We start from the raw sequence: 288,358 nt of genomic DNA, 5'->3' as shown, positions 1-288,358 counted from the left end.
GCAGGCAGGACTGAAGGCCTGAGGGGAAGTGTGACCAGAGCTGATGCTGCAGAGGCAGACGGGGGCTTGCAGGCCACGGTAACTATTTGGATTGTTATACCAAGAACAACAGGCAGCTTTTGAAATGTTGCGATCTTTATTAGGGGAAGCTACCGGTGTTCTGATTTTATAGACGAAGTCAATATTGATAGTAACTAATTGTTGTGTACCTGCCTACCCTGAACCAGGTACTCATTCTCCCTCCACCTGTTTCAGTAACTGAGACGTTTAGTGTTTTTCTCTCTGTTGAACACAGAGGAGACTGAGACCTAGTGAGGGGAAACGGCTTGCTCAGAGTCACAGCTCTTAAGTGGTCTGTGCTCTTCCCACTCTGTGGTTCCAGACTGAGACGGAGTCAGCAACCTGAAGGCTCCTGGGGCTGGAGGTCCTTGGAGGAAGGGCAGGCCTCAGACAGAACACAGCGGATGGCAGGCAAGGGGGACGGAGGGAGGGCTCACTGAAGGCAGCCGTGTGCCCTGTCTGCCTTGGTACCTGCTGCTTCCCCAGTCCTGGCACAGCGATGGCACTCGGATGACACTTTAAATAAGTGCCTGGGAAGGCTGCGAAGATGGAGGGAGAAAGAAGGGACGTTCAGATGACACTGCAGGTAGGCAGCCTCAGAGACATTGACTAGCAGATGTCAGCTTCCCAGTCTCTGGACTGGGTTCCATGGGCCGCACCTCAGTTTCACACATGGGAGGTGGCAGCTGGGAAGAACGAGAGTTGGTCTGCATGCTAAGTGCAAGGGAGACCAGCTCAAACAAGCTTGGGGTATACAGTTTGGGGTGTCCTGTGTGTGTGCCAGGTGCTTTTAAACATTATCTTGTTTCATCTGTGACCTATAATCACTAGAAAGCCAGTATCAGATTTTGTGTCCATGATAGTTGCTGAATTACTAAATCTTCACACCATTAAAAAGTCAGACTCGGGGGCAGGGAAGCTTCAGCACTGCTCTCTCAGGTCATGTGCAGCAGGATTCTCGATGCAAATGAGTCAACAACGTGTTCACCCGAGGGCTGCCGCTCGCACGCTCACGCCGTCGGGAGCCTGTATCTCTCCCATCCTATTTTAGCTGCTGTTGATGGAGTTATTGTTCCATAACACCCTTCTGGAGTGCACACCTAGACAGCCTGCGCGATTTCCTGGCAGGAAAGTAACAACAAACTGTATCGTTGGCATGTAGCCTCTTTGTTAATCAACACGTTGCTTTAGGAGAGACGTCCTTCATGCCACTTGCCCCTGTTTTCATTGCCTGCCAGAGAAGCCGGAGCTCATTCAGGTGCCCTGGGCTGGGGGCAGGGTGGCGGGAAGCAAGAAGGGTGAGGAGAAAGGAGGAAGGTTTCTCGATGGTCTGTTTTTCACTATTCGCTTCATCCAGGGCCCTAAGCCTTGGCAACTCTTTCCCAGTGTCACTCAGCCCAGGTCTCACAGCTCCTAGCAGCCAGTGCTACCCCAGTTTCTATCATTTTCCTCATTCATCTGTTTATTTGCTTATTTATTCATCCAGTTACACATGTATTAAGTGTCTAGTATGCATCAAGCCCATGGCCAGGGCCAGGGTTCCCCTCTACAAAGTCCTTCTGCATTTTTGCGTAGAGTTTTCTCTTCAAATGTGCTTTCTATCACGGTTTTGCTTAGCTCAGGAGCCTGCAGTGTCATCTTCCTGTCCACTGACCTTCAGGGCCCCCTGCAATCTGATCCCCCAGGAATACAATCCTATCCCTCCTTCCGGCTGCTTCCTGCACTTTTGTGCACGCCTGGCCATTCCTGCCTCTGCATCTTTGCTCGTGCACAGCTCACCACTGAAACCCTACCGGGCCTTTGAAACCTGAGTCGGTCTCCATTTCCTTCGTGAAACTTCTCCACCCACCGGACTTACTTTCCTTCCTGTGACCCCTGGCAGCGGGCGTTTGTGCTGGTCACTATAGACTCAGTTCCTCTCTCCTGGAGTGTTCGTCTGATTTATTAACCAGGGGGAAGCACTTTGAGGTTGCAAACTAGACTCTACGCTTTTTAACAAATTTCATTTGTTCATGGTGTCCTGGGAAGAACTCTGCTTTCAGAGCCTGAGGATGTGGGTAGTCTTTGGCTTTTTTACTTACCAGCTGGGGAAAACTTGGTAAGTTATTCAGTCTTTTAGGGGCTGGTTTCTTCTTCTGGAAAGCTGAAATAGTTAGTTACACTCATCTCAAGGCCTGTGGGGCTGCCAAAGAGTTGGTTAAGAAATCCTGGGGCATTCATAGGTGTTTACTGAATGTCAGCTGTGCTGGAAGACAGTTAAGTCCTCAACTTAATGCCATTGCAAGGTTTGGGGACTCTGAGTGAACTGATGTATAATGAAACCAATTTCATCATAAGCTAATTGATATAAGTAAGAGTTTAGTGTCCAGCGCATCTCATCTATGTTGTAAATAAATGGCATTGAGTGAGATGATGTTATTCAAGGACTGGCTGTATATCCTTACAATGAGTGCTTACTCTACGTCAGATTTTGAGCAGAGCCAGCCTCCAGTCTTGCCATTAGAAAACCGACAGTCATCTGCGGGTGATGACACAGGCAAAAAGAAGAATAAATGGGATATCAAATAGGAAGTGCTTAGCATGGTGCATGCATCTATTAAGTGCTCAGTAGGTGGTGTTATGATCGACTGATGTGCATTTACTCTTGCCTATCGCTTGGCATAAAGCGTGTGTGAGAAAGTATGGCTTGGTTATGACTCATAACTGGTTGCTCTGCAATCATACCATGGTGCCGATTGGGAGCCGATTTCGGAATAGAAAGCCTGTTAGTGCAATATTTGCAGCTTTGTGCCATTAATGGACAGAAATGGTGTGAGCGAGAGAAGAGGTTGCTAAGTAAAAATGCAATGCTTCCAAGGGGCAGGGCTTAGATGACAAAGGAAGTGAGAATGATTGACAGAAAGGTGCCCGTGGGAGGGAGGGAGCTGGCCCCTTGTGCCCCAAGACCATGCTGTGGTGAGTTTTCTCCCCAGAGCTTCCTCCCATCAGAACGGGCATCCAAAGGCGAGGCATCTGGATGTCCCCGACAGTGGGCAACAGGGTCCTGGGTGAGCTGAGTTTCCAGTGACCCGGCCCCAGCCCCTGACTGCCAGGAGAAACCCATGCAGTGGGCTGGGAAGCTTGTGAGTTCCGGAGTCTCTTCCCAGCCAGGCGACCTTGACTGAGTCACGTCACCTCTGTGAATCTTGATCTCTCGGCTGTGGAGTCGGGGCAGACTTGCTCACCCATGTGGCCACAAAGCTCACCTGAGGTAGGGTAACGAAAGGGTGTTGTGCACTGGAGATAAGATTGTGGATAAGCTAGCTGCCAGTACTTTTCACAAGGGGATGGGAGAAGATAGTTGCAAATCACATTTCTGATTAACGTTCAGAAAATACAGGGGTGGCCAAAAGTAGGCTTACAGTTCATATGGAATATAATGCAATAATCAACAAAGAATACTACAAAATAAACTCTGTGTTTCATGTACTCACAACTGTAAACCTTTTTGCCTACCCCTGTGTAAAGAAATCCTAAAACTCAGCAACAAAAAGACCAAAAAAACTTAAATGGCAAAAGATTTGAACAGACATTTCTTCAAAGAATATAAACAGGTAGCCAATAAGCATATGAAAAGATGTTCGATGTCATTCGTCCTTAGGAAGACGCAAATCCCAACCGCAGTGAGGTAGCACCGCTCATCTGCTAGGATGGCTCCAACAAATAAGCCCCAGATAGCAAGTGTTGGTGAGCGTGCGGAGAAATTAGAACCCTAAACATGAATGTGGGGATGTAAAATCATGCAGCCACGGTGGGAAGTATGTCCACACAGAACCTGGACACTCATGTCTGTGGCAGCATTCACTCACTGTAACAGCCAAAAGAGGGAAACAGTCCAGGTGCCCATTGATGGGTGAATGCATGAGGAGAATGGGATACATGCATACATTATCATTCCCTCATACATAGCCATGAAATTCTGGCCCATGCTACAACATATATGACCATTGAAAACATTTTGCTAAGTGAAAGAAGCCAGACGCAAAAGGGCAAATATCGTATGGTTTCACTTATTTAAAATGATTTCCTACGCAGTAAACAATCAATGGCAGTTGTTGGGGTCCTCAATATTATAGAAAACAACTTACAGTAAGCATCTGAGGGTAATAATCACTGAAGTAGGCAGAGAAGACACTGATGACTGATTAAAGGGACAGTTGTTGGATTTTAGACATTAATCAGGACCTACTATGTACGAGACAGGAGTGGACACTGTGACAGTTAAAAAACAATGGGTCTGCAGGGGGTGGAGGCCAGAAGAGTGGCTGCTGGTTGGGCATGGGTTTTTGGGGGGCTGATGAAAAGGTTCTGGAACTACAGAGTGGACATGGGTGCTCAGCACTGTGCATGCACTTAATGCCGTTGGATTGTACACTCTAAGTGGTTAAAATGCTGAATTTTATGTCGTGTGTATCTTAACCACAATGAAACGCCACCACCACCACTAACGGATCGGACAGATTTCATGTTCTTAAGAAGCTTACAGAGTAAGAGAAAGCACTTTGGTTGTCACACAGAGAACTCACATCAGGGTTGTGACATTTCCTCATTGCGGCTGCAGGCAGGGGGCCCAGGGACTTGGAATAACCTGCCAGGACCCAGGACTAACAGAGGGTGAGGGAAGGACCAGCATCTCTTAGACCGAGGCTGCTCCTCTGTCCAATGAAGAAGCGAGGAGTTTTCTTAAGAGATGAGCAGCTCTACAAGGAGGACAGGAAGGATGCTTGCTTCTCCGGCTCTGCATGGTCCCCGATTTGCAGGGTAATAGAATTGATGGAGTGCGTGTGCCTGGAGGAGAGGGAGGCAGTGATGGGCGGCTTGGGTATAATTGTATATTTTGGAGTTTGTGGGAAGTATAGCATGAGGTTTTCTTCCCACCCTCATTTAATATTCCACAAACACTCACCACATAAACAACATGTCTTTTCTCAACCCTTATTATCATTCCCAGAACCACTTGCAGGCTTTCAGAAACCCATTATTATAATTATAATCAAGAATCTTAGGACAGAGCCATTTGTGCCAAAAATACACTTACACTTGGAATTGTTTGCAGAGGAGCGAGAGCGAGCGGTGCCGTTTTATGGCTCTGGAATCTGTTGGTAGGGACTCCTAGGCCATTTAATCTCTCGTCCTCCATTTAGTTTGTTAATTCAGATTTTTGTTGTCAAATTCCTAACTAATATTTGCTTTTGTCTCTTTGTTGTTGTTTTTTTTTTTTTTTACCCCCTTTGGGTCTTAATTTTCAGAGGCCTAAAAAAATGCACTTATTATCTTCACCCTCCTGGTTGTTCCATCAGGGACAGCCGTGGGCAAGGGCACAACTGGGCTGATTTCAGACGTACCAGCAGGGCACCCCATCACCCCCTCCCCCACAAAAACAACTTCCTGCCCCCTTGACGCTTTTATATGAGAACAAAGGCTTTCATTCCACAATTAGGGATAAATCAATGTAGAATAACTTTAATTCAGTTCACATTTATTTAGGCTTTTTTTATCCGTAGGCATATAGAGATGAATCAAACGTAGCTCTTATCCTCAAAAAGAACATGGTTCATTACAGGACACAGACTGAGAATAAGTATCCCTGATGGGAGGCAGGATGTAATGAGAGCCACAGGAAATGGAAGAAACAAAGCAAAACAGACACAGAAAATCATGTGCGGTGGGAAGGAGGGGAGGGGAGGGATCGTAGGCTAGGTCTGATGGAAGAGAGAACAGGGAAAGGGGCTCTTTTATTATCCTTGGTGATTGGGGTGGCTAATATGTGGCCAGATCTAACACTGATTTGTGGCACCAATGTTTTCCACCTGGTCACTGCAGGTGAACGAAATAACCAAAGTCTCAGTTTCCCCATCTGCAGCGTGGGGACTTAAAGCCTCCTTCGCAGTTATAAACGTTGAGAGGTACAGCTATAACTTGCCTGAAGTCTCACCAATCTCACAGCCAGTGAAAGTCCAAAGGTCTTCTGGGTGCCGTAGGTCACGTTCTCTGGGAAGCAGATTCTGAGACGGAGTTCAGCATGCAAGATGTGTGTCAGGGAGTGCCCTCAGGGTCACCAACGCCGGGAGGAAGCAGGATTGGCTAGAGAGGAGCTGAGCTGTGGAGTGGCCCCACTGACAACCTCAGCTGACCCCACGGCAAGCTCTGCAGCTAAAAGAGCTCTCAGAGATTTCCCACTAGGGCCCGAATGGCTTGGCCTTTATCCTCCTTACTCTAGCTGTCAGTCACTGGGTGGGGATGGCCAGGCGGGGCATGGCCTTGGACGAGGAGGCCGTGCAGAGGGGCAGCCCCTGCAGGGTCTGACTGCTGCAGGCTGTCCCAATCACTGGGACAACATACCCTTCTCTGGAGGGAGATCCCGGTAGGGCATCTCTAAGCCCAACGCACTGGTGGACTAGTATGCTTACTCTCATAGAGTGGCACTTGCTTTTAGCTTTAGTTTGAAAAGTAGACTTACTTTCTCTGGCTGCTCTGATTCCTGGACTCCTGGACTCCTAGTTCCCTGTCCAGTTTGCTTTTGCTTTTGCTTTTTTCACAGGATTTTATGAGAAATACACATGTATTGAATATGCTGTAAGGTCAGCAAGGCCAGGGGGCGTCCAGGGGAAGGATCACATCACAGAATGTGGTACCTTTTCCACACCTGGCCCTCCCCTTCCCTCCTCCCTCTGTGTGCTTCAGCTGCGTAGCAGACAACTTGTATTTCCGGGGCAGATGCTGCATCTGAGGGTTTATCCCACATGCAGTGTTCTCGCATCTGCGGGATCTTGGGGCGTAAAAGCTTCTCTTCGTCTACACAGGTAAAGCTGTGAGCAGACAGTAGATGTTAGTTAATATTATGATTTGTTATAATGAGTCAGGGGGTGGTGGTCTCCGCCCCTCTTTCTGTTCCTTTTGGTCCCTTGGCCTTTTCCCTTCTGCAGGCTTCCGGTTAGTCAGCGGCGTGCCCACAGTCTTCCGAGGCTGTAAGTTGCAGTCGGTGTGGTTTGCTTCAGGGAGATGCGCCCTGGGGTTAGGTCCAGAGCAACCGGGTTCACTCTCCCTCTGCCCTCCCCCCGGTTGCGCTGTCACGGCCTCAGCAGCTTCGGTTTACTCGCTTTGAAAGGGGGATGACGATGTGCAGTAGGGTTCTGTAGACTAAGTCAGCAAGGTTATCATTCATTCATTGATGCACGCATTTATTCCTTGCTTTGCTCAGCAGTTATCAAGCATCTCCCGGTGTCAGCACTGAGGACACGGTCGTGACTGGGACAGGCACATTCCTGTCCCCGTGGAGTTCTCATGCAGCTGCAGCAGAAAGACAATAAGCAAGGAAGGTACTTATTGGCTACAAGTTACAAACAGCGCTGTAAAAAACAAAACAAAACAAAACAAAACTAGACAGTACAACGGGAGAGAAAAGCGCACAAGCAGCATAGATGATGGGGTCAGGAAAGGGCTGCTGGAGGGGATGTGCGTGCTGCTAGGGAACAGCGTGTGAGGGGACCACGTGGCAAAAACGGCAGCAGGGCTGTTTCTCCTCCTTCCGAGTGGCTACCCCGCTTTGTAGATACCTTTGTTACAGCTTGCCACCTATTGTAATTATCACACGGTAAAGGTAATTATTGACCATGAACTTTTCTCCTCCTTCAAGATTGGGACATCTGCTGAAGGCAGCATAGGTGGTAGAAAAAAAACATCACTTTTTAAGTCAAATAGATCTGGTTCAAATTCATTTCTATCACGTCTAAATCACGTGGACCGAACTGAAGTTTAATGCCACCTACCCAGCAAACAGGCCTTTCTGTGAGGGAGAAATCACTTGAGTCTATGTAAAAGCATGTGGTAGGCACCTCAGATGCGTAGACTGAGTCTGTTACGTTTAATCCTTAGTTTGTATCCCAGGTTTTCCGAGTGTAAACTTACCTCACAGGCTTGGGTGAGAATTAAGCGAGATGATGTTTGTAGCGATCACCATGGCTGGCACCTAGTAGGTGCTCAGCAGAACCGCCATGGAATAATGACCTGACCGGTGAGGCTGGTGGAGCTGGAGCCCCAGGGTATATTGCAAGGGTTGTTGGGAAGTTTGGGGGGCGGGGAAGGAAGAGACTTTGTGGGAAAACACAAATGCAAGCTGTTCCTGTGTTTTATTAGTCTGTCACCCACGTCTTCCCTCTCGAAACACTTTGCAATCAAGAGTTTGGAGTGGACTATTTCCAGCCCTCAGCCTTCACCCCGAGCTGCACCGAGAGGAAGAGCTGATTAGGGAAGCTCGGCGGTGTGCACATAAGTCAGCACCACCGATATCCATCCTCTGCAGGATTAGACTGTTCATTTTTCCCCCGGAAACATTACAATCATGTTTTTAATACTGCAGTGTCACTCTTTTGAGAATTCATTATGGCAAAGACCCTGAAATCTATGACTCCTCTTAGCCAGCGGAAAACTTCTTTCAAGACCTGGTTCAAAAATTCCTCTTTGCTAAGATGCCTTCTCTGAGGTACCCCTCCCTCCCTGGCACCTTCCTGCCCACCCCGAGCCACCGACTACACGAGTAGCTGGTAGCATGACAACTTGTATTTGACGGAATGTTTCCTCTTAGATCTTCTCTATAAATAAAAGATCCCTGGGTTTGGAATCAGACCGCCTGTCATTACTTCATCTCACTTTTTCATCAGGAGAAAATTGCGTGGTGATGAGTGCATGGAATCGTGAGTGTCAGTGTTCTCAGGGAACTGCTGAGCACTCCACACATTTGCTGGTATTTCGTTTTCACGTGAATGTGGCTGATCCTCCTGGATTATATTGTTGGATTCCTGAGGTCAGGGACCACATATTCTGTCAGTGACCTTCTGTGATCTTGTGAAATGTCCTTCAGCTCCATGGGCCTCTGTTTCCCCATTGGATAACTCTAATTGTGAATGATAGACATTTGCATATTCCAAGGCATCACTCCCAGCAATTCTTACTTAGTAGGACTGAAGTGCAGCTCTGGAATAGGATTTTTCTGCAAGCGCCTTGGGAGATACTGACATATCTTGTCTCCTGATACACCCTGAGTAATGTTGCAGTGGGCGACCCCCTAGCACTAGCCTTCTTGTTTGAGAGGTACGTGTGAACTTGTCTCAGATGGGTCCCTCACAGGCTGGCCTTTCAAAAGAAGAGTTGGCACAGTTCCCTGGAAACCAGTTATAGCTCAGTGCCTAATCAATCAATTCAGGTCAGCCACAAGGGACTCCCAGTTATAACACGGAAGGGACCAGTGCTCCCTCCAGCCACAAGTGCAGAACTGGCTAATGCGTCCCAGCCCATTTATACCAGCAGACAGACTGTACTCCGTTAATCATTGAACTTCAAGACCCAACAGAAACATGCAAATCTAAACCACAATGAGATATCATTTCACACTGGATAGGATGGCTACTATCAAAACAAAACCAGCCCTGGCTGAGTAGCTCAGTTGGTTAGAGTGTCATCTCCATACAACAAGGTTGTGGGTTTGATCCCCTGTCAGGGCACGCACAAGAATCAGCAAATGGATGCATCAATAAGTGGAACAACAAATAAATCAATGTCTGTCTGTCTGTCTCCCATTCTCTCTTAAAGCAATAAGTGAAACAATTAAAAAACAAAGCAAAACAAAGTAATACCATGAGCATTGACAAGGATGTGGAGAAACTGGAACCTTTGTATACCATTGGTGGGAATGCAAAATGGTGCAGCTACTATGGAAAACAGTGGAGGTTTCTCAAAAAATTAAAACAGAACTACCTTATGATCCTGCGATCCCACTTCTGGGTATTTATCCAAAAGAATTAAGGTTAAAGAGATATGAGCATTCTCAAGTTCACTGTGACACTAATCGCAGTAGCCAAGATGTGCAAACAGTGTAAATGTACACTGATGGATGAACAGGTGAAAAATGTGGCTTCTCCATACAGCAGAATATTATCCAGCCTTAACAGAATGAACTTTTGCAATACGCGACAACGTGAATGAATCTTGTGGACGTTATGCTAAAAGAAAGAAACCAGTCATAGAAGGATAACTGCTGCATGATTCCACTTGTACGAGGTGTCTGGACAAGTCAAACTCACAGAAACAGAGGGTGGAATGGGGGCTCTCTGGGGCCGGGGCGAGGAGGGAGGGGGAGATGCCTGGTCCCGCCAGAGAGCTAACCGTGCGTCATCCTACAGTGCAATTTAGAGTGGGAGGCCGTCCATCTGCTGCAGCTCCGGACTCCATGACATTTGCCCTAGTGGACATTGTTTCAGGAGATCTTGGGTGCTCCTCTTTGTATGCATGGCAGATATTGTTAAGCTTGACATTCCCTGAGTAATGTATGTAAAAGGATGCTGCAAACCATAAAGATTAACCTTTGTATCACTACTCACATTCCTTTATGTCTGGAACCTGGTTCTAAATCCTGCTGTCCCCACGATTTTCCCTATCACCCAACTGAGAATAGCCCTTAACCATTCACTGTATTAATTTCTTATGGCCATTGTAGCCAACCATCACAGACTGTATGTCTACAAACAACAACACTTGTTCTTTGACAGCGCTGGAGGTTAGAAGTCTGAAGTGGGTGTTTTGGGCTGAGATTAAGATGTTGGTAGATCCATGAGCCTTCTGGAGGCTCTAAGGGAGGGTCTGCTTCCTAGTCTTCGGGGTTTCTAGAGGTCACCTGCACTCTTTATAGCTCATGGCCCCTCCTCCATCTTCAAAGTGCGGCCAGCTAACCTCTACTTCCATTGCCCTGTTTCCTTTTCTTTCTTTTTTTTTTTTTAAAGATTTTATTTATTTATTTTTAGAGAGGGAAGGGCGGGAGAGAGAGGGAGAGAGAGAAACATCAATGTGCGGTTGCTGGGGGTCATGGCCTGCAACCCAGGCATGTACCCTAACTGGGAATTGAACCTGCGACACTTTGGTTCGCAGCCTGTGCTCAATCCACTGAGCTACGCCAGCCAGGGCCCATTTCCTCTTCTAATTCTGGTTCTCCTGCTCTTCTCTTACAAGGGCATGTGATCACATTGAGTTTACCTGGATAATCCTGAATAATCTCAAGACTCTTAATTTAGTCACATCTGTAAAGCCCCCTGTTTTTATGTCAGGTAACATTGACAGGTTCTGGGGTCGAGGGGCCATCGTTCATTCTTTGGGGGGCCATCACTCAGTCTTCCACCTGAGTCAGATGTCTAGTGAGCAGTCACCATATGTCAGGCAACTGGGACATGGTGGTCAATATGATAAATGTGGCCCTTGCTTTGAAGAGACTTATTATCTGCTGGGAAGATGGAAGAGCAAAGGTCATGAAAGTAAGTGGCAAAGAAGATTTTGAAAGGGAGGACAAAGAGAAATATTTTGGAACACAGTAAGTAGCGAAAGGGCCCCTTGATGCTGAGCACTTGCCTAGACTGAGTGGTGCCAGGCTGCCTTTCCCAGGTCTGTGGTCTGCGTGCATGGAGAGCTGTCCACGAGCAAATGTGAAAAACTGCTGATCGATTTGGGTTGCCATCTACTTGCCAGTCTGCCAATAGGATGCCATGTCCATCTGCCAGACTGGACAGGCAATACTGGGTCCCCTATAGCTGCTTGATACCAGGGGTTGAATCCTGGTTCATGTTAGGGTCTGTTGTCATCCCACTCCAGGAAATGGGGTCATGTCCAATTTACTCCTAAACCACAGCAGAGCTAAAATGAGATAACCAATGCAGAATAGTTTGAAAAACTAGACACGTACTTTTTAAGAGATCCTTGTCATCCATGTGAATGTGATGGGTCTCATTTCCACTTCCCACCTCATCGTGGCCCCATATCAGCCACTATAAAGTCTTAGTTTCTTACCACGGCATTCGAGGTCTTTCATTCCCCCACCCCCACCCCTTCAACGTGAATAACAATAATGCATTAATGGCTTGTTGCACCATAAAAGACCATGCTCTTCCACATCTAATACCTTTGTTCATGTTCCTTTCTCCTCTTGGAACTGCACAATCCCCACCCCCAGCTCTCCTGTTCAGATTTGCCTAATAGGCCTCAATGCATATTTCAAAACTCAAATCAGATCTCACTACCTTGAAGAAGTCTTCCCTGACCCTCCCAGATTCAGCCAAGCATGCCTTTGGAATGTCTGTCTGCTCTGAATGAGCTATTTCACTCCTGCTGCAGGACTGGTAATTGATGCACTCACAAGTATTACTCTCCTACTTGCCTATGAGCTTCCTGAAAGAAGGAGCCTGCATCCCACTCACTTCTGCATGTGCAGCCCTGCCCCTTGTAGGGCTACCACCTGTCGAGGTTCAGTCCCCAAGTGGTGCTCAGCCATGCCATAGACTGTGCTGGGAATAACGGCCCTGGAATGTGTGACATGGTTGTTCCGGCCACACAGCAGATGTGCAGTACCTATTTGTTGAAAGAGTGAATGAACAAATGAATTAATGGAAGCATTGCTGATGAGCATCACATGCAATCCAAACATGAACCTGTGTGTTTAAAGATGATGGTGACATAAGCTCTTATCCCATAATCACAGTAAAGAGTCAATGCCCTGTGGGTGTGCCTTGCCTGTGCTGCCTCGCACCAGCTCCCAAGCGAACGCTCTTCGGGAAGGTGTGTCCATCTCCACTGACACCGTTAGTGCAGACGGATAGGCACATAAAACAGTCTTGTCGGCTTCTGCTTCATTAGAAACTCAAGGAGAAGGGGATAAAACCCATCAGCGTTTGCCACTCAGAGATTGCATCAAGAGAGGAAGGAATTTTAATTTTTTGCATTAGTGAGAGGTTATTAGAGTAGTGCAAGGTAAATATGAGTCTGGCTGTCACCGTGATGTAGGGTTTCCTCCGACGCACAGTGACATCCATGGAACACTTCACTCGAGTCCTCCTGAACTGGGATAAGCCACCAGCAGCAGAGAACCTGGAAGCTGACTCTCCCTTCTGACTTAGAAGCCTTGAAACAGATTTACTCATTCATTTAGTCGCCTATTAAATACTCACGAGCCCCTATGTAACTAACACTGCATGAGGTGGGCAGGGAGTTCAAAGATGACGAAAACCAAATCCCTGAGCTCAAGAAACTTGCAGTGCAGTGTAGAAGACAGGTAGACACTTGGTTATTAAGTGACAAAAATTTCAAGTGCCGGATGGTAACACTTGCTGAGCTCTCAGTCTGGGCCCGCACAGCATGCTGCATGTTGAACACCTGAAGTCTTTTAGTCTTTACGACAATCCTGTGAGATGCGTGGTATTTCAATGTGGCAGGTAAGGAAATGGAGACACAGAGAGGCTGAGTTCCTTGCTCAAGATCACACAGCTGCTGAGTAGCAGCAGAGGGATTTGCATCCGGGCCACCTGTCTCCAGAATCTGTGCCCTTAACCTTCCTGTACTCTCCTGGAATAATGATCGATGCATTTCATTGTGGGATTCATTCAGTCTGGGGAGTTGGGGACAGCTTCTCAAAGGTGGTGACTCTGGAGCCAGGGTTTGGAGATTAAGTTAGGGCCTGTAGGTGGACTTGGTGCATAGGGAGCTATGCATATAACCAAAGGCACCAGAACAGGTGTATGCAGGATTTGGTCACCTAGCAGCTTATGATACTGTGACTAAAGCAAGAATTACAACCAGAGCTGCCTTTTCGTCCTGGTACCACCCACTGTCTTATGTAGGGAAGTCATTGCTGGTCGCACTCAGCACTCTTTCTGAAGTAACGTCTGGGCAAGAAGGAAAGATGCCCTTTACTAAAGGTCCATTGGTAACGTGGGAATTAGCACCTCAGTGCCCTCTGCCCTTCCCTCTCTAGGCTGATGTATGTCTGAGAGCGGTTGGGAAAGGCTGAGGCCGGACAGGTTGGCTGGCAGACTATGACAGGTGCTAAGGGCCTTGGGAAGACCTGGGGGCTTTGTCATGGAGGTGATGGGGGTTCAGGGGAGGTTTGCAGATGTTGGGAGGAGGACGAGTGTGTCCGTGGAGGGGCAAATGATTTCAGCTGTTGCCTCCGCTCTGTCTCACTCCACCTTGGATTCTGTTGGGGGACAGTGCCAACAATCAACAATTCCCAATGGATAAGAGTCAGAGAAAGGGCATCAGACCCTCACTGATAAAGACTCAAAGTCAGGAAAAGACCCCAGAGTTCAGTAATTATTGGTAGACTTGTTTGGGGAAGATTTGGGATCAGTAGATCCATATTTCAGCCTGGCGTAGGGAAGGAGACAAAAACTGGGACAGAAGAATGAAGGGATAATCACTTCTTAAAATGGACTAAGGATATTTGATTAAGGATCTTTGGGAGTTAAGGGGAGTTTGCCTCTTTATTACTGGGGTTGGAGCTGCCTTCTGCCTTCTTCCTTCTTCAGACCGTTGGCCCCTTGGCCCTGCCAGTGTGCCTTATCCCCTTTCCTCGGAGTTTCTCCGTCGTGGAGGGAATGCAGGCTGGGGGTGAGGAGCAAGGCTCTCTGGTCTCGACTCTCTTGCTTATGCCCTGTGTGAGCCTCCGTTTCTGCATCTGTCAAATGAAGGGGCTGCACTAAAACACGGAGGCATAGCTGTGGCATTTGTGCTCCCACTCCACCCCCCGAGGCCATGGCGGACAGTGTCGGCCAGTCAGTCACAGTGTCCTTTACTCAGCGCGCCTGGGGTGGCCTCAGGGCCCTTCTCCACCCAGCGCTCCAAGACGCCGGTCAGCCCCGGCATCTGATTCCAGTCCTACTCACCAGAGTGGACTCAATGGTCAGAAAACTCCATTTCGCTTCTGGTGTTCCTGGATGCTCTGAAAGACTATTCGTGGGAGCAGAGGAAGAATGTTCTGGAAAGATACGTTGGTGCTAGATGTTTTAGAAAGGCCTTGAATGCAAGTCCACGTCTCTGTTGTTTCCGGCAGAGCCACTGCTCAGCATTCGCAAAGCAGCGCCACGGACGACAGCCCAGGGGCCTCCCTTTAATCGGCCGGGGCATGAGGGGCCATGCTTCTATCACAAGGAGATCTATAAGAATCACACCCATTAATGGTTCCCATTAAATTCAGGGCATGTGGGGGAAATTGTAGTTTGATTTAGTTTAGCAACACGGAGATATTGGCAAGATAATCGCATAAAAGCGACACCTTTTATGGCTGGGCGATTTGATTTTATGTCAGCGGGTTTTAATTTCCCACGTTTTTATGATGGCATATAGGTTCCCCCACCTAATATATACATCAGGGAGAGTTAAGGTTAAATAGATTGTTTTAACACCCAGGGTTCAACCCTAATAATGATGATAAAATATAATGGCCCTTGTTATGGAATCCCTTTCCTGTACCGAATCCGTCACCCCTTCTAAGTCACCCTCACGCTGAGGGGCGGTGGGGGTGCGGGGGGCAGACCAGTGGGGCAGAGAAGGACAGGACAAGGGCTGTGCAGGCAGAGGCCCGAGTCTGAGGTGGGCTCACTGTGGTGGAGGGATTCATTCTCCTGCCTGTGCAACGCCTCATCTGTAACATGGGGGCTGTGAGACCCACGTCTCGGGGCTCCTGCGGGGAGTCAGTGGGCCAATGTGTGTACAGAGTGTGTGTCCTCCAGAGCCGAGGCGCAGCCTCAGTGCTGATGAGTTCACACTTGCTCCTTCTCCATACAGTGGGGAGGGCAGCGGCCGTGCGAGCCACCTCCTCAAATTAAATTTCTTATTTTTTTATTAGAAGCCTAAAATTTTCTGTTTTTAAAAAATTAACATATTTATATATTACCTTTCCAGTTTCTTTTTTTAAGATTTTATTTATTTATTTTTAGAGAGGGAAGGGAGGAAGATAGAGAGAAACATCAATGTGTGGTTGCTGGGGCTTATGGCCTGCAACCCAGGCATGTGCCCTGGCTGGGAATCGAACCTGGGACACTTTGGTTCCCAGCCCGCGCTCAATCCACTGAGCTACGCCAGCCAGGTAAATTAAATTTCTTATTTTGGAAGAAGTATGAAAGGGCCATGATTTCTTCCTTGGGACACAGTTCGAGAGGCCCTGCTGGCCCCCTGCCGTGGGTCAGGGTATCACAGCTGGGCCAGGCCATCTGACCTCTCCGGGCTGCTGGAAGTTAGTGCCTCAGCCACAGAGACCAAGGTGGTCAAGGTAGTTAATGAGCGTTGCTTTGGGGCCCCAAAGCGGGGACGCCTACCGAACTAGTCTCTTTTAATGCCCCTCCAGGTCCCAGGGACATTTAAGCTCTTCATTCATCTTCTTTATGCTTCTTCCTTTCCTCGGTATGTTTTTGAAGAGACTTTGAAAGAAAGACGATTATTAGCCGGCGGGATGCAGGTGGCAGCCCCTCCCTGTGCCCTTGTTGAAATTCTGTCCCTGAAAAGTCCCAGTCTCCACTGGGGACTGAATCACTAGTGGTTATTTGATGGGCTTTTTGAAGAGAATGGGAGCTATCCCTTTAAATCCTTTTCTCCGACTTAGTTTGGCCCTATTTAAATATTCCAGACAATTTCAAGACTTAATAATGATGAATAAGATTAAGATTGGGGTTTAATAAGAGTGTAAAGGAAAGATTTCTCACTCTGATGGAGGTGGGCTGCGGTGAAAACTGAATCGGTGTCAGGCCTCCCAGGCCACGCTGACCCAGACGGCCCCTCCCCTCTCCCAGGTGGTCACTCTCTCCGCCCACAGCTCCAGGACAACTCCGATCCGTGCGTTTGTATTCTCTGTAGAGCATAGCCTCCACCCTGCTGAGTCCCAGCCCACTCTCTCATCCCTCTCGAGTTGCTGTTAAGCTGGGCCACAGTGAGGTCTTGCTCAGTCCCCATGCATGTACCTCATTTGGCCACGCCCTCTCCTAAAGCCCTCCGTTAGGGTTTGTGGGTAGGGTTGGGCCCAGAGCATAGTAGACACTATGATTCTCTGTGTCTACCAGCCCCCCTCCCCCTACAAGGGGTCTGGGTGAGGTGCAGTACAGTCAACAATGGTGAAGAGAAAGTAAAATTTAAACCCTGGTATGCTGAGCTCCCTCTAAGCCCAGAGATGTTTGCATAGCTGGGCCTGGCCATGTGGGAGAAGGGGAAACAGATGAAGAGGCAAGCCCTGAGCTCCAGACAGAAAGGTCTAGAGGAGGGCGAGCCGATTTTTCTCTACAGGCCCAGGGATGCGTTTCAGGCTCTGTGGGCCACGGAGCGGGGAAGCTGCCAGACCACCGCTAGTCAGATGGGCGTGGCTGCGGTCCCGTAAGACTTTACTTATGGACTCTGAAATTTAAATTTCATGTGTTACAAAATACTGTTCTTTTTCCTTTTTTCCCCAGCCATTCAAAAACATAAAAACTACCCTCAGAGGGCTAGACTTGGATTGTTCACTGTAGTTTGCAGACACATGCTCTGGACCTTTTTAGTGCAGAGTTACCCCATCCGCTGGTGAATGTGGCCCATTCATTGTCCTGAAATATGAACAAGCCGACTAGGTACTAGTCCTCTCTGAGGTTTGGGGGCTGGAGTGGGGGATGCTTAATGTGACACTAGACGTCTTTGATCTGCTCTATAGTTCCTTTGCAGTGAGTTTCCTGCCCCTTCTCAGTACCTAACATAAGTCCCGTCTATTTGGACCTAGTCTTTGTTCCCTTGACATTTAACCTAGAGGACAGCAGCTGCTTTTTGCTGGTCCTTCCCTGTCTTTCTCTCTGTGTTCCCACAGCCTGAAGCCTCCTGAACAAGGTGTTCCTCGGGATGCTTCCTTTCTCCAGCATCTGCAAAGACTCCCCAGGCTGCTGTGGATCAAGCATCAGTCCTCATTTTGTCTTTCAGGAATCTCGCACAAGAAGACCCACCTTGTCCATCCAACTATGCCCCTCACAGCTCCTGAGAACAAATCCTTCATTGCTGTCTGGTCAGTCTCCCTGACTCGGGCCACCTGTGACCTTTCTTGCCCCCGCACCTTTGCACACGGAATTCCCACAGCCTGCAATGCTCTCTTCTTCCTCCTGCCCATCCTTTCAGTGTGGTCTCCTTGTGGAAGATTTTTTGACCACTTGTTCTCTGGCTTGGTCTTTTCACTTCTCTGCTTTTTCCCCGCCATGTGCTGGTGCCTTTGTTAGATGACCACACCTTTGCTTTCATTCATCCACTGCTTACTGGGCATGACTCTGAGCTAAGCATTATGCCAACTCTCCAAACAAGACAAAATATGTCTCCTCCTTTCCAAGGTCCTGAAATGGTCCCATTTAAACCATGGTCCTATGGTTTAAAGAATATCTTTGTCCTGCCCACAGAGAAATCAATGGTCATGTTTTATGCTACATTTGTACTCCTTATCCATGGTGCCTAGGGGAGACTGGAACACACAGGAAGCATTAAACAAATACACATTACATTGAAAGGTTATTCTGTGCAAACAAATACGTGACTTCTCACTGAGCCTAGGAAATAGCCTCCATGAGACCTTTTATGATCTCGTCCTTGCTTACTTCTCTGGCCTCATCTCTCTCACATCTTCCATCTCCCTTTCTCCACTCAGGGAGCCTGAACTTTCTCTCATTTCTTCCCCTTGCCCCGGTTACTCTTTATTCCTCGACTTCGCATATGCTGTTCCTCTGACTTGCCCTCTGTGTCTGATTCACCGGCCTAATTCCTGTAAGAGTATTTGGTGAAGTTTTACCCTGATGGCAATCACAGGACTTATGCTCCCTCCAGGTCTCTTGGAGCTGTCTGTTTTTTACACTTCCTTCCCTTGGTTGTAGCCGGAATAAGCACCCGGAGGAAGGGGCTTTGACTACCTGCTCATCCTGTATCCTAATGTCTGGCAAGAGACCTGGTACCTTTGTGGCTGATGCTTAACAGATTGATTTTCTTAATGGGATAAATTTGGAATTGAGAAGGATAGAGTAGAAGGTTTTTCTCTGCAGCATTTCTTCTGGGGCCAGATGAAAGCATGTTGAATGTGAGTGCTATAAATCTCTGTGACTACGGGAGATACTCAGAAGGGGTAAATTGGGGATCAGGAGGAGAGAAGGGCCATGAAGCTGGTGGCCATCCCGGGGGTAAAGAGTTTTGCAGTTGGTCCTGGGAGACCCTGAGGAGGCTGACAAGGAATACACCAGGGTGAGGCCCAGCTTCTGGCACTTGTTTGTTTGGTAGGAGCTCAGCCAGGGGAGAAGGTCTGGCATGACCCAGTCTGCACAGGCCACTGTATTCAGGCCTAGAGCGACCGTGTCTGAGGGGTGGCAGAGCGTGTCATGTATAATAAACATGCAATAGGTTCAGGTAGAGCTGGCTTATGTAGTTGAAGACAGGCTCACATTAATAATTCCAGGAGCCTCTTTCAACTTAAGAATGCAAGTTATGCCCTGGCTGGCATAGCTCAGTGGATTGAGCGCAGGCTGTGAACCAAAGCCCGCATTGCAGGTTTGATTCCCAGTCAGGGCACATGCCTGGGTTGCAGGCCATGGCCCCCAGCAACCGCACATTGATGTTTCTCTCTCTCTCTTTCTCCTTCCCTTCCCTTCCCTCTCTAAAAAGAAATAAATAAAATCTTAAAAAAATAAATAAAAGGAAGTTCCATTAAAAAATTTTAAAAAAAGAATGCAAGTTGTTACTTATCTCCAGGATAACAGTGGACCCATTAGTCAGAATTCAGAAAGAACTTTCCCCACTCCACTCTGAGGCCACTTTGGAAGATGGGCTCCTGTGTAGTGAAAGGAAGGGTGGATCCTGCCAGGGTAAGGTATCTCTAGACATCGCCTCCTGTGGCACCTGCTATTAGTCCCCAGAGGGTGGCCATCTTTTCAGATGTCATCACAGCCCCCACCTACTGGACAGTTCCCATGGCCATGCTTGTGCATTTTTTTTTTTTGTGCATTATCTCAAAAGCCCCATGGGGCAGGGGCTCTGATCAACTTCTCTTTGCAGATGAGGAAACTAAGGCTCAGAGGGGCGAAGCCCAGCCAACATCATGCTGCTTGTAGTGGTGGGGTCTCGATCTGAACTCAGGTCCGACTTCAGAGCCACACCCACCCATAGCACACAGCCCTGAGGCTCTAGTTTGGGCAGATGGCTGTCTAGTGTCTTCTTGCAGCTTTCCTGGGGGGTCGTAAAGCAGAGACTTCGTTCATCAAGCCCCTGGGTGGGGGTGGAGGTGGAGAGTTCACAGTGACCTGTGTAGCACAGGTGGAGCCAGTGTGACAGTGTGAGTGGGAAAGGGAGACAAAATCCTGGTGAGGCCCAGGCAGGGAGAGGGAGCCATCTGGGCTGTCGAGACCAGAGATTTGGACATCTAGCTTCGGATCTGGGAAATCCGGATCCTTTCTTCTAACTGGGTCAGAGGCCCTAAGCAGATCATAGCCCCTCTGTAGCCTTAGGTTACCTACTTGGACTGCGGTATGTGATCCCCAAGGCCTTGGACCCACCGTGATGGTGGAATGCAGTATTGTCACCGAATGCCTTCACAATTCCTTGTTTTAGTGGCTACGCCTCCCATGAGTCCTTGTACCAGATCCCCTCACAATTTCTTGTTTTAGTGGCTACGCCTCCTGTGAGTCCTTGCACCAGTGACCTTGAATGCCATGGCCAAAAAAGGTGGGCCTTTTCCTAGAGCTCTAGGGCATGCTTCTCAAGCTCAGCACTGCTGACATGTTGAGCCAGATAATTCTTTATTGTGGGGGCTGTCTTGTGCATTCTAAGACATTTAGTAGCATCTGTGAACTCTACACAGTAGATGTCAGCAGCACTCCCTCCTTTCCACAGTTGCGACAACCAAACATGTCTACGGGGGTGTCCAACCTGCAGCCCACAGGCCACATGTCGGCCAGGATGGCTATGAATGCAGCCCAACACAAAATCACTAATTTATTTAACGCTTTCTTTCTTTGCTCATCAGTTTTCCTTACTGTTTGTGTATTTAATGTGCAGTCCAAGACAACTCTTCTCCTTACAGTGTGGCCCAGAGACGCCAAAACATTGGCTACCCCTGGTAGACATTGCCGAGTACCTCCGTTTGGGAGAGGATCACTTCGTGCTGAGAACTGCTGCTCTAGGGAGCCAACAGGCATTCTGTTCAAATCCAAAGATTGTGATTTCCCATGTCATGTATTCACCCCCTTTCCCCTCATTGGCAATAAGGAAGCTGTCCTGCCCAAAGACTCTGCCACCTTGTAGCCTACTTACCCCCCATTCTCGTGTTTTGTAAGCTTGACCCACACTCAGATTACACTTGAGTCATCCCCATTCCTTCGGGCCTCCATACCTTTGCACTTGCCATTACCTTCATTTTCTCCTTTTTGCCCTTACAACTAGCGAGTTCTTATACAGCCTGCAGGATGCAGTTGATACTGCGCTCTCATTCCTTCAGACGTCTTGGTGCCTCTGAACGGCTCTCCTGCTCTCTCTTCCCACTCACCTGTGAGCTCCCAGGGAAGAGGGGCCATGTCTGATTCGGCTCTGATTTGGCACAGAGGTTGGCATGTAGCAGACCCTTGGTGGCTATTTGTTGATTAAATAAATTAAAGGTCATCTAATTCAGCTGCTTTCAAGCTTTCTAAGCTAGAGCATCTTTTGTATGGGAGTATAGATGCATCCTGTGTGGAGGTATAAATGAAGGAAAATGGTAAAAGTAGGGTGCTCTAATTAAACTGGGAGGTGTAGTCTAGGTGCTCCACTTTCCTTCCCATCACCACGCCCCTCCTCTGGCCCCAGTCTTACCACCATGGACCTCTAAGGGCAACTTTGGTTAAAAAACTACCAATCCGGTCCAGCCTTAATTTGATGCTTGAATTGTTGGCAATTAGGGTCATGATTCTTGTTCTTGGCTGGTCACCAGACTCACCAGGGACAGTGAAAGGTGCAGATTCACATACCCTGTAGTTAAACACTCTGATTCAATTGGTCTGTGGCTGGGCCTGAGCATGTGTATTTTAAGTAATCTGAGCAGGTAACTTGACAACACAGTTTGGTTTTGAGACTTCTCCATACATACCCATGGTGAGTTCTTTCTACAGCCTATTCTTTTTGAAATTGCTTTGTTGGCTAGAAAATTTTCTTTTACTATTGAGGTTCTTTTAAGTGGTATACTTTTGAGCATCCTCCATGGTCCCCTTGGAATTCACATATCCTAGAAAATATTATCTGCTTGGTTGAACTTTAACTGTAGTAAGCAAGTTTAAAAAGGGAAGACCAGAAGGAAGAGCAGGATGTCAATGGATGTTATTGTTGTTATCCTTCATATTGTCCTTGCCCCATCCAGGAAATGAGATGGCTTTTCAGACTTGGGACAGGTCTGTGAGCTCGGGACAGACATCCATGTAAGGGAGAAGGGCCATATGGAAGGTGGCAGCTTGTCGGAAGCTGCAGCAACCCCCAAGGCCCCATGTCTCTATCAAGGGTTGTGGTTTCATTTGACATCTCAGTTCACCCTGAGGGCTGGGGAAACTGTTGCAGAGGGGAGAGGATCCAGAAAGTAAGAGATTTTAGCCAGCGTGATCCTGTACCCAGGTTACGTTGTTGAAGAGTGAATGTTCATGTAGGAGAAAGGAAACCAGTGCTTAGAGCTGGAAATAGAGTTCTAGTCCAGGTTCCAGCAGCAGCAGCTCACTGCATGACCCTGGACTCATCACTTCACCTCTCTGAGCCTGTTTCCTCATCTGTAAACGAGTGATAACACTCTCCTTCTGAACTCGCAGGGAGCATCAGATGCAACTGTGGACACTAGAGCATCGGCGTCAGCTCCAGTGCAGTGCACAGCTCTGTGGTAGCTCTTCCGCTAGGACTCAGAGGAGAGGCTCGTGATCATGCTGATTGCAATAGCTGCCACTTATCGAGCGCTTTAATGTTTCAGATGCAGTATTTGTGTGTTACTTAGATTACATATTTTATTAAATCATCCAGCAATCCCATGGGGGTTCTTGCTTCCATTTCACAGGTAAGAAATAGAGACTTGGAGGGATTAAGTAACTCATCCAAGCTGGCAAGTGACAACTTTCGGATGGACTCTGAGGCTGCCTGGCTCTAAAGCTTGGATTCCTAAGCCCTAATGATACCAAGATGGGTTGAAGGATGGATGGATGAATCTGAATTTGAAGGAAGGAAAGAAGGTGGTTTCCGAAAGGGTCCCCAGTGACCACCACTTCCTGGTTTTCCTGCCTTTGTATAACTCCCTCCTCTTGAGTGTGGGCTGCCCTAGTCCTTTGCTGTGAATGCATAGAACACAACAAAAATGACAGGCTATTTCTCCTTCTGAGATTAGGATACAAAGACTTTGATATCTGTCTTGTTCTCTCACTCATTTGCTCAGATTGAGCAGGTTACTGTGCTGCGAGGTGCCCTAGGAAGGGACCAACATGGCAAACGCAAAATGAAACAAAACAAAAACTGAGGTCAGTCTCTGGCTGGCAGCCTGCAAGAGACAGAGCTCTGCTAACTTTGTGAACTTGGGAAAGATCTCTCTTCAGCCAAACCTTGAGGCGAGATGAAATGCCAGATCTGGCTTAGTCAGGGGACCTAGCAATAGGTGGAGGGGTGGATAGATGGATGGATGGATGGAAGCAAGGAAGGAAGGAAAGAGAAAAAGAAGAAAGGCAGGAGGGAGGAAGGAAGAAAGGAAAAAAGAAAGGAAGAAGGAAAGAAGGCAAAAAAGGAGACAAGGGGGAGAGAGAGAGGGAGAGAGAGAGAGAGGGAGAGAGAGAGAGGGAGGGAGAGAAGCCATATACTGCTACCTTTAAGACATGGAAGGGAGAATAAATCACCATGCATGAAAATTCTATAGAAAGGACAAGGCAACCTACAATTTAAGATGATTCTTTGCTAAGAAAAATAAATGCCACAGGAATCCAGAGAAAGGCATTATGTATCCAGGAAGCTGGTTAAAAATTCAGACTCCTCAGTCAGATGACGTGGGTTTGGACTCTGCCCGGCTCACATTTAGGTGTGTGTGCAGTGGGGCAGAGATGGTTAGTTGTCTCCTGTGTACTTTCCTTCCTCCTCCATAATAGAACTCCCAAGTGTTCAAGCCAGTGAATCATTATCTCTCACTGGGCAATGAATCACCCCAAAACTTAGTAGCTAAAAAAACATCAACAGTTATTAATTAGTTCCATGGTTTCTGTGCATCAGGAACTTGGGAGCAGCTTGGCTGCGTGTTTCTGGCTCAGGGTCTACCACAGCCATTAGATCTGCAGCCATCTGAAGGTTGACTGTCTCTGGCAGGCCTGACATTTCCATGCTGGCTCACACACCTGGCTGACAAGGTAAAGTGTAGTTCCTCTACATGGGGACATCTCCACAGGGCTGTGGGAATGTCTTCATAGCATGGTGTGAGCTTTCCCTAAAGGAGTTAGCCTAAGAGAACAAGGCAGAAGTTGCAATGCCTTTTGTGCCCTGGGTTGGAAGGCACACAGTGTTACTCATATTGTAGTCTATTGGTCACACCAGCCCTGGTTCAGTGTGAGACAGGACTGCCTAAGGCCATCTGGATCGGGAGCTGAGCATCCGTGCAAGTCATCTTGCAGGCTGGCTCCCACAGCTGGACACAGGCTTCGCCAGAGGAAAGACTGAATTTCCCAACATGCTCTGATGTTAGGTGTGGCTATGTGACCACATTTTGGTCAATGGGAAGTGAGCTGAGGCAGTGTGCCAACCTTCTGAAACTTGTCCCCCCAGGGAGGGGGCATGCTATCTTGCAAACCTCATGGCTGAAGCTGAACTAGCCTTCTTGGACTGCGGAGCAGAAAATGTGTGTGGAAGATTTTGGAAGATCAGCTAGAGGGCGCTAGACTTGGTGATCACAGAGCCATCGAGAATACCCTGGGTGGCCTAGATGGAGAGAGGAGAAATGAGCTCCATTTGCATCTAAGTCCCTGTTACTTAGGGTTGGTATTACACACAAGCAAACATGATCTGCGTAAATACCGGCAAGTTGCTTACTGACTCTAAACTTCAGTTTCCCCTTCTGTCAAAGGGAGACAATTGCATAGACGTGTTGTGAGCAGCAAATAACGCCATGCATGTAAAGTGCATGGCGCAAAACTGGGCTCATAGGAAGCACTTCAGACATTTTTGAGTTGTTACCCCCTTTTTCTGGATGGTAAAACTGAACCAGGGGACAAAGCCAAATGCTTGAACACGTGTCTTTCCTCACGACCTGTTCTCCTAACTATGATGATGTAATGACTTGCTCTTTTGGTAAAGGGTGGAGGTAGCTGAAAGCAGGTGCGTCTGATGGTATATTTCAAAAAAGGAGCCCGAGTCTGGGACAGTGGGGAGGCTTCCAACTCTGTTGGAGAAAAAGCGGGATTAGATCCTTAGAAACAAAGGCTGCATGTCTTCCCTTATGGAGGTCTCCCTACCGGCCCAGCCTCACTGTCCTGGCCCGGTCAGAGGACTTTTTTTCATGTCATTTCAGTGTTGGACCTGCCTCCCAAATGCCCATCTAGGGCAGGACGTGGAGGAGGCACTGAAGCAGCAACTTGGACATGAGACACTTTTGCCTTGACTCTTTGCCCAGGCTCATCAACAACCCCGAAATCAGTCTTTTTACCCTGTTTTGGACAATCAGGTGTGCATATACATTTTAATTACATAATTAAGTCAGTGATTTGCTGACGGTCCAATGTGTTTGACAATATTTCGGAGCCATCTGTTTCCTAATTGGACTTAATCTCCAAAAGATGTTACCAAAATAGCCATCAAATAATTACCAAAAAAAAAATCAAGCCACAAAAAATCTTCCACTCCCCTTCACTGCATTCATAGACCTATATAAACACACACAACACAATTTATCTTACCATTTGTAATAGTTTTAGGCATTCTGTGCACGTGACCTGATGATTTTCACCAGAGATTGGAGGCATCCTGGTGATGTGGTAAAAAGCTGGTCCCAGGAGGACAGTGCAAGAACTTCCTGTCTGTGTGACCTTGGGCAGGTCGTTTTCCTACTCTACTCTATGCCTCCACTCTCATGTGCACGTAACCCTTGTCCCCATCTGGTGCTCAGATGTCTTCTTCGTTGGATGATGTCCCCATCATGGGAGCTATTCCATTGTTGGGTGACTTTTTTTTTTTTTAAGAAATTTATTTTATTTATTTTTAGAGACAGGGAAGGGAAGGGGAAAGAGAGAGAGAGAAACATCAATGTGTGGTTGCCTCTCACGCTCCCCCTACTGGGGACCTGGCCTGTAACCCAGACACGTGCCCTGACTGGCACTGAACTGGCGACCCTTTGGTTTGAAAGCCTGTGCTCAATCCACTGAGCTACACCAGCCAGGGCATTGGGTGACTTTTACTACTACAAAGTTTTTGAACTAGGGTGTGGAGACCTGGGTGAGGGCTGACTTTCGCTCTGTGACCTTGAGTGACCCCTTTCCCTTCTGTGATCTGGGGTTTATTATTCTGTAAAATGGAAGTAATGATATGCAATATTGATTATGTGACCTCATCTTGTTGGTCAGGGTCCTGGTCCTGCAAGAGAGTATTTTGGACAAGAGAGTGGGCTGTGAAACCAAAATGTCTGGGTTGGAATTCCCACCTTTCACTTATTAGCCATGAGCTCTTGAGAAAGTTACTTCATCTCTCCCAGACTTGGTTTCTCCATCTGGAAAATGAGGTTTGTGATATAGTATCTTTCTCCTAGGAGCATGAGAGGTCTAGGTAAGAATGTCTGAAAAGTTCCTGGCTTGCACCAAGCTCCCAATTAAGACGATCCTTATTACAAAGTGTTTGTAAGAGTTTCATGTGAAAATCTGCTTTGAAGGACTATGAAAAATAAGGGGTTTTAAAAGTTCCTTGAAGTATGTGATACTTGTACACTAGTTTAGAAACATTGTCCTACGGACTTGAAAAATTTTACCCACACTTTAGTGGTGAAAAACAAAACAAAGAAGATTCAGATGATGTATACAGGGAGTAGTTTTAGAGACTGTTTTTTCTGCAAACTGAGAGATAGCTCTAAAGACTTCATCTTTTATTTTTGCCAGAAAATTATTGTCTTGGAGCTGCTTTGTTTTTAGCTTTTAGTGAGAGCTCTTTCTTTAAAAAATTTTAGCTGTTTTTTTGAGAGCAGTAAATTATATTATTTTTCTTGCGCACCTCCCTCCACTCTTTTGGAAAGAATTATTTAATAACGCAATACATTTTTGAGCACCTACTATGTGCCAGGTGTTCTCCTAGGGACTGAAAACATCGCAGTGGATAAGATGGCTGAAGTCTCCTCCTCCGCTTGTGCTGTGTGCATCCTAATGAGAGCTGTACACGCATGTGCACACATGTGCAGCCCCCCCCCATGATGTCTGGTGGTAAGTCAGGGCATGGGAGCAGAACATGATGGTAGCTTCATTTTCGGCATGGCTGTAAGGGAAGACTCTGTGAAAAGGTGCTTTTTGGGAGAAACTTGATTGAATCAAGGTGATATCCATGTAGGCATCAGGGAGAATGGTGATCCAGGCCTCGGCATAGAGGCATAGAGAACCTCAAGGCCAGTAGCTGGAGCTGAGCAAGGGGAAGGGTGGAAGGAAATGAGATCCCAGTGACGGCCGAGGACTGGGCCTGGGGCCATGATGAGGCCTTCGGAGTTTGTTCTGCAGGGATGACCCATGACACGGGAGGGAGGCAGGGTTGGATTTGTGACTTGCTGTGGTGACTCCGGATCCCGTGTTAAGAATGCACAGTAAGGCTGAGATCAGAAGCAGAGATACCAGGGGGAAGCTACTGTTGTCCATTCATGTAAGCAAGACACGGTGACCAGCCGATGTGGGAGTGACGCGGGTGGTGAACGTGAACCGAATGCATTCAACGGTCCCTGCCTGTGGGCTGGTGGTGGGTGCTGAGGAAATGAGAGGACGCAAGGGCGACTTCCAGGCTTTTGACCTGAGGAACTGCAGGGAACAGAGTGCTCACTTCTGAGCAAGAGGAAGCTAGGTGAGGGGAAGAGCTATTAAAAATATTGTTTTAGGATGGGTCAAAGGTTCCACTTGGGATGTAATTAAGTACATCTTAAATATGCAATGCAGATTCATCAGCACATAGATGATGTTCAAGCTAAGGTCTTGGGTCTGATCTTATGTAGCAACTATGCTCTATGCTACAGGAGAGTTAAGAAAGGGTTCAAGGTCTTCCACCTGGGGCACTCTAACATATACTGGTCTGGAGAGGAGACTGAGAAGGAGCAACCAGTAGTGCAGGAGCAAAATTTGGTAGCTGAGTACATGTGCAGTGGAACCGCAGTTCTCAGATTCATTCATTTTGGAAGGCTGTTCGAGAAAGACTTTGTTTGAAAGCGAAATCATACTCATACGTGTGCATTCTCTCTTTTGTCACCTGAGAGACGCTTGACTCATCATTACACAGGTATCATCATGAAAGACTTGTCAGGTTGAGAACCGAAGTTTTTTTCCGACAACAGAGACATTTTTTTCCGTGAACAACTTGGTTGATGCCTGAATTGTTTGAGATGGGAGATGCCTGAGAACTGGGGTTTGACTGTATTTGATTCCCAGGGCTGCTGCAACAAAGTTGCACCAACTGGGTGGCTTAAAACAACAATTTATTCTTTCACAGCTCTGCAGACCAGAAGTCCAGAAGTCACGAAGTGATCTGCAGTGTCCCACAGTCCCTCTGCAGCCTCTAGGGCAGGATGCTTTCTTGCCCCTTATGGCTTCTGGGGGTGGCTGGCCATCCTTGACTTGTGGCAGCCTGACTGTGGACTCTGTTTCCATTTCCCCACAGCCTTCTTTGCTGGTCTACCAGGTTTCTTTCTCCTTATAAGGACACTAGTCATTAGATTTAGGGTTCCCCCAATCTAGTTTGACCTCATCCTAACTTGACCCTATTTCTGACTAAGGTCATATTCACAGAAACTGGGGTTCAGGACCTATAGCTCTCTTTTCAGGGGCATAATTCAACCCACAGAAGGGGAGAATACAGTCTCTGGTTAACTCCCTATTTTGTGTCTGCCTGACAATCACAGCAAATATTCAGATTTTAAATCTCCCTTCACTGGTCATTTTTTTGGGTAATTCAACACTATAGCATTGTTCAAATAGTCATTGTGTGAAACCTTAAAAAAATGGGTCGACCAGAAACCAGTTTTCGGTAGTCTGTTTCTGTGTGAAACATACACATGGTTTAAGTTGCAGGACTTTTCAGTGCCTTTGCTGGATGAACGAGCTTCGGAAACCTCCAGGAATGGGTGTGGGGCGCACGGCATTCCCTGCAGTTCCGCAGCCGTCGGGTCACGGGGCCTCTTATGCTCAGACGGAGGGGAGAGCCTGGGCGGTGGAATGTGGGGTTCTGTGGGGGGCCGAGATCCGAGGAGTCGGGGGAGAGAGCCTCAGCAGTGACACGCAGATAACCTTCAGTCCTCCTCCTCCTCCGCGGATGCTCCTGGGCACGTCGCACCACCTATTGCAAATCACTGAGCTCCATTATGCAGATGAAATCCGGCGGAAACAGACCTGACAGGAGGGGAGAGCGAGAGAGCGCGAGAGGAAAAGGAAGTTTAATCTACCTCAGACATTAGATTTCATTTTAACCTTCTCAGAAAAATGTTTCCTCTGTAATGTTTCCACTGGATTTGACTTCATCCTATTATGCTTCATACTCAATTTTTTTTTCCAACTAGTATCTGAACGTTGATGAGAGTCCACTGGGGGCCAAGCACATTATGTGTATTGTTCAGTTTAATCCTTCCCATGTCCTGAAAGGCTTTCCTCCTTTTATAAATGAGGAAACTGAGGCTAAGACTATTGGAACAACTTGTTCAAGATCGTGCAATTAGTAATGGCAACATTGGTATTCAAGCCATGGGCTGTCTCTCTTTAAAACCCATAATTTTCTGCATGATTCTGAGTGGGTTTTTTCTTTTTCTTCTTCTTCTTCTTCTTTTTTTTTTTTTTGAAGGAGGGACAGGGGAAGTTAACCTTATAGAGGAAGCAAGGTTTTAATGATAGTGTTCGTCGCTCACAGTGATTGTGCTGTTACTATTGGGCAGACGTTTCTGGCGAACACAGCTCTCCTAAGAAGCGCACCTTTCTATCGCCACTCACGGATGAGAAGTGGGGACTGACGGTGAGTCCCTAGCTCATAAGGGCTGCGGTTGGAATTAGAACCCAAGCCTGGCTCCAGAGTTCAGAATTTCACCCCATTTGTTTTTGTTTTTGTTTTGTATGTTTCCAGGGGGTCTTGGACCCCACTGATGGCGGTGGCGAGTAGTGACTGTGTATGGTGGTGATTAGTCTGAGCACTGTGTGGGAGAAGGACCCTGAGGCCCCATCTGGGCTCAGTGGGAGGGAAGGCTGCTGAGGACTGGCGACACCTGCCCTGCGGAGGGAGACCACGGCGTGTGTGCTGTCCTTGTCATTGTGGCTTAGCTCCTCCACTGTTCTGGGCACAGTGTGTCTGTTCCTGTCCCCCACCTTTTTTTTTTACTCTGAAGTGCAAAGTCCGGAATGGAGGGCTAGGTTAGAGTCATTATCAAAGTGTTACAGAGCACACAAGGGGGGCCTGGGGCGATATACTGTTACTGAAAGAAGCCCCCAGGTCCGTTATGTCCGCCGCCAGAGGAAAGACGTCTCTCAATGCCAGAGATTTGTGAAAAGGAAAGGAAACGTTTATTTAATGCTATACAAACTTAAAGGAGGGACCTAATGTCTTCACCAAAAATCCTAAAGTCCCTTAAAGCACCCACAAACAGACACAGTCCTTCCTCCTTTGCCCAGTCCAGAGTACCGTATCTCCTAAGGCTGCGGGGGTCCCTACTCTGGCAAAAGCACGTGGTTCTCTCTCCCCAGGCCACGGGAGTCCCCACTCTGTCAGAGCCTCATGGTTCTCCCTCTCAGGGCCGCGAGAGTCCTCACTCTGCTAAAGCTGTGTGGTTCTCTCTTGCAGGGCTGCGCATGGTTCTCCCCCTCCAGTGGCTGCCGCGTCTCGGTTTAAATCCCAGCGCCAATCTTCCTCTGAAGCCCCATTTCCGACTCCTCTCACAATTGGCTACAGCTGCCAGATTCTGGGCAGGTGTGGCCCTGTGGTGTGGAGCCAATTATCTCCAGGCTCTATCTGGACCCTACTACAGATCCCTATCTGAGGCTCCCCTCTTGGCTGCACCCTGTTACAATAGTAGCTTTGACTTAGGGGTGTGTCTAAATGGGAGATACAGTCAAGGCAGGTTTCTGTGGTCCCTGTAATGCTCCCAATCATCTCGACAGTGTGCTACCTTCTGCAGGCCCTCTCACTTCCATTTGAGTTAGTTGATCCCCACAACGGGCTGGCAAGATAGATAGGATAGCGCTAATCATCCCATCTTACAGACGAGGAGACTGAGGTTCAAGGAGGCGCAGGAAGTGCCTGGTGCCCTCACTGTTTCTCAGGAGCAGAAACAGGCTTGGATGCTGGCCCTCTGTCTCCAAACCCAGCAGTCTTGCTGCTCCACCAACACTGCTCTTGGTCTGGTCTGGTCATTAACTGTAGGTGTGATCAGGGTTGGGATAAGACCAGGCGAGAGGTGAAATTAGCCCTGGGGGATGTGGAGGGCATGGTTGGGAAGGAGTAAACTTTGGAAACGAGATCATTTCCATACCTTTCCTCCTCTTCACAGCCCCTGACTCTTTCCTACATTGAATTATAATCTGATGTTAATCAACACTTACGGGATGCTTACCGTGAACCAGGCGGTGTGCTAATAAGTACCTTAACGGATGTACTTGAATCCTGAGGACAACCCTGCAAATGAGGCCCCACGTGGACCCTCCCCACATTCTAGGGACCACAAAACCGAGTCTCGGGGAGCTTTTTCCTCTTTGCCGGGAAGTTTCTGAGCTGGGATGGGCGGGCAGGGGAATCTGGATGCAGGCTGTTCCCTGCCGCAGCTCCTCTGCTCTGTGAGCTCCGCTGTCAGACAAGCTGGGAACCTTGGACACCCTTTCGGTATGTATTTTAAGATTTCAAAGCTGTTGTTTGCTTATAAACATCAGATCTGCTGCTGATGTAAGGCACAGCACAGACTCGCAGCTCGTCGCCGCGGAGCTGGCTGCACCAGGCCAGGCGGGTGCCGCCAGGCAGTCACGCGCCTGCTGGAGATAACAGCCCCGCCGGCTGGCGGGGCCCACACTCGGAGCCCCTCCTTCCCGAGTCCTGACTTCGGATACTTTTTCCCCCCAACCCTCAGGTTTGTTGTTACCTTTCCTTGGATCTATTCCCCACCCCCCCCACCTTCCTTTGTCTTATTTTAAATAGGAAGGAAACTGCTTTTTTAATCCAATTTAATACCCCATTTAGGGTTGTCTCGCCAATCAGGAAATGAAGTACAATCCCACCAGCCAAGGCTTTACATTCAGCACTGTCCTCATATTCTGCCATTTGAGTCCTGAAATTTACACAGCCTCGTTCTCACTCTAATTGATTCTTCTAACCTGACCATGACTTTTACCGTCTGTGGTTAGAACACTTGACTGGCCTTACTCCTCAGGCATATATCACCTTTAAAGGGACCCGCGCTGTCAGGAAGTTTATGTCTCAAATTTAAGATTTTTTAAAATGAAACAAGAACTGCCGGGCAGTTTAAAGAGCTTAATATAAATAATAAAATGTTCAAACATGAGGGTTTTTTTTTTCTCCTGAAAACTTTATCCAAGAAGACATTAGCATTTCCCTGTATTACGGGCACAGCAAATGTAGCCAATTTCTTTCAGCACATGAAATGACCGATCTTGGACTTTTACGGCGCCAGTAAAGCTTGTAACTTCAGAATCTATCCTAACTTGAATGATGGTATTGTTAGATTTGGGTTTGCAAAAGGTGACCCCTTGCCCTATTTGTTAAGATAGGAAGAAATTGGCTAAGGTGATTGACACTCTAAGAGAACACGGTTAGTGTGTTTCATCAGCTTCAGAAAGCGTGCAGCTCAGACGGGGCACTCTGCGTTACATTGTGTCGTTAGGTGTGCAGACGAGACTGAAAACTGCAGAGGGACTCAAGTGTCTTCTGAAACGCACATCAGGCTGGGAGACGAGCCCTAGGCGCTAGTTGTAGTTGTGTTGCTAAGCGCCATCCTTTACTACGTGATGGGACCTTTTAACCTTGAGTTAAACCTCCACAAAAATTGACGGCCAATAATGTTATCCCCATTCGGCAGACAAGCAAACTGTACCTTTCAATAGGGAAATTTAAGAAAGCCTCAAAGGACACGCAGCAAGGAAATGGGAAGCCTGGGATTTGAGCACAGCTCTGTCTGAGGCTCAGGTCTCTCCTTTTAGCCACTGCGTGTCTTTGTCTTAGTCACTTCCCCAATGGGCCTTGGTTTCCTTAAAGTGGCATAAGGAAGTGGGCCTAGAAAATCTTAATGTTTCTCAAAAACTTCAAAGGACTTGGAGTCAGAAGACCTGCTCTTAAGAGTCACAGTCCTTTTACAAGTTGTGTAACCCTAGGCAAGTTGTTCAGTCCTTCTGAGCCTCAGCTTCTGTGTCTATGAAATGGGGGTAAACCCTTCAACTAGGGACCAGATTAAATAAGGAAAATAAGAGTGCTGTACATAGGCATGGGCTAATTTTTATTTATTAGAAACGGATGCCAGAGGACCTAACCTGAAAAAGAATACCATGTTGATCATGTGGTAGCTACCTTGGAAATTATCTTTATCTCTCTGTCTATCTCTCTCTATCTTCTTATACTTACCAGCAAGGACACAGCCATTGGGGGACAAATACTGCAGATCAAGTACAAGCGAGGGCTTTACAATCAGACAGACCTGTCTGCTCTGTCATGTACTAGCAACATTGTCCCTGGCAAGTGGCTGGCTAACCCTCTCTAAGGCTCGGTGTCCTCTGTGAATGGGAGTCACAGTGGGGCGACCCCACCTGGTGGATGTGAGAATTACATGCCATAACAACACCTGTAGGCACGCAGCCCACGCCTCGTACACAGACGCAGATGCTTGGAGACAACATCTAGCTTGGTGGCCCGCGGAGCACCCTGGACTACAACACAGAAAACCTGGTGGCGCTTCTAGTTCTTTTGATGATTTTCTTCGTGAAATTAAATAATCCACTTAACCTCCCATGGCTCTTTGATCCCGTGGCCTTCCCTGTCCCCTTCCCAGCTGGCAGCAAGGTTAAACCTGTGTGACTTAAATCTTTCTGCAGGGAGGAACCAAAACAGGGCAGCGGGATTGAGCAGGGGACAGAAATGATTTAAATTTCAAATTCGGAGATAATTCCTCACTCATTAGTTCTGAGCTTCATCGAGTCCTATGTTCTAGACCAAGTTCTTTCCTGTGCCTGATTTCATTTGTCTGTAGAGAACCCCGTGAGGCAGGACCGATGTGGTGGACACCATTCGAGAGGCCAGAGGCCGAGGCTCAGGGGAGGATGCATGGCGGGCCAGGAGAACAGAGGACCAGTGTTGGGACCAGAGCGACAATGCAGGCAGTCAACTAGGGGTGTGTGTGTGTGTGTGTGTGTGTACTTGTATAAGTAATTTTGTATATATGCATACAGTTACATATGTGCACACACACATGTGTATATATAATCAAGCATTCAGCTGCACACAGATATGCAAATATACATGTATATAGGTAATATATGTATATATGTGTATATACAATATGCACACATGTACATACACATGTGTGTATATGTGTGTGTACAAAATTTCACTTTGCCCCCACTTGCTTACCATTGAATAACCGGTCCTCTCACTTTTAAAAGAGGGTTGCTTGCCGTTGGGGGGCTGTAATGTCAGAAACTCTTGGAACCTGTGGAGGAGACCCTCGGGAACAGGGCCCGGGATCCGCAGCGCACAGAAGATACACCTCCAAAATACATGCAAGTCCTATCCTTCCCATCTTCATGGTTTCCATCCTGCAGTGGGCAGAGTAATCTCCCTCCCCTGCAAAGCTGTCTGTGGAACCTACGAATATGTTGCCCTCTGTGGCGAAAGGGTCTTGGCAGGTACGATTAAGGCAAAGATCTTGAGATGGGAGATTACCCCGGATTATCCATGTGGACTCTGTGTAATTACCAGTTCTTATAAGAGCGAGTGAGAAGGGCCAGAGCCTGAGGGAGAGACAGACGCTTCACCGCTGGCTTTGAGAGTGGAGGAGGGAGGGGTCCTAAGCCCAGGACTGCCGGCAGCCTCTCGGAACTGGGAAACAGGAAGGAAATGGATTCTCGGCTGAAGCCTCCACGAGGAATGCAGCCTGGCCGACGCCTTGGTTTTAGCCAGTAAGACCCATATTGGACTTCTGACGACCAGAGCTGCAAGATATACATTGGTCTTGGTTTAAGCAGCTAAGTTCCCAGTAATCTGCTACCGCAGCATTGGTAACTAATACACCATCACCATCTCTTGACTGGATGGAGAGATGCCCAGTCTCTCTGCTTCCACTCTCTACAGCCCCCACCCGCAGAATCCATTCTCCCTGGAGCACAGCAGCCTGAGGGATCTTTCACGCCTCAGCTTGCTGATGCTGCTTGTGTGCTTGAAGCCCTGGACAGCTCCCTGTCGTGCTTGGAATAACATTTCGTCCCCTTATGGTGGTGGCCTCATATTTTCGGCTGAAGCCAGAAGGACAGTGGATGTGCCCCATCACTTCTGGGGCGCAGATGGGAAGAGCTGAGTTTGGAACCCCAAGATCTGGCCCGAGTTTCCCTAGTCAGAGATACACAAGCATCTTCTTTGATCTGGAACCATCTCCCTAAGTGAAAGGAAGTGAAGAGTTTTACCAAAGAAATGTCATGGCAATTGCCACATTGTCTGAGGTTTTTGATAGGAAGACTGGGAGAAGCTGGAGAGCAGCCATTGGAACCTTCTCCTTCCTGCGCTCAGAATTTCCTGTGCCCAGAGGTACACCAAGTGCTGCAAAGTCCGTGACCTCGGGGGATTCTCCAAAGATAACAAGGACTGGGTTAACACACTGCTTGCTCCTTTGATGCTTATATACTCAATAAATAAAGTAATAAAATATACAGTTATTTATATAGGGTTATAAATGCAAATGCATGCAGGACCAGACTGGAAACATATGGGCAGGAACTCAGGCCAAGTGATGCTAGATCTTCTGATATTTTTCAAGAGAAAATAGAAATCTGGGATTTTATGTGAAAAGTTCCCAGTTTCCAAGTACAGGCAGTCGATCACGACGGCTCTTTTAACCATGTGAAGGCCAAGCAGAACGTTGCTGTGGGTTGAACCAGGCCTGGGGCTGTCTGCCTGCCTCTCTAGGACCACAGCACTCCTCAGACACTGGAGCTCCGGGGTCAGGTGTGGCCTCACTCCACTTAAATGCCTTTCTGCCCTTTGGACTTGGGTTGGAAAAGGGGGATCCAGCACAGCAGTCTGCAGTTGGGTGACAGAGATCTCAGAACATGTCCCCAGGTTGGCTCAAGTCTCAGGAATGCGTCTCACCCACCTTTGGTGCTGAGAGGACAAGGGTGATAAGAGCCATGCTCTGCCCTCAGTTTAGTTCAGTTTCTAAAGTCGCTGCTAAGACATGATAGGCTTGGTCTCTGAGCTGAAAAGACTGGCTCTTTGCATGTGAACAATGCTTGGGGCGGGTTGAGACGCTCACAGCTAACCTTAGAATTTGGTCCTTATTGGCTGTGGATTTATAAAAATTAAATGAATGTAAAAATACATAGCCCTACCTTAGATGGCTGGTAATCCAAGTAGACCTCTTAGAGTAGGTGACTCATAAATTGAGAGATAGTTGACATATAACATTATATTACTTTCAAGTGTACAGCATAATGATTCCATATTTGTATGTATGTATTGGGAAGTGGTAACCACTATAAATCTAGTTAACATCCATGAGTCTTAAATGATGATAGAGCAAGTTGTTTTTTGCAAGGTAAAGGTGGATAAATGTGCTCCTGGAAGAGGAAGCCTCTTGAGCAAAGGTCTTTGCTCTAAGTACCCTGGACATAAAGTCTAGGCAGGAAGAATGAAGGCACATTTGAGGGAATGAGATGATACACTGATCTCGCTTTGTCACTTCCTCAGGAAGCAGGGAAGTTCTTAAGATTATTGGGAAGCAAAAGATGGGGTGAATATTGGGGAGCAAAGTATGTTGAGTAGGTTAATTCACTGGACAAGAGCTTTTTGAGTATCTTCCATGTCCTATATATCATCCTATTTCTAAAGGTAAGAGATGGACAAGATGTACTCATTATTCTGGAGTACGTTTGACATTCAGACAGCAGATAGATTGTGAGTTTCATGAAGATACCGACCTCAGACACACATATGTATTGAGTAAGGACTTACTCAAGTCCTTACTCAATAAATATGTTTAATTTGTCAGCAAGAAATTATTGACAACCTACTATGTGCAAACAGGAGCAGGTCACTTCATTTCTCTCACCTCTCCTTCCTCGTCTGATCACAGGTCGGAGTTGACGGGAACATGTAACAAGATTCCATTTGGACAAAGCCTGGAACACACTTGATGGTTAATACCTATTAATGCCTGTGTCTTGGCTTTCAGAAATTCCTTGCTGGAGGGTGGGTGTCCGTTGAAACCAGTGACCATGCCCCCTACTCCCCTCTGGGATCCTGAACATTTTGCTCCAAGCCCTTTAGGATTTCATGCTCTCCTACTGCCAAGGGAAAGCTGGGTGGGAATGCCAGCTCGCCTCCTGTGGGTGATTGGTTTACACCCAAGTCACAATATCTGATTATAAGTTTGTAAATGTCTTTGCTTGCAGAAAGAGACCCATATTATTAATGGCCATAAAATTAAATTACCCGGTGCATTTTTATTCCAGAAGAAAAACTGATCCACGTTCCCCAGTCAGCCCGGATAACGTAGACGTATAAACAGAAATGGGGGGAGAACACCCACGACGCTATTTATTCAGTTCCAAAACATTTGCCACACACCATATGGCAGGGGTTTTTTTTTCCCTTCTCAAGCCCTTTTCACAGATGTAATTATAATTCTTTTCACCTTCCCCAGAGAGATCATCTTGAGCATTGTAAAGACTGTGCGAAACTTGAGACCTTACTGGGAACTTCATTGTTGTGGCGCTCGGTCTCCTTCTCCTTTGCAGAGTTCGGCCCCTGGCCCGAGGACAGTTGCTCTGAAGAGCACGGGGCCCGAGGTTTTCCCTGGGGACTGTTAATGATGGGTGGAGGTTAACCTTTATCACCCTCATTTGCTCCTGTGCATCAGTAACTTGCCAGTAGGGATGCAGTTCAGCTGGACTGGGGAGCTACACTCTCAGCTTTAAACCTGCTCAGCCTCTCATTCCCTGCCTCCTTCGTCGTCTTGGAGGTGTTGTCTGACTTCATTGGAACGCGGACATTAGCAACATTTCCACATTGCATTCTTAGCATGAGGGACCTTAGCATCTACCTCTCGTTTATGTCACATGTAACCAAGCGAGGGATTGAACATAAGCCAGCCATCTGCTGAACACTTGTTAATTTTAATGTTCCTGGGATACAGGAGTATTAATAAGGGTTGCTTCAGGTCAGCCCAGAAAGTGTGTGAAGATGTGGCCAGGCTTTCCTGAGACAGCAAAGACCTCCCTCCATTTATTAAACACTCACACTGCGTTAGACTTCGTACTAAGTGCTCTGTACTTGCTCCCCCTCATGCTTATAATAATCCCATGAGTGCTTACGTTCTGTGGTCAAGGCCATATGTGTTTCTGTACCACACGTTATAGTAACAACAGTAGCCACAGCGACCTAGTATTCAACCCTCTGTATGTACACATAACCCCTCACAATGACCCCCAACCCTCTTATAAAAAAAGTCGTTCTTAGTGACCCTCCCTTTTGAAAGGAGCTAAGACTCAGGAAGCGTAAGGAATTTATGTGCAAGTTCCCACCACTAGCAAATATGCCCTCACCTAGTTCTTACCCAGTTCACGATGCAAAATACAGTGTGTCACACACCCTCTGAGTTTTATAACATGAAAAACCAACCTCTATTTATATCCTTGTTTCTATGGGGTGATGCATTCCAAGCTCTGAACATCTGAGTTACAAAGGAACTTTTGGCAGCAGAACCTGTTTATGTGTTGAAGACTGTCTGTATCTTCCATATTGATAGGGTGCGTCTGGCAAGAACAAAAATCGTCTTGTGACTTACCAGATGGCAATTCAGTTTTCCAGCTGGATTGGGAGTCCCAGAGGACCCAGGTCTTCCTGCAGGACTCCAGCAGTGCCACCTCTGCGCTGTGGCTTCACCATGAGATACAGGCCACCTTGGACCCCTAGACTGGGGTCACAGCTCCAACAGAAGGAGGTAACCTAGGCTAATAAGGTCCCATGCTTGACATGTTCCTCCAGAACCACCTAAATGGACATGCTCTGCATCAGTGTAATCACAGCTATGCGAATCTTCAAAAGCTTCAGATTTACAAAACACTGTGCTAAAAGGTGGAGGAAGTTTGTTCTGTAAAATTCACCCAGGGAAGAGCACAGCAGTGTTTTTTGATTGTTTGACCACAGCTTTCAGAAAGATAAACACTTTCCACAGTAACCCAGTGCATGTATGTAAGTGTATGTGCGTCTGTGCATAGAATTGAAATCGATATGTGATACATCTAACACGTGTGTGTATGTGTATAACTGAAATAAAAATTTCACAAAACAGCACCCTTATTGTGTGAGATTCACCCTTAGTTTCCTGTTCTCATCCATTCCAGTGCATTCCATTCCATTAAAAAGAGTGCTGGGTACAGCCCTCTAAATTGTGTCTACGTCCTGCAGTTCGGAAATCAATATTTTAGTATGGGTTTCAGTTACAGACCTAGACCTCCTCTCTTAGCCTCAGTTTCTCAACATCGTACCCCTGCTTTTCTCATATAAACGTTGTTATGATTACATAAGATAATGCTTGTCTGCAAATCCTTAATTGCACCAGAGTCTGAGTGTGGGGCCAGAATCCAAACTTCTGGCACATGCCATTACTGTTGGCCACCTGGAACATGTCCTGCATTTAGACACCACATTAACTTCTCAGGGTGACCAGTGCACCTCCAAATGCATGGCTCCTTCGTCCTTTCCCAGTCTCTCTGGGACCCATTCACACAGGTTTCTGCTGAGAGTTTTCAAAATGTCAGCACCCCAGAGATACCACATGTTTTTCCACCTGCCAGGTGTAGCAGCCAGTAAGTGGCTCCACTGGCCAGAGACCGGGACATGGAGGTGCTCAAGGGGGAGGAAGAGGACCCCCGGAGGGCCTCACTAACTTCTAAGTCCCCCCGGCGGCATGGCCCCAGGAAGGTAAGAAGCAGAGTGCCTAAGTTCCCAGCCTGCCCTGGAAGGACTGCGGGGTGGGAGCTCGGGCTTCCGTGGGGCAGCGAGGAGCGGGGTGGGGGAAGGGTGTTCCAGCCTCCTCACACAGGTGTAGGGTTGGCGACTCGGCCAGCTTTCCGCCCCATCATGCCTCACGATTCCAGCGCCCTCCCACCTCTTTGCCTTTTTTCAGGCCGTTCCTCCCACTTGAAAACCGTCACTTCTTTTGCCACATACTGAAATCTTTCCCATCTTAAAGCCTCTCTGTGATGCCTACCCTGGTCCCAGCTAGTGGACACTTCATGGTACCTGGCATCTTTTGGGGAGCGTTTGTCACCCTCTCCCTGTGTCAAGGATTAGAATATAAAATTGTTCTTTCCTGTTAATATATAAGCTCCTTAAGGATCAAAATCTGAGTCTGCATTATCTTTGTGTCTTTCTTAGCACCTAGCACAGTAGCGTGTTTGTATAAGACACCAGAAAGTGGGCTGGGTGAATGAATGAGTGAAAAATAGGTGGGAGAGTGGGTAGGTGAATGCTCTAAGACTGCCGAGTATCACCAGGATCAACTATGGAGGGTATATTTACAAGTGTGAGTGTGTGTGTTTTCCACAATTAAATTTGTAAGCCAGAGAGAGGTGCTCACCCTTGGGGGCTCATGATCATTCCCTGGAGAGTATATATAAACTACTGGGATTCCACCACCAGAAATTCTGTTTAAATTGGTCTGGGCTAGGATTGAAGGAATGCATATATTTAACATTGTCTTTTAGTGATTCTAATGCGCAGCCATGGTTCAGAGCCACTGCTGTTAGCTTTTTGATTAATCAGAAGACGGTACATGAAAGTACTTAGTAGAGTAGATGGTCCATGGTGGTGCCCTTTAAATGCATATAAACACTCTCGCCTCCTTGCTCTTGAGTGTTAGCACTTTGTTTCATGCTTCTTTCCATTGTGCAGGGAGCTGAGCCCAAGGGACGGGTCACAGAGAGGGCAGCAGATGTTTCCGTGGCGAACACGATCTGGTCTCCAACGAGCCGGTCCGGACACCAAGTGCTGAACGCTCACAGAACTCGGGCAGCATCATGGTAGACTGGACACTCGGGGCAGACTTCCTGAGCAAGGTTAGATGTGGGTTAGGCTCCGGTGAGAGTGGACAGACTTTGGCAAATTGTGAAAAGCCGGCTGAAGATCGTTCTGGAAAAGGAACACAGCACTATCAAAGACAGGAAGATAGGGGAAGACTGTTGTGTGTCTGGCACAGTGCTGAATACTTTATGTGCATGACCTTATTTCAGACTCACAGGAACGATTACTGTCCTCACTTTACATACTATGGAAGAAGATTCATAGAGGGCAAGCTCAAGGTCACATAGACAGTAAGTGGTAGGTGCTGAGATTTGAAGGTGGGGGGTTGTCCGTGATGTTGTGTGCTAAAAGAAATGGTGGGAAAGCACCATGTGCAGACAAGTGTCTCTGAGTAGGTGAACTTGGAGAGGGAAGAAGAGGTAGCTAGATTAGAAAGGCATGTTTGGGCTAGAATGTGGACCCCAGTGTACCTCCAGATTTACAACTTTACGTTGTAAATTTTTGAGCGACACAATGAATGTAGCTAAAAGTACAGAGCATTGTGAGTTCGCAGGGTTGACAGGAGCCTTGGGGTCAGTTATTTAATCCACAACTGGCCTAATGAGAAAATTGATTTTACCTTTCCTAAATTATTTCTTGCTGGGGATCCAATGCAACAATTGAGCCCTTCCTAGAAAAAGAGATTTGTAAGCATCAGCATGAGCCGGTGTAGCAATCTGCTTGCAGTGTTTTCTCTAGGGGGCAATCAGCAAGAATATTTTGCTAAACACCTACTACCTACCAGACCCCGTGCTGCGAGCAGCAGAGACAGGACTCAGATGGACTCCCTCCCTCCTCTGCTCCCTCCCATTGGCGAGGCCCTTGGAGACCAGGCCTGAATTGACTCATCAGATGGTTCCATGATCTCTCCGCCATCTCTTCACGGAGCTGAAAATGTACAGAATTGCCTTAACATTCCCAACTGAGTCTTATTTTCCAAGCCGCTTTCATCCGTTGTCTTGCTTTCCTTTGAACTACACCCAATTTATCACTTTTTTTCCCTTTATGGAAACAGTGCTCAAAGTTGAACATAGTCATCCAATTAAGTCTTAACCACAGACAAGCAGGGCAGAGTAATTGTCTGGCTTGCTTTACCTGTGAAACCCTACTAACAGGTAGACGAGGAGGGAGGTGTGGCTGTCCTATGGCCGCTTGGATGCCGTTTTGGAGCAGCCTGGGCAGGAGTGGAGGGTAGAAACTAATATACTGTCGGCGGCCTTAGAAAAACTCTTAATATGTCTTTGGCATATTTTATTTGGGAGGGTTTAATATTCACTTGTTTTACTACCTTGACATTTTCATAACCCTGGTAACAACTTTTTTTTTTACAAGTTAAGCTTTACTGAGGTACAGTGGGACGCTGCTGTTGAGATGAAAGCCGTTATCTGTTTCAAAGTTCTCAAGCTGGTGGAGCTAAAGACATTCCCCGCATAATTGTGTGCTTAGAATTCAGTGGCAGCGTAAAAGAGCGAGCGAGCTTCGTGTTCTGTCTGGAACTACGAAAAAAGACAATTTATTTTTAAGTGAACTGGGGGAGAAGGGGGGAAAAGACTGCGGCGGAAGATGTTTAGCTGAGTTACTGCAATACCATCTGGAGGCTTGGCTGGAACAGAAGAGACACCGTGGAAGGAGCGGGAAATGGATCACCTAAGTCGAGGAGGGACCAGCGTGCTCTGGCAGGTGTGGTCTCAACCAGGGATGTGAATTTGTGCAGAGCGGAGTGGGAGAGGGGGAGCTAATGCTCCCCTTGGATGGGAAGGCAACGATTATTTAAATTAAAAAGAAATTGTGGTATAGTGTACATAACAAAATTTACCATTTTAATCATTTTAAGTGTACAGCTCAGTGGCATTAAATATATTCACATTATGTAACCAACACATCATCCATCTCCAGATTTTTTTTTCATCTTCCCAAACTGAAACTCCATACCCATTAAACAGTAACTCCTCCTTCCTCCCCTGCCTGGTCCCTGGCAACCACATTCTCCAGAAGGCAGTGACTTTATTATTATTTTATTAACATATAGTTTCCGTGCAAGTGGCAGGTGCTTTTTAAGGAGAAGAGGATTTCTTTCAGGGCTCAGTCACACTGGTTTTATGAAACACCTTCTGACCACTCCAACTTCACCGCCTCCCTCCAGCTTCGGCCGAGCCCTGTCTTTTCCGGTGTGGCTGCAGGTCACCGTCCTATCCTGTCTGCCCACCAGCCTGTGAGCTCATGGACAGCGGAAGCCTCCAGGGCACCCTCCTCCGCGGGGCTCAGGGCTGGATGATCACAGCTCACTGGCCCTGTTTACCATCTGCCTGACACCGTGATCAATACTTCGCGCCTTTGTCCCCGGGATCCTCACAGCCACCCTGCAAGGGAGTCAGCGTCAAACCTGTCTTCAACAGATGAAGAAACTGAGCGTATGACCATTTAGGTAATTTTTTTTTCAAGAGTGAGTAAGGGAAATAGGATTTCAGTAGAAGTTATTCTCTTTACCATTTTTTTTCAATACTTTTTCTTCCCCAAACTGGTCATCATCAATATCTTGTACACGGAAGATGGAACTTGCAGACACAGGTGCCACTGGGTAGTGGAAATCTGCTTTCTTGATGAGGCTGTGTTTCCCAGAAAGCCAGTTTTATAGGACAGGATGGTAGTAGGGATTTCTTAAAACTGAAAACAGCTGGGTGAAGAGGGTGGCACTCTTCCTGTGTGGTCTAATAAATTTGGGAACAGCGAGTTAAACACAGTGTGACAGAACTTTCCTCAAAGAACTTCTCAGGGGCTTTATTATGTATACAGTCTGCAAACTTATTTTTGTGTTTTGTGTGACAACCTTGTGAATCTGGTACTCTATAGAAAAACATTGGCAAATGCCAGGGGTGACGTTCAGTGTTAACAATGGTTACAGCCTGGATGCTGGCATCTCAGACTGGGATAGGACCCAAACAGAAAGAACAGGAGGCAACAACCAGTGGGACGCACCCATGAGTCCTGATGGCAAGTGCTGTCTGGGCGGCATCGGGACCCACCTTAACCAGCCACAGCTCTCAGGAGGTGGGCATTTCAGGGACTGAGCAACCACACAGGCCAGCTGCCCTGGGGGAAGGAGGAAGCCCATTTCCTGGGGAATGCTTCTTGGGGATTTTCAGGATGTTGGATTGGAAATGAGTTTTGTCCTTCTGATGTACCATAGCCTAACCTGTAAGTAAGAAGTTGGGGGGCCTCGAGTCTCCCAGTGGTGGCGGTCTGCTAGGTCCTATTTTATTTTGAGTGGAGTCAGCGCAGCTCATCAGAAGGAGCACTGGGTGGGAGCCAGAGGGGCTGGGCTCTGCCTGGGGTCTAGAGGCCGGTTTACATCCCTCGATGGGTCTCAGTTGCCTGCTTTGTAGGGTACAAGTGCCCAGGTGATCAGACGCTCTTCCTGCTCCGACATCTGATGATCCCATCTTCTGGGCAGCCCTTAATATTCTGATGTTCATTTGCAGTAAGTAAATCTACTCCCCCCGACCCCCATCAAGTAAAAACATTAGATTGTTTTTTGTTACCTGTCAGATGATGCTGGTACAAAGATAAAGGCCCCAGACTTTCGAATTCCATCTCTGTCTGATTTTCTTCCACACTTGATGCCCTGCCAGGAGTGGAGAGGGGGAATGCATCTTTAATATTTATTAAAAGGCTCCAAATCTCAGCAATCTTCCCTCTTTGATCCTGTTAAATATTCTAAACCTTTTTTAAAAAATTTAAACATGTTTGACTGTTCTCATCATGGGCTGCCTCGCTTCCCTTGCTCTTTCAGCATCTTGTCTAGTGAGCTGGGTGGGAGGCATGAGGCCTTTGGGAGATGTTTAATGCTTCTGCCAGTTCCATGTCTACTTTGTCCAAGAGGAAGCGGCCTAGCCCGGAACAACCGCCGCTGCAGTTGATGCTCAGGAAATGATCACAAAGGAATCCAAGCTCTAGACTTGAAGGTGGTTGTCACCACGTTGTCTGGAACGGTGCAATACTGCAGATATACTTCCTGTATAATACAAAGGACATGCTTTAGTAAAGCACAATGACCATTTTATGCAGTTATTGAAACAAGTTTTTACATTTTTTCTTATATTTCTTCCATCACCATTTAACCCTCCCCTACCCCCTGCAATCACCACACTGTTGTCCACGTCCCTGAGTCCTTTAAATTTTAGTTCTGACCATAGCACAGAATTGCAGGGAAACTCTAGGGCTATAATGACGTAAACTCCACAACTGCCAGTGCACAGGATTGAAGGGGAACTGTGGGCAGATAAGCATGGCTGATTTATTAGGGTAGTGGGATTACGGAATTATGGATGATAATGGTTTTTTTCCCTGTCAGTTTTGGTTATTTTAGTTGGCACATTATTTATATAATATATAAGACAGGAAATCATGTTATGTATAGTGGAATAAGCATTGACTTTAGAATCGGACAAATCCATATTCAGATCCAGATTTTTGTTACTTCTCTATGTAGGATTTTGGCCAGACTTGTTATTCTCACAGGGGCTGGTGTGGGGAAAGCAAGTTCTTTCCTTCTCCTTTAGTCAAATACAATGAAATGAGGCTACTCTGTTATTTAAAAAACATCTAGTATTATAAAAAGCCACAACAGAGTCTGACTTTTGCTCTTTCCTGATGGTCCATACTAGATGGGGTTAAAGTAGTAGGTTTACAGTTGTAAGTATGTGAAACACAGAGTTTATTCTCGTGGGATTATGTATTAATTGTTGTATTGTTTTCCATACGAGACAGCTGTAAACCTACTATTGTCATGCCCTGAGTTTTAAACTTACCCTGTTCTACACTTAGTTAGGAAGTATGAGGGCATCATAGTTGTAGGTTGGAACCCCAGCGCCTGCAAGTCCTACTCTGTGACCTTGGACAAGGGAACTGTCTTCAGTGTTCTCCTCTGTTGGGTTTCACCCGATTAGTATGCAACATTCCTCTTTTCCTTGCCTGAGTTCAGAACCAGCTAAGAGACACCTGAGTCAGAAAGATTGAGATCAGAATATTGCCTTCATTCCTTTAAAGCCGTTTGGAGAATGAGAAGAGGCTGCGTAGCGAAATGGGCTTCCTGGTCCAGAATTTCTCCACTCAGCGGTCCACACCCTGTCCAGCCGCGGGAGCTCCCTGCCTTGGGGAGGACACAGTGTAGCCTCCCTGAGGACTGTACATGCAAAGGGCAACAGCCCTTGCAGATCTGGTTCCCTCTTCCAAACATACCCTTGGTAATCCAGTGGGACTGTGCATTTATTTATTTATTTTATTTAGGGGTATTTGGTATACGATGTCTGTCTGCAAAAAGCCCAGCCATTGTTAATATAATGAGAATTGTTTGCACAACAGCGATGTAACCTGGCAGCCAAGGAGAGTGGACTGGAATATGCATGCTTGAACAATCATGACTTCACTGTGTTAGCCAGTGGGGATGGTAGATGCCATTGAGTGAGCATGTGCACTGTGTGGCCATCGCATTCAAAATGACTGAGCAAGTAGAGCAACGAATCTGCATCAGATTTGCGTTAAGCTTGAATATTCCTCCGTAGAAACTATTTGGACGATTCAGGAGGCAGCAGCTATGGGCAACTGCAGATTGGCAGCTTCACTGTGACAATGTGCCCGCTCATGCATCACGTCTTGTGCAGAGGTTTTTTGGTGAAACATCAAATCACCCATGTAACTCACCCCTGCCACAGCCCAGATTTGGCACCTTGAGACTTCTGACTTTTCCTAAAAGTAAAATCGCCTTTAAAAGGGAAGAGATTTCAGACTGTCGATGAGATTCAGGGAAAGACAACAGGGGAGCTGATGGCGATTGGGAGAACTGTGTGAGGACCTACTGTGTGCCTACTTTGGAGGGGACTGAGATGTCGTCCTATGTACAATGTCTCTTGTATCTTGTGTTTTCTTCAATAAATGTCTCTATTTTTCATAGTATGGGGCTGGATACTTTCTGGAAAGACCTCGTACAATATTATATTAGTTATATTAATTTCAGGTGTACAATATTATATTACATTTTCATACCCTACAGTGTGGTCAGCCCACTGAGATGGGAGATGGGTGCAAAAGGTCCAGGGGAATATAGACAATAGTACTATAAGTGCATGCTATGTTTTAAACAGTAGCTGGCATATCACTAATTAGGGCTCAACAAAGAGGGGCTGCTACTGTCCACCAGCTTCTCAGGTAAAAGACTCTCCTGGATGTCTTTGTGCATGAATTGCAGACCAGCGGGTCCACAGGTAATGAGGAATGTGACATTGTGTTAAGAGCATGGTCTCTGAAACCAGATGGTCTGACTGTGAATCCTGACTTCACGTCTTCTTGGTTGCATGACCTTGGGCAATGTACTTAACCTCTGTGTCTTAGTTCTCCACCTATAAAGACGGGAAAGAAGCAGTAATTGCTCGTAGAGTTTTTATAACAATTAAAAAAGCTAGTACTTGTAAAGCACTTAGAACAGTCCCTGGCACATCGTAAAAATGTTTGCTAAATCTAACTGAGTAATGAAGACCTAGACTATAGGGCCTCCCCACTTCACAGCGTCAGTGGATTTAGGGCACAGGGATGGCATGCTGGACCCTGTTTATTAATGAACATATTAGAGGGACTTCTCATCCCTCCTAAATCTTCCATCCCCTTGTATTTTGTTGGGAAAAAAAAACACACAAAAAACTACAGGGCTGGCAATGGGAATGATTCTGAGTTAAACTGCCTTCATTAGTATGTGCAGAGTTTTAGACATTGGGTCCACATCCTTCTTTCTCCCTCCCACCACCCTAAATTTCTTGGTTAAATTCCCAGCAAGATGAGGATTATTTATAATTTGGCCCTAACGGCAGCTCAGCAGGAGAACATGTTAATGAGTTCATTAATTAATTAGCTTACATTTGCATAGTACTTAAGTATTTGCAAAGCTCTTTCAGATTCATTATTTCATTTCATGATCACAATACCCCAGTGAGGAATGAGACACACAGGTTATCTAGATAGTCAGGCAAAGAGACTGAAATTTTGTGAGGTTAACTAGTTGGCCCCAGACAACTAGTTCAGTGGCCGAGCTGGGATCAAATTTAGCTCTCTGTAAGAGTCTTATAGACCCTCTTTTAAATCCTAGTTCCAATTTCTATTACCTGTCTTATCCTAATCAAGTTACTCAGCCTCTGTGATCATTAGTTTCCTTATCTGTAAAACAAAGTAAAAAATAGGGTCAACCATGTAAGGACTAATATGAATATTAACCAAGATAACACACAGAAAACACACACTGTAACTGCTTACAGCGGTAAGGCTGTTATTATAAAAATGACAATAAGCATTCACTAAGTATCACGTGATATGGGCTATGGAAGCATCACGTGCAAAGTACTTTGGGAGAAGGAAGCAGGTATAAACTGGGTCCACAACTGGGAAACAGTTTCCAAAACTGAATTGACTACAGAAACATTTTTTTTAACAGAATACCTTTTGCATCCCACTTTAGGACATTTTATTTTATTTATTTTTTTAAAAGATTTTATTTGTTTACTTTTAGAGAGGGGAAGGGAGGGACAGAAAGAGGGAGAGAAACATCAATGTATGGTTGCCTCTCATGTGCTCCTCACTGGGGGGCCTGACCCACAATCCAGACATGTGCCCTGGCTGGGAATCGAACTGGCGATCCTTTGGTTCGCAGGCTGGCACTCCGTCCACTGAACCACACCAGCCAGGGCCACTTTAGGACATTTTAATCAATCTAGTCTTCTAATAACCAGATCAGTCAGTTTGCTGGAGCTATAGAAGTAGTTACTGCTAGAGCTCTGACTAGAATCCAAGTTCAGTGCCTGGATATTCTCATTTTTGTAAAATTATTCTGAGTCTCCTGGCCTTAGTCTCCATTATAAAGATGTATTTGGGAGAGTATCAGGACACACAAGAGCGCAGCTACCTATCACTTATGACTGTATGAGTCACTGGAGAGTTTTCTTCTCCCTAAGTGACAGATCTTCACTGGGACTCTTGTTATAAAATGTCTTGAAGAGGGAGCATTTTATTTCTGTCTCACCTGTTTCTTGTATTGTAGTTTCTGTTTTTTCCTAAGCAAATTATTCTTTCAAAGATGAACTACTGATCTAATGTGGGGTTTTTTGAGTAATATGTTGTTTAATTGTATTTTAATAAAGTATGTGGCAGGAACTCAATGAATAGTTTGTGAAAACAAAGGTATAATAGGAAAGTCACCACTGCTTTAGTTTTGAGTATATGCAGTGTACACAACTTGGACATCGGTGGTGGGTCAGAGACAGGCTTGATGCTAACCAATCCCAGTTCTTGGACATAGGGAAGACATTTCCCAGTCTACCTTGAAGTTAATTTGGGGCCATGTGATTTGGTTTTGGCCAATAGGATATGGGGTTGAAGTGACAGTACTCAACTTGCAGTCTTGATTCTAAAATATCCTGTGTAATTTTCCTTTCTTTTTCTCCCTTCTGTTGGTGGCCATGAGGTCTTGTGTTGAAGATCAGGGCCCTTCTGGGTGGAAATTCCTGAGTCAGTACTGGAGGAGAGCCACTGAGCACTACCCAACCTGTGCACACTGTGGCTGAACAAGAAATGGACATTGGCAGTGTGAAACCACTGAGATTCCAGGATCTACTACTTACTTCATCTTAGTCTAGCCAATTCTGACTAATACAAATAGCATACATATAACTGACTTTAATTTTCCCTAATATATTTGATGCTCTATTAGTATTGCCTATTGGAAAGAAGTATTTGTTCCTTAAACTATAAGCATTTGTGTAACTCCTCACAAAGAGAGTCTCACATCTCTTCTCTCCTTTGCGCTTCCCAAAGGAAAACTGAGAAAGTGTTCATCATGCTAAATTTATAGGTGCAGCGAGCATGGCTAAAGATGATTGTTCAAAATAAGGAAGTCAGTGTCTCATCTGAATTTCAGACTCGGGCTTTCTGTCTCCAACTGGAGGACATACCACACACCCTCTGCAAACTGGAGTGGAGTTGGCATGACGGCAAAGCCGGCCTGGGACATCCAAAATGACTCGTTTTAAATGACCTATATTATGACACCAGGAGGAATTTAATTATCAAAATTTTAGAGCCAATGGCATTTCCAGGTTAAGAAAAACAAAATTATTCTAAGTAGTTTATTATATTATTTTGCTTTTCCTGCTACTTATACATTATTTTCCTCTCCTTTTGGTAATTATTAGTCTGCAGATTATAGTATTTTTTGTCTTGTTTAAAGAGTAATATATCCATTTTTACCTATTTTTTTCCTGGAAAATTCAAAGACCTCACAAAGTTTACTTCCCTTTACTCACATCACATGTTTGTGCTATTTCATCATGTTCTCATTTTATAAATACTAAATCTCAAAACCTATTATTGTTGTTATTGTTATATATAATCAATATCTATATAGACTTACCCCATATGCTGTGTGTTTGGAAAGGTTCAACTGATACACTTTTCTTTCAGCCTGGAGTATATATATCTTTTAGTATGTGGTGTAGTGGAGATCTAGTATTGATGAGTTATTTAAGTTTTGTTTGTCTCTGCATTTGTCTTTATTTTACTTATGTTTTTTTCCCAATATAGAATTTTAGATTGACAATTATTTTCTTTTAGTCCTTGAAAATACTCCATTTTCTTCTGGTCTCAGTTGCTTCGGCTCAAAGGTCAGCTGTAATTCTTGTTGATGCTCCTTTGAAGATAATATGCCTTTTTATCTTGTAGCTGCTTTTATCTTTTTTTTTAAATTTTTTTCTTTGGATTACTTGTCTACATGTAGTTTTCTTTGTGTTCATGCTCACAGAGTAGTCTGTAGGGCTTCTAGAATCTGTGGCTTGCTATCATTCATCAGTTTGGATAGTTCTTGGTTATTATTTTTTCAAATCCTATTTCTATCTATTCCCTCTTTCCTCACATTCTAGGACTCCAAATGCATGTAATTTGTCAGACTTTTTCAAGCTGTCTCATTGTGTCTTGCTCTCTTTTCTATTGTTTTGTTTTGTGTGTGCCTTAGGCTAGATATTTACTTTTGTTTTATCTTCCAGTTTAACAGTTCTTTCTTGTGCTCTTTCTGATCTTCTGTTAACTCATCTCTGATGTTCTTGGAATTTCTATTTGATTCCCTTTTTATGGCTTCTTATCCTCTGCTGACATGATCTATCCTGGCATCAAATTTCTTAAACGTATTGATTCTCTCCCTTCCTAGGGAGGAATGGCCTTTGCTTCTGAATGATAGTTAGATTAGGAGAAGAGTTAAAAATTGGGTCAGAGATTGAGCTAATTTGGAGCTGGGTTTCAGTCTTTTTAAAGAGGCTTTTGTCTTTTTAGTGGTTATTTTTAGAGCAGTGTTAGGTTCACAATAAAATTGAGAATAAAGTGCAGAGATTTCCCATATACCTCTTGCCCCCCACCCTTTACATGCAACGATTCCTCCATTATCAATATCCCCCACCCGAGTGGTACATTTGTTACAATTGATGACTGTATATTGACATATTGTCCACCAAAGACCACAAACTATATTAGGGTTCACTCTTGGTGCTGTATAAGTTTGGACAAATGTATAATGACATGTATCTATTATTGTAGATTCATACTGGGTAATTTCATTGCCTTTAAGGGCTTCTTTAGTTCTTGCTTATCCTTACTTTGGGATAGAGCCTTTCAAAAATTACAGGAGAAAACTCCTCCTGGGCAGGCCCTGAAGTCCAATTTTATTTGCTCCAGTCTTGTAAGATTACTCTGTTAAACTTCTTGGCCTCTACACTACCACTTTATGATGAGCTTCTAAGCCACTGAGGGGCTCCTTTGAATCATCAAATACCCCTAGGGGTAAGCAGCACCAAATGTTAGCCTCACTGCTTGAGACATTCCTTCCCTTTGGAATGTCAGCCTTTCAAGTCTTGGGAGTTCTCAGATGTCTTCATAGTGATTATTGTTTTCATAATTGATCTAATTGATAGAACTTTTTGTTCTCCATAGGATTATTGGTCTAAAACAAACTAGTTTAGATAATAGGCCAGGAGGCAAATTCCCCTTCTAAGCACTTCCTGGTAAATCTTTAGGCGTGTTTCATTTAGTCATTTTCTTTTGCAGAGTCTCTGGTTGCATTTAAATGTAAATGCATATCTTCACACAGAACTTGGCAGTTATGGCCCCAGAATAGAATTTCTGAGAATTGGTATAATTAAGGGAATATATCTGGCCCTTACAACTATAAGAATATAACGTGGGGAAGTAAAATGGATTTGGGACTAGAGGAGGGAGGATCATAAACTCAGTGTTGGAGTCTTCCGCTGGCCCACATCTGCCAGGTGTTCCTCCACCCTCCCTTGGAAAGCATGCCCCTCACGGGGAGTCAGAGATGCCTTTTTATCTGGTAATGGGGTTGGAAACACGTATTAGGGAATACATCATACTAGAATTTAAAAGCATTCAGGATGGAGTAATGGGAAGGGAAGCTTTGCCTTTGTTGCTATGCCCCAGATACAGAAATTAAAGAGTGTCAAGTGAGCCATTTTGGTACAAACAAATGGAAGCACTACTTTTATAACAGTAGCAAATACTAAGGAAATAAAGCACAGTCTACAGGGTCCACGAGAACATCACCTTTGGCTACATTTTCCACAATTTATATCCAGTGCTAGCGTAGTGCCTGACACATGGTAGGTGTTCATGAACAATTTTTTTTACAAGGAACAGTAGTTGGACCTTAAAGCCCTAAAGCTGGAGCTAGAAAACTATACATTACCAGTTTAACTCTCTTATTTTACAAATGAAGAAATGGTGATTTATATTTGTTGGGTATTGCCAAAAGCATATTATAATAGCAAACAAGAAAATGTCAAAAAAAGCTTTGTGACAGACTTTGTTACAAAGCTGTAACTATGAAAATAGGTGCACAATAGTATGGGCACATAAATTCAGCAGGTTTGGGAATGATATTGTTTCATTCAACTTCATTTTTTATAACTTTGATGAGATTTTATAGGAATATAACTCTTGTTTATATCATTAGCCTATGGTATAATTGGTTTTGTTATACATCATTTCACTTAAAGTTGCAGAACCTATCAATATTGTTAAGCGAGGACTTACCTTATACAGAAATAGAAGTATACAGCCCTGCACATAATGTTACCTAAGAACCTGGGTGAAGGATGCTTGGGAGTCATTGAAGGAAACATTGAGTAAATCATTCAGACAGTGGAGTGAGCTACATCCCATAATGTGTCCTCCAGTCCTGGGAAGATTATAAGAGCAAACTCTTCCATGTTTTTTTTTGTAGTAGGCTTGAGTGTGTTGATTAACGTGATTTAGTGCAGGCAAACCCTATTGTACGGTTGCCTTCCATTACTTTGATAGAACTGTTTCTATCTCTGCCTTTTGAGGGAGAGCCATCTGCTATCTATGTTTGGCTATTGCCATTTAAGTACATAGAAACCTGGACATAAAAGAGAACACTGTATTTAAGTCAAATGTCAAGTTTCATATTTTGAAATGGAAACCCCCATTGCTGTCCCAGGTAATTATCGAAATGTGGATTGGAACAAAGTAATTTTATTTTGGTCAATGTGCCCTGTAAGTTCAGATCAGGGAGTGAGTTAGATTGACTTTCTCTGTTTCTCTATTAGATTCTCTACAGAGAAAAAGAAAACCCCTCATTTTTCATTTGTAGCAAATGATGCTTTGCTGATGTTATCTGCTGACATCTCTGCGGCACCCTGGCTAATTTGGAGTAGAGTTGTTTTGCAACAATTTAGGACATAGCTTGGGGATTAGCTATTCAGCAGGCCTGTGTTAAAATTAATTTGATAAAGTATACATTAACATCCTTGACTGTTCTCTAAGTATGGACTTTAATAGACCAGTGTTTGGGGGACTTGGCCAGTAAAATTAAAGCTTCCCTCTGTGAGCTGGGGAGAGAAATTCGCCATCTCACCCTCCCACACTGTGGGACGAAGCCCTTCGGCTACCGGCACAGTACATCAAATTTAAGAGTCTTTAAATATTAAATATCAGTGTGCACCACGGAATGTAATAAACCCACTTTTCAAATAATGTTTCATTCCCCGACATCAAAACGTGCGAGGAGTTTTCTTTTAAATATACTGTAGGAGTTAATTAAGTTCACTCAAGTTTATTGCATGGATTCACTAAGCCTACACTGGGATATTTACGACCCACCCAGAATGAAACTCAGTGAAACTTTTGATATGTTGATAAGTGATAAGGATGTCATTTGAGGTTTATTTTTTAATAATAATTTAATTGTCATTGTAAAATGCCTCATAGTTAGGACAGATTAAATTGCCACTAAAGCCATTTCTAAAATTCATAACCTCTATAAATGTAAAGTGTTTGCTGCTGTGTCATAAATAACAGCACTTGTTCCAGGAAAATGAGGTGCCTGAAATAAATTAAGAAAACCAAAACATATAAATGTATTAGATTGCAACAATTTCTGGTTGCTGATGGGAACTCTGTTGAGTGGGGGGGTGGATTCTTTTACCGAGCAAGGGTTACTTTTAATCTCAATAAATTTTGGATCCTGGAGGATTTCTACAGTGTTTTGTTTTTGTTTTTAATATTTTATTGGCACATTGGGAAGCCGTTGCCTCTCCCAACTGAGGAATAGGAGGAGAATCCGGGAACTTTAGGAGAAATTACATCCCTAGCAAGGTGACCTTGTCCAGCTTGCATGGTCTTCTTGAGTTTCATGTTTCTCGTTTGCAAAATGGGGTCGTGTTTTCTAATTGTTTTGAGGTCAGAGAGCCAAACTGGGTTTTCTCATGGGGTCCTTTCTGTTCCAATAGCCACTAGACTTGTCTGAATAGGCACTTCCCTTGGGAAGCATTTTCTGATTTCTCAAGTAGGATTGGACCTTCTCTCTCTGTCATTCATCTAATGCCATTTATTATGTGGCTGTTAGAATATGCTCAGAGACTGGTTTTGCTCATCCAGGTGGGGGCCGCTCAAGGTCAGAGTGTGTGCTGTTCACCTTTGTATCCCCTGAACTCAGCATACTGTGAGAAATATAATGGATGCATAATAAATCTTAATGGGTAAATATATCAATATATCATTTGGTATATTTGAAAAAGAGTGTTTTTTTTTTGCCCTGGCTGGCATAGCTCAGTGGATTGAGCGCAGGCTGCGAACCAAAGCATCGCAGGTTTGATTCCCAGTCAGGGCACATGCCTAGGTTGCAGGCCATGGCCCCCAGCAACCGCACATTGATGTTTCTCTCTCTCTCTCTTTCTCCCTCCCTTCCCTCTCTAAAAATAAATAAATAAAATCTTTAAAAAAAAGAAAAAGAGTGTTTTCATAGACTTAAGGGAAATACAGGGCTCATATATAAAAAAAATCTCTCTTAAATTCTCTAATTTCACCTTTTGACACATGGCAATTCAGTGTCAGGGGCAAGGCTGGCCTGCTCTTAGAATGGGTTGTTTGTAGAAATAGCTGGGGTAGAAGACTGAAGAAAAGGACAGGGTGATTTATCAACAGAACTAGCAGCTGTCCTAAACATATTGAACTGATAAACAATGCAGCTGCTATAGAATTCACACAGAGAAGTAAACATGCAGGCCATATGTAATTCATTGTCTGTGTTAATTACAAATTGGAAAAAAAAACATCTTAGAAGAAGCAGAAGGGGTTTCAGGAAACTGGTCATGGTCGGCGCAGGTCAGTAGGCAGGTTTGGTGCTCACTCTGGCTAAGGCATATTACCTGGGCTGATAGCTGCTCTTGAGAGAACTCCAGGGTTTCACATAATGGGAAAGGAGAACCAACACTGGGTTGAGAGAGAGAAGATTTGGATTTCGGTCCTGACTCAGCTGCCTTTTTTTCTGTGTGGTCTTGAATAAATTACTTTTTCTCTCTAGGCCTCGGTTTCCTCACCTGTAACATGAAGGGGATTGTGATGACCTTTGTGTTGGCTTCCATGGCTCTCTCTGGATGGTCAGGGGTAGTCCCGAGGTGGGTGGGGAACCGTCAGGTCAGAAAGGTTGTGAGCTCTGATGCCCTTTTCCGGGAAGGTGGAATGTGAGGTCATCAAAGTTGGGAGGGGGCTACGTATGACCCAGCGTTTCTGCTTCCTCGTAGCTGAGTTCTTACTGTTCTTTTGAAGTCAGAGCCAAACCAGAGAAAGATTAGGAACTTGCAAGACACTCAAGATAAAAGGAGACTGAGAAAGTTCAACTTCCTGGCCCTTACAGCCAATTACAGCACATGCCCTCCCAGATGGGTGTCCCCCCTACCTTTAATGGCCCAGCAGGAAAGAGCGTCGAAGAGATCTCATGATTCCTCTCTCAGACAAGAAGTAAAACAAAGGGTTCCTTGTTAGTGGCTTGAAAACCTAGGGCCAGAAACCAAGAGGGAAAATAATAAAGTTATAAAATTTCTTTCCTTTTTAATAGAATTTTGTGTTAGTATTATAAATTAATGTAAATGTCACTTTAAAAGAGAATACAGAATAAAATACTAATAAAGTTGGATAGCACCACAGGGGCAGTGGGTAAATTGAGAGAATATCTGATTAGATTTCAAATGCAGCTTTTTAATTTGTGGGCCTTCTCTTCTCCCAGTTTATTTGATGTGCTGCTTCAGAGTGAGTTTTCTGGGCTAAAAAGGGGTTGCATCTCAGTCCTAATTCCATGTTAACGAGTAGATCACAGAGATACTGTTTAGCATTTGTGTAGATTCTGTTTTTTTGCAAGTGTTTTGACATTTTAGTGAAATCCTTTGAGAAAGGCAAGTAGAAGTTTTGGCCAAGAGTCTGATGCCACGAGCGTTTGAATGGGATCATGCAGCAAACAACGGGAAGCTGGTCCATTTCCGGGCGTGTCTGTCAGTGCTGGTCCAGCTTCTGGAAGGTGGGGCGTGGCACTCACTCATGCACCTGATCAGGCATAGGCACGTGATGGCCATGCGACAAGTGCCGATTGAAGTACAGGTTCTGCCAGTGTTAGGTTGTAGAAACATTTTTTGTTGAGAGCTTTTAATAGCAGAGAGGTCCACATACACACCTTATAGCTGAGACTCTGCTAACCTCACACTCTTATGTCTCATTAGGGCCTCACAACAACCAGGAGCCTTGGGAGGGAACCTTCTTCATAATTAATGGAACACACACCTGGCAGCAGAACCAGGACATTAGAAATCTAGTTGTGACTTAGCCATGCACTAAGTGGGTGGCCTTGGACAAGTCCCTCCCTTGCTCTGATCCCTGTCTTTCTTTTTATGGAGGAGTGGGTTAGACCTGATTCAATGTACAGTATCCCACCCAACAGTGGTCCACAAGATACTTCTTGGTAAAATGGCTCTGTGGCTAAGTATTTCAGATCAATGTGAACCATACCTACCTACCTGTAAGAGATGCACAGCACACTCCAGTATGTTACAGGCTCTGAAAAGGCCTGAAGTAAAGAAATCTGTTAAATATTAAGATACTGCTACCAAAATGCATACAATTTAAGGACCCTTGTTTCTGAGAAAAACCTATTCATATCCCTTGGATATATTGTGGAACCTTATTTGGAAGATACTGGATTAGATAGTCTCAAAGAACTCTTCCAGTCTAATATTTTTGTAAGTGACAATGTGTCTTTTACAGATAAGAAAATCTGAGGCTCAGAGAGAACAAATATCCAAAGTCATACTCAAACAGGTAGTTAAACATGAGTTCCTTTCTTTGGCAAATTTTTCTTACAAACTATGGGGAATCACATGGCCTATCTATTACACATGGCCACATTTATGTTGAAAACTGTTTTCTAATGTCTAAAAGGTCTAAGGCTTCCCCTCCATGAGCCTTCACTGAAGAAGGGCACCTTGGAAATAGGGGAGGACAAGGACAGGAATGACAGAGTTAGCCCTTGTGTACCAGAGCAGACTTTCCCAAGCCGCATTAGAGAGAGTTTTTGTACACGCATCTCTGTTGTGACTCTTACTTCATTTTCTTTTTAAATTATGTATTTTTAATGCATATATTCTCTAGAAATCCCTTTAGAATTCAGTGTTCCTAGAACAGTGTCTGGGACATGGTTTTGAGACTGGATATGTGTGTGTGTGTGAGAGAGAGAGAGAGAGAGACAGAGAGAGACAGAGAGACAAAGAGAGAGAGAAGGAAGGAAGGAAGGGAAGAGGAAGAGGAAGAGGAAGAGGAAGAGAAAGCTATTTGAAATTCTAGACATTTTAAAGCCGTGTTTCCACCATCCCTGCTGCATGCAACAGGACTGAAGAAACCTTGTCAGAAAATCCGAACCCCAGCTAACTTCTTTTATCTCATTTGTCCACCTCTAGATCCCACAGTCTTCTGTTATTTTTCAGGTTCATTTTTAACTTTACCTGCAGCCTTATTTTACCTTGGAGATCTTTTCCATTAACACAACACATCGATCCTAAGGACAGACAAGGTCTTTCTTGGCTGTGTCTCCTTCCTTTCCAAGGAAAGATTTGTTTGTTTTGTTTTTAAGTAATTGAGGCCATCTAAAAAAATATTTCTGGTGGGATGACACAGCGTCAGAAAATGATGCTAGGTGCTGGGAACATGGCAATTAGTGAAATAAATAGAGGAAGGGGAAACGCTGGAATTCACACTCAGTCTTGGAGGTCAGGCAGGGATTGGCAGTGGAAATGAGACTAAACAGATCTGAAGAAAAAAATAGGAGTTAGCAAGAAAAAAAAAGGGTAAGTGGAAGTGTTGCAGACAAAAGGAACAGCAGGTGCAAAGGCCTAGATGTGAGGAAAAAACAAGCTGTATTTGGGGAACTGAAAGGTGTTCCATATGGCTGGAGGAGAGCAAGGGAGGGGTGAGAAGGAGGTGGCTGGAGCTCTAAGCACTGGGCAGAAAACAGAGTGAATTGCCTGAGTGTATTCATGGGTGATGGGGGTAGGGTGCCCCGGAGAGTTTCAAGCAGGTAGAAGGTGAGATCAGACTGGCCAGATCTGCATTCTGGCTGCAGAGGGGAGAATAGGCTAAGGCAAGGCAAAGCTCAGACTCAAGAAGCCTAATTAGAGGCTTGTTGCAGTCATTGAAGAAATGATTGTGTCATGGGTTAGGATAGTCACAGTGGAATAAATAACTCCTTGGCTTGGAGAATTTTTTTAAGGAAGTTGAATCAATTTGATGACTAATGAAATATGAGAGAGGAGTTAAATATGAGTCCTGACAACCAGGTGAGAATTAATAGGTGCCATTATTGATAATGGAAAAACAAGAAGGGGGGGTAGGTTTTGAATGTTGGCAATTTCATGAGCTGGGATCTAAGTCATACATTCTTCCTCTTCAAAACCATTTGTCAGAGACCATTACCACTTATTTTTAAAATGAATTTACTAGTCAGTGTACCAAGCACAACATATAAAAACATTTTAGGTTCCAAAGGTAGAAAAAAGCCCACTTATCCAACTGGGTAGACATCTACAAATGGGTGGGTGGGATGTGGATGATTCCAGCAAAGAACCAGTGATATTTTGAAACAACTAATGGTTCATCAGGTTTTATAAGTGAGTCTGCACATTTAAGTGGCTTGCACATTTGGGCAGTAGAATAAAGAAAAATATACTTTAAAAAGTACTTGAGCTATTTGGGCTTTACGTATTTTTGATAAGTTGACAAAGCAGTGGAAGGTCTGCTGCTTCAGTATTTACCCCGCAACTAAAGTTCTGGTCTCAGGCAGGGACCCCTTCACCCTGGTGAGACCGGATTATTGAAATGCACCTAGGCAAGTGTGGTCAGAAGGCTGGAGAAACTTAGGGCAGGTGATCTAAGGCACCATTGAAGGAATGTGCAATATTTTCTCCTGGAAAATGGAAGATGCAGAGAGGATGGAAATAAGTGTTCATAAACATACAAGCGACTCATGCAGGGAAGGCATGGTTGAGGTTTGTAGATGGTAAAATGGGAAGACCTGAGTTGTAGAGTTGGGATTGGAGGTGGCTCAGACATTCAGTAATTGTGTGACCTTGGCAAGTCCTTCGACTACCCTGAGGTCAGTTTCTTCATCTATAAGATGGAGACAATAATTGCCTCCATTTCAAAGCTGAACGGGGCAATAAGGAGAATATGATCCCTTATAAACTCTTATAGTTTCATGCTTCTACCTCATTAATCTAATTTATAACATTTATCTCTTTTTGCCCTCCTTGCAAACATCCTTATGACATCTTATATTTATGATTCAGTCCTACCCTAACTGAACTCTTGGCCTTTTGTCTTGCTCTCTCCAGTCACCAGCTGTGCTATTCACAGAATGATCTTCCTCAATTTCAAATATGACCATATTTTTCACTGGTTCAAAATCTTCCAATAGCTCCCCTTTAGCTATATAATAAAGTCCAGACTCCTTAGTATATATTCCAAGTCCCTGAATTATGTGGCCCCTCAACTCATCACTCAAACCTCCAACTTGGGCTTCTGCTATATCAAATTATTTGTTGTTTCCCCAAATTTGGTTAGTTTATTTCAGACCACTGTGTTTCAAAACCACAGTGGTTTTGACCACAGTGTTTTTGTCCCTTTACTTGGCATTTCTTTATCTTCTCCCTTCTCCACCTTCACACCAATACCAAATACTGTGAGAGAAAATGTGATGGTTCACCATACCCTTTTCACTGTACTCCTGAGAGACTACATTTCCCAGCCTCCTCTGCATTTAGGTGTGGTCGTGTGATTGAATTCTAGCCAATGAATGTAAGTGCAAGTAAGTTTGCTGTAAACATGCCAAGCCTTTAAAGCCTTCTATGTAAACCTTCACTAAATTTCTCTCTTCCCTTGTCCATGGACAGAATGCAGATAATCTAGAGGAGAACTCTGAGGCATTAGAAGATGGTAGAGTCATTCAGTGGAAGAGGCTTGTGTTCTTGAATGACCTTATGGAGCTCAGACCCGGGACAGCCATATATATAAGAATAGTGAATAGTAAACCTTTATTGCAATGAGATTTGAGGATTTTTTAATACAGCTTTTAGCTAGCCTTAAATAATTATACCTATTTAGCTTTCAAGATTTTTTAAAAGGTCACTGGGTACAAACTCCCGATCTAACAATTCCCCCTTCTGTGGTGAGTCATTCAATTCTCTGCATCTTCCTTTCTCCATTTGCCGACTGGCGATAACAGTGTCCTTTAGTTTATGGTGTAAATTGAGGATTAAATGAGATAACCTATGCAAAATATCTGGACCAATGTGAATACAGAATGGATGTCAGCTTTCTTTATGATCTTGTAATTAATGATTTTCAAAACTCAGAGCCAGCAGTCCTGAAAAATGGCCTTAAATGTTTTTCCTACAGTTCTGATGAAAAGGTTTGAAAGTATAGGCTATAAGAAATCTACAGAATGTGATAGAATATAAAAATCACCTGGAATGCCTTTTATAAAATCAACCTGATGAAAAGGCAGTTTTCATTGGTTGATCATTGGGGTGTGATCTTGGAGGAGAGAAGCTGAAGCAGCAGTCATGAGAGGAGTCAGGGACTGAAGATGACAAACATCATGGGACCAAACCTTATTGTTGTCTTTAGTCTTCTCAAAACTTGGTAACTGAAGTAACACAGACCACTAACCATCTGTTCCCTAAAAGCCATGATGCATGCATTTTATGCCCTTTGAATCTGGTGCTTGAAAAGTCATCAAGTATGCAGAGTTGTTCCAAGAAATTCCTACCTGCTAATTGTATTCAGCACTACTATATGTTGTACGTTCTTTCCACTTTTGTTGGGGTGTTGTGCTAGCTGTCCAACCAAGGTTGTAATTAACTCAGTTTCCGTGGCATCATGGAAAGGGTATGGTCTTTGTCTTAAGACAGACTTGCTTTTCTATTTGAAATTAGGCCATTTACTTTACCTCACTGAGCCTCAATGTTACTGCCTACAAAATGGAGGTGATGCTATGTATCTTTCTATATGTTTGTGATAATTCAATATAACATGACTGGCATACGATAGACACCTAATAAATGGTGCTATTATGATATATGTCTGTATCAATATATGTAGCTATCTGTAGACATATTTTAAATCTTCTACCATTTAGATTCTATTGAGTGGAAAACTAAAATGGCTAAATATCATCAGGCTGATACTATAAACAATTCTGCAGAGTTTTGCACACAACATCTTCAAAATATTTCAGAACAGTATTCTGTGTGTTGAGTGCTTCAGTGTGGATTCCAGTGTATGCTCCCCTCTACATGTCTGCCTTTACTTATTCCCCAATGAAAAGGTAATGTCTCAGTTAGAAATTGGGTTTAGCTACGAGTTGCAGAGATTCAAAAGGTAGTGGTTTAAATTAAATTAATTATTTATTGTCTTTCATGTAAAAGAAGTTGTCTTGGGTTAGATGGTTTTCATGGCTGATATAATGGCTCCAAGGTGTGAGCAAGACACAGGCTTCCAACCTTCCCCTTTACCATCTTAGGGTATTAATTTCATCCTCAGGCAACTTTGTGGTTATATATGGTGCCTAGGTCTTCAACCATTATCTTCATAGTGCAGGTTGTACTGGAAAGTCCAAAGGGTGGAAAGGGCAGCCCGCAAAATGGATCAGTTCTACTTAAGCAGTCTCTCTGGAAGTTTCACATAACACTTACCTTCATCTCATTGGGTAGAACTTGATCCTGTGGCTTTAACTAGCTGCAAGGGAGTCTAAGAAATGTAGAGGGGAGGGGAGAGAGACAATACAAGGAGCTAACATGTTAGTTCTAAATGAATAACAGTATCTTGTTTTCTTATTGTAAATAAAATAAAAATACTACCAGAAACACAATCATGACTCTGTATCTCTTTATTCTTTATTTTCAGTAGACAGTGGTTCCAAATCCAAGCAAGGTCAGAAAGAAGGAATTAGCTGATTTGGATAAAATAATTTAATTTATTGAAGTATTTCCTTTTTGCTCTGTGAGTTGCAGAATAAAGTTGCTGTATAATTAATATATAAGTGACTCATCTGAGAGGTTGAATTCTGTTTTCCTTTCATTTTTTTATTAGGATTTTCTACTAGCTGGTTGGTAGGAGGCAAATAGTTTCAACAGGTTTTAAAGCAATGTTTTATGGGTTTTCATTTAGTACCAACAAAGGATGGACACAAAGCAGTAAAATGTCATAACAGAGGTCAACCATCAAATCAGCATCAGCTCTAGGATTAGGGTAGTTATCTTGATTTACAGTCCATTTAATCTAGTCCATTCTCCTGGTCACTTTCCAAGAACATTTATCAATATGTGGGTTCCTTGTGAGCAGAAGCTATATCCTGTTCACCTCTGTGTCTCCAAGCCTTGCCACCATTAGCTCTGGTCCATAGTAAGGGCTCAGTGGACATTGACTGAATTGAACTCAGAAATGTCAGTAGATGTTCCTGCTACTTAAGATTCCATCCATGTCTATCTTATCCTCAGTGTATCTTGGCATATATCAAAATACACAGAAAGTCAAAGCAATGGTAAATGGTGTCATCTGATTTCAATGAGAAATAAATATTCAATATCTATATTTTACATGGCGGGGTAACAGTTAGGTTTTGGAAAGACCAACAATTGCTAACCATTTATGCTGATAGGGAAACTGAAGGAAGAAACAAAGTGATCTTGCACAAGACCATCAAGGACACAGCAGCCCCTGAATTTCAGTTAACTCAGGAAGGGTGTTCTGTTATCAGTGTTAGGTGATGTGGTTTGAGATTCCAAGGAAAGTTCTCAACTAAAAGATGCATCCTGCCTATTGATGCTTAAAATTTCACCATTAATGTTTGGCCCCTTTGCACTGTTTCTAACTTGACATTATATTTGCATAACGGTTTTTCGTTTACAGACTGCTTTGTACCTTATCTCACTTGATCCTCACAGCAGCCAGGAGAAATGGGCAGGGCAGGCATAATTAACCCTGTCTTGGAGATTAGGAGACGGAAGCTCAGAAAGGTTAAATAACTTGGGAAGCTAAAGGGCCTTGAGAACTGTGAGTGTGTTGGCTTCAAATTAACCAACCCTTTGTTCACTGACCCCAACAACCTACAAACCTTTCCTATTTCTGCAAGTTGGAGTTAGTTCTTGCATGATCTGTGTTCTAGTGTATCTGACAGATCCTGTTGTTATTGCATTTCACTGGTTCTGCTTTGTTTTAATAGAGTCTTAGCACTTCTAGGGAACTTAAAGTTAGTCTGGTCCAAATAGACCTCTGATTCTTGAATTCCATCTCTACCATCTTTGACGAGGAGTTGGCTAGGCTCCTTGATTACTTCCACAACAGGGATTTCACTGCCCATCAAGACAGCCTGCTTCCCTTAGAAGCCCTTTTATAAAATTCTCCGTGTTAGATAGGTTTCTGCCTTCCTGGGAGAGTGTAAACTCTGTACAGACGAAGCTGAGTGTTTTTATCATTCCTGCATCTCATCCACCTCCTCATGTTGTAGCAGAAGTTCAATAAAAGTTTGCTGAATGAATAAATCAGTGAATGAATGGTTGGCTGGGTTTCTAATAAAAGCTTCAAACAGCTCTGTCTAGTATCTTTCAGAAGCTATTGACCTGACACCCAAGGTGTTTTTAGTTGCTAATTTATTTCCTTGTGGTTGAGGTTTTGGAATCCCTAATGCAAATATTTTTGAAATACAAAGCACAAGTCATTGGTCTGGCCTCTCATAAACTGGGTGCATATTGTAACTGAGTGCAAGGAGATGTGAGATATGAAAGTATAATAATATATGGAGCAGCCAGCAGGAGGGAGTTATAAACTGATAACTGGCTGCAGGGAGATGGGGGGAAAGAGGGATGTTGTTTCACACTGGAAAGGCACAAATGACAGAACGAATAGTTGGAGGCAGCATAACATGTTTGGACATCTAGTGGTTAAACCCTTGCTTGCTGGCAGAGACTGCGTACATTTGAATCCTGGCTGTCTTACTAGCTGTATGGCCCTGGGAAAGCTACTTAATCCTCTATGGCCCAGTTTCCTGTGTATAAAAAGACAGATTAAATGAGTTAAAGAGTGAATAGTGCTTAGAACATGTCATGGTGCATACGTTGTCTTTATGATGGAATCAGTGCTCTAACAGCCTGGGTCCTAGTCCTGGGTTTGTTGCTAACCAGCATGGAGTTGATCTCCACGTGTGCTTTTCTTGAGTCGTCAGTAGTGTGGGGATGAGAATGTACTGCATGGAGTGGTTATGGTGATTGAATGACATATATACCTCATCCTGTTCATTAGCTAGTTGTTCCGAGATGAGATTCAGGGGAAGCCATTGGAACCCTGCTCCTTCTGTACCCTGTGGCTGCCCAAAGCCTTCCCCAACAGAGCAGGGAATTCCTGGAGACTTTACATCCCTCACACCACCTGGGACTCAAGGGCCTGCACTTTTCAGAATCTTTGGCATCAAGTCCACCCTGACACCAGTCTGAGTCTCTGCTTCAGTTTTTACAATAATCACAACTGAGTTCTCACTTCAGGTGCTTGTGAATTAGGTAGACAACATGAATGCCGTGAAGGGAGTGAGTGTGTGAGTGTGTGTGTTGGGAGGGGGGTAGGGAAGGGCCACATCCACAGCTCCCAGGTTCCCATCATGAACACATGTCTACAGCCTTCCTCCGCTACCTTCTCTCATCTCCTCACACCCAGATTGTCAGGGAAACCCCAGGTTACTCTCTGTCATAAAGAACAATTGATCTGCCTGGCTGGTGTAGCTTGGTGGATTGAGCGTGGGCTGTGAACCAAAGGGTCGCTGGTTTGATTCCGAGCCAGGGCACGTGCCTGGGTCGTGGGCCACATCCCCATGATGGGGTGTACTAGAGGCAACCACACATTAATGTTTCTCTACCTCTCTTTCTCCTTCCCTTCCCCTCTCTCTAGAAAATAAATAAATAAATAAAATCTAAAAAAAAAAAAAGAGAGGCACTGGAGAGCTGGTACTCACTCTTCACCTTAAAAAAAAAAAGAACTGTTCCATAGATGTTTTGGCAGCAGCTGATACTCACGTCTGAGGTCCCATCTTCCATTCTGAGCACTTACTAAAAGATTTTGCCAAATGAAGACAGCCCTTCCCACTGTCCTCCAAGTGAACTGGTCTATACAATTTCACCAAATTTTCAGTGACCGTTACTTCCCTCACATTCACTTTCCATGTAATAACTCTTCCTCAATCCCGTCTTTTCCTTTCACCTCATGTGATGCCACCACATCTCTGAATTCACCCCGAAGAATGGAGATACATCATCCTAAACAGTGGAATCACAGTTCAGCCATTTCCCACAGGAAGCCAGGGTCAAAGTCATCTAAACTTGCAGTCAATCCTGACTCAGGACTGGCTGACACTGATAACAAGGGGACTTGCTCCAAACTGAGGATCTAAAATGTTTGAGTACAAAGAAGCCAATCGGGCGATAAATACATCAGACGGAGTTATCCCAGTGCAGAGGGAAGTGGGGAGGAAAAACCTGATCTGAACACTTCTCTCCGGGTTCCGACACCGCCCCTTTTATCACGCTCTGATAATTCCCTAAGCTTCCCATCCATGCTGGGAAGAAAACAACTGTCCACTTTGGTTTCTTCTTTCTTTTTCTTTTCCTTTTTTTTTGAGATGAAAACAAGATTTCTCCCAATCTGTTCTATAACAATTCCAGAAATTGATGAGCAGGTTAAAAAAAATGTTTTAGACCAACACTGCCCCATGTATTCACCGCTCAGCTGCCACCGCCACTCCTAGACAATGATCCCCCCAAAGGTGAACTCGTGTGCATTTAAACACACGGGAATCTGCTCTGGGAGCCACCCCACGCCAGGCCCCACACCCAGGCTCCATCGGCCCTGAAGACAGAAACAGTCCCTGCTGTGATGGTACTTATACCTTACACTAATCATTATGTAAATTATAATTATGTTAGTGCACACCTTGAAGGAGAACTGCAGGTGCATGAAGGTGCTCTAGGAGGCCTTGGCCTGCTTCGAGGGGCTGGGGAAGGTGAGCTTAAGGAAGGAACACCTGAGTTGACATCCATGATAGTTAGTTTAAAATGTAAACTTCCCTAGGCTCTGGTAACCAGTTACTTAGCCAAATGATGATTGAGGTGTTGCCGTGAGGGCATTTTGTAGGTCAGTTTAACATCTGTGAACTGAATTTAAGTGAATAATGTGGGTAGGCCTCATCCAATCGGTTGAAGGCCTTATGTGTAAAAACTGAGATTTCCCAGAGAGGAAGAAATCCGGCTTTAAGACTACAGCATCAGCTCCTGCCAGAATTTCCAGCTTGTCAGTGTGCCCTATGGGTTTCAGACTTGACAGTTGCACAATTGCATGAGTCAGTTCCATGAGAGATAGATGGCTAGATAGCTAGATAGATGATGATACACACACACACACACACACACACACACACACTCCATCGGTTCTGTTTCTCCAGAGACTCTGATACATCGCAGTGATACTTAGTATTTTGGCAGGTGAAGAGTGAGGAGAAGAAGTTGGGGAAGGTGTTCCAGGCAGAGGGAACAGCCCGTGTGAAAGCTCTGCTCACCATTCTCATTGCTTGCCTTTAACCCCTCCAGTGGTCCCTTTCTCTGCTTGTTGGACTCCTTGGAGGATTTCCTCTTCTTATCTTCCTTGCAGTTACCTTGACGCAACTCCAACCCAATGGGTGTTGTGTCCCATCAACAACTGAATCAGCGGGGAGCCCAGGGAGAACTTGTGCAGACCAAAAGACCCGTGAGCTTGGAGTCTAGTGTCCTGTATTTGAGCCTAGCCCCCTTCTTCTTCCCTGGGAATCCTTGGGCAAGTACCAGAGTCTGCCTGGGACTCGGGGTTGTTTTGCTCTTCTGTAAAATGAGAGAGATAACGAGTTAGTACTTATTGAGCTCTCAGTATATTCCATGCACTGTTCTGAGCAAGTAAGTGTTAATACAGTTAATCCCTTCAATAATCTCATGAGGTGGGAACCATTGTCCACACTTCACGGATGAGGATCTGAATAGTTGAGGAGATGCTCAAGGCCCCAGGCTTGCAGGTCTCAGGTGCAGGTGTGTTGAGTTCAGGTGAAGTCCAGGTTGGCACCACATTAACAGCAGTCCCTGTGTTGTGAGCACTAGCCATCAACGGGCTTTCTAAACCCCGTAACACTTTATGAATGGTGAGTATTGTTATGCTGTTTTTCTCTTTAGCTTTCTGCAGAAAGCTCTGAGATGTTTTCTCAAATTTTTTAAAGTTTTGCCTTATTTTTTAAAAAAGATTTTGTTTATTTTTAGAGAAGGGAGGGAGAAAGAGGGTGAGAGAAACATTGATGTGTGATAGATGCATTGATAGGTTTGTCTCTCATACGCCCCCACTGGGGATCTGCCCTGCAAACCAGGCACATGCCTGACTGGGAATTGAACCAGCAACCTTTTGGTTTGCAGGCTGGCACTCAATCCACTGAGCCACACCAGCCAGGGCAAAGTTTGCCTGCAAACTTTATTTTTGTTGAGTGTTTATTATTTTTTTTTGCAAGGTCTCATTTAATTCGGTCATCAGTCTTTCAAGGAATACATTTTGTCTTTGCTTTAGGGCCAGGACCACTTGGACAGATAGGTAAAGTGAGGGGCCAGTAATGTGCCCAGGATCACACAGCTGCAATGTGGACCCAGGTTCGTCTGGGTGGAGAGTCTGAGCTGATAAGTACTTCCTGTTTCCCACACCCCTACCAGCCTCTCACCGTTCACTCCTTGATGGATCAGGCGGTGCCAATCCCAGCACTCAATTTCTTCCTCCCTTGGACTTTCCATTTGAAGAAACAGTTTCATCAGCTTTTTAAGAAATTTACATTAATCACTTTTGAACACGCGCTCTCCGAGTTATGATTTTGATTTATGAATTTGAGCTGCCTCCTTCCCTCAGCAACCTCTGCGGCTTGCTCAGATGTGGAAACACAGGGAGCCCCATCTCTGCCTCCTTCCTTCCACCCTCCTGCACAACCTGGGGTCCCTTCTTTCACCTGTTTTTTCTCTTCTCTGGGTCTGTTGTTTCCTCCTCCTGCTCCCACCCCTGCTTGCCTGCTCTTTATCTTGCAGCTAAAGCTCCTGCCGCAATGGCCTCTGAAGTTATTTTGCTGTTCTGCTTGTTGTCGAAATAAGCTCTCCCTCACACACTCACACAGAGCTTGTGTTCCGATGGAGTACGTGGTGCATGTTTGTTTGCGGTTCTGGTGCAAAGACGACTGCGGACTCCGGGAGAGGCCCAGGCAGACATTCCAATAGCAGAGGTGTTTCCCTGGAGAGAGAGCATCTTGCAGTTCATTCCAATTTCGTTTTCAGTCCGTTGACTGCCTACTGGGTGCATAGATTACACTGATATTTTTAAGCGCAGATATGGTGTTGCTTTCTACACGTTAGGATTAATGAGGATATGTGGGAAAGGGTGAAGAGATCAGGGGATGAGGAGAACAGAGGCACAGGAGGTGGGTTTTACAGTGCATTCTGGAAAAAACAAAGGGAGCAGTGGCAGGGAATGCCCAGGCTGCCCCTGCCAGTCCCAGAGAGTGTGGGGTGGTCCTAGGGAGTGGAAGGGTAGGAAGGGGCCTGGAGGAGGGGGAGGACCTACTGAGGTTTATGAAGTCCCACATGCTGGAGAGGAGGATCAAAAATGAGAATAGGGCACTTCGCTGGGACTCTCTTGATGTTATGAATTTGCAGCCGGAAACAGTCACCTTTAAACCCTCCGTTTTTATTTCTATTGTGCAGTGATATGAGCAGAAATTGCCCTCAGTCCCTCCCTTACCTTGCCCTTAAGCCTCAGTCCACGAATGAGATTTATTACCCTTTTCGTGGTGTTTTTAGGTCTCCCCACATCCCTACTGTTGTGGTTCAGCTAAACCAGTGGCTGCCAAAACTCCAGTTGCTTGTGCCAAATAATCCTGTTTGGGGAGTAAACTTGCATGAACACAGACAGTTCTGTCACAGCCATACTGAGATGAATTAGGTAAATTCAAATTTCCCAAAGCTTTTGTTTACCTGAAACGACACCGTGAATCGCGCAGGGAAGGCATCCTCCAGAAGCTGTGACAGTTTCCGACTTAATCTGTTTTGTCTGATAGGAGGTGAGCCACCCCAGTGTTCTTTTGGCTCCCATTTTCCTGAAACGTCTTTTTCTGTTCTTTCACTTTCAGCCTATGCGTATCCTTAAATCTCTTTTAAACAGCATTTAAAGGTCTCTTATAAACAGCACTTAGTTGAATCTTGTTTTGTTTTGTTTTGTTTTTTTAAATCCATTCACCTCTCTGTGTTCTCTGATTGGGGAGTCTAGTCTAATTTATTTACATTTAAAGTCATTATTGATGGGGAAGGACTTACTGTTGCCATTTGTTCATTGTTTTCATCTGCCTTGCAGTTATTTTGTCCTTCTTTCCTCTCTTGCTGTGGTCATTTGTGTTGTACTGATGTTTTTGAATAGATATGTTTTGATTCTTTTCTCCTTTTCTTTTGCGTATATTCTACAGATATTTTCTTTGTGGTTACCATGGCATTTGCATAAGACAAGTTATGGTTATAATAGCCTATTTTAAACTGATAGTGACTTAACTTCACAAGAGAGAAAACGGAACATTATATGATGATAAAAGGGTCAATTCACCAGGAATAGGTAAAAATATATATATATATATTTATAACCAACATCAGAGTACTTAAATATATAAAGCAAACACTGACAGAACTGAAAGGAGAAATAGACAGCAACATGATAATACTAGGAGACTTTACTATTCCATGTTTGATCATTGCTCGAACATCGAAAGAGAGGATTGATAAGGAGCCGGTGGACTTGAACGGAAACCCACATGTCACACTGCTCACAATAGGATGTTGACGAGGAGCATTCTCTGGGACAGATTACAGGTTAAGTTACAAAATGATCCTTAACAAATTTAAAAAGACTGAAATCATACCAAGTATTTTGACCGTGATGGGATGAAATTAGAATCAATGGCAGAAGCAAAACTGGAAAATTCACAAATACGTGGAAATTAAACAGCACACTCATGAACAACCAGTGGATCAAAGAAGAAATCAAAAAGGAAATTAGAAAGTATCTTGAGATAAACAAAAGTGAATACACAACACACCAAAACCTATGGCGCAAAGTGAAAGCAGTACTGGGGGGATGTTTATGACAATACCTGCCTACGTTAAAGAAGAAAGAGCTCAGCCCTGGCTGGCATAGCTCAGTGGATTGAGTGTGGGCTGGAAACCAAAGTGTTGCAGGTTTGATTCCCAGTCAGGGTACATGCCTGGGTTGCAGGCCATGACCCCTAGCAACCACACATTGATGTTTCTCTCTCTCTCTCTATCTCCCTCTCTAAAAATAAATAAATAAAATCTTAAAAAAAAGAAAGAGCTCAAATAAGCAACCTAACTTTACCTTCAAAGCACTAGGAAAAGAATAACAAACTGATCCCAAGGTTGCAGAAGGAAGGAAATAATAAAAGATAGAGCAGAAATAAATAAAATAGAGAATAAAAATACTGTAGGAAAAAAATCAACAAAACAAAGAGTGGTTGAAAATTATACAAGGAAACACGCTGCCATGTGTGACTACATGGTTGAACCTGTAGGGTATCATGCTAAGTAAGATAAGCTAGACAGAGAAAGGAGGACAAATACTGCATCATTTCACTCATGTGAAGTACCTGAAATAGTTGAGCTCATGGAAACAGAAAATAGAATGGTGGTTGCCAGGGCTGGGGTGAGGGGAAATGGGGCAAATTGCTACTCATTGGGTATGAAGTTTCACTTATGCAAGATGACTAAGTTTTAGAGACCTGTTGTGCAATATTGTGCATTAGGTTAACAGTACTTTATTGTGCACTTAAAATTTTGTTGAAAAAATTTGTTGAGAATAGATCTCATATTAAGTGTTCTTGTCTAAATAAAAATAAATAAAACAAGTAAAAAAAAATAAAACCAAGAAAGTTGCATTGCATTTTTTGTTGTTGTTGTTGGAGAAAGACTGCTTGTTACAATGCAGAGATCTCCAAACAGGACTCCAGATGTGTGGTTACACGTTGCATTTCTCTTTCTTGCTGGTTCTGAATTATTAGAAAAGAAATTTTCTCTTTGTGACCTTTGATTTCTTCAATCTGTAAAATGAGACTAAATTGATTTACCTGACCTGCATCATAATAAGATTATTATTAATCTTACTTACTTCGTAGATTCCAAAGCCTTTCCAAAGATTCACCATGTCATTTGGTTCAGAAATTATTTTCTCACCTTCCTCATAAATATTCCAAGGTTCAGCATGGTACAGTGCCTTGCATGAGGTCACACAGCTAGCAAATAATGGAGCTGAAGTTAGAATCCAGGTCTTCTGATCTCTATTGGAGTGCTTTTCTTGGTATGGGGCTTCCACATTGTACAATTTAAGGAAGGGCACTGAGCTCTTCAAAGATGTTTTCTTATTATCCTGCCATTATTTCTGAAATTTCTAAAATTAGTGTGAAACCTTGGTTAGTTTTCTGGAGACATGCTTTCCTACTGTGTTAAGGCAGCTGAGAGGTTGAAAGCTGAGTGCTGGAGTTGTGAGGCCCCCAGGAAAGCGTGTGTATGTGCACACGTGTGTGTAAAGATATGGTTCTTCTTTAAGGGGAGGGTGCAAGAGAAGTGGCAAGGTTCTGCCTACCCCTCCAATTTTCTTCAAGAGTATTCCACGTGTGATTGGCCACTTGTGCTTGGACATGGTCGTCTTAGCAGTTCTTACATCTCCTACATGAGCCAAAAACTTGCCTACACACAGAGAGGATGCATGCAGCGAGAGGACGCCTTACAGACTAAGTGGGAGCAAATAAGCCCTCCTCATAGAGACCCTTGAAATGATTACCTTGGCCTGAACCCAAAGGTTCATCTTTTAAGCTTGCTTGCTACAGGGAGCTCTCAGAGTAGGGTCTTTTGGGCTAAGATCCAAAGCCTTGCTGGTGTTAAAAAAGCACATCCCTGCATAAAGATAACAGTCATATCTGGGAAATAGTCCACCCGTTCCATCCCCTCGCCCTGGAAAATCACACAGAATCCACAACTTCACATTCATAAGGATCTCAGCAATATTCTTAACAATTTTGCCATCAGCTAGTCTTGCTGTGAGGGTCTCTTTATGACTAACTCTGGACATTCAGCTCCTGAGATCACTGTAGTGTCTGTAGTGTCTGAGGCTAGAGGATAGGTAGGGATGGATGAGGAAATTAATAAATATTCATAGAGAGCTTGAAGGAGCTGGTAAGTCATCATGAAAGCTCTTAAAGAAAAGTTGACAGACGACTTCAGAATAAACAAATCTCTTAAAACATCCAGTACTTCTCCCCAGAAGCATTTGAGACTTTTTTTTATTGACACCAAAACATTTAAACAATAGTTAGGCAATGTTTAATGACCCAGAAAAGCTGAGTATTCACCCAGTCCTGTGTTATTTGTGAAGTGCCTGGAAGAGCCCCTCACGGACCCATCTGCAGGGGCTCCATTAAGGAAGGCCCCTTGGAGCTCCTTGTAGAGGGGGTGGAATCACAAGCTGAGTAAGAGTCTTACTAAGGAAATGGAAAGGTCATCGAAGTGTTTCCATATTGAATTGAGTTGCATTAGCCACTCTCCTGGAAAAGGCTCCAGTGTTATCAGCAGAAAATACAATATATACACACATACTATGTGTGTGCGCACACATATATGTACACATATATGTATACACACATATACATATATGTACACACATATATATTTACAGTCTGCAGTATAATGACTACCATACAGAGAGAACTGCCCATCTGCGTTGATATAGAAACGACAGGGTGTATTCTGGAGTTGCAGAGACAGTGACTAAAGTTAGGGTACACTGAATCCCCCCAGAATTATCAGTGCAATGACTTAGAAAGGATAGGGCAAGGGAAGAGAGATGGGCTTTGAGAACCTACTGTGTGTGTCCCAGCCACTGTGCTGATTGTCTTCATACATTTTTCATTTTAATATTAATTATCATATGACATTGTTTTCTATTTTACAGATTAGAAAATTGAAGATAAAGATGTTGAATAATTTGCATAAGGCCACACAGCTCACAAGTGATAATACCTTGATTTGAATCCAGATCTATTTTATTTCAAAGCCCATGCTAAAAAAAAAAAAAAGAAAAGAAGTGCATGATGAATTTTTTTTTTCTGAAAATTTACACATTTTTCTGAGTTCAGGTCTTCTTATATTGTGCCTGGTTCATTTAGGTCTAGTTCCAAAAGGCTTGCTGATCATTCTCTTTAATACCTTCTGTAGACACTAGAGTATGTAAAGCAAGAACATCCTTATGGTGGAAATTTGTAACACAGTTTTATTTTATTTATTTATTGGTAATACAGTTTCCTAGAGTTGCAGATTTCTTACCTTCCCCTCAACTGTTGTCTCTCTTGTTTCCCTCCACGATAAAAGAGAAAGAACCTTCAGGCTCGGACCCATTTGTTTTTCATTCTGACACTGGCTCAGCCATTTCTTTTTCTTTTTTTTTTTAAGATTTTATTTATTTATTTTCAGAGAGGGAAGGGAGGGAGATAGAGAGAAAGAAACATCACTGTGCAGTTGCTGGGGGTTATGGCCTGCAACCCAGGCATGTACCCTGGCTGGGAATCAAACCTACAACACTTTGGTTCGCAGCCTGAGCTCAATCCACTGAGCTACGGCTCAGCCATTTCTTGTTTTGCGAGGATAGGGAGCTCATATGACATTTCTTTGGTAGAATTTTATAGATTAAAACAACATAACATTTGCTATCATCTACTTATATAATGGTCCTGGGGATCAAATAAGATATTGCAGGGTGATCCACCAATATATGAAGCTCCCATTGTGATTCATTTGTAAAGGTCCTTACATTGTCTTTCAAACAGGGAAATTTTGGTATATACCTAAATAAATGTTACACTGAAAATTAAGAGTGATTAACATTTTACGACCTTCTGGAAATCTTCATATCTTTGTAGATGGTGTTAATCTAGAAATTGTGGGGGACCCTTTAGGGGATCCATGAACCCTTTGTTTTTATATTCAAAATTTTGTGAAAATGTGGTTTTTTGGAAGAGAGTATATAATAGTCATAAGATTTACAAAATGAGTTTATGAGCATAAAAATGTTTTAAAAAGCACTTAGGGTCTAGGTGTGCAACCCTATATAGCCTTGGATATTGAGCTTTTGGTTTGAAAGGACAGATAATTCCATGTACTTTATCAGTCTAGATCCAGTCAGAAAAGTAGAAACTACACTATATGGTTCAACAAGGGGGGGCTGGACATAGGGAATTAGTTATAGCGGTGTTAGAGAGCTGAAAGAGAAGAGAAAGGAAACACAGAGAATATTTCAGAGGCAGTAAATGCTGAGAGAAGCTACTGCTTCTGGGGACGGGGAGCAAAAGTGGACAGGTTAGAGTAGGCAGCCTCCAGGATCACAGGAGGGCCCGGTAGAGCTGGCGGTCAGACCTCCAAAAACAGAAGTGCCGTGCAACTTCTGAAGGATAAGAATGCCTAGGAGTGAAGAAAGAAGCTCGATGCTGGAGGAAACCACCACTTGGATGACTTTGGCCACATCACAAACAGGAAAGCGTTCCATTCCTCCTTATTTCTTCTAATCTCCCTCCAGATCCTAGTCAGAAGCCAGAAAGTTGACAAAGGAGTTTGGGAAATGCAGTCTATAGAGTGTCTAGCTCCGACATCACTGCGCATATAAAGTTAGATTTTAGTAAGTATTAGTTTCCGCACTATGCCTTTTAGTGATGCCCGTGAAGAGCACACAGCAGGAATTCCTTTATATGTTTGAAAGGGCCCATTCAACACACTTGAACTAGTGTATCAGTAATCCTGCTGTTTCAGAGAAAGTGGGACTCACACACATTCAAGCTTATGCTAAAATCCTGTGTACATTCCAGAGTGTCCTGAGTTTTTTTTTTAAGGATTCATGTCAGAACAAAGGTTACTGCTTAGGTAATCTAGTGACCCTTAGGAATGGCAAGGCACTGTCATCATTCTGGGTGGCCTAACCAAAAAGTGGGAGTGTTGAGACTGAAGTACCAGGAGGAGTTTAGGTATCAAATGTGATGACATGTGGAAGGTGGAAAAGTAAAATTTTCTGAGCAAGGAAGACGAACGGAGTAAAGTGTCTAGACATTCAAGACAAGACCAAAGAATAAGCTATTTGTCTTGCAATCTGCGTACGAAAGACTTCAAGGACAGCAGATATACTAGTAATATATATGGCCAGAGGTCCAGATACGTGGTTTGGAAAACTAAATCACCAGACTCAATTAGATCCTTAAAGATTCCTGATAGGCTTTGTGAACTTTGTGTCTTTTAGGTAAACTTGACTTTCCACATAAGCCATGGTAGTCCCTTGTTGGATAAATCTCAACTCCTGGTAAGGCTAGGAGAGTTAGCCAAGTAGGTAGTAGGTATGGGCTACCTTCAGACGGAACTCAGGAGAGGGATTCAGATGACCTGCAGAGCAGTAGCACCAGCAGGAGCCTTGCTTGCGTGTTCCACTGAGAGTAGCACCCCCGAGTCTACGTGCCGATTGCTCTAACACGGCCTTGTCGGTTTCTGGGATCCACCTCAAACCTCCCTCCTTTGGCCAGCTTGCTGTTATCTTCTCTGGATGCTTAAGCTTTATGTTGAGCTTTATGAATAATAAAAACAAAAATTATATGGTGCTTACACTTCTTAAAAGGCTGTTAATTTCTATTAACATATTTAATCACCCCATTAAGGCAGTGAAATTGGAACTGATGATTTCACTTTCCTTTGTAGGTTAGGAAATTGAGGCTTCAAGGTTAAGTGACAAGCTTACGGACATGTTTTTAAAGGACTCATCGGGGACTTGAACCCAGGCCTTCTACACTAAAGCCCACGATGTTACCATTTTGTGTGGTTACATTAGGGACTAAAGTAGTTCAGTTATCATTATAGGTCATTATAGTATTGTAGATACACATTGAAAAATAATCTGTGGTTCCAATAGATTGGGGGCACATTAAATACTAAATCCCCATCTATGTGATTCATAATGCATATTGGAATATCAAAGACTCTTAAAAGCCTTACAGGAAAAAATTCTAATTTTTTGTTTGAAGTAGAACTTTCCCATTTTTTCAGACCATACAGATCATTTGTTAGTGTGAAGCATCCATGTATATCACACGTGATGACATTGTTTCATAAAACACTGGAGAAATACTGCCCATTCCATATTCTGACCCTTGACCTTCAGAGTCAAAACTGACCTTTCCCACAGACTATCACACAGCCGTTGGGAGTGTTCAGACGAGGCCAGTGGCTGGCTGGAGGGATTTTCCAGTATTGGAGACACACTGTCACACCATGGCCATCCCCTCTCCAGGCTCGATGACTGAAGAAAGTGATGTTCGTACTCACAGGAACTACTGTGTAGAAATCTGATCCAAGGCTGATGATCCAAGGTGATTCCATCTATCTTATGGCCCCTATTTTGTTTTTAAATTACAAGCTCCTAAATGCCCTGCGGCCATTCATTATTTATCAAACTTCAGTGCGCTCAACGGCTCTCTCCTGCGAAATGGCCAGCTTTGAATCAAGTTACTTGTGGTGTGGTGGTTGTTAGTGGCTGCTCATATTGAGAAATGGTAATAAGGAGCTAATTAGCCAACACAGCTGGAGAGAAAGCAGAACAACAGTCACGGGCAACGATAAGGAAACCGGGCACACATCTTCCCCGGTGAGAGTGGCAAGAGCTCTGAGTTGCACTACGTTAAAAATGTCCTCTCTGGGTTCTAAGGAACCTGTACTTTGATGTTGGACCACCAAAAGAAATGCAACATTTATGGCATAGTCCTTTTGTCCTGGGCATGGTGTAAGGTAGAGTGGAGGAGGCAGAGACGAAGAAGATTAATTCCTTACTTTACCTGTTTTGTTTAAGTTTCATGTGCTCCGGAAACCAGGTGATAGATGCGAACAGCATTGCCCGTACGTGCTATAAACACATACAGCTGAGGTACGGACCACAGAGGGGGGATGTGAATTCTATGGGGTGGTAGCCTGGGAAAACTCACAGAGGAAATGATATTCAAATTGGATTTTGAGGGTGGATAGGAAATCTCTCCCCGCCTCCCTGTCAATGTCTCTTTATGCCACTCTGCCTCTGCCCACCACTTTCCAGCCTCAGCGGCCTTTTCACTGGCTCAGTCTTGGGGCCTTTGCACGTGCTGTTTCTTCTGCGTGAGACCCTCACCTTCTTCACGCATCTACCTACTTGCCTTTTAAGTCTCATCTCAAGTGGTACTACCCAGCGAGGCTTTCCCCAATTACCCCATCCCATATACAGTGCATCTCCCACATTGTCTTTCCCGTGACATTTTGATAATTTCACTTACGGCAGCTATCATACTTTTTACTTCTGTAGTGTTTACATGGTCATTTACCTTTCTTCTAAAGTGTTTTGTAACCTGTGTGCAATAACTGGGCCTATTTTGTTCCGTGCTGAATCTCTATATTTCTTTCAGAGCCTTGCACCCAATTGTGTGCTCAATGATCCTCTGTTAGTGAACGAATGAAAGGAAGTAGGACATCTTAAGGTGAAGGAGAATCCCCAGCAAAGGCCTGAATGGTGTGTATGTTAGTGGCACATTCTAAAGTGGGGATTTGGTGTGTGTGTGTGTATGTGTAGGGGGAGTGAATCCAGCCCTGTCTCTACCCAGGAAGAGGAGAAGCTCAAATGTGGGTAAGGATGAAGGCATTCTGAGGCCACATACGAAAAAGTGAAGCACTCTTTGGGGCAAAGAGAGGTAGTAAATTCCTGGCTCTTGAAAAGATGTTTGGTGTTTGGCATCATCCTCTTTTGGTTCACACAGCTGATGTGGAAAGCCAGACATGGACATTCTTCTTACAGAGAGGCATCTTTGTTCCGGTGGCTCCATCCTCAGGAACCACCCTTCTCCTGCTTTACCTACTTGGTGTGATTTTGGGGGGCTTAGCTTTCCATTCCCCCTAGTGCCATCAGAATGGTAAGATATCAAGGGGCAGGATTTGGGTATGGGCCTGGGGAAAGGGATTGAGGGTGGCTCGAGTCTGCCTTGAGTTGGTATCTTAGGCCCAAAGTAGACTAGAAACCTCAATGCTTTCTGTCAAGTCCAGAACATCTCACTGGAACTGGGAGTCCACATGGGCTCTGGGAGCCTTCTTATAAGGGAAGGATAATCATTGCTGACATATACTGGGCTCGAACCCCACGTCAGGCTCTGTGCCAAGTAAGCACTTGTCATGCACTTTCTGATTTAATCTTTGCAGTCCCATCCTGTGAGTTAGGTCCTATTTTTCCACCCACTTTATTGAGGAGAAAAGTGAGGCATTGCTGGGCTCTGCAGCCTGAGCCCTTAGTCTACTGTGTATCTGTCTCTGGAGTCTGCAGTCACATCAGGCAGCTATTCAGAGATTTTGAGCTTGGATCCCAGCCATCTCTTCTCCTCTTGTCTGACCTGAGGAACTAGACCACAGGTTGGTCCACAGAGGGTGGGTGAGTTGAGGCGTGGGGTACCTGGTAGTACTGGGGTAAAAGCTTGTGAAGGACTTCAAATGCTAAGTTAAGCCATCCGGATTCATTCTTGGAAAAATGGAACCAAAGGGGTGGTGTAAACAAAGAAATGGCAGGCCAGAGACTGAGTTGACAGAGAATGGCCACTGGGAGCGGGGAGCCGTGGAGACAGGCACAGAAAGCGGCAGTGAGTGCCCAGCAAGTCTGAAGCAAAGTTATGGTGGTGAAGACGGACTGGAGAGTCATTTCTAGGTAGAATGGATAGGACTCGGCAACCAGCTGATGTGGGAAGGGCTGCCTGTTGTCACTTAGTGGTGAAATGCACATTCCCACGTTCCCAGCCACACCCTGCACCTCGGCAAAAGCACTTTTAATGATTGGCCGGTATTTATGTAATATCCTCACTTTGCTGAGAAGCATGAATTGGCCCGATCTCTCAAGAACCATGAGTTCCCAGGCTTCTCTGACCTACCAGAGTGCGGTTGAGAAATGCCCGTCGATGTGAGGAAGTGAAATCGCTTGTAGAGGATGCTGCACGTGTGCTCCTGTCGGTCTGGACTTGGGGGCCAAATCATTTTTACTTCTGTCTTAGGAGGACTTTGTTCGTTTAGGGCTGATGTTCTACCAACTTCTCCTAAGTATTTTAGGGACAAATTTAAGAAATAGAGAACAGATAAAATACATGTAAAGGGAGATTTAAACAAATTAAAATGAGCAGAGGAGGCTTTAAGGTTGACCTACCTTGCTAACAGAGTTCTAAACATTGTTTATGCTGCATATCCCTATCCGTACAGCTAAGTGTAGTTTTTGCTTCTGTTTTAGTTGCTACTGAACCAATGAATGAATTATAAATGCAGTTTTTGTGATCAGATATTGAATTTAATTCTGAGTTCCCTGGTAGCTAGGGGAAAAAGCAAAAATATGATATACAGTATACTCCATATTATATCACTGAAAATAAGATATAGTTATGTGAACAAACGAGGTTTTGTCGTGGCAAGGAGTTTCAGTGAGGAATTTGTTTTATTAGACCTTAACGTGCGTGACAGCTTGAAGTAAATCATGTTAATTCCTCCTCCTGCTGTTTTCTCCTAAAACAAATTTGTGGCATTTTGTTTTGTTTTTGTTTTTCTGTGCTTAAAATTATGTGGTCAAAGCCAGGCTGCAGCATGACTGAGTGGGGGTAGAAGCGCTCAGCAGCGGAAGCAGCAGTATGGACTGGTGGTTAATATAATGGGTTTTAGAAGTGAGGGGCTCACTTTTTTACCAGAACAATAGAGATGGTGATGCTGCTGCTGCTGATGACGCTGATGATGCTGATGCTGATACCTGCATTACAGGGCTATTGTGAGCATTAAATGATATAATAAGTAAAAATGTGTTTAGCAATACAGCTGCCACAGAACAAATGCCCAATAAGTTGTAGACCCCAACTGGCGGCAGTCTGACTGTGTGCTTGTGACATGGGTCACGGAATTGTTCTCAGGAGCCCTTTTCCATTTGCATGGCCTCCCCTCCCTCTTCTGTGTATGTCCTGTTGAGTGGGAGTAGCACCACTGGTGACGGATGCCTAGTCCTGGCCCAGCCCTCTGTTCTTTGTCCTTTTTGTCTTTTTTCCTTTTGGGCCGCCTCCCCCAAATGCAAAAAGACTGTGTGATTGTAGAAGTTGCACATGACAGTGAAGCTCAGACAGGCGTGATTCCATCCATTTCCCATTGCATGGTATTGTGCCTTTTATAATTTGAGTAAAGCTTAGGACCACATCTAGACTGCAAGTTTTCTAAGGAAACGTTACCATGCAACTCAATTTATTCAGCACCCATGTTTGGAGCAACCTAGTATGTTCTAGGCACCAAGACAGAGCAATGTATAAGCAAATAAAGTTTTGGCCCTCATAAAGCTTAACTTTCAGTGGGAGAGACAGAGAAAACAAGTAACTAAATGAATAAACATGACAGGTTCAGATAATAAGTGTCAGGCAGAAAACTAAGAAGGGCCAGGTGACAGAAAATGACTGGAGAGATTACTGACTTGGGCATCAGAGGAAGGTGCTCAAGGTGGTCATAACTGGACCAGGCTCTAATGGCATGAAGGAGCCAGCATGCTGTGATCTGGGGGAAAGCAGAGCACGTGCAAAGGCCCTGAGGCAGAGTGAGCTGGAAACATTAAAAGAGTAGGAAGAAGGCCGTGTGTGTGGCCAGGCCGATGGGCAGGGGGGACGTGAGATGAGCAGAGGCCAGAATCCAGCCCTGACTCTGAAGGGAACTCTGCAGACATCAACAAAGGGAGGCTGCAGTTCCTCAGGGTGGAGTGAGGTTTCCCACACTTTTTATGTTGACAGAATTCCTTACATATCAGCTACCATTAATACCTTTAAAGATATAACTCTCAGAAATTTTGAAATGGTCTAACTTGCTCTCCAAATTAACCTCAGGAGCCACCTTATTGGGATTCCAGTGACAATTTACAAAATTTAATAGGAGTCTTATAACTTTTAAGAAGTTGTGTTAGGATCTGAACCTTCTAATTTCAGGCCTGCATTTTTACCACAAACTGAAGATGACTCTCAGTTCTTCTGAGCCTTTCTGTCATTTTCAACCAATCATATAAATGGGTCTAAAGAGACATGGAGTTAGGTATAAGCACTTTGAATCATTTCAGTGAGTATACACTATCATCATCACCATCACCATCATCATCATCATGTTCATCATCATAACAGTATTACAAATAACTGGAATTTATTTATTTCTTACTATATCCCAGAAACATGCTATGCATTTAGCATACACCATCAGATTTCCTTCTCCCCATAGTCCTAAGAGGTAGGTATAATTATCTGCTCAGAAAGTTTAATTAACTTCCCCAAGTTCACACAGCAGTGGAGTTGGAATTGAACTCAAGTTCGTGGTTGAATAGATTCTGAACAACTCTGAAGTTCACTTCCAGCTACATGAACTAGACACTAAATCAGCTACCGGGGGCCACATGATGGAATAAGACTTAGTTCATGACCTTGGGAAGGTCATGGTATAAATGGGGAATCTCTCTTAACAGAACATAGGATTTTTTTTCACTTGCTCAGCTCTCCCAGGAAAGTGAGAACAGAGCGTGGTTCTGTTTGACAACTCAGGGAGCCAGCATCTGGTCCTGAAGGCAGGGGTGGAGGAGGAGCAGGCCAGAAGGGAGCCATCCAGCTACAGATCAGCACCAGCATCTTGGGAGGCAGAGGGTGAGAATCCTGAGAGCAGTTAAGAGGCTTCACCTTGGCATGGGAGATAAGTGGAAATTCTGATTTCCCTAGACCAGACTATTGAACCATAATCCAGGCTGTGGTTATTTATAGTCCCCTAACAGCCTTGTTTACACAACCTGCCTGGATGCAAATCAGCGGATGGAAGCGGTGGAGGCGGCGAGGTGTGCAGCCTGAAGGGACCGGGGGATTGGTTTTACTCATGTAGCGTTAGCGCGGCTACACATGACTGCCCACACTTGAGCAGCCCAGGGAGGGAATGAGAACACGCAGTCCCCAGGACACTTGCCCAGACTTTCTGCCTGAGTGAGAGGTAACAAAAGGAGTGAAGTGGTCTTCGAATATTCCAACCCCTTCCTCCACCATCTGCCCCGACCTGTCTTTTCCAGCCCCGTCACCTGCTCTCTCCCCCACGCCCCTCCTGCAGAAACCCTCCCCTTCCAGTTTCTCTTGGTTCTAAATACATCGTGTGCTTTCATGCTTTTGCACTGTAGCTTGGGCAGCTCCTTCTGCTCAGAATGTGCCCCCTCTCGCTCCTCTCCTTCTCTCCCCACCATCTCCTTACAAAGCATGTTATATGTATGACTAATGGGGTGCCAGATGGCTTCAGGTAGTACACAGGCAGAATTCTTACTTTATGCAAATGTTTATTATCTCAGACCAGAGTCAGTTTGAACAAAGACTGAATGTATAATAGTAGAGGTAGAATACAGATAGGATACATACCTTGGTGATCATGTAAGGAAAACTGTCATTTGGGAAACACTGCTCTTATTTATCTGTCGTGTTCTGGAATTCTCTTTTGTTCTGAAGCACCTTCTTCAACCTCTGAGGTTCACAGCATCTGGTTCCGCGACCTTCCTTCGCTCTCCAGCATGTCACCGGTTCTCCTCTAGGCTGGCATGCCCCATGGTCCCTAAAGGCTGTGGTCCTTGGAACTCTGTCTTTTTTCTAAGCTCAAATCCTGACGTCACCAGTGGATCATACCAATCTCTAATGAAAACTTTTCAAAAAACCCATCTCTGTCCCTTTTCCTCCTTGTCTGTCCCTTCTTCCCTCCCTTCCCCTAATTCTTGGCAATCCTTAATCTCTTCTCATTGCTATAATTTTGTCCATTTGTGTTATATAAATAGAATAATGCAGTATGCAATCTTGACACAGGGGCTGCTTTTACACATTAGAATTCCCTTGAGACCTATTCAAGCTGTTGTGTGAACCAAGAGTTTGTTCTTCTTTATTGCTGAATAGTATTCCATGTTTGGCCATACCAGAGTTTTCTTACCCATTAGCTTATTGAAAGACATTTGTTTCCAGGTTTGGATTACCATTAATATATAGTATTAGGAATAAAGGGCTTGAACATATATAGGTTTTTGTGTAAACAAGTTCTCATGTCTTTGAGATCAATGTTCAGTTGCTGGGCTGTTTGGCAACTCCATGATTAACTTTATAGAAAAATGTTGTTTCGTTTCCAGAGTGGCTCTACAATGGACATTTTCACCAGCAAGGTACAGGTGATTTACTTTCTCCACACCTTTGCCAGCACTGGGTGTTCTCAATATTTTTTTACTTCCTCCATTCTAAGTGTGTAGGGATATTTCATTGTGGTTTTAATTTACATTTCCGTAAGTGGTGCTGAACATTTGTTAGGTGTTCGTGCTCTTTAGTGAAATGTTTATGTCTTTTGCCTATTTTCTATTTGAATTGTTTTGTATTGTTTTAACTGTTGTATTTTAAGGGTTCCTTATATATTCTAGATATAAGTCCTTTATGGATATATGACTTGCAAATATTTTCTCCCATTCTATACCTTGCAATGTTATCCTCTTCAGGGTTCTTTCACACAGCGGTATGTCTCTCCATTCACTTTGGTCTTCTTGATTTCTTTTCACAGCATTTTATGATTTCAGTGTACAGATTATGCACATTTTATTAGAGTTAAACCTAATTATTTCATTTTCTTTGCAGCCATTGTAAATAGTATTATTTTTTTATTTCTGTTTCCATATGTTTATTTTTAATATATAGCAATTGAAATGACTTTGTGTGTTGATCTTGTCTTCTGTAATTGCACTGAATTAACTAATTTTTTTCTACCGTTTTTGTAGATTCCTTGAGATTCTTCTATGTAGGCCATCATACCGTTTGCAAATAGGGGCAGTTTTTCTATTCCTTTCTAATCTGTATGCCTTTGGTTTTTCTTCTTGGCTTATAGCACTGGCTAGAACTTTCAGTGTTATTTGGAATAAGGATGGTGAAAGTGGACAGCATTTCCTTGTTCCAGCCTTGTGGGCGGAGGATTCAGTGTTTCACCATTACATGCAATGTTAGCTGCACGTTTTTGTAGATGTTCGTTATTAAGTTGAGATGTTCGGTATAATATTGAGCCTCTACTCTTAGTTTCCTGAGAGCTTTTATCATGAGTGGGTGTTCGATTTTGTGAAATGTTTTTTTCCCACATCTGATCATACAATATTTCTTCCTTAGCCTGTGGATGTATGATACTGCATGTGTGAGTCCATAAGTGTCTTTGCTGACCCTTTAGAACGGAGGCCAGATAATGAAGTAGGGGCCCTCCCTGTCGGGATGGGAGTTCAGAACCAGAAGCAGGTGATGTGGGCTCGTGCCACTGTGTTCACGTCTCCCATCTATTTCTCTGTCACCCGTTTCTTCTCACCCCTTTCCTAAATAGAAAAACTGTGATTTCACTTCGGGCACCCAAGTCTGTGACCAAGATCTGTTTACACTTGCTGAGTCCCAACCTTGCCCACGGGCATGTGATCCACTGTGAATGTCGGCCACTGACCCTGAATTCTCTGACGCAAGTTCAGTCCCTTTATTGAACCAGAGCAGGGGCTTTACATCGCCTCTGAGTCCCAACCCCGCGTTCTCTGCATTGTTACGACCCACCATTGTTCCTGAATTCCAGATTCAATGCACTTCTTTCCCCTTCTCGCCCTGCCTAGGTTTCCCAAGGAAAAATAATGCAAAGTGGTACAAATTTACAAGTGTGGCACAGAATAATGAATTGGGAGTATAGTGGCATACAAGCACTGAGGTTTGCCATATAGTCTTCATTTTAGCCAGTAATTTTTCTATACTGTTATTCACAGATATGCAGTTACTCTTGACATTCCTCACTATTTACCCTGCGCCCTCTTTAGCATAAAGCATCTCACAGCTTACCTGCGATTCAATAAATAAGCATGAAAAGGGTCTATCTTATTCAGCAAACCTATTCTCTGAGGCTTTTTTTCCCCCATAGAAAATAAAATGTGCATTGTTGCACAGGAGTAAATTGGACCAGAAACCTTTTAGAATGTTGCTGCTTTTGAGTGTCTTATGCACATTCATGTGTTTATCTCTAAGCTAGCCAGATACACATTATGCTGTGTTAGCTAAATGTTAAAGTCAACCCCGAGTCACCCCAACCAGAGTGGTATTTTTGAGGCAACTTGAACTTAGTATAAACTATATATATAAAATCAGTTCTAAGGAGGCAGAAGCAGATCCCTGCTTCTTGCCAAAGGAAGGAGAAAGTGGGTGTATCAGAGCAACTGAACTTGGGAGAAGCTGCTACTTCCAGCTAGCTCCAGTCTCCCTGCAGGGCTAATTTAACCAAGCAGGAGTTGATACAGAGTTCACAGGGGTGGCGGAGCTCTGAAAAATGGCGGGCCTCAGAAAACCAGTTTGTTTGTAGAAATTAGAAACTGAGGCCCAGAGAATGAAATGACTTTCCAAAAGGGCCACACAGTGTCCCTCGAGTGAGCCCCCAAAAGGAAGGGCTCAGCACGTGAGCTCTGGCTTCCTCTGGGATTGTGGGAGAGGCCAACTCAGTGCCCCGCTCACACAGGGGCCAGAGGCAGCCCAGCTTCCTAAAGGGGCAGTGTCGATCACAGGCAAACACAAAAGTGATCCTAGATGTGGGCTTGGGAAAACCCCCACTTTCAAAAAGATAATAAGAACAGATCGAGAGAAGGAAACAGTTGTGATGGGTCAGAGCAGTGTCCTTCCTGGCAGACAGCAGCCTTTGAGAGAGAAGAGCGTGGAGGTGCAGAGTCGCGTCCTGCTGTTTTCCCCTGGAACAGAGAACGAACCAGACTCCTGGGGTGGTGAGAAGGAAGAGGGGCGCCCACACCTCCTGCCGTGTGGCACACTCGGAGAGGGAAACAACTGGAGCGTTAATCAAAGGGCTGTGCGAGGACAGAGGCTTTGCTGGGGAAGCAGGTTGGACGAGGGCACAGACACACTCTTGGAGAAGCTCTCCATTCCAGGCGTGCTTGTTTAGAAAGTGTTGCAGCGTCAGGTCATGGAATTCATAAATAAAAACCCCTTCCTTAGTTTGACTCAGAAGGAATAAAGATTTATTACCATCTTAATCAAGGAAACGGTATTGACCCACTGGCTATTTGAGATTTTTGCATTGTGGGCAAGAGTATTTATTGCTTTTAATTACCATAAATAAGCAAGGATCTTGTTTTTAACAGATCTTCTCCCATTCCCTTGATCTTGGTTTGCAATTCTAGGTTCAGGGGAAAAATGCTATGTCAGTGTTAAGTAAAAATTCTCCAAGGTGATAAATTAAAAATGACCAAGGCTTCTTTTCAGTCGCTCTCTGTTTTCTCTTCCATCCCTGAAAATCAAAATAGTATTGCGTATGTGACAGTGAACTGGCCCTGGCTTGTTGAACGACCTTCAGCAACCAAGTTAACTCTCTGAATTCCAAGACTCTAGACTGAAATAAGGGCATGAACACAGAGGCTTACAGGGGTCACCTCCCAAGGTGAAGAAGAGTCTCCCTGAAGGAGGTCTCTGAGGCAGGATAAAAACTCCCCCCGGGACCCACTGACTACCTGTTTGGCCTGTTGAGAGTTCCACCGCCTCTCTGAGCCTCAGTGTTATCACTTATGAAATGGGGAGAATAATGTTTCCTTGTCAGGGTCATCACAAAGGCAGAAGGTAATAAGGCATTAAAAAATTCCTAGCAGGGGTCTTAGTCTATGCCATTCAGTAAATAACAGTCATTTTTAAACTCAAACATCTGGATGCCGATGCTCTTGTGTATCCTCTCTCTCTCTCTGCACACACTCACACATGCCCGCAAAAGTGGAAAGAAAAAGATTAGGTCTCCAGGCCAACATTGTTGGGTTGTGTGTTATTTCCAAGAGTTCCTCAGTTGGTGGCCTAGTTTCCTGAGACCTGTGTGTCTGAATCCACCTGTGAGTCTTCTGTGGCCAAAGAAAGGAACTTCTAGCAATTGTGGGCCATGTGTTAACAGCTAACCCTCCGTGTTATTGTGGGATAAGATAAACTGTCTTTACTCTGTGTTGTCAGTGAAAGAACTGAATCCTGACCCTGGCTGGCATAGCTCAGTGGATTGAGCGTGGGCTGCGAACCGAAGTGTCACAGGTTCGATTCCCAGCCAGGGTACATTCCTGGGTTGCAGGCCATAACCCCCAGCAACCACACATTGATGTTTTTCTCTCTCTCACTCTATCTCCTTCCCTTCCCTCTCTAAAAATAAATAAATAAAAACTTTAAAAAATAGTTTAAAAAAACCCCCTGAATCCTGGAATACTGACTGGCTCCGTATAAGAGAAGAACACAGCTGAGTTGTATAGACCTTTCGGTAAAGGATTCACAGGAAGGGCCCTTAGACTCAATTTAAACACTGCTCCAGGTGCACTTGGCCTCACCTGCAAGAGTGGCCATCTTTTTGTTTTATGTCCCGACTGTTTGACCCAGGCCAAGGTTCTAGCCCCCTTAACTCTTAGCTTTCTCATCTGTAAAATGGGAATAATAAGTATATCTATTCGTGGGATAACTGTGAGAGCTAAATGAGATAATTTGTATGAGGCTTACTCATCAACGTCTAACCCAAAGTATACTGATGAATAGAAGCTGTGTCATATGAGATCTTTGGATCATCGCTTTCCTTCTGTTGGCAGATTCTGGAGAGAAAATGCCCCCAAACTGATTTCCCAGAAAGAAAAGAGCACATTCACACATACATGTGCAGGACATTGCTCACAATTAAAGTACTAATTGTAGACAGGTTAATATTTCCTAATTTGAAAACGCCTGATCTTCCCTCCTGCCTTAGGAGTCTTGTGGTGACTATACTTTACGAGTGTCTGCATTAGCAAAGTGTCACATGTGTATCCGGAGGGCGAGACAAGATGTTTGTGAGTAAAGGGGGGTGAAGAGTCGTCAGAATTGTGCATTTTCATGGAATGGAAACATCTCAGGGAAGACAAAGGGTGCTGTTTAAACTATCAATAATTAGGGAAATAATATTTAACAAAATTACCATATTGACTCACTGATTGACATACGTAGTAAGTGTCTCAGGAACCTAACAGATAGCAGCAATCACATTCAAGTGATGGAGAGAAGAGTGAAGACAATGGCAAAGAGAGAATGAGGGGACTGAGGTATGGGAAATGAAGGAGGGGAAGAATAGAGATGAAAAGTTCAGGGAGATAGGAGATGGAGGGAAAGAGGAAGGGGGAGAAAACAGAAGAGAGAAAGAGAGGGAAGCAGGAAGAGAGAGGAGAAAACACCACAGAGATGGCAAGAAGGCGTCAGAGCAGGGAGTGAAAGGGGGAAGCTGAAAAGAAGGAGCCTGGGCAGAGAAAGCAAAGGGGAGGGAAGGGATCCTGGACTTGCAGCCAGATTGACTCCTGCCATAACCGGGTCCACGGAGTGTCTGGTCCACTTGGATGACTTCAGTAATGATTTTTTAAAAAAACTTTTTTAATTGAATTTATTGGGGTGACATTGGTTAATACAGTTATATAGGTTTCAGGCATACAGTTCTATAACACATCATCTGTATGTTGTGTTGTGTGTTCATTACCCCAGGTCAAATCTTCTTCCATCACCATTTATTCCCCAGTTACTCTCTCCCTCGACTCTCCTTCCCCTCTGGTAATCAATCACCTTACTGTTGTCTGTGTCTATGAGGTTTTGGGGCAGGGGGGTTTGCTTTATCCCTTTGCCTTTTTCACTCACCCCCCCCCCACCTCCTAACACCCTTCCTCCCTGACATCTGTCAGTCTCCTCTCCATGCTAACTGAAATAAGCCAGTCAGAGAAGTAGCACGTGATTTCACTCATATGTGGAATCTAATGAATAAAATAAACTAGCAAACAAAATAGAAACAGACTCAAAGAGTAATGATTTTTGGAAACAAGGGGGTCCAGCTTTGTTCTGCTCACCTGCCCGCTTCCCCTTGTACCTGCTGGGAAGATAGCAAAGCTCTCTGCAGGTTGGAACAGGCAAGAGATACTTCTTTCTTCCTTGCCTAACAACTAGCCCCTGGAAATGCTGCGGCTCGGTCTTGCCTTTCTCCAGTAAGAAAGAAAATAATAAAGGAAGGATGAATTGAACTCCTTTTATTTTTTGACTGAAAATGACCACAGACAGGAAACTTTTCCGAGTCAATGGCTGTCTTGTGGGGCATTACAATCCCTCTGTACCAGCCGTGGCACAACCGGACCCTGTCCCTTTTATCTCAGGGACTTGTTCAGAGCTGAGTGGGGTGCCTTTTTTGCAGTGGTGACAAATATGTGTTAAGGGAATAGGACCGCTTGCCTGCTACCTTTTCAGGCTAGGTAGAGATCAGCACAATGAGCTAGGACGTTCTGTAGAAACCTGGCTTGCGCAGACCTGAGCAAGCATGTAACCCAATGAAAGATTAAAGGAGTGAGGTTCAGAGAGGCACAGCAATTTGCTCCAAGTCACATGGTTGGGAGCAGAGCCAGGTGCTCTCTCGCCCAGGGCTCTTTCTCTGCTATAACCTTCTCCTTGGAACCCTGCTGGCCAGTCTGTATGACCAAGGAAAACAAAAAGTCCTCACTTTGCTGTAGTCGTGCCTCACTTATCAATTGGGTGTTTTTCCCGGGTGTTCAATGTTTTTAAAATTTGTTGAATAATACTTAAATGCAATTTCTCTTCCCCTACAAGCCATTACTCAAATTTTTATTGACCATTATAGAAAGCCTTTCAAAGGATTTTCTGATTTATCCTCAAAAGGCACACTCAAACATGATTTTCTATGTCAGTCTTTTTCTTAGTGAGGTGTCTCCACAAATACTGTAGAATGATAACAATGATTCTTAAAGATCCCAGTTATAGGTACACTCATGTACCTATAACTGTTTTCCCACTCATGGCCTCGTTCTTATCTTGACAACACCCATTTAAGAAATGAAGAATCTGAGACCCCAAATTCTTGAGGCTCAGCCAAGAATGAAGTAGGTTGTTAAAACTGGACTTAGAGTTGAAAGACTCTAAGGGTGCATGACTGTTGATTTGGAAGCTGTTCCGGTTACTGGTGTTTGGAAATCTGACTGACCTGGTTTCACATCCTCTTCTGTGATCCATTAACTTTGTGACTTTGGTCAAGTTCCCGAGCCTTAGTTTTCTCACCTGCGAAATGGGGATAATGTGGAGTATGGACATCACAGAGTCGTTGCAAGGTTACAGGGCCTTACAACCGAGTTCTTAGCACACGCTACGTGCTCAACATCTTAGCCATTATTTCTTGGGACAGCCTCCCTGCCCCACTCAATTACGGACGGATTCTCTCTGCTTCTCCAGTTCACCTTAGAGGCTCAGGCAAGATGACATTTCTGCACTGGCAGAGGGCACGTGCGCCTACATGTGACAACAATTTACCTGCCGTTTCGTTCCGCGGAGCACAGACACATCCACTTCTCGGTTTAAACACGGTCACTGCTGATTCATGCCTTTGCCTCATCCCTTGTTTAATCCCATTTCCTCTCCCAGGGAATGAATTTTCTGCCAGATAGCCTTCTTTATAATAGCTGTTATATCTGAGATTTTTTAATTTTTATGTTTCAGCAAGTTGGGCTCTCTCTTTTAAAGAAACATAAAACATCAGCATCTCTACTTCATCCTGAGGGCAGTTGGGGCGCCAAAAATAGTCAGGGAATAAGCTGAAGTTCTGACTTTTCCAGGGGTGAATGCAGACAGAGGCTTCTCTCGAGTTCTGGGGACCTTCGAGCATCAGGAAAGTTGTTTGGTCAGGAAGAACCTTGCCAGACTGGATACCAGGAGACTGGATGTTTAGACTGGGCTGGGTCCCTAACTTAGCATTTGACCTTGGCGGGAGAGAAACACCTTCCTGTAGGGCTTCAATTTACTCACTTATAAAATAACGTAGTTGGACTAAATGATTCCTATGGTACCTTCAGCTCTTGCATTTTATTGCTGCTATCACTGAAATCCTGTCAAGGCCCAAAGGAATTAATTTTAATAATTAAGTTCCAGGCACTGAGTAGCTGTGGGTGGGATAATTGGAGAACATGGTCAGTGCCTTTCAAATCTATCCACATGGTGACCCCCCATTCCTGTTAATTGTCAAGAAGGGCCCCTCCACCAGTCTTCAAGTAGACCGAATCATCAATGAGACATATCCACACCCAAAGGTAATATTAAGCAGAGATGTTTTATAGAACGTAGTAATTACAGATGGCTCATACGGCAAAAGCTGATTCACTTGCCATTCCATAACCCAAACCCTTTATTACCTAGGAAGAATGCATTTTCCCTGTCTACGTTCTGTTTTTATATCAGCCTGAAAAAAAAAGTTGCAAGTCAATAAGCTGATAACTTGAAAAATAGATGCCATGATTTGCCCTGGGGTCAGCGTGGATATAACTCAATTCCACGCACCTTGTGTAGCCACTTCTACAGAGCAGTGGTGCTGGGTAACAGAATAAAAGAACCACAAAATTCCAGAGTGCTTGTTGAGGAAACTCAACTCTAGTATTTATTTATCAAATAATAGCAGAAAAATACTAATAAGGACAGATCACTCATAATTTATTTAAAAATTATAAACATTTCACATGTATTCACTTTTCTGACCTTTACAGCCTCTTGAAGTAAGAAAAGTATTACTCTTCTCAGCATACAGATGAGCAAACAAAACTCATAGAAAGGTATTAGGTAGAGGCAAGGTGTTCAGTACACCATGTGTGCGATCTCATTTGTGGCTGTAACGGCCATGTGAGGTGGACATTTATATCTTCTTGTCACAGATAGGATGCCTGAGGCTGAAAACCCTTAAGGAATAGGCTCAGGCTCACACACATAAAAAATTAGAGCAGGGTTTCATAGATGCCATCATTTTTTAAAAATTAAATTTATTGGGATAACATTGGTTAATAATGATGAATTACCAGTGTACAGCTTTATAAGACAACATCTATATATTCTATTGTTTGCTCACCAGCTGAAGGCTAGTCTCCTTTCGTCACCATATATTTGACCCCCTGTGTCCTATCCACTCTCCCCCATACCCCTTCCCACGATGGAATACTACTCAGCCATAAAAAGAGATAAAATATTGCCCTATGAGACAATGTGGATGGATATTGAGAGTATTACATTAAGTGAAATAAGTCAGATGGAAAAGGACAAGAACCATATGATTTTAGTCATAGGGGGGTATAAAACAAAAAGCAACAAATGAACAAACAAACAAAATCCATGATTATTTGATTCCACAATCCACGTTCTCAACTTCTGTCTTGCCGGGGAGTCTGGTGACCTGTCCAGGGTTTCGCATCCAGCACCGTGACTGGCTGCAGACAGAGCCCGGCGCTCTGCCTCCTGCTGTACCTTCATACTTCTTCTCTCTTACATGCTGTGTGCCACGTCTCTGAAAATCAGCAAGTGTCACAGGGCATGCTTTACACTCCTCGGTTAACCAGAGCTTTGCATTTCCTGGCCATTCCTGATAACAGAGAACTGATTTTTAGTTTTGTGCAAACCAAGAAAAGCCAAAAAAAACAAGTGAGTTGTCACTTGGTGTATTGAGCATTTATTTGCTCTCTGATATGTCGTGGTGGCAGGTGTATAAAATAACTTGCATGTAAGGAAAAGCTTGGGTGAGAGTCACTACTATGTTCAGTTTTTAAAGGAAAACCTACTTCTATTTCTGGGAGAATGGGGCATGGAGGAGGCGGGGGCTTTTCTGCCCCTTCACTGGTACCAGGTCCCAAATCCTTCTTAATACCTTCCCTACCCTTTTACTTGTCTTCATTCTCATGGCCGTGTTCCTTTCCCGGTAACCATTGTCTCTCCCCTGACCCATGCCACAGCCTCCTAACACTTTCTCAGACCAGCTGTTGCTTCCTCAGATTTATTGTTTGCACTACAACCAGAGAATTCATTTGAAAACTCAAATATGACTGTGTTTCTCTCCTTTTTAAATACCTCCCCTCCCCCTGCAAAGTCTCCAGATCCCAAATCCTTGTCCTGACTGATCTACAGGGCCTTGCATTCTTGGGCCCGCCTCCTTCTCAGACCCCTTCTCATCCCACTCACTTCCCTTCACTTTCTTCCCCGTCTCCTGGATTTTCCATATGTCAAGTTCCTTTTTGCCACAGTGCCTTTACATGGATCCCCCTTTCCACGGAGCCTTAAAGCTGTTTTGTTCTCACCAACCCTCCCTACTCCCAACCCCCACACATGCATCCACACACCTAGTCACACTGAAGAACACCTCAGCCTCCAATGACACATTCTTTTCTTCAGGGATGTGTTTCCAGTCTCCATGCTGCCCAGGCTGCCCCGGTCCACGGTATTACACAGTCCCTTGTTTTCTCTGTAGCAATCGCCATGTCTGTTGCTATTTTAGTTATTTAGTGTAGTTATTTAATTGTGTGTAGTTATTTGATTTCCATGTTCTCCACTAAACTTTAAGCTGTAGGCAAACAGGGGCCACATCCGTCTTCCTTAGCTGTCTTCCTGACATGGTGCTTAATACACACCAGCTGATGGATGATGCTCAATTTATTTGTTGGCAGAATGAACAGGTGTTCAGGGCGATGCAGCTTCACCTCCGCTGTGGTCAGTTCCATCCCCAGAACACAGAGATCTGTTGAACTTCTTCCGCCACCCAACTTCCCCCACCACAGCTTCTTCTCTTCCTCAATGTGCAAATTCAGCCTTCAGACCCTAGTGACTTGGGCTTAGCTTTAGCTATTCTAAAGGTTGCAATCCAAAACTAAAATCACTTTTATTGTTTCATCCACTTATTTTCCTTCTCTTCAACCTACAGTTTCTTCCTTTGCTCAGTCATTATTAACATAATGTTACAGAGGAGGAATGTTACAGAGGCTTACAGAGGAGGAAAATATATAATTGAAAGAGTTCTGTTAGTGAGCATTTGTACTCTCGGATCCATTTATATCGAGGTGGTGAATAAACCAAACAGACAAGTGCTACGTTTTTGAGGTGGGGCAAGCGTTTACAGGAACCTCTAAAACACAGGCTATTCCTGATTGAACAGTTGCTTTTCTTTTTCTTTTTTTTTCCTTTGCAAAGAAAAATGTTTTGAAAACATTTTTACCTGCCTAACAGCCAAAAGGTTGTTAAGCGGCTTCACACATTTTTCCCTCTGGGGTGTTTATATCCACGAAAGTTAATGGATGGAAAATTAATGCTTCCTTCCAAATGTTTCCACAATCACAAAGCAAATAGTTGATTCTGCCAATATAAGAGTGTAAATCTGCCCTCAGGAAAAGGCTTCCTTCACATTACCCACATCATTTAGCCTAAATCCAGAGACGGGCTTAATTATCACGATAATTAAGGCAATGTGGCCTTAGGTACCAGTGAGGCCGAACTAAGTGCATAACTGACCACACCCATCGATCAGTTGCTCACTCCTACGCTGTTCTGTGTCAGGTAGACTTAGTCTTCTTGCGCACGACACACTTTGTTTCTTAAGCGACGCTTCCAAATATTGTGATGCAAGTCAACATGAGTCAAAATATTTTCTAGGCAAGTAAAATGGTTTAATTATGAATCCCTTTCCAAGAAAGAGATTGCAACGAAAGCCCATATGTCCACAGAACGGATGGACTGTTACCAATTTCTGCATCAGGGTCCCGTTTATGCTTCTGTTTTCAAGGATCATCATTTAATTGGTGTTGATTACCTGGGAGAGAACTTCAATATGTCTCTTGGGTAAAATGCATGAGAGACAGAGTGTAACATTTGTAAATAAATCCTGATTTAACAAACCTATGGAAAGTTGTCCTCACATAAAATTGAGTAAGGGTAATTCAAATGTAATAAGAATTTCTGCTAGAGGATTGTTTTGTACCCTGGTCCTGCTGAACTCCACCCAAATGCTGTAGAGGAACAACGAGCAAACATTTAATAGGACTTACTGAGGACCAGATACTGTTTCAAATGATTCACCTGAATTAACTTGTTTAATTCTCACAGCAACTCACAGAGGTAGGCTGCTCTTGTTTTTCCATGTGACTGCAGAAGAAACTGAAGCACAGAGAGGTCAAATGGCCTGACCAAGGCCACACAGCTAACTAGTGGAAGATTTGGGATTCAGACCACGGCAGGCTGTCTTTTGAATCTACCTTTGAGGCTACATGTTAGGCCAGTTCCAGGAAAACAAAACATTTAATACTCTTTGTTGGAGGGTCTGCTTTAAATTCTGGCTTTCTTTCCTGGGAACAGGCCTGGGGCACCCAGAAAGAGCCCAAAGGCAGACTGCCCCCAGTTTTTGGCCCATAGTGAGCACAGCAAGCAGGTCCCTGTCTCCTCTAACCATTGTCTTTGCCTGTCCCTACTTTAAATGTGACTCCTAAACAGAAGGCACTTCCTGGACCAAAATAAGGCAGCACAAAGACAAAGAAAAGGCATGTCCATAAACCTTTAGGACTCACGGGCCATCTAGCTGAAAATGTCTCAGCGAAAGTGTTTCAAAACTTCTCATATGCTTCTGGATTTCCCATGCCATCAGCCACCTTCCAGCAGGCCCTGCCTCTTGGTCTTTGTTGTCTGTATCCGAGCAGAGGAGGAGAGAAGGGCTCTCAGTCTTTATCCCAAGGGTGAAGTAATGCTCACCTTCTGCTCCTCTTCTTCCTCCTTCTGCAGCTGTAAACATTGCTCTGAACATACTTGGTGGTCACATCTACCTTTCTTAATACCTCTGACAGCAACTAGGGCCCTTTTCCCTGTGGCTGTGGACCTTTGGAAATCATGGGATTATTTAAGAAATATGGACCAGATGTAATCCTACGAGATTTCATTGGTTCACAAGACTTGGTAAGTCAAAATGACCCAGGCTCCTTGCACACTTCAGTCTTCCTCCCCACAAAATACTCTCACAATCCTTTTCAAAAAAGGACAGGAATGGGGAAGAGAAGATTATTTAGAGAGCTGGGATGATGAGTTTAATAACTTGGCACTTTGCCCCTAGAGCTTTTTGCTCCTATTGTGTCCAATGACATTTCAAAAATAAAGGCAATAATAATAAGACTTCCCACGCTAACCAAAGCAATTTATTACCTGGATTTCATTCCCCACAGGGGAAAGCAAACGTGCTTCCTCTTTACCACGTTGTTATTGTCACTGGGTTTGAATCTACAAAGTTGGGTGACATATCTGTTTAATAGGAGAAGTCTAATTCAGTTAACTGGGAAGGGAAGGAGCCCAGGGAGGGTGGTCTTATGTATGTGTTTGACCAGCCCGAGCCAGAGTCCTCCCAACTTGAGAAGGGCAGCAGGTGAGAGTTTATTCCTCGGGTTACTAGACCTCCTCTGACGAATACAGGTCTTCATAGGGTTGCTGATGTTATACCTCACATGCTTCATCGTTTGGACCCTTTCTTGACTGCAAGGGTTTCTCATTAATGAGACGGTATGAATAAATATAAAGATAATTGACACAATATTTATGTTAGACCAAATATTTATTGAGCACTTATAATGCAGAAAGCCTTATGATAGGTACTGTGGGTAAGGTGGAGATGGTTATCACGTGCTTCCTGTGTTTAAAGAACATAAAGACCTGAGGGGAATTTGGAATAACTATCACAGATACAAGGTCAATAAAGTAAAACAGATTCAGTGGCATGTGAAATGCATATTTAAATCATAGTTAAATAAAATTTCTGCAACATTAAAATGCAGAAATTTTGAATGAAAGGAAATCTTATTTAACTTAGGAGTCCTGGATCTAATAATAAAGGAGGTGGATTTTGAGCTGGAACTGAAAACATTGATTTGGAGATGTGAAGAGCATATCTGGTCTTAAGAAAACAAACCAAAACAGCATGAACAGGCCTGATGTTGGGAAATGCAAGGTTCAGGGTAATTTTCTTTGTAGTTTCAATGAAGTAGAGTGGAAAATTAAATTGGAAGTGTAGATTGGGGCCAGTTAACTGAAAGCTTTGAATGCTGAGTTAAGGGTTTTGAATGTTATTTTGGAGTGAATTGGGACCATAATAGAACTACTGGAAGAACAGTATGAAAGGATCAATTTGGCAGTGCTGCTTGGTATGGATTAAAATGGAAAGACTGGAAACAGAGATCTGGGTTAGGATGGCAAAGGCAAGGAAACTAATATTTGTGAAAATTCTACTTTGTGGTAGGAGCTTGGCTAATCACTTTGCTATGTCAATTCATTTCATTCTCACAGCAGATCTGTGATGGCTTTATTCCCATCCCCATTTCTATACCTGGGAAAACTTTGATGCTATCAGAAGTCACATAGAGGTAGTTAGTGTGAGAGGCAATGTTGAAACTCATATTTTCAATGTGGGGTTTCTTGGCTTGAGTTCCTTCGACTGCATTGATTTACTGCAAGAGACAGCCAAGAGGAAATGAGCCCTGAACTAGAGTATAGAAGCATTGAAATGGGCATGCAGAACTTCTTCCGTGAAGTAGAGATGCTGCCTGATCTTGGAGCCATATACAACCCCCTATGGACAATACAATGTGGTAAAGAGAACCCATATTTGCTTTTCTCTGTGGGGACTGAAATCTAGGTAAGCAATGAATTGTTTTGGTTTGCCTGGGAAGTCTCATTGTAGAGTCTTGTGGCATAACTGGACACTGGTTTAGATGTGAGAGAAAGAAGTAAAGAATAACTTTTAGACACCAAAACCATAAGTGGGAAACAGAACAAAACACAGGTTTTTGAAGGGAATATAAGTTTCATTTCAGATATGTGGGGGTATCAGACACTCCCAGTTGAAAAGATTCAGCATGTTGTTGGAAATGTGGTAGTGGCATGTGGGGTGATGGTCACAGGTAGAAAAGGAGATGTTAGAGTCATCAGTATAAAGGGAATGGTGGAGACCATGAGACTGGAAAATATTTCGAAAGAAAAAAGCACTTTGAGTGAGGAAAATAATGAAAATGGTGTGCTTTGTAGAAGACAAATGCATTTAGGAGTTAAAATAGGTAAAAAGAGGATAAAGGTGAGGAAGAGGCTGTAGACTAACAGTGGTATATTATGGCTGTGGTTGAGGGTGAAGCTAAAGGGAAAAAAAATTTCCCTATAAGAGACATAATTGTGAGCGCCAAAATTTCAGAGGTCACAAAATTTGAAGACTGGGAAAATGAATTTTGATGTTGCAATTGGACGACTGTTGAAGGAGCTATTCCATTGCTCAATGGCTTCATGCAGCAGTCCAGATTTCCAGAGAATAAACATAATAAAACACTTTTAACACTTCTTATTAAAAATTACTAATTGCTGAGCATAGATATGAGGAGTATGACATGCAATGGACTTCAAACATGAGCCAAATTTCTACTGGGAAAGGATTGCATGGCATTCACTTTAGGCATTCCTGATGGAAGGCCAGCTGTTGTCCATGGTGCTAAAAGAGTCATCTGGCATTATAATGTTGCAGCAATATGACCAGTATAGTTGGAGTGAATTAGGTGTTTCATTACATGCCTCTATTTGGAGGATTTATTTTTCACTGAGATGAGATTTTTCATATATATTTCCCATCTGGAAGGTTTTTTCAAACTCCCCAATGGTTAACGTGCAGAAAGCAATTGCTTTTTTTTGTTTGTTTTTTTAAGAAATCCCTTGAAACATGAGTAAAAGAAATCGAGGTGAGGGAAAAACAGAAAATGGAAGACATGTTGAAAAGGTTGTACAATTTTTTCTTTTTTCAAAATATCTCAAACCATGAACTGTCTACTCAATTCTGCTCCTCCCAGTAGCACTCTTGAAGTAAAAAATAAATAATTTATGTGGAATTTAGGCATTCTACTGAAGATATCAATTAAAAAGTAAAATAGAAGAAATATAATTGTTACGAATAGTCATGAACTATTAAAATGGTTGTGAGTGGAGCCATAGTCATATTTCTTGCATGTTCCTCCATAAAACACATATTTGAAACACTGGAAAAATAGGCAATGCAGTAATACTATTCTTATAACATTGCTGCTGAAGTCGACATAGCTACTATTCAAGGTCATCACATAGGTGGGATGTACTGGACAGAGTTGCTAGTGAACTTGAGAATTTTGATTGAGTAAATTGCCAAAATATTTCTTCCAATAAAAAATTTAGTAATTTGATTGGAAGACCAAGTTAACTGGGAAATAAAAGATCCAGTTCTCATCATGAAATTGTTAACAGCAGAAGTCCATGATGTGCTCATGATGGAGAAAGACAGGAAAACAGAACCCACAATGAGCAGTTGAAGGATGTATTATTTGGTTTATCTAGGAAAGAAAAAGACTAACAGGGAATGTAACAGCATCCACAGTTGTTCCATCAGTGCTGGGCACTCCGTGTTTAAGTTGCTGTGAGGAGCTGTAGTAAGAAAGAATAGATATGACTGTTTAGGAAGATAAATATTTAAATTTATATAAATGTGTATATAAATCATTACAATTGTGAAGAGGTATACTGTAGGGTTATATAATGCACCCATTTTCTGATTCTATAGATTCTTTAGAGACTTCTCTGGGAAGTGATATTTATGCTAAGAACTAAATGCCACAAAAGTTGACAAAAGAAAGAATAATTCAGGCTGAAAGAACCATGTGTGTGGAAATATGGAGGCCATTGAGGCATATGTATTTTAGGAACTGGAAAACAAAAGGCCATTGTGGCCAAAGAGTAGAGTGTGAGAGTAGAGGAGTATAAAATGATGGAAGAGGGTTAGGGGGTCATAACATACATGCCTTTCTCTAGAGCACACTCAGGACATTGGCCTTGATGCACTGAGGGAAACTGTTGAAGGGTACATCTAAAGGTTTGATCAAAGCGGAATATTTATTACAGAGACAGGACTTTACATGATCTTGAGAGCTGGTTAAATAGTCTATTTGAGGCTCTTGCTTCTATGTCTACTGATGGAGCCTGAGGTCAGCAGGGCAGGCAAGCGAAGATGCACATAAAATGGAAGAGGAAGAATAAATGGAACCTGTGAGCATGAGTGGGCATTCCTGAGGAGAGACTGGAAACTGTGTCAGTCTCTTACTGACTCTAGCCTTCAGTGGTGATAGAGGCTGGCATTCTTTGTCCCAGACACACACCTCCCCCAGGAATGGACATTCAAGGAGGAGATTCATGAAAGCTGGAGGAGCCCATTGCCTGGCTACAACCCCACACCAACTAGGTGAACCAGCAGGTAAGCACAGCATGCAGGAGCTGTGCATTAGGATTCCCCAGAAAAACAGAGCCAACAGAATATAGACACGTGAAACTGGTGCATGAGGTTATGGATATTGACAGGTCCCAAGATCTGCAGTCAGCTAGCTGGAGACCCAGGAGAGCCAATGACATAGTTTCAGTCTTAATGCCAGCAGAGTGGAGGCTCCAGAAGAGCCAGTTGTGTTTCACAGTGAGCCTGAAGGCAGGAAAAACCCGAGGTCTCAGCTTGAAGGCCATCAGGCAGAAAGAGTTCCCTCTTACAAAAAGAAGGATCAGCCTTTTTGTTCTATTCAAGTCTTCAACTGATTGGATGAAGTCCATCCATGGGGAGAGCAATCTGCTTTACTCAGTCCACTGACTCAAATGTTAATCTCACTCAGAGACACCCTCACCGACACACCCAGCATAATGTTTGCCCAGCTGTCTGGGCACCGTGTGGCCCAGTCAGGTTGACACATAAAGTTAATCCTCAAAAACTGTAAGAGCACCTTGAGCCCTGTAATAATCCTCCAAATATAAAAAAAGAACATGAATATTTCTTCAATTTTGCCTTCTAAGTCATTCAAAATATATCTTCTGGCCATGTTCATTCTGAAGCACCCAGTGAAGGGAATTCTAGGAAATGCAGTGCCTGTTACACTGATGTACTGCAAATCCATCACAAAGGGGTTTATCAGAACTGTGCATAGGAAGTACCACACTACGGGCAGTATGGAGAAAGAATTAGGGTGGGTCACAAGGGGATATCTTCATCTTCCAGTGGGAGGAGGCATGAGGATGGCACTGGGTGGGAGTATCTTGCACAACATCCTATGGCAGAAGAGAACCATAAGGGGAGTGTTTCCTTCAGAGATATCAGGGGTAGGAAGCTTCCCATCCCTAGGAAGTATCCAAGCAGAGAAAACATGATCTCCTCTCTCACAAATGGGTCAAGGTCATTTTTACATTTCATGAGTATTTGGGCTAAATGATTGCTGGGTTGTTTTCTGACCCAGAAGGTTGGTGGTTCCTGTTCTGAAGGAAATTTCACATCTTGTAAAAAGGCAAGATTATTACACTAAAGAAATAACACAGTGTAAGACACCATATTTTAAAGAATTGAGTTGTGGGCAAAAAAGAGGACAAACACATGCTACGTGAGGTGATAAAGCTGAGATATATATGTGAGAAAGAGTAGTTTTGAAGCTTCAGTAGGGAGAGGTGACCCAAGTCGAGCATCAAAATAAAGCCTTGTTAGAAAGAAATTCTGAAATGCAAATTATGACCACGTCATCCTCCAGCTTAGTTGCTTTAAGTGTAAAGTTCATGATCATTCATTAACATAGGCTGTAAGGCCTTGGTGGATATGGTTTCTACCTTACTACCCACCTCAGCTTGCGCCACCCTACACCCAGCATGTGCAGTTCTTGCTGTGCTGACTTTCTCTTATTTCTTGAAGTTGTCAAACTCCCACCTTAGAGCCTTTTAAAAAAAATTGAAGTGTAATTGCCATACGATATCCTATTAGTTTCAGGTGTACATCATCATGATTTGATATTTATATATATTACAAAATGATCACAACAGTAGTTACCTCTGACACCATATATAGTTATTACAGTACTATTGACTATATTCTCTATGTTGTACTTATGGCTCACTTATTTTGTAACTGGAGTTTTGTACTTCCTAATCCTCTTCACCTCTTTCTCCTACTTTTCAACCCCTCCACCCCCTAGTAACTACTAGATTGTTTCCTGCATCTCTAAGTCTGTTACTGCTTTGTTTTGTTTGTTCATTTGTTTTGTTCTATAGATTCCACATATAAGTGAAATCCTATGGTATTTGTCTTCCTGTGTGACTTTTCCACTTAGCATAATACCCTCCAGGTCCATTAGTGTTATTACAAATGGCAAGATTTCATTTTTTTTAAAGCTGAGTAATATTCCTCTGTCTATATGAACCTCATCTTCTTTATCTATTCATCTATTGATGGACACTTAGGTTGCTTCCCTAATTTGGCTATTGTAATCATCTTAAAGTTTTTCTCCATGCTACAGTGCTCTTGACCCCCCTGCCCAACTTGACCTGCATGCATCTACTTATGCTTTGATTTCAGGCTCAATATCATTTCCCAGGGAGGCTGTCCCTGTGTACTCTCTCCCCATCTTTGAACTAGGTTAATCCCTCAGTTATTCACTCTTACTGTCTCCTGTGCCTCTCTTTCATCACTGATCATAATTGTAATTCCATAGTTATGTGCGAGATCATTAGTGTGTTTCTGATGCCACCACTAAACTACAAACAAGCTAAGTGAGGTCAAGTGCTGCATCCCCATCACCTCACATGACATTCTAGTGGTGTTAGATATTTTTTGAGTGACTGAATGAAGGAAGAAAAGAGACTTTGAATAATAGAATCTTGGGGTCTATGTCTTTGTAGATTAATCATTTAGCTCAAAAGGCACGGTGATACCAGGTTTTGGTGCTGAAAGCATCATTATCTTGCACCATTTTCAGCTCTCTTTCTACTGAAGCCAAAGCAGTTTTTATTTTGGATTTGCTAAACATGGCCCAAGCGTCTGCAGCATCAGAATGAGCTGAGCACGTCCCTTGGCATTTCATATCTTCCTTGGGTTGCCCAGGAATAGTTCATCATTTTCCCGCTCTCAGTTGAACCGTACTTTTTGCAAACATCTGCTCTGTGTCCAAATTCCTAGGGAAAGAGGATTTAAGCAACATTGTGTCTCTATTTCTGTGTTTATCTCATTTCCTCTCCTAAGACCTTTTCCCTTGTGCTCCCACGAAGCTAAGAATATTCTGCAAATCCTCATCTGGGAGTTGGCTGCAGAAGTTAAGGGGAGAATTCTCCTGTCTGGGGTCTTGAGAGTGAGGTCTTATCCCAAATACTTATGTCTGCTGTGGAAGGAGGGGATGTGTTCTGGATCTCTCTGGTTTAATTTGAAGAAAGAAAGTCAGGGAGTAAATTGAGCAGTTAGTTGCTGAATAGAAATGTCTGTTTGGGTTTTTCAATCTCTAATTTCTTTTTCAGCCAAATACAAATGTAATATGGACAAAGAGCAAGGCAGGCATTTTAGACTTTCAGTGGGGGAGTCAGGGAAGGATTTGCCCAGGAGATGCCATTTGAAATAGATCTTGAAGGATAAGAAGATGGTGAAGAGGAAAAAGTGTTTTCAAACCCATGCTTTTACGGTCAATTAATGTTGGACAAAGGAGGCAAGAACCCACAATGGGGTCAAAACAATCTATTCAATAAATAGTGCTGGGAAAATGGACAGATACATGCAAAAAAATGAAAATAGACCACCTACTTACACTACACACAAGAATAAACTCAAAATGGATTAAAGGCTTAAATGTTAGACTTAAAACCATAAAAATTCTGGAAGAAAACATAGATAGTAAAATCCTGGACATTTCTCATAGCAATATTTTTTTCTGCTATATCTCCTCAGGCAAGGGAAACAAAAGAAAAAAAAATAAACAAATGGAACTACATCAAAGTAAAAAGTCTTTGCACAGCAAATGGAAGCCATCAATAAAGAAAAGACACTGAATGGGAGAACTTATTTGCCAGTGATACATCTGATAAGGGATTAATATCCAAAACCAATAAAAAAGCCATCCAATTAAAAAATGGGCAAAGGACCTGAATGGATACTTTTCCAAAGAGGACATACAGATGGCCAATAGACATGAGAAAAGATGTTCAACATCACTAATCATAAGATAATGCAAATTGAAACCACAATAAGATATCACCTGACACCTGTTAGAATGGCCATCATCAATAAATCAACAAGCAGTGCTGGTGGAAATGCAGACTGGTGCAGCCACTATGGAAAGCAGTATGGAACTACCCCCCCCCCCAAATTAAAAATGGATCTGCCTTATGATCCAGTGATTCTACTTTTGGGAATATATCTGAAGATACCTGAAACACTAATTCAAAAGAAAATATGCACCTTTATGTTCATTGCAATGTTATTTACAATAGCCAAGATTTGGAAGCAGCCTAAGTGCCCACCAGTAGATGATTGGATAAAAAAAAGCTGTGATACATTTATACAATGGAATATTACTTGGCCATAAAAAGGAAATCTTACCCTTTGGGACCTGGGAAGACCCCAATACTTTCCATGGATAGACCTGGAAAGTATTATGCTAAGTAAAATAAGCCAGTCAGAGTAAGACAAGTACCAAATGATTTCATGTGTGTGTGGAATCTAATGAACAAAATAAACTAAAAAACAAAAATAGAAACAGACTCATAGATACAGAGAGCAGGCTGATGGCTGTCAGAAGGGAGGGGGCTTGGGAGACTGGGTATAAAAGGTAAAGGGATTAAGCAAAAAACCCAAACAAACCTGGTAGACGCAGACAATAGTATGGTGATTACCAGAGGGGGAGAGGGGAGATAGAAGAGGGTATGGGGGAATAAACAGTGATGAAAGGAGACTTGACTTGGGTGGTGAACACACAATATAATATTCAGATAATGTATTATAGAATTGTACACCTGAAACCTATATAATTTTATTAACCAATGTCACCCCAGTAAATTCAGTAAGTAAAAGAAATAAGCTTTCCAGATGCATACACAGTGAGGGGTTAAGAACCACTGATTTAGACTTCAGTAGAGAATTAATCACATTTTATGACAATGTAGAATTAATCATATTTTAAGACCTTAAGGCATTTTAATCAGTAAAATGATGTGATCCTTAAAAATGAAAAAAAGAAAAGGAATTCTCGACAGAGGAAACAAACCACAGGAGGATGGAGGACATGCAGTGTGGCTAGTGAGACAGGGTGAGGTTTGGGGAAAGTGAAAAGTGATGACCTTAAGACATGCGCATTTCCTGTTAGGATCCCTGCCCTGGTGATGGTGAGGGCACTTTCCAGTCATTAACATGTACCCTGGCCTTTTGCTGGCCCACGGACAGCCTCCAAGGTGGAATGCAATCTGAGACGGTCTGTACCTCCCTTTCCCATCTCTACTGTATGAACACGGAACACCTAGCTTTGGAACATCGTCTTTTCTATGTCCTCACTTCCAAGTTTCTCTCATTCTCTGATCACTCTAAATCTTCCATCACCTTTCTAGCACAGACAAGTCAGTGTCTCTTCTTTTGTTCTTTTTGTTATGTGATTGCATTGATTATTGCAAGTGTAAAGAAATCAACTGATCCTTTTACGTTGATGTTGCATCAAGAAACCTTGCTGGGCTTCCTTATGATTAGTTCTAGAGACTAAGCTATTGAATCTTTTGGATTTTTCATGTGAATTATTAATATAATCATATTGTCTGATTAACAACAAGTACTTATGCAGAACTTACATGTTTTAAGTATTTTATAGATATTAACTCATTTCATTTGCACACTTAATTTTATGAGTGGGTTCTATTATTATCATCAAAATCTTAATTTTATAGGTGGAGTAACTAAGGCATAGAGGATAAGAAACTGCCCAAGGGTTTTTCACACAGTGGGTAGAAGCCAAAGGTTTAAATCCAAGTGTGGGTCCATCATCCATTCCCTCTACCACTGGGCCACCTTACTGCCCTGTTATTATTTTGTTTCCTTTTTTCCAACATTTGACTCATTTATTTTTCTCATATTATTGCATTGGTTAATGCCTTTTAGGATGATGTTGAGTATTAGGGGATCATCTAACTTTAAGGATAATTCTTATAAAATTTTAGCATTAAGTGCAACATGTGCTATCCCAGTAGAACTTGAGTGCATAGTAATACTTTCTTTGAAAAATGGAAATGAAACAGAGTGTTTTCGGTCACAGGCAGATCAGCAACACGTAAGAACTACCATGGTTAAACCCACTCCCTAGGTCTCATGTTTTTCTGTTCCTCTATGCCTCTTTTACTCTTTTCTGTTTACTAAGTGACTGTTTTACAGTGTAAAATTTTAATTTTAAAAATATTTTTGCTAGATATTTTTGCAAATTTTCTTAGTGTTTCCTCTGGGACATACCATATACATCTTGTCAATGACACATTTTTAAAATCCCTCTTGGTTTAACATTCTCTTTAAGACTAACTCAGCTCTGAAACAGTATGTCTGCTGGGTAGAAAATCACAAAAGCTTACAGCTAACTAAGGTTTGCTCTTTGTGTGACGTTCACCCCAATTTTGACTAAGAAAGTAGTCTCCTGTATTTATGAGGTATCAAGTTCCACCTTTTGGGTTGGACCTTTAGTTCTCACACACAATCCTGAACTTAGGGATCCAACACCAGGATTGCAGAAAGCCTATGATGGACATGGCAAAAAGTTCCTTATTTTCATTTTGGTAACTTGGAGTTTGCAATTTTTTTTTACATGCTCTAGGAGTTGAAGGACTTGTTAAGCAAATGTGTAAGGACAGCAGCAAGAGAGATAGTTCACCTGCTTACATAAACCAACAGCTTTTAAGAAACTGAGTACATAGTTAGAAAGTAAATGGATGCTTTTCTTTAAAAACGAGTCTTTTAAAAATCAACCAAAGCACTCTTGGTGGTGGTGGTGGTGGTGGTGGTGGTGAGTGTATTTTCTTGAATAATCATTCAAGAGCCTCTCCCGTTATTAGGGTAGAGATAAGAACATAGAATCTGGAATCAGAGAGAACTGGGTTCAAATCTTGTCTGCTTGGTATTTGGGTGAATTTGGGTAAGTCACTTAAGCCATCATTACTCAAAATGTAGTCCTCAGACCAGCAGCATCAATATCACCTGGGAGTTTATTAGAGATTTTGAACCTCAGGTCCTGCCCAGATTTACTGTAATTTAAGAAGATGTCCAGTGATCCATTTGCACATTGAAGTCCAAAGCCTTTAAGTACCTGATTCCAGGCATCTCCTGCAACGTGAAAATTGTGCTGCCACCATCCAGATGTCTTATCAATCAATCATCAGGTGTCCCTTGCCATGAGGCATGATCAACAGTGACTGAATGGTGGGCTTTGACTTGCCACACTATAGTGCTGGCCCCAGCTGGAGGTGGCTATTTTGCTTCCCTGCCCACTGGGCCACACTCTGATCAACACAGTTCCTTCCCTCATTTCCCCCACCGCCTTTTTCTTCTCCAAGGCACCCTGATGGCCAGATTCAGAGTCAATTGCCTCAGAGAGTCAGTTGTGAGCACTCCTGTTAAGAGGCTAGAGGCTGAGCTACTTAGAGTAATTAAAGCCTCCTATTTACATAACACATCTCGGGAGGGGAGGAACACAGAGCTCTTTTCCAGGGCCCTGTGGAAGCTGTCCAGCCCCCACCCTGCTGTGCTGCTGCTTCCCTGGAGACCTGGAGCTGAGGCCTGGACGTAGTGTAGGTCCCTGTCACACTGAAACATCTCAGACTCAGGGAGTGAGGAAGCATCCACCAGTTTCCGAAGAATCTCGAAGCTGGGCTCCTTCATGGGCCCAACAAATCCACAGCCTAAAGCTATCCACCACTACCATGTTGTTTAGCTGCCCTATATAATGCATGTCTAGCATCACAACAACAACCAGTACCAGGCACCCTATTATTGCCATGTATCTTACATCTGTCATCTTTAACTGTTGTGAGAGCCAGGTGAGGTGGTGGCTATTGTCTCCCACATTACAGAAAAATGAGGCTTGGGAAAGTTAAATAATTCAATCACACAGCCAGAGAGTGGTGTAGACTTTTCCACCTGAAGTCTGTAGGATTACAGAACCCGTGAATAATCCACCAAATCATAGTGCCTCTGTCAAGAACTTTACCAATTCCCTAGCACTTTTACTGTTACTCTTTACAACCTTATGATATGGGTGGATGTTATCTCCATCTTTGTAGATTAAATAAGCATGAGTGTGCACGCCCGCCCACAGGTTCAGAGATGTCTCGCATCTTTACCCTGGCCATACCTGTAGAAAGTGTCAGACACTGCTTCCCTGTCTGGCATGTTGCTTTTGGGGGTCTAACTTTTTATTCAATTAGTATGGTCTTTTTAAAAAAAATCAATAAATGGTTAGTGATGCCTTTAATAGATATTGAATGAATACAGATTTGGTGTTATTTATCATAGAAGTGATATGTTAATTATTCCGTTCAGACTACTACTGGATTATATCCAACATGTTTGATTTCTGTAAGTGGAACTCCCTTACTTGATTCCTAGGGTAAAGGCCAGTCCCTGGCAATTTCTAACTCGTCAGAGAAGTCATTTTCATTCTGTCACCACTGGATCACTGCAACTTGAAATAAACCTGCTTGTTCAGAATCCCATAGCTAGCAAATGGCAAAGCTGGCTCTCTGAATCCCTTATCTGTCCACCTCTCTATATCTGAAATAATTATTAAACCTGATGCTGACCCTCACTCAGCCAATAAATAAAGAGTTGCAGGCCTGTTGTGCTTTGAGTACTGTGCAGAGTACAGTATTTAGTATATAGTGCTAAAGGAATGTGGCAGAGGTCTGAACCTCTTGAGAAAGACAGACAGTAAGCAAGTAACCAAACACATACACAGATCCATGCTGAAGTAAAGACTAAGAAGGAATGGAGGAGGATTCAGTAGCAGAGGGTAATGGTGTCGGGGGTGGGAGCTATTACTAGAGTGTGGTTACAGAAGATGATTCTCAGGAAGGGACATTTAAGTTGGCGCTAAAGGGTAAAAGGAGCCAGTTAGGCCAACTGGAGGTGAAAACACCCCAGACTTAGGGGACAGTGTATGTGAAGTCAGCCCCTAAGAAAGAGGATTTGGAAAGTTCAAGGAGCTGAAATGAGTCCAGGGTGAGTGGACCACAGCAAGAGAAGCACAGAGGGGACTAGAGGAGGGACGGTGGGAAGGCATGCAAGGGAAGAATGATGCAGGGCCCTAGAGAACATGGGAAGGATTCAGGGTTCTACTTCAACGTAAATGCAAATTATGATTTGTAAAAGATTATTGTGGCTCCTTTTCCCTGGAAGAACACAGGTTTCTTTGTGTTTTAAATTTCACAGTGGAGAAGAAACCAGGCTTTAGAGTCAGAATGATTTGGGCTTAATCCTACATTGGCTACTTAACTTATGTTTGCTGTATATCCTTAATGAGTTACTCATTGCCTGCTGAGTCTGTTTCCTTTTCAGTGAGGTCAGGCTAGGTTATGCTGCAGTAACAACGACAAAAAATACCCAGAATCTCAATGGCTTCATATAACACAATTTATTTTTTTCTCATTCGAAGCCCACTGCAGACTTTGTACAACCCTCCAGAGTAGATCCTTCCTTGCCGGCTCAGAATTCCAGATTGCCTCCAAATCAGCTGGCTCTAAGAATTGGTCACTATGATAAAAAGTTTCCTTCTAGGAATGACATCTAACATATGTGCTCACATCTTATTAGGCGAAGCAAGTCACATGGCCACTCTTAATTTAGGGGCAGGGCTAAGGCTTCTTGTTTACCAAAAGCCAAGGACATCCATCTTCAGTGAATCAAGATAGTAATACTTTCCTTACCGATATGGCGGCAAATGAGAGCAATGATGTGTGCAAAGTGTCAGTGCCCTATCTGGTGCATAGTAAATGACTGGTTATGATTATTGGCTCCCTCTCTTAAATTCCTGGTGCTGTGTATCTGGGGGATATTTTTCCCCAGAGAGCTATATATTAGATATTTAAACATAATGGAATAGCCAATTATGGTAGGAGGAGAGTATGGTGACATACTTGAGATCACTTGAGATCAGGATCAGCGAACAATAGCCCGTGGACCAAATCTCTGCCTAATTATGCCGATTCTCTGTCCAATTAAAAAATATCAGTGAGGAACTTGAATTTATCCTGGACTTCCAATTTCTCTTCTCTTTCCACTGTTGCTGGCTGTGCTTTAAAGAAGACATGCAAGTAATCAAAGCCAACCTTCTCCGGAGCCCAGTCCCTGGGCCCTCTTGGGGGTGGCTGGTGATAGCTGCCTCTCCCTCTCTTTTCTTTATCCATGACACCATTTTCTGACCTTTTTGTCTCTTGACAGGAGTGTTGTCTAATGGGGAATGGATCCTGTAAAGATCCAGGAAGTTTGTCAGCAACCATGGTATTCTTTTTAAAAACCATGTTAGGGGAGAAAAACATGTTGTAAATCCTGTTCAAAAAATACTTTATAGAGTCCACCTGTCCACAATGGATAAATCAATTGCTCTAAATTAAATTCTCTAAACCTGAAAGGCCTGGATCTGGTACTGGATTTATTCAGACTCTAGGAAAATTGTAATTTTCTAAGTCAACATTCTGACCCCACTTGAGTCAGCTACTGATCATGATGAAGCTTTTCCTCGCCAGTAGCTGATCCCTTTGAAGGAATTAGTCACATGTCCTGGGGAGAAAAGTAGCCCAGTCTGAGGGACAGAAACTAATTAAGATGTGTCAGCCCAGGTAGTAGGCATGCTCTGTCACAGACGTGCACTGCCTGGGTCAGCGCCCTGGACCCTCCCCTGTGTGAGGGTGTCAGAGCCTGGAAGCTGCCAGTGCCCAGGTAGCTTCTGCTCATCCAGGGCTGCTGGGTCATTAATTAAGCCCGCTTTCCTTATTATTTCCAGTGGGTTTGAGAACATGACTGTTAGTGCTGTGGATCCCCTTAAGTCTTACTGTTTATTCTCTCCCTTAAACTTTGCATGGCCTGGGACCTGTGACAGGTATAGCAGCCACCTCCAATTCAAACTCTGAGCCGTGACCCCAGAGGTAAACTTCAACATGAGTAGCCAATCTTGTGAAATTATTTCAGCCTCCTGAACATCCTGTTGTCCCATACAAATCCACCTTTGTAGCACAGAATCTCAGCTTAGTTGGTAGATTTAATCATTGGTTATATCTTTATTGGAAAACAGCCTTCATGATCATGTGATTTGGGTCTGTCCTGTACAGGGAAGAAGCTGAAACTCCCAGAGCTCAGGTCACACAATCAGTGGTGGAACTATACATTGTCTTGCCTTCCTTTTTATGTCTTCTCATCCCATTGAGTGTAAATGTAACTCTTTCCCCAGAAGTACAGTTGTTTAAGCTCAGGGATTTCAAAAAGTGAAAGACTTTCACAGTGGTGAGGAAGCATATCACTGCAAGGACCTTTTTAAGATAATTTGGAGCTGTACTCCTCCATCTTGGAGATGTGTTCCCAGCAGGAATCCACAGCCCAGGTATGGCCGGAGCCTGGGCTCCTGGGGGCTTCAGGGAGACCAGGGAACATTTTGTATTTTTAAGCTCCCTCACCTCCACACTTAAGAACATTCTGGTCGCCCATGCTCTGATTCAGGTCATTCTAGGGGTTGTTGGATTCCCTTTAGGAGCTCCTCTTGTGATGAGGTATCACCTTACTCCCCTGCACAAAGGACCACTACTTGGTAAAAAATTTGAGACTCCCTGTAACTTGGTTGCTAGGTGAAATGGCCCTGCTGACTCTTCCTCCTCTACTTTCGTAGCTCCTGGCCACCACTTCCTGGAGTGTTAGCTTTACTCAGTTCTTTGGGAGAAGAAAAAAAGGAATTTAACTTACATGCAATTTGACACATGTCTATTCAAATAAGGATATAGTAGAGAGAAGACTGCAAGGTTCTCAAGAATTTTTAGTATAAATAAAACAAGAGACTTCAAGGAAGCGTCTGTTTGTGGCTGGCCACTTTGTTGACTGACCGCCCCTGCCCAGGCCCCCACAGTAGCTTTCACTTATTCCCTGCACTTCAGTGACACTTTAGGAGACGAGTGAAAAAACTGGAACTGATTCAATCGTTTCATTTACGAGTAAGAAGACAAAGCCCTGGTGTTTAGGTGGGTTGTCTAGGCAGTGACTTGGATTAGTGGGGGAAGCATGGCCTTGGGGGTCTAAAAGACTTGCTCTTGATTTGGGTCTTTTGTAGCTGTGTGACTTGGGGCAACATTTTTAACTTCTTCTAGGCAGTTTCTCCAACTGTAAAATGGCTTAAGACAAGATTATCTGGATATTGAGTAAGATATTGCCTTTAAAATAATCTATACCACTTAGAAGTCACTCAGTCAACTCCGTTACCTTTCTGATGTGGCAGAGACAGGAACACAACTAAGCTCTTTAACTTCCTTTCCCTTTCACTCAGCCAAATCTCTGGATACATGTTTTGGTATTATTATATCTGTATTTTACATGCTTTGTATTTTTATATGCTCCCATTTAGTTCTTACTGGTTATTACAAGTGGTGGAGTTTCCATTTTTACTTACCATGTAAACTAAAGCCCTCCTTCCACCTAAGAATTCTGCCACTGGTAAATTTCTACTCATTTCATTCTTTAAAGTGCGTTTGAATTCTAATTCCCTCATGAAATGTATCCTTTCTTCCTCCCCACTCCCCATTCCTTACTTTCACCATTCTCTCAGATCATTTTGTAAGATTATCTGCTTTAATGTTTAGTACATGAGATCTTTCTAGAAAAAGTCCAGCCATTGTTAATATACTGAGAACAGTTTGCACAACATCAGTGTAGCCTGGCAGCCAAGGAGAGTGGACTGGAATGTGCATGCATGAGCAATGATGACTTCACTGTGCTAGTCAGTGGAGGCGGTAGATGCCATTGAGTGAGCATGTGCACTGTGTGGCTGTCACATTCAAAATGACCGAACAAGTAGAGCAACAAATCTGCATTAAATTTTGTGTTTAAAAAAAAAAGTAACCACAGTTACCAGTTACTATGTATTGTTCCAGAGATAATCCATGTATTTACAAGCATATTAATACATGTGTTTTTCATTTTTTATATAAATGGTGGCATTCTATATATGCTGTTTTGTAATTTGCTTTTTCATTTAACAATATATTAAAGCTGATATTTAATCCCTCTTTGAAAAAAAATAACTTGAACATTCCTCCATGGAAACTATTTGGATGATTCAGAAAGCCACAGCTATGGGCAACTGGTGATTGACAGCTTCTTCATGACAACATACCTGCTTATACATCATGTCTCATGCAGAGTTTCTTGGTGAAACATCAACTCACTCAGGTGACTCAGCCCCCTTACAGCCCAGATTTGGTGCCCTGCAACTTCTGGCTTTTCCCAAAACTAAAATCACCTTTGAAGGGGAAGAGATTTCAGACCATCAATGAGATTAAGGAAAATACAATGGGACAAGTCATGGCAATTGGGAGAACTGTGAGAAATCCCAAGGTGCCTAATTTGAAGGGGACTGAGGCCTTATTGTCCTAATGTCTCTATTTTTCCCGTTACATGGCTGGATACCTTCAGGACAAACCTTGTATTATGTTGGAATGATCTGTTTATGGGTCTGTCTTTCCAGACTACAAGAAAGAACTGAACCCATTTCCCTTCTCAATCTCTAGCCCCTGATACAGTGGCAGGTGTGTGTAGGTGCTCAGTAAACAGATGGATGAATGAATGGATGGATTGTGAATTGTATCACTTTTCCTTGCCCCCTCCAATGAAGACATTAATGTCTTAAATGCCCTCAGTGTCTAAGAGAGAGTGGACACTTGACAGTGGGGGAAAACCTGGTGCTGAAAAGTGAATATGCCTGTAACGGGCCTCCCTGCCATCTTAGTAGAGAACAACTCTGTCACCACTATTCCTGTGACACATTCAGCTCCAAGTTCATTTCAATCCCCTGACCTTCAAGACTGTGGCTCCCTGTCCATCTTCCCTCTGTGTAACCCGCCACCTACTACCTGCCAGTTCACCTTTGCTGCAATTAGCACCACCACGTCTGTCTCAGAATGCCAGGCCAGGACCTGGAGTAATTGCTGCTCAAGATTCCTCCCGACAAATGTTGACATTCTGTTGGCATAACTTGCAATAATGTATGCAGATTGCATCCTTCCAGGGCCATAATTATTACTTCTCGGCAAGAAATAGTCAGGTTATTCCCTAGCTTGATTTCTAGGAGCCAATTTCACTTTTGGAGCCAGCTCGTTTAGGGAAGTGAGAAGGAAAAGGAGAGAAGCTACATAGGGATGCACCTCTAGAACAGAGCTGCATGGTGGTTGGGTCTGGGCACAGGGTGTAGCTGGAAAGGCAGCGGACTAGGAATCAGGAGTCCTGGGTGACTCTGCAACCGATTTGTCCTTATAACTTCTGGAGCTGGGGCCCAGGGATATGTATTTTATAAGAGCCTCAGATTATTCTTAACCATAGTAAAGGATTCCTTTTTTGGGGGGGATGCTCAAGATCCCCAGCCTCACTTTACTTCCATGAATAAGGAACTCTGATATGGGTCAAGGCATAAGAGGGTTGGTGTGCTCAGTTCTGGGTTAGAGACTTTTATATGAGGAGTTAAAAAAGAAAAAAGAAAGCTATTGGTTTTCATTGCTTACTCTGTATCCTGTAGCTGGAAAAATATTTCATCACACATTGGAAAACATTATCACCTATTGACCTTTCCTCATTCCAGTTAAATCAGCAGCTCTTGGCATCTTTAGGATAAAGAAGTCCAGATTTTTGTCCTCTGTAATTAGAGATAGGCCCATGTTCTGTGCTAAAATAAAAAAGACAGGCAGGTCCCAATGCTCTGATGAGGTCTATTAGCATGCAAAATTGTTTTCAGTCTATTTTATGACCTTTTCTGTGAATATATCATAGAATTGAAATTTTATTGGAACAATTTGGACTATTTATTCTATTTGAGCTCAGCTTGGAATTCTTTGAGATCTTTTCTAAAACATAAAAAAAATTTTTTTTGCTTGACCTGGCTTTCATTATATCTTTTTCTCTATATGAGAAAAGGCATGCGATGACATCTAGCTTGTTCCCTGGCCACACAAATAGGTGGTCAAAAATAAAACCATTAGTTGAAATTGAGTGAAGTGTTAGCAGGAGTGGAAGATTGTTGCCTTAAAGGATAGGATTGCTTGACAGTCCTGAATTTGCATCTCATTTTGAGGTCTCAGAGAAATAATCTCTGAGACAATGGTGGCCAATTTAAATTATTCCCAGAGAAAGGAATCATTTGTCACCTATTTGTGTTTCCCCCCTTGGGTCTTCGAAGGAAGAAGTGGAGTCAGATAAGTGAGAATGATAAACAGCACCTGACCTAGCTCCCCATTCTGGAGAAAATTATTCCCAGATGAATACTTGGGCCACTGTAGTCCAATAAAGCCTTCCTGGTTCTACCATAATAGGCGTGGCTGCTTGCAAATGAGGACTGAGGGATGCCAGTTACTCCAATGTTCCCTGCTCCTCCCTTCTTCTTTACTGTGAAGGACATCTCCCATGGGGCTTTTTTTCTCTTGCCACCTGCATCTTCGCTCTGGCCTGCTGGGCCTCTGGCTGCCATTGCTGCAGGTCTTTTGTCCAAATGTGAGAGGCAAGCTGCTCATTCATTTGCTTGATGGGTTGACTCCAGATGCAGTCAGACCCATTTGTAGGGGATGGCTCATTTGGTGCCACAGTAATGAAGTGAGAATCCATGGGGTTCCAGGGCTGCCTAGCGGAAGAACAGGGAGTGGGTGGCATTACCTGCCTCTCTAAACGCTGACTCTCTGCAGAAAGGAGAATGAAACTAAAGGGTCCAAACTCCTCCTTTCTCTGAATAATGCACATCAAACTTCTGGAGAGACATCGTCCTCTGGACGTGTCAGTCTCATACTCAGACACACCAGGTGGTTCCCCCTCCATCCAGGGAATGAAGTCTGAACTGCCAGGCATGAGCTGCAAGAACCTTCATGTCTGACTGCAAACTTTCCTCCCAGCCTCATTTGCCTTTAACTTTTATTCTCGTCCCCTCCATTACAGTGGAAGCACCCCTTCCCACACTGATATGCGCCCTTTGGGTTCTCAGCCATGTGCCTATGCAAACCAATTTCCTCAACGTAGAATGCCCTCCCTTGACCACACCACTTCAGTCTATCAGAATCCTACATGAAAGATGCAGGAGAACGTCATGTCCTCACTGTAAAACATTCTCATTTCCTCTAATAGTAATTTCCTGTTATTATTCTCTCTCTTAGTCTATTCAACCTGGACTTGCAGTTGTATGATTATGTTTCTTAAAAGTCCCCCACTTTGGGATTGTGAACTCCCTGCATAGAGTAACTCCTGTCTTATTTCTCTCTCTCCTTCAAGCCTAATATGGAACCTTGACTATTTGGGGGGTTCAGGAAATGTTGAAATTGAATGGAATTTCAACAGCACCTATTCTGTATGATTTGATGTCCCAGGACTATACCAAAAACTGATTCTAAAAGAATGTATGTTTTCCTTAGGGTTACCATCCCTGGGGTTTGGAATAAATTCAAGACCTTTCTAATTTCCACTGAATTATTCAATATGGATCACTAAATTGTCTTGAACTTTTGGTCAACCCAAGCTGAACTATCCTGCAGTGGATTTACATCTCATTTTCACCATCCTTGTGTGTTCTGTACTTGATGTACTGTAGTCTAATGATTGAATTGTAAGGCAGCACATGGGGCCTTTTAATTTATCCTCTGGCTTCTACCCTATGCAGCAACCTAGCTGTCCCCAGAAGATAGCCCAGTCACGTTCACCTTCTAAAGCTTAAGATGCACTCTGCAGCCTCCCCTTTGCTTCCTGTCCCAGCAAGTAATAACATCACATGTGTTTTATTAGGGAAAACATTCTTGGAATCTCATTTGTTCATGTATTCATTCCTACATTTAATAAATATGAATTGAACCCATAGCATGTGATTATTCAATGTCTAGTCTACTCACGCATTCCCTTGCAAACATCTATTTCATGTCTTTTAATTGTCCATAGAATAAAATTAACATTACTTGCCACCTGTCCAATCACAAATACATTGGCTCCTCTGTGACCCACCCTGGACTACACTCTTCTCACATATTTTCTTGCCTGAGCCAATGCACCTGACATTCCCCGTTCCTGAAAATTTTCCCCACCTACATTTTCTCCAGTCTCACCATTCCTATGGCTAATCCCTGTACTTTTGTTTCCTCTTACCTGGAAAATCCTCTAAAAGCCTTTTCTGAGTCTAAAGGCTGGGTTTGTGGCTACTCCTCTGTGTTCCTATGGTCCCAGACACTTTGCTCTATCATAACACTTAACCATGTGGTATTACAGTACTTTCTGTTTATTGCTTTTTTTCCCCATTAGATTGTAGGAGTCCTGAGGCTAGCTATCATATTTTGTGTTTTGCCTTGCATTCTTAGAATTAGAGTACTGTGCCTGTAAATAGAAGATGCTTAAATATTTATTTACGAAATGGATGGATGGTTTTAGTGCTATTCTAGCAAAAAAATGTGATTAAGGCATACCCTCTGCTTCAGGGGGTTCACATCTACAGAGAAAGACAGAATGTAAACACAGCAATTATAACATGTTGCTATAATGGCTACAATGGAGCCTGAATGAGTGGAGAGGTAGTATGTACCTGGCAGCTTCTCCGGGTTGAGGTGGAGAATGGTGAGTTGTATTCTAGCCAGAGTGAGGATTCAGCACCACGGACAGCATCATTCTGTACTTCAATGGAAGTCTATAGCAGAGCCCTGGTCCCTATGAGCAATTTATGCATTTATCCACATTTTTTTATTCCTGTAACCCAGCTCTCCTTATAAGGTCATGGATAGCTTTTATGTCATCTTTCTCCATCCAAGGAATGGAATGATTTTCCCTGAATTTTAGTGTGAGTGCCATGACCTTGCCGTCTCTTGTGTGGACCTTCCACTCCCAGTTGCCTATCTGTACTCTGAGCATCCTCCTCTCACAGTGTCCGGATGTACAGAATGAGTCCCTACACTTCATGCGGGCTTCAGATACCACTGTGGCATTTGGGTGTTGCATGCTGCCCACCTGACTGTAGCTCCACCATTAGCATCAGTTTTCCCAGCACTTGAATGAACGTAGAAGATGATTTGGGAAAAGAGATCAATCTCTGAAGTAATATCCTAGGTTTCTGAATCATGGAGGCTGCCCTTGACCCCAAGGCCTGATGCAACGAATAACTCCTGGTCATGAAGTGGGGCTACCAAAGGCATCCCAGATCCAGGTGACGGTGAAAAAGCTGATTCTAACCAACAGTGATCAGAAGTCATACTCTGAAGCGTTGCTGAAATAATAAATCAGAATTAGGGGTGCTAATACATATTTAGTATCCCCAGACCATTTTCTGCCCTGGGATCACACAGGATATCCAAAAGCTAAAGATTAGAAGTTTCTGCCATATATTGTAGAGAAGAGATCTTGTATATTTATAACAATTATGGGTTGTAGCATGTACATGGGACGTTGCAGAGTACACATCCTTTTCTGTGTAGGAATACCAATGTACAGGAAGTCTTGCTGGGAAGTAAAGGCAGAGCTGAGTCTTAAAGAGTAAGAAGAAGTTACTCAGCTTAAGAGGAAGTAAATGTTTCTCTGTGAAGCAGGAAGCACAGAAGTAAAGGCAGTGAGGGGTGTGTGTAAAATATGAGGAGATCTGTGATGCTGGACAGTCCAGTGTGAATCAAGGCATAGCAAGAAATGAGGCAAGAGAAGATACTAGAAGCCAGTTAACTTCAAGCTAATTGGTTTTGAATTTATACTAATGGTAGTGAGGAGCCACTGAAGGGTGGTGACCACAGGGATACCATGGCCAGATTTTCTTTATAAAGGTAACTGAAGGGTGACCCTCTTGCTTAGTCCATGACCCTCTCTTCCTTCTCTGCCCCTTAGAAACCACAGCTTCCTAGAGCCAACATAATCGCTCCTACACCTAGTACCTAAATTCCCATGGTAGTTCCCCTCTTCCAAAGCAGAGAGGGGAACAGCTGGTCACCATCCCACTTGAAAACTATTTTGGAGATGTTTCCCAAAATGTGCTCTATGTCTCATCCAAATTGGACTTATTCTGGTTTCCACAATCAGTGCCCTAGTTAGCTGTTCCATCAGAGGTTCCTTGCTGGATACGCACAGACACAGGAGTTTGGGTTTCATTGGATGGTCAACTGTACAGGATCACTTTCCCTTAAAAATTGAACACAGTCCTCCCCATAATCAAGTCAAAACTCTCCCCATCATTGCCTCTTTAAATTCTCACACAACTTCTTTCATTGGTTTACTTTACAAGGACCTTTCTCATTATCCATGTAAATGTAGCGTCTCAGGGAAGGTAGGGTGGGGATATTATACCCATGTAATAGATTAATAAAAAGAGACATACAAGATCACTTGGGGTAGTAATAAGAAGACCTAATTGAGAAGCAGAGTACCTAACTAAGTTCTTGTCCTGGCTGAGGTAACTGAGAGAGGACATATTGTCAAATAAATGTAACTGTATCCTATTTCTGCCTCTACAAAATGTGTCTCTGCAGCAGAATAACAATGGGATGCAGAGGGAGCATCTGTGCATGAGGCTGTGCGACAGGTTCTTAGTGTGTCTCCACATAGGGAGTCGTTCTACATACCACTGGGGATGCAGATCACCCTTTGGTGGGATGCTCTCAAGTCATAACAAAAGACATAGGAAGTGGTTAAGGTTGCTCCTTGGCTCCTCCAGATTCTCTGGGGTTCTGTATTCCATGGGCACAATAGTGGAGGTGAGGACTCTACTTTCCTCCAACAGTGATTCCAGTTTCCAATTAATATGCTAGAAAGAGAGAACAGACTCAGGCCTCTGGGGAAACCCACTACTCAGTGGCATTTGTTAAAATCAGCTGAGGGGCAGCCTTTTCTCCCCCAGTAGAGACCATGAAAAGCTCATGTCCACATTCATCTCCCTGACTCCCCCACCCCATCCTGTTCCCTGGCTGAATAAAATGTGACTTTTCTCCTAAGTAATTGATGTTCTGTCTCATTCCCTGGAGGAGTGTAGGCTTAGCAAAGGAGACCATGACTCATCTTTCTTGTGATTGGCTTTAATGAAATATTCCCCGGTTGGCAATTTACAAAAAGGAGGCGACAAGGATGGGCTCTAGTACACCCTTTGCTTGTCCAGCCCTGACCCATGGAACTGACAACTCTTACTTAGAGAGGGATACAAAGAAAAGAGAGGATGGATGGGGCACAAAGCCAGGCTGTGGCCATGTGGACTCTCTTACTCCCTACCACTCACCCATCAATCCACCCACCCAATTATCTATCTATCTATCTATCTATCTATCTATCTATCTATCTATCTACTAACTCACCTACTTGTTCATTTTTTCACTCACTCACTTTGTCTGTCAAACTCTTTTTTTTTACAATCACATTCTGAATATTTTAAGAAAAAAAAGAGGAGTATTTGAATACTACCAAAATAACTTAGTCTACAAGAACTAAAAAAGATTGTTATGAGTTTGAATTGTGTCTCCCCTGCAAAATTTATGCACTGAATTATTAATCCCAAGTGCCTCAGAAGGTGACCACATTTGGAAATACGATCATTGCAGTTGTCATCAGTTAAGCTAAGATGAGGTCATACTGTAGTGTGGGGCCCCTAATCCAATATGACAGATGTCCTCATCAAAAGAGGACATTGAGACATGGAGACAGACCCACACAGAGAGAATACCATGTGGAAATGCACGGGGAGAGGATGGCCACTGACAAGCCAGGGAGGGAGGCCTGGAGCATGCCCTCCCTTCACGGCCCTTAGAAGGAACGAACCCTGCTGACTCCCTGATTTTGGGTTTCTAGCCTCGTGAACCGTGAGACAATACATTTCTGTTGTTTAAGCCACCCAATTTATGGCACTTTGTTATGGCAGCCCTAGCAGGCCAATATAATGATAGACATAAGAATTAGCAGAAACCAAACAAAACCCCACAGAGAAAACAGGGCAGTTCCAGGGACTGCAGCACTTAGATGTCTGTGTTCCTCCTTGGAGCCCACCCTGGGAAGATGCATCTCCAGGTGTCTTCCATCACTCCATTTCTTCATTCTGATCCCTACAGCGAGACTCTAACAGGCTCACTTCATCAGCTCTCCCTGCCTTTCTATTGGTCAGTCTTGGCTAGAAAAAAATGGAGTGGTACACACATAGCCACTGGGGAATCTTGGCATATTTGGCAGAAACCTGAGCAATCTCCTACATTCACATTGAGCACCTGCTCTTGTCCCAGTTCTGAGATAAGTTCAGGGAGATTGTCTTCCAGGAAATTTTACTTTGTCTGATGGGAAAGACAAAATGCACCCATCTAACTAGCTAGGACAGGAAGCATGAGCTGTAAGCGATGCAGGCATAGAACAGGAGTTCACAGATGACTTCCACAGGAGTTCAGGTACAAGTTTCATGAAGAGGCGGCACCAAATTTGAACGTTGAGGTGAGGATAAAATTTGGACCTTAAGGTATTAAGAGAAGGGTTTTCATATATAAAGAAGAGTACAAGCAGAGACAAGGAAGCAACAAAGGATTATCCATAATGGAGGGCAGGGCAGTCTGTCTAGCAGGGACTGAGTGAGACAGAGCATGAGTAAGTTCATTCAGAAATGCTGCAGCCAGTTCACAGAGGTTTAGGTTGCTGTCCTGGGGGCTTGAACTTGACTCAGCTGGTAGTGAGGAGTCAGCATAAGCTTCTGACAAGGGCGGGGGCATGAGCATAACTGTGCTTCAGGAAGGTAGGCCAGCAATGGTGGGCAGGACAGATCAGCTCTGAAGAAACTGAAGGCAGAGATATAGACCAGGAGTCAGCTTAGCCTGAGTGAATGGGCAAGAGAAGAGGGGATGGGGCTATCAGAATGAGTTTTGTGCCCTTGCCCCACACTTTCCTGCCTCTGTGACATCGGCCTTGTGGAAACCACCAAACAGGAATGTTCCTTCTTCTCTTCCTTCCAAAGCTTCAAGAGCCAAACTTCTCCATGAAGTATTCTCTGAGTTTCTCATCTGGCAGGAATATTTTCCTCCTCTGACCTCCTCTGGTGCTTTAACAGTACTGCTCTTCACAGGCCCAGAAAACTTGTGTGCGAGGATTTATTCATGAAACCATTTGGGAATGCCTACTGTGTGCCAGTTACTGCATTGGGCAGGGAGCCCTAGAACAAGTGGCCATCCTCTATTGGTAGATAGGAGCTCTTTGTGCACAATCCCAGTGCTTCCCACTAGACTGGAAGATCTTCGAAGAGAGAGAGCACATCCACCTCTGCCCTCCCTGCCTCACGGTGCCCTCTGCTGTGTCAAGTCCCTGTGCATTGGCCGAATCAATGACTGATAGCCATGCCTTTTTGTTTCAATTGAAGGCTCTATTTAATCTTAAATATATAAATCCACAAATACTTATAAGTATTCTATGACCTTGAACGCAGCCACTTGTCATTTGGTTGGGCTGAGATTATAAAAAAGAAAGGGCAGGTTGATTGATTCTTTATCTTAATTACAAATCTTCTTATGTATTCTATGCTCATAATATTATATTATATACCTGAAATGTCTGCGTACAAGTACCTCTCGATGGTGATTGAACATTCAACACCGAGCTCGGAGGAGCGACAAATAGCCTCATTATTCCTTATGGCATCTTAGTGAGGCAGCTTAGAGACAGGCAGCATTTTCTGTGCTTGCTGGGTGAAGAAACAGGTAGGTCTAGTGGAGGGGCTGAAGGTGCAGAATCACTTCCACATTAGAACCCAGAACCGTTTCATGCTAGGCATAGAAAGGTCCCGAAGGACCACCAGGCTCATCCCCCTGCTTCCAGACGGAGAAACTCAGGGCCGGGATGAGAACATAACTGAGGATCCAGGGTGGGTTAGCAGAGGCCCTGGGACTGAAGTCTCTCCTCCTCCTCCATCAACAATGATAAAATCTCATTCCAGACTCTGGCCATTCAACAGTTGGGAGATAATATCGTCATTCCCTCCCAATAAAAAGAACTGGTCCAAAATTGCATTGGCTTTAGCTAACTACACTATCACTCTCTGTACATGTTTTCAATCTTTCAATATCTCTTTACCCCAACCTCTAGTTCCCAGAGGACTCTTACTGTCCCCAGCTCCTAGTGCCAGGGAAAGACATGGCATCAAATAGCTGACACTAAAGTGTTAATGACTTCAAATTCATAGAACTTGAACATTTAAATCTCTTTCATTCAGTCACCCCTCTAGTAAAAGAGTTCTTCCACAGTATCTTTAAATGATGATCACCTCAGGCGATGATCCAGGTCCTGCTTACAGACCTTTAAGAAGGTGAACTCACTCATTCCATTGGTGGACACCTCTCACCCTTTCAAACATTTTAAAGCTGAAGCTTTCCTGCAAGCAGCACTTATCCACTGGCTCTGCCTTCTGGGGACACACAGAATAAGTTCTGTTTGCAAACCACATGGAAGATAGCTGTCAAGCTATTCAGGCAGGCTTTGCCTTTCCAGACTAAACATCCTCAATTCTTTGAAAAGATCTTCCTGTGAAATGGGTTTTGACTTCTCATATCCAATTCCCTTGTCAAGAACTCATTCTGGCCTTTCAGGGCTGCTTTCAGAATGTGTAAGTAATCTGTGACTGCAGTGGAGGTGTGCCTGTGGTTTCACGTCCTCTGTTCCAGTTCTCATGCCTCTACTTCTGCAGCCTCATGCCCGCTTTGTGTGTCTGTGGACTCATATTGAATTCATTCTTTTTGTGAAAACTACCAGGTGGTTTTTTGTTTTTTTTTTCATAAGGGCTATGCAAAGGTACATTGTCCATGTAATGATAAAGAACTTCTCCCAGGGATATTGACTTTCTGGGGGGCATCTGCACTTTGGATACTATCATAGTTCTAGGAATGGTTTTCTAGTGGCAGGCCTTTAGACACTGTGACCCCGAGGAGAGGTGAGTATTTTGAGACAGGAGTTGTCCTTCACTACTCTTTCTCCTCCTTTTCTACCCCACCCCTCCCCTGTCCCTGTGCACCAGAGGAAAGATGGAAGATTCCCCAGAGACACGGCAGCCTTTATTCAAGTCTTCTTCTCAAACATGGAAATACTGACTCCAAAAATGTATAATTAGTCATAAATCCATGTAACTGTCTCCCAAGTGGCCACAAATCCTGCATTGCTGGCGGTCATGGATTTTTACGGATATTTCATTATCACGGGGAGATGGCATTTCCTTGCTAATGATCGCCTAACATTTAATAAACACAGCCCAAGAGTTTTACAACCTGTTAACTTGCAAGTGGCAGTAATTAACCAAAAATGATAAATAATTAAGGCCTAATTACATGGTATCAGTCATTTCACTTTCCAGCCTGTGCAGTATTAAGGGGGTTTGAACTGCCAGAGAGGGAGGGCTCTTTGCCCCTCTGCCGCCGTCGCTGGAGCAGGGCTCGGGAGTGCTGGGGCCACACGTGCCTTCATGGGGGAGATTAGGTGGAAACTGGCTCATCAGATCCGTAATTGGACTGCTTCCCTCACCAAGACACATTTCCATGGAACCGTTTGCGTGCTTTGGGTTTGGGAGAAGAACCAGGGGTCCCCGGTGTCTCCGAGTGAGACTGAGGAAGGTGAGGGCAGCTTGGAGAACGCAGCCTGGGAGGCAGAGAAGGAAGCAGTGCCGGGAGGGCTGCCCTCCAGTCGGCCAGGGCTGCCAGCAAGGTCCCTCTCCTGCCTGGGCTGCTTTCCTGGGTCACGCTTGCGTGTGTGTGGCTACGTGCATGTGTGGGTGTTAAAACAAAATACTGGGGGGCTCCCTAACTAAAAGGTCCGGAACACAAACATTTCCTCATCTGGCTGGGTTTAAGTGATCCGAATTTTTCTCCTCATCTCTCAGCTAGGCTTATTTTGTGTTGACCTTCTTCACGGATTAAATGTCCCCTTGTAGTCACAGATGGCTCCTATCACATTCTGGTGCTCTAGCACTCCAGGTTCATGTCCGGTTTTCTCAAAATGAAGAAAAACTTAAATGAAAATGATGGTCATGCTGATGGTGGAGATGAGACTGAAAACAAACATTTTTTCTTAGCATTTCCTGCTGTTCCAGCAATTGGGTGAAACATAGGCATTATGTCACTTGAACTTCACAATAAGACTATGACATGGGTACCATTATTGTTCTCATTTTACGGATGGGGAAACTGATCAGGAGGGATTTACTCATGCAGCTACAAAGTGGTGGACCTGGAATTTGAACACCACAGTGCCCCTTTACAGATATGCACGGTGGTTTGTATGGTGCTTTGGTATTCAGGACCTCATCAGGCCCTCATGTAAAAGGAAGGGGTTCTGCCTTAATGTAAGGGTCCTTCTCAGATTCCATTCCCCCAGGACAGTTTGGACTCTTACCCTGTAGAATGGGTATAAGTATGTCCATCCCCATTTCACAGATGGATCCATAACCCATTTGCAATAAGTTATACCCAGGCATGCTGCACAGCTACTTAGGCAAAATAAGAAGTTAGATCAGGTCATCCATTTTCAGCCTGTGACCCTCAAGTCCTGAAGTTCCTTAGAGCTGGCCCAGGGAGGGGGACTGGGTCCTCATGACACTTGAAGGTCCTCTTGAATTAAGTCAGGGCAGCTCAGCTTTGGTTACCTTCACGTATTGGGATTTTGATTATGACTTCTGTTGGAAACTGTCAAAGAAAAATGTGTGGCATTCCAAAAGATTAAGGCCCCTTCTAGCTCTTGACTGCTAAGAATCCAGAGCCAATTCTTGGGTCTGTCCATCAGGGAAGACCCCCTAGGTCCTTGTCTCATCCTGAGAAGCAGCAGGAGAGGAAAAGGTAGCACCTCTGGTTTCATCATGAAATAAGTGGTGGGCAGGGAGAGAGGATTCTGAACTTTTCCGTGGTGCACCACTGCAGGGAGAAGAAGGCTGAACTTGGAGGATTCCTGGGGTGGAGATGGGCTTCTCCCATCCAGTATTAGCCTAGGTCATCACAGGTGTGCCTTCTCGGAGTCTGTGTGGGGTAGTTACAGACGACAGGTCTGAGTCCTGGCTTTGGTCCAGATTTATGACAGGACACTAGGGACATCAGGCTGTCTCTTTGGATTTCATTTGCATTGTATTTAATTATTACCTATACTAATTTATCGAATGCATCTCTTCCCCTCTTAGCTATGTCCCATGAGGGAGAGGAGGTCCTGGCTGTCCCACATTCGGTGCAGTGCCCACACGTAGGTGCTCAATAGACACATGTTGAGTATTCATGTAAAAGGCAGGGCTGTGCCACGATGCGTAGGGCCTTTCTCTGATTCTACTCCTCCAGGACAGTGTTTGGACTTTATCAAACATGGATAAGCCTTGGGAGTTTTGCCTTTGGATGAGCAGTTGGTGAGGGTTAGGTTGGGAGAAGCCAAATGACACCAAAGGATAAACCTGGAGCTCCATGTCCTCACCAGGCAAAGGAACAGGCAGGGACTCAGATGCACACCCTGACGGTGATGCTGGTGGCCTTCTCGGGGAGAATAGAGGGGATCAGAGTTCTAGTCCCGAGAGAAGCAAGTTCTGGGTGTCTCTGAAACTGACCCCCACCCCCCTCTTCCCACGTTCTAGGTCAAGCTTGAGGCTCCGTGGAAGAAATTAGAATGATGAGAACAGGCCTCCAGGGAGTGAGGCAGAGCATCCATCTGTCCGCCTCCTCCCAGGGGCCCTAAGGCCGGGAGATGAAAAGCTTGGTTGCCTATGATGCATCAGGGGTTGGAAGGATTCTGGTGCTTGAAGTAAACAGCATCTGTTGTTGAGTTTGTTGAGGACTGTGGCTTGTTCCTGGGGGGGAGGTTAGGAAATGTGTGGCTTACCGAGAAGCTGGAAACACCCACCACAAAGATCTCCCTTGGTTCACCTCTCTAAAACATCCACCATCCCATCCCTTTAAGAGAGGGGTCTTGGTCACTTCTGAGTGGGATGGTTAGACTTGGTGCGGCCCCAAGGAATCCCAGTCAGCCCCAGGAATCTGGCTCTGCCTCTATGAAGAAAGGGGCTGGGAAACCTTGGGCGACCTACCAGACCTCTCTGGTACAATATTTGTCAAGTGAGAAGACTGAAGCTCATTGTTCCTCTACTTTCCGGGAAGCTAATTAATAACTCATCCTGGCAGAAAAAAAGAAAAGTTCCCCACCCACACCCCTGTTCCCTCACTCTGCTGCTGTCAGCTTTAGCTTCTCCCCAGGGGAGTGGGGCTGACAGATGGTGGAAAAAAACATGGAGCAAGGGGGGCTTAAGTCTATTTTTGGTTCCTGTTTTAAAGTTCTTTAAGGAACTTCAGGAAGAGGCATTCTCTGCTCTGCCTTCTACCTGCTCTACACTTCGCACAACTGGGCTAGAAACATATGTGCACTCACTTCCTGTTAACGTGTATGTTAGCTTTAATGGTCATTCATTAATTCAAATAAAATTTTTTTACCTTGACATTCATGATCTCTTTTTGTCACCATGTGGATTCCCCTTTGATACTCCTGGGTCTTTCTTCACGGGGACTTTCATTGAGTAGGAAGAGACAGACAAGTAAACAGGTGATCACTGTGTTAGCAAATCACCATGAAGGGGTGACGCAGAAGCTGCTTCCTTCAGGAAGTCTTCCCTGACTTAACCTTGGTTTATCCTTGTGCTCCCTTAGCTATTTCCTTGCCCTGGTGCTGATTACACTACATGGTAGTTTCTGAGTTATAGCCTCCACTGGGCAATGGTGAGCTCTATAATTACTGGGCCACATCTATTCTTACTCGTTCTCTGGTCCTAGCGCTCACATAACCTTGACCACGTAATGGGTTCAAGATAAATAGAAACTGTTCTGAGGCCTTTCCCTGTAGCTGTGCCATCTGCTTCTGCTCTTTCTGAATAAGCTTACCTTCCCAAACCCACACACCTGTACAAACAGTTGTGATTTCTCAAGGGAATGCTCATCTCATCCCACCTAGGTTTTTGTTTTGCTTGTAACCAACTCTCTCAATGGTTACTATCTTCCAGGTACATTGACTGATGCTGTCTTTCAAATAAATATTGAAAGTGGTAATAAAAGTACTACCTCCCATCATTTCCACAGCAGTTCACATTTTGCAAAGCAGCTCATATCTTTTCTTATTTAACTAATCATCCTGGTTTCTAAGGAGACCCAGGTCCCCCTCAGAGACACTGCTACTTTTTGGACCTTTCTCTACTCCTGTTCCAACTCCATTCCCTTCCTGTCTAGAGCTTCCTTCCCTAAGCACACTCTCACCCTTGTATACCTTCATGTCGCTCCATTAAATATTTATGCTGAGATTCATTGTTTGTCCATTAAATATTTATCAGCCTGTGAACCCATATCAGACAATACGTATTTTCTTCTCCAGAAACAGTCTGATAATTAAGTTTGCAATCCATGAGTTTCTAAGCAGCCATGGTTTTTCCTCTCTGTCCTGTTCCCAGAAGATGGGCCTGTCTTTCACAAAGCCATTTTACTACCTGCCCTCGCTGTTCCTTCCAGCCAGGCTATTCCGGCTGCCTATGGAGTCTGTGCTAGAGGCAGATTGTTTTCTTCTCCAGAGTGGAGTATGGGGAGAGGCAGACAGCCGGGCATGCAGTCCCTGGTGGTTTCTGGGAAAGGCAGTGGCTGAGTTTCCTGTGTAAGTGAGGTTTGCGGTCTAAGCACATGCCGCCTTCTATGGCATTTAAGGACAGAGTCCAAAAGTGGTGGTGGGGCTTTCCTTTGGGGGTGGGATGGTCTATGAAAGTAAAACACTGACTTGTCCAAAGATGGACTTTGCAGGGGAAACAGGATTTGTCTTTAGGAAAATATTTTTGGTCCCTGACAGATCCAGGATTGGTCTGAGGTCATCATCCAACTTGAGGGTTATAGGATTGAATGTTTCTATTATCTCCTTTCTCAGATGTTGCTTTTTTAAAAAATCAAACCTTCCTGGATTATATGGGGAGAAGAGATCTGGACAAAGTCCTCTGTGGAGTGTATAAGAATAGTACCGTGAGATGTGCATTGGGAAAGGGGGGACAGGACAGTGTGGGCATTCAGGGCATGGGTCTGGGGTCCAAGGTGCTGGGTTTGAGACCTAGCTGTATCCTGTACTGATTCTGTGACCTCTACTATGCTACTGACATTCTCTGACCTGAGGACTGGGGGCTTGCTGTGTGCTGGGCACTCTGAAAATGTCTCCACCTATATTAGCTCATGGAATCTTAACAATGAGGTGACTTATTATTTTACAGATGATAAAACAGGTGCTTGGGATTTCTCTGACTCATTCAAGTTCAAGGGCTCATCAGAGGCAGAGCTTGGATTTGGACTAAGCACTCTGATTCTAGAGCACCTGGGTGAACCAAACTGAGTCCGAGTTTGCTGATCTGTAGATTGAGATAATCATACCCACCTGGTGGTTGTTAGGATTAAATGAGATAGTGTATGGATCATAGTTTACACTATGATTAAGGCAGAGCTCCCGAGAAATTGTAGCCTCTACTACTAGTATTATTAATCACTAGCATAATACTAATGTTTTAATTCAGTGAGCAGTCCGTTGATGGATTGCATTCTTGGCCTTTGGATTTATTCAGGGAGGGTGTAGTCAAGAGAATCACAGTAATTGATGGGAGTTTGGTAAAAGGTATTTAAGTATTAATCAGAGAAATTTTGGTCCCTCAGGTCCATAGTTCGATGATTCTAAGACTGAAGCACTCAAAAAGTAAAGTCATGTAAGTAATGTTGCCTTGGATCCCCTCCAGCGGGTCCTCTAGGGAGGAAGTTTGGCTTCATAACCCTTTTCTTACCTCTTCTCCCACCCAGGCTGCTGAGCACGCAGGTTGTCCTCCCCTGACCTGGGACCTTCTCCCTCCCTGCCCCAGCCAGCTCTGCAGCCCTACCTCCTAACATTCTGTACCCAGGGATCTGGCCCTACGCCTTCATTCTTAAGAAAGAAAAGCCCTCCCAGAATTGAAGTACTTCTGATTTGGGAGTAATCAGTATAAAGATGTTAATGAAATGACTCAGTCCCTTCCAAGTATTATGCTGGGTTTTTAACAGGCATCCTTAAACATAAAGGCAGTTGTTTGGGAAGGGGACCTTTAGGTTACGTTAATCACTTGTGGGCATTTGCTCTATTTTGCATATGTGATGGGTCAATTTATTTAGCAAAATTTATTGAGCACTTGCAGTATGCAAGGCACTGTGCTAAGTGTTGGAGAAGCAGTATTGGAAATGAAGATTGATCCAGTTCTTCATGAAACTTCCAGTCTAAAGGGAAAGAAAGCACTCAATTTTGGAACCTTAGTTGTTAATCATGGCATTCACTCTGAGTAGAACTCTGTAGAGACTTCAATTCTATTAACTCTTACTCTTACTAAACAAAATTGTAAGGGGTGACTTTTACTAGAGAGGAGTGCTACCTTTTCCAATTACTCAGAGTTGAATCTCAAGAAGCATTTAATACCTACCTGTGTTAAAAACAAAATTTTCACACAAATGGATAGTGAGCATATGGTATTTAACTCTTTAGTGAGGGAAATAGCTCTTTTTAGTTCCTTGGTTAACAAGCTGATCTTCACCTTGATAGGTGCTAATTGGTCAGGTGTGTGGTGGGGTTAAATATGACAATGGCATTATTAATAAATTCTCAAGCTCCTGGTAAGTGCCTGGTTCTATGAGAAAGTTCTCAAAAATATCAGTTCTATTCAATCTAGCCAACTTTTTCACACTCCCACCTTTAAATCTGTGCCCTAAGTATTTTCACTTACTAGCTGCCCTTTAGTTGGAACAACTGAAGTGGCTGAGAACTTCCTCATCAGGGGAGAATAGTGGTCCTTGGACCAACACCATCAGCAGCACCTGGAATCTTATTTAAAATGCACATTTTGTGGTCCTATGCCAAACCTACCAATTCAGAAATTCTTCTGTGTTTTAACAAGCCCTCCATTTTATTCTGATATAGTCCAAGGTAAACAACCTCTGATCTATGTTACAGAGAAAGAAAACTCACTCCTTCTCAAAACAGATCTTCTTATCCCCTCCCTTCTCCCATCTCAGTTACTTTGATCCCTTAAAAAACCAAGTGGCAGTGGCATTCTTGTGCATTACAGAGGACAACAGAAGCCTTCTGGGTCGTGAAGGCTTCTTCCCCATGGTCATCACATTTAAGAGGTCCATTCCTGTTGGTGGGGTTCAGAACCAGTCAACCCTTTGTTCTTCTCTGTTCTGCCATATGTCAAGAAGACATTCAACACTCAGACCTGTTATGTTTTTATTAGCTCCTCTGGCTTCACAAAAATAGGAGCTGCAGTTTTAATAAAGCATACTGATGCTTTGCTTAGGGGTAAGTGTGGGGAGAGAGAGGGGAGAGAGGGCTCAGTGGGAGCTTCTTTCTATTCAGCCAGATTTGCGTAACTCGTCAGCTTCTATATGCTCTTTGGCCATATTCCATCAAAAATATCCATCTCAGCATACACAGACATCTAAATATTGTTTTGATCACCATTGTACCCCAAGCCTCTGGCATGCTGTCAGACACATAGTAGGTGCTCAACAAATACTTGTGAATAAGTGAATTGCACTATACTTTTTAACTATTTTCTTCAAGAAAAGACCCATAGCCCATCAAGAAGCTGCTACATTTTTTTTTCTTGAGAAGAAAGGGATTTATTGATAGTAGCTGACCCCTTAAGACAAGCCAACTGCTTTAATAAATTCAGCAAATGTCTATCTCCCAAATAAAATACCAACTCCTGAACAGAAATGTCAGCATAGAATATCATTTGCTAAATGTTGATTTATGTGACTTACTGTACTTTCATTCTGATAAAGTGGAATTTTACCAAAACTAAGAATTTAGCAAAGAATTACAGATTCCATTATCACAAAAGCATATTTCCTTTGGTTCTCTGAGAACACATTAATTTAGCAGGTATAATCTGCCGTCCTTCAGAAAGAGGAAACGCAGGGTAGGAATAAATAGGAACTTTTCTGGCTTGAGAGGTAAAAGAAAACACCAGAACATGTACATACACCTACAAACACATATACAAAATTATTTTTTTCAATTTTTAAAAATATATTTTATTGATTATGCTATTACAGTTGTCCCATTACCCCCTTCATTCCCCTCCACCCTGCACACCCCCTCCCACCCACATTCCTCCCCTTTAGTTCATGTCCATATGTCATAAGTTCTTTAGCTTCTACATTTCCCATACTATTCTTACCCTCCCCCTGTCTATTTTCTACCTACCATCTATGCTACTTATTCTCTATACCTTTTCCCCCTCTCTCCTCCTCCCACTCCCCTGTTGCTAACCCTCCATGTGATCTCCATTTCTGTTTCAGTTGTTTGCTTAGTTTCTTTTTGTTTTTGTTTTAGGTGTGGTTGTTAATAATTGTGAGTTTGCTGTCATTTTACTATACATGGTTTTTATCTTCTTTTTTTATCTTCTTTTTCTTAGATAAGTCCCTTTAACATTTCATAAAATGAGGGCTTGGTAATGATGAACTCCTTTAACTTGACCTTATCTGAGAAACACTTTATCTGCCCTTCCATTCTAAATGACAGCTTTGCTGGATAGAGCAATCTGGGATGTAGGTCCTTGCCTTTCATAACTTGGAATACTTCTTTCTAGCCCCTTCTTGCCTATAAGGTCTCTTTTGAGAAATCAGCTGACAGTCTGATGGGAATTCCTTTGTAGGTTACTGTCTCCTTATCTCTTGCTGCTTCTAGGATTCTCTCCTTCATTTTCACCTTGGCTAATGTAATTATGAAGTGCCTTGGTGTGTTCCTTCTTGGGTCCAACTTCTTTGGGACTCTCTGAGCTTCCTGGACTTCCTGGAAGTCTATTTCCTTTGCCAGAATGGGGAAGTTCTCCTTTATTATTTGTTCAAATAAGTTTTCCACTTGTTGCTCTTCCTCTTCTCCTTCTGGTACCCCTATAATTTGGATGTTGGACCATTTAAAGATGTCCTGGAGGTTCCTAAGCTCCTCATTTTTTTTGAATTCTTATTTCTTCATTCTTTTCTGTTTGGTTGTTTCTTTCTTCCTTCTGGTCCACTCTGTTGTTTTGAGTCCCAGTTTCCTTTCCATCACTATTGGTTCCCTGTGTATTTTCCTTCATTTTTCTTATTGTAGCCTTCATTTGTTCATCTAATTTGTGACCAAAATCAACCAATTCTGTGAGCATTTGGATCACCAGGGCTTTGAACTGTGCATCTGATAGGTTGGTTATCTCTCGGTCGCTTTAAAGTACTGGCTTTGGGGCTTTGAATAGTTTCAGCCATCTTTTTATTTTTTTTCCCTTTGGTCTGGTCGTGTCTGTTATGTATGAGGGGTGGAGCCTTAGGTGTTCACCAGAGCAGGGCACCCCAGTGGCTGGGTTGTGACATTTTATGTGGTGGCAGGGTCCAAGAGGGAACAAGGGTACATGCTCTGCTCTCCGTTGGACTTCAGTCCCTTCCATCACTTCCCCAAAAACACTGGGCCCCTCTGGTGCCGATTTCCATGTGGGTAGGCTTGTGCACCCCGTGGGACTTTCTAAGGACCTCTCCTGTGAGGCTGGGAGTCTCTCCCTGCACCTCGACCCCCACAGGTGTTTTCAATCAATGTCCCGAGGCTCTATTTCCCAGCGCTGTGATCCTGGGTTGTGCACAGTCCCTTGCTTCACAATCCCCGCCTCACTGGGTCTGCTGGTTGCCACCCCTCAGCCGGGGTCTGCCAGCTGCCGCTTGTGCGCTCTGGGGCCACCTGCTGTGGTCTTGCGCACCCCAGATGCCTTACACACCTGGTCCCAATGCTCTCTGCTCTCTGTGCAGCGACCCAAGCCAGGCTGCCCGACTCCTCCCCTCCTACTGGTCTGGATGAACGGGTCTATTTTAACTTCTGGGTTGTCCGACTTCCATACAGTTCAGTTTTCTGTCAGTTCTGGTTGTTATTCTGTTTCTAAATTGTTGTTGTCCCCATCTTGGTTGTGTGAGGAGGCACAGTGTGTCTACCTATGCCTCCATCTTGGCCAGAAGTCAAAAATTCATTTTTTTAAGAAGAGACCTTCGCTGGGATTCATCATGTTCAACAATCTATAAATCATATACATTCACAGTGGAATCTCTAGCCATGATGCCTCCAAGCCTTTTTAGCTTGTGAAATGCCAAGATTTTCCCATTGCATGCAGGCCTCATGAGATGGGAGGCATTGGCACATGAAATCAGATGGACTCTGGGGATAGTAAATGTGAAGAAAATGAAATTAGAGGAAACACTGCAATACATGCTCTGGAGATGTTGCACTTACTCCTCACCTGGGATAAGGCAGATCAGCATTGTCTCAAGTATATTCTTGGGAGCTCCTCATCCTCCATGAGATGATCTGCAGTGAAAGGTTTCCTGGTTGGTTGGATTTGGGAGACCCTTCCATGTGCTTCACAAAGGCTGATGATAGGTCCTGAAGTAAAGAGTCCTGTTTACCCAGTGATTTTTAAGTGTGATTTATCAGGGAAACCTTTTGCTTATGCATCAAACTATTAACATCTTGCAGAACTAGTAGTCCACCGGACATACTTTGGGAAACAGACTGTACCCCTGAGTCTTTGATGTAAGTTAATATCCTCGGTAAAAGACCACTTGTACCTGGGAAAGCAGTCACCTGTTTGTCTCTTTTATGTGCAGAGACCTCAGGGGTCAAGGCAAGGCCTGTATCCTCTTGTGTTTGGAATCTCAGCATGGATCTCAAAGTGCCTGACACACAGTAGGTATTCAGTATAACTGAGTTTGAGTTTGGTAGTGTTGGTCATAAGCCAGAGACCATGGTGTTGGCCTTTGTACTGGAGACTGGTATGTTTCTGGGGCTCTGGCTTCTGCTTCTTGAAATGAGAGTAAGATGGATTTATTTTGGAGAACAGTGATTAAAATGGCCAAAGGGAAGGAAGCCATCAATTATATCTTCGGGAGGGACACTAACACTTTGTTTCAGAAAGATGAAGATTGAGTGAGAATAATGATTCATAAATTTAGAGAACACTGGGCATTGCTTTGTTGAGGCACTGGGAGAGATTAGCTAGAGGAACAGGTGACTTCCTTGGACCTTGGTCATGTCCACTGCCCAGTCTGTATAAGACTGTCAGGATGAACAGAGACCCATGCTGTGGTACCTGCAGAAATTTGCCTGAAGCCAAAGCTTTGATTTAATGAAAGAAATCTTAACTGTCATAATCTTCAATATACACATTGACTTTATTTCACCAATAGAGTGGGAAGAAAGGAAGTTTCCTATGAAAAGTTCATAGCAGATAATGAGAAGGATTTGGGTAAAGAGTTCTGATTTTTTTTTTGCACTCATATCAGACAGAACTAACCTATTATTTTCTTCTTTGTGGGCCCATCAGAAAGAGAATCCTAGAATGAAGAATGCATGGAACAAGGCCTCTACTCTTCCCATGATTTGCCTATCAATAGGTGCGGCTGTCGCATCACACCCTCATTAAAACTTCTTTTTACCCACAAGTGGGAGGCATACAAGACCCTTGACTTCTTTCCCAGAATTGTCTCCTGGTACCATCCTCCCCTGTTTGTAGCTCTTTTTGATTCTTTTGCATCGAAGACCCACTGGGCTAATTCTGCTTCATTACACAGGGCTCTTTTCTTTGCCTTGACACAGAGTTCATGCTTTGCCTCTAAAGGCTTACCCCCTTAGTCTTTACTGGACTCAAGTGTCCCCTCCTCTGTGAAGCCATATATATTTTGTAAATCTCACACCTCTCCAGCCAGAGGAAATTTTCTCTCCTCTGTCCTATGCTATAGCTCTTTGCATATACCTCCATTCTAGAGTTATCTCAAGCACTGACCAATAAGAATGGTCACCAACTCTCGATCTGGAATAGAGTTTTGGGGACCCCTTTCTGGCCCTTGTAGTCCGAGGTGCATAGTGGGCCTTGAAGCTAGTAAGGGCAGTGAGAATGAGACTGGTGGTAACTCAGGGTCTCAGGAAAGCAGGTCTTTACAAAAGGGTTCAGAACATTTCAATATTTTATTAACTTGCATGGTCATGCCAGTGCCCACCAGCTCAATATTAGTTCTGCCTTTGTTATTTCTCATCGTATAGATTTGGAATTATTTACTCGTCTGGCTTACCCATTAGATGGAGAATTCTTCCAGGACAGAGACTTTGGGTCTTGTTTATCTGTATGTCTCCCGAGCCCAGCATGGCGCCTGGCATGGAGCAGGCCTATTGATTTCTAGGAAGAGCTTAAGGGCTCTCCCTAATGAATCAAGATGAAAGCATTTTCGTCCATCCCCAAGGAGGAGCCCTGAACTTGATTGGTCATATGTAAATTAACCCATTAAACTGTTGTGGATTTTTTGTTTTGTTTTGAGTAGGCATTTTTTTTACTGTGATTTTTAAAAAATGAGTAATCATGGTTGCAGCTTGTGGTTTCTTTTCTCTGTTCCTAGAACACTGCAGGCCGTTTTCCTAGTCATGGCAAAAGTGGGTTAGATCAGCTTTCCTCTACCTCTTAGCAGTGAGATTCAGGGATTGGCTTTGGCCTTTACAGGTAAAGAAATAGACAGAGCAAGGCCCATAGTCTGCTTTGATCTAAAACTATTTTGGACTAACAAGATTAGGAAAAAGAAATGATTGGCCCCAGCTTACTACGGTTTTCAACATTGGAGTTTTGGACTCAAGCCAAAGCTAACAATAGCGTGACTTTGCTTCATATTTTGCCAGGCACTTTGTGATGAGGGATTTAGGACAGTATTAAGGGTTCCCAAGGTCCCTCGTCATAATACCAGTTTAACACTGCTTTCATAGCACCCAAGTCTCACCCAATTTCTAACACAGATTAACGTATGTTGAGGGAATAAAGGAAGGAAGGAAGGGAGGGAGGGAGGAAGGAAGGATAGAAGGATGGAAGGAGGGGAAGAAAGTGATGTGTCAGTCATTAATGAGCTAATTAACAGACTGAAATGGTTAGGGGTGGGGTATTGGGGAGGGGAGATGTGTTGTCTGTGAGTGACCTAACAGCTACTAAGCCAGGTCTGATTTTGAAAATCAGTAAAATCTGCAATGGGAAAATAGATCTTTTTTTCCCCTCTGAATGACAGAGCATTGGTATTCTTCTCAGAATCTAGGATCTTTTAGTTTTGTTACAGGGTAGTGTTTCTTTCACAAATAATATTTTCAACATCATAGCCCTTAGCTAACACTGACTGATCCAGGTATCTCATTTTCCGTTTGGCAGTGCATTCCCTTCCACGTAGAGCTAAATGCAGGGCTGTTGAAGGGATATTGCAGAGCAAATCTGGCCCTGTGGAGTCCGGCTAATCTATTTGTTTTGCAGAGTTGGCTATGGGGCATGGGAATGCCACACATCCCTGAAGCTTCAAATGGACAAGAATCACTTATTGAGTCAATTATGGAGCAAAGGTGGAGAAAATCAAGGGACTTGACAGTGCACAAATGAGAATATTAGGGACTGGACTTGTACTTAAAGAGTGCAAAGTTTAGTAGCAAAAGTAACCAGGCACACAGATAATTTAAGGTAGGAAGAGCTAAGAGTCACATCATAAATCCATATAATGCACTAGGGTGATTCAGAGAAGGGGAGGAGAGGTCTCAGAGTTTCTGAGCATGGGACATGGGATTAAGGAAGGACTTCCAAGAGGTGAAACCATTTTGAATGGGTTTAGGTGGTAAAATGGTAACCAGTTAGTGACAACCAGTGAAAAGGGCATTTTAGGTGGAGGGAACAGCGTGAGGTCATGGCTGAAGTTTGGAATGTGTAAAATGTGTTAAAAATTTCATAGTAATGACTGAGATTTGTGCATAGAATCCACATTGAATATAGCAGGAGCTATTTTGAATGGCTTTTTCTCAGAAGAGTGACAAGATTAGAATTGTTTGTTGAAAGGTCTTTAAGTCCATTCAGGTAATAGATCTGAAAACCAGGATGACTCTGAGGTAATTACTTATAATGAGATTAGAGATTTATAATCTCTATCTCTATCTCTATAGCTATTGTCAACTGTAAACAAAAGTTGGCTAGTTCTTTCATCAGCAAAAGGAATTTGTTCAGGGAAAAAGAAAGAATTGCAATGAGGTACGGCAGCCAGGGAGAGCCAAGTCCAAGAAGAAGAAAGCAAGAAGAAACAGGAAGTTCTTTGCAGAAGAGGAGAGGAAGTTAAGGGGAAGGGCTGTTACAATTATAGCACTCTATTGTAACCATAGACCTCTTCCTGTAAGGCCTCGGTGACTGAGCTCCCACAGGCCCTCCCAATTCTTGTCTTGGCTAAGGACTCTATTGTGAATGTTGACACTACATATAGAGCCTATTAGAAGGTGGGCTATTGAGAAAAATGGCAGGCTGCTGGAGGTAGAGCTGAAAGAGGAGTGATTTTAGAAGATTTGGGTTTAAATCCCAGCTTACTTAACTTCTTATGGTGTGGTTTTCTCATTAGTAACATAAAGATTAAAAATACTATCAGGATTATTTTGAGAATTTTGGTATATGTTGAAGGATGACACCTGAACATTATAGATAATAAGTTTTTTGCTTCATCCTAGTCTAAGCATCAGATGCCTAAATCTTACACATCAAGGATATCCGTGTTAGTAAATTACAGAAAAATTAGTCACTATGCAATTCATTCCATCCATTTAGTTCTTCATGAGGAAGATAAGGTTCTCGGAGACACATACATGCATGGGAAGAAGAGGCCTGGAAAAGCTTTTGTTTCTACCTATTTCATCAAGACAGAGTAGATGTATTCCTTTTTGTAATTTTAATCATTTTTTATTGTTATTCTATTACAGTTGTCCCAATTTTCCCCCTTTGCCCTGTCTGCCCATCCCCGGCCCTTCCCCATAGTCAATTCCCACACTGCTGTCCATGTCTGTTGATCATTCACACATATCCTTTGTCTAGTCACTTCCTCTCTTTCCACCATTATTCCCCTCCCTGCTGGCCACTTTCCTTTAAGATAGAACCAAACTTAAACACTCAAGAACTCACAGTTTCACAGTTAACGTGTCTGGGGCCATTTAAGTGTTACTCAAAATGTCTTTCACTGGATGACCACATTTGATTCTCCTTTCAGGTCCCATATGGGGCCTTTTAGGTCTCAACCAACAGAGATCCAAATGTACCTTTTCTTAATTAGTGTAATGAGACTTTTGGCTCCTATATTATGACGAGTAAATGGAATTGCCCTTTTGGTGACAGGTCCTGCAGGGAATGATCTGAAGACTTGGGTGACAATACCTTTGACATACTAGGTCATTAAAAACAGTTGTCCAACTATGAAATTAGTTATCGATTAATATTGCAATAGGAAGACCATTACATTATGAAAAAAGAGAAGTAACATTTATGCTCTTGGTTATATCTTATTGAGAGCCTTACATATGGAAGATGTGAAAGTATTGCTATTTGGCAAGAGAAATGATAGTTTAAATCCATGAATTGTAAAGGACTAAATGGTCATCTCCAGGAATGACCACCTGGAATCCCAGAAGGATGTGTGTGTGTGTGTATACATAAGATGGGTAGCCCCATTCTGCACTACCCTGGGGCTAGGTCTTGGCATCTACTTTAACACCAGATTATTTCAGAACCTGAGGATTTTCTATCATTCTTGTCATCACCACAGAGCAGTGTACCCTTCTGGGGCGCACTGTGAAACGCTCTCTGACGCCATGTGTGCATTGCCAGTAATGGGGGTTGTTGTGATTAACAGAGCGGCACATGGGTGTCCATGAGTGCACCCAAGAAGGAACGAGGAACAGCCTTGTGGGGCCAGGAAGGCTTTCCCCAAGGTGGTGCCATTTGAGCTACACTTTGACAAGAAGTAAAAAGTTTCTTGGGGAATGGAGACCACAGGGTACGTAAGTAAACCATTCAACAGGTGGTGGCAATGTTGTGAAAGTGTTACCGTGGTAAGAGCACAAGAGTCCTGGGGGTACACAGTGGGAGAGCTTAATGTAGGGACTTAATGGTGATGAGGGATGGCCTCTCTCTGCAGAAGTAAGTCAGGCAAGGGGTGCTGCGACAGGGAGACTGCAGGCAGAGGGATCAATATGTGCACATGCAGGGGTGCGAGAGGCTTTCTCCTGTCTGGGAAAGTGAACTCTGACAGCAAGCCTAGAGCCTGCCATGCCGGGAAGCACATGCTGCGGATGAGCTGGGTGCCGTCGCTGCAGAATAGGACATGAAGGTCTTGCAAGCCACATCAAAGAATTTGAACTTTGTCTTAAAAACAATAAAATAACAAATTTTAAGCAAGAGAGACACTAGTGGCTGCATGGTTATGAAAAATACCCTGGTAGCTGTGAGGATAGTGGATTAGGGCGAACAAACCCTAGGGGTGGGTTGACTAGTCAGGAAACCGGTGACTAATCCTATGAGGTCAGTGCCGGTGATCTGGAAATAGACAGCAACAGTAGGATGGAGAGACATGAAACATGGAGGTGGAAGCAACAGAACTTGGGTGCATATGGAACCGGAGAGCCCGCTGTGTTTGGAGAATGTCAAATGGCTCATTATGGATTGAACACAGGGTACATGAGGGTGTGTGAGGAGAGATGAGCTTGAAAAGACAAGTTGGAATCAGACTGTACAAGGCCTTGAATGTTCTGTAGAGTTTGGCCTTATCATCAGGATTTACGAGCTGTGCTCTCTAACTTCCCTTGTCTTGGTAACCTAAACTGTTCTAAACATCTATTATAGAATTCCAATTTCATTAGCATTTTAACACATTACCGCATTTTCACCCTTGAGCAGCCAAGCATGGTTATATCTTCATATTGGAGAGTAAGTCATAATCAGACAATCCAATACTTTCCACTCCATAAGGTTATTTTCTCAACATTTCCCATTGTGTAATCACCAGCTCTCTGCTCTGTTCGTGTCAAGGTTTCACTTACTCACATTGGCAATTTCCATCTTGTATCACTGCACAACAGAGCATGCAGCGCGGGCTTACAGAGTGGTGGAGCTCGAGGTGATCGCAGGACAATCTAGTTCAATCTCTTCATTTTATGGTCGAGACTCAGGGCGTTGAAATGATTGGTCCCAGCAAATGCAACTATTTCAAGCCCTGGTCAGACTCACTGGTATCTCTCTTCCAGCCACTCTTCCTGCGAAGATAGTATGTCCTAGATGTCAGCTGGGACAACTTTCTGTTCCGTGTCTGATGATCTGGGATCATGGAATAATTCTGGTTAAATTTTCTTTGGGCAGTTTTCTACCACTCTACTTTGTCATTTGCCTTTCTGCCTGAAGCATTTGGCTTGCAAACTATGCTCCAATCTCTTGCGATGGGGGAATTTTAAATGAGTTAGTGGGCCTTTCTGAGAAAGGATGGGGAGAGAGCTATTAAAGAATAACAATTACCATTAACATGTGTTAGGGGCACTAAATGTGCCAGCCACTGGACTAAGTGCTTTTAGCTGTTATACAGAATTCTTACAATAACCCTATGAGGTAGGTACTATTATTTATCCGTGTTCTAAATATGGCAACTGAAGCATTATTAACTGACCCCATGTCAAATTATTACTAAATATTATTGTGAGGATTAGAACCTGGACAGTTGGAGAGTGGACTTAACCACTCTTAATCACCCCACTGTAGTTAGTGCTCTTAACTGTTATGGTGCACAGCATTCACATCAAATAAAGCATCAGAAGCTGAAATGCCAATTTCATCTCATTACACATTTGTATTACCATTTGCAAATCTGTTGATTTTTGGAGCTTATGAGGATTGTGTGTATGGTCTGCACTTTTTCTGTCTTTGAAATAGCTTACCTTCGTGAGCTCATAGTAACAGGTGGAAGATCTCGTTAAGTCGGGCCTGGAGAGGCTGTGCTGGGTCACTTACAAGCCATGAAGATCAGAGCAGTCCAAACAGAAAGGAAGATACAAGCTAACCTGAAGCTGTAACCTCCAGGGGAGCAGCTGCCCTGCTTTCCAATGGCTTTTCAGTCTGGGTCACTCCTTTGTGAAGCCCAGTTGAACTTCATCTTTGTGGGTTCCATGGGATATCAGCCTAGTGCCTCCTTGTTGGAGAAAGGGTCACCAGCTCATCTGAAACATTCCATTGCTGAACAGTGGAGCCACCTGGGACAGATTGTCATCAGGAGCCCTCCTCAGTGACTTAGGGAAGGGACCAGTTCCAGAGAGGGGATTTGGGATTGAGGTGTCCCTAGTGTCTGTCCCACCTTGCATGACAGCGGAAATGGGAAAGAGCTGACATTTAGCTTCCTGCCAACTGCTGCTGGAGACACAGATGCGGATAATTTATCTACAAATGACATTAGCAAGGTAGGCCTCCCCTTTAAGGTAATATTCTCAATATGGAGGAGATTGATGATAATATTCCTCAATTATACTTTATTTTTTATGTTTTTTCAGTCCTCATTTCCTGCCTCTCGTAATAATCTTGTGATATAGAAAGGTAGTATTTTTATTTTACACGTGAAGAAACCAAGGCTCATAGAGATAAAGTAACTACTCCAAAGACATGGAAATATTGAGAATAATAAATACTGTCCTAGTAAGCTTCAAAAATCAACAAGTTGGTAGACAATTTCAATGTTAATACAAATGTGTAACAACATTGGTATTTCAGTATCGAATGCTTTGTTTCTGGGAATTAGAAGCACAGTGAATTTTTATGCTTTATGTGTGAAGGTAATTATTCTTTTATATTATAATCTCAACTTCTTATCTGTTTCCACCTAGAGAAATGGAGTTAATAGATTCAAAGTGGATGCTTTATGGAGTCACATTATTCATGGTCTGGCCGTGACTGCCAGGATTCCAAGACTGTCTGGTAATCCATTACCTCCAAATCTCATGCTAATTAAATAGAACAATAGGCGACAGGTACAGGATGTTTATTATGTGCCAGGAACTGTTCATTAGTTCTGTGTCTTAGACTGATCTAGTCCCCCCACCCCCAAACCACTCCACCAAATTCCTCTCCTGGGCCATTCAGTACCCCTCATCTGTGACTCACAATCTCCTTTATATCCATAATTTCTTTCTGGAACATTCCTTTCACCCTCTTGCCTTACCTGAAATATGTCTGCGCCCTGAGGGTGATGTATTCTCCACAGCCTTATCTAGGGGGCAATTTTTCTCACCTGTCACGTATTTCCAGGCCAGTAGTTGGAGTAACTGGATTCCTTCCATCCGTGGCTGCTCCCTTGCCGTTTGCAAAAGTTTATGTTCTTTGAAATACACTTACTGCTTCCTGCTTCGTTATCGGTTATCTACTGACACTCATCACTCTGCAGTACAGCCCCGGGTCATATGTAATCTTGCTCTCCACCATCGCCTCGCCTCATTCCCGGGAATGTCAAGACCCAGACTGCTGACTCATCCGGCATTTAGATCTTTCATTCTTTGTTTTAAAGTTACCTTTTGTTGTTCTGGCATTTTTTTTTTAGTCCTCACCCAAGGATATGTTCATTGATTTTTAGAGGGAGTGTGGAGAGAGAGAGACAGAGAGAGAGAGAGAGAGAGAGAGAGAGAGAGAGAGAGAGAGAGAGAGGGAGAGAGGGAATATCAGTGTGAGAGAGAAACATTGATCAGTTGCCTTCCATATGTGCCCTGACCAGAGATGGAACCCACAAGCTAGATATGTGCCCTGACCAGGAGTTGAACTTGCAACCCTCTGATGCATGGGATGACCCTCCAACCAACTGAGCCACCAGGTCAGGGCTCTCGGTTTCTTGATTTTAATACTTCACATGAACTTCTGTTCCACTCTACCTTAGCCACTTGTTCTCATAGCCATACTCTAGGTTCACACCACCATGTCATCTTCATGATCTTTAATGCAGATAAGTACTTTTGAATCTTCATGTCTTTCAGCCCACTGACCCCACCATTAAAAAAATGTTTGAGAGAGAGATGGAGAGAAAGAGGGAGAGAAATGTCAATTTCTTGTTCCACCCATTTATGCATTTATTGGTTGCCTCTTGTATGTGCTCTGACAGGAATCGAACCCACAGTTTTGGTGGATTAGATCAATGCTCCAACTAGTTGAGCTACCCAGCCAGGGCTGACCCACCAGTTTAACATGACCCATCAACACCTCCTACCTTCGATTCCTTTCCTATTCAACTTGTATTCCACAGGCCATCATTGTAATCACTGTATCATGAAAGCTCTCCGTGCCTCTGCTCCTCGCTCCCTCATATTACCTGATATCTAATGAGACTGATTTTAAATCCCTCAGTGTCTGCACACAGACATGTGAACAAATCTAGGAAATCATCTGGAATCATGATCTCAGACCTCAGATGTGCTCTGAACCGCGTGCCACAATCCTCCTGTGTTCCTTTAGTCAGCTTACTTCTGTGGACATGGCGATAACGACATTTCATACCTTCCTTCTTTGGGAGTCACCCTCAGTTCATTGAAGTTTCACTAATCCATTATCGCTAAAGTAGAAAACATCCACCCAATCTCTGAATCCATCTCTGTGCATGCACATGCCTTCTCCATCCCTCCTGTTGCATCTGAGAAGGCTTTTCTTCTTGTTACACCAGACACCAATTTTTCTCTCTGATTTTATGTTTTCACTTGCTCAGTTCCTTCCACCCCTTCGCCCACCTAGATCCTGATTCATCAGCCTCTCCTGGAGGGATCCATTTCCTCCTTGTGCAAATGTACTCTGCCCCCCCATCCCATTTTCAGTTAACTTTCTCCTGGATCCCACGTCTCTCACAAGGTACCACCTCACTTCTTGTCTCACTCGCACAGCCAGCTTCAGAAGACAGCTGTCTGCTCATGCCAGCTCGACGGCTCCAACCCCAAACACTCCCCAGTGTACTCCTGGGGAATACCAGTGTACCAGACACCTGGCTCTTCCCTCGCAAACCACCAAAACTGCTCTTTCAAGGACAGCGATCCTCTTGATTTTGTCAAGTCCAATGACCACTTTTCTGCCCACATCTTATTCTGTCCCCAGTTTAATTACAGTCCTTCACTCTGCCTTCTCAAACCCCTCTTAACAATTTCTCTCCTCTCTTTAGCTGCTTTTACTTGGTCTTCTTTGTGCATTTCTTCCTTAACCTGATCATGAAATGTTCACGTGCTACTTTCTCCATATAGTGTCCTTGAAAAATTGATCCATTTTCATTGCTTTAAATGTCATATACGGGGTCTGGCAGAAGTAAGGCTTCCTTGAGTTTGGTTGGTAGGATAATAATATGGCTGTAATTATTTACAGTTTTAATTTGAACATTCTACCTAAAATATCATATGAAATGCTTGAGTCTGATATTGTTATGTTACGGAATTACATGCCTATAATTTTGTAATAAAAAAAGGGGTGTTATTTGTGCTGGACCCCGTATACACTGAGAACTCCTAAATGTAGATCTCTAACACACGTTACTCCTCGAACTCCAGATTTGTTCATCTGTCTCCCTGACATCTCTGTTTAACATGTCCAGGACTTTAAAGATTCTTTTTTCTCTGTCCTTTCACCTCATGAAATGGTACTGCCATCATTTAGCTGCTCAAACCGAAAACCTTGTCCTTAGGTCTTTGCTCTCTCTTTTACATCCACATGCTTATCAAGTTTTCTGTCCTTTCTATTTATGAAAAGCATTTCAGATCCGTGGACTTCTGCCCGTCTCTTCCTCCTCCACGCCGTCCCAGGCCTCCATCGTCTCTCTCCTGGACTACTGCAATGGCTCCTCTCCTTCTCTTACCTCTACCACCTCTCCTCCCCAGAGAAGAGCCAGAGGAAAGCTTTAGGTATATGGGAAATCAGTGTTCTGCTTCAAATACCCCAGTGGCTTTCCTTCTTTGAATACACTCAAAGCTTGGCACCTTCCATGCCTACAGACTCTACATAATCTGGACACTACAGACACATTCACCATTACCTTGTGCCTTCTCTCTCTTGCCTGAGGACCACAATAAAAGGGTTTTGTGCCCTGGCTGGCGTAGCTCAGTGGATTGAGCGTGGGCTGCGAACCAAAGCATCACAGGTTCAATTCCCAGTCAGGGCGCATGCCTGGGTTGCAGGTCACGGCCCCCAGTAACTGCACATTGATGTTTCTCTCTTTCTCTCTCTTTCTCCCTCCCTTCCCTCTCTAAAAATAAATAAATAAAATCTTTAAAAAATAAATAAATAAAATGATGTCAGGTGAAAGAGGCTTTAAAAAAAAGGGGGGGTTTTGTGCCAACATCAACGAGAAGTTCACCTAGCGAACACGAACTCTTATGTTATTCCCCTTCATAAACCTTGTTCATTTTCACTGTAGTACTTACAAATTATGATTTTTAAATGCAACATGTGTTTATGTCCTTATTGCCATCCTCCATCACTAAATGGTAAGCTCCAGGACTTCAAGGTTTAAATCTGTTTTGATCACCGACACACACCCATGGACAGACAGTTGATACTTTGTATATAGTTGTTGAATGGATGAGTGTTGACGAACAATACTTAATCAGATAGAGAGGCACAGAAATGGCACATTTTATGTTTAAAGAATCAGTCTTTTCAGACAGCACTTTGGGCAACTTTGGAATAGATTTCAAGTGAATTCTGAGTTCGCCGGGCCCACACCACTTAAAGTCATCTGCTGTATTAAAGACGCGAACGCTACGGCTGGCGGGTCAGTGCAATCATCACCCTGTCGTGCTGTGGTTACCGCCACAATTATCAGCAGTTTATTGAGTGTATTTATTGAATTCCAAGAACCGTGCTAGCTGGGAGCTTGAAGAAAGAAGGGGGACACATTCTTTGTCTCAATTATATCTTTGGAAGAAATAGAGAGACGTTAAAAGGCTAACGGGTAAATGCAGAAGAGGCGCTGTGAAGTAGACTTTTAATCAGGCTCCTTTGATGAAACAGGAATGAGGACAAGGGGCTGCAGGTACTTTCACATGCAAATATTATCTTGTGCTCAAAGCAGCACTTTAAAAGCAGAAAACAGATATATAAGTCAGTCTCTTGTCTCAAGGAATTCATATCCTGGAGAAATAATTTCTAGCATTCTTATTATATTAATCTACACTCCAAATAGAGGATGCAGTTCTGTTTTTATCCGTAACATTGCTGCCAGATTAATAAGAATTTTAAAGACGTTAATGGATGGATTTCAGCATAATTGTAACTATATTAATTCAGTGCAATTACCTCTCAGTAAAATTTAAATGAAGCTAAATTGAAGAAATTAGAAATATTTGAAATCTCTAGTTGGAAGCCTGCAGGCATTGTAACCTTGTCTATTTTCATCTCAGTACTCGAAGTCAAACTCTGGGAAAATAGCAAGTACTTTCCCTGCAAGTTGGAGAGTTTCAAAACCTATCAACACATTAGAACTTGGATTTAGCAAAGCAATCAAGATAAGAAACAACAAACAAACCCTGAGCGGCCGAATGAGACAAATGTGCTCAATCATTTAACACACTTTCACATTACACGTAGGCACCCACAAGAAAGTGCCTAGACACGGGGAAGCTGGTCCAGGGAGCATAGTTGAAGCTATGAGAAAATTATGCAAAAGCTTTCAAAATGCAACATCTTACTAAAGAACTCTGACTTAAGAGGGATCAACATAGTGTGGTGAGAAAAGCCCTGGGCCTGGACATAGAGGGTGAGTTCTGCTGCTTATTAGCAGCTCAACATTGGACTGGCTGCCTTGTCTCTAGTTTCAGTTTTCTATTGATTCCTGCCCTTCCAACTTTACAGTGCTATTGCGGAGATCAAACGGATGTGGAAGCACTTGTCAGCTATTAAAAGCTTTACAAATGTAACTAAAGGGGGTGATTGGACAGCCTCTTCTGGATTGGAATTAAACAAGTAGAGGGAATGGGGTAGCAGAAACTTTCTGAAGGTCTCCTCCTTGTAACGATTGGCTCAAAAATATCCCAGTTGTCTCTGGTCTTGCAAATATGCTCGTTCCACTTCTTTCGGCTACTTATAAAAGAATGTGACTCAGCACTGTTAGTGCACATCCACCACGTGCAAGGCCCAATGACAGGGTCCACAAGGGCTGGAAAGATACAGGACGGGGACACTGCATGTTCAGTATGAGTTAAGAATCATCGCAAAAGAAGGCAAGGTAAATACTCGCATTATGGTCCATGCTGTTCATACTGTGTCTCGTATAAATGTTTCGATGAATTAGGGATAATATTTTTCAATTTTATGGATGCAAATGAGGTCCACAGATGCTAAGTGAATGTTGAAGATTAAGGTTCTTGAAGTTTAGATTTTAAAAAGTGATTTAAAAAAAATCAAGTAGTTTGTATTTACTCAGTGTCCTTCTGTAAAGTGAAAAAAGTTATAAACAAAAATATTTTTAAAATAGACTTTAACTGTCAGGCTAGTGGCATAAGCAATAAGCTCTCTGAACTGCTGGTACCCCCTGCAGTCCCTTGCACGGCTGTGTTCCATATTTATGCCTAGACACCATGCTTTCAGACAGACCTTCCTACCCACCCTGTCCAAGGACAGGCACACCCACCCACTGATGGGCATGTTCTCTTATGTCACTGTGTTACGGATACCATAATGTGCATCCGTCTCCTCAACTCTCTTTAACTGTCTTTTTTTTAAGGAGGTACCATAGCATGATGCTTACATGTATAGAGTATAGACCAGCAGTGTCTGATAGCAATATAATCCAAGTCACATGCAGATTTAAATTTCCCATTATCAACATCAAGAAAAGTAAAACAAAAGGTAAAATTAATTTTAATGCTATATTTTATTTAACCCATTATATACAAAATATTATTCGACACAATCAATATATACGTAGCAAGAAGATATTTCACATTTTTTAACTGTCTTTGAAATCAGGTGTGATTTTGTAGCTACAGCACAGACCAGTAAGGACTAGCCACGTGTTAAGTGCTCTGTGGTCACGTATGGCCAGTAGCGTTTACCTCGACAGTGCAGCTGCAGAGCGAGCTTGCCTGAGTTCCATGCTGGCTCTGACACTCTGTAGCTGTTTACCCTAGAAGACAAACTGCATCAGAAAAGGACCTTATCTGCTCTGTGTATCTCTGAGACCCCAGCACCTAGAACAGAGATTGACATGCCGTACAAGTAATTAATTATAGCAATTGCTCCTGGTTAACATGCTGCTTTGAGCCTAATCTTGAAGTGTGAGTTGGACTGGCAGACATGCGTAGACAGCGGAGAGCGAAGACAAATTGAGGGAGTTCAAGGGACACGGGCAGGACCAGTCACAAGGGGCCGAACTCTTGGTTAGAGAACAATATACAGAATTCTCTTTTTAATGAGGGGATGTAGAGGCAGAGTGCTGACTAGAATGACTGTTTACAGTGGACACTGAAAGCTTGGCCGAGTGATTATGATTCTGTTCAGGGCATCGGGAGCGAGGCAGACCTGAGTTGGAACCCCACTTCCACCTGGGTGATCTCGGTGGGCAACTTATTCAGTCTGTTGGTGCCGGAGTTTCCTCACGTGCAAAGTGGAGCGTGTTAATCTGTAAACATTTAAAGATTAAATAGGATTCTCTATGTGCAAATCGTTAGACATAGAGTGCACATTCAGAAATGTTCTCAGCGTTGATGCTGTTGTTATTTTGTTCATAGTTCTCTGTGGATGGAGAGGTCATTTGAAGCCTTGAATGCAAGGCAACAAAATCCGTGCGGCAGCCTCGGGAGTCACGTTGCTGTCGGTGCTTGTCTGCCCCATCCTTCCCCTGATTAAACGCCAAGACTCTTCATCACCTGTAGGCTGACGCCCACGCTCCTTGTCTGTGCATCGGAGACTTCCCACATCTTGGGCCTCATCGAGGTCATGTCCCTTTAACTCTTCACACATTACAGTCCAGCCACACGGAATCATTTAGAATTTCCCGAAGAACCTCGACTGTTTCATGCAACTTTGTTTTCAAACGCATCACTCCTCTGCTTTTTCACACCCTTGTCTGTTTGGAAAACTCCTTCATGCACTCCAAAGCCCATCTCACATTTCTCGTTCTGAGGAAAGACAGGGACCTTGGGCCGCTCCTGCCATGGAGCATTCGGTGACGCAATTTCTCGTTCACATGTCCGTTTCCCTCACCAGATTGCCGTGTGTTTCGGGGAAGGAGCTGGGCTCTATCACGTGTGCATCCCCAGTGTGCAAAACAATGTAGATGTTCAATAAGCACTCATTAAATGGATGAATGTTTGTGCTCCAGGCAATGGGAAATTCTCGAAGACTGCTGGGCTACCAAGATTTTTGTTAATGTCTGAGTTACTACCTCTCAACTCCAATTTGCATAACTCTTGAACTGATTATCTGGGAACACCATTCTCTTTGCAGCAACCGCTGTTGATGCCTCACATGAGAAAAAAAATTAAATCCCAAACCCGCTTTCCTGGTGTTCATTTTCCTCAGCAAAGCTTTACGTGCTCCTGGATTGTAAGGTGGGTTTTCCTAATCGTGTTGCAATCTCCTATCTACTGCTGGCCATAGATGGGCTCACAAACGAAAGTTTCTGGGTGGGGGAGAAAAAGAGAAAGTTTTGCCTGTTATAGCAGGGAAATAGTTGGAGGCTATGTTTTAATTAAAATGAATATCTGCGCTATCTTAATGTTATTGCCAGTTAAGTGTAGCAGGGTGATTTAGAGTTCTATAACACAATTATGCTCTGGTAATGAAGCTCTGCAGAATTATCTTAGAATGCAGAAGGGAGCAGTAGCTCTCATTTGTAACCATGTTACGGCCTTTATTGTTACAGTATTTTCTGTTTTCTTCAAAGATTAACTCAATCGTATTTAAGTCTCTGGCAACATTACAGAGAGAGAGAGAAAATGGGCAACGGCCCCTGTTTTACCGTCTCTGCAGCCTGTCTTAATGTTCTACCGCGAGGACAAAATAACAGGGCAATTTCACCATAGCATCACTGTCATCGCTCTTGCTCAGGCTGGTCCGTGCAGCTCCTGGCTGACCTCACTTGGGACTTCAGGGCGGCGGGAACGGAATTTAGGAAGCGAGCCAGGGATGGATGTCTATGTCCAAGAGGAAGGCACGCAAACACAGGAGGCCCTGTGGTTCTTGGTCCCAGACCCCCCTCTAAGACATCTGAGGTGGGGTGAGGGCTGCTTTGGCTCTGAAGGAGTATTAATAGTGGTAAAAAATGTGAATTCTGGGGACAAATGAAGAATCCATCATCTATTAGCTGTGGGACATCAGATGAGTCATTATTAATCTGTACCATGGGGTAATGCTAGAAACAACCTCACTGAATTTTTGCGAGAGTTCACATCTGAGAGATGTTACACATGTAGTTTAGAACAATGACTGGTCTATGGTATATGCTGAACAAGTAAGAGCTAACTTAGTGGCTAGGAAAATAGTCTTGAGCAACTAGTTTGGAACCCCGTTTCTACCAAGTGACACCATCTGAAGATTGGAAGAACCCAAATCATACATGAGTACCTTCCCTGCAACCCACACTTTTTTGCAAAGCTTAAAAATAAATTTTGACTCAATTTAACCAATATTTAACATTTCTTATGTGTGAGGCCTTCTACTAAGCATTCCCAGTTATACAGACATGAAGCATATATGGGTTCCATCTTCAAGGATCTCACAGCACAGTAAGGAAAGACAGGCATGCAAACGGAGACATCCACATAAAGGAATGCACTGAATAGTAATACCAGGCGAGATATCATTTGCCTCGATTAAGGGAAAATTTAACATTGGAGTGACATTTGAACTGAACCTTGGGGGACAAATAAGATGTTCACAGGCAGAATCTATTGGGAAGAGATTCCAGCCTGAGAGGTACTCTGACCCAAATTTGGATTTAGCCAAGTACAGGGAACGATGAGAGATCTGTTGTGATTGTAGCATAGCGTGAAGTGTGGAGCTGGGTGCAATGTGGGTGATTCTGCAGAGTTAAAATTCAGACCATTTTTCGTTCCTGAAAGTCAGGCAAAGGAGTTTTAACATAACTGCATAGGGAGTTGAGTGTTTCTGAGAAGGACCAGCCCATGATCTGACCTCTCCTGTACTAGCTGCTGGGTGACTTCTACTCAAGGTTACCAGATGCTGTAACCCTGTAATGCTGCCTTTGCATCAACGGACTCAACTTGGAGTGATGTGGCGGCCTCACCTTCTTCTCTTCTCCAGAAGAGCATTTTGTGAACCTGGACTTTAAAGTTATGAAGAATAGTTCCTTTTTCTTCTCCTTCAAACCTCCGCTTCCTTCTTCTCGTCCTCCATCATAATAAGTAATCTGTATTGATTAGCATTTACTGTATTCTAGACACTGTACTGGACTATTTACATACTTCAGCTCATAGCAACTCTATGAGCACCCTATTATTGTTGCACCCATTTTTCAGATGAGAAAATTGGTGTTTGTGAAAATTAAATTGCTGGCTTACCATTAATTGGCTCAGCTAGTGGGAAATGACACTTGAGACAAGGTTTGCTTTCCAACCTCTTAAGCACAATTTCCCTCTACCATGCTAAACAGGGTCAGGTAACTGATGGGGCACCAGGGTCTTGTAGCAGTTGGTTGGATGTGAGTTGAGAGTGCAGAGATGTGAATTATAGAAACGGATGACTCCAATTCATTCTGTGGTATTTTCCAAGATGTCTCCAGGTCATCACTTTTATTTCTAAAAGTAAAATGAGATGGTGGATCTAAAACTTTTCGTATTTATTTAAAACTTAGTTGTCCTTTCATACCTGTTTGACTGTTAGCTTTGGTTCGCCCTGCTGTCCGTGGCAAGGGCATTGCCCCACTTCACACATGATAAAACTCAGGCTTATAGAAGCGACTTTCCCAAGTCCCTGCAGCTAAGGAGTATCAGAGCCAAGGCATGAACGCAGGTCTTCTTCCAGTCAGCTCAGAGCTTTCCCCACCACTTAACTCTCCCGTGCATCCATATTGAAAACTCTGAATCTTAAGTTACCTCTTATTTTTTAAACCTTCACTGACACTTAAAATCAGCATGTAGCACCAGTCCTTCGAGTCATCTTTGCCTAGGCAAAATAAAGGCCCTCTAATAAGTTTGTGCAGAGTGCTTTTCTTCAATGTGTATGCTCTGGGAGGACAGTTACAACACACTTATTTTTGCGCCACTGAATGGATGTCATTAATAGTAATGCCCGTAGGTATTTATATCATGGATCTCCCTTGTGTCCACTCTCTAGTCAAATGCTATTAAGCCAAGATTTCTTACTGGTTCACAGTGATGTCAGACAATATAGTCAAGATGTAGTCAAATCCTGAACTGTACAAAGTCACCCCAAAACACCCAGGGCAGTGTCTAGGTGCTGCATCTTAGCAACAGAGCTGTTAGCAGGAGCACATGTAGATTCTGTTTCTTGGATGGGAGAACACAATCATTTGTCTGGAAAATTCTCCTTGGGCTCTGAAATAGACATGCTATAAATAATTGGAGCATTAATGAATTACAGTGAGAATCTACCCAGCTTGTCAGGATTCCTCCCCTTGTGCTCTGCCTGAAAATCATTTCCTTTATGTTGACTTAAAGAAGTTAATTGAGTGTGTTTAGGTTGACACGTGGAAATGTATAGTAATTTATGCTACTTGGGTACCTGGAACTTGCTTATCTTTCAGAGCAGTGGTCCCCTCTGCCTGGCTAACATTGATCTGACTGTCTTTGCTCAAGCTGATTGGACAAGTAGGAATATCACCTGGGATCCAGCCCAGAGGGTGGGCTGTGCCATTTTGCTTCTTTCTATTGGACGTTTGGAATTGGGATGCGGACTGAGTCAATGAGCTAAGAGTTGGCAGGTCCTGTTGGCTGAAGAGCCCAGACTGCCATTGTGTGATGAGGTCATGGTGTGTATGGCATAAGCGAAGAGCTGACCAGGGAGGATGGGCTCGGAGAAAAGAGTGAAGCAAACAGACGGGGAGAGAAAGGCATGAGAATCCATGTGGCCCGGAAGAGACGAGGAAAGGAAATATGTGTTTTAGTTTCTGACCATGATCTTTAGGAACCAGATGTACTTCTTGTTCTTGGGTAAGGGGAGAGATCTTTCAAAGCTATCCAACACTTTTCATTATTCTACTCATGCTACTTTGAGCGGTTGGCTTTTGACCCTTGAAGCCTTAAGTATCCTTAAAATACAAGTTGTTTTAAGATCAGGAAAATTAGATACTATTAATATGCATGCCATTTCATGACTTACAAAGAAAGGTATGTCTGACTGGTTATGAAGATTCAATGCCTTATTTTTACAGAGTAATCGTTTAGGCCAAATGGCTGCAACCAAGTTGTTTTTTCTTTAGTGGTTACGCCTTGTGTGGTGTCCTCTGTTAATAGTATTAGAAAAATTTGTGTTAATGATGTCTAACATTTATTGAATATTTGTTATTTTGCAGTGTTTAGGCAAGTGTTTATGTGAATTAGTTCACTTACCCCTCAAAAATCACTCGGTGGGGTAGTAGGTATTGCTATTACTCCATTGTGTAGATTAGCAGAGTGAGACATAGAGGTTAAGTAAGTTGCTTGAAAACTCACATTTAATAAAGGGCTGGGGTGTGGGACAGTGAGGCAAACTCAGCCAGACACAGAGTCTGGGTCCCAATGCCCCTGCTGAATTTGTTGGGCACAGGGACTGGCCTGCTGTCCTGTGCTTAGGAGGAAAATATTAGACACAAGTGCAGTCTTTGCTTTGAGGCGACTGGGCCAAACGATGTCCAATATGGATGCCTTATACTTAATAATGAAAAATAATCTGATGAAGTTGTTGGGGGAAGTAAAAATAAAGGGTTTACCACAGGGAGAGGAACTTTGCAAACAGGTGACCGTTCCAAGTAATTTCCAACCACTTTCCAATGAACCTGCGTTGCCTAGTGGTTATGGGCATGCGTTTTTCTCCCAAGAGAAGGCTGTGTGTGACTACGGGAATGAGCCTTCATTCACTGTGAGACTTCGGGAGAGTTCCTCTGTCTGCATCCCAGTTTCCGCATTGATAAAATGGAGATAATTCTGTTCCTCTGTCAAAAGTAATAGCAAAGGTCAAGAAACAACACAAGTAAGATATTTGGTACATAGTAGAGTACTTAATAATGAGCGTTGTCATTATTAGTTTCTTCATAAATGATGATTCTTGGGATGACTGGGGTCTAGGTAACTGTCCTGATGATATTTCTTCCTTTATATTGATTATTCACATATGCCCCTATACTCCTTTTGACATACCCTCATTCTAATAAATAACCTAAGTGTACCTCCAGCATATGTCCCCCACAAACCAGATCAAGAAGGCATGGTCCAATATGCATAACTCCATTTGAATCGTGGAGACAAAAACCCTCTTAATCAGAAACCACGACCGCCGTTCTACAGATGAGGAATCTGAAGCTTAGAGAGGTCCAGTGACTTCTCAAAGGTTACACAACAAGAAGGAGCCATAAAGAAGACTTGAATCCAGCTATTCAGGCCCTTCCCAGTACTGACAGCTTGCTGAGAGGTAAAATGTGCAAGGCTGGTGAGATCTGGCCGCACACTGTGTGTGTGGAGCGGAAGGGCAGTGAACCGACCTGGCTCTCAAACAGTGTGAAACAGTGACAGCCACACACTTTCTCTCCTGCCTGGAGAGATTTGGAGATAGTGTCATCAAGAGAATCGTTATTAGCACTTGGGGCTGCCAGAAATATTGTAAAAGATTTCAAAATGAGCAAAAAAATTGATTGGGGGTCCTTTCTGGCTCACCCTTCTGGGTTGTATCTGCCTTGCATTGTCTGAGCTACTTTACCACTTTAATTTAAAGGAAACTGATAATCATGCAAATGATTATTATCCAAATAAGTGACATCTTGTCCAGGGGAGATGAATCGATTATTGCTCTATGGACATTAACCAGCTTTGCATCTATTTGTCATCTATGTCAGCCTGCCTGGTTACTTATGTGTGTTCTTTAAATCTCCTCGGAATGCATTGTAGCATCTTACTGGTTCCCTCATTAATTCATGAGTGAAATAAAATATTTGGCACGTGCTTGCTTTATATTTATCTGAGAGTCATGATTTTATATTTTGCTAAAATTGTCCATAAATAGGACAGAGCTGCTCACTTCATTACACAATAGGCCCAATGAGGTACAAGCAGCTGTTTTAGAGGGAAGTCAAAAGCTATCATTTGCTTAACGGGTGTAGTCAGACCCGAAGCACCTTGTTCATTAGATGGAAGGGAATGACAGATGAGAGCTATGAGGTGCAAGGAAGACAGGCCTCTCCCTATCTGTTTCTGGGGGTTGGTTACTGTGAGAAGCAAATGCTACAGCTGCTTTGGTGGTGGCTGAGCACCCTGAGGAGGCAGCATGAGCGAGCGGATGGACAATGGGACCAGGAGTCTAATGAACTGGGGCCTAGGTCCAGCTCTGCCATTCACCAGCTGTGTGACCTTGGGCTAGTCACTTAACACTCTGCCTCTCTATCTGCAAAATGAGAGGCCAGAACTAAATTACCTCCAAGGCCGCCTCAAATGCTAAGTGGCTGTGGTCCATTGATTCTGAAGACACTGGGTGGTCATGGCTCAGTGCCTCCTGGGCAGTTCTTAGTCTGGAAATCTGCAGGCCGTGGTGGAAGCCAAGAACTCGATGGTCTGTGGACTCTCGGGTGAGCTTCTCCCCTGTAATCTTCCCTTCCATCAAGAATAATGGCCTCTGGCTAGAGGAAGAATATTGGGTGGGAGACACTGAACCATCTTTGTAAAAGGACTTCAACTTCACAATGAGCCTGATTAGAAGAGAGATCTTTGAATTGTCTTGGCCTACTGTTATAGGTGGGATATATTAATTGCTTCCCAAAGTGGAATTGAAAGCAGAGAAAAACAGTGCTTTTGAGAGGTTTTGCTACTCCTGTTTACTTTGACCCAAAGTTACCTGTAATCTACCATTCTTAGTGTTTTCCTAGAGTTTGGCTAACTTCAGCTGAAAAGATGACTAAGGATTAAGCACATTGGAGAGATGGATTAGGTGACCTCTAATTTTTTCTGTACCACACCTAGACCCAAGTATTATGATTGAAAATAATTACTCTTTGTTTCCTCTTTTATTTCCCCTTCAATTCACGTGATTGTGCATCACATACAGTGTGCACTGCCTGAGGCATTAGGAGGCTTTTATTTGGACTGCCACAGCGTCTTGCTTAGCCTCATTCCTATCCGTATAGAATGAGGTTACTGTCCTACATTTCATTAAGGCCCTTTAATTTCTGGGGTGAGAGTCCTCGTTAGCACCTACTGTGTGCCTCTATTCTGACTAGAGGGCAGCAGGCAGAATTTAGTAACAAGACTCTCTCCCTCAAGGGGTTTATATTTTAATTTTCCAGGAATATTTCTGTCCACTGTTCTGCCTATGAATTTAAAAGGCATTCAGAGTTTTATTTCACTTCTGATTCTCTTCCAAATTTCTAGAGTGCTTTGAAATTCTCTTCTCCAATCCCAGGCAAGTATTTTTGAGATATGCAATTGATACATCTCTGGAAACGTTTCATTCACATGACAGTTGATTTTTCAAGGTTCAGAATTGCATTCTGTTCCATTCTGGGAAGTTTAGTGGGGTGAAGCCTCAGATTTCACAGGGTATAGGCAGTGATGGAAGAATTTATAAAATAATAGCAGATCTCTGGTTTCCTCTCCATCAGGAGCAGTGCCATCAGTTCAGTGAGGGCATGACCTTGTCCAGTGTTGTGTGGTAGTTAAAGCCAGGAGGTTTGGAGTCTGCCAGAACCAGATCACATTCTCTGCTCTTCCCCTTTTTAGCTGTGTGACCTTGGCTCATTCCTTAACCCCTCTGAGCCTCCATTTTCTCACCTGAACTTTCTGTGAATTAAATGAGAATGCATGAAAAAATGAGATGCATTAAAAATGCATGAATTAAATGAGAAAAAATTTAGTATAGTATCTGATCTTTAATGAGAATTCAATAAATGGTAGCTACTATGAAGGTTATGGCCAATAGCAAGTTTCAAAGGTCACGAGAATGACTCTATTTCCCATTAACCATGCTTTCAAAATATGTTGATTCTAGATAAACCACTTTACTCTTCATGATCTCAGTTCCTAAATCTGTAAAAACGGGGATAGATGGGGTGCCCCCCTGAAAATACCTTTCAGCTATAATGTTCTATAATCAAAGGAAATAGATTTCATCACTTCCATCTCTTCCACCAACTCCAACATCTGATAAGTGGTTTTCTGGAATGTTCTCTTAGAATGGCATAGTGATTATGAGTACAGATTCTGTTTCTAAATTGCCTAACTCTTTAAGTTTCTCAGTTTATTTACCATGTGGCCTTGAGCAACTTACTCAATGTTGCTGTTCTTAAGGTATCTCATCTGCAAAATTAGGATTATAAGAACATTCATAAGATTGTTGAGAGTACTGAGTTAATTTATAATAAGCCTTGAGTGTCTCACATAGAGTGAATGCTATACAAGTGTTTGTTATCATTGTATTTTTGTTCTTGTTGTTGCTCTTATGGACTAAAGCCACTTCTGGATTCAGCAGACAGGAGCTCTGTGATTGGCCAGTTATGTCCACCAAAGGCCTGGAAGGGCCAATGGCAACATTCCTCTTCTGTGGGAACATGAGGTCATAGGTGATAAAAACAGGAAAATTACTGGTAGGTCATTAGCTCTGAAGGAGAAAAAAGAGTTCAACCTGCTACCCCAAAAGCTGACTTTGTTGAAAGAGAAGAAATTGGAGTTTTGTCTGTGAAGGTCAGGCAAGAGCTGCAGGGAGAGGCAGAGAGGAGATATACAACTTTTCCTTTTTTGGGTCTGTGAGCTTGAACTCCATGTGGCCGAGCCCAGCACTCAAAGCGGGGATGTGAAGAGAGATCCACTTTGTGGCAGAGAATGTGGTAAAAGAGGTCATATTCCCAGGTTTCTCTGAAAATTTCCAGATAAAGATAACACTGGAGCCGTGTTACAAGGTCTTATTTCTGGCAGAGCCTTTTCCCTTGCAGAGGATTAAAAGGACTGAGCCTCTCAAGTTCCAGATTATCAAATTGGGTGCAGTATGGGGTTTAACACTCTTTTTTTAAAAAATATTTTATTTATTTATTTTTAGAGAGGGAAGGGAGGGAGATAGAAAGAGAGAGAAACATCATTGTGCGGTTGCTGGGGGTTATGGCCTGCAACCCAGGAATGTACCCTGGCTGGGAATCGAACCTGGGACACTTTGGTTCCTAGCCCGTGCTCAATCCACTGAGCTACGCCAGCCAGGGCTGGGTTTAACACTCTTAATACTGGTTCTGTAGGGAGAACAATGGCAAGCTTCCTTCATTTTTGTCCTATTTTCTTTCAGGGGAATGGGAATTCTAAGTTTTATTAGCCACATTCCAATGATGGTAGAGTTTATTTAAATACAGTAGTTACGAGGTACTGGGTAAAACCTTGAATTCACGGCAAAGCTTCATTCATTTCATTGTGTGTGTGTGTGAGAGAGAGTAAGTACTTGGAGGAGGGCATTTAGAATCATGAGTGTTTTTAAAGAAATACAGCTTCAGTAATCTTAATCTGGATTATTTCAGTAAAGGCAGTCATTCCTAGAATACTTGCTATAATTCTGCGTGGTGCTAATGTTATTCCCATTTTGCACATGAGGGACCAAGGGATCAAGACTTAGAAAGATCTCTAACTTGCTCAAAGTCTGCACTGGTTAAATATTGCTCCATGAAAAACCACCTCCCAGAGCTCAGTAACTTAAACAATGAGCATGTGTTATTTCTCATAACTTTTTAGGGCAGTGGGGTGGTTCTACTGGTCTGAGCAAGACTTGGCTAATCTTAACTGAGCCCAATCAGGCAGGCGTCTGGTGGGTCAGCTCAGGGCTGAATGGTCAAGGACGGCCCCACTCACGTGTCTGGCACTGCCAGGCTGTCAGCTGGGGTGATGGGCGTGACCGGGCCGCATGCCTCATCTTTTAGCAGGATAGCCCAGGACTGCCCTCATGACAGTGGCAGGACCTGCACATGAGCGAGAGTGAGAAGAGGAAGAGGAGATGAAGGAAGGAGAAGAAAAAGGAGAAGAAGAAAAAAGGAGAAGGAGAGTTTGCTTGAAGGTCCCTTCAGGCTTAAACTGGAGTTGGCAATGTCACTCCCTCCACATTCTGTTGGTCAGCCCAGCGACGAGGACAGTCCAGATTCAAGGAACTGGAAACAGACTTCCCTTTTAGAGACACCTCAAAGTCACATTGCAGAGGGCATGGATGTAGGGAGACATGAAGAATTGCAGCTATTTTTTTTTTTTGCAGTCAAATATATGGTCCTATAAAGAGAACAAGAGTTAATCCCAGACCGAGAGTCGCTCCAAAGCCCATGCTTTTACCCACTCTGCTGTATTGATTTAACATGTTTGTAATTAGTACCTGAATTACGGGCAAGCTTCTTCCCTTCTGGGAAGGCTTCATCTCGCTCTTTCATTTAAGCCAGGGTGCTGAGGGTTAACTGGAGCTCCAGTTACCCCAGTACAAGCAACATAGTCACACTGATAGAATCTCTTCTGTATCTTTATTTTATCCAAAGTAAAAAAACAACAGCAACAAAAAACACAGTTTGATGAGAATCCTTGCTGTCTGGCAGAGAGAGCTCTGTGTAGGAGGACATGTGACACATTCAACCAAGGTTCAGCAATCAGTGTGGGAAGGAGAGGCACATGTGTCCTTCCCGTTGATCTTTGGATTGAGAAAGCAATTACCAATCAATCTCGAACTTCACCCCGTGAACCAACCTGTCTTGAACCAAAGTATTTATGGGAAACAGAAGAAATTGTTGCTGGAAAGAGAAAAACCCACTCAGTTTTACCCTTACGGTGGAACTAGCGCACCGGAAGCACAGTGCGGCGGGCACAGATGCCTCTGCTCCGCGACACCAGGCTTCGGTGCCTTCAGTCTGCACGTGTGTTGTTCTTTTCAAGGCAATTCCACTTCCACATTTCATTTATTTTTTAAAAAAACCTCTTTGAGGTACACAGAGTAGAAATTAAGATTCCCACCTGACGGCCGAGGAAACTGAGGTGTGGGAAAATGAAAGGATATGCTCAATCTTCCATGATTAGAGATAAGCCGAAAAAACAAAACTCGTGTTCTTAAATCCTAATTGGTACATTTCTTTTCTGGCCCCATGTCTCCTGGGTGTGGAGGTGAGTGACCCGTTCTCACTTGTCCTGGTGCCCGTGGAGGCAGCCAGGTAAATAACAGGCAGGCTAAAATACCAGCATAGAAAAGATTTTTAACAGAGGTTGCAAAATAGTAATCTGTGAGCTGTATCTTCCCTGCAGACATAGCCATACAGTGTTTAAAAGAACACAGTTTTAAGATATTTTAAAATGATGAGGTTTCTTATAAAAACCTGGATTTTGTATTCCCTTGGAGCATAAGATTTAGAAACACTGGTAGTATACGGTAACAATATGGTGGAGTGCAGAAGAGGCAGCCCCATGCTCTGGCCATCCCTTCCCTAGTGTCTCACAGTCTCCAGCTGGCCAGGTTAAACCCCGTAGTGCCTATTTCCTACCATAGGCATTTACATATACAGGTTCTTTAACAAGTGACTTGTTTTCTTTCTTTTTTTTTTTTTTAGCACAACCACATCCTGAGATTTCATTGTATCTTCTTGGGAAATATATTACCTCATGCTGTTGTTAAGAACAACTTCACTTTTGTGGACCCTGAGAAAGAAGATACCTACAAAAAAGGGCTTCTGGTGGCTGATTGGGCTCAAATTAAAAACAACAAAACAACATCAGCAACAAAACAGAGCCTATCAGCCATTGTACAGAGGGGTCTCTCATGCAAATTGCATTTCGGAGATGTGCACTGAACTACCTGCCTGCACGGGTTTCTGCTGTATGAGTGAGCCCTTATAAATGAGTTCCTAGAATCCTATTTCAACCAATAGGACTCAGGCTTTCCCCATCCAATCAGAGCGGCACAACTCCAACCAATCAGAGTGGCTCTATTCTGACCAATCAGACAGTGCCTTCTGGGCCAATCAAACTGTAAGGATTTGGAGTCCTCATTTGCAAGAGGATAAACAGATCAGGACCAGGGGTGGGGACTTTACCTATGTAAGTTAGGTCTTCTCTGTCTTGGGGAGTGCATTTTTCCTTTCCACCCAGACTGAAGGCTGATAGAGCTGGACTGGTGCAGAGTGGAGCAGAGCAGAGCTGCCTAACTGAAGAGGGGCCTGGCCCCAGGTCTGCCTCATAGCCATGCTGTCACAGCCATGCTGTATCACCATCACGCTGTTTGGCACTGAAGAAAGCTTCCTTCATCACTGCACCCCAAGTTAGGGACTCCTGTTGTTGTCAGATTAACACCAACAACCATCAGTTGACAGCTTCCATCTTAATATGAAGATATCAGGGAAAATTCACTCATCTGTGAGTAGCGGGCTTTGTGTTTTTTTCATTCTGATCCTAACCTAAGGTATCAAGGAGGGCTTCCTTTAAGAGATAGCCCCTGACTGGATCTTGAGAGTAAGTTAGCTGGGGTGGAGAGCAAAGGTAAAGAAATGCCAGATAGATAATATGTGCTCAGCAATGCTTGTAGCAAATTATTGTACAAGAGGACATCCAAGGCAGCCCCTTCAGAGGAGGAAAGGAGGGGCAGGAATTGAGACCTGCAGGGTAAGTGGTGTCCAGGTCACAGAGGCTTTGCATCCCACGCAAGACAGTGACACTTGTTTTATACTGTAAAATAATATACAATATAGACAATGGGAAAAGAGTTAAGTGTATTAGGCAGAAGATGAATTTAACCACAGGATGACATGGTCATATTAGCATTTTAAACACATTATCTGGCAGCCATGTAAAGGATGGATTTAATGGCAGGTGAAACTGGAAGCAAGGAGACCGTATCAGAAGCTGTTGCAAGAAGCCAAGTGAGAGACCATGAGGGACTCATTTGAGAACTCCTATGGGAAGTAAGACCAGGAAATCTCGAGATATATTATTTTGACATTTATTGAACACTAATTGTGTGCAGAATGCTATGGGAGAAATTAACTATCTGTTCCAACTTTGTCTGTAATGCTTTAATCTGCTATATAACTGTCCCAGTAAGCAGTTCCCCAGTCTCTGATTGGACACTACTTAATGATAGGGAACACACTCCCTCAGGCCACAGTCAATTCCCACTTTAATTATTAGAAAAGACTTCCTTATATATTGTTTCCTTACATAGTCAGAATTGGCCCCCTTCTTACAACTTTTGGTTGTAAGCCTTTGGATTCTTGCCTTTGGAGCTGCAGTGGCAAAGCTTAATCCCTGTTTTGGATGGCATCATTTCAGGTGACAGGAATCATTTTTCTCAAATATCTATTTTCCGGCTAAGAAAAAAAAAGCCCTAGTTCTTTGTAGTGGTCATCGCCCACCCCTAGCACACAGTGCATTCGCATTCGCATTTTATCCATTGTTTAAGGTCCAACTTCAGTGTCACTAGAATGCTTTCAGGTCGTGTAACTATGAATGGACCTAGCTTCCCATTGGCTTCTTAAGATGTAACACCTAGAATTGCACCATCTGAGCAGTCCCAACAGAATGAACCTGAACAAGGTTCCCGTTTCTTCCATCTTTCCCATTTCAGGAGACCGTGTCTTTACTGATGCACATACCTATGAGTAAGGTCAGGAGGGTCAGTAGGGACATAACTGCAGAGCAGAGAGCTCCAAGTCTCGTCCTGGGACCAGCAGCATCAGCACCCTCAGAGGATGCTTGTTCAACATGCAAATTCTCAGGTCCTGCCCAGTCTGACTCAGATTCTCCAGGGCATGGGCCCAGGAATCCGTGTTTTCAAAAGTCTTCAAGGTGATTCCTTACACAGGCCAAAGTTTGAGAAGCGTTGTTTAATAGAGGGTCTTTGACTATGCACCCAGGGAGCTTTAAAACGCCCGTCACTTAGCTTTCAACAAAATCCTGTCCTTCTCTCACGTGGGAGCTAAATCGTCCTTTCTGAGACCCTCAGCAGGATCCACAGAACATGAACGTCTTTAAATGCTGGGGGAGGGAGCCTGGATGAGGCTCATTAAGTTTTACAATCATGTGGTTGCGAGAAAGGGGGAGAAAGAGAGAAGAAGAAAACAAAACAATATGCCTTTGGTCAATCCATTACAAAGAGGACTGAGCCGCTGACCTTTTCATCCTGCCTGTGCTGTGTGCGCAGCAACTCTCTAACCTTTTCCAGCTGGAATAGAAAGTTCAATTAAGTTTGTTGGCTGAGAAATCTGCCCATGTCCCGGAGAGCAGATTAGGCATTTAGGGGCAGCAATTATCCATCTGCTGCTTCTGCAAAACTGAAAAAGAATGCACACGTGCTGTACCTATCTCTGGGCATATGCGGAGGGATGCATGTGGATCTGTATGCATGTGCAGACTCGGGAGTGACAGACAGGCGAGGGCTGCAGCTGAGAAATCCATGCGGTTCCAAATTTGGGTTCTTTGTGTGTTGCTGGTGATGGTTTTAAGTTAGAGAAGAGCCTGAGATTCGGGACCTGTCCCTTTCTTGGCCCCCTCATTTGTTTTCCTATCCTTTCTTTCTAGCTGGGCCTCCTGACCAGCACCTCCATCCTCACCCAGATTTGAGGGCATAGCCTTTAAAGAAGCTGCTTTTAATAGTCAGGTGCTTAAATCTTAAGCTTGCCTTGCTTGGGGAAGAAATGTATGTAGTGGTTAAGAACACCAGCTATGGGAATTGTGTCGGAATCTAGAGAAAGTATATATACTTGAATAGGTCCCTTTAACTGTCTGAGCTTTAGTTTCCTCATCTGTAAAATGAGGGTAATAGTATTAAGCCCATCAAGTGATTAAGATTCAACAAGACAAAATATTTAGTTGTCTGGCACATAGCTTATATTTGATGAAAGGTAGCTGTGGTTTTAGTGATATCACTGCGAGTAACTCTGATGTTAGTCCGTGGTTTGGGTGCCCGGGTCCTTGCATTTTCCCTCTGACACCTATGTCCTGTGTCTGGAAACGAGGCCACCATCTCCCTTGGTAACGTCCCTAGTGCCTCAGTCACTCTAGGATGACACCCATCTTGTTCTTCTGTCAGAATCTAGAGTCTTCTCTGAATTTCACATCTATTCTAGCATGTACTAAAGGTTATTCTTTAAAGAGCAGGAAAGTAAGCTTTCAAACGTACAAATTAGATCAAATCAGTCTCCCCACTCCCATCTCAAGCTCTCCAGTGGCTTTACATCATTTTTCAATAAAACCCAGACTCCTCACAGAGGCCTTTAGTGTCCAGTAGAGTCTGGCTGCAGCCTAACCTCATCTTTGCCTTCCTTGACTTTGGGCTGACAGTGCTCAGGGCGCAACCACAGGCCCTCGAATCAGGCTGTGAATATACTCACATCCTTCTGGCCTCAGGACTTTTGCATGGCTATTTTGCCCCTCCCCCCATGTGCTCTTTTTCTAGACCATAGCATCACTGGCCCTTTCTTACCATTCAGTGCCACCTCCTTCTCTCCTGGGACTACCCTTTCTAAATTAATCCCCATGGCCACCCCACCTTCCGGTCACTCTTTCCAGACCACGCTTCACTTTCTTCATGGTTTACTTGTTGCATATCTATTACCTATCTCCTTGACACTAGACTGTGGACTTCATGAAAGGGCGGACTTGGTTGTTTTGTTCAATACTGTCTCTCCAGCACCAGAACAGCCCTTGATGTATAAAAGGTGAGGGGTTAGCATTGGCTGAATTAATAAGTCAGTGGGTCCAAGCATGTTGCCTGAAGTCCTTTGATGGTCTTGATTTAGGTCTTAGATTATTCTCTGTGTCTGGTTCCTCTTTCTTGGCTCCGAACCCCATTGATAAAGACTTGTCAGCACTTCTTGCTCAATCCCCCTGATCCCTCCCACCTCACTTGTTTATTTTCAGTTACTGGTCATTGTTGTTTCTGGATGCCAAGCACAAAGTCAACTCCAGTTGGCATATCTACAGCAAAATACTTAATGAAGTCTGAAATGCTTACTGAAGGAGGCGAGACATGCTCCTTCTACTCTTACAGCCTTGTCTTCTACCATGCTGCCCAAGACACTGAGCATAGAAATGGACAGTGGCCAGAGCAGGTATGACAGTAGACCTCTAGGAGGCCAAAGCAACTCTGCAGCAATGGGCTCCAAATGGTCAGCACTTGATCAGTCACAGCCAGCTTCCTTAATTTTTGCCTGACACAAAATCAAGACCAACCAGAGAAATCCAGTGATAGTCCCCAAACAAATCACCTAGGATGCCCATCTCTAGCTTCCCGTGCTAATGACCTCCACTCGCAGCACACCTGAAGGCTTTTTTCCATGGTCCACCTTTTCCACTCCCCTGCCTGCCTTTGATTCTCTGTCAAGCACAGTGATGGTGACTGATTCCCTCGCTGGAGAGCAAGTTCTGAAGAAACAGCCTCTTGATGTTTCTCCCTTAGGTTGTCTCTCTTTACTTCTGCATGCATGTTCTGGTTGTCTGTTACTTCAAAACCAATTGTTTCCAAATGTATGGCTGAAAATATACACTTTCTCTTCTCACAATTTTGGAGTTAAGGACTTAGGAAGGGCTCAGCTGGCTAGCTCCTCACTGGTCCACGTGGCATCATCTGGGGAGCTGGGTCTGGGGCTTTACTTCCTTCATGGTTTCTTCATGGTTTCTTCATAGTGTCTTGGGTGGGGCACCTCAGTGTGCTTTGGCTTCTGTTGCACTCCATGGTGTCTCATCCTGCAGGGCCCTGACACGTGATGTTCTCAGTGTAGCCACACTTCCTTACATAAAAGCTGGCTTCTGAGAGGTAGGAAACATGAGTTACACTCAACATGGCCCTTTGTCATCACGACCACATTTAGTTGGTCAGATCAATCACAGGGTCACTCACATTCCCGGGGAGGGGGTGTGAAGAACATCCTATTACAGAATGGGGGAGTAGCAACAGTGGTACAGAAGGGCATGTGGGATGGCAGGTATTGTGTGGTCATCTTTGAAAGTGCACTCGGTGTTCCCCCTGCCTTTCTGTCCTGCAGCCATGTGTGTTGTTTCTTGTGCGCACAGGTTCACGACCCTTGCAGACACCCTCACCTCTGCCTGGAATGCCCTTCCTCCTGATCCTTGTCTGATTAATTTAACTTCCACTGTAAATTTTAACTATAATGTCACTTCCTCTCATGTCCTCAGGGGAAATATTTCTTGATACACACCCTCCCCCAAAAACCCACACATGGAAACTAACTCAGACCTTTCCCATTGTCTTCCTTCATGGTGTTAGTCAAAGTTCAGAATTATGTCCTTACGTTACCCTTGAATTTCTGTCCTGACCCACTTCCCTCTGCCACGGGCGTAGGCTCAGGGCCAGGTCTGGGGGTGGTCGTCACTTTTTTACGTGCAGTGCTAGTACAGTTCCTAACAGATAGTAGGTGATTAATATGTTTTTTTGCTAAATAAATCAATGCATTAATTTAAACTTTTCTCCTCTAGCACATACCTCTAACAAGACCCTAGTGTTTGAACTTCCTGTTAGGGTCATGAGCACATTCAAGAAATCAATTCATGTGGAATTTATTCTTGCTTATGACATTAAAATGCAAGGATCTTTCACCAGTTGTTGTCGTTTTCATTTAGTCCCCAGACAGCGCTCCTGACGATGCATGCCAGAGGCCTCAGCTCTGCCCGCATAGTGAAATTTGGCCTTGCTGTCAGGCAGACCTGAGTTTGAATTTCTGCCCTTACAACTCATTGTGTGAATTTAGGGATATATTTAACAGATTTGATCCTCCTAATTTCTTCATCTATAAAGTAGGTATAATAGTCTATGCCTTATAGGATCTTCTGAAAGATTATGCTAAATAACAGTCACAAAATAATTAGCCCAATGTTTAACTTAGTGATAACACCAATAGTTTAAAATTTATACAAACAATTAGAAATAGGAACGTTAGCATAACGCTTTATTCTCTTGATACCATCTATTCTGCTGGATGGTATAATTTTTGCTTAATCCCTGGTATCCAAGTTTTAGCCTAACCTGTATATACTTTTGAAGGTAACTAGAAAACAAATTCCTTATTAGACATTTTAAAAATTCAAATTGACTCCTATTAAAATTAGCAGTATTGATTTATATTGACTCTTTAAGAAGAAAAATAGGAAATTTGTCCTCAGATTAAAAAAACTTTTTTGAAGAGAGCTTCCATATCTAAAGTGAGTAAAATATATTTGGGGCAATAACTGCTATTTGGGAAGACTAAGCTGTTTATGACAGAGACATAAATCTTTAAAAACATCTTCTAGCTCCAGTGATTTTAAGTTGCATCTGACTCCATAGAAAGGAGTTTTACATGAACGTCAGAAATTTTACTTACATGGTATGCGAGTGCATCTCCATTTTAAAGATGAGGAGACTGAGGGTCAGAGAACAATACGGCACAGCCGGTAGGTACTGCAGCAAGAATTCGGATCCGATTTTGTGTTGGCCATGGCAGGTACTCTTTCTGTTCTCAGTGTTTTCACTTGTTGTTCCAGCCGGGAAGAGAGAGGCACAGCAATAGAGAACTCTCACAGTGGGGAGATTAATTTCAAGTTGCCTTTGTCACTGCTGTCAGATGCCGAAGCCCCAACGTGGATTAGTGGCCTGTCCACTTCCCCCTCTGAGAGGAGCCACCAGTCATGCTGGTGCGTGGCTGGGGTGGTACCCCCGGAGCGTCTGCCAGTCCCGCCGTCAGACAGGACGTGTCTGGGAAGAAGAATTTGCTGCCGGCTGTTCTGCCATTCGGGTCCTCATCTGTGTCAATTGAGTAATTTATGGATGCACTTTTTCCTGTGCTGCAAAGGAGATGCACAGGACCTTTGGAAATAATTCAATCTCTTTCAAGGGAACACATTTGGGGAAATTATTGTTAATGCATCCGAGTAAGAGGTGCTCAACCCCAACAAATATTTCATGCAATTATAGCAAAGATGAGACAGTGACAACCAGTGACCATCAATCATTCCCCAGATCAATAATAACCACAGAACATGCAATCAAACCTAATCAACACCCGGTGATTAAGGAACAGGGCCTCTCTTCTTTGCTGTCAGGGTCATTGTCCCTTGAAAGAATTGGCTCAGTGTCCTCGAGACAACACATAATACAAATACAAACATAAAAATGTGGGCTTTGTGATCTAGCAGATCTGGGTCAGATCCTATAAATGCTTGCTTGTCAATCTTGGACAAAATTATGTAATAATGATTAGCATCCCTGCCCCCTTTTTTGGGATGCCATTCAGCGTGCTAAGCGTTTCATCTGTATTATCTCATTTAACCTTATAATACATGTGTGAGGTTTGTACCATATACCCTCGCCACTGTGAGGAAACTGCGTATAGAGAGGGAAGGGTTGGCTAGCTTAAAGCTTCAAGTCACATTCACAGCAAGTGACAACTGTGCCTCACATCCAGTCCTGTCTGACCGAAGCTTTGCTTATTTTCAAAGCAGCTCCACATTAAACTCACCTGAGGGGCTTTTAAAAATAGTGACAGAGCCCCATTTACCCCATAACACCTGAATCATCATCATTGAAGATGAGGAATAAGCACGTATTCAGTAAACATTTTAATGCATTAGAGCAGACATACAGAAAAGTGAGCAAGTGGAGTGCGACTCAGTGTGTTTTCACAAAGTGAGCGTGACGTGCATGCAGAACAAGGCCAGTCCCCCAGAGCCTCATGGTGTCCTTTTCTAGTCACTACCACCTCGTTCTGCCTGAGAATCCTGGTCATTTTTTTACTTTAAAAAGCAGAGAGTCACTGTTTTTGAACTTCATATAAATGCGCTCATGTAGTTGACATACTTATGTGTCTATCTTCACGTTACGTCTGTGAGATGCATTGATGTTGTGCAAGGTCGTAATGCTCTGTCCTCCTTGTGGCCAAAGAGTATCCCATTGCGTGAATGTGCCACAGTGCGTTTAGCCAACTGCTGTTGATTGCATCTTTGCCATTCTTGGATGTCACAAATGATGCTAAAACTAACGTGCTTGCATAAATCTTTTGGTTGGCAAAATATGTGCCTTTCTGTTGAGTATCTCCCTAGGAGTGGAACTTCTGGGTCATAGGATGGGCTATGTTCTGCTCTAGTAAACAGTAAATCCAGACCTGCATTTTTTGAAAACCTCTCAGGTGATTCTGACATACGGTGAGGGTTTGAGAAACTGAGCATAACCCTGTATCACCTCCCTTATTTAGAACTTAATTGTTGTTGTTTTCTGGGACAATGTAATACAGTCCTCATAAAGCTCTAGATAGAATATTTTCTCATCTTACTAAAGACAGTCTCTCTTCCTCCCTCTGGTCCTCCATCCCGTTCCCCCAAACAGGGGCATTCTGGCTTTTTAATGGCTAAGCCTCAAAGGCTGTCTGGTCCAGGAAGAAGAAAGAACCTGAATGTTTGTGCCTCTTATTCTTGGAAACAGGAAGATTTTGCCATTGGAAAGAAGAGAAATAACAGTATAATTTTTAGCACCAAATACCTTAGTCACCAAAGACCCATGAAAGGAACTAGCAGTGTTAGGCGAGGTAATAAGCGCACAATATGCATAGTGTCTAGCCTGGCGCTCCTGACGCGATGATTGTGATTACTGTTATCATCAGTGGCCCCAACAACAACGAAGTGGGGATGGGCCGGGCCTGTGGATTCTTGATGAGGCAGATCTGTTCATCATTTCACACGTTCACAGTGTGTGTGCACCACGGGCCAGACTCCGTATATGGCCTGGTGAACTCAGGGAGCAACAAGCCACCGTCTAGTGGGAGAGGGCCACTGCGCCGCTGAGCTTGCTCTGCCCACGCATGTTCTGTGTGGTATGTGGTGGGGGGGCACTTAATGAGGTGGGTGTTTCAGAGGAGGCCCACCCCCGTATACTAAGAATGATGGAAAGCAGACACCTGCCGAGGATGCACCAAGAGCTTTATTTCACACATGAAAGAATCTGTACACAGAGATCTGCTTCTCAGAAAGTGTATACTGCAGTTGGGCTGATTTTAGTCTTGAATAATAGAGTTACTCAATTTGGCTCAAGAAGAAAAGGTAGGAAAACATTTCGATGGAAAGGCTTTACATGTACAGGAACCTCAGCAAAAGTGAACCACTGGGTGGGGGAAGGGCGACTGTAGCGATGATGGATGGTCTGTTTGCTCAGCTCTGACTGTCCACCTGTTTTCTCTGTCTCTCGCGCACTCTTTCTTCTGTCTCTCCATCTCACGGGTTCTCTTTATCTCTTTGTGCCTCCACTCTTTCCTCCTTTCTCCCCACCAAACTCCTCTGCTTACTCAGTTTCTCTTCCCAGAATGTCAGCTTGCACATGCCGTTGGGTGCCTTGATCCTGAAATCTCTCAGCTCAGCCTCAGGGAGTCTGGGCTTCTGTGGCCCTGTGCATGTATATTTTTTCCTCTGTCTCTTCATTCAAGCTCCCAAGAGCAACTGATTGGCTCAAATAATCTTTTGTGCTAGCCACTTGAACCACAGGGTGATCTCCAGTGTACAGAATTCTGCCCCGTGAGTCAGTCACCTGTAGCTGAGGAAATAGGACTACCTGATCTAATGCTCAAACTCTTCAGCTAAATGTGGGCGATTCCCTTAGGAGAATGTGTTGAGTACAGCAGTCAAGCATGGTAAGAAACCTCTTCAACTTCAGAGTGCTAACATCTGAAATTTGCTTGGTGTTTGACCAGAGGCTCCTGGGTGCCAGAAATTCTGTCTTATGCCTCTTTGAATACTCAGAAACTGATCCATAAGACTCAGTAGTATTTTCGGAATGACTGAATTCACTTCTCTATATTCTGTAATAAATCTGGTTTCCTCTCGTGCCCCAAGCCTTAGAGTTTTGCTCCTTCACTTGCTCGTTCATTCAACAAATATTTAGAAAGCATCTACTTTGTGCCAGATACTGCTTTGTACACTTGAGATTTGACAATGAATAAAATGGGCAAAAGCCCTGCCTTTGTGGAGCATTTAATAAGTATTAGGAAAAAGAATAAAGTGATAGGATGGTAATGGGGGAATATTTTAGATAAGGGAAGTCTGGTTTGAAAAAGTCTGGTTTAACTGAGCAGTTAAATGAATACATGAGGGACTAAACTTTCCACAAATGTAGGGAGGCATTTTTCTAGAGGAAAGATTTCTTTCCATTAGGAGGGACAGCAACATGCACAAAGCCCTAAGGTGGCCACTGGCTCTGTAAGTTTGTAGGACAGCAAGGTGGTGGGGTAGCCAGCCTCCAAGATTGTCCCGGTGACCTTCGCCTCAGGATATTTCTTCTCTTGTGTGTTCTCCCACATTGATTCATAACTGGCCTGTGGTGATGAGGTGACTTCTAACTAGGTCATAAATGACACTGGCAGCTCTGTCTTGGCCTCTTGAGTCACCCACTCTGGGGTAGTGACCTGCTCTGTCATAGGGACATGCAGGGGCACTGCAGAGTGGCTCCTGTGGAGAAGAACTAAGACCTTCTCCCAACTTGTGTTAGGGAGCCACTTAGCCCCAGTCCAGCTTTCAGATGCCATCAGCCTAGACATCTAGATTGTAATCTCATGACCCCTACACTGGAACAGTCCAGCTAATCTGCTCCCAAACTTCTGACTCACAGAAATGGTGAGATATTATTGTCTTTACTCTTGCTTTAAGCCTCTAAATTTTGGGATACTTTGTTATACGGCAACCGCTGATTACTACAGAGGGCCAGAGAGTCTAGAATAGACGAAGCTATGGGGGAATGCTGTAGATTAGTTTGGAAAGGGAGAACAAGCTGGTATCATATAAGACTTTATAGTTTATGGTAAGGATTTGAATTTCTTCTGAATTTGATGGAAAACCATTGGAAGGTTTTAAACATAAGAGTAGGGGGAACAGTTTTGAAGGCAGGTGAATACAACGTTTAAACGTCAGTAAGAGGGAGAGGAGCCAGCCGTGAAGGCTGAGTAGGAATGGCCGGGGAAGTAGGAGGAAAACCAGGGCAGCCCTAGCCGTCACAGGCAGAAAGTGCTTTAAGAAGTAAGGAGGGTGCAACTGGACCAAATCCCGCTGAGTGTTTTAGTGAGGTGAGCTCTGAGCGCTGACCACTGAATTTGGCCTGATGGAGGTTGTTGCTAACCTTGGGGATGAAAAACACAGCCTTGCAGATATGCTTATAAATTTATCAGCCTCCAAGTATATTTTGCTGCTATTTCTTTTTGTTGTGCCGTGATAAAATCAAGGCAGCCAGTACCATTTGGTGCCCATCTGTCAAGTGCACACAGTGGTCTTCATTTTGGTAATTCTCCTGCACACTGACCTTTCCACAGTGCCTGAATGTTCACCCCTGGAGACTGATCGTTAGAATCCAGCCTGCACTGGAAGTTGAGGGTGTGAAGCATATACATTGGAAGTGAGAAGAGCTGGTGATGAGGCGCCAGGTGGGGCTGGGGAGAGAGAGTCAGCCCTTACTTGATTCTGGCTACTCGGAGACACTGAAAATTGTCCTGCAGGTATTTGATGTCCACTTTGTACTTTGTTAATCTGCCCGTCGGCAGAACAAAGAGTAATGAGGGTGAGAAGAAGGGGATATTAATTGAAATTCAGGGGCTAAGGAGGATTTGAGTCATATGTCATCACTAAGGATGAAGAAAAGTTTTTGCTGAGTTTTAGGGATCTATACAAACCCAGGAAAGGGAGTGGGGATGGTGTTATCTGAGGACTTGTATGGCAGAGTGAAGAATCACAGATTCATGAGACTTTTATCCTTCAGGACTAGAAAACTTAAAAAAAAAAGGAAAAATATCAGGCCTATTGTAAATTCTTTGCCTCAGTTTCCCTACCTGGAAGCACGTATGGTGCGAACAGCTGGTGTTTGATCACAGGTTCCTGTGAAAGAGGCTGCAAGAGCTCCTGCTTCCTGTGTCCGCAAATAGCCATGTGCTCCCAGAGAGAGCAGCTATTTATGCAGGTGAACAAAGCAAACCTGGGGAGCAGGTGAAGGATGCCTCCCCCTTCTCCGGGACTGTACAACCTGTGGTCGCTGCAGCACTTTGGAATAAGATCACATAGGGAAGGTGGCCGTCCAGTGGCACTTCCCCTTCTTGGTCCTGTTTGCCTCGTACTCTAGGTATCAGTGTACACGTGTTTGTTTGTTTTTTTTCCGTACCGGGCTAGTGGTGCCTTGAGGAGGAGACTGCTTTTTATTCACCTTTTATCCCCATTGCCTAGTGCTGTCTCTGCTGTATAATAAGTGCACAGAATCGTGCTGAATTTAAATGTGAACTTAATGATTCTCTCTGTGTCTTTATAGTTTTTGCACTGTTCCCTGAAACCCAGGGCCCTTCTTTAATTTCTGACTTCCCAGACGATTCTAAGGCATTGTGCTCATTCATCCATGCATGCATGCGTGCATTCACCTGATAGATATGTGTTAGCTGGTGCCAGACATCTCACCCAAGTGAGCAAGTCAGAGGTCCCTGCCCTGGCAGAGCTTATGGTTTAATGTCTTTGTTTCTCCATCAGGTTCACTTTGGGAACTTTTAAAAAAGCTAACTGCCAGGATCACATTTCCATTCTATTGATTAATGTGTATTCAGAATAGGGTCTGGTGGTTGGCATTTTTCAACAAATTCTGTTTGATCCTGTGAGTGGGACGTGGTGTGTATATTACCCCTTATTTTACAACTTAGTTTGGGACTGTGGGAAAAGCTCATAACCTATCTATCCCCCAGCCTCTCCGCCTGCAAAGTGGACCAAATGTCTCTCCTGTCTACCTCTAGGGCCAGTGTGGGGAGAATATGAGGTAATCAACAGTGGTGTGCTTAGTGTATTTTACATTTTTATGCACAAACCATAAATGGTTGTTGTTCAGCCTTAGCCAATGCTTGGGACTTGCCTGTAGCTGGCTCTTCCTTACTAATTTACAAATACATTATTGGGGCACCTACCTAATGTAGGCACTTTCCCATGTACAAGTTAGCGTCTTTTATCTTTTTTGAACTCTTGATAGGGATTCACTAAATTGGCTGTAAAATTAATGGCTGATGGCATTTTAATGTACTGCCTCTCCAAGTATATTGCACTTAATATCATGAAGAAAATCTTACAATAATTGATAGTAATAATTGCAATTGTTTTACTGAAATCTCACAACATACCAAGTGCTGTGACGAAGCACTTTACTTAGAGTTGAAAAGGAACTGTCTCCTAGAGGCCACAAATCAATGTATATGTGATCATTTTTTAAACTTTAATAGAATTTTAAATGGCAGTGTAACTAAGCACAAGACAAATTTGATAGAAATATAAATATCATTAATTCCTACTGTTTCAAAAATGATTCATGACACCATTTGCTTAGGCCCAGACTTAAGTCCAATCTTCCCATTTCACAGATTAAGAATCCAATGTTCAGAGAGTGACATTATAGGGCTTACAGTGGAGCATCGCATCTGCTGAGTGCTCTGGCTTTTTTGCAAAATTGCTTCTTCAGCGTAGCCATTGTCAGATTCTCCCATTCAGTCAATTAACCTGGTGCCTTGGCCTTCTGCTCAGTTATCCACCGCCAGCTGGGCAGAGGCTCTCCTTCATAGCTTTGACCTGCCAGGATCTCCAGCCCTTTCTGCCTTTCTGGAGGCTCCCTCAAGCCCTACGTCTTTTACACATTCTCTCCCCTGCTCCCGCGCACATCATAGGCAGAGAGATGTCCCATCAGGCTTAAGCTCCCGGCATTCCCTCTCATGATCTCGTCCTCACCTCATTAGCCACTTAGTGCTCTCTGTCTGGAAGATGGGTTTCTGGCATGGCAATTTAAGCAGTCAATTTAATTGGGAGATTAGAAAAGACCTGGTGTCCGGGCCATCACTGGAGAATAGACTGAAGCAATAGTCCATTTTAAAACATATTTTCTGCTCTTGGTTCTTGTATATTCCCTACAGTTCCCAAACTTTAGAAATTCAAAATTATTTCTGTACCACTGGTTTCTTTATCTGTTGACGTCTCTGCCCAAATATCGCTTCCATAGAGGGACCTTCCTATCTGTCCTACCTACTGTGGCTCCCCTCTGCTCCCTGTGACTCGCTAATGGGATGGTGCATTGATTATTGACCTCAAATCTCACCCTAATGAGGTTGTGGCAGACAGGCTGGATGGCGGCCCCCAAGATCCCACCCACTAGTCTTCACATTTCTGTGTAATTCCCTCCACTTAAGTGTGGGCAGGGCCTGTGGCACGTTTCTAACCAATAGAATGTGGCAATGGTGAAGAAGGTGATTACATGATCGTATTACATTATACAGACCCCGCCTTGCCAACAGACTTAGACTTGCCCTCTCTCTGCATTTGACATTTGAAGAAACAAGCTGCCACGAACAAGTATGTATTCTGCTGAAGTCTATTTAGCAAGGGAGGGATGATGAGCAGCTTCTAGGAGTTGAGCAAGACACTGCAGTTCTTGCACTTAGAGCCACTAATGAATAGATTTGCCTAATAAACTGAGTGAGCTTGGAAGTCCATGGATTGCCATTTGAGCCTTCAGATGAGAACTGAGCCTTGGCTGACAGCTTAATTACAGCCTTTCAGAGAATGCAGCTAAACCTTGCCTAGACATTTGGACCATGGGAACTGTGGGATAGTGTGTTCTTTTAAACTGAGGTTTATGATGATCTGTTGCAAAGCATAGAAAACTAATATGGTGTATTTCCCCACTCTTTTACCTTGGGTTTGGCTGTGTGATTTTCTGTGGCCCATGGAACATGGCAGGTGGGTCAGTGTGCTCATGCTGTGCGTGAGTGTTAAGAGGTCCCATGTGTTTTGCTTGTTGTCTTGAATTTCTGTCATTATCATCAGCAGCATATGTCTAGGCTAGCCCACTGGTTCCAGAGAAAGAATGAGAACCCTGGGGAATAGATATTCCCCAGTGAAGTTCAGCCCAGAATGGCCACTCCCCAGTTGACCCATGGACACTCAAGAAACAGTGCTTTTCTTGTAAGTTACTGAGTTTGGGTCATCATGATTCACTGGGGAACTGGAAAGAACTGAGACTGGAGCCCAGATTTTCTGATTCTTAGTGTGGTGGATTTTCACTTACAAGCAACATAAATTAAATATTTATATTTGCATAATAGTTTGGGATCAGGGATTTATAGATAGGAGGCATGGGAGAGTTCTTTAAAATACTTGAAATTATATACTAAATTTTATATTTTGTGCATTTTGTGGGAGAGACAGTCTATAACGGCCCCTTATATTTTAAAAGAGATTCATAACATGTCACCTATTTAAGAACCATGGATACAAATAGAAATCATTTTCTCCCTTGTTAAGACCAGGGGGTGGTTTCATTCCCTTAAGAAATACAATTTCCAGTCTCAATTCATTTCTCTTAATTGTCTTAAAATTTTATGGATTGATTCTTGTTGGCTTTCAGACAAGGCACCATTTCTTTATACCCATGCATTTTCTTTATCAGTTAAAAATATCAATATTTCCCTAAGGAGAATGCTAATAAAGTTGTTTGTAAAAATCCCAACACCAAGACAGAAGAATGCTAATCCCCTTAAGTTATTTTAGTTCTATGTCTCCAAAAGATATTACAGTACTTTTGTCTGTGTGAGTATGACGTATTGATGGGAAACATAGTGTTTTCAATGGCCAGGAATAACATATCAGGGAACCAAAGGAGCATAGGGTTCAAATCCCCATTTTGTTCCCATTTCCCAGCTGCAGAGCCTTGCAAAAGTCACTCTAGCTCTGCACTTTCGTTTTCTCAGCCTCCAGGTTGAGACAGTCATATCTGTATCAACAGGGTTGGTATGAGAATTAAATGAGCTAACATTTAAGGTGTGTTTGGCGCATAGTAAGTCTCAATAATATTGAAAATAATATTACATACAATATACTTCCTGTAGTTTCTGTTCAACTTGCAGCTCTTCAATGTGGGAAGAGAAACTTCTTTGTCTCAAAGGTATGGGTGGTTTGTTGATTGTTAGCCATGCTCTTCCCTTCCAGAGATGGGAGCTATGTAAATACCAGTAGTTTCATCCTGCCCATTGGGCACCATGACTTGGGAGTATAATTAGCTATTGTGATAAATACATCAGGAAAGGAGGAACCAGGATATTTTAACAATAATAGTAGCAATTAGCATTTTTCTTTATTTTGTTAAGGACAGAGTTTATGAGGCATTTGGAGTATTTCCAAATAATAGAGAGATTTAAAGGTAACCTCTATACTTTTCTGCACTCCCATTGGCATTGCCCCACCCTCAGTTGTCAATCCATCTCCTGTCAAGATTATTCCAACAGTCCCTAACTGGTCTCCCTCCCTCTAGTCTTACTCCCTTTTAATTTATTCAGTACACTGAAGCCAGAATGACTTTTCTAAACTACAAATCAAGGCCCTTTGGTAGATTTTCAATGACATTAAGATAAAGGACAGACTTTGTCCTGTTGTGTCCAAAGCTTTTCTGGGTTGGCTCTTGCCTCATCTCTCACCTCACTTCTCCCTATTCTCAGTACCTACCAGATTAAATTCCATTGCATTCTTCCAACCATTCACAACAGTCTCCTGTTGGTGGTTGAGGGAATTCAGCACGTTGTGTCTCTCTGTTCCATGCCTGGCTCCAGATTCAGATGAAACTGGCACAGGCGATCAAGATACCGCCATTTAATGATAATGCTGGAAGACAGCTATGCCCATAGCTTTAGGTCTGTTAGCCAAGAAGATGTCTGTTCCTTCATCCCTGACGTATATAGACTCACCTGCCCCTACCTTCCATAGAGCTGAACAACTGCATGATTTCAACAATGAGGAATTGCCCCTGTGAAAATTAAGGCATGGAGGAGCAGAGCAGAAAAGTCATTGGTGCTCTAAAGATGTCTTAGATAGGACACAAGAAGCAGGAGTCACTAAAGGAAATAAATCATAGGTTGGACTTTATAGAAACTACTGCTCTTCAAAAATCACCATTAAAAAAAATGAAAAGACAAGGCATAGAGAGGGGACAAAGAAATATCCAATTTTAAAAACTTGTATCTAGAGTATGGAAAGAACTCTCATAAGTTGTTAATGAGAAAATAAACTAATTAAAAATTGACAAAAAATTCAACATACATTTCACCAAAGAAGAGCTATGGTAACAACAACAATGACAACAACAACAAACACTAAAAAGAATTTCAACACCATGAGTCATGAAAGGAATACAAATTAAACCCACAATTAGATGTCACTGTACAGCTATTCAAATGGGGAATAAAAACTAAGACTGGTAGGATTGGGGGTGGGGAACTGAGTCTTACATTGTTTCTGAGAATGCAAAATGGTACAGCCACTTTGGAAAACATTTTGGCAGTTTCTTATAAAGTTAATATGTATTTGTTTTTGCTAGGGCTGCCATAACAAACACCACAGACTGGGTAGCTTAAAGAATAGAAATTTATTTTCTCACAGTTCTGGAAACTAGAAGTCCAAGATCAAGGTGTCAGCAGGTTTGGTTTCTCCTGAGGCCTCTCTTTAGGACTTGCACATTAGTCACCTTCACCTTGTGTCCTCACAAGGTCTGTCTTCTCTGTGTGCACATCCCTGATGGCTCTTTGTGTGTCCAGATTTCCTTTTCTTATAAGGGCACCAATCCAATTAGATTAGCACGAGCTCTGACAGTCTCATTTTAACTAAGCACCTCTTTAAAGACCTTATCTCCAAAAACAGTCGCACATTGTAAAGTACTAGGGGTGAAGGCTTCAACATATGGGTTATGGGGAGACACAACTCAGTTCAGAACACCACACAACTCTGCCATTTCCATTTAACTAGGTATTTATCCAAGAGAAATGAAAACATATCCACCAAAGACATGTATGAGGATGATTATAGTAGCTTTATTCATAATCACCAAAAACTGGGAAAAAAGTCCAATGTTCATGACAGTAATGGATAAACAAATCGTAATGCTTACACACAGTGGAATGCTACTCAGCCATGAAAAATAGAAAACTAATACAAGCAACAACCTGAATGAATCTCAGAAGCATGGCACTCGGTGAAAGAAGTCAGAAGCAAAAAGCTACATACTGTATGATTCCATTTATATTACATTACATTCTGGAGAAGGCAACACTATGGGAACAGAAATCAGGTCAAGTGGTTGCCTGGCACTGGGGGGCAGGGGAGGGAACAGAATATAGAGAGGGGCTGGGAACTTCTAAGGATGGGGGAAATATCTATGTCTTGATGCTGGTGGTGTTTACATGACTTTACATGTTTGCCAGAACTCATAAAAATGTGCACCTAAAATGAATCTAAGTAAATGTAAATTTTGTTTAAATTATATCCTTAAAATGAAAGAGAAACATACCAAGGCTCAAAGAAGCTCATGAGCTTGCTCAAAACCTGCCAGGAAGTTGCTTATGCAGCATCAACTCGTACCGAGCATCCTGTCCTAAGTAAAATCATTGTTTATTGAGCTACTAAGGAGAAAAGTAATTGTCCTCGCCCCTCATATAAATAAAGCAAATTTGTTAGCCATTATCTCTTAGAAGGAATGACAATAAGAAATCACTGATGAAGTCACTTCACAGCTGTGTGAAATCAAGTAGAACAGGGCCTTTACAAGAAGGGCATGTTGATCTAAGGACTTCTGTGACCTTGGATTGTATTCTTGGGAGAGAGAGTCACATGGGTTCCAGCGCTAAACTGTCTCACTTCTCCAAAGGAGTCCTTAGATGTTTTTGGGCCTCAGTTTTCCCATTCAGAGGAAGTGTAAGTGCCTTGAGTTTCTCAGACATAGATCCAGTGTTGGTCAGAAAAAAAATAATGACAGTCAACATTTTTTAATTGCTTAGATGTGCTAACAACTTACATGTGTGATGAGTGCTTATTTCATTTCCTCAGCAACCTCTGTTTTGTGGCTCAAATATTTGACTGTAGAGATAAGCTAGAGAAGCAGGCACATGGTAGATGCATTGGGTGTCCTGCCCATTTCCCCTCTGCCTGACCACTTCACTGCTCCTGGCCTGACTTTCAACTGAGATCTTTCTCTCTTGAAACCCATTTTTCCCATATACACAGCAGGATGGAACAAATCCACTACATGATGCTTAACAGGAGTTTGTGTACATAGCCTATATCCAGCTTTTTTGCTCCTTGGGTGGGACAACTCTGAAATCTATGCTAGCTTCCTGAATTTCCACAGGGAGTTTACTCTGCAGGATCCTACCTTTTATGGGTTGCCTTCCTCTCCCCCATCTCGCCTCCCCATTCTCTTACTGGCTTTATGTCCCCATACAAATGAAATACTTGTACTCCAATCCTTACTCCTTGGTCTGCATTTAGAGTAACCCCAACTTACAATCATAATGACACCTTGAGTCACTGCTGCAATAAGCCCGAGAACTCATTTGTAAATGTGGCTCAGAGCCCTCATGTATGCTAAAATAAATTTTTTTAAAAGTAAGAATATTCTAGAATGTCAGAAGGAAGAGAGTTCATGGACAGCTATAATGCTGAGGACGGGCTTTCTGAAAGCGGTAAGAATTGAGTTCAGCATTTAACCATGAGCTAGAGCTTCGGGGTCAGTGAGAAGTAAAGACACGTGATGGGATTGTCATGGCTGAGGAAGGAACACAGCAATGGCACTAGGGCCCAAAGTGGACAGATGGAATCTGCTTGGGTGTTTAGTTTCCTCCCACAATGCCAGCCCTCCAAAAGCTTGTTCTCTTCCTTCCACAAGGAAGGAAGAAAGCAGATGACTTCTGTGGCCCACCCATGTGCTAACGTCAGACAGATGGTCCCAGGTCCTTGAATGAGTCTGAGCTCCTGGCCCATAAGCCACGGCTGGGTGAGCAGCAGTATCTGGGAAGAGTAGTGGCCAAGACTCTACTTCTTTACCCTGATTCCAGGGATAAGCTGGAATGATGACACATCAAACGTGACTGCCTATGTCCTGGGACTGTTGTAAGGAGTAAATAACGATACTATATACACTTCATCACAGTGCCTGGCATATAACAAATGACCAATTAATGTGGCTCTCATGAACAAAATGTCTTAGCAGTAGAAGAGTGATTTTGTTCTTAGTCTCTAAATAATGCTAGGCTTAGTTCTTGGAGTGACTTGCCTCCGACATCTCCATGAAGTGGAAACCATGATCTCCACTCCCAGGGAAGACTGTAATGAGCCCATGCATGTGGAGTACCAAACTGATGCTCAGTGAGCACCATTCAGTCTCAGTCCGCAGAGATAGGAGGGGGTGCCAATCTTGGAGAGAAATGGACCACAGCTTTCCCTGAATGGTCTCCCCCACTTCTTCCACCCAAGGCGTACAACCAGGGTGGAGTAGGGCTTGCCCTGAAGCTATGAGCTTGTACTTCAGAGTTCCTCACTGGCACAGCCCTCCCAAGGTTCAGAAATTTTATTCACACTTTGGCTTATTTTTATCAAATAAGACTTCTTCCCCCAATTGAACAAGTTTCAGTGGCCACTACTAAGATTCCCTACTGGCCAGGGGCCAAGGTTCTTGAGAACATTCTCTGGGATCACAGTGGGAATCCAGGTAAAGGTAAAGGACTAAGTCCAACTGGTACTGTCCTCATCAGTCCACTGTGGGTTCTCTCAGCTTCTCTTCCATCATTCATCCTTTCTGTCCTCCCTGTCTCCTTCCCATAATGGAGCCCTAAACTATCCAAACAGCATTAAGTTTCACCTCCCCATCTCTGAAATGAAGGGAAGAATTTGCTCAGTGGCTGAGATAGACTAGAACTTAGGTTTTCTGTCTTCCAGTTTATAACGTCTTTTCTTAGACTACACCCTCCCTCCTTTCCTCCCTCCTCCCTTTCTTCCTTCCTTTTTTCCATTTACTTCCTAGAAATAAAGGAGTTTTATCTTTTCTCTAAAACAAAGTCACTTCATGAAAGTGGCCAACAAGGGACAAAGAGCTGTCTCATTTTTTGGCATTGTGCTCTGGGATTCAATTGTTTTCACTGGCCTTTTGTACTCTTAGTTTATGAAAAATCAATAGTTTAATATAGAAAAAAAGTCCCCTGGATATCTATTTAGAGTTGTATTACTTTCATTGCAGGGCTCTGGCTCTGCCTGCCTGCCTGCCAAGAATTTCTAAGTCAGATTGTTTTGTGCAGTGTCGGCCCAGCTGTCTGGAGCCAATCCACCAGACACAGAATGATAACAACAATAATAGCAGTAGCAGAACTCAGACACGTGTCTAGGCTGAACGCTTCTGAGAGACATTTCATGAATGATGGCACTCATGTACATGGTCAATACTCAATAAATGTTTAACTGAATTACTTCAAATTAATAATTACATTATCCAAATAGGCTAGACAGCATTATCCTTATAATAGTAAGAGAAGCAGCTACATAGTAAGTATCCACTGTCTTTCTCTTTTTCAGCATACACAATTAACAAAACAATTATTGTGCTCATTTTATAGATAAAGAAACTAAAACTTAGGGAGCTTGTGTGACTTCCTGAAACCACTGCGGGGAAAACACAACTGAATGATAGCAGCCCTTCATCCTAATAAAGCTCATATTTTATATGCTTAACTTTAGGGCCTCTTGGCATATGGGGAAATACAACCCAGGGAGAATTAAAGATGAGCTCCTAAACATCCATGTCTTGGGCTTAACCTTTTTCCTTGTTCTTTCTCCAACTGCAGGCAGCAGATGATTTGACTAAGCAAGGTGGGCCCTGGAATGGAAGGCAACACATCTCATGTTCCACAGTGACCTGTGATTCGTGCTGACTCAAGATGAGGTAGGCCAATTGGGTTCTTGCATTCGGATTTTTAAAAAATTTTATTTATTCATCTTTTTTTTATACAGAGGAGAAGGGAAGGAGAAAGAGAGGGCAAGAAACATCAATGTGTGGTTGCTTCTTGCACACCCCCTACTGGGGACCTGGCCCACAACCCAGGCATGTGCCCTGACTGGGAATTGAACCAGTGACCCTTTGGTTCACAGGCTGGCGCTCCCTCCACTGAGCCACACCAGTCAGGGCTTGCCTTAGGATTTTATCATGAGAAACTCAGAGAATGAACCAGTTGATGGGGATGCAGGTGCTAGAAAGTCTTATAGACACAGTGGCAGGGGCAGCCTTCATGGGTGGTGCTCAGGAGGAGACACCAGAGGAAGCTTGGGTGCTAGGAGAGTCGTGGAACCGGGAGAACTCCAGCACGGTGTCCTGACACTGGCACAGAGTCCTGCCACTCAGCCAGGGGTCAGCACACTGAGCCTACAGGCCACATCTGACCAGCTGTTCATTTTGTGAAGTTTTATTGGAATGTAGCCATATGCCTTTGTTGACACATCGTCTATGGCTGCTTTCAGTTTAGAAGGAACAAGTCAAATACTTGCAATATAGACCAGATAGCCCATGAAGCCTGAAATATTTACAGTCTAAACTTTTACAGGAAAAATTTGCTGACCTCTGCACTATGCTGAAAAAATTCATGGTATATTTGGATGGGACTGTTTATAATGAGGGTCATTGCAAGGTTTTGTAGACTTTGGCCACTCTTACTTTGGGAAACTCTTTGAAATACCTTCATACTCCACCCTAAATATATTTCCTTAAAATCCTCAAGATAGACCCATAGTTGACATAGTTAATAAGAATGTTTTATTTTAGAGACATTTAATTAAACAATGGATTTTGATTATGCAGGCTGCATTTGTGTGAACTGATTTTGATTATACAGTTGGCATTTGTGTGTATTTTGAACCTAATATTTCCTCGCCTTCCCTGAGAGCTCATGGACGCTTTCAAATTTCAGGCATCAGGCTTTTATCTGCAGGCTCCTGTGGACAGAATGGCCCAGCTCATAGGGACCTCAGTGCCACCTTTTCCCATTAGTCTCTCCATCCTATTGTTTTCAACGGCTTTACTGAGATATAATTTACATGCCATAAAATGTGCCATTTTAAGTGTACCATTTAATGATTTTTAGTAAATTTACAGAGTTGTGCAACCATCATTGTCATCAAATTTCTATCTAATTTTAAGGAAGCTTTTGGTTATGTCGTGTAGTCAACTTTTTCTTCCAAATAGCTTATCACCTTCTAAAGATGTGTTCCTTGAGGATAAGCCTGTGTTTTATGCAGCTTCAGCAGCTAAGACTTGCTATTTGCCCGGTTGCAAGATTGACACTTCATGTGGATTATTTCATTGCCTTCTCACAGGCCTTAAATGTGGCGGGCATGCTCATTCACAATTCACAGATGAGAAACGCTTTGTGTTTAATCACTCCACTGGGATTGACGATCCAGCTGACAAGTGTGAGGCACATTTCTAGACAATGCAAGAGGGTCACCAACATGGCCATCTCTTGAGAAGTTTGGGGAGAGATAAGTGATAGACATAGATCACAAGTAAATAAGAGGGAAATGTGTGCTCTTCATAGCTCTAGAGTTAAATCTGGGTTAGCACCTCTGCTTTGCCTCCCGTTAGCTGTGTCATGTTGGGCAAGGTATTTAGTTTATTCAGCTGGAAAAATGAGCAATAACAGATATATGATAACTGTGAAGACCAAACTAGTTATTTCCAAGTAAAAGGCTTGCAGTATTGCTCAGAACATAGTAAATTGCAATCAATTAGGACTTAACTCTTAGTGACTGATGGATCTCCTTTTAGCATGCAACCAAAATTATCTGGAGAAATATTTAATGAGTCTGCTTGATGTAAAAACTGAGTATTTGAAGCTGGCAGAAAGGTGTCTGAGTATGTGTCCAAACTTCCCTCATCATGTAAGGCATACCAGTAATTGGGTTTGGTCTCACCCTAATCCAGTATCCCCTCATCTTAACTTGGTTATGTCTGCAGAGACCCCATTCCCACAGATGATCACATTCTGAGATTCTGGATGGAAATGAACTTTGCGGGGCACTGTTCAACCCTGTGTAATCATAATCATCATTATATAAGAAATGCAAAGTGCCTGGTAAAATTCTGGAACAGCATACATGTTCAGTAAAAGGTAGCCTTAAATAATAACAACAGCAGCAGCAACAACAGATGATAATAAAGAAGATAATGTATATAAGCCATCCAGTGTCATGCTTAGCAGGTAATAGGACTGTTCATTCTCTTCTTCCCCAAACTCCCTAGCAAATACAGGTACACACAGCAGGGAGTTCAACAAATACTGATTGAACGAACAGCAGATCTTAGTTTCTTAGTAAAAGTCCCACCATTTGTCTCCAAGAAATTGGCATCAGATGTGGGACGGAGCTGCTGGTGGGGCTGTCACCTGTGAGAAGGAGGTGTGAGTGGATGACGGGCAGGCTCCCTGCTGCAGGCGCCGATGGCTGCTCCTGATGCGACAGAGTGAGAAATGAGCTCCGTCCTTGGAGCTGTAGTTGAAATCCTTCCTGAGCCCACAGGGCCCCAGCGCAGTGACACCAGCTGTTTCTAGATTCCTTTTTGGAAAAAGCACGAGCTGTTCTTGGTTTAATGGTGCACAGGATAGCCTCAGCACAGTCTCCGGCACAGCAAGGCCAAGAGGGAAACTGGATTCCAAGCCTGACTCTGCCCTGGGATCTGAGTGGCCAGGGGATGGATCTTTTATTTCTGTGGTGCTCAGTCTTCTTATCAGTGGAGTGGGCATGATGTACCTTAAGACACTGGGCTGTCTTGAGGATTAATGAGATCATGGGTCTGAAGAGACCTTTGTAACCTGGAGAGAAAGGTAAACATGGCACTTGTATGGTGGTCCATCCTACCAGATCTATGCTGACGCCGACTGCTTGTTCTCTGTTCATCACGTCACATGCTGAGAAAGACTTGGGAAGCTGATCTGAACTCTGATATCAGGAGTGAACACAACTTGGAAGTGTTACTATCCCTAGGCATTTCTTCTCAATTGGGACCAAGACCTTAAGAGAAGTGAATTTATTTATTTATTCCTTCATCTATTCATTTTTCTATGTGTTTATTCATTTGTTCTTAGACGCATCTTTCATTAACTATTACTCCTTGAGCAATACCATTAACTATTACTCCTTGACGCACTCCTTGCTGTGCGTCAGTCACGTCCCAGGTGTGGCGGTGAAGCCAGCAAGGACTCTGTTTTCATGGCACTCAGTCTCGGGAGGGAAGAGTGTGAGCAGGAATCACCCAGGCAAGGTCATGGATCATGATTTGGGATGCCTTTTCTTCTCCCTGGACCCTGGTTTCCCATGTGTGAAATGAGACAGTTGGACCAATTGTTCTTCATTCCCTCCTGAGCAATCTCAGAAAGAACTGTAGTATTGGAAAGAACACTGAGCTGGGGGTCAGCAAATTCTGGCTGTGGTCCTAACTCTGCCACCAGCTCAGAAAGGTCCTAGTCCCTTCCCACTCTGTGTGCTTCAGTCTCCCAGTGTGTACCTGATGGGACAGAGTGAAACAATCCCCAAGATCCTTGAAGACAATTTTACTTCTTGAGATCACTCAAATCCTTGTCTGGGGACCAGAGATGCAGAAGTAGCAGCTGAGCTAAGATTCAGAGGAAGACACCAGAGGGTGGGCACAGGAATGGGGCTCCTAGAAGCCTCTACAGATTCTCAGGCATTTTCCTGGGGTGGCTGGCATCCTGCTGGGGCTGGCGGACTCGTGTCTTCTGCTCTCACAGGCTGAGTGTGGAAATGTCAAAGACACCGAGAACAGGCATCTCTTTTCCTCACTGAGCTATCCTGGTACATCTCTGCACCCTAACCCATGTGGTGCGATGATGTGGGAGGCATGCTGGGACTCAACAGCCTGGGGGTAGGGGACTGGGTAGTGGACAGGGTGAGCCTGGCTGAATCAAGCTTTGAGGAGAGGAGGTCTTATGGTGGTCATTCCACCACCATTTCATGTTTTGTTCGGACAGCTTCTGGTAGCCCAGGGTGCCCAGTCCCAGAGGCAGGCAATAGGCTGCACAGGTGTCAGTGCCACGGGTGGATGATGCTGATAGTAAGGGCAACACAGCAGTTCCTCGAACAGTGTCTGAAAACTTCCAGAGTGAAGTCTCAAAGAACTTCAGAGACTCGGAAGATGTTTCCCGTCTGTATGTGCCCTATGGCTCATCAAGTCTTTGAAATATAACAGCATAATCCAGTGGTTAAGAGCACGGGCATGGGGCCCAGCTACCCTGAATTGAATTTTGTCTCTCTGACTTTCCAGCTGTGTCATCTTGGGCACATTTCTTAACCTTTCCCTGCCTTAGTATCCTCATCTACAAAATTCCAGCAATAATTCATTTAGTGTGTTAAGATCATCACATGAGTTGATGCTTAGAAAGCACTTAGAATAGTGAATGGAGTCTGATGCATAGTAAACAATAAGAAAGTATGGATTCTATATACGGTGGGGAGAGAAAAACACTAACACTAGTAATATTAATAGTAACAATAGCAACAAAAACTCCCTCTTGGAGCTTCCCAGGGCACAGAAACATGATCAGCGTTTGAGGAAGTGGTTTTGCAACACAGAAACTCGATTTACTTTCTTTAATCCAGTGATTGTTGAGTTAGAATCTTTTTCTCCTTATATGACACCTTAAAACACTTCAGAAAATATTACAGCCCAACCATTCATTTTAGAGATGGAAAACCTGAGGCCCAGGAAGGGGAAGGAGTTACCAAAGGTGATTGTGCCCAGCTTTGGCTCAAAGGTCCATGGCAAGGCTATTATGAGTATATTCCTCAGGCTGAGGTGGGTGAAGCCCAGGGCTGGTCACACCAAGAGTGTTTACAGGAGGAGCTAGGAGAGGGCAGCCCTGGAGGATGTCACCTCCAACCTGGGATCTGAAGGACTAAGGGTGATGGGGTGGGAGGGATGGAACTGAGAGAGAGCAGGGTATGCTCTGGGGACAGAAGGAAGTTCAGTATGTCTGGATCAGTGAGTGTGGAGACAGGTGCACCCAAATCTTGAAAGGGTCTCAGGAAACATGTCTAGTGGTCCAAGTTTGGCAAAGCAGTGTGCTCACAGAGTAACTTGAGCCTCACTTTTGAGTCTCTCCAAACCCCACTTTCTACCCGTGTGAAACAAAGAATGCTTTCTCTAAATGCTAAGTCCTTTTTTTAGTTCTCTGATTTAATGGAAGCCACTCTGTAATATTTTCAACATCTCTGCATACATTTGACCTTCCCCTACTCTGCATCTCTGGGGTACTCGAAGACTGAACCTTGACTGGGGCTCCATCAGACACCCATCTGGATGAAGCAAAGAAAAGCTGATTGGTGCACATCTCAGATTCTTTTCTCTTTCCTCTTCTTGCTTCATGACATCGTTTTTCCCAAGTACATTTCAAAAAGCTGTGATGAGTGGAGGCACTGAGAAGAAGAACCTGGATGGATGAGCAGAGGGGTTAGGTTAGAGGAAGGACAGTCCATGTTACCTTTGCATTGAATGGGGACAGGTGGGGAGTTTTGAAGGTCATTCTAAAAAGAGGAGGCAAAGGAGAGGAGCAGGAGGATTTGATGGAGGTCCTTGAGGTCCTGCAGGAGAGATGTCTGCTTCCAGGTGCCAGAATGGGAGCTGCTCCTGGAGTGTCCTCACCTCCCCATGAGGGTCCTCTCAGAAGCCATTGTGAGGGGAAAGTAAAAGAGCTTTGCCTTTAGCCCACTCCTCAGTCAGCCCAAATCATTGCTTACATGGCTTCCAGGCCTCTAAGTTATCTCCCTTTCTCTGCTGAGTTCCCTCTCACCCTTCTCCGCAATGCCTCCAGAAGGTCATTTAAGACACAGATTGGATTGTGCCACTCCCTGGATGAAAAAATGGGGTCCCTGCTGTCTGCAACATGAAGGCTAAATTGCCTCCATCAGGCAGCAAACATGCTTTATGATCTGCTCTCTAGCTGCCTCGGCTCCCGGTTTTCCCAGGCACCTGTCTCTGGCCACGTATATATGTCGCTGTTTCCTGAGCATTTTGTGTCCTTCAGTGAAGTTCTAACAGTCCTGTCTCTCCACCTCAGTGCTCCTGTGGGTTGAGCGCATGCCCCAATATACATGTTGAAGTCATAACCCCCAGTATTTGTGACTGTGACCTTATTCAGAAATAGGGCCTTTGCAGATGTAACCAAGTTAACATGAGGTGGTACTGGATTAGGGTGGGCCCTTAATCCAATGGGCCAGTGTTCTTCTAAGAAGAGACAGGACAGAAGACACCCTCACAGGGAAGAAAGCCATGTGGTGATGGAGGCAGAGGCTGATTGGAGTGTGTAGCTACATACTAAGGGGCACCAAGAATTGCTGGCAACCACCAGAAGCTGAGAGAATCAAGGAAGGATTCTTCCCTAGGGCCTTTGGAGGGGGCACAGCCCTGTTGACAGCTTGATTTCAAGCTTCTAGTCTCCAGGACTGTGAGAATAAATTTCTTCTGTTGTTTCAAGCCACCTGGTATGTGGGACTTAGTGTCAGCAGCCCTAGGAAACTAATGTAGTTTCCTTCCTTCCTTCCTTCCTTCCTTCCTTCCTTCCTTCCTTCCTTCCTTCCTTCCTTCCTTCCTTCCTTCCTTCCTTCCTTCCTTCCTTCCTTCCTTCCTCCTTTCCTTTCCTTTCCTTTCCTTTCCTTTCCTTTCCTTTCCTTTCCTCTCCTCTCCTCTCCTCTCCTCTCCTCTCCTCTCCTCTCCTCTCCTCTCCTCTCCTCTCCTCTCCTCTCCTCTCCTCCCTCCCCCTCCCCTCCCTCCCCTCCCCTCCCCCTCCCCTCCCCTCCCCCTCCCCCCTCCCCCTCCCCTCCCTTTCTTTCTTTTTCTTTCTTTCTTTCTTTCTTTCTTTCTTTCTTTCTTTCTTTCTTTCTTTCTTTCTTTCTTTCTTTCTTTCTTTCTTTCTCTTTCTTTCTTTCTTTCTTTCTTTCTTTCTTTCTTTCTTTCCTTCCTTTCCTTTCTTTCCTTCCTTCCTTCCTTCCTTCCTTCCTTCCTTTCTTTCTTCCTTCCTTCCTTTCCTTTCCTTTCCTTCCTTCCTTCCTTCCTTCCTTCCTTCCTTCCTTCCTTCCTTCCTTCCTTCCTTTCTTTCCTTCCTTCCCTCCCTCCCTCTCTCTCCCCTCCATCCCTTTCTTCCTTCCTTCCACCCTGTGGATAGCTATCTATTTTTGCCTGCTCAGCATCTCCTCATCCTGGGAATGAGGGCACCTGGTTTCCCTTTTTGAAACTGAACTGAACTTGCCCCACTATATGTGCCTTCTTCCAGCCAGAGGCTGACTCCTGACCTAGGAGGCCATTCAGACACTATCTGAAAATCTGAGTCTTGTGCAGAGTGGCACTCACTGGATAAATGACTGGAGCTACATTCTCTCTATGGCATTCTGATGAGACTGTCCGCTTGTTCCTCTTCCCTACATTGCGGAACAGTCTGGTTCCCTCTTTTCAAGACCAGGGATCAATCCTATATCCTTCCAATAGTTTTTGTTTGTTTGTTTTGCTGCTGCTAGTATCTTCTTGAGTTAGCTAGAATCAAAGAGCCCTCACATGGTGCAGGTGCCGGCTCAGACCATCCCTGCCCCTCCCCACACTCAGGGATGTTGCTGGGCTCTTCTCTGCACTCCAGGCACCTTGCGCACACAGCTCTACTCGAGTGCTCACATGGTGCTCAGGGTGTGACTCTGTGGAGGACTTCAACCTCTCTACCTCTCACCTCCAGAGGAAGGATCAGGGTTCTCTTTGTATCAGGAGTGCTGGGGAAATTAAAGACACTCAGTCAGTAAGTGCTGAATGTCCAAAAGAAATGTTCCTCCTGCAATTCCCCCATAGTGGTGTGCATGTTTCTGGTGATATAATGTGATAAACTGATATGTTTAATGACGTCTCCCATCACAGCCCCCACAGGACATCTTTCATGACTCTCATGAGAGCAACACTAATATGCTCCAAAGCCAGGATGACCCTTCACCCTGGGGATCAAGGTTCCTGAGAGTCAAAATGTGAGGAAGGACTTCCTCCTGTCATCAGGGTCATGCAAGTGCTGTTCCTAAAATTGAGTGCTTCATTAAATTTTGCACTTTAGCCCTGCCCCAAATAGGCTCTTTTCTTAATTAAGGCATTCAATATCCCAGTGCTTTAATGTCAAGTCCCCAAGGCCCTCAGCCTAATAACCCATCTGCATTGTTCTATTTCTTTAAGTAAAGGATAGACATATGATAAGATGTGGTGGGTGGAGTGAAAAAATACTCTAGACTATGAGGTGGGAGGGATGGGTGTTATGGCTGAGCTTCCATTTAATAGTTGTGTGATTTTAGTGACACCAAGCTTGTGTCAATTTCATCATCTCTACAATGGGGGTAATAATCGGACTTACAATTACTATTGTTATATTGTGAAAATTAAGTAATATATTTAAAGTAGTTAGCAATGCCCAGCTCATAGTAAGTATGATATAAACATTAGCTGTTATTGCCATCATTGATGGGCTGGATAGTTCTGAGTTAATTTCTTCTTGGTCTTTATAATGTAAGGGCAATATACTCATGCACATAACTTAGAGCAGTGGTCTATCCCCAACCTTTTTGGCACCAGGGACCAGTTTCATGGAAGACAATTTTTCCACGAACCAGGGGTGTGGGGGATAGTTTTGGTATGATTCAAAGGTATTACATTTATTGTGTACTTTATTTCTATTATTATTACATCGCATTATACAATGAAATAATTATATAACTCACCGTAATGCAGAAGCTCTGCTAATGATAATCTGTATTTACAGTCGCCCCAGTGCTAGGCTAGCATCTCTGCCTTGGCTCCACCTCAGATCATCAGGCATTGGATTCTCATAAGGAGCGCACAGCCTAGATCCCTCACATGCGCAGTTCACAGTAGGGTTCCTGTTCCTGTGAGACTCTCCTGCCTCCCGGATCTGACAGGAGGCGGAGCTCAGGTGGTGGAGTGAGCGGTGGGGATGGGCTGTACTCACGGATCAAGCTTCACTTACCCTCTCCCACTGCTCACTTCCTGCCGTGCAGCCTGGCTCCTAACAGGCCACATACTGGTTGGGGACCCCTGACTTACAGGATTCTTTTGTGTCTCCAGTTTCTTTTTTAAGCGTGGCAAAGCAAAAAGTATGGAGCCTTATGTCTCTGCCAGTGAAGATGGTTAGTCTGTGATATAAGTGTTTGGGTTCAAACATTAGAGAAATTCCAGCCTTGACATGTATTTGCCTCATGATCTTGAGCAATTCAGACTAACTTGCCAGGACTTCATCCAGCCACCTTTAAGTCAGAAATATTAGTAGTCCCTACCCCATAGGGTTTCGTGGGAGTTAAATGAGTATTACAGAGGCAAGCATTTCCCATAGATTCCAACACAGCAGGTAGTGACCATGGAAACATAGTGGGTATCGTTGCCGCCGAAGTCTCTGGCAAGGCCAGGGTTAAAACAGCAGTCACCTGTGACTTGGGAAGATGACTTATGGAAGCCAGTGGTTCTCTTGAGCCGGCAAGAAAAGGATATCAATCCGTGAAAGTGCGCTGTCAGTGAAAATTGAAACTGTCAGATGGTGTGGGCTCCCTGCTCCATCTCTGGCAGTTTTTTCTCTCTTCTTTTAATTAGAAGTTTTGTCTTTTGATGTTGAAGTGGTATAAATCACTCTTAACCTTAGCATGCTCATTGCCTACCTGGAGCTGAAACCTGCCTTTGTGGGCACAAATGTCTTCCTTCCGGAGGATCCAGCCCTGGGATCCGCTCCTGAATTCACTCCGGGAGCAGGCCACCCAGGACAGTGATCACAACGGCTTCGGACTCTGACCTGAGTTTAAAACCCATCTCCGTGACTTTCTGGGTGTTGGACTTGGGCAAATTCTACTGAAACATGCTTTTCTTCTTCCTTTGCTTTTTACAATTAAATGGAGGTAATAATGCCTGCTTTCAGTGGTTTTGGGTTTTCTTTTTTCAGGAATTAAATTAGAAAACCTATTTCTAGCACAATGACTCTACACAGAAACTCCTTGATTGATGTTGGCCTCTTCCCCATTTCTCTTTCCTCACTCTGGGTATTTGACTTTCCCAACTCTACTACCCAACATTCTCCACTTGAGGAAACAGTACAGTCCTTTGGTTGACAGTGTGGACTCTGGGATCTACCACGTGGATTTGAGACTCAGTTCCAAGATCTATGTAACTTTGATCAAGTGAGTTAACTTGTCTGTTCAGGATATATGTTTTAGCATATGGTGGTTTGCAATAACCACTTTATTTTGAGCCCAGTCTAGTGGATCAAGGGCTCGGGGCCTAGCTGGGCAATTCACCTTCGACCTGTGTGGCCTCAGCTGGACGGTCCACTTCCCAGAGGGCTTCTTCACTGGCCCACCCGATGGCTCAGTGCCCCGCAGCCTGTGTCTGTCTGCACGTAGCACCCTGCGTTCCAGGACCTGTCCCTGTGGTTTGGGCTTCTCACTGAGTAAGCACTTCAGTGTTGTTGGACTTTTTACATAGTTCCTCAAAGCTTTTAGAGAGAGGGTATTCTAAGAAAGGCTTTCCATGACCTAGTGTTGGAAGTTCCAGAACGCCGCTTCTGCTGCATTGTCCTGGTGGAACAAGTGTTGAAGGCAGCCTGGAGGGAAGCCAGGGCAATTGGACTCCACGTCTCAATGGGAGGAACAACAAAAAAGGTACAGCTGCCTTTCATTTACCACACCCTCCAAGCCTCACCTGTCTGTGGCATGGGAGTTGTGGAGAACTAAGTGAGATAATGAACAGAAAGCATTTAGCACAGCACCTAATACATAATAATCACTCACTAAAAAAATAACCTATTATTAGTATTTGCCTTTTCTCTAGCCAGGCCTTCTTTCTCGTGGACACACTTTTCCTCCCCATCACTTTTTCTCAGCGCACACATCAAATCAGAGTTTTTCCCATTCTGAAAATGAATATGAAGGAGGATTTGGGGGGAGAAATGGGAGAGATCTGGGATCTGAATGGTACTCAAGTTGTAATTTGGACCTGGACAATGGCAGTAGCAAAGAGAATGGAAGAGAAACAGTGGGCATGTTCAAGAGCTACTTAGGAGTTCCATTGATAAGTGCTCAGTGTGTGATTGATTCTTGGATGGAATGGGTGTGTTAGGAGAAGAAAAGAGATGGGTTGAGGAGGCCCAGGTCATTGACCAGTGACTGGTTGGACAGGGGTCAGTTTCCCACTGATACAGGAAACGCAGCATTTCAGCCCTGTTGGCTGCTACCTCACTCTCCTGCACACTTATCTTTCCCACATCTGGGCAGCATGTGGACATCCTAGGAACTTAGACCTTGCTCTTTTGGTAACAAGGAACACTTGAAGCTTGCCGATCAGGGGAATGACATGAAACACGTTGTCCCTTAGGGAGACAGATGACTCTGCCTTGCATCTGAATTGGTCTGTTTATATTTAATATCCTTTGTGGTGTTGACATGGCTTCATATTTTGCATAGATAAGTTGCAGTTCTCAGGTGGAAAGCTATAACTATAGAAGAAAGTGGAGGGGGAGGGGACCCTGCTTCGTTTGCTTTCCTATTTAAAGAGAACACAGGCTACCCAAATTCCCAGAAGGAGGGTTATTTGTCACCTTGATTATTATTATTCAGCGGTCCTATCCCTTATATCTCCATCAGCCTGAGGTGCCATCCCAAATGACGTCTCCCTGTTTTGATGCCTTGTATGCTCCCTCCAGTATGATCTTTCTTTATGATCTTTGACTCAAGCCATTGCTCACAGTTCTATGCTCAGCTCTGGGCTTCTGCAAATGACCAGGGAGGGCTCTCCTGTGATACTGGATCTGCCTTGGGACTCCAACTGGTGCCAAACAGGTGTAGTTCTTCTGCAAAGTAAATGCACTTCAGAGAAACACTGTAAAGAACACATGTCATGATGACATGAATTTAGATATAATATGACAGGCAAGTTTACTCTTCTGCATGGTAATTTTACTCAAGTTTGTCTCTGTAAAGTTTACAATAATGTGATCCTCTATTTTATGCAATTGAATTTTTGGACCTTATTTGAAGCATTCTGCTATAATAACAATAGCAACTGCAATTTCATGAAATTGGTAACAGTAACAATTATAGTAACAGCTACAGCCAACTTTAAAGTGTGCTTATTACATTCCAGGCATCGTGTTCAGCACTTATTTAATCATTATGAGAATCCTGTGTGACAGGCTTATTTTTTAAAATTAAACTGTAGTACATTTACACAACGGAATACTATGCAGCAGAAAGAAAGAAGGAGCTCCTATCCTTTGCAACAGCATGGATGGAACTGGATAGCATTCTGCTAAGTGAAGTAAGCCAGGAGGTGAAAGACAAATACCATATGGTGTCACCTAAAAGTGGAACCTAATCAATGAAAGAAACAAACAAGCAAAGTATACCCAGAAACACTGAAATAAAGAACAAACTGACAGTAACCAGAGGGGAGGGGGAGGGAGATAAAGGGGGAAGAAGGGAAAGGTTCGTCAAGAAACATGTATAAAGGGCCCATGGACAAAGCCAAAAGCGGGTAGGATTGAGGGTGGGAGGTGAGGGTGGGTGGGGTGGGGGAAAATGGTGGTGGGAAAATGGAGACAACTATATTCAAACAACCATAAAAAGGATAAAAAATAGATAAAATAAAAAATAAATTAAACTTACTGGGGCAAATTGGTTAATAAAATTAAATAGGTTTTAAGTGTACAATTTGGTAATACATCATCTGTATATGGCATTGTGTGTTTCCCACCTGAGGTCAAATCTCCTTCTTCACCATACATTTGAACCCCTTGACCCTTTACTACCTCCCCCACAGACTGTTTTTATGTCCATCCTACAAATAAGATTTACAGAGGTCAAGTAATTTGCCCAAACTTCTAATAAGTAGTGAGGCTGAAGTCCAGATCCAAGTCTTTCCACCTCCATTTCCATGTTGAGTTGGGATATTCACACTGTCCTGGGTATTCCCATACCTGCTGTGGAAGGCGTCTGAGATGCGTTAGGTTTGGCCTGAGCTTTGTCTTGGTGAAGGAGGGCAGTGAGGCCTGGGTTCCTTTTTCTGAGTGCTGTACTGGGCCCTGACGTCCTGCTGGATGAAAAAATGATAGAACCATATTAGGCAATCAAAATGTAAACGTTTCCACTTAAAGAGCAAATTGTGGAACTTGTAAGGGACTCGAGATCCATCACATTGGAATTCAGCAGCAAGGGTACAAGATCCAGGGCAGGGTAATAAATTGCAGACCAAGGGGATGTCTGGAGAGTGGTGATTTAATTAAAGATAGTGGGAGCGGTTTCATCCCCCACTGACACTGACACAGGCAAGTGGCCAGGGCTCTGGAGGACAGGTGGCAGTCAGTGCCGCTCACTGGGGCTCCGGGGAGATGCTCAGAAACTCCTGTTCTCAACTCTCTTCTGGCTAAACTCTTAGACCCTGTTCATGCATTTATTACACGATCGATGCCAGGCAGGGAGTGTAGAGTGAGGAGGGCAGGTATAAGAGTGCAGGGAAACAGGGCACCCCCGAGACCCCATGATGCGGCTGAAGGCGCAGCCTCCACTGAATTCCAGCTCACAGGACACGGGGCTGTTTTCATTTCGTAAGGGAAGCTGAACATCACAACGTGTATATAAAATATGCAGGCTTGTAAATACTAGAAAAACTAAAGAAACAATTCCTTCTGGTCCACATCTGCTGGGCAAATAAATCTCGTGTTTCTGGCTGGAATAATGGAATGTATTCAAATGTCACTTCTTCTAGGAAGCATCTCTATTAGTTTGCTAGGACTGCCGTAACAAAGTGCCACCACATCGGTGGCTAGAAACAACAGACATTTGTCCTTTCACAGATTGGGCGGCTAGAAGTTTGAAATCAAGGTATCGGTAGGACCACATTCCCTTGGCAACCTCTTCCTACCTTCTGGGAGTTTTCTGGCAATCTTGATGTGAGACCGAAAATTCCACTTCTCTAGTCACTTGGCTCCACTGGCAACCAGCCCCTATCTTTAGGTGACTTTTAAAAATAACTTTATTAACATAACAAAAGACACCTTTATTGTTCTCATCACTTAGAACATTCCAAGGGTATTAGGAGCTCTGTGTATTACTGTATCACAAAAATTTAAACCATTTTAATGAGTACATTTCCATATAATTGGCTTCCTCTGAGTTTGTATCTATTTGCCAGGAAAAATTATTTTTAAAAACTTTGAAATGGCAAGAAATGATGACTGGTTTCCTATGGACTGTTAGACACCCTCCAGCACACCCTCTGGTTATCTGATTCTCTAGTTCTCACCTTTCATTGCCTTTGAGCTATTTTACAGCTCTGAAAGTTGAGGAAAACTGGGAGTAATGGAAGTAACTCTTGTCCACAGAGGTAAAGTTTGTCCCAGACAGGTACAATTAAGTCCTGCTGCCTCCTTCACCTCCGTACTTGCAGACCTTCCCAGTTCCAGGCACGTGGCACATAGGGTAACATATTTGTCTCAGCCTTCCTGACTGCCTTTGTGTGTGTCTGCTCTTTAAATTCTCCTTGGAACACGTCTGTAACTTACTCCTGATTTCTCCATTCATTGAGTTAAATAAAAGCCTCAAAATCTGTTCACTTTATATTTGTACATGAGTCAGGATTTTGCCTCATAAAGTTATTTCGCACTGTGGCTTCTGCATGTAGCGACGTTATTCGCCTGTAGAAGGCGTCCGCAGGCACCAGCGGGATGGCACAACAAAATGTCCCAGGAACCCAGCATGTAATCCCCCGCCCAGTCCTAGACTTTGGGCACTCCAAAAGCCTTTTCTCTCCCGCACCACTCTCCCTTTGTTGAATCAATGCAAGCCAGGTGGTCTAGCTGCTGCCTGAAAAAGGAAAGGTCATGTTAACAAGAAAGAGTAGGTGGGGATGGAGGAGGCAGAAGCCTCGACTAGGATTTCAGAATCATCTAACAACCCGACATAAAGCATTATTATTTTCATGTGACAGAAAAGGAAGGGTCTAGAGTCATGTTAAGAGCTCTGTCTAAAGTCTCTCTAGAATCCCAGCCACCATTTTCCACAGACTGTATTTCCAGGGCACTCGGGGGTGGGGGCTGTCTACTGTCACTGTCCACTGTCTTCAGTGAAGGGAGAGCTGGGGAAAGGCCAGTAACAGCAGAGCGTCTTTGAGCACACGGTTGTTTAGACTGAGCAGGCGTTTGGCTTTTATTGTAGCTGCCGTTTTTCTCGGCAGGGAAGTGTCAAGCTGCTTCCCCATTGTACACATCAGTGTAGCTGTGTTGTTGCTGGTGTATTTTTTTTTATATCACAAGTCCGGGCCTCCTGGTAATAAACTAAACATGAGCTGCTGCTTGCCTTCTTCCCTTGGTGATATCATCAGTGCTATCAGGGGACAGGTGGGTCCAGGCGATTAATTGGGAGGGAGGAGGAGGAGGAGGAGAGGGGATCTATTCAAGGGGGATGGGGAGCATTCATTTGCCCCTGAAGCTCAGATGCATAGTCCCCTCCAGCAAGGCTGCCATGGCAGGTATTGGTGGGAACATCCTATTGCCTGCCTCACAGTCTCATTTCCAGTCGAAGCACGCTTGAGAAGCCATTACCATATTTATAGAGCTACCTGGCCCCACAGCACACACATGAGAAGGTTAGAAAGACCTATCTGTTTTTCCAGCTGTGCTGCTATCCTCTGAGGCAGGGCTGGTGGGGGAGAAGGGAGCGTGTGATCCCAGCATTAGGACAGAAGAGGATTAGGCTGCAGAGCTGGCCAGAGAGAAAGTACGCGCTGGCTTCTTGTGTGTCTCCTCCAGCTGGTGTGGCTGAGCTGGTGTGTTTAGTGTTGGGTCTGTTGAACCTGAGAAAGAACATGGTGGACCACTGCTCAGGTGGAGATTAGCTGGGGTGCCATTGTAAATAGCTGCTCCCTGTTCAACCTCAACCTAATTGCCTCATTGAAATGCAAAGCTGCCAGTGGGTGGGTGGAGGGGTTTGTGGGGGACTCTGAAAACAGTGTTGGAGAGTGGACAGAACATGAACTCAAGGGTCAAAGAGATCTTGTGTTGTATAAGTTTGGGCAGGTTATCTGAGTTCTCTGAGCCACATTTCAGACATCTGCACAAAGGGGATAACAATGGATAATTGGGAGGATTTAATTACAGACAGAATGTATCTTAATACATGTTTCTTTTCCTTGATCAGGCCATTACAACACTATACTATACAGTGTTTTGTAGTGGTAGTCAGATATGGCTGTATAAATTTATTCACTCCTTTCTACCCCACCCCATTAACACATTGTCTCTCTCTCTCTCTCTCTCTCTCACACTCACACACACACTCTCTCTCTCTCTCTCTCACACACACACACACACACACACACACACACACAGTTGTTCTGATCATCAGCTGTGGCACACCTGGCCTGTTCTTTCTATGAAGCTGAGAGCCATGCAACCAGGAAAGTGGCTCTGAATCTCAGGGTTGTAGTCCTAAATGAGGAATTGTGACAATTCTGATCTGTTGTGTCTCCTGGCACCCCATGTTCCCATGCCCATCTGGTTACAACATCAAGGTTGCAATGACAGCAATCGACAGTGTGCTTTACCCCTTGCCTTCAATCCAGCTAAAAGCCAATTGTATTGGTAGCAATTGGTAAATATAGTTTATCATGTGCTCTGACTGGCTAATGGGGAAGAGATAGCAAGCATTTTGAAGAAAACTCTTAGGTCCATAAGAACTTGAAAACTGAGCCATAGAAGAAACCATGGACTTCCCAGGTTGGGACTACCTTTTAGTGATATTTACAATGTCCCCTTCCTCGACTCTTTTTATGAGGAGAATGTATTCGAGATGAGACTCCTTAATTTGCTGATTAGAAATACTGGGTGAGAAAGCAAAATGGAGAAGCCAGGCTGAGGGAAGGCTAAATACATCCTCAGAAGGAAAGGAATAGTGCAATCTGGAGGGGAGACACGTGTAGGGGAGGGGAAGACAAGGAGGAAAAGTCCTGGGAGAGAGACTAACAGAATGGGGTTGGTGCCGATGGTGGCGGGATGGTGTGGCAAGTACTATTGGGAAAATAGGTGGAGAAAGGGAGATAACTAAAGGGACTTCAGTCATCTGTGCAGTATGTCTCCCCATAATCAATAAAGTCGTGTGTGTGTGCACGTATGTGAGCTGCAGAGGCTGGACCTGAGGAGGATGGGTTGTAGTTGAGTTACAGGTAGGTATCACTAGAGCAGCAGAGCTCTAGCCTTTGACAGCTTATCTGGGTGGACCCTGCAAGTATGAAGTCACACCCAACATTCTCAGGAAAAGGAGCTAGGGAAATATCATTAGAAGGCAACAGGGAGACCTCTACCTACAGTTCACAACAACCGTATCTCTGCTGCATTGTTGTATTTTGTTTAACGATATGTTTAGGTGGGTAAACAGAAGTGGTGGGAAATGCTGCTTTTGCTTCTGGAGCTCCAAATCAGAAATGATTCCATTTCTCAGCAGCCAGTCATGAGTCCACGTCCATCCACTGCCATAATATACATATGCAGCTCCCAATGCCCTGTTGATCCAAACATACTTGTTTTCTCAGACTGTTCAGATTCTCCCTCGCCTATGAGGGGTGTCTTGGATACCAAATTCTCATTAAGCTTTCACTTCTCTGAGAAGCCACAGAGCTGAGTGATGGGTGTCCATACAACCCATTTGATCCTCATGTACTCTGACACTCTTCTGAGTCCCTCTATGTCATAGCTTCATTGTGACTGCCCAGCCTCTTCTCCAGTGACGGCACTGCACACAGGTGACACTCTTCCCTTCAGCTTGGACTTCCCCAAAGAGGAAGCCCACTTATTTGTGTTTACACAGATTATTTTACTAGTTTATTTTGAATAATGAATAAGTGGTTGAGTAAGACACATTTGTCTAAGATGGCCTCAAAGAACATTAATTGTGCATATTTATAGAGGTTTATAGAGGTCACATGACAGAATCAGTAACAAATGAGGCAAAGACCTTTAACATAGATTCAGTGATTATTCATGGGGATGCGGCAGCTGCACATGTTGGATGTCATGGTAAATGAGTCTTTTAAAGATCACTGTGAAAGGCAAGACAGCAAATTCTGGGAGATGACATCGATGATATGGTTTTTGTATTTTACTAAATCCCCTATAAAAACAGAGCCAGGATATCAAAACCCACTGCCATCTAGTTTTTCAAAATCTGAATTACTAAGATTATTTCAAACTTCAAATTATGAGCACATGTGAATGACACACCCTCACTTTGAAATCTGTGTCACATCAGAACACACAAAGGAATAGACAAAAGGGTGCAGCAGACTTTGTGATGACCCTAAAAGCAGGGCAGAAGCCAAATCTCCATCAGTCATTTAGCAGAAAGCAGGTAGAAGGATTGGGAGCAGCAGCTTGGCTGGACGGAGGTGATGGGACAAAGGAAAGAAAAGATCAGATAAAAGTGGGAGGGGCACAAGGAGAGCTAAGGGAGTACAGGTCATATCATGCAGCAAGAAAAGGGAGCTCTAGAACCATGAAGCTAGAAAATCAGCCTTGACCCACTTATTCTTTCCAGAAATTGTGGGAAACTAATTTCGCAAAAGGATAGGTAACAGAAGAGGATCAAGTTTGAGACCATTGAGACATATCTATAAAACTGTAGCCTAAAATTTCAAAATGTAAAAAAGAAGTTAAAATAATGATGGGGAAATAAAAGAAAACCATGAATCTGTAGAAGAAAAGTTTAATAATGAAGTTAGAGACCTGAAGAAAAAATTATCAGTAAAAGAAAAATTCATTTCAGAAATAAAGACTAATTTGGGAAGAACACAAGAATGAATAAAAACAGCAGAAAATGCCTTAAATGGTCAAAATGAAAAGGAGTCAAATTTTAAATATTAAAATAAATGACTACAGAAAAAAAGATTTGAGAGAACATGACAGAACCGGAAGATAGGTAAAAAATAACATATATATTATAAGAATTCACAGAAAAAAAAACCCCAAAGCAATAGGGCAGAAATAATAAAAAGGACAATCTAAAACTACTTTTGTAGAATGAGTTAAAAAAAGATTGAAAACCACATACTGAAAAGGCAGATCATGGGCCCAAGAAAAATGACCCAGAATGACTGATGCTGAAACACTGTAAAAAATACTTTGGGCTCCCAGGCAAAAGGACTGAGTTACTTAAAAAGGGAAAGGAAATCCGATGGTCATGAGACTTTTTGACAGCAACACTTTGTATCAGGAGACAATGGGGTGACATATTTAAGATACTCAAGGAAAGAAAATATGACTCATGTATTATAAACCCAGCCAAACTTACCTTCAAGTATAAAGACTGCAGACAAACTGCTATCAATAAGCAAGAACTCAGGAAATATGGTCCCCAGGAGCCTTCCCTGAGTAAACTGCTGGAGCATTAAAATGACGGGAGAGACACTGACAGAAGGCCTGGCGGGGAGTGTTAAATACACGGCTACCCGTGGCGCGAGGCATCAGTGGTGAGTGTGAGGGAGAAAGCAGAGGCTTTAACGACTGCACGCTCTGCAATTACAGGAACCAAGTGTCTACTTTTAAAAAGGGGGAGAGCATGTGAAATGTAGAGTATGTTTGTGATTGCTTTATTGTTACTACCTGGGAATAAAAGGACATTATTTTAAATCAATTCCTTGGATAGAAGATGGTAAGTAACAGACTACCAGAAAATGTTAGTGTTCTTGATAGTGGTAAGCCAGGAGGCAGCTGCCAAAGGAGGATACTAGAGGTATTATATACCAGCATTGACATAAGGGAGGCAATCTGAACAAATGCACAAACTTCCCTAAGGCTCCCCACCTCAGAAAAACTTAACAACATGGAAATAGGTATAAAACAGAATATCTTATGAAAGACCATTTGTATAAAAGATAGACTACTTATAAAATATAATATAAAACAATATGACAGATCGGAGGGCAAATATGATAATCATATCAATAAATATCATGGGCTTACTAAACCTATTTTAAAAAGTTTAGATTTAGTAAAAAGAACTCTATGCTGTGTTATAAATAAGAGACATAGACCCTGAAATGATGAAATATAGATAAGTTTAAATATAATAAAAGGATGGGGAGGATGTATACCAGGCAAACAAAAATATAAATCAGAGGACATTTTTATTACTCCCAAAAGAAATCCATACTCGTTAGCGAGCCAACTGCCACTTCCTTCAAAGCCCCTAGTCCTAGACAAATACTGATTTACCTTTATAGATTGGGCTATCTTGTGTGTTTTGCATCAGTGGAATCACACAGAAAGTGCTCTTTTATGACTGTCTTCTTTCACTTAGCATAATCCTTTCAAGATTCATCTATGTGTTTAACATGCTTCATCTTTGGTCCTTTTGATTGCCAAGTAATATTCCATCATATGGGTAATTCATTGCACTAACGGACACACATTTAAGTGAATATACTAAAAACTATTGAATTTTGTACTTTAAGTGGGTAAGCTTTAGGGTATATGAATTATATCTCAATATGCCTGTTACCAATAAATAAATAAATAAATAAATAAATAAAATAAATCAAGTTCACAATTTTTATATCAGAAAAGGTAGAATTTACATAGGACGACCAACTTGCCCAGTTTGCCTGGGATATTTCTGGGTTTAGCACTGACATTCACACATCCTGGGAAGTCCTTGGGAAAACTGGGATGTTGATCACTCTAAATGTGTAACAATATTATTTAAAAGAGACAAATAAAAATATTTACAATGTTCAATTTTGTGAAGCACAATAAAGATAGAGCCATTATTAATATTTATGCCTTCCAAACCATGCAAAACATATAAAAGAAACTATAGGAAGTACAAGGAGGAATACAAACTTATAGCAATATTAAGATACCTAATTCATGAGGGGCTGGAAAGAAGTATTCCAAGTCATGAAAGACAAGGAGCTACATCCAAGATTACTCTCTCTATCCAGCAAAGCTATCATTTAGAGTGGAAAGGCAGATAAAGTGCTTCCCAGATAAGGTCAAGTTAAAGGAGTTCATCATCACCAAGCCCTTATTATATGAAATGTTAAAGGGACTTATCAGAGAAAGAGAAGATACAAAATATGAACAATAAAATGACAACAAACCCACAGTTATTAATAACTGAACCTAAAACAAAAACAAAAACAAACAAAGCAAACAACTAGAACAGGAACAGAATCACAGAAATGGAGATCACATGGAGGGTTATCAGCAGGGGAGTGGGAAAGGGAGAGAGGGGGAAAAGGTACAGAGAATAAGTAGCATAAATGGTAGGTACAAAATAGATGGGGGGAGGTTAAGAATAGTATAGGGCATATAAAAGCCAAAGAACTTAACATGTATGACCCATGGACATGAACTAAAGGGGAGGAATATGGGTGGGAGGGGGCATGCAGGGTGGAGGGGAATAAAGGGGGGAAAAATGGAACACTGTCATAGCATAATCAATAAAATATATTTAATTTAAAAAAGAAAAGAAATTGAAAAAAAAAACACTTAAACTAATAGAAACATCCAAAAGTTGATACTTTGAAAAAAATCAATAAAATAAGCTGTCAGCAAATCTAATCAAGAAATTGATGGGTGAAAAGGTAGATATGTAAAATTAGAAATAACAAGGGGAAAAAGAAGAAATAACAATGGGAAATAACTTTTAAAAAAAGAAGAAAAACCCCAAGGGACTGCTTTGCATGATTTTATGGAATAAATTGGGAAATCAGATGAAATTGATATTTAAAAAAAAACTATAAGTTTCTAAAATTTGTAAAGTCCAAATAGACCATTTGTCTTAGAAAACTTAAAGTAGTTATGAAGTTTCTTACACAGTATTCACTAGGACAAGCGGTTTCACATCTGAATTCTACCAGATCTTTAAAATCAGAATATGTCAGCTACTTAAATTATTACAAAGTATAAAACCATAAGGAACTCTTTCATATTTGTTTGATAAGATGAGTATAATGCTTGTTCCAAAACTTAGCAAAAATTGCACCAAAAAAATAAAAGTACAAATCTGTAATACTTACGAGTATCAATGCAAAAATATTAACATCAGCCTGTTAAAAAGACGTGTATCACCACCAAGTGGGTTTTATTTGAAGAATGCAGGGGGCTTCAATATTAAGAAATCTATTAATATTATCTACTATATTAATAGAACTAAGGAGAAAAAAGTCATATGACATCTCTAGAGATAGATGTCATTTAACGAAATGTAACACCTTACACTTGTTAAGTATACTCAGTGAAACAGGAAATATCAAAAGATACTTTCTTAGTCTGTGCCAGTATTTTAATGCATTATCCAAATTATTCATAATGACAACCTTACAAAGTGGGTCATGTTCCCATTTTACGTATAAGAAAACTGAGGCTCTGAGAGATAATAGAACATCCAAAGACACAGAAGATTAATGGATGGAAAAGCTGGTATTTGACTTTATGCCCCTCTGACTCAAATCTTATTAGCATCTATACCTACATTATTCTTCCTCCTATTGCCTCTTTAAAGTTTTCCTTGAATGCTATTGATCTCATTTTCTAGTTCTAGTCCCCTCCCCTTTTCCTTTCTCCTTTCCTCTCCACTCTCCTCCCCTACCCTGCCTTCCGCTCTTTCCCCATCCTCTTGCCTCTCTTCCCTTAGAATCCCTCCAGCAATAGATCTGTACTCCTCAAGTGGACTGCATCCAATGTTCTATTTCCTCCATCCCGTGAAACTTAGGACATCCCGCTTTGCAGTGCAGTTATTTCTGTTGGAGTCATCTACTCTCTACCAGGCTGCGAGCTCTCTGAAGGAGCCTCTTGCCACGTACTCGCCTCCTGCAAAGTGCCCTGTGTGTTGCTCAATTCAAAGGAGTGTTTGTACTTAGCTTGCTGATTGTTTTACATTCAAGTGCTGAAATGTGCATATTGATTCCATGAATTCATAATTAGCATTGATACTTATCTGCCTGGCAGTATGACCATTGTCCCCCACAGGTATTGATTATACTTCTATAACCCCAGAAATCCCCTTGAAGACTCCTTGCCTTTTGTGAGCTAGGGCAATTCCATGTTTTGAATAAGGCTGAAGTCCTCCCCCAGATTTCTGCCAATTTAAGGTAGGAGTAAGGTGTGGCATAGAGGAGGGTGTTTACTTTTGTCTGTGGCTCTCTACCTCTTAGAAACTCCACGGATGTTTTTTGTCTCACATTACTTTATGCCCATTGTAAAATTACCCCCTTTCTGCAAGATTAGCGAACACCACTACCATAATGATGAAAATGATCTATTCCTAGTGTTTGAAAGTGTATTGTATTTTACAGAAGAAGTCTGGGCATCCATGATTGAGAGAAATCGCATCAGCCAGTACCCAGCATTCAGCTTCCTGCCATTTTCAAAACTCCTTCCTTTCTACTCTTCTTCCTCTTTTCCTTTCTTTTTTCTTAAGAGCTCCATCTTCATCTCCCCATGTAATAAAGAGCAGCATGGCCCTTCCTCTTGTGTTTCATGCCCACCTTATAAACCCAACACATCAAAATGAACACTTATGTTTTCCAAAAGGATTACTCTCTCTTTAGTGGCTTCTATTAAGGTTACAAACATTCTGCTGATAGTTATACCTGTAAGAAGCAAGCCAGTGAACAGGCCACAGAGGCAAACAGGACAAGATCTAGGTGGGACTCAGCCATATAAAAATTGTTGGTAGGGATGTGCCGCAGAAAAGTTTGGTGGTTTTTCCAAAAGTTAAACATAATTGCTATGTGACCTAGTGATTCCATTCCTTAGTATATATCCAATGAGAAGTAAAAACATGTATCTCTACAGAAAATTACTTGCACATGAATGTGTATAGCAATATTATCATAATAGCCAAAAGGTGGAAACAACTCAAATTCCCATTAGCAAATGAATGAATAAACAAAGTGTGGTATATCCATACAATGGGATATTATTCATCCAGGAAAAGGAACAAGATACTGATATATGCTACAATTTGGATGAACTGTGGAAAAAAAATTGAGTAAAAAAAGCCAGACACAAAATCTCACCCTTATGATTTTTTAATATGATATGGTCATATAGGCAAATCCATAGAGACAGAAAGCAGATTAGAGGTTATCAAGGTGATGGGGAGAGAGAAATGGGGTGTGATTACTTAATGGGTAATGGGTTTTTTGGTGGGATATGAAAAGTTTTTGAAAACTAAAGAGCTGCTCATTGTACAACATTGTGAATTCTATAAATACCACTGAGTTGTACACTTAAAAATGGTTAATTATAGCATATGTGAATCTCACTTCAATAAAAATAAATACATAAAATAAAACATAACATAGCTAGTGGCCAGGGGTATATGTGGTATCACTTGGGGTAATGGGGGGAAAACCAAACCCTAGGTCTCTGGTCCAGGATGCCCTTGAGAGGTGGGTCTTGGATAACAGCTCACCTGCAGGTAATAATCCCCGGGAACAGGGGTGAGGGGCTGGGCATGATTAGGGAAGGACGGAAAACCGACAAGGATGTATCCTTGGGTTGGCTGCTGCTCCAGAAGCCTGGTACTCCAATTCGCCAGGAATTCTTAGAAAGTCATAAAATGACTCAGAACTGTCAGTTTAGGGACAGCAGGGAGTTTACCCATCCAGTGACCAGAGTCAGTGGCCCTTCAGTCACTAATTCACCTGCACTTCTGGTTTGCACATGTTTGAGCTCCCATCAGATTTCCAGGGTTGTCCCATTTCTCAGCAACAGAGAAGCAAAGTGAGGGCACATGGCCAGGCTCACGGAGCCCATTGCACCTGCATTCAGCTGGTGGAGGCCCGATTGGGACCGGTCTCTGTGCTGACACTAGAGAGAGAGAGAGAGAGAGAGAGAGAGAGATGTGGCTGAAAGCACGGATGCTCAAGTGCTACCCAGTCAGGTATCCAACCAGGTGTCTCGGATCAGGAAGAAATCATGCTGCTACCTCCTCATCCCACCTTTCAGAGTTCTTGGCTAAAATTAGCTGTATATGAATATCTAAGTATAGTTTCCTTTGAGGCTCCTTCACCTTTAAAATTAGAGGGACTCCTTGCATGCCACCATCGGGATCTCTAGCTTTAGCAGCCTGGTTTGACGTGAGAGTCAGATGACTAGAGGCTGTCATTTTCCTCCGTCAAGACCTAATGATAATGTTCGTATTGTGTCAAGTTCCACTAAAAACATCCTTTACACTCCGGTGTGTGTTTTCAGATAAACGCCGTGTTTCCCTCTATTTGTATATTTATACTTTTATCCATTTTAAAGCTTGTTCACTCTTTTGCTACATGTTTGTGTGCCAGTCATTAGGTATGGGGCACTGAGAAAGGCAGTGGTCAAGGCAGGAAACAGGGCTTTTCCTTGTGGAGATGTTATGGGCCTGGAGGGAATTCAGAATTAAGCACACAGTTCCAGGCACCAGGAGTTCTGTGGAAAGGTAAACATGACAAGTCACGGGAGCCACTCAGAGGGAATCTACTGGGGGGCTCAGGAAATCTGGGGGCGATCTCTTCCAAAAAAAGTGATGTCTTAGACACACTTGAAGGGGTAACACAGGGTCTGACCAGGTGAAGGAGAGCTGGAAGGGCACCCACACAGCAGGGATTCTACCAGGTAGGCAGGACAGTGTTATCGTGGTGATCTTGTAAAATTGGGAAACTGAGGCTCAAAGAGGAGAAACGATCTACTCAAGATCACATTGGAGCCCTGGTTGGCATAGCTCAGTGGACTGAGCACGGGCTGCGAACCAAAGCATCGCAGGTTCGATTTCCAGTCAGGCCACATGCCTGAGTTGCAGGCCATGACCCCCAGCAACTGCACATTGATGTTTCTCTCTCTCTCTCTCTCCCTGTTTTCCCTCTGTAAAAATAAATAAATTTAAAAAAAAAGAAAAGAAAAAAAGATCACATTGGTAAAGTGGCACAGTTTAAGGGACAACCCTGACAACTTTGGCTGTGTGAGAGCCTTCCAAGCAAACAGTTCTTCGACATGAAGCAGCATTTGACTACACTTGCATTCGATTCAAAAAACAGCTCCTGGCTGGTTCAGCTGGGGGCCTGATTAAGATATCCACCGCAGGACACCCGGGGACAGCACAGCATCTGGGGCTGAATCTGGTGGCGAGTCGAGTTTTTTGATGGAAAATCCCTTTTCCTTGCATTAGTTTCCTCTGTCTCCATCCACCGGAAATTCAAGCCATTAGTAAAACCCAATTTAATCTTCAGAAATTGAAATATTCCTACATTGACCTCCAGGAGGCCACCGCTTTCCAGAAAATATCCTGCCCATGATCTTCCATGTCAGCACATTTACTTCCCTCTAATGGCCATCGGTCCAAGAAAGGCCTCCTTATTGGAGAGTTAGTTCCTGGGCGAGGGAGACTGATGGTGAGAGTGCCCACACAGAATGAGAAAGGCTCATGGTTCACACATAATGGTACAGGAGTCATGTTCAAATGTCTTTTATGGAAAAATTACAGTGGCGTGGAAGAAAGAGTGGGCTCGTTCAGTGGGTCTCGGAGGCAGAACAGGACCAGCGGTGGGAGATGCCGGGAAGTCATTTTGGCTCCGTGTTCCTCGGGACCCATTGGCCGGCTCAGCGCGGCCCCTGCAGCTGCCCTGTGGGAGGCCGGCATGGTGAGCTCTCCATCCACACGAGCTCTCCATCCACACGAGCTGTAGCAGACAGTGGGCTATCAGCTTTCAAATATGTGGGAAGGGAAGTTTTATGCTGGCTAGAAAGTGAAACTAGAAATCCTTTAAGAAAACTTTGACCCTGCATTTATTTTGTCTGTGGAGGGAGTGGCCGAAAGACAAAGCGGCCGGTGTGCCCACCATCTATTTTGTTCCTGCTGCAAACAAGCTCCCTGCAACCTTCACATTCTGTTCCCTGGGCCTTTCCCAGAGCATTTTGCAATTGCCTGTATTTCTGGATATTGCTGCAGACTCCAGGCATTTCTCTCCTCTGTATTCAAATGCGTACACCCTATGTCACATCATCCAAAATCTTTAAAGACATCACTCTCTGATGAAGAGTGATATCACTGCATATGTGGGATATAAAACAGAAAGCAGCAAGTGAACTAACAACAACAACAACAACAACAACAAAACCCTCATAGACACAGACAGCAGTATAGGTGCTTGCCGGACTGGAAGAGGGCGGAAGGGGAGAGAAGAGCATAAACAGGGTCACATAGAGGGAGGTGGAAGGAGACCAGACTTTGGGTGGTGGACACAGCACAATACACAGGTCACGTATTACAGAATTGTATACTTGAAACTTATGTAATCTTTGTCACCCATGTCACCTCAATAAATTTAATAACAATTTTAAAAAAGAAGGATCTTGCAGGTTAAATGATAATATTTGTCCTCCCATGCCATATACGTTAACAGAGTTCTTTAAGGCCTGCACCCCTAAAGAGAAAAGCATAGGATTTTAGAAATCAGACAACTCAATGCTCCCAGGAAACAGGTGGAAAAAAACTATTCAGTGAATACTTTCAGGTAGTAGATAGTGGGAATCAGGATACGGGGGTTTCAGCTCTAGGTCTGTCTCTTAGGAACCATGTGGTTATGGGGAAAAGTCAACTCAGCCAGAGAAGAAGATAATCCCAGGGAGCGCAGCGAGAAAAATGCACATTAGGAATGAGAAGAACTTTCAGCGTGGATGGAGGAGAGGGAGTGTCTTTGAGACTTGCTGGGAATTAGTCTTGAGAGCTGGGTTGGGGTCAGACTGTGAAAAATATCGAATGTCTTACAGAGGAATTTGGCCTTGGCTTGATATAAAATGTATTTTCACTGGAGATTTTTGTAGTGAAGGAGTAGCATGATTAAAGTAGCATTTGACAAAAAGAAAGAAAAAGGACATTTACAAGGTGAAGGGTGGATTTTCCTTGACAAACATTGGGATCCGTGAGAACAGTTAGGAGGCCCCAGCCAGGGTGAGGAGAGATGAGGCCCCAGCACAGGCCAGGGCAGCTTCGGAGACAATGTCCACATGTTTGGGAGTGACAGACCGTCCATGCCACCTGGAGTGACTGCCTAGGTGAGGCAAGAGCCAGGTCATCGTCAAATGTCACTATCGGATGGGCAGACTAGATTTGTAGGAGCATTTTAGGGAGAAAGTAGATTATACTTTCTAAGGACACAGAGTTAGCTTCAAACTCATCTTTATTTAACTTCTGGCTCTGTCATTTAATAAATATATGAAAATCTCCTCTCAGAGTCTTAATTTCCTTATCTGTAAAGGGGAATGACGATAATACCAACTTCATAGGATTACTCTGAGGACTCTGAGAAAACGCATAAAAGAAATGTAGCAAAGTAATTGGTACCTGAAACAAAGGTCAATATACATGACATATGGAGGTCTGTCTGGAAAAAGTCCAGCTATTGTTAATATAATGAGAACGATTTTCATGACTTTGATATAACCTGGCAGCCAAGGAGAGTGGACTGGAATGCGCATGTGTGAACAATGATGACTTTACTGTAGTAGTCAGTGGGGGTGGTAGATGCCATTGAGTGAGCATGTGCACTGTGTGGCCATCACGCTCAAAATGACTGAGGGAGTAGAGCAATGAATCTGCATCATAGTTTGCGTTAAGCTTGAACAGTCCTCCGTGGAAACTATTCAGATGATTCAGAAAGCTTAGGGGGACAACGCAATGAGTGCAGCACAAATAAAAGTGTGACACAAATGCTTCAAAGATGGTCAAGAATCTGTTGAAAATTATCTATGTTCCAGAAGGCCTGCAACAAGCAGATCACCTGAGAAGGCTGAACATGTACAGGCCACAATCAAGAAAGATTGGTGACCAATAGTGTGAGAATCAAAAGCTGACCTAGGGATTCCAAAACTACTGTGTCCGAGATTTTGACACAGGATCGTGTCATGAAACATGTTGTGGCAAAATTCACTCCGCAGCTTCTGCTACCGGAGCAGAAGGAACATTGTGCTGCAGTTGGGAGAACTGTGTGAGGTCCCTACTTTGAAGAGGTCTAAGGCATATATTGTCCTATGTACAATGTTTCTTGTATCTTGTATCTTCTTCAATAAGTGTCTCTATTTGTCATAGTACATGGCTGGATATTTTCTGGACACATCTCATCATATACTTATTGATTATTATATAATCTATAGAGGATATGAAGTAAAATGGGCGTGAAGGGGATGTTTTCCAGAAGTTAAATTTGCTTAGGCAAAGTCGGGGACCTTTTATTTGGCAACTAAAGCAGTGTTTCAGGGGCTCCCATGGTACGGCAGAACCAAGGATCTGAACATCACAAGGCATTTCCATCTTTGTTTTTGCTTTTCTCTTGGTGTGGGTTAAGGTCTAGTGGAGGGCTTTGCCCCCATCATGAGAAGCAGGGCTGCAAGCAGTCTGTAGTCAGGCATCTCTGCTTTACCAGTGAGGACAGACCAGCTCCCTGGAGCATCATTTAAGATTTTCCAGGAAAAATTTGTGATTGGCCTCATTCGGCTGAATTCTCACTCCTGGGACAATCAGCTATAGCCAGGGTCTGGGGAGTGGAATCAAACTCTTATTCTTACTGCATGGTTGGAGTTGGGGAAGAGGCTTTACAAGAATAATGAGTCTATTTGGAGACCTGTTGATTTTGCTGAGCTGGCACTGTAACTTTGGGTAAAGGCTTTTCTTACTCCATGGTGGGCACACTTCCTTTGTCTATACCTTCTTTGCTGGGCATAGGAACTAGAAAAGATGGAATCCTAGTTCTCCTTTCTCTAATTTGGCTCCTCACAGTGCCCCTGCTGTGGACTCTGTTGGCTAGATAACATCCCAGATACTTGGGCACTGAGGGGTGTGCTGGTTGGGGTGTGCCATCTATGCCCGGGCCAGTCACCCTGCCACTTGAGATTCTAGGCAGAGCTATGAACGAACACATTTCAGATGCTATCAATATTATATGAATTTCCATCCACTTACTTTAATGGGGAACTGTAAAAGCATTTAACCATATTACACCCCATATCTCAGGCACTGCATTATTCCAACAGAGCTGTTTTATTAGAGTCAACCACCGAGGTAGTTGGGATAGCTTTAGTCACCACCCCCTTCATCTGTCCACCTGCATACATGTCAGTCTGTCTGTCTACCAATCTACCTCCAATCTATGTATATCTATCACACAAAATCAAGCAATAGCAAAGAAGACATACTCTGTTACCATCACACATGTGTACATGTGCACATACACATGAATACACACATGGGTGTATTCATTCACACACTTCTTAGTTTACTAAGAAAGACTTCATCTTATGGCCTTGACTGGACTTGAGCTTTAAAAATGATTTTTGATTTTACGAAGCATTCACTCCCTTGTCTTCTGGGAAAATAATCTTGCGGAAGCGTCTTACCTGAAGTTTTAATATCTGAAATTAATGATTAAGCATCCAAGCATCGAAGTCAGAGGGACATCGGTTTCACAGCTCAACTCACTCTATCATGGTGGGCAAATCACTTGATCTTGCAGAGCCTTCTCTGTAAAAGGAGGATTTCAGGAGCTACTGTCAGCGAATGGCGAGGATCAAGCGAGGGAGCTTGTGAAAGTGTGCAGTGCATCCGCACAGCGAGGAATGGTGGCAGAAACATGGCTCCCGAAACGGAAGGGCTCAGAGGCCTTTCTCTTTCTGCACCCTGGCTATCTAGAACCTCTGGGCCAGAACGTGCATTTGTGCTGGAGACAGCACCTGTCGGCACCACACACCTGAGAGCAGCTTCCCTCCCATCACAGTTAGCCTCCCCCACCAAAATCCCTGTCTGCACCCCAGGGGGCCAGCTCCTGCAGAATTTCACCCCTTCCTCTGAGCTTCCCCTTCAGCACCCGCTCTCTCTCCATATTGTAGCATTTATCTCACTCAGTTATAATTGCCTTCCCCTTTCTGGATTATAAGCTCTTTGTGGTTGGAGTTCAGGCATTATTTCTTAGTGCATCTAACAAAACCCCTCGGGACCTGAGCTGTGCCAACCTTATCTCTCAGAAGGTTTTTGACCAGACCCCTTTTTTCTGCCCATGTTGTTCTTCACCCACTCTATGCCAGCAGGGTTCTAAGTACATATACATGATAGTGCACTCATGCCTTACATTGGCCTTATGAGACAGGGTCTAGTAGGACCCCCCTTGTACAAATGAGGACACTGAGGCTCAGAGGGGATAGGAAACTTATGCAAGATCCCCAGCTAGTAAGGAGCAGAGCCAAGGTTGGTCTCATCCTGAAGACTGCAGTCACCACTCTGTTCCAGTCCTTATTTATACTCTTTTCTATCCCCTTGCTTAAACAAAACTGACCTCTGCACAGTTCCTCTTTCCCACGCCATGTTCAGTGTCAACTCGCTGCCTTCGCCCATGCTGCCCCTTCACTCTGGAATGCCTTTCCGCCTCCCTGACTTACCTCCCTCTTGTCCTCCAGGGGTCAGAACACCTTCCACAATGCCCTGTCTGTGGTTGCCCTGATATGGAATTAGTAGTGTATCAGAGTCTGTTTACTTGCCTTTCTGCCCATTAGACTGGAGGATTCTTGGGGCAGAGGCTGTGCCTCACTCATGTTGAATCCTGGTACCTGATATAGTTTCTGGCCCTTAACAGAAAATTAGTACCTATTTGTTGAATAAACTCTTTTGACATTTCTGGAATCTGAAAGGCTTTCCCAATATTGTTATCTTCTTTAAACCCTGACTTTTACATAAATTGTGTATGTAATCCCTATCTTCGATAACATGGTTATCTGCACATGTAACTAAATAAGATGCCAGATCAAATGAAAAAAAAACCTGCTAGATAAAGGCACAAATAATGTGTGCCTGTCTGAGTTGCTCAGGGCCAGTCACATGAGTCCTAGGACACCGAAGCTGAGTAGGTGCATCTGCAGTGTGTTTGGGCCACGGGTTTGGTGTCTCATTGCTGATCTCTCTGGGACTCTTTTTGAAAAGAAAAGTGTAGCCCTGGCTGGCATAGCTCAGTGGATTGAGTGCGGGCTGTGAACCAAAGTGTCACAGGTTCGATTCCCAGTCAGGGCACATGTCTGGGTTGCAGGCCATGGCCCCCAGCAACCGCACATTGATGTTTTTCTCTCTCTCTCTCTTTCTCCCTCCCTTCCCTCTCTAAAAATAAATAAATAAAATCTTTAAAAAAAGAAAAGAAAAGAAAAGTGTGCTCATGAGGAAAATAGAAAAATCTGGGAACAACATATAGACTTTATGCCTAAACATCTGGGCCCATGTGGCTTTCAGCAAATGTCAAGCATCTTCGATATGGGTGCATCTTATACCAGCTGCTATTTCCTACACCATGAGTCTAAATGGTAGGGTCTGCAGAATGGACTTTTGAGCCCACTTACCCCAAGAGCTCTTGGACAAGGAGGGCTGCCTGCTATATCTGGAAGGGTGGGGCTCCATAGTGGATAGTGAGCAGAAGCTCAGCTACTCATCTTTTAGCCCCTTTTCAGAAGGACGTGTATGAGAATGTATTCCTCCCAGACCAAAGTACTGGACATAGAACAGAAAAGTTCTCCTACGTAAAGCATTCGACTTACCACCCCTTAGGGGTGGAGAGAGCCAGAGCCGTGGTTCTCAGACAAAGTTCTCAGAGGGTCAGTGTCAAGTGTCACTGCTAGGAAAATCAAGCTAAGCCATTAAGTGGCAGTCAGAAGACACGTACACTTGGAATAAAATGGTGGCAGATGAGTAATGAAGAGAGGAAGGTTCTAGGTGTTTGCTCTAATCAGAGGTAGAACTTGCTTTGTTAACTTTCTGGCCAGTGGGTCAGGGTCACTGACAAGGATAGGGGTCATAAGGGTACACCAGGAAAGTCACGATCTTCTCAGAGAATCGTCAAAGGGGACCTTGCCTGGAGCAAGTCTGCTTCCCATTGACTTGTGTCCTCACTTTCCGTCGGCCTGGTGGTGCCATCTGGGTGTAGCTTCCTTTCCTTCCCCAGCTCCCTGCGCTCCTCCCTCCTTAGCACAGAAGGAAAGATCACTTCTGACAAAGAAATGAAATCAGCTGCCAAGCCCCATCAGGTGCCCGTGTTCCTCCCCTCCTCACTTCCAGCAAAACCCGCCTCCCGAGCAGACAGAAAACATTTCAGCCTCCTGACAGCCCCCTGTCACTCTGACACCCCGTGTCTCACTACTGACATGATAACCGGGCATGTTAGACAGACAGTGTTTGTGTGGTGCTGGCACCTTTGTAGTGCAATCCCAAGGCTGGGATGGGGGAGGCAAGTCAGGGCCGGCAGATCTGGGGTGCTGGGTCTTTTCCTCTTCTGTCCACCTTCCGCCCGACAGGTTGATGCAGAAGCCATAAGCCTTCTCAGTCTAGAAGAATCCCACTCCATTATTCAAGGAGTCTCGAGCTGCAAAACTCCCCCAACGTATCCAATGGTTTTCAGTAAAAACTAGCTCAAATCAATTTAACACTCATTTGCTGAGCTCCTGCTTTGTGCCATGTAAAGGTGTTAGATGCTGAGGGACTACAAAAGCGAAGAAGAAAAAGGAAATGGATAAGAAAAAGAATTATAATAGCAGCTCCCACAGGGGTCACGCAGTGTGCCAGGTTCTGTGCTTACTATTATAGATAAATTTACATTTACTCATCTCAGTAACACTATTATAAGGTGTTAATAGCCCCTGTATTAGAGATGAAGAAACTCAAGCTCAGAGAGTGAGAATAACTTGATAAGCTCATACCAGTAATAAGTAATGGGTTTAGAACTCTGATTTAGTTTTCTTTTGTTCCAGATCTTCCATTCTACTGTTCACCTTTATGTTCTATTTTCCCTAATGAGTCCTGTGTCATAGGCTAGAAAGTTATATATGTATCTGCAACTCATTCTGATATAATGCTCATACTGAAGCGAAGTCTCATTGTAACCCAAAGGAGGATCATGCCGCACAGCTTTCATAGGCTCTGGAGTAAGGCAGAATTGGATTTGAACTCCTCCTCCATTTCCTAATAGCTGCAAGACCCGTTAACCTCTCCAGACCTCAGCATCCTCATCTATAACATGGAATAATAATATCCGTGTTGTGGAATCATGGTGAGGGTAGGACAAGAAAACGTATGTAAAGTCGAGTTAACAAGTACTGAATCTTACTTAGTGCAAAGCCTTTTGATGCGATCTTATTGATCCTAATAACAACTTTGAGCAAGACACTACTGTTGTTATTATTACTCTCTTTTTACAAGTGAGAAAAATGAGACTTAGGTGACTTGTCTAATGAAGTTAATACTCAGCGATGTAAGACTGTAATTCCGTTAGTTTGACCTCAAAAACTATTTATCAGCAGGTAAGTCAGGCTCCATTGGTAGACCAGGTACCATAAGACCTGTCTGAAGGTCACTGAGGACTAGAGAATATACTCTTTTACCACACTAGGCTGCTTTCTCCGACAGGAGGGACTAGCGGGGAACCTAAACCATCCTGTTGACTCTGTAAGAGCATTTTATTATACATAGGATGTTTGGAAATTTGCCCAATACTCTCTTTTGGAGTGAGTGTGTATACATATATATGTGTGTATATATATACATATATATGTGTGTATAGATGTGTGTGTATGTATGTGTGTATATATACATATATATGTGTGTATAGATGTGTGTATGTGTGTGTATGATGGAAACAGGGCTTTCTTTTTGGTATCCATGGATGTTTCTATAGCTCGTGCCTCAGAGTAGAGTGGGTTCAGTTACCAAAGATGTTTTTCTAAAAGAGGTAGATTAATACCAATTAACAGGTCGAGATAGGAGTTGAGACCTTGGCCTGTTCACCGACTGAGTTGGGACTTCATGTCATCTGACACGTGCATAATTATACACACCAGGAAGCATCCAGCAATGCTCACATCACAATAAATGTGTGCTTAATTACAAGTCACCATGCATATATGCTTAATTACACATCCTGCTACCTGCATGGTTAATTACATGTCACGCTACATGCAACAATCAGAAGAGGTGACATTTGATGACATTAAAAGAGCTAGGCGAACATAAAAGAGCAATTTTTAAACAGTTGCATGATGTGTATGCTTTTTTCCTCTCTCCGCAGAAGGCATCTGACATTAATTTCTGCTCAATCAATCACGAAGCACTTACTGAACAAGTCCTGTCAATTTTACTTTTATAGTGTCTCTTGCGTCTACCCTTTCCTTTCACAATCGCTAATGTCATCATCTCTCACCTGACAGTCTAAGGTAATGGGAAAGACACTGAATTGAAATCTTGCGCCATAACCCCTGGCCAGTACCCGGTCTTGGTCACCACTGTCTCTTACTTGCATTGCTGCAGAGGTCCCTAACAGGTCCCCTAGTTCCTCCTGGGTCTTAAGCTCTCCACCCATAGGCAGGAAGTGCTTTAGAATCCCCGCAGTGGCTCTGCATTTCTCCAGAACAAAGCCAGACATTGGAGCTTGAACTGCATGCTCCCGCCCTCCTCCCCATCCTCTTATTACTCTTGATCTCTCTCTCTCTCAAGCCTAGCAGCACTGCTTTCTCCTCATTCCTCCTGCAGACCATAGTTTCTCCTACCTCAGGATCCTTTCACACACAGTGATCCTTCTTCCGAAAAAAGTTCTCCTTCCTTTTTATTTATCTCATTAAATCCTACCTAACCCTCAGGTCTCAGCTCAAGTATGCTTTTCCTAGGAAAGCTGTTTTTAGTGCCCTAGACCAGGTTAGGTCCCAGTATTAAACTCTGTTCCTTTCTTTCATAAGATGTTATCACAATGCACACTTTAGAATAACCTGTGCAGTATTTCTATTAATGCCTTCCTCAGTCATTGTCCTGGGTGGCGATTGGGTATATTTTATTTTCCAATATGTGTTTAGCTCTTAGTATAGTGCCTGGCACATAGTAACCTTTTAACACAAGTTATCAGAGTTAATAAATAAAAATACAGAATGCTCGATTAAATTTGAATTTCAAACAAACAACATTTAGCTTAGTTTATGTATGTTTTATGCAGTATTTGGGACATACTTGTGCTAAAAATTATTCACACTTATCTGAAATTTGAATTGAGCTGGAGACACCATGTTTTATCTGGCAACCCTACTTCTGTGCACTTAATATTTGAGGATTGGATGAATAAATAAATTAATAATCAAATGAAGGTTCAGAAGACCTTGGTTCCACTTCAGCTCTTGTTTCTGGTTTCTCCTCACAGTCACTTAGTTTTTTTCTTACGTATACAAAGAGGGTCAATAATATATAACTCAGACTCTTATAATGCTGGTATAAAAGGATAGGAAACTGTGGCAAAGGCCAAATAATGACCTCTCCCTGCCACTGTCCTCCTAAGGTCAGTTCTTTGTTCCTGAAATTATGTGACTGGTTGAATTATCTTGTTCTCCTCCTCCCAGTTCTGACTTTCTCAAATGTAAAAATGCCCCCTTTTTTGCATGCTCTTCTAGGTCTTTGGTAATCTGGTACTGTCACATTTTAGATCTAACAGGCAGGGCTAGGACTGCTGTTGAATATTAATGTTGAAGAAAATAAAAATCAATGCAAAAATCCATGATGAACAAAATATCAAAAGTTTAAATAAAAACCACATCAGTATTACTGATTTTTCCTTTTGCCTCAGGCTCCAATATGGCTTGGCACAGCACTTTTTTACTTAGACTTTTGATATCTTGCTCATGTGGATTTATTTGCATTACTTGTGTTCTTTATAAAATACAATGTATTGGAGTATTGCTTGTCTTGATTGCTAAGTATTTCAGCATCCCCTTGAACTCAGCACCCATACTGAGTGCCTCACCTGCCTCACTCTGGTCCCAGCTCTGGTAAGTGGAACCAACCTTTGGGAGCTGGGAGCAGATAAAACAGGGTCTCAAAGGCCATACTGAATTTACTGTGGGCTGGGAACAATCGAAAACTTTTGAGCAAGAGAGGAACAGATTCTGATTGGAGTTTTAGAGAGTGATTCTGGTTGCTGGTCTGGTTGGAGAACTGGGGGCAGGGATTGTGTCTAAGGCAGTGTCAGACAGTGCAGAAGGTGGTGCAGTGAATGATGAGTCAGATAAGGAGCAGGGAAGAAGTGGGGATGGAGGGAAATAAAAGCTAGTGCAATGAACATGGACTGACTAGATTTGCATGGAAGGAACACCCTCTCCTTTACTTTTACTTTTTGGCTAGTGTCCACTGTCCTCTGTCCAGCTTAGTTCTTCTTGTTGGAAAACAGCAGGAAGAGAGGAGCACATGGGGGGCCTGCTAGCTTGAGTCACCAAGACTCTGACTACCTGGATGCTCCCTGATTTATCTGCAGACCTTCCCGGCATTTCCCCAGCTCCTACACAAATTAGTTCCCCAGAGATCCATACATTGTTCCCTGCACGTGTGTTCCCAGAGGTAGGCCAACAAACTCACTTTCTGAAATGATCTGGAAAGGGACTGTGTTATTGACACTGTCTCCCATAGTATTTGTATTTCAAAAAGCAGCGTGCTCAGGAACTCATCATTTCAATGAAAACTCACCCACGCCTCCTATGAGAGAGAAATATCAATAGTGCAAGAGTTTCCAACGCAGGAAGATTCAAATTTGGCTTTCAGCCTGAAACCATCATGGACTTGCTGCATGGCCTCGGATATACCCTGCGTGATTTCTCTATGCTTCAGCCTCACCTTTGGGAGGCAGCTTGCCATAGACAAGTGCACCTGAACTATGGGATTTAAATCTTGATGTTGCTGCTCCCCAGTTGTATGCCCTTGGTCAAGTTATTTAGCCTTTCCGAACCACACTTGCCTTCTCTTCCTATCACAGAGAGAGAATGATGCCCTCTGTTGTAGGTTGTTGTAAGGGTGGAAGGTGTTAATGCCTGGCATGTACTGTGAAACTTAGCAGGTATTAAATAAGTGTTGGCCATTCCCTCCCTGCAGTGGTTAACGGAGACCAGTAATAGAAAAGAATGTGCCCAAAGAAGACTGGAATGCCATTTTGTTCAGCTGGCAAAAACTAAGTGTAATCACATGCCAAGATATGCTGATACAGTGAATAATTTTGGAGTAATTTTATAGTTGTACATATACAGAACTCCAAAATTCAATAAGAGGGTGACTTCTGGGGAGGTGGAGTCATTCAAGCTAATCGTAGTGCCACAGAAAGAAACGTGGGGTTTGTGTTTGTGTCATGATATTTTTTAACTGTGTACTTAAAAATAATAATTTTCTAACAGTGATCTCTTTTGACAATTTTAGAAATGAGGAAGTGAGACGCCAGTACACTAGCTCCAGACCATTGGGGATTATAATCTTAAATTTAGTTCATATGAATAGATAGATATTTTAACTCTTTGTTATTCCTTAGATATTCAACTTATTTACTAATATGTTTTAAGTTGGGTTTCAAGTCAGTGTAAGCATAGTTTCATACCATAGTGCCATGCAACATTTAAAGTTTGAGGACTTTGTCTCCCCATCTGTGAGATGGAACCCACGCCTGCTTCCCAGGCGTGGTACACAGGCTAAATGAGACAGTGCATGGGAGAGTATGGCTGCATGTCTGATACTGAGCAAGAATTCAATGACTACTTATTGTGACTATCATTATTATAATAGTGATGAACGGATAAAATGTCTTCTTTATTTTTTCAAATATTTTCTGATTTTATATTGAAATATTCTTTCAACAATGTAAGTGGGCTTTAGTTTTAATACTATGCCCTTGTAATGTGACTTCTGCTTTATTTGTTTTTAATATGCCATAGGATGACTACTTTAATTTTTATATGCAGATTGAAGAATTAAATAATATCATCTTTTATCTTATTAGAAATGCACTTTTCCATGGCAAAGTGAGGTTCATAAGACTCCCACAACCTGGATTCTTATAAAGTTTATCAACTTATCTAATCATCAAGCCAGAGCTTTGATCCAGAACACTTTCCACTATCCTCCCATTTTTTGAAATTAACATTATCTCTGTGGATTGTTTCCAGAATATTGAAATTTGAATTTGAGTTTCTATCCTTTGGAAAATGGTTGAGATACTCCCTTGGTTTTCCCTCCCTTTCCTCCCTTTCTTTCTGCCATTAGTTGCCATGTCCTCAGAGAATGCAAATTTATTTTTACATCAGCAAAAGCAGAATTGAATAAGGAAGGCCATCTGATACGTAGTACATCAAACAAAACCACAATGCATTTCAAAGCCAAGTATAAATTTAAGGTGTAGCATGATGTTTTTGAAAGAGAGGTGAGCTCGGATCAGGCGATTTGGAGTCTAGTTGGGACCATCACTGACTCGTTGTGTGACCTTGGGAAAGTCACTTCGCTTCTCCAGGTGACTGGTTTTTCTCTGACAAAATTAAGTGTAGTGCTAGATAATCATGAGTTAATCACTGATATCAATTAAACATATTATAATTCCCATTGGTGGACCTAAAAAATTAAGTCTGAATCCCATCAAGTATGAAAAAATTATTTGAATTTTTACCAAGATTAAATTATACATTAAAGTAACCTAATTTTCTCTTATTATGGGTATGTTAGATGGAAGAATCCCAAGTATAGCATGTCTCAATGTCAGCAAGAGACTTGGTTTCTCCTTATAGCCTTCTGAACAAATTAGAAAAATGTGGACTAGATCATTGGTAAATAAGCCTGAGAGATGACTGTAGTCTCCAGGTGGGTTATACCAACCTGCATATTTCTGAGTCCCATTCTCAGGTTTTGATTGAGGTGATTCTGAGTGGGATCTGGTGATCTTAGTGATCTCCAGTTGATTCTGAAGATCATCTTGGTTTGGAAACCACGGGACTAGATGGTAACAAGGTAGACTAGTTAGTGGCTGAATTACCCGGATAACCTACCACGCTGAGCTACAGGTTTCCTTCTTGGCCTGATGCTTTGTAAACTCATGTATGCATGATAGAGATGAAGATATAGAAGGAATACTGATCAGGTATATAGGTGTTGTAGACACACTGGAGGACAACAGAATGCTCAAAATTATCTTGATGAGTGGAATAATTAGTAGAAATAACCAAAGTAAAATGTAAGGGATGCATAAAAAATGCTCTTGGTTTACATTTTTTAAAATTAAAGAATGTAGTATTGGATGGGTGATTGACCTGTGAACATCTCATGTGGAATAGACATTGAGGTTTCAGGGGACTAGAAATAGAGTGCCTTCCTGGGGATGAAATGATTTTCGTATGAAGACACTTTGTACGTGGCAGTTATAGTTCTAGTGATTTGAGGAACCTCTGTACTGTTTTCCATAGCAGCTGCACCATTCCGCATTCCCATCAACAGTGTATGAGTCCCCTTTCTTTCACATCCTTGCAAACACTTGTTGTCTTTTTTTTTTTTTTGATAATAGCATCCTGACAGGTGTGAGGTGATATCTCATTTTGGTTTTGATTTTCACTTCCTTGATTTTTACCTACCATATGATTCAACAATCCCACTTCTGGGTATTTACCCAAAAGAATTGAAATCAAGATCTTGAAGAGACATTAGCACTCCTGTGTTCATTGCAGCACTATTTACAAATCCAAGATGTGGAGGCAATCTGAACGTTTATCGGCAGGTGAAGGAATAAAGTGTGGCATGTACCTACACTGAAGTATTATTCAGCCTCTAAAAGGAAGGGAATTCTGCATTGTGCAGCAATGTGGATGAAACTTGAGGACATTATGCTAAGTGAGAGAAGCCAGTAATAGAAACACAAATATTATATGACTCCACTTATATGAGACATCTAAAAAGTCAAATTCATAGAATCAGAGAGGGGAATAGTGGTTGCCAGGGTTGGGGAGAGGGAACTATGAGACACTTCTAATCAATGGGCATAACCTTTCAGTTAAGCAAGATAATTAAAGATTTGCTATACACCATTATAGTAATAGTCAGTACTGTATTGTATACTTCCAAATTTGTTAAAAGTATGGATCTCACGTTAAGTGTTCTTACCACAAAAAAAACCCACTTTGTATAAAGTATAAAGCAAATATTATAAATATAAAATGATGACTTATCTTAGGCAGAGGCAGAATAAAATGGTGATTAAAAGTCAGAGTTCCAGATTCAAATCTTGACTTGAACTATACACAATCATGTCATCTTGGGAAAATTATCTAACGATGCCATGTCTTGGCTTCCTCATCTGTATGTGAGAATAATACCTTCCTCACAGGGTTGTAGTAAAGATGAAAGCATTTGACATATTGCGTGGCACATAGCAGTACTCAGTAAATGGTATCTGTTATTTGAGGTATCATTACATAGTGTCTGGCATGAAGGAGGAGCTAGGCTAGCTTTGCTCTGTAGTTGCCAGGTGACACTTGAAGAATCGTGTGCTCTTTGGGGTACCATACTTCAGGAGACTTATAGACCCAAAGGAATGTATTCAAAGGCCAGTGCTGGAACATAAGCCAAGGAGGGTGAGTGGCTATAAAGTATAATCAAATGCATTCGAAGAGGTTCAGTGTGTTTTCTCTTGAGGAGAGAAGCAAGAAGACAACTATCTAAAGGGAAAGTACTGCATTGCTTTTTGTGTCCACGGGGCAAACTTCAGTAGGAGGTGAACATGTAGGTCTGGATATGTATGTCTCAGCAGACACTTTCCCAATGAGAAGAGCATGGGTATTCTGGGGCAGGAGGGACCTTATGGTCAGGGTCTATGTGGAGGGGACTCCTTCCTAAGGTCAGAATTGCTTGCTTGGACTCAGACCTCTAAGCCCCTCTCAGATGTTAGGATTACAGTGTGGGGAGGGATGGCAGTATTCCCACTGACTTCTGGAGGCCCTCATGTGCTGGGTCAAGTGTATCTAGTGATGGGTGGTGTTACCAATGACTTGTTGCTCCAAAGCTGGAAAGTAATTTGTGTTCCCATCTCGTTTAATGCAACTAACTGTCTTTTCTCCCAGGGCATCGGCAAAATGCTTACATATTGGGCCCATCCATCTTTCCTGAACTACTGAATTGGGGGATGCATTTGGCTAATGAACCTTTTCAGAAAAACATACTTCTCCAAATTAGGTTCTAATTGCATTGGGAAGCAGCAATTGCCTGTGACCTGGTACTATTTCAGGAAGTCTCATCCACCTGAGTGACTTGAGAGCCAACAGCCTTGTGGAGGGCTGGACCGATAGGCTACTGGAGTGACCTTCACCCTGCCAGCCTTACCCTTCTTTCCACCTTCAACCTCCCAGCAAGGACCTGTGTCTGGGCCTGAAGTAGCTCTGGCTCATCAAAACTGGAACTGATGGAATATTAATATGCTAAAATCTTACAGTTGAGATTTCAAGACTGGATCTCAAGGCTTAGATTCTCAAACTGGAATAGATTTAGGAAAATCATGTAGTCCCATCCTTCACTTAATCAATTTATCCTCTCGGCAGTGTCACTGTGCAGTGGCCTTGAACTCCTCCTTCAACATCCCCCAAATTGGGCAACTCACAGTCAGAGAGCCCCTTCTATTTTTGTACAGCTCTGAAAGCTAGAAAGGTCTCACTGAGGACGAGCCAGCATGAATTGCTTAGTTCTTTGGGGAATAATACTAATGAGGCTGATCATAATAGTCTACATGTACTGAACACTTGCTACTAATTAAACACTCTAGTAAGTACATTTTCTGGTATAATCCTGATTATCATGCTTTAGGATACATGTTAGGCATCCTATTTTATAGATTAAGAAACTGAGGCCGAGAAGATTCCTATGATTTGCCCAATGATCAGAGGTGAATTTCAAACTTAAATTCACATTATTAAAAAACTCATCCTCTTAACCTCTTCTCTACATGCCAGATTCACATCTGTGGGACTTCTGCAGAGTACCCCCACCCCCCAAAAGAGACCACGTCTTTGATCTGCATTTCATCTTAAACCTGTCGCCAGGCTCGGCTCCTGTCTGTATGGTTATCACGGTCCCAGAGCAGAGGTGTTCAAACTGTGCCCAGGGAGGCTTTGCCCTGAAGATAAAAGACCCCCAGGGGCTGCAGTGGGGACTAAGAAGAGTTGGGCTGTTACAGCCTTAAGATCCCTGTCTTCAGCCCAAGTACCTTTGCTCCCATCCTTTTGATGTGCTGGACTTGCGTGTAAGATCTCAATTGCAGCCAAGGTTTTATGACTCATAAAAATTTGAAAACTATTGTACTAGACTAGAATATAGACATAAAATCTAAATATTAACGGGCTATCTTAAGCCAGTCTCATATAGTATAATACCAGCCCCTCCTCAAATCCAATTTTGAAAGCATTAATGAACTAGTTTATTCAATAAAGGAAGGGTTTACATGTCCATCAGGCACCAAAACTTCCTAAGTATCTTCTTTACCTATCCTGGCTATTTCTCTGATGTTCCATTTTTTGAGCCACCTCTCTGTCTCTGTGTTTCTCTTTATCTCTCTCTTTCCTGGAACACAGACACATACACTCACTCACACTCACAAACACAGCTGTGTTCTTTAGCCTGTGTTCTTCCCTGTGCCTGCCTCTGCACCTTTGCTTCTTCCTACCCCACACCCCACCTTGGCTCTCATCCTTAAGAGCTTGGCGTTTGTATTGATCATGCCTTTTTCACTTTCTGTATTTTTCATGCTTTGGTATGTGGGAGCCTTGCAGACCTGAGAGAGACCACCTTCAGCCAATTTCTAGAGATAGTAAAGAACTCGCCTGCAAGGGTGTCTCTTATATGCAAACCAATGAATTCAGTGCTCATACCTCCATCACCTCCTGTACTGGGTTCTTACACTCTGGACCACTGTTTTCCTGCCCTGGTCACCTCAGAACCAGGTACCAGAGGGCTGGGACCAGCCCCTATGCCTTAGAGCCTACTGGAATTATTTAAACTAGCCCATCTTAAACCTGCTCACTCTGCCTGGCCCATTCCTTTCCATGGAAACTACAGGAAAGGCACATAGTCTGTATTCCCCCCAACCCCAACCCCTCTGCTTCCTAAACTACGCTGATGCCTCCCTGTGTAGCCCCTCATGGCCGGTGGCCCTGTCCCCCTGGGATTCGTGTGTGTAACAGACTACCTTTTCACTGGCAATCATTTCCTGATCTGCTAGCCTTGTCACACACAAACAGTAGCAAAGCCTGTATGTTACAACAACATCCCTTTCTCAGACTTGAGCCCTCTTGTTCTCTGCTTCTCAGATCTTCAAATCTGCCTCGCAGGATTTTCCTTCTAGGAGAGCCAGAGAAGGGTATGTACCTATAGTTTCTGACTGACTAAGCACTTTTTTCCCAACCAAAAACAGACACACACACACATACACACGAGGATACAGCCTATCCCAGCCTCTTACGCATTGTCCCAACTCCTAGCTCCTGCTCCTGCCTGCGTCCTTAACATCCCACCCACATACCCTGGCCAGCAGGCTCTCTGAGCTTCACCCTCCGCTTTTCTCCTTAAACACAGCTTTACATACACCCTCTTTGGCCTGAGCGGCTTTAATTATTCTGAGAAATGACTCCAGGGCCACTGCTTCTGCTGTGTGTCCTTCACTGGCACTCCTTATATGCCCCCTAGCGCAAGACTGCTGTCACTCACTTACAATGTCCTGGTAGCTATTGACTTCCGTACCAGGCTGGACACTTCGTGAGGCCAGCACCAACTCAGAACCTGGCTTGCGGTGACCTTACAATAAAGATTTCTTGAATGGATGGATGGATGGATGGATGGATGGATGGATGGATTTGACTTATGCTCTCTGCCCTTTTCCTTTCTTCCAAGGAGACATTGTGTGCTTGGGCTCCTCTATCTTAAAACAATGCCTCTGTTTACCTATGTGCAAATATACACTGGACAGCCCAAAGGAAACCATGCAATTCCTTTTATAATACTTTGTAGGCAATGTGTCTAGAAATGAGAGGGAGAGGCAGAGTTTATTTTAACACATGAAAAAGATCTGAAAAAAAAAGGATTTGGACTGAGGGAAAGGGAAGGCAAAGAGGAAGGAAAAAAAGAAGAGGGAGGAGTGAGCGAGTGAAAGAAATGAGAGGAGGGAGGAGTTGAGAAAAAGGAAGAAGAGAGACAGCGGGGAGAGAAAAGTCAGTTCACTGGTTGGTCCTGTGTGGATGCACTCCTCATTGGATGTACTCTGGGGCCCCATTCCCTCAAACCTAACCTGTTTTCTCATAAACACTACCCCTGCACAGTCAAGTTATTCTTGGACCACTGTCAGCATGCAGGAATAAGGCTTGTCAAATGGTGCCTCCATTTGTATGTGGATGCAAATTACTGGAAAGATGCCAAAAGGTGAAAGGTGCTAATCTGTCACCTTAGGGAAACATCCAGATGGAACCACTTCTCTGCCCTCTGCCCCCATCTCATGCCTTGTTCCCCAGACTCAGGAGCAGGTGCAGGTCTGGGTGCCCCTACTGCCTTCCACTTCTCTCTCTGCATAAAGAAGCATGACCAATTGTTACAAGCTTTGAATTAAAATGACATGCATGACCTATGTAAGCTCCTTGAGGCAGATGGCCTTTGAACGATAGGTAAGCTTTGGGCATGCCCAATTGGGGGGTGGGAGAGCCGCCCCATTCAAAAGAATCATAAGACATTCCAGGCTCTTCTCTCTACTCTGCTGCTCATGGATCCGGAGACTTCTCCAGCAGGGCCTGCCCCCGCTCCCTGCTGAGCCTCTGGTAATTGCTACCTCCCTAAAGACATTGCAGGCTCCAGTTTAGAGGGGATGAGGACATCTGGGTCTCTCAGCCTGTCTGCCTGCTTGAACACAGGCGTCTCTCCCTTACTCCCCGTCTCTTTTGGAGCCTTGTTTATCTCTTGCTTCCCCTGGTCCCTGCTCCATTTTGTTGTAATTTCAGCCAGGGGGAGGGAAAAAAGTCAGATATGGAGATATCACTGGAGCAAATGACATTTACTGTTAATGTGGCGACAAATGGCCTCCTCCCTGACTTTGTGGTGTCTTAACTGTCTTATAAGGAAGGGAGGGACAGTGCACTTCTCTGCAGGCCCAAAGGCCAGGGAAGGTTTTTCGCGAGGGTCATTAATCCTCCGGCAGGATCCTAGCCACCGTGCCACTCTGTGGAGCATGGGAACTGTGGGAAAACTGACGCCACCGCATTTGCCAGGCAGAACCCAGGGCTGGGTGTCAGGACCTCGATTTCTCTCCACACCCACTGCTCATAGGCTGTGCGCCCTGAGTCCACTTCCCTGAGCCTCAGTGTTCTCATCTGTAAACTGAAGACAGTAGCTTGTGCCTGGGTTGCCTTGAATGGTGACAGTGAGGATATTGTGAGGTTGTGTGAAAGCCATTGGGAGCTAAATTTGTTCATGATTATGGCTTTTTTTTTGTTTGCCTGTCTGCACATTTCCCACTCTGCACATATTTTTTTTTTCCTTTCCAATGCCAGCTGCACAACACTCTTCTGTCTCCCTGAATCAAATCCCGCTCTTAGAAAGTTTCTGATATCAGTCATTTCCATGAAACATCGTTCCATCTTCTTGCCCCTGGTTTCTCCAGTTCCAAATCGTTCTCCACCATGCCAGCAGATTTGTGTTTCTGGAACACACATCTGATCCTGCTCTCAGCGAGGGAACTATAGAGGGGAAAGAGACAAAAAAGGCATGTAGTGCTCTTTTGCTATGTGTCGGACAAAGTGCTGGGCTCCTAGGATGTGGGGGGAAGGAGACGTAGCCCAGCCCTCATGGAGCTTGCAATCTGCAGAGCAGGGACGGGCAAAGAGGAGATGGGAACATGTCAAGGAGCCTATGCCTGCTGGAAGTGCTCATCTTTCAAGCTCAGAATCATAGATCTGAGGTTTATGGAATCTTAAGCTTACAGAATCAAATCACACCAGAGGGGGGAAAAATCAGGCATTAGAAATGAATATTAATCAAGTCTCTGGAGGATGGGGTGGCTGTATAATCTTAGAAGTGACAGAAGAAACCACAAAGGAAAAGACACAAAGCAAACTAGAAAAATACCCACAGCAAATATGACAAAGGATTACTATCTTTATTATGTAAAGAGCGCATGCAAATCAATTAAATTCACTAAGACCCCAGCAGATAAGTGAGCAGAGGGCACAGAGAGACAGTTCTTGAAAGAGGAAATACCCACAGCCGGCTCACAAACAGAAGAAGAACATGTTCATTCTCTCTAATAATCAAAGAAATGTTCATTAACACCAGGAGATAACGCTCCTGGTCTACTGCACTCACAAAGTTCAAACAGAAACCGGGAGAGGATGGCCAGTGCTTTCGAGAATGGGGCGGTGCGGACTCGTGCATCGCTGGTCGCCGTGCAAACTGGGGCGACCATTTTGGAAAACAATTTGGCAATGTGCGTCGTCTTAAAATATAGTTTAATCTTAGTAATTTAATTTCTGAGGCTTTTTTCCACTAAAGAAAGATTCTGGAAGTAGAGAAGAGATCTTTGCATGTTATTTTTTCCTCCTGGAGTATCATTTATAGCAGGACACAATGACGATCTAGAAGGGCACAGCGAGCCATATGAGGAAACGTTCTGTGGCCCTTTGAAGAGATGTTTATGCCGCGCTTATGCTGCGTGCTGAAGTTAAGTGGCAAAGGAAGACAGAAAAAGAAATCACGTGTTCAGCATGATGGTGCTGATAGGGAGAAAATCAGACACGCGGACTTAGAGATTCCCCGTGTTGTCAGACAGAGAAGAGCAATCTGGGGACATTGGTTTGGGGACAGGGACGTGGACTGGGCCACCTACTTCCTCATACTTCCTCTAAAGTTGGAGACTTGGTAAAGGAAATGGGGAGCAGCCCTAGGCTTGCTTGGGGGAACTTGACTGGTCCCCCAGCTTCTGAGAGAGCAGCTGTGTGGTTTTAAGAAACCAGGCTGCAGACCACTTCACAAATGAGGAAACTGTGGTACAGAATGGTTTGGTAACTTGCTCCAGGTTGCACAGATCTGTGGCAGATCTGGTACTGGAATTCACTGCATCTGCATCAGTGGATATTTGCACTGATATTTATTTTGTGTGTGCGTGCACAGGTACGCGTGTGCACCTGAGCTTCATCCACATGCTTGTGGGCACACAAGCAACCAAGCAGCACGGTCTGCCTGAAGTGTCCGGGTTTTAACACCGGAAGTCAGGCAGCCCCTGTGGGTCACCCGAAATGTTGGTGTGTTCCACCTTGTTTTATGAACACATACTTTGTGGGCGTCCTACGCATGTCTTGGTATGTCTGGATGAGTTTTTCTGCTGCCGACAGACTGCCCCTTGCCCACCGGCTCCAGCCCAAGGAGGAGAGACTTGTGGGACACCCCTGGGTCTGGTTCCCTCAGGCCAGTGTTTCGCTGCTGGCAGCCACCACGGCACCGTCCAGCTGGCTTCTTGGAAGCCGATAAATGTCCCTGCTCTCTGATCCTCCTGCTTGCTCCTCCCAGGAGTAGATCTGTTCGTTTTCATCATGCAGAAATGCACTTTCTTCTTGCCTGGCGCAGCTTAATTAGCTCTAATAGGGGTGTAGGCTGTCCTTGGATGGCTTCCCGCAGCTGCCCTCTGCTGGCTGGTAGCTGCATTGGCGGCTGGAACTGGGGTCCCAGAAGCTGTGTTTTTTTGCCTCGGAGCCTGTGGGGCCAAGAGGCCTCTGTTTCCCAGAGGGACCCTGAGATGGAAAGGCAATGATGACAAAAGACCTTATTACCAGTGCTGGCACACGGAGCAGCCCAGCCTCTCCCTCCTAAAGTAAATATGTACAAAATGCCTTCTGGCATCCACCGGGAAGTTGGGGTTATTAAAATTAAACTGTTGAAAGCACGGTGATAACCTTTACGACTTTGAGCAAGCAGCTGTGCCTCTCTGAGCCTTGACTTTCTCATCTGTAAAATGGGCACCACAACGGCATCTCTCATGAGGTTCTGGGAAGCCTTAATTGAGAATGTCTGCAAAGCCCTGATGGTGCCGGCCACATGGGAACGCTGATAAATGGTGACTATTATTAACAACGAGACTGTTATTATTGCAATGGGAGCCAGCAGGCGGACGGTGGAGCCTCCTGTGCAGCGCCAGGAAAGGCTGTGTGGGTCCAGTGCTTTCTGGGCTGGCTCTTGATGCATTGCTAGGCTTCCACAAGCCTTTTTCCTTTTTTTTTTTTCCTGTCTTATGACAACATGCCAAGCATTGTCCAAGAAATGAGAGGGGTATAGAAATGAATAATTTACTGGACCCAAGTCAGAGTAACTGCACTAAATTTGAAATAAAATAGAGCATTCTCATATTCAATTGTAGTGTCTTTTTTAAAAGAATAATGATAATAATAACACAACCTCGCGTTTGTCTAGCATTTTTCAGGTTTCAGAGTCCTTTTCCAGGTCCCTTGGGGAGATAATGGATGTGAGCACTTTAGAAAATAGACAGCTTTCTGCAAAATCAAGGTGATTTGTATTGAGGGGTAAAGTTTGTCTATATCCTTCATTGACTAAACAAATTGTTTGCTCCCGTTAGATTGATAAAGACAATCATAGAACCAGAGGATCGTGGGCCCTCAGAGCTACGAGAGACTTTATCTGTTCCTATCTCCATCCATTGCTGTCTACAGAGGACCTGTCAGGCAGGAATCTATACTCTCTTTGAATGCTTCTGGGGATGGGGCACTCACTTCCACTCTCAGCAGAGGTCCATCCATCACGGGATAAGCAGATCCATTGAGTGTTCCACCTCTCTTTTTCTTTTGGCCTAAATCTAGCCAGCCAGTTGTGCTCCTTTTGCCTCTAAATATCTCTCAGCATCTTCATCGCTGCTGCCCCTGCAGAAGTATCACTTTCATTGCAATCACAGTGGTTTTCTGATTGGACTGTCAACTTAAACTTCTCCCACCCTCTTTGCCCTCAGTGCATGCTCTTCGTTGCTCTGTCACATGCAAACCTGGTACTGGATTCTCAGCCTCCTTCACAAGGCCTATGATATCCCTTCTAGCACAGTCCTAACCTTCTCCTGGAACAGGGTCTGGCAGACCACAGCCCACCGGCCAAGTGCAGTGGGCACGCAGCCTGCATGTATGTGAACACAGAACGGTTTTACATATTTAAATGTAAAACTCACAATGGACGGGTTAGCCTTTTGGTGAAAGAGCCGAGGACATTGTCTCTTGGCTTACAAAGCCTAAAATATTTACCATCTGGCCCTTTACTAAAAACCTTGGGTGACACCTACGCTGGAGGGTCACCTCCTGACAGGCACACGCACTTGGTTTCCAGCCACCTGATTCTAAGATAAGACCTGACTCTAAGCATGACATGCTTTGACACACCGCCGTAGCATTCCCTCTGACTATAACATCCTACCCTGCCTGTCTCTCTGGTATACTCGTGTTGACGTTTTCATTGGTGCTGCTGCTGATGCTGAGAGCTAATGAGCGTTGGATACTTACCGTGTGCCCGGCACAGTTTTAAGCACTTTATGCACATCAACTAACTCATTTAAGCCGTACAGCGAGCCTGTGGGGGAGTCACTGTTACTGCTCCCATTTTATAGAGGAAGAAACCGACATGCCAGAGATCAATTCACTTGCTCCCAGCTACAGAGCTGTGAAGTAGCTGATTAAAGACCAGCTCTGATGTCCTCTGGCAGGCCGTCTCGGAGCTTCTGGAGGTCATCTGCTGTTCCCTTTGCTTGGATAAATTAGTGCTACCTGGATTATAACACATTTGCCTAAAAGGTTGCTGCTATTTATGTCAATGGCCTTCCTCCTAGCCAGATGGTGACTCACTGCGGGCGAGGGGTCATGTGTTTTGCGGTTTTGATGTCCTCCCCAATACGTCTCCTCCAACCCAGCTCGCCGTTGGTGCTGAAAACTCCACCCAAGTGAACCAAGTGGCAAGACTTCCCACAGGAAGCCCGAGGAGCTGTTTCAGGAGAACGTCCACAGTGTGGGCCCAGGTGACCTGCCTCAGGAGGGGACTGTTCATCGCTGCTGCCCCTGCAGAAGTATCAGCAGCTGGAAGAGCAGCTGGAAATTGGAACCTCTTGCTCTAAGGCGTGCTTGACATAGGAGTGGAGATGGGACAGGCTCTTTGAGGGTTCGACTCCCCGAAGAAGAGTCTCCAGGGATCAGGAGACCAGCTTCTATACAATTAGAAAAAAGAATAACACCTCCAGGTAGAGGTCTTGACGTTTTCCTGGATGATAAAAGACACTGTAAAGCTTGCTATGCTTTGTGATTGTAGGGGAAATGTATTATTTCCCCTCTTAAGTTTAGGAGTTGGGGGTAAACCAAAGGGGTGGATATGAAGGCTCTGCTAAAAAGTCTTGTCTCTGGGTTACTCTCCTGGGGTCTTGAAAATCTAAGTCACAGGGTCTTAGGATGAGAGTGCAGTAGGCATTTCAGTCCACATGCAAGAGCTGTGGTTGGTCAAGGGGCAGGAAGCCTTGTGGTCACCCAGTTTAACCCAGGGGATGTAAATGCTTAGGCCGGAAGAGACTGATTCATAGAAGGACACTGGGGCACCTTGCGAGCCTTGGGAAGGGGGTGTATGTGGATCACAAGGACACCTGGAATCAGGGACTCCACACAACCAGAATGGCAGCTCTCCTGAGTCTCTCGTTTCTGCTTGTCACTCCTATTCTCCACTGCGGGCTTTCTCCGTGAGGCACAGGACATGGCCACCTGGGCTTCTCATCACTCGTGTCCCGTGACTGACGCCAGAGAGACTGAACCAGAGATTCCTTTCTTCTGGTGTGAAAATCCCAGGGAACATTCCAGCTGACCTGGCTCGTCTGCAGGTCTTACCTCTGGGCCAGCTAGCTTTGGCTTGGGCAGGACACGGCCACCAGGGTGCCACCTCTGCATACTGAGGACATTCCCCAAGTTGGGGTGGTAGTGGTGCTGCATGGCTTTTCAGCGGGTACCCACTGCCAATGGTGAGGAAGAGTGGCCAGGCATGGCTGCTACATGCTATCTACACGGAAATCTCATTTTTTTCATGGACTTTGGGACTAAGGAGTACTGTTTTGAGTTTTGCATGTCTTTTTTTTTTTTAAGGAAGAATTATGGGAGACCTCCTGCATGCTGGTTGTTTTACACTTAATCCTCAAGGCAATCACACGAAGAGATCAGGTGTACCTCTGTGTTAGAGACAAGGAAATAGAGGTGCAGGGAGGTTCAGTACTGTACCTGAGCGTGCTTGGCTGGCCAAGACCTAGGCTGGGGAGAGATTCTGGGTCTCTTGGTGTCTGAGCCCTTGCGCCTTTCTTAACACTTTATATCTTCCACGAGCTAGAAAAAGTTACTTTATCCTCTGGGGCACTGGTTTCTTCTTCCAAAGAAGGGGTGATCCTTTCCAATTTAAAAAACCATCTTTTCTATTTACTTTTCACACTTTTTTTGTTTTCCTCAGTCTGAACAGACATATAAGTCTCTAACTCTCTGTTAAGTGACACATCCCCTGGTATTACAGGGGAAAGACTTTCTCACCCAATGAATTTCTAGGTGGTGAGGTGGTGGGCTAATCTCTTATTCTGGGTTTATGGGGTTGGGAAGGTGTATGGGGCCAAAACCCAGTATCTGAAGTCCAGATTCAAGTTTGGCTTTCAGGCTAACTTCTTGTGTGGATTCAGGAATTGTCTCCTCTTCAGAACCACGGTTTGGTCCTCTGTGTAAAAGAGATATCATCTGAGCCCTGGCTGGCGTAGCTCAGTGGATTGAGCGCGGGCTTCAAACCAAAGTGTCGCAGGTTCGATTCCCAGTCAGACCACATGCCTGGGTTGCAGGCCATGACCCCCAGCAACTGCACATTGATGTTTCTCTCTCTCACTCTTTCTCCCTCCCTTCCCTCTCTAAAAATAAATAAATAAAATCTTAAAAAAAAAAGAGAGAGATACCATCTGTACTCCGTAGACCAAGGGAATATGTGGTTGGGCTGCTTGCTAATAAGGACTCTGTGCAAAATTCATTTCACTTTTAGAAGCCTACCCTCTCCCCATTTGGCCAATGGGGAAATGATGAAACGCTGCCTCCTTCCAGCTGTCCAATTCCAAGGCTCCAGTTTCTGTGCCCATGAAAATGCATGCCCAGCTCTGGCTTCTCCCCTCCTCACCCCTTACCTCCCCCAGCCCGCCCCACCCCCACGGGACTTCCTGTCCCTGCACAGCCACCTGAGCCTGTTCCCTGTTCCTCCCCTGCTCTCTCTCCCCAGCATCCCAGTGACTCACTCACCCCCCAGCAATCCCAGAGAGAACTCTCAGCGGTAGGCTCTCTCTCCTCTGCCTCTCAAGGTGGCCACACACTGGGCTAAATAAGCTGCTTACCAGCATGGGAGGGATGGCATTTAGAGTACCGCATCTTTTTTTAGCTTTGCTTTAAAAAGAAGCCGATTTGGGAATGTGTTTGGAAGATGTCCCTCTAATTTGGTGCTTGGGACTCTATGTCAGTGGAGGCACCAGGAGAGTTTTTCCATGACTCGTTTGGCACTTGCTAATGGCTGCAAAGATCAGTGGTGTTTTCCTCCCTTCCCAAGCCCCTTGGAAATTACTGGATGGCCCCAAAGCTGGTCGTGTCCTGGGGGCAAGGCCCTGAGGCTCTGGGCATGGAATTAGGAAGTCTGATTGGCTGTGTGACCTTGGGGAAGTCATTTTACTTCTCAGCTTTGGTTTCCTCATCTATAAAGTATTAACATAATAACTGCACTTACTAAGACCCTTAATAATAAGTCACAGCTAGTACTTACTGAATGCTTACTATCTATTTCCTATGTATTCTCTAAGAAGATTTTTCATGCATCTCACTTAATCCGCATAATAGTCTTTGGATTGAAATATTATTTCTATTTTACAGATAAAGTAAAGCTCAAAGAAGTGAAATACCTTGCCTAGTCTTGCAAGTGGCATAACTTAGAATTCAAACTCAGTCCTGTGATTCCAGAGCCTGCACACTTAACCATTAACTGCAATACCAGGCTGGACTTCGGAGATGGTCTTCCAGTTACCTGTTGCTATGTAACATGCCACGCCAAAGCTGGGTAACATAAAACAACAGTCATTATATTGTACTCGTGGCTCTGTGGAGGAAGCTGGGCAAGGCACAGTGCAGGCAGTGCGGCCTCGGGTCTGCTTCACAACGCCTGGAACCTCAGCTGGGAAGACTCAGAAAGTCTAGAGGCCTTTGTCTGGCCCCTGGGCTGGAATGGCTGGAAGGCTGGGCTCATTCTGAACCCATTGACCAAAGTGCCTACATTTAACTCTCTGTGTAGACCTGCTTTCTCACAGCAAGGTGGCCTCCAGGTATTTGAACATTTTGCATATTGACTCAAGGCCTCCAAGAATGTATATTCTATTTCAGAAGACGTGACCCACCCCCATCCCACCCTCCCTATTCACCTGATCTCTCGCCCCAAGCAACTTTTCCCCTCCTAGTGAAAAAAGCCCTCAAAGGAAATTCCAGAAGCCTTTATCTTTTATGACCCAGTCTCACAAGTCAGGGGCGATGCTACTCCCTACTCTCTTGGTCAGAGCAGTCCTAAACCTGCTGTATTCAAAGGGTGGGAACATACAAGAGAGGGGGGACTCCAAAACCCAGGAATTTATTTATAAAAAAAGGTATATTTATTCTTACATGCTTAAACTTCAGTCACCTTCAAAGTGCTCTCCATTTGACACAATGTACCTATTGACACGTTTCTTCCACTGCTCAAAACAGTTTTTGAACTCATGGATTCTGATGCCCTTTGGGGCTTCTGCCATTTTTGTTTCAACTCTTCACATCAGCAAAACATTTCTCTTTGAGGACTTTTTTTTATCCAGGGAAACAAAAAAAGTTGCTCAGGTTGAGACCGAGTGAATAGGGAGGGTGGGGCACAGGGGTCATGCTGTTTTGGCGTCAAAAACTGCTGAACACTCAGCATGGTGTGGGCAGGTGCACTTGTAAATCACCCATCATGAAACGGGCAACCACATCGAAAGAGTCTTAAAAAAAATTCACTGAAGCTGAACGCAGCCTCTCACAACACCAGTGGGTACACTGGTACAGATGGGTTCCCACAGCACTCACCTGGGCGGGGGCGGGGGGCCTATACTACAAGGGTCCCACCCTCCAGAAGATAATTCTGGGGTTTTGGAGGTTTCCCCTCATAGACTTATTCCTCAATGGATGGAGTTTTAAAGATTTTTTGCATCCTTGTTATGTTAAATAAAACTACTGCCGGTCATATCAGCTGTGAGTTATGCTGGGGCATCAGACTGTTTGATGCGACTGAAGAAGCTGATGGGATCAAGGGCGAAAGGGAGCTCATTATTAGCTCCATGGTTGGCCTAAAAATGAGCTTTCCGAGGGTTCAAGGTACAGGGGCCAAAGTGATGGAGAAAGCTCAGTCTTGATCTGAGCCAGCGCTGTTACTGGAGACAGCCTCATCGGGTGGATCCTGCAGTGAGTGCTGCAGAGGTTTCCAGGCAGCGGTGACGGGCGAAGTTCACCAGGGAGCAGATTAGGATCATATATTTGCTTCCTGATGATATGGATCTGGTTGAGAACCTGGGCTTTGGAATCAGACAGCCACACTCCACATGCCAGCTTGACTGTTCCCTGGCTTTGTGAACCTGCGTAAATAACTTGACCTTTCTAAGTTTCCGTCCACTGTTATGTAAAATAGGGTAATAAAAACCGTACCTCTCTCATAGGGCTCTTGTGAGAATTAAATGAAAAAGTGCTTAACATGGCACTTGAACATAGTAAATGCTTACAAAATGTTAGTTACAGTGTCCTCCCTTATCCGTGGGGGGATATGTTCCAAGACCCCCAATGCATGCCTGGGACCCCAGATAGTACCAGACTTTCACCTTTTCACTTAAAGGAAGCACCTTACCGCTTCTCCCTGGCATGTCCCAATTGCCAGCATCATTCATCTTGCATTTTCGGGCTACTATGAAGTAAAACAAGGGCGACTTGAACACACGTCCTGTGATACTAATTTTCAATCCGGTAACCAAGAAGGCTACTGAGTGACTGATGGCGGGGAGCATGGGCAGCAGAGTGGAGATGCTGGACAAGGGACGATTCACTCCCAGGCGGGACGGAGCAGGGGTTTCATCATGCCATTCAGAATGGCACACAGTTTAAAACTTGGGGCATTTCTATTCCTGGAATTTTTCCGTTTGATGTTTTCTGGACTGACCGCAGGTCACTGAAACCATGGCCAAGGGGGGACTACTTGTATAATTATTTATCCATTCAATCCCTCATTAAACAAATATTTATTGAGTGCTGACTCTGTGGCAACCACTGTTCAAAGTGTTTATTGTTATTTCTATTGTTATCATTGCTGTGGCCATTATCATCATCTGCCTGCTTGGAGAAGCTCTTTGGACAGAAGCTGAGAGCTCAGGGGGAGGGTTGAGCTAAGTGGGAAGCAGGCTGGGGTTCAGGGAACCAAGACCAGGAGCCACTTACACAGATTGGGTGGGTAGAGAAAGCCTACAACTTCATTTGGGCACACGGGTACCCAAGAGTCCCCTAGTATGTCAGCAGGGCCATTTCCCCTTTCTGGGACAGAGGTACCTAATCTGGACAGTCTTGGTTTGCAGGCATATGCACTGATAATCCTCAGTGACTGGGGGGAGGGGAGAAGCAGGTTCACACCCCCTTCCGCAGTGTTGTGAACCTGAAAGGAGACAAAGGGTGAAGCTGTGCTTTGCAAACAGGGAAGATCTGGCAGCAATAGGGATAATGAGGATGATGCAGCTCCAAAGCAGCCATGCTGTGTGTGTGCGACATCCCTTAACCTATTGCATCAGGAGAAGAACAGGCTCTAAAGTCAGACTCTGCCTCTTATCAGCTGTGATAACTTGAGCAAATTCTTTTCTTTGAGCCTCAGTTTTCACATCTGTTAAATGTGTAACAGTAACAGCAGCTGACCAACTTTCTGTGTGTGAATATTAAATGAAATCTGCACATACAGATTTCGACACAGAGTAAGCCAGTGTTTTTCAAAGTGTGTGGGACTGCTGCATCAGAATGCCCCGATGCACCTGTTTAAAATGCAGACCCCTGACCTGCTCCTCATAAAGTCCCTTCACCCATTATGAGGCTCCATATTTCCCCATAGCATTGGCTATCTGGTGTACTGTATGCTTATTCCTTTCTTCTTTGCCTGTTTTCTCAATTTTTTCCCTTCAATCTCCATAAAGGTAGTAACTTTTTGCTACTATGCCTGCAGTCTCTGGAATAGTTCTTGATGAGTTGGAATGAGTGAATGAATGAATGAATGAATGAGAATTTCTGGAGGAGAGCACTCAAATTAGCCTTTGCCAAAGTCACCCACCACACATACAAGTATGAGAACCACCACAGAAGCTGCCTAATCAACATCGATTGTGTTTCCTCTTCCTTCCTTTTAAGTGTCTTAGAATGAAATGCTTAAAGAAACAAATTGCCAAGGAGAGATAATAGGGTAAAAAGTTCTAGGATGGGCAGTGATGTCTGGTTAACCCATTTGCCTATCCTGTGCTGCAGAGATATAAAGGTCTGGAGGTGAGAAGCTCTGCTTTGGTGTGTTTTGATGGGAGAAGGGTAGGAGTCCCTCAGGCATTGACCTCTCGCAAGTGGCTGCCCGGGTTTTGTAAGGATCCTGGCAATACTGGACAAAGCAGCTTGCCTACTAACACCACCTTCTGCTCAATTTGACCTTGGCCCTTGCTTGCTTGACTCTCATCTCATTAGACATGGGAGATGGCCCGACTCTCGACCAAATGGGACATTTGGGACTGCAGCAGGATGGATCAAGGTTTTTGAGGTGATCTGGCTCTGGTCTGGGAGGGAACACAGGACAGCAGGCTGAGCAGCTTGCGAAGGCTGTGGAAATAGATGGAGGGTTGCAGTCTCACAGGCTGCACCAGAGACCAGGGAAACCAGGAAGGGAGCCGGCATGCGCGGCACACCTGTTACCCTGTTATTCATATAAAATCTCTTCTAGATTTGGAGGTTCCCACAGTTCCTGGCTGTGTGATGGGGCCAATGACTTCCGTCTCTGAGCCTTGGTCATATCATCCATACACTGGGGATGGTGATAATACTCTTTTATGGAGTCATCACTAGAATATAATGAAGATTAGAGAAGTGCATTGGTCATAGAGTAAGCACTAGATATTTTGTTTTCTTTCTTTTTTAACTTCTTAAATGCCCAGCAGTTTCAGGGAAAACAGAGAACATCAGATGGAGGAGGGTGGCTGTTGCTGGAAGCTGAACTTGCAGCTTTGGGGACAAGAGCCAAAGGGAGGGACGTGCACACTAGGGAAATTCTGGAACCACTCAATTTAAGAAGCTCCCGCTAATCAATCCCACTCAGCTCATCACAGCTTCGCAATCACACTCCCCCTGCTCACCTGCCGTGCCGCCCATGGGGAAGCTGTGAGAGCCAATCATGGGACATTGTTCTTCCAGCTCCGCTCCTTGGGGGAGCGCACTGGTCCCGGCCGGGAGAGAGCAGGACTCACAGAATCCCAGACATTGGGGTGTAGATCTGGATTGCCTAAGGGCAGCGCCTGCAGTCCTCTCATGAGTATCGTAAGGAGGTGATTTGATTTGGCCAAGGTTGCCGAGAAAGCCAGATTTGGGGAAAGGGTGGGAGGGCTTGTTATATTCACTCCATGTACATTCATTCACTCAAGAAAGTATTTATTCATTGCCTACTATGGGTAGGCCACACAGGCCACAGTACACTCCTCATCCTACATTCTTCCCAATGCTTCATGCTCTCCTCTATACAGAGGAGGCATGCATATACAGGCCCAAGGCATTCCCAGGGGTGACTTTATTCAGACCAGGATGAGGGCCGCACAGGAGTGGCCTGTCTGCCCTTCCTTCGCCCCAGCTCAGCCCTAGACTCTCCAGCCCTCGAAATTACTTGGGACACCGGGAAATTCTGGATCCAATTGGAGTCAGTGGAATTTCGTTTATTTGAATTGACTTGAACAGAATGAAATAGAATTACTAAACTAAATGGAAATAATTGAATTGAAATATAGCAAATTGGATTGAATCAAGATTAACTGAAACGAAATCAATCGAGAATGCATTGAATCATGATGCTGGAAGAGATCTGGGTATCACCTCCCTGACCCTGCCCATTGCCCTGGCGAGAGGACTGAAGCCCCGCCGCAGGGGCGGGTTTCATGGGGGACCAGAGACCTAGACAAGGTCAAGAAAGCATCGGAGCCAGGCTTCCAAGCGAGGTCCCCTAACTCCCAGACTGTTATCCATCTCCCCGCTATGCTGCATTTCTAGAACTGGTGGGGTCCAAGGCTGCGTTTCTGAAAAACAGGCTGTGAGTCAGGAGAAATTAGCAAGTAAAGAAGATTTGGGGAAAGGAATAATCGGGTACCCAGTATTAATAACCTCGACACTTTTTAATAAATAACCGACTTTGCCCTTGTTCCTCTGAGGTGGGCTTCCCATGGGCTGTGGTGGGTATGTGAAGGGAGAGAAGCCTGAGGACTCTCAGCCTAGCGGCAGAAAGGGTGACGGGACAGTTCTGTGGCGGTGATTCTCTCTGAAATCACACTGACTTGGAGGGATAAGGATCAGGTGCTTGCAGCTGACCACCCTCCCTGAATTCCCAATCATAGGATCATTGTGTCTGAAACTCTACCATTGACAGCATTATTCTTTGTGAAGTGTTTAAAACTCTTGTGGAATACATGTGGGATAAGTGGGACAGTGCATTTAATATCCACATACTGGTACGATAATCTTATCCTATCAACCTAACACCAGAACAAAGGCCATGTGGAGGGTGGAGAGAAATATGGTTTAAAGGAGGGAAATTGGATCAATAGCTGATGTTATTTTTTTTATTTTTTAAAGATTTTATTTGTTTATTTTTAGAGAGGGAAGGGAGGGAGAAAGAGAGAGAGAGAGAGAAACGTCAGTGTGCGGTTGTTGGGGGCCGTGGCCTGCAACCCAGGCATGTGCCCTGACTGGGAATCGAACCTGTGACACTTTGGTTCGCAGCCCATGCTCAATCCACTGAGCTATACCAGCCAGGGCTTGATGTTATTTTTTTAAAAATTGGTATAAATTGCTCTACCCAGGAATTTAAATCTGAAAGTTTTTATAGTGAGGAGGCATTATTCTTACAAGAAAGTATTATGTAATAATAGTCTAAATTTCTAAGGAAAAGGCAAAATGGCAGCCCACTGACCTCTCATACCCTTCTCCCCCCACAGACAGTCACAAATGATAATCCGTGTTCTGCAGAATATACAACGTTTCACAAAGAACCTCCACAACAACTCGAGGAGGGAAGGCAGGCACTCTTGTCCTCCAGTACAGAGGAGAACCTGAGCCCAGAGGTCTTTGGTAATGACCTTAGGTCATGCAGTAAGTCCAAGGCAGAGGAAGGGCCAGATCCTCTAAACCTCCCCTAAGCCAGAGCTCTTTCAAACATGTCACAGGCTGGTGACTTTACCACTGAGATTAATGTTCAGATTGTCGTGCCTTGGTTGTGTGGGGTGGGGTGGCCCACGTCATGGCGTGGGGGCCTCAGAAGGTCACAAGTGGCTCTAGTCCATGTCACAAATATGGAGACGCCAGTGGGGCAGCCTCTGGATTGTGTAATCTTCCTAATAAGCCGTGGCTCTTGTCAAGGCACGTGGTCCGGACGCTTGTTACTGTGATAGGAAGATAATTGGCCCTGTTGCAGGAATGCACGCCGGCCCCCAGGCTCCCAGCAGACCGCAGGCAGGACAAAATGACACACTGCAGGGCGCTGCCAGCTACGCAGGCTCCAGGTCTCTCTGCTGTTTACAACCACAGTCGTCTCTCACCACCAGGCTCTAAAACCAGAGGCAGAAATAAGGGGTGTTTAGGAGCAGATGGATGGGGCATTGGAGATAGATTTTGGAACCAGGGTGGGTCCTCACTCCACTTCCCAAAGATTTTGCATCAAAGTGACTTGTACTCAAGAAGAGCCACAAAGGAGGATCATAGTCACGGACCTTAGGCATGCACATCTCCAGTCCCGTGGACAGTGTGGCCCACCTCAGGCCTTGGCCCTCCCCTGAACTTTGCATAAAATCCATGGAAGTAGCCTCAGGCCAGCCACTAAGTGGCATTCCTTTACTTTGGCTTAATTCCAGTGTTCATTTTCACCCCAGTTCCAGTAACTGGGTAGTTTTTCTGTTCCCTTGTGATCAAGCCCCTGCTTTGTAAATGTTTCTGCCACTTGACTCTAATCATCATTCATTCCATGAATATTTAATGAGCACTGTTTGTGTGATACTGTTCTAAATTCTGGGGATATAGAGGTGAAAAAGGTAGACGGTATCTTTATGGAGATTATACTCTATGGGGAGACAAGTAAGCAAAAACAAATGAAAGCATGCTGTAATATCAGGCAGTGGTAGCTATTATGAAGGCAAACAAAGCAAAAGCATCAAAGGTGGTAATCTAGATAGGGGTGCCCTCAGCGGGTGGGGGCGGGGAGGCTCTCTGAGAGTGTGGCATTGGAGCAGAGTGCTGTATGTGGGAGAACGAGTATTGTGGCCGTGTAGGAGAGTCAAGAGCAAAGGTATTGAGATGGGGACATATGGGGAATGTCAGGGAGTCATTAGAAGGCCAGCAAGTCTGCAGTGCAAGCTGGGCAGAGGAGAATGGTGGGAATGGAAGTCAGCTAGGGGGCCGGACCCAATTTCCTTTAGAACCTTGAAGGCCAAGGTAAGCCTGTTGGAGTTCTCAGTCCTGCCTATGTTCTGCCAAATTCCTCTGTTGTGGGTGGCATCTGCCTGAAGTCAAAGGTGCTCCCTCCAGGCTCTTGCCCACTGACCCAGAAGTAGGCTGATTCCAACCGTGAACTGCTTTCTCCAACGCCCGCCCCCCCAACACACACACACACACACACACACACACACACACACACACACACACACACACACACACACAAGCCAGGAGCGGCAGTGAGTGCTGAAGGACTGTTTTGTGCAGGCCTCAGCCTGTCAATTCCCGTTGTTGTGGTTGCACCAGCCCTTGTGGTTCTTGTGATTGCAAGATGCTCTCAGCAACAGCCGTCAGAAAACTTTGAAAGACAAACACCAAAGAAGGTTTATATTTGAAAAACAAATACCAAAAAACGTGGTGGCCTGTCTGGTGTGACACGGCGAGATCACAGGGAGAGCCAGAAAGAGAGAGACAGAGGTATGTGTGCGCGGGTCTGGGCTTCTGCCGTTCTTGGGGTTGAGGGTGAGGGACTAGGGTTTTGTGCACTTGCTCTGTATTAGTGAATTTAAAGCGTAAGATTGGGAATTTAAAGTGCATGAAGAGACAAAAACTAGCAGCCCTAATTGTCCATTATTGAATGCAAAGAAAATCTGTAAAACAAAGGAGGGGGCTTGGGGGAGGCAAGGCTGGCCTGCCTCTTCATCTAGTCCTGTGGTCGGCTACATGTTCACCGACATCGCCATCTTGAAGTGGCTGTCTGGGCAATCAAAGCTTAAGTTGGACACTTGCTTTCCAAAAACAATAGCCTGCTGTCAGGGCTTACACTACAAGGAGGGATAGGGAGCTGACAAGCCCCATGTTTCACTCCCGGATTTCTCCTCCCACCCCCATGCCCGGGCTGAATTCCACTTCAGCTGAAGGCTGTTACCCCTGCTGGCTTCTCTTTGTCCCCAGTGGGTCTGTGTTACTGGTACTGTTCCCTCTGATAATCTCCAGAAGTACTTGGGAAGCTGGTTTTGCTCTAGTAAAATGAGAGCACTTTGTAATGGAGACTGTAATCAGAAAGAAGTTTGAATAATTGATGAGTTTTCTTCATTATTGTTGGTGGGCAAAACTGGCCCCAACCAGCCTTACAGGCTCTTCCCCTGCCACCGCCTCTCTCCAGCCACATTTCAAGCCCACGGGTCTGCACAAGCCAGGAATGTGTATGCCCCACTCCCTCTCCACCTAATAAACAGTGACTCACAAGAGGGGCCTTTTTTGGGGAGCAGTCTCTTGACAAGTATGCAGTCTTCTCCTGGTGGGCTCTTTGACACCTTGTGTTTACATGCTCCGCCCACCCCATTTATGTGAGGCTCTAATCACAATCTCAAACCTGTTGTCCTCTAGGAGAGAGGGTCTACCCCAACAGCTGGGACAGGCAGTATTAAGTCAGAGAGGTTCAAAGCTTCCCTGCACAGTCACTCTGCCTGGGTTCAGATTCTGGTCCTGCCACTTACTAGCTCTGTGATTTGGGGTAAATTATTGAACTCTCTGTCTCCATCCATCTCTAACACTGGGATGGCAATAATGCTTACCTATTAGGTTGCTTTAAGGTGATAATCACTGTCAATTGATCTCCTTGCTTCTCCTTTTGTCCTTTTTGCATAGCAACCAGAGTGAGAAAAAAATTTTCAAAAGGCATGCTCTTCTCACACTTTCACATGCTTTCAACCTATTTCTCATTATGCAAGTTTCAGCTCCAAAGAGTGCTCAGAAGGGTTCTCCAGGGCCTTGACATTTAAAGTAGACCTTCCTCCTATCCAAGCCACTCTGTCCCATTACCCTTCAGAGTAGCGAACAGTGCTATTTACCAAATGTTTTCAGTTCTGCCTCCTCCTTTGGTCTGGATAGGATGACACTGGTTCCTTGTTGTTAGATGGGACCATGTGCCTACTTCTGGCCAATGAGTTGTGGGCAAAGATCACATTAGTTATTGTGAGCATTTGTTGCTAATTCAAGACCTTCTTAGAGGTCTCTCTTTCCTCTGGCATGGTAACTGACTGTACTCAAGAAGAGTCCCTACCTGATGATGAGAGGAGAACCCCTTATCCTCCAGACCCATGATGCAGCATAAGCAACAATAAATCTTAAGACACTAAATTTGCTTGCGGGGAGTGGTGTTTGTTACTGCAGCATAACCTAGCCTAATCAGGCTGATACATACACCTTTTGTATTATTTATCATTATCTATGAAAATGATTGTTAGTTATTCCTTGATGTCTACTCTCTCTTTATAGTAATTAAACTCTTAATTTTTTTTAATTTTTTTAGTTTTATTTTAATCATTGTTCAAGTACAGTTTTCTGCCTTTTACTCCCATTCCAGCCCAGCCACCCATCCCTCCCCAACTCCCTCCCATTACCCCCCTAGTTTTTGTCCATGTGTCCTTCATATTTTAAAACTCTTAATTTTTAATGACAGAATTGTCACACATAATAAAGACTACATTTTCCAAGCTTTCTGACAGGTGGGATCATCATGTGATAGCTCTGGCCAACGAGATATGAGCGGAAGTGAGATTTGCCACTTCTGAGCCTTAGTCTTAAGAGAAAGTTGTCCCTTTCCTTCCTACTGACTAGAAGGTGGGAATGATGATTCCTTCTTTAACTAAGTAGCAGGGGAAATGCCATAGAGATGACAGAGCAACAAGAAGGAAGGAACCAGTCCTTCTGATGCTGTGGAACCATCTTTGTATTCTTTATGTCTGGGCTGTTGTGTGGATAAAAATAAACTCTGTATCTTGTATAACCTAATGTTATTTGGGTCTGCTATGACAGCAATCAAGTCTATTTGCTCACCAATGTCATATTTCAAGTTATCTTGCTTATTTATTCAGTGGATTAGTGTCCATTCCTCAACACACACATGCGTGCACACACGCAGGTGAAGTGGGAAGAGCAGCTGTGGCTGTCTTACCCATCGCTATATCCACAGAACTTAGCACAGTGTCTGTCACACAGTGAGTGCTTGAAATGTTTGTTGAACAATGGAGTATAAATGATACATGGTAATCACCAAATAAATCATTATTAGCTGCCATTAGACATTGCTCTTCATGATATCTCTGAACAAACTTTTCTGCTCTCCATCAGAAAGATTGGATGACGTGACAATTTCCGAAGCTTCTGGTATTTCTTCTGCTGGTAAAAAGCATTTCTCCTCTTTCTTATTTACCCAATTTCTTCAAGAACGACTTCTGGATACCTGTCAGAGGCATATAGAATATTACAGCTAGAGGTCACATGGCATGACTCTCACTTTACACATGTGTAAACAAGCTCAGAGAGGGGAGTTAACTTGTATCTTTGGTCAGCTGGGGCTGTTGTAATAGGATACCATCAATTGGGCGGCTTATCAACCATAGAAATTTGATTCTCACAGTTCTGGAGGCTGGCAGTCTGAGACTCAGTGTCTGGTGAAGACCACCTCCTGGTTGTAGACTTCTGGCTTCTCCTTGCCCCCTCACATGATGGAAAGAGGGCAGGAGACTTCCCTGCAGTCTCTTTTTCTAAGGACACTAATCTCATTCCTCAGGGTTCTACTCCCATGATCTAAATTATCTCTCAAAGCCTCACCTTTCAATATCTTCACACTGGGGGGTTAGGGTCCCATCATTGGTTTTGGGAGGACAGAGGCATCCAGTCCATAACAATGAGCTACATGTCACAGTTAACTGGTGAGAGAAGGGCCTAGAATACAGGATCCTTGCCCTTCATCAGTGTGCTTGTTGCCACAAGACATTACAATTTGTCTTGGGGGAGTTAGTCTTTGATCAGACTTAAAGGATATAGGTAGACTGTCTTAATATTTCCTGTGTTAGGAACTTTATATAGGACTGGTCCCCATTTGGAACCCAAGAAGGTTAAGGCCGGAGGGGCACTTAGAGGCAAGTTGGGTAATTGCTTAGTTTTCCACATGAGAACACTGAGGCCCAGAAAGGTGAATGAACTTCCCTGATCACACTTCATCCATTTAGAAAACATGGGAGGAACTTTGAATATTTTCTAAGGAAATGCTGTCCAAAGTGGGAGTTGGTAGTTTTGGAAGATAAAGAGTTCCATGCTCCTGGAGGTAGTTCAACAGAGACTGGAAGCCAGATAATCAGGGATTGTGGGTAAGAAGCTCATGGTTCATGTGAGTTTCAATAAGATCTGCCAACACTGAGAATAGATATAATGCAGCACAGTAAATGCAACGTGCAAAAAAATCTAATACAATAAAATCAATTAGGTGGTTTGGATCTCCTTTCTTTTTCAATGTTTTCTTCTTTAAGTTCAGGAGAAGTGAAGGAGAAACAAGAAAATTAATGCCTGGCATAGAGCAGGTGCCCAATAAAGGCCCTTGATTTCAGTGATCGGATCCCATTCAACTTTTCCTCTTTCTCTAAATCCCATTGACTCCTTACAGTTATAGGCAGTTAAGGGTTTCGAGTGATCTCCAGCATCATCTGGTCTAGCAGTTCCCAGAAAATTTTATAAACAAAGTCCTTTGTTTTAAAAAAGGCTTGTCTAATCAAATGCAATGCAAATTACCATGTTAATGGTTCTGAGCTGTCCCATGGTAAAAAAACAAACAAACAAACCTTGTTAAACTTCTCAACCCCATATTTCTCTAATAGTTCTGCAACAATTCTCATTCTCAAATATACAATGTTTATCATGGAATCCTTTAAAAATGTGTTTCGCAAACCACGAATATGTCAGCAAACACTTTGGAAATGGCAGTCTAGCCCAAACCCCTCATTTTATGAGTGGAAATATACAAACTCAGAGAAGGGAACCTTGTCAGAGTTGGGACGTGAACCCAGGTAGTCTAATCCTAAATCCTCTGCACGCACAGTGCCTCTCTGTGAGTGAGACATCACATTCCTAAAACAGTTCTGAATGGTCAATGTTTCATTTTAACAGCTCATCTGCCAATGGATTGTGTCACAGAAATATGTGACCAAGACGATGTGTTGTGAAATGAATGGATTTACAAACCAGGGGACCAGCCCTCTGCCCTGCTCATTAGGAACAATTTGCATGCGGAACATCAGTGTGACAGGCCCAGTGAGAGATTTGTTCAGCTCATTTAGAGTAATGGAGACAAGGAATTAATCACTTGAACACTGACGCGTCTTATTTTGGAGGCCCCCGTGTGCATGCCTACCTGGCTGAACCGGGCCTGGCGGTATCCTGTCTCTGATCGTGATGCCCTGCCCCTGCTCTCACCTGATAGCTCTGGGGTCTGGTCTGAGGCTTGCATCCACAGAGCGTGGACCAACCACACGGACTACAGGAGTAACTCCCAAGTCCGTTACATTTGTCTTCAGTTCTGCCAGAGTCCCCTTCCTGATTTTTCATACACACTAGGTTTAGAGTCTGAGTTGGCCTCCAGGCCAGGTTGCCACCAACTCACAGGGGAACCCTACCTGTATCTGCTCCCATCCTTAACTTCCCTCCACGCCTGTAAGAACAGTCCCGCCTCCTGCAAATAGCCACTCCCCCTGCCTCTGCTCAGCACCCCCATGTCCACCCCATGCCTCCCACCCGTGCACCATGACTTTTTGCTGCAGACTGGCTTTGTAGAGAGGACAGTAGACTGCTCTTGTGATATAAAAACACAAGTTTGGGTTTCTAGTGCTGACTTACCTCCATGGCCTAGAGACCTCAGTCCTTCCAGATATTAAATGAAGCACTTGGGCCAGACACGCCAATAAGGTCCATTCCTTCTACCTTATTCTATGATCCACTCCCATAGACCAAGGTATAGAGGTGGCTGAATCAAATGCTTTCACAGACAATCTGTATTTTTATGGAGTAAAGGGCAAAGCTTATCTCCAAAGGATGGCCACAACACGATGCAAGTCAGGCACTGTGGCGCCCTGTGGCTAGTCCTCATGAACAAGTCCCCGGCTTGGTTTCGGGAGCCCAGATTTCAAATCCAGGTCTGCCGGTTGTCAGTTGTAGAACCCGGAGCTGCTCTCTTGTGCTCTAGAACCTCAGGTTCCTCCTGGGAAACACAGGGGTAATTAAACCGACCTCACGGAGCTGCAGGTAGGAGAAAATGAGACCATGGTCGCAAGAGCCAGCCATGAGTTTCCAACTGCTCTGCAGGCAGGCGGGGCTTCTTCCCAGTCGCTGTGAGCCAGCAGGCAAAGGAATCTTTTCAGGCATCTCCTGAAAAGTGGGTGTGGGTCCTACTATCTTTCCAGGCAGAAGCCTGCTGTAGGGCTTTGGGAACAAAGGGTGACACAAGAAGCCCGGGCACTTTGAAGCAAGAAATTGTTCAGCCTGCAGTGCAGAGCACAGTTTTTTTATCCAGAGATGGCAAAACTGGCCCTGGAGTAACTTGATACTGCCGGCTGGTGTCTCACAAATGATTTATTAGCTGAGGCTGCTCTGAGCTCAGAAGTTTGCTTACTGCCCAGGGCCCCTCTCTCCAGAAGAGTCTCGGCCTCCTCGGGGAATGGCTGTCTGGAGATGGATATGAAACCTCTCTCTGTCCCATGACACTTTCCTGCAGCTCCTTTTTTTGGTCTGTGTCCCCGGACTGTGCTAGTCTCCACCCACGGATTGGTTAGAGGCAGGACTTCCTGGTAAGGGGCATGAATTAGATTGTGTCTTCTCAAGAAATGTTTTTCTTGTGTGTGTAAGGAAGAAGGACCTCAAATACAACTAGTTTAAAATCCAAACTCTGCCACTTACCATTTATATAAACTTGGGAAGACTGTTTACTTGTTTGAGCCTCTATTTCCTCTCTTGTAAAAGGGATGTATTAATGTTTCTGTGATAGTATCGAAAGATAAAATGCAGGTCAAGACTTTAGCTCTATGTGTGACACATTGTAGCAGTTTACCAGGTGTCAGTGATTTTTCTTCCTTTAAGAGAGGGCAAAAGGTCGCCCAGGCTGTGCGATTTCAAAAGTAGTGACTGCATCAGATATTACTCATTTTTGTTGCTTTATCGGTCACCTATTGCGGCGTAACAAGCAACCACAAATCTCAGAGGCCATGCGGTGAGCCCAGGGAGTTCTGCTGGTCTTAGCCGGGCTCTACCAGATGATTCCACGTGATTCTCCTCCTCCATGGACCCACAGGTGAGCCAGACGTGTTCTTCTATGGAGATGGTGGAGGTGCAAGAGAGCAAACAGCAACGTGAGATGACTTTGAAGCCTCGGTTCAGAACTACGCCCTGTCATTCCCACCCCTGTTTCATGGTCTAAAGCAATTCATGTAGTTCAGCCAAAATTTAAGGGGTGGTAGAATGGACTCTGCCTTCCGTGGAAGGAAGTGAAGTTCACTTGAAAGGGTTATGAATACAGCAAGGGGTAAACAACTGGGGCCATTAGGAAGACTACCACAGGTGCTATGCGCCTGTATGTGGAAGGGAACACACCATAAAAGATGAAAAAGGAGAGTCCCTCACTTGCTAAGCAGGAGGAAGAAAAATATTTCCTCCCCCTGCTTCCAGCAGCTGAAACATGAATAAGAGATTAAGTAAACCAACCACATATTCCAGCCCAGAATATTGATATTTTTATTTTTAAAAATTACTTGATTCAGGATGATTTCTCCACAATGTAGTTGTAATTCCAGTCTGGTCCTGGGCAGAGGTTTGTGCAGCTTCCACTAACTCCTCCGCCATCTTGCATCCCTCTAAACATTACTTTAAATTCATCTTTTCATTAGGTAAGGTAGACACATGGCACAAAATTCAAAGGGTCTACACAGCCATGTACAGAAAAAGGAGTGTCTCCTTTCCCCACCTCCTAGTCAGTTCTCTTACCCGCTGGAAACTACTACAACTGTGACAGTTTGCAGGCTTCTGGGGAAAGTATGCAGATACGTGCATCATTGTACACATACTTTTTTGCTTTACATAAAGGATACACACACCATTCTGTACCTCAGGTTTTCACTTAGCAATATGCCTTGTGGATCTTGCCAAGGTGTGAGCTACCACTTTTTTTTTGAACCACTGCCAATTCCCTTAACAAGGAGGACTTTGAACCTCAGAGGGGTAACCCAAAGGTCCAGGGTTGGCTAGAAATCATTTGTGAGGTTTCAGTGTGGTTGGGCGTTCAGTGCCTGGACATGAACCGAAGGGAATGGGGGTGGGGGACAGGGCATTTGAAGCAGGTCATTCCAATGCCAGAAGCTGAGCTGTGCTCTCTCTCTTGGGTCCTGCCTGAGCGTGGCTCCGCAGCATTCACATCAGGGCTGTAAGCTACCCATGGCCTTCTTGTACATCTCTTCTCTGCTGAAGTTTAAACAGTTTTTTTTAATCTATAATCAAGAACCCTAATGAATACAGAAAACTACTGGGAGTAAGAGCAGGCAACAGCTGTCACCGGGAGGTCTGGGATTGGTAGGACCAACGTAAGGCTGCAAAAATCTGCTGATGCTGAGTGATGGGGATCTCCGAAGTGTGAGGATTAGAAGAGCCAATGAGCGGGCAGGCACTAGCGTGGTGTCCACGCAGTTGTGTACCACACATTCCCGGAGTTCTGACATGTGTCTGTCATTGTTCTACATGCTGCAGATCTCATGCAAGGAAAACGGACAAGGTGCCTGGCCTCCCGGAACTCATATTCCAGGGAGGCCGAGAAACAATCAAGCAAACCAATTTATGGCATAATGTCAGAGCATGATAAACCGTATGAAGAGGTGATAGAGGATGGAAGTGGGGCTGGTTTAGCGACAGGGAAGAACGGATCTTTGGAGGAGAGGCCATCGGGCTTGGCAAGGACAAGAGTCTGCTCTGTTAGTTCTTTTTCTACCCTCAGGCCAACTGCACGGACAAGACAGAGCCAGCAGTCATCTGGCCCTTGGAATTCAAGAAGTATCTCTCTATGTATTCCCTACAAGATTGTTAAGTGTTCGACTCCCCACTGTTGTTGAATATTTCCAGTGAAGACACTGCAGGTTGCAGTACTGTCTACCCCAGGTGGGAGCATTAGTTGACAGTGACCACTTACTAGCACTGTGTCGTGAACTGGTAAACAAAGGAGCTCGAAGGAGACAGGAGACGATGGGGGAGAGTCAGGCTTCGCATGAAAACCTCAGGGACTCCGTGTAGCTTACAGAGTCACACTCACACAGTGTGGCAGGCACTGGGGTGCTCCACAGTCAGACTATGATTGGGCCCCTCAGGGCTCATTCTCATTACTTCCCTTGGTAGATTCCACCCCATAATGGTGATAGGTTAGAATATTTTCCAGCAAACAACCATTCCCCTCCCTTTCCCCCTGGGGAAATAATTTCCTGCTCCACTTCAGGATTGGCTGTGTGCTTTGCTGTGGACGTAGAAGGTGAGGAGGGATGGATGTGAAACAATCAGAGGGTTTAGGTGTGCACGTGCCATTTGGTTTCCTCTCTTGAGCTTCTGTGAATCACTGTGAGAAGAACAGTCCCAAGGAGCTGCTAATTTAGGGAGCTCGTAGGCACATGCAGATGAGACAACCACCGGATAGCATCTGGAATATGATTACAAAAAATATAAAAGCTTGTTGTTACAAGTTTCCAGTTTTGGGTGGTTTGTTATGCAGCTTGTTTGTAGCAGTAGCTAGCTAGTACAATAATAATCAACTGAACAATTCACTGCTACCCCTATAGGCCTAATATATGGTATGTAGGTCTTATACGTGGAATTCCTGCTCGTAGTGCCCCGTCCACCTGAGATAGCCTCTCTCCCTCTAATTATCATCTCTGCCTGTCTGAAGCATGTTGCTAAGAAGATATGAACTGAAGACAACAAAGCCTGGGCTTTAAATCCTTGTCCATCACTTACTAGCTTTGGGGAATCACCAGCTTCTCTATACTTCAGTTTTCTCAAGTGTGAAGTGAGATTGAGAATACTTAATTTGATAGACTGTTGCAAGGATTCAGAATATTATATGCATAAAGCTTGGCATTTACTACGTGCTCAGTAAATGTTTTCGATTTGTATTAGATATATTTTTAGATAACTTCACAACAATCTATTGAGACACAATCTATTGAGTTGTGTTATTATCGCCACTTCACAGATGAGGCAGCTAAGTTTTGGAGCAGTTATTTGACTTTTCTTACAATTATTAAGTGGCAAGAGGAGGATGCTTGCCAGGCTGCTGGATCTAGAATCTGTACCTTTGGCCGTTGTATTATGTTGCTTGATGCTTGCTGAGATTTCTTTCAGTTTCCCTGCTATGTTTTCTTGGTCAGACATATAAGTGTCAGAGATCTAAACAGCAGATATTTCATTCTAGTCCAGTGTCTTCCAAAGTGTGAAACAAGCACTGTTGCTGGTCCAAGAGGTGATTTAGATGAAGCAGCACACAGAAAATGCTGAATCATATTGTGAAGAAGTTATTTCCTGTTCAATTATCTTTAAATGTCAAGGGAAAAAAATCTTAGTTGGGTGCTAACATCTTTAACACCTCTAACACTTGCTAATCTCCCCACTTCCACCCCTTATTTACAACAAAGTAAGAGCAGGCTGTAGGCACAGAGCCTCTGATTAGTAGCAATATCCTGTTAGAATTTAATTAACAGTGATATGTTTTCATTATTATTAATTATTATTGTTGTTTTTGCTGTGATTTTTTTTTCAACGTCTACTATTTAAAACATGTACTCGTGGCTTTTCATTTTCTGTGGTAATTTAAAGTCCCTCTATAACATGCATTTATTCAACTAAAAATATTGATTTAAGAAAAGCAAGTTAAATAAAATAATAGTCTAAATGGTCTCTGAATAGCAGAGATCATGAAGATGGTAGTTAAATGACAGTAGCTCAGGAAATTCCCTTTATAAAGAGTCTCTCATTTTCCTTTTGTCTATATGTTTGGAAGCCTTTCTCTCTCTCTCCACCTTGACCCTGTATTTCAGTCTCCGTAATAGAAGTTCAAACAACTTACAATGCTTAACCAATACAGTTCTAAACATTTGAAATGCAAACATTAAGCTTGTTGGTTTGAGATAATGTAGACCAGTAAAAAACACACCAAATGAGACAGCAGGAGCCCTGGTGTATGCCCCACTGCTGAGCGGTGTGACCGTGGCCAAACAGTCCAGCTCTCTGAGCCCCAGTGACCCCGTTTATAAAAGAAGGAGTTTTAACTAGATGATCTCTAAGGTCCTTTCCAATTCAACACTGTCTGACTATTTTCAATATTATTTTTGTTAAAAGAATCACTTTACTATTGAGAATTTCAAATGTTTTTATTATAAGCCCCCCAAATCAAGGGCAGCACATATTTGCAATAAAAAGTTCATTAGCATATTTTGATAGTTTTTGATCATTTTTGCATGTATTAAAATGAAACATTTGGTAAAAATTAAACATTATATGCAAATTAGTGCAACAAGCCTACTTCTGGAATAATAATTCATTATCTCCTTTATAATATATGTAAAGGGCTTCTTTTTTTTTCTCTACCACACCGTAGCTATTAAGTCAGCATGTTGGAAGTTTACCAAGAAAGTATAACAGAAAATCTAATCTTTCATTTGCATAAATCCCAGAATTCCACCTGTTAAAAATTGTGCACAATTAATAGGTGACAAGATTGTCACTGGATGTTCATTTATAAAGTTGTCACTGGAACCTAATGAACATTTAGGACATCTTTCAGGAAGTGTTGTACTTTTTTTTTTTGCCAGAAAGAGGAAGTGGGTTTGTGCCACAGCAAAAAGGTTTTACACTAGAAACGTACCACTAGTAGAGGGGTTGAATTTTTCTCTTGTGTGTTTTCCCTTCTTTGATTTTTTAAATTCAGAATTATATAATTAGTATATTTAGCTGGAAGTGAATTTGAGGACACTCTGCTTCGATGCCTTGTGATTATAGGTGAAGAAATTTTGACCCAGAGATTCTAGGGCTTGCCAATGGCTCCATAGCTAGTGGTGGTGCTGGGACTAGAATTCACGTCTCATGACTTCTTGTTCAGTGTATTTATGTATCTCTACAAGTGCTGGTATGTAAGATACAAACACAGAGACTATTAATGTATGTGAAAACATAACAACAATGATGTATGTAGATTTATCTCCAAGGTCAATTCTGGAGAATGATGAAGTTGGTCAAGTTTCTCATCAATATCACGTTTTCTACTTCTTCCCTGAGTTCTTTCTGGCCACCCAGCCAAATGATCATCTTTTCCCCACACTGCCAGAACCTACAGCCCTAGCCACTTCCAACTGGAGATTAATTTGTGCTTCACTGTGACATTGTTGGCTTGAACTTTTAGCTCAGGTAGATCTCGTCTATTGCAGTAGATTGTACATTCCCCAAGGAGAAAGACTTTTCTCTCCTCAGGTTTCTGTGCTTCATGGCACCTAGTCCACGACCAGGATGTAGAATGACCAAATGCAAAGAAACTTAAAAATAAAATGGCCCAACCTGCTGCTTTTACTGAAATTGGTGGTTTGTCTAAGATTGTATAGCTAGTTGGAGATGGGGTTCTAATAAAATATACACAGCCTTCTGGTGTTAATTGTATGAAACAAGGAGTTCATACTAGAGATGGGTGTGTTGCACATTTGTGACTTTAAGATAATTTAAAAAGTATGCAACTCTATTTCATTAAAATAAACCTTAACATCAAGTTGACAGATTATGTATATATTCAACTGTGACCACATAGATAATGATATATTAGAAAATAGACTAGATAGTTCATGGCCACAATTCCCCAAGCAATGTAAATGAGGAGTAACTGGGACCACTCACCAAGGCTGAGTCTCCAGGTGGTCTAGAGTATAGGCTCTGGGAGTAGTGAAGAACTTCTAGACCTGACACCACATGAAGACAGGTGAACAACAACACCCACCACCTCTCCTAACTTTTCTGGACCACACAGAGGAGCAGGCTAGTCCTCAAAGGTGTACAGTAGGATGTGACAAGTTGTAAGCGGGTTATAAGCATTGGATCAGAACACCCTGGGTTTGACTCCTTGCTCCTTTCTACTAGCTGTCCAACTCTAGACAAATTAATTGGTTTTTATAAGCTTTATATAACTTGTAAAATGGATCTAATTATATCTACTTCACAGAATTATCACTAACATTAAATTAAAGGTGAAGGCTTAGTGAAGTATTGTAGACAAGCAGTTTTCATATGGTAAGTGATCAATAAATGTAGCTACTAGTAATAGCATTCATAATTGTAGTATCTAACCAATGTACTAGAAAAAGAAGACTCTTATGACATCTTATAACAGTAATTATGAGCTTCCTTACACTAGAACCATATTAATAGTCTTATCCTCCCTGGACTTTAAGTTCCTTGAGGGGAAGTGCATCTTAATCACATTACGGATATGAGGCTCGGAGGGAGTGAAAGTCCAGATTCCAACCAGTATTCCCAAGAAATCCTAAAATTTGCATAATACAAACTGATGTGGATATTTTTCCATATTTTTAAGTCAAAAAAGTTTATTGCTCCTTTACTTACTAAATCGTTGTGACCAGTTCCTTCCCAGTGAGTGTGATATTCAGGGCCCTTTGTACATGAGCCCAATCTACCCCTCCAGTCTCATTTCAATCCGGCCTTCAGCATGGTAAATATAGTTCAGACCCTCTGTTTTTTCACCCTTTCCTGAAAATGCTCTATTATTCTGGTTTTGTTTTGTTTTTTTTTTTTATGCTGTCCTAGTTACCCTTTCCTCTGCCTAAAGAAATAGAGCTTCACATTCAGAAGTCAGCAGGGAGGCTTTCCCCAACTGCATCGGGAAGATGGGGATGATAACAAAGGTCACCATTTTTTGAGGCCTTCTCCACGCCACACACCTTGCTCTGAGGAGTCACGCCACATTCTGGGATTCCATTATGACTGCTGTCTTGTTGGTTGTGTCTCCTGTAAATCTCCATCTGCCCATCGTCCTCCCGACTTGACATGACTACTTGAGGGCAGAGACCCTGATTCACCTGCGTGTGCATCCCTAGTTCTCATCTTCGTGTCAGTTCTCAGTCACTCTGTTGCATCGATGGATGGCAAGGGTTCGGGTTGTAATTAGTATTTGTTGAATGAAAATACTACAGAGAAAATTCAGATATCAGATTGGAGATTGGGCTCCTGACTCTAAGTTTCCTTTCAACTGTAAGACTTGATGATCTAGCTACCCCCCGCCATGTTCAAGCAAAGCCCCTCATGCTGGAAATTGAGAATAAAAATAAAAAGCAGAGACACTGAGATCTCATGCACACTTGAGTTCCCAGACACCCTCATCCCACAAAGGCCCAGACATTGATTCACGTGCAGTCGCACATCTGGAGCTGTTCTTTCCCCAGCCTTGGCAGAATCCCTGTGGCTTTTCAGCAGACCGTGCTTGAGGGTATCTATAAATAATCACCCAAATGCAATGCCACCCAGCCCGCTGGGTTAAATATAGACATTGGATTAGCTCCAGGGAGGAGGGGACAAGTGATTCCCAACTCAAAGAAGTTGTTATGAATTCCATTTGCTGCGTGAATATGTACAGTGGATGTTTCCTTCCATAAGGACACCAAAATAGCAATTAACTCAAGGCTAATGTTATAGCTGCTACCGTCTCCCCTGCTTAACTGCTCCCCATCTGGATCCCAACGCAGATGCCGATGTGTCTAAATGTGTGTGTCCAATGACAGCTCTCTCCACACCTGTTCTAAGTATACCTGTCCTGCCCCCACTTCCTGCCTCTGCTTCCCTTTGGTGGGGAAGGCGTTCTATGAGTTACAACACACCATGTTTCAGTTGTATACCTTGGATTCAGTAAGATACTGGAAAGGACTGACCTTTGACTTTCATCAGAACTGGGCTGAGTCCTTGCTTCACAAATTACTAGCCATGTGGTCTTGGGAAAGTTATTTAACCTCTGTGATTCTCACCAGTTTCTGTATTTATAAAATGAAGGTAATCTTGTTTAGTAAGGAAGCACTGTTTATCTGCACTTGGAAGATTTCACAAGATGTTCTGTGTAAGTTGTCTGGCCCACCAGTAGACTCTGGGTAAAAGAACTCATTCTCTCACCTCATAATCTCATTTCAAATTCCTCTGGAGTTGAAATGGTCATGAGTGATTATATGGTCCACTGTTTGCATTTTGTAGATGAGGAAACTGAGGGTTAGATTGGCCAATAATGTGTTTCAGAGGTGTCAGAAGGAGTTAGAGATTGAGCTTTGACCAGAATTCATGTGTACTGCCCTTAGAACCAGAGTTCTTCCCATCATCATTCATTTATTCATTCATTTATTCATGCTGCGCATGCATGTTTTAATGCTTGTCAAGCACCTATTAAGAAGAAGATAGTGAAGGTATGAAAATTTATGGGAAATGCAACCCTGACTAACCACCATTAAAGGTGCTCCCAAGTTGCCACATAAAAGCTAATATTAGCTAACTTTTTTTAGTTCTCTTTATATTCCAATAAGTGCTGGAGATTGTTTTAAGCCCTTTACATACTCAGTTCCTTTTACTCTCCCCAAACCATGAGATGTATAGATACTCTTGTCTTTCCAACTTTACCTATGAGATGAAACTGAAGCATAGGGAAGTTAGACTTTTTGCACAAGTTTATACAACTAATAAGTGGTTGTTACAGGATTTGACCCCAAGCAGCATTAATCCCAAGTTCATGCTCTTAACCACCAAATTATAACATCTCTTGATTCAGACCAGTGATTTCAGAATGACAATCCAAGAAAGCATGGGAACTACAGAAGTTTAGCACTCGGCCACTCCAAAGAGTTCCACATCCAGTGAGAGTTAGGGAAGTCTTTCTGGAAGGGCTAATTTGGAGAGTGACATTGTCCATCTGATAATGATATATGATATCATTAATCCCATAGGTGAAAATCTGATGAATTACATGTGACCAGGCATAAGCCTCCAAGTGAGTTACAGGAACACTAAGCAGAGGAGACCAACCTTAGGTCTGGTAGCACTTCACAATTTGTAAAGCACTTACACACACACATATTATCTGCTTGAACTACCTGTACCACCTTTGTGATGAGGGCAGGGTGTGGATTATAATCTCAGTTTTACAAATGAGAAAGTCTAGACTCGGAGATGGTAGCTTTGACCAAAGTTGCTAATAAGCAAAATTATAGAAGAACTGGAATAAGATATCATTCTCCTAGTTTTTAGGGCACTTCTTTACTTTACCTTGCTTTCCCCCCAATTTCTTACGGTTATTTAGCTTAAAAATGAAGAAAAACTCAGTAACTTAGAGAAAGGGATAATTAGCCTACCCATCACACTGTCTCCCCAAACATCAGGTGTTGTAATAGGTTTTGGTGTGGTTCTTAATTTCAGACAGATCTCAATGAAATCCTCAAACGAGAACCTTGCACGATAGATAGTCTGCATTGCTGGCTAAAGTGAGAGGACTTTGTTGCCAGCCGAGTGAAGCTATAGGCAATGACAGACCCTTATTCTTGCCCTGGGAGAAAGATTTACCAACCCTGTAGTGGGTGTGAGCAAAAAGAAGACATAGATAAGCTCGTTGCTTTTTAAAGAAAACGTGCTTTGGATCATACAGAGGTCCTGCTCTATATGACAAGGAGGTGATAACATTATCTGTTGGAAGCTTTTTAAAAGATAGCCATAACACTCTGATCGCCTAACACATAAACCCCAGTGGCCTCTGGCAGCATATCGTTCTGAAGGCACCTTTCTGATTGGATGAGTCAGCAATGAAACATATCTCTAATGTTGGGCAATGTGAACAGGGCTAGATTGCATTATCATCAAATGGTTCTCATCAGCTTCTGGGTCACTTATCCCTTTGAGAATGTGGTGTAAAACTAAGGGTCTTCTCTTTTTAAAAGCATTCAGAAACACATACATGTACAAATTCAATACATTTTCAAGGAGCCCATAGACCACCCTGAGGCTTAAACATAGATACTCTAGTGACCCATAGACAAAAACGTTAAAATCTCACTTTTTCACTTGCTTAGTTACACTTATGAGGCATTAGACTATAATTTTCCATGAACAGAAACTATGTGTTATTGATTATTATACCTTCAGTGAATTAGGAACATAGTAGGTATTCAAAACCTTTGGTTGAATTGAACTGATCTGTAATATAGTTAAGTATTAGGTAGCTAATGCATCATAACAAACTACCTAAAAATATAATGGCTTAAAACAATAACAATTTATTTAGCTCATGATTCTACATATTATTAATTTGTACTGGACTCCACTGGGTAGCTCCTTTGGTTTCAGCTAGGTTCCACCATGTGTCTTTGGTCATTTATGAGTCACCTACAAGTTGTGTTTGCTAACATATTTGCCTGGGACTACTCGGTTGACTCATCTATGGTCCACATGGTCAGTGACATGCACTAGTTCACATGAAGGAGACAAGGAAAAACATCCCTTCAGGCTCGTGGTAACTTGGCTAGTTTCTGACACCAAGGATACTCTCTGTCTCCCCCAGATCCATTTTGCACTATCCTTTCAGGAGAAAAAAAATGCTAGTTGACCTCTGTTAAGTCCCCCATGTTTCATACTGTCTTCCCTTTGCCCTCAGCTAGAACAGAGCAGAATCATTGATTCAGAGAAATATATTAATGACTCAGACCTTTAGCACTGTACTTTGCTATCAGGGGGCTACATCACATATGGATGGCATGGAGGTTGGGAGTGGCATGGTCACTGGGACAAAAGGAAGCTAGGGATTTCAGAAGGACAGGGGAAAAGAGTGGAAGATCAGGGAACATCAAGCTAGCCAGCTGCAGTCCTTTAGGCTGTAACTCCAATTATATGTAAAGCCAACTTTCTCACATTTCTGGGGAAGAAAACAGCCTAGAATTCCTGAACACCAGGAGGATAAAGTCTGAAAACATTGATACTTGGAGTAATATTTACTATTAATGTGGGGCATGTGTACTGCAGAGAGAGAATATACAGAAATACTTCTTCCCACACCCCTGCTCCTGGCCAGCATAGGAGATCCCTCCTAGAAGCCCCATGGCCTTTGTGTAAGTCCCTCCTCCATACCATGGTTGCCTATTTTCACAGAATGTTAAGTTCTATGAGGGCAGAGACCTCATCTGTACCACCATCATTCTGATGCGCCTGACGTAATTGTTAATCCAGTTTATTTACAACTCCATTTTATGGGTAATATAAAAATTTGAGGAGAGAACAAAAGTGACAGGTCTAAGGTGTAGTATTTAGACCTGTTTCCCTATTATTCCACAGTAACCCAAAGACTTACCCCATTTCTAAAAGTGCATGTTTTCTGATTTAACTTCAAGGCCAGATGTTTTCAGGAGGGGTCAGGTTGCTTATGACAGTTCTATCAGAATGCAGGCAATTTTAGTGTAGGTGGGAAAACAATGCTAATAATAATAATAGTCATTAGAAAAGAGATGTGTTGTTCTTTTCCTGGATTTGGTTTAAGAGTTTTCCAGTTAGCTTCCTGTATCTGCACAGTTCACCTTTTCTGAGCTTTTCTCTTTGGGCTCTCTCCCCCTAGGCCCTCAGCCCTCATTTCTGCCCTTGGAGTCTTGCAGGAATAGCTGGAATCCAGCCTCCTGCCTAGCTCCTGAGTACGGGATAATTGCAATATAATTAATGAATTAAAAAGAATGAAATGTTTTAAGTGCTTTCAATATTCCCTTTCCTATAATTATCTACAGGAAACATGTTCATTAACAGTCTTGTGCTGACAGCCCCCAGGCTCTGGATAAGCCAGCTCAGCTTCTAATAACAAAATGAATTGATGACCTCTCTAGCTCACACCTCCAAATTCAGTGGGAAGAGGAGAGGCCAAAGCAGGACCATCATTTGGAAAATTGTTGAGCAGATCAGACTCCCTCCTTCATCTTGAGTCTCAGGGGACCTTGACTGGTCTCATATGCCAGAGACCTTCCCTCTGCCTGTCTCCCCCTGACCTGTCTTACACTGTCCCTCGAGAAAACACCATGTTAGGTGGCTCCTGTTAAGTCTCCCATGGCTCGTATTGTCTTCCCTTTGCTTTCAGCTAGGAAAGAGCAGACTCCTTAATTCACAGAAATATATTAATGACTCAGATCTTTTACTGCTGTGCCTTGCAGTGAGGGGTCACATCATCTACGCTGGGAAGCCAGAGGGTGCTCAGAGCCACAGGGTATACTTGGCATAGATGCCTGGGCCTTAATCTTATTTGACCACTGGAAGAAAATAGTTGTATTAAGTGAAAAATTGGTGTCTTATGGAATAGAATTCAAAATGCTCATGGATTTTAAAAGAAGAAGCATTATTTCCTTAAAAAAATTGTGCTTATGGGGATTGTCTTCAGACTGGGTCCCTAATTGCCCCAGGGCCATCAAATCGCTGACCATATCACTAGAGATATTTGTTGTTAAGTATGGTCTAATGAGATACCCCTACTATGAGCACTTAGTGGCAACCCAGGGCAACTAATCTCAGACCTTGGAATTTTTCATCAATATGACACACTATGAGAGGGACATTTTGGGGTAGGAACCCATCCCAGAGCCACATGGGTTTATTTATGTATGAGTTTCCAATATGTGCGAGGTGCCGAGCCAGTTCCAGTGTGGAGTATGTTGATGAATGGCACAGGGACTATGCATTCAAAGAGTTTATAGACGAGTGGGGGAGATAAGATTTCTACCTATAAATAACCGTAATAGAGACAGGGCTACAAACTGTGAGAGAGGAGCAATAAAAGTGCTCTGGATATCCAGAGGAGGTGGACATTCTCTCCAGTTGAGGGGACCTGAGGACATGTCATGAAGGAGGAGGATTTTCATCTGTAACTTGAAGGGTGTGTAATGTTTGGATGAGGAAAGATGCGGGGAGGTGGTTGTCTCAGTGTCAGGGAACAATTCTTAGCAGAGCTGCAGAGACTGAATCAGGGAACAAGGTTCTGGCCGGGATGGGCCATGATGGGACAGTTGAAACTAAATGTTTAATCAAGTTGTAGCTGCAAGAAAGGAGTCTGTGCAGACATTCACATGGCATACACAGTGGTTGAATAAAGAGCAGGATTTTGGCTTATGAGCGAGAAGAATCTTTGTGTTTCAGGAGAGTCAGCAGGGGCATGGTCTGGGTGTGTGGAGGAAGAACGGAGGTGTGAGTTCAGGTTTGGAGGTTGGTAAAGAGTTCATGCAGGCAGTAGAGAAGGATTGATCATACGACACCAGATCAAATCCCAGCACCTTGGTTGTATACAACAGAAGACACCAGGCTGCCATTGTACCTTGAAACCAATACGAATGAAAAGAAATTGGAGAGTGGAACAGTTGAGGTAATATGTGAAGGAGCCACAGAACACACTGAAAAGACTTGAAAGTTATGAAAATCTAAAAAAAAAATCAATGTTTATATAACGAAACCATCTGAGTATATTTTTTAAGACAGCGAAATTGGCAGTTAATAAAATATTTAATGGTAGTGTCTTTGGAGTACCTGCAAAATTCTAATTTGGAAACAGCTTATTAGAGGCAGGCTTGTGGGGGACACTGATTAGATAAGTTGGGCAGACTATGGGTTCAGGCCCCTGTCAATGGAACAGAATGAGCTGGGACAAACGGACAGTTTAAGTTTGCTGATGTCAGGGCAGGAGAGGACCTGGCATGCTGTCGTCAGGTGCCTTTGTCAGGAGTCTCTGAAGCAGGTGCCATGCAGAGTTCACAGCAGGCAGAGATGGTCAGCTGATCACAGAAACAGGCAGTCACCTCCAGACCCTCAGACACCTCCAGAAGGTTTGCACCACTCCGCCAGTGTGAAGTCAGCTGGAGTTTTCCAGTCCTCTGAGCCCAGGCCAAATTGGGTCTTCAGTATTCTTGTTTCTCAAAGGGGTCCATTCCTTGTATGTTTGTTCCTTTGACTGCCCCAAGGCCCATCTTTGTATCCTCAAGAGGATGTGGTCTCTGAATTGAAATGGGAGGTCAAGACCTCTGATCTCACAAAGATGACAGAATATGGCTTCTGGAGCCAAGCCAATTGGACTGACTTTTTTCTTCTTTTATCAGTGCTAACCATCAGGAGATACAAGATACTCCCCCCATAGTTTCAAGCCTGTGTTCTGCTAGAGGAGAAACCCTTGAAGAAGAGATGCCCACTGGCTTGACATGGTTCTCCTGCCCATTCCAAGCAATCCTCTATGGCCAGGTGGATGGAATTAACTAATTGATCAGGCCTGGCTTGTGTTCCCATCTTTTGAGCCAAAAACTGTAATTAGCCTCTGAACCTCAGAAAATGAGAATAAGAGAGGAGGGGTTTTTAGTGTAGTGGTTCTCAAAGTGCGGTCCCTGGACCAGTAACATGAGCATCTCCTGTCAATAGAAATACCGACAGCCCCCAGCACTACCTCAGGCCTGTAAAATCTGGAAAGCGAGTGAAGGGATCTGTGTTTTCACAAGTCCTCCATGTCACTTTGATATGTGCTCAAATGTGAGAGTCCTTGTTCTAGAAGAGGTATGAACAATTTCCAGAAAAAGATAGGATGCTAAACAAGCAGAAACAGCAGACACCTATTACAGTTTGCACCCGAATAAATCATCACACCCATTTTATAGAAGGGGAATCTGAGGGTCTGGGAAATAATGGGATTAGACCAAGACCTCATGTCTAATAAGCCCAGAGCCTGGTCTTGGACTCAGATATTCTGGTTCCTAATCCAGCCCTCCTCCCACCATAGCACTGTAAAAGAAAATGAGAAAGGAAACTTTTTGCTGCAAGGCATTGCACCTGGTTCTGTAGACTGTTCTTTTTTTAAGGAGCTTTTTTTTCACCTAAGTAACCACTACCTAAGAGTGGATTGCCCAGATGCATTTTCAAGACATAAGCTTCTCCACTGCCCTAGAGGGAATGCGCCCCTAAGAAGTGATGGGTACGTCAAGTAGCAGTTTCCATTCCTATCTGCTCACATTCCCAGAAAGCTTCTCCATGCCCAGAGGTTCTGCATGGCCAGATGACATAATTATCTGCAGATGTTACTCACTCCAGGGCCAAGTTATTCATATTTTACATTTGAAAACCATCTCCCAGCTAAGGCCAAGTGAAATGACCTTTGCAGAATGAACTAGACTGAAGTCAACAAGAATTTATTGAGCAGGGAGTATGTGGCCAGGGCCGCCAGTCACGGATGAGCTTACGAGGAAGAAATCATGGACAGTTCCCCCCAGAGATCCTGATTCTGTGCAGCAGATGAGATGAACACAACTAAAACAATTAGAGAGTTATATGGGCATGCTTGTCCTCCAGTTTTGCTGCCGTGTGCCCAGCACCTGAATCTTCTTTTTACGTTTGGGGAGTTTTCCACCTTTTAAATCTTGATGAGAAGCTCCCTACATCTTGCTCTAGAACCTGAAAAAGCCAGATGTAAACCTTCCCAGCTATACAGGGAATGAGAGCATGGTCAGCCAATCAGAGGTGCCTGGCTGGAGGTGGTGATACGGGGGGCCGGGAGGACTGTGGGAAAAAAATCATCATGTTGGCCGCACTGACATGTGCCTGTTTCTAGGCCACAGGTGATGAGGGTGTCAGAGGCAGTGCCGGAAGCCCTGTGCTGGCGTGTGGAAGATGCTCACTGTGGGGCCCACTGTTAAAGCCATGGGGCCATCAGTATCCCTACTGCATTGCTTACATGCTGTCTTTCTTACGGGTTCTGGTTGTGTGGACTGGTTGTGCTTCCTAGACCTGCATGTGAAGCTGTGAACTTCTCAATATCTCTCTGATAATTTTCCATTGGGCTTAGCTTTCACCAGAGTCAGTTTCTATTGCTTGCTCCTTTGTGTCCTGGCAGATGACCACTCCTTCCTTTCTGTCCCTCGATTGCGCCGTGCTCTCTCCCACAATGGGCTTTGTGCAGGGTGTTCCCTTAGCCCAGGCCGTGGTTTCTTCCCTTGTCTCCAATTCTCTTTTCCTAGTTAACCCCCTTGCACTGTCTAATCTTTGACATCCCGGTTTGAACATCACCTCCTCATGGCGGCCTTCCCTGAGTTACTGGAGTGCTCCTCTTCTTATCCATTGTGAGTACACCGTTTGTTCCTTCCAAGACACTGTCTAAGTGTGTAATCCATGGCTAGTTGTTATTTGCCTCCTCAAACTAGATTTAAGCTAGAGTAAAGCTTAAAGAGGGTAAAGACTGTGCCTTTTGCTCACCATTGTTATTGCCACTGCCTAGCACGACATCAGAAGGCACATGGAGCTGTGTACCATCTTGGATAGTTGAACGGGATGAGTAGAGGAGGACTGTTTGCTTAGGGGGTACAGGCCACAGACACTGTAGTCCTTCTGAAAGGACCGTGGAAATGAGAGCAACTAAGGAGAGTTCCCTGAGTAGGTGGAGCTTGAGTTGAATCTTGAAGTATTTGTGGAATTTGGCCTGGAAGGACAGGGGTGGCATATCCCAGGTTGACAGAACAGCATGGGGCCAAGCGTAGGAAAGGGAGCTGTCACTGGGTGCTCAGAGAACCAGTGGGTGACTTATCTGCTGGGATGAGGCTTCTGTGCAGGAGAGGAAGACTGGGTTAAGTTATATAGGTAGAAGAAGGTAGATTTCAAGAGGCGTTTATTAAAAGAATCTATTTCTGGTCCTGCTTTTAAAAAAATTTTTAATTTGCCCTGGCTGGCATGGCTCAGTGGATGGAGTGCGGGCTGCGAACCAAAGCATCGCAGGTTCGATTCCCAGTTGGGGCATGTGCCTGGGTTGCAGGCCACAGCCTCCAGCAACTGCACATTGATGTTTCTCTCTCTCTCTTTCTCCTTCCCTTCCCTCTCTAAAAATAAATAAATAAAATCTTAAAAAAATTTTTTAAATTTAACTATAGATGGTATACGATATATATTGTTTATATTAGTTTCAGGTGTACAATATAGTGATTTGACATTTTTATACCTTACAATGTGACCACCCCACTAATTCTAGTAATTATCTCTCACTGTGCAAACTTACAGTAGTATTGACTATATTCCCCTTCCCTTTTCCACCCACCCCCCTCTCTTCTGGTAACCATTCCTTTGGTCTCTGTTTCTATGAGTCTGTTTTTGTCTGTTTTGCTTATTTGTTTGTTTTCAGATTTCATATGTAAGTGAAACTGTATGTTATTTTAGTATTTGTCTTTCTCTGCTTGACTTACTGTGTTTAACATAATACCCTCTGGATCCATACATGTTGTTGCAAAGGGCAAGAATTTTTTTATTGCTGCATAATATTCTATTAAATATATATTACATATGATATATATATTCTTTTTAAGATTTTTGGTTCTAGGCAGCTGCCTTATCCTATCTAATTCTCACTTTTTCCATTTGTGAAACAAGAATAATATTGAGTCCATGCTTTCCTTGGTGAGAAGTGAATGGTAAAGTAATTTCTAATTTTTTTTTTTAAATCAAGTGTGACTGTCTCCTCTCAGGAGCCCTTCAATGGCACAGTTGCCTGCACAGCCTGGGAACCATAACCAGGCTTTGAGGTTCTTAATCATGTGAGTCATGCCTACTTCTTCAGCCTGGCTTCCTACTGATTCATTCTCACACTTTATCCACATTTCTCCAAGTTCTTTTGCACCTCTGGGTCTTTGTACATGCTCTTCCCCCTGACGGTAATGCCTTTCCCTTCCTTTTCTGTCATTTCCCTTTGTAGTTTATCTGGTGAACTCCTATTAATTATGCATTCAAAACCAGCTTCTGTCATCTCCTCCAAGAAGCCTCTACTGACTCAAAGTTAATCATCTTGGATCCCATCACTGCATGTGTGTGTATGTGCACACACACGTATATGCGTGTATATATGTGTATGTACATAGATGTGCATGTGCATAAATATGCATGTGTATATATATATGGCGTGTGTTTATGTGTGTATTTATCTAGATATTAATCAACAATGATCTTTTCCACAAATTTTGCTGCCCCAGCACCATACTTGTGTCTGGAACATAATAGGCACTCACCTAAGGTGTATGAAATCAAACTTAGTATAGCAACTAATATAAACTAGATGCATTCATTTCCTAAATACATGGTGAGTACCCATTATGTTCCAGGTTGCACATTAGGCAGCAATAGTGGTGGGGGGTTGGTAATGGTGGGTGTAGCAGAACCACACAGACCCATGAAATCTCACTGATGGAAGGGACTTGAGGAGCAGCTAATCCAATTGCCTCCACTGTTAGATAAGGCATCCAAGGGCCAGAGAAGTTAGAAGTTCAAGGCCACACAGTAATTCATAGCAGAGTAAGTGAAGAACACACTTCTTGTGACACTTAGCTTGGGAATATGTTTATATCACCACCTGCTCTTATGCTTATCATAGTAATAATTACCCTGCCTTTTAGCCACACTGGTTAACTCCTATTTTTAGAGTCCTAGCTAACATTATGGAGGATTAATATTCTTTTTTCCTTCTTTTTATTATTATGTGAAGTGGCTGCAGCTAAGTCATAGCCTGTTTTCCCTGTTTTTTTTTTTTAAGATGTGTATACAAAGAGTGGCTTCCTAATATTTGAAGAGTTCATAAATTATGAATTCAGAAAATTTCCATTTCCGCCCACCACCTTTCCTGCTGTAGCAATTCTGGAGCCATTTGGTGGTGATTTGTAAGTCTCTGAACCTGTAACAGGAGAATGGATAATTCTGAGAGTGCATCTAAGAGAAATAGTTTGCGTCGTTTGGAACAATGAACCATTCTGTAATTGAATACGAGACCTAAGACAGCATGAATGAGATCATGTCTGTAAAACGGTCTGAGCCCCTCAGAGGCAGCCACTCCATAAATACAAGGCATTGTTGTTGCAGCATTTGTAACACCGCATAACAGGAGCACTCCTCGTTTGGAGAGGAAAATGGTCTATATGGGGTTTCATGAATAAAAGCGTGAGCTTGCTCACTCCTCCCTCATTGTTTCCAGCTCTGTTTGGCCTCTGGGCCAGTATTTGACTCTGCTTTCCATCTTGCCACTTAAAGCAGGCATGGGCATGTTGGAAGGAACTCAGCAAAATGTGTCATTCATTCAGTAATTCATCCGATGTTTCCTGAGAGCCAGTGCTATGTGCCAGTCCTATGCTAGGGAGCTTGATGAGGCCTCTGTCCTCAAAGTTTTATTCCCAATGCTCCCTGTAGCCCCAAGAATCTCTACTCTCGAGTGATTATCTTTATCACCTAAAACCCTTTCTTTGTGCCATGAGCTCTCAGAGTTCACGTGGGTGCAAACATTTTACACACATTTTGTAATATGGTCAAGAACAGAAACCATTTCCTCTTTATTTCTTGTTTCCTGACAAAATGCCTTGTTAGTGAGAAACTACTGTGATTTGGGGATAAATGATGACTATTTATTCAACAGATATTTTCCAAGAGCCTATAACGTGGTGGGTATGCACTAAGGATGTAGGCAAGAATGAGAAAGATAAGTTTTCTACCCTCAAGAAAAATAATCAAGATATAAACAAGCCCTCACCTGTGTGGCTCAGTTGGTTGCATGTCGTTCCACTAAGTGAAATTTTGCTGGTTCGATTCCTAGTCAGGGCACATGCCTCAGTTGCGGGTTTGGTCCTCAGTCCAGGTGTGTACAAGAGGCAACCAATCCTTCTCTCTCACATTGATGTTTCTCACCCTTTCTTTCTCCCTCCCTTCCCCTGTCTCTAAAAATAAATAAATAAAATTGTTTTTAAAAAAGATATAAACAGGTAAAGATATGCCACAATGACAGGTAGTGTAAGTTTTATGAGTAAAAATAGACGAGGATGAGGGAATTAAACATAACCGGGGGCCATTATAGATAGGCTGGTGGCACCTGGAAAGGAACCAGGCCATGTGGGTATTTGAGGGATGGTTATTGCAGGCAGAGAGGAAACCAAGTGACCCTGAGATTTGCACTCAGCATCATGTGGAGGCCAGTCCATCTAAGTGCGTGATTAAGGACTAACATAATAGGAAAGGTGGTGAGAATGGTACCCGGGGGCTCGCTTATGCAGGTCATTTGCTTGTGATAATGGTAGGTGTTCCGTGGGATGCAGAGGCTATTACCTCTTATCTAAACCGCCACAGGACCTTCTCACTACTCTTCCTGACGCCAGCATCTCCTCTCTCCACTGTCCCTGTGCACCTGATTTGAAATCTCCATCCAGCCTTGGGTCAGACCATGCCACCTTCATCCTCAAAACTTCTCAGTGGCTTCCTGACTTTTGAGAAATTAAGTTCAAATTATGCTCCATGGTATTAAAACACTCTGCAAATGGATGAGTCTGGTTCCTCCAGTCCTACTCCCCTTTATATTCATCCACTCCCTCTGCACTCCCACGGCACAGGAACACGGCAGTCCTTCAAATCGCCCAGCCCTTTGATTATGCAGCTTCCTCAACTGTGTCTCTTTTTGTGGATCATCTTCAGGACTTGGCTCAAATGCTACCCCCTCCTCAAACCCAAGTTATAGTTATGCTTTCTCTGCTACATGCTTCAACATGGGTGTTCCACTTGTGCTATGTTTGACTCTGTTTCGATGAACACCACTTCTGTTCATATCAGGTTCGGAAGAGATTTGCTGAATGATGGATGATCTTCATTATTGAAAGCAAACAACTACAGGAGCTCACATTTATCGAGGGCTCACCAAGTGCTTAGACTTTGGAAAGGAACATAACAAAGATGATCTCATTTAATCTTTATGGCAGTTCAGGAGTTGGGACTGTCACTAATGAATTTACAGGGGAAGGGACTGCAATTCAGGAAGTTAAGGACCTTAATCATATTCACTTTGACATGAATGTGTGTGCTCTTAACCATCATGTGGTTAAGAAACTCCATTCCCATGGAGGTCAGAATTAATTCACAGAAGAATGGAGAGATTCCAGGTGACCATGAATAAGGATTTCCTGGAAATGAAGGTGCATTAGCTCTGGAATGGATTTCCAAGGCCCTGGTGGATGAAGATAAGGTTGCTGTGGCCTTAGGCATGGAGCTGGCTAGGTGATGACCCTTGGAGACCCTAGCATGGAGCTGGCTAGGCGGTGACCCTTGGAGGCTGTAGCATGGAGCTGGCTAGGCGGTGACCCTTGGAGAGCTCTCCTTCCTAACTTCACGCTAACAGCCTGTGTGTTACCCAGAGCCATACTCAGAAGTCTTTGACTTTAATCCTGTTCTGAGTATGACCTACTTAGAAGAATTACAGTTTCCAAATCCTGAAATTGTGGCAATATTCTGTCTTTAAGTGTGAAGTTCAGAGAGTTTTCATTACTAGTCATTCTCTCTGTCTCCTGACAACATGTACTAGGTAACCATTGTACCTCCAGTAACCTTCATGCCCACCATACTGTGACAGGAAACATATAGTCCTTATCATTGGCAATAAGTTTGTATTATATTCAAGGAGATAAGGCGTACATCCTGAAAACCATAAAACTCATTAGTATATGATAAACACCAATACAAAATCTTGTACACAGAAAGTGTGAAATAAGTGTTCGTGGATGACTGACTGACTCAGCTAATAAGATAATTCAAGACACATTTGTTAGGCATTACTGAGTTCCTGGCTTTGTATGCTGTAAAAATTATGGGAAGTTAGACCTTCTCCATCTGGAGCGACCTGAGAAGGCTTCATCGAGGAGGGGACATTGGAGAAGGGTCTGTAAATTTCAGGCTTCCTGAGGGCATGGACTTCGTTTACTTTGCTCCTATATCCCTGCGCCCAGAGCAGTGTGTGGCACATGTGGGCACCCTCTGTGTATGTGTTCAGTGAATGAATGAATGAATATGATTGCAGCGGTCAGGTGGCAAGTGCAAGGGATGGATAGGGGTGGAGCTGAGTCAGCCTCCCCCTAACACAGCCACAGATGTGAAAGTCCAAGGAGCTTCACTCAGCTCTAGGACCACGAGTGCAGTCTTTCATGTCCGTGACCTTCGGCATCATCTTTTGTGAATATTGCGTCTGCACTAGCGGCTCTCCTGAGATGCCTTCCAGGTCCCATGACCTATTATATTCCAGGTCCAAAGGAAGGGGAAGAAATGAGGGACTCATCATTTGGCCATGCCACCCAGCCCAGAATCTGCCAGCATTTTCCCAGGACACTAACGGAACCAATCTTTGAAACATGCCTATATCTCTTCAGTGGCTTTTGGCCACCCTCACCCTTCAGGGTTCCTTAGGCCCTGATTAGTGCGAGCAAATGCTGTAACTCCTGCTTGTCGTGACTCACTGGGTGGCCTTGGATGGATTACTTGTCCCCCACTGGGCCTCAGTTTCCTTATCAGGAGACTAGTGAGGCTTGCCTGGACAGTCCCCAGGGGCCTCCTCCCTTGGTCGTGAGCTACATCCTGCGCTGCTTCCATCAGCAGGAGTCATCACCGTGACTCATATGTTCTCGGGCTGGAACATTTCCACCTCGCAGGGGTTGCAGGGTGGAGTGGGTTTCCCTGCGTGTGCCTATCAGAGTGGAATGCACCCCTCAGCTCTCAGAGACAGGCTCCAGCGTGGACCCCTGCCCACACCTGGCGTGACGGCCTGGCCCCAGTAGACATGGGCTCAGGAATTTCATGGCAGTTCCTGGAACCTAAAGCCTGGGCCTGATCCAGGTGCTGAGTGGGAGGATGCTGTCACTCAGAAGTCAGTTACTTTTAGTAAACGGAAAATTCCATTCCACCAGAGGGCTGATGCTACAGAGATCCAGAACAAAGCTTTTGTTTCTGAAAATCTTGAAGCAGAGCGCATTTAGGGAGATTCTTCAAAGTCCCTCAGATGCAGGACAGAGAAATATTTTACTGTTTAGCATTGGGAAAATGGTGTACCTGCCCTGCTCCTCTCTCCATTTCTGTCGGGAAAGATATTTGGGAGCTGTAGGGGGTGGGAGAGCCCCCCATGCACACGGGCCAGCTGTGTGATCACCCAAATCTGCACCTTTTCGGCTCACAGCTGTGCCCTCCAAACTGTGATGGGACAATGGGCAATCACCGTGGTCTCTCTAAAGCTCTCTTTCCCTCTAAAATGGGCATGACAACTTCCGATTTCCAAGACTGGCTTAATAATGGGTAAATTAATGTTTGAGACATAAAATGTAAAAAGAGCAACAGAGTAGTATAGAGGAAATAGGAAAGGCTTCAGATTCTCACGGGCCTGTGTTGTATTACCTGCTCTGCTCCTTCTAGGATGGTTAACCTTGGACGAGTGGAGTTACCTCTTAAGCTTTAGTTTTCCAGCCTGACAAATGGCATCGTCTTACACAATGATTGCAGGGATTAAATGAGATGCTATATGCAAAGTGACTTACCAGACCCAGAGGGGGAAATTATTTGAGTCTATGAAAGCTCATGAGGCCTGCCAGAATTATGGGAGCAGAAAAAGGGGCATTTCCCTAGATCTAAGAAGACAACTTACTCTGTGATTTAAAAAAAAAGTTTAGTTTTTGGTCCTGTGCAGAAGGCAGCAGTTGTCCCAATCCCCCTCGTCCAAGTCCGTTGTTACATTGGCAAGATCAGGCAGAAAGATGAAGCTTTCGATGGGTGCTTTGTGGGGGTTCCCCGGGTACTCCTGGCTTCTTATTGGCTGCAACACTTTGCACAGCCAGCGCCTGCAAAGCAGCATCCGCGGATAGAGAGAGGTGCCCCTGCCACGCTGGTGTCAAGGACAACCCTGATGCTGCGTGTTTTCCCCGACAACTATCAACATGGCATTAAGACAAAGAGGACCCCAGACATGCAAATCCCAAGCAATGACTAAAACTTACATTTACTGGTGCTTACTCCCTGGCCAGACAATTCACACGGACTGTTTTCTAATCCCCAGAGCGGTACTTTATAGTAGGTCATGAAGTATTCCCATTTCACAGATGAGAACGAGCTCAAAGAGGCCAGGTGCCAAGCTCAGCACACCAGTAAAGGGCCTGATTGGGATCTGAATCCACACCCTTTGGCTACAGAGTCTGTGCCTTTGACCCCTCCCAGTCCTGCCTCTCAAAGACTCCAACCTCTGCTCCTGGAGTAGCCACAGGGGTAACACTAAAGCCATTTGAGCTAGTGCTTTTTGGGGTACCCTCATTCTGAGCTTGTCCGACATGGAAGCTTTACTGTTTGGCCGAGTCAGTTCCCTCCTGGGTGATGACTTTGGGTAAAAATTCCGTGAAGGCAGACCACGGGGATCTTCAGCATGAAAGGTGTGGGGGCCTGGTCTCCTGGCAAGGAGCGTTGTATCCCTGACGGTATCTAGCATGGTTTAATAACATACCAACCAAATTTTAGCTGATCTTATTGTCTCCTGTTTATCTTGTCATTTTATGTTTATTATTTGATCGTATTATTGTTTTTAAATTCTCCACAGACAAGGGACCCCTTGCTGCCTGTACCCGAGGTGATGGCTCTCACGACTACATCCTAGGGAGAGTAAACTAGGAACCTCCCCCTGTGCCCCCAGCCCCACTTCCGTCAGGGACTTGGCTTTGATGTTCACATATGGGGGTTTGAAGGACGCGTTGGGGTGTCCTCCAGGGAGGAGGGAAGGAGCTGGGGTCTTTTGGGAAATGGAGTAAGGCAGTGGTGGAGGTGGTGAGGCTGGGAGGAGGGAAACAGCTTCCACTACTAAACAAGAATGTGCACCCACTGGCTAGGATGTTCTTGCTAGAGTTCTGTCCAGTCTGGGCCTTTTTATGGTTCCCAAACTACTCTCCCCCGGGGAGGAATGCTGTGAAGCGCTGATTTAGGTAATGGCCCATGTCCCCTGAGGGCACTTGGAAAGGAGCCGTGGACATTTCACAGGTTATGACAGTTATTCCTAATGTAGGTCTCAATGATGATGCATCCCTTTTTTTAAACAAGGAAAAAACTTTTCTTACTGTGTGTTCCCTATTCATTCGCCAAGCACTGTGCTAGGAACCGGCATTTTCAGGAGGAAAGGGATAAGCATGGGGCTTGGGAAGAGTGAGAGGGAGAGAGGGCAACAAAAAATCCTAAACAGATGTGTAGCGAAGAATTGAGGGAAGCACCAACAGGAAAAAGAGAATGTTGTTCTGAGCAAGAATATCAGAGGAGATCATAATTTAGATGGGAGAGGGGCAAAAAGAGCCTTTCTGCTAAAGTAGTATTTAATCGGAGACCTAAGAAGGATTAGGAATAGGCCGTGGAGGCGTGGAGGGAACAGCATCCCTGTGGCAGGAACAGCACAGGCAAAAGCAGGGAGGAGGAGGGAAGGAGCTGGGGTCCTCTGGGAAATGCAGTAAGGCAGTGGTGGAGGGGGAGAGGCTGGGAGGAGGCCAGAGGGGCCGCAGAGGCCCCATCTAACCACTCTGCAGTCGTGACGAGGATTGTGGGAGTCTCTAAAAGATTTTAGATAAGAAAATGCCATGACCCAATTTTCATTTTAGAAAGACCCCTCTGGCTGTGCCACGAAGAACTGAGTCACTAAAACTGGCTGCATCATCCTGAAATATCTTTGTGACAAAAAAAGTGGCCTCTTTACATCTCAGTGTGAAAGTTGTAAATTCAAGCTTCTGGGTTTGCCTGAGTCAGCTCCAGGCCTTTTGTGTGTGTGGGTCTGGGGCTTAGATCACTGGCATATCACTCTTGGAGTCCCATTCTACTGGCTGCCGTGCCTCCTTCCTTGCCTTCTGCCACTGGGTGAATCATAGCTTTTGTCCAAAGTGGGTGGATCCTCCTGCCAGCTCCCACCCTCCCCATCATCATCAGAGGGGGAAGAGCTGCCAAGTTCCCCCTCAAAGTCAGGGACGCCACCTGTCGTGCTGTGTCCTCCTCCCACTCGGACATCTGACAGCCTCCATGACTCGTGAGCTGGGGAAGCACAGATCATCAAAGCCAGAGGGACCTTAGAAACCTTCCAGATCAGCCACCCAGTTTACAAGTTCAGGAAAGGGAAGGGTCCCTCTAAGGGCCGCAGTTAGCTAGGGGCAGATCAGGGCCGAGATAGCTGCAAGGGAGCTGCTCGATAAATACCTCTGTCACAGGCTAGAGCTGGAATTTGAATTGACACACTGTAGGGTCCAAAAGATATTCTGGAATGGGAGTCCAGTGACTTAAGTCCCAGTTCCAACCCCAGAGCCGACCTACTGTGTGACCTCAGATAAGCTTTCTTCCTTTCTGAGCTGCACTGCCTTCCTCTGTACCATGGAGGATCCGTGTTGCAGATTTCTGAACACTGTTGGAGCCCTCACACTGCAGGGGGCAGGGCTCCGGCAGGGACCTGGAAAGGGGCAGTGCTGGTGACAGAGATGTTGCACTGCTCTCTGCAGCAGCCCTCCTCCCATGAAGCCTGAAGGAGCTACTGCGATCACAGGCCACCTGTCCCACATCCACACACGTGTGAGGGTGCACCCCCGCATCAGCAGCAGCTCAGGGCCCTACGCAGTTCTGCTTTTGTTGACAAAACCTCCCCATCCCTGGCAGTTCCCCACTCACTCTCCCACGTCAGAACGTGATCCTGCTGTTGTTCATGTTCCATCGTACTCGGTCACAGAGCTGGCCAATCTGAAACCTCATCCTGCATAGGATATGGATGGCTGGGGACGATGATGAAGGTGGTGGTGATGGTGATTATAGTGGGGAGAGTGATGATGATGGTGGTGATGATGAAGATGGTGGTGATGGTGCTGATGGTGGTGCTGATGATGAGGTTAGTGTTGACTGAGCCATTCACCTCACGTGCATCTCTTCATTTAATTCTTCCCACTAGACTGTAGTTCATCTACCAACACAACAAAAAATTGCCACCGCCACCATCAACAAAAAAAATTAGATACATGAGAAGATAGAAGCAAAAAGAGGTACGAGATGTTGCCAAAAATCACCCGACAGTGATGCAAATAGAATTATTTGCAATCTCATCTCTAGACCAGGGTTGTAAGTAATTCACTATGCTGATACAGAGTTCATATGTAAATGTCTCCTCCATCCCTGCTTAAAAATGAGGACGTTGCCAAAACCCAAAGAGTGACATATGGGAGGAGATCCAGTGTGCTGAAGGATTACTGAGGGGAGGCTTTGGAATGGACGTGAGATTTCAGCCATGCCAGGCAGGCAGCTGTCCAGGCTGCCCGAGCTCTGAGCCTGGCCTTGATGTTTCCTGTGGTAAAAGACATCCTGGCCCCCGTCAAGGAGGCTTCGCTTGCTGGCTGACTCCCTCTCTCTCCCTGATCCTCTTTTCTAAGCCACTCAGTAATGTTTGCGTTTTTAAGAAGTTCACTACTTTCATGTGCAGCTCTAAGAGAATCATGCGGATGGACCCCCAGCGCCCCTGCCTCTGCATGAGTACCCACATGGGGATGCACACATGCACACACACCGAGTGTGCACACGTGCACATACAGGCATGCACATGGAGGCACTAAAAGTCAGTTAATATGAAAAAGAGGGCTAGAAACACTGTGTATAATGCTGAGTTTACAGGTACATAAGGGATGGACCTGTTTTCTGGGTTAATGAGCAGTGTCTACGGAGATGGTTCTGGAAAGTGCAAGCTTCGCTCCAGTAAGGCCTTTCTCTGCCCTGAGGGCAGAGTAAGTTTTAGAAACAAGGAGAGGGCACAGGTCCTCAGTTTGCTGCAGTGGGTGCAGTATCCCCTCTATATGGTTGGTCCTTTGGCTACAGGTGTTGACCTCTCCTCCTTTTCCCAAGGCATAGCTACTCCACCGAGCTCTGAGAAGCCTTGCATGTGGTCTTCTTCACTGAACACAGGTGTGGCACCCCACTCTCATTTCCCCACTCAGGGTGTCCTCCAGGCCAGGGTCTGCCACCCAGCTGCATCTCCTCTCCAGGTGGGAGCAGCTCAGGCTGCGTCTCTCACTGTCCCCCCCAAATAGAACACCTCCCCTCTTCCTGCAGTCCTCTGGGATGATGCAGCCTGATCCCCCTCAGAGGCCCGGATCATAAATGCCAGCTCCCTTCCTGGGGGCCTGGTGAAGAAAAAGAAACTGGTGTAACATCATATCTTTTCTAAGTAGTCTTTTTTTCATAAGTTTGTGTAAAAGGGAGAAAAATCTGAAAAATCAAATGGAGGGTGAAGGTGGGCTCTATATTTTTGGTCATTGATAAGGAATGTGTAATAATTAAGAAATAATCATAATGGGTAATTATAGGAATGAAATGAAATAAGATGCAGAGAAACACTAAAGGCCATGATTGACACATAATTAGTGCTTGGTAAAACTTGTGTGTGTGTTTATGTGAATGAGTGTGTGCATGGGTGTGAATGTGTGTGTGAGCATGTGTGTGTGTGGACATGAGAGTATATGTGTATGTCAGTGCATGTTTGTGTGAGTGTGTGAATTGTGTGCGAATTGTGTGTGATAGTGTGTTTTTGTGAATGTATGTATATGTGTGAGTATGTGAAGTATGTCAGCATGCATGAGTGTGTGAAGTATGTGAACATGTGTGTGTGTATGAATGTGAGTGTGTGTGAAGTGTGTGTATGTTCACACGCCCCTGCAGGGTCGTTATGGGCCTGTCAGATGGAACCAAATGGGCGATAGCACACTCCTTTTCTCTGAGAAAAGTGATTTTCAGAAGAAACACTTCTCACCACTCTTAGGCCTGAGCTGAGATTATAATTAATAGCTCATCCTCAGTCAACCCAGATTTCTTTCTCTCATGCTCCAAAACGCTGGCAGCCTGTGCACTTCATTTTTGTTTGGCCTGAGGGGCCATTTCCATCGGCTGAGGCGCCAAGTGCCCCTCTGCTGTGGCAGCTCATTAAATGCACAGCCTGTCCTGGGCAGGTGCTTCCAGAGGCCTAAGTGCTCGGTGCTTGCAGAGTGGCGGGGCTCCAGCCAAGTCCGGGCAGCTCGGGGGAGGGTTGCAGAGGTCCGCCAGTCTCGTGGAGCTTATTTTTACAGTGCGCCATGGCTAAATCTCTGGGGGGATTTAGTTAAGATGTGTCATGTGTTTTCAGAAAGTTTACCAAAAATCCAAAGTAATTGCTTGTATTATACTTATGAAAAGCGTGGGTTTCAGTTAAGGCGTACTTACATAGATTTGAGATTCAGCGCTGACACACACAGGTGCTGAGACCCTAGGGAAGATTTCTGACCTGAAATAGTGAGGATGGGGGTTTTGCCTTTGTTCTTCCAACTGCTGCAGGCGTACCCACATCATAGAACGCTCTCCACTGAACCCAAATCACCCTTTTACGCATCTGTATCTCCATTAGGCTATGAGTTCTTTGAGAGTAGGGACCATGTCTTGTTTGCCAGTGTAATCCCAGTGCCTAGTTAGGTACCTTCATTGTAGGTGCTCCAAAAAAATTTGGTGGGTGAATAAACAAGCCAATGGATGAATGGATGGATGGATGGATGGATGGATGGATGGATGGATGGATTGGTGATTTTTTTTCTAAAGTACATAGTCCCTCATCTGCCAAACGGCAGAAATACCATCTACTTCACAATGATTTTATGAAGATTAAATGAAATCAGAATTGCTAAACTCTTGTCACAATACCTGGTATATAAAACGCACTAAGCAAAAACTGGTTCCTTTATTATATCCATCCACACTTGCCCTCAGAGTGACATGTTAACTTCAGCAGATCTTACTAGAAACCAATTACCATTTGTGAGCTTTCAGCACTCTAGCTCTTCACCTACAGCCAGGATAATCTGCAAAAACTGCAAATCTGGTCATTTCACTTGTCCACTCAAACCCAGTCAATGGTGCCCAACAATCAGTGAGCAAAACAACTTCTCAATCAATCATTCAAATTCTCAGGGTAGCCCACAAAGTTCTGCCAAGGTTGATTCTCACCCACCTCTCCATTCCTGGGTCATGCCACTCTGTCCCCCAGCGACACTGGCCCTGTTTTACACACTGGGCTTGGAGCGCGCCAGCCTGCTTTCCTCTCAGGACTCCCGTGTATTTAGCCTCTCCTGCTTGCAATGGCCCCCACTTCTTAGACTGGGTCAGAGCTCCTTCTGTAAATGTTCTAACTCCATGGACTATTTTTTCTTTGTTAAATAGTTTATATAATATATTCATTGTGTGATCATGGGATTAATGCCAGCCTCCAGCATGGATTCTGTCTGCCGTACTTCATCCCACCAACTAGCACATCATCTGACACGAAAAGGAGTCAATGAATATATATTGATGAATGGAAACCCTTATCTTTCCCCAAGCCCTGTTTACGCCTCTCTCCTATCACATACATTCACCAGCAAAGGTGTGCATATCTTCCTTTCCATGCTACGCTTAGGGATTATCCATTATGTTTTTGTCCCTGCCTCCTAGCTGGTATGTTCACCGGCCAGCTGAAATATATACACATATTCTGGTGGAAACTCAGCATTCATAAGTCCTGGGGAACATTTTGATGTGCTTTCTTATTCAGATCCAGCCTCCTGCCAGTGCACTTGCCATTTGCCTCAGCTTCTCTCCCTCTGTTTGCTGGCTTCCTCCCTCAGGTCATAGCAATTACATCTCAGGAGTCTTTGGAAGTGGAAATAGGCAGCGAAAGTGGGCATTACTGAGACACAAAGATGGCCTTGTTGCAATTCAAAATATCACCAAGTCTGTGGCCTTTCAGGTACTGCAGGTCCTCAGGTGATGCCTTAGGAGGGGTGTAAGACAAAGTCCCCGGAACCCAGCTGTGAGCTGAGTCTGCACATGAAATCCCGGGGGATCAGTCAAGGCGAGGGTCAGAACGTACATCCACTGAGAGAAGGAGTGAGTAAAGGTGACTGAAGAACAGGCACAGACGGAGCCTGGAAGAAAAAAATGTGCACATTCTTCCCAACAACCCTTGGAACGGAAGCTCATTTTCAGATTTTATCTTGAGTCAAGTCACACTAGAGAGAGGAGTCTTGTCTCTGCAGGGAACTACCTGGTCTTATGATTTTTAAAATTTTTTCTTGAACTTCTAAAGACTGTTTTGGGCCAGGGCACTTGGAAGGAGAGAGTTATTTACAACCTGTCACTTTGAATCAAAGAATAAAATGTTGTTGGGTCTGGAAGCATGGTCCCTGCATAACGTAGATGGAAGAGTATGTTTAGAGATAGGCAGATGGGACCCCCAGTGCCTAAGACCCACAAGAAGGTTTGCCTTTTTCTGTGATTGCTTCTTTGTCATTCAGGGCCAAGAGTTGTGTGCAATACCAACAGGGTTGATAGGAGGTTTAAATGCATAGAAAACACCTAGGGAGGCCCTCAGGAAAGGTCAGTCCCTTCTCACATGATTGAGATTTGGTGGATTCCTTGAGAAATTTTGAGAAGATGGAGCTGCCAGATTGGGTGAGAATCATTCTAAACGACTTCGTCTTGGGTTTCGTTGGCGTCCCTGCCATTGGCTGGAGCAAAAGCTTGCATTAGAAAGTCTTTTAATCCTTGTTGCCTGAATTAGACCTGAAGTGAAATCTAATTCCAAAGTAGAATTATGTATTCTTTTCCCTGAGAAAATGATATAGGAAATCACTAAGGTAGATCTGTATATCTAGAGAGCTCTTTCTTCAAATTACTCACTTGTATATCCAGTTTATCATTGAGACATCTATTCATTTGAATTGTCTCTCTAAGTTGACATTTTATCTCCATTTCTGCTGCCATTTCCTCCAATTTAGGCTTCATCCATTAGGCTTAGGGCTATTTTTGAGCATCTAACCATATGTTGTAGATCTTCAATACCTCTGGCTGGAGTTCTTGCAATAGTCTCCAAGCCAGCACCCCCCCACCCCCCACCCCCCATGCCAATTCCTGTTCATGAGCCATAAGAATTATCTTCTTTAAATCCTGTACTCATTTGAAGGCCCTCCAAAATCTGACTCCATCTCACCCATCCAAACATCTCCCAATGTTCCCTACTCACAAGTCAAACCAAAATTGTCCTTCTCATCCCAAACAAATCATGGTGAGTCCCACTTCCGCTCCTTTGCCTATCTTCCTACCTTTCTTGGAATGTATTCTCTTGTTATTTGTCTGTTGTTGAATGTATATACACATTCACATCTTGCCTCCTATTTTTCGAAAGCATATTGCTACCTTATCTAGTATCTCTTCCCATTTTTTCAAGGTCAGTTCAAATCCAGCCTCATTCTGGGGGCTTGCCTAATCTCTTCAGCTCATACTGACCTTTCTTCTCTGAACTCCAAATACACTTATAATTAGTCAAAAGTATTATTCTCAAATGATTCATACAATGTTTTGTTTTGGTTGTTTCTGTTCTATGCTCTCAAAAAGAAGATGACTGTTGAGGTTAGCCCTGATATGCTAGGTTCTTAGGCAGTCACTGGATGGATCTCATGAATCTGGGGAGAAGCTTTAAAGCTGACTGGTGAGGAGGGAGCTATCTCCTCTTCCTATGTTACTGCCCATCTGTTCACTCCATCCTAGTCCTGCCCAGAACATTCATTGCAGCATTTTTTGCTAATGGGTAGGATTACTGGGTAGAAAACACCATGTTTATGTATGGCCTCTCTTTTGCCATGTTCATGTATAGCCCTCTCTTTTGCCCTTCATTTGCACTGTGGTCAGTTACTTGCTTACCATTGCAGGTGGCTGAATCAGGGCTACCTCCTGAGCAGATCCAGCCATCTCTCTGTGTTCACACAATGGAGGACTGAACTTTGACTCCTACATCTGAATCTCACCAGACAGACAGTCTCTGATACAAAAATATGACAAATTAAATTTGTAAATTACCACTTTATTTTGAAGTCATTTATGTCACTTGTGAAAAGGAAAATGTAATGTCTCAGGGAAGGCAATTAACCCTTGATGGTGTGACAATGGATATATTGTGAGCCAGTGGAAATCCTCTTCTGCTCATGGGGCCTGGACATGGATCCCAGGCCCTGAAGTGCTGAGAGGTGGGTTTGGAGTGGGATTATGGACACCATGAGCTGGAGGGCCAGGGAGTGTTGCCTTAAAGGAACTCAGGATGGAATCTGGAGATTGTGCTTAACATTAGCTTCCCCATCTCTGGTAAGATCAGGCATCAAACTCACAAGTTCCAGGATGAAATGTTGGGTTCGAAAAGAGAAAAGTAATGCAAAATTAAATGGCCAAAAGCCACTCACAGTTGTAACTCTGACTTGGACTCACACGTGTGTGTGTGTGTGTGTGTGTGTGTGTGTGTGTGTTGATGTTTATTTTCTGTACATAATATTTTATCTTTAGAGATCTACTGTTTTTTTTAATTTTTAAAAAATTTATTTAAATTGTTGTTGCAGTACAATTTTCTATCTTTTACTCCCATCCCAACCTACCCACCCAACCCTCACACATGTTTTAATTCCATTTAAGGAAGAGCTCAGATTTCCTCCCTACCAAAGACCTTTCTCAATCCTGGTTAAGATAAATTACCCTCCCACAAATGTTGTATTAGAATTTGTTAACATTTCATTGTTGGCTTGTATGTCTTGTGATTTAGCAACTTATATGTTTGTCTGTTTTTCCAACAGATTGAGAAGCTCTTTGAGACAGGGACCCCCTTACTACGCATTTACATTCCTTACAGCCAGGTTGTCAGGTGTGGAATGTGCTGCCTCTCCCTTACCCCTTGCTACAGGCAAACTGACAATCAATCACAGCACTCCTTACAGCGCTGCTTGGAAAAGGCCTCAGAATCCTTCATAACAAAGCTCCCTAACCTGCCTTTATTGATTAAGCAGAGTTTTCATTAAAAAAAAAAAGCCTATTTGCTATGTCTATTTATTACAAGTAGCATAGTGGCTTGCACATTGTTGGTGTTAAATATTTGTTGATTTGGACTAACGCCCAACAGAGACATATCTAAAAAAAGGAGGGAATTGGTAGGGGGGTAAGGGTGGAATGAACTAGGATAGGACAGAGAGGGGTCACAATCATTAGGACCTGGAGGAAGAACATGGTCTAGGACACAATTGTCTGATGGTGTAGCAACCTCAGGATATAGGATCATTGTATTATGCTATTCATGACAAAATCAGGTTCTAAGCAAAGAGCTTCAGATGGTTCAGAGACAGAAAATCAAGCTATTCTGGCAGAACCACAGCTTTACTCATGGTGGCAAACACAACAAGTACTCTAGTAGCATTTGTAGCAGACCTGCAAATGAAATTTGTGTGCTCTGCATCTGGAACAGATTAAATGAATAATCCAAAGTGGCTTCTCTTCAGAGTCTCACAGTATCTCTTTATCATGTTAGCTTTTGATCTCTTTCCTTCCTATGGATTTACCAATCCTTTCAGTATTCTCTCCTGGTGGTTTGCTTAGCTAGTTAAGAATATTCCTACCAGGCAGAATCTTGACTTCATAATAAATCAGACATCATTGGCCTTATGAAGGAGCTGCCTTTGGGTCAGGTGTTCACTATACAAGAATCATTTTGATACATAGAACACCCAGTCACCACTTCCCTTGGTGGCTTGATGTGGGGGAGATTAGCCTGAGGTAGATAGTTGTGGAGGCATCAGCAGCTCCCAAGCATGACTTCAGTACAGGGACAGTTCCATGAGAGAATCTGAGAGCCACTGGAGTAGGGGTTATGTCAGGAGGTGT

The sequence above is a fragment of the Phyllostomus hastatus genome, unplaced genomic scaffold (assembly GCF_019186645.2).
Source record: "Phyllostomus hastatus isolate PE091 unplaced genomic scaffold, TTU_PhHast_1.1 phas_contig_34, whole genome shotgun sequence".
Lineage (NCBI taxonomy): Eukaryota > Metazoa > Chordata > Mammalia > Chiroptera > Phyllostomidae > Phyllostomus > Phyllostomus hastatus.
The sequence above is the reverse complement of the archived record's forward strand: the minus strand, read 5'-3'. Positions refer to the sequence as shown.